Raw genomic sequence first — 263,888 nt, 5'->3', positions numbered from 1 at the left:
TTGATTGTATGTACTATTCCATATCCTTCTAAAAAGGCAGAAATATGGTGATTTATTAATAAACTTACATTTATGGATAAAAAATTAGCCAAAAGTATTAACAAATTTATTATAAAAAAACATTTATCATTCTTCCTGGTGAACTTAAAGAAACAGAATAAAACATTTTCCCATCATTAAGAAAACTCCCTTAAAATATGGACAATAACAAAACTGCTAAATTCTTCCAGAATCTCTGTGTAGAGGAACAGTACCAAAAAAGATGTGCTACAGTTTCTAGATGATCCCCACAGAAAGTTCAATTAGTATTTATGTGTCTTTTAAATGTTACCATATAGTGACTGGCTGGGTAACATTTATGAAGAATTTTATATGAGATTTCCTTCACCTTGTTTGCAATTAGATATTTATGGGATCATCCAGACTGTCTTCCAGGTGATATCTGGAACATGTCGGTTCCAGTAAGATATTATATATATGGGAGAGACACGATATCTTCTTGGAATAAACTACGTATTCTCTTATTGCTGTTACCAAGTTCCTGTGAAAAGCAGATTTTTCCCACTGCTGACTCAGCTGGATCAGGGAGAGTGACTGAGGTAGATATTGACCTGTCAGTGTTTTTATATAACATTAAAGTACCTGAGGGTATGGCACCAAGCACCATTGAGAATTCCCAAACACTTACGGGAAAATTATAAAATGTAAGGAATTCATTGTAAGTAAGTCGTACTCCCTCTTTATTAACCAGCTGAGCCACCAATAGGATCCCATTTTGGACCTAAGTTTCCAGGAAAAGTGATTTATTTTTGAATAAAATATCTCCGTTGTTCCAGATGAGGTGGACGTCACAACAATGTGATTGGTCACTGGCAATGTTGAACCTGGAACAACATTTATTATGATGATGTGGGAACAACACCGACATGAGGATATCAGATCATTCCAGGATGAAGGTCAAAGGGAAAGTCCCCGGGACGCTTCCGGTTATGTTTCCATCCGGCGTAGTCATCTGACCGGTCCGTGCTATATCGCCCGTCTTGACCCAGAGTGGTACAACGTTTTGTAGGAAAGTTGGATCGATTCTCTCTCTCCCTCTCTTTCTCACTCTTACAAAAATAATAAATTCTCTGGGGGGGGGGTTTTCTCATACATTTATGGTACCCGACGGAGGAAACATTGACCGGGATTGAACCGACGGTCGTCTGACTCCTTCTTGATGTGCGTAAAACAAGGCCATTTTCTTTTAGGGTTTCTGTCTATTTTCTGTTAATGGGAAAACCTGTTGTAAAAAGTAGCTACACAGGGAGTGCAGAATTATTAGGCAAGTTGTATTTTTGAGGAATAATTTTATTATTGAACAACAACCATGTTCTCAATGAACCCAAAAAACTCATTAATATCAAAGCTGAATGTTTTTGGAAGTAGTTTTTAGTTTGTTTTTAGTTTTAGCTATTTTAGGGGGATATCTGTGTGTGCAGGTGACTATTACGGTGCACAATTATTAGGCAAATTAACAAAAAACAAATATATACCCATTTCAATTATTTATTTTTACCAGTGAAACCAATATAACATCTCCACATTCACAAATATACATTTCTGACATTCAAAAACAAAACAAAAACAAATCAGCGACCAATATAGCCACCTTTCTTTGCAAGGACACTCAAAAGCCTGCCCTCCATGGATTCTGTCAGTGTTTTGATCTGTTCACCATCAACATTGCGTGCAGCAGCAACCACAGCCTCCCAGACACTGTTCAGAGAGGTGTACTGTTTTCCCTCCTTGTAAATCTCACATTTGATGATGGACCACAGGTTCTCAATGGGGTTCAGATCAGGTGAACAAGGAGGCCATGTCATTAGTTTTACTTCTTTTATACCCTTTCTTGCCAGCCACGCTGTGGAGTACTTGGATGCGTGTGATGGAGCATTGTCCTGCATTGTCATGTTTTTCTTGAAGGATGCAGACTTCTTCCTGTACCACTGCTTGAAGAAGGTGTCTTCCAGAAACTGGCAGTAGGACTGGGAGTTGAGCTTGACTCCATCCTCAACCCGAAAAGGCCCCACAAGCTCATCTTTGATGATACCAGCCCAAACCAGTACTCCACCTCCACCTTGCTGGCGTCTGAGTCGGACTGGAGCTCTCTGCCCTTTACCAATCCAGCCACGGGCCCATCCATCTGGCCCATCAAGACTCACTCTCATTTCATCAGTCCATAAAACCTTAGAAAAACCAGTCTTGAGATATTTCTTGGCCCAGTCTTGACGTTTCAGCTTGTGTGTCTTGTTCAGTGGTGGTCGTCTTTCAGCCTTTCTTACCTTGGCCATGTCTCTGAGAATTGCACACCTTGTGCTTTTGGGCACTCCAGTGATGTTGCAGCTCTGAAATATGGCCAAACTGGTGGCAAGTGGCATCTTGGCAGCTGCACGCTTGACTTTTCTCAGTTCATGGGCAGTTATTTTGCGCCTTGGTTTTTCCGCACGCTTCTTGCGACCCTGTTGACTATTTTGAATGATTGTTCGATGATCACGCTTCAGAAGCTTTGCAATTTTGAGACTGCTGCATCCCTCTGCAAGATGTCTCACTATTTTTGACTTTTCTGAGGAAGGAAAGGATATTGCCTAATAATTATGCACACCTGATATAGGGTGTTAATGTCATTAGACCACACCCCTTCTCATTACAGCGATGCACATCACCTAATATGCTTAATTGGTAGTAGGCTTTCAAGCCTATACAGCTTGGAGTAAGACAACATGCATGAAGAGGATGATGTGGACAAAATACTCATTTGCCTAATAATTCTGCACTCCCTGTAGGGACAGCAAGTAGGCCTGCAGAGCGAGAGCGAAGTGCTCTAATAGGGTGATATGGTACTACAAGGTCATTAAGATAAGATGGGGCCTGATTATTTAAGACCTTGTATGTGAGGAGCAGGATTTTGAATTCAATTCTGGATTTAACAGGAAGCCAATGAAGGGAAGCCAAAACAGGAGAAATATGCTCTGTCTTTCTAGTCCCTGTCAGTACTCTTGCTGCAGCATTTTGGATTAGCTGAAGGCTTTTCAGTGAGTTTTTAGGACATCCTGATAATAATGAATTACAGTAGTCCAGACTGGAAGTAATAAATGCATGAACTAGTTTTTCAGCATCACTCTGAGACAGGATATTTCTAATTTTAGAGATGTTGCGCAAATGGAAGAAGGCAGTCTTATATGTTTATTTAATATGTGCATTGAAGGATATATCCTGGTCAAAAATGACTTCAAGGTTCCTCACAGCATTACTGGAGGCCAAGGTAATGCCATCCAGAGTAAGAATCTGGTTAGATAACATATTTCTAAGACTTTCAGGGCCGAGTACAATAACCTCAGTTTTATCTGAATTAAGAAGCAGAAAGTTAGCGGCCATCCAGGTCTTTATGTCTTTAAGACATTCCTGCAGTTTAACTAATTGGTGTGTGTTACCTGGTTTCATGGATAGATAGAGCTGCGTGTCATCTGCATAGCAGTGAAAATTTATGCTATGTCTTCTAATGATGCTGCCTAAGGGAAGCATGTATAATGTAAATTGAATTGGTCCTAGCACTGAACCCTGTGGAACTCTATAATTGACCTTAGTGTGTGAAGAGGACTCTCCATTTACATGTACAAATTGGAGTCTATTAGATAGATATGATACAAACCACTGCAGCACAGTACCTGTAATACCTACAGCATGTTCTAATCGCTCTAATAGGATATTATGGTCGACAGTATCGAACGCAGCACTGAGGTCTAGCAGGACAAGCACAGAGATGAGTCCACTGTCAGAGGCCATAAGAAGATCATTTGTAACCTTCACTAAAGCTGTTTCTGTGCTGTGATGAGCTCTGAAACCTGACTGAAACTCTTCAAATAAGCCATTCCTCTGCAGATGATCTGTTAGCTGTTTGACAACTACTCTTTCAAGGATTTTTGATATGAAAGGAAGGTTGGAGATTGGCCTATAATTAGCTAAGACTGCTGGGTCTAGAGATGGCTTTTTGAGTAAAGGTTTAACTACAGCCACCTTGTAGGCCTGTGGTACATAGCTGATTATTAGAGATAGGTTGATCATATTTAAGACTCAAGAATTAATTAATGGCAGGACGTCTTTGAGCAGTTTTGTAGGAATGGGGTCTAAAAGACACGTTGATGAGATGATGAGAGATGATGATGAGATAGCCTTTATTTGTCAGTTGCAGGTCTTTTGCCCACAACCGAGATGACAGACCTTGCCGACCGTACATACAATACACAAACATCACATTGGGGAGACAGGTCAGGCTAGGTAGCGAGGAACAAACATTGAAATGTGTAACACAAAAGGATAATACAGGAATGCACAGATATCAACACACCATAGCACAATAAACACAGACAAGCAACATGGGAAAGAGTTCCAGTGTGTACATCTGATCTGGGACCGCTGCAATCTTTCGATTGCGCCTCCAACTGACCCGATGTCCACATCAGAGGGGAGGTAAGCGTTGGAGGTGGCGTTGGATCCGGGGTAGGGAGGGTGATGCGTCGGTGAGTGCTTATCAGTATCAGTATATGTATGTGTGTTTGTGTCCATAGTTCAGCTGAGACAGTGTCCTTCGCCCTGCCAGGCTAAGTAAACAGTCTTCCAGCCAACCCTGGTGGCCTTGCATGGAATGGGAAGGAACAGACTAAACACAGTCGTTATCAGGGGGTTCAGCTCCGGCCTTGCAGCTGGCGCCGAGAGGGTATCCGCATGAAGTAATGGTATTTTTTACTTTAGTGCGAACAGCTCATATGAATTTCAAAGCAGTTCTACAGTCCAACACTGGTCTCTCACTCTCCCGTTGGAGAGCCGCGAGCTTCGCCATACTTGCGTTCTGTGATGTTGTCATTTCTTGTGCTCAAGGAGCCAATTTCTGAGAACTCACAGCAGTGTGCCTCCCCGAGATGTAATCCAATTTTGCGCCCAGAGATGTTATTCCGAGCTAGCCCTTCCAAGATGTATCCAGTTTGCAGTCAGAGATCTTATTCTGAGTATTCACAGCAGCCGTAGCCTCTCCAAGATCTTATCCGTGCTGACTCAATGAGCCCATTTTGAGAAACTCACGCCTCTCCCATCGTTTCAATTCCAGTGGGCAGCCTTGTGGGGGTTTGAACAGCCGATTCCGCTTTCTTAATTCTTCGATAAGCCAGGGCCAAGCCAGCTCCGATCAGCCAGAACCCTGTTACCATGGTTCCGAATAGGTAGATATCTTCAGCACTCAGGCTCACCCAAGCCCAAACTTCTCGTTGAGAAAGGGGTGTCAATTGCATTTAGGGACCAGTTGATCCAATCCATAATTCCTCTTTTAGGTTTTAGAGAACAGACTGTGAGAGAGTGTTCCAGGGAAAATACAAAAAAAACCCCCACGAGACTAGACAAGGACATAAGCAGGGAAGATTTAGGGAGAGGAGAAAAAGTGCGTCCACCTCCTCCGAGAGCAAAAGAAAGAGCTGATGGTTTGGAGGAAGTAATTATTGAAGTTAACTCAGAAAGATCAATTGGAGAAAAAGAGTCTAACTTAACATCGATGGTACTAAAAGTAGCTGTAGATAATATTACATCTGTGGGATGATTATTGGTAATTTTTTCTCTAATGATAAAAATTTGTTAATATCCAAAGACCAAAAGTCAAGATGCTCGTCAAACTTCACTCCGATTATACAAAAAAGAATCCGAAAAAAGTTCAACCAGTGGCTGCAAAGGGATTTATCTCTGAAAGGTAGAGTTTTAATTACTAAAGCTGAAGGGATATCCCGACTGGCATATGCTGCTCTCTCCTTACATCTGGATAAGAAGATTAGTAAAGACATTGACTGCATGCTCTTTAATTTTATATGGAAAAACAACAGACATATTTTATTTAAAAATAAATCACATTTCCTGGAAACTTGAGTCCAAAATGGGATCCTATTGATGGCTCAGCTGGTTAATAAAGAGGGAGCACTACTTACTTACAATGAATTCCTTACACTATATAATTTTCAAGTCAGTGTTTGGGAATTCTCAATGGTGCTTGGTGCCATACCCTCAGGTACTTTAATGTTATATAAAAACACTGACAGGTCAATATCTACCTCAGTCACTCTCCCTGATCCAGCTGAGTCAGCAGTGGGAAAAATCTGCTTTTCACAGGAACTTGGTAACAGCAATAAGAGAATACGTAGTTTATTCCAAGAAGATATCGTGTCTCTCCCATATATATAATATCTTACTGGAACCAACATGTTCCAGATATCACCTGGAAGACCGTCTGGATGATCCCATAAATATCTAATTGTAAACAAGGTGAAGGAAATCTCATATAAAATTCTTCATAAATGTTACCCAGCCAGTCACTATATGGTAACATTTAAAAGACACATAAATACTAATTGAACTTTCTGTGGGGATCATCCAGAAACTGTGACACATCTTTTTTGGTACTGTTCCTCTACACAGAGATTCTGGAAGAATTTAACAGTTTTGTTATTGTCCATATTTTAAGGGAGTTTTCTTAATGATGGGAAAATGTTTTATTCTGTTTCTTTAAGTTCACCAGGAAGAATGATAAATTTGTTAATACTTTTAGATAAATAGTTTATCCATAAATGTAAGCTTATTAATAAAAAACCATATTTCTGCGTTTTTATAAGGATATGGAATTGTACATACAATTAATATCAGACTCAACCAACAAAAAGGCTCTCAGAACAATATTTATATGTTGATTTTTTCACGTACTCATATAATTAGTTTTTTTTACCCCTGATTTTGTATGTTCATGTTCTGTTCTTTCGTGTATGTTGTATACTTATTGTGTGTTTCAATAAAGTTCAGTAATAAAAAAAGTACATTATACTAATCACGTGACTCTGGCCAAACGAATCGAACCTCGACACGGTGCTTCTGAAGCAGCGTGTTTATCTTTCTGACACACGCACCGGAGCGTCAGCTTCAAGCGGACCATCGCTACCTCTCACATCTAAAGGTAAGTGTCAAGGTAACTTTGAACTGAGTTCAGTCAATCTCGAGTTTTTCGAAGTTTTCTGAATGAAGTTTTCTGTTGCTCTCTGTGAGAGGAGACCGTTAAAGGCGGGGCTCTCCAGAGTGTAGCAAAACAGGAAACCACAGCTGTGTGTGTGTGTAAGTGTGCAAACGAATAGATTAGAAGTGCAAGTGAGCCACGAGCATAGAAAGCTCAAGTTTCGTGGTTTGTTTTTCTCACCACTGATCACGCGCTCAACACTCTACACATACTGGCATCACACGCGCGCTCTCAAGCATCAGTATTGTACAATTCTGGGCGTCACGTGAGTTGAGGGTGTTACCATATAACGGAAATCTCCATTGTTCTGTAGCAGTGGTTCTCAAACGTTTCACAATGAGTTTCACCCTTACGAGCGACATCACAGCACAGTAGTATAGGCAGTAGCGGTTTTTGATACGGGCGATTTTCATTTTCGCTGCACAACTAAAGCGTGCAATTTACTTTGTGTGCACTCAAATGGAGTCGAGTCAACCAGCGCAACCTCTGGCCAAGTACCATAGCCTACAGCCAGATTAACTTGTGACACGCAGTAGCGGTTTTTGATACGGGCGACACGGGCGGTTACCCATATCAAAAAATCGTGGTGTGGGTAGAGCTTGGTGATAGAACGATAATGATATGTATTGCGAAATAACTTTTTCTCGATAGAAAAATTAAACTATCGCGATAGACCTCGCCGCTCTTGTCCTCTCAAAAAAAAAAAAAAAAAAAAAAAAAAAGAACAGCCAATCCAAATTAAGTAGCGCAGAGCCGAACCAATCACAGCCGCAGCATCACGTGACTTGTTACATGCAGCACAAGCGCCAAGGCGCACATGTGTATTTGTTTGGGAAGCAGCCAGCCGGGCTGCCCAGGTAATGAAGGAAATGAGTTTGCCGATGTGAGATTATAATATTATTTTATGCCATGTTAGACCCCTAATTAAAGATTGTGAATGATTATGTAGTTTTAGTTTGCATTATTCTCCTGAATTAGAAGAAGGTGATAACTATTGCATTTGTTAAACTGAGTTGCATTACATTAGACTGCTGATTTGTTGTGAATGAATGATATTGTTATATGATGCATTATATTGCTGAGTTATAAGAAATACTGTTCGCAGAAAGTCATCGCCTTATTTGTCTGATTAGAAGAGAACAGAGCATACTGGAGTTTTCTGCCCCATCTCAGCAGGAGCAGATAAACGGGGAGCCAAGGTCGTAGCTTAGGCGCCGTGTGAGAGAAAGAATGTGAATGTTTAGGCTTTTATGATAAGGTGGGGGCACCAGAGGCTATAAGAGTTTGATCAATGCTCCACCATTTTGAGATCTGATGCTGTCTGCGCACGGTGTCCATCTCCCACGCGTGTGTTCATTAAAATCATCGTTTGACTCAACCCGGCCGGACCAGTGTTGTTATTGTGGTTTTTCCTCTTGTCTCCATCCCAATATTTGAATCCGTAACACCGACTAGAGAAAAATCAACCGAGAGCGTGAACGAAGGTTACCGAAGAAAAAAACAATTATGGTTCCAATGCCGGAGAGTTTGTCGAATGGAAGAGCCATAGAAGTTCCGTAGTGTGAAGGTATTTCGGCTATTTCAAGTCTGACAAAAAACAGAGTAGCGCGCACTGTAAATTGTGCCGAAAGCAAGTCTGGAAATACAATAAACCAGTGCATGCTCAATCTCTGACTGAAAGCACTAATTCGTCATTCGGCTTTGTCAGACTAAAGTAACTGTTAAAACTGTTTGAAAAGCTCAGCTATAAAACAAGGAGAGATAGAGAATTTCCTTTTAGTTCTCAGTTTATTTGATATTGACAAAAGTTAGTCAATTTTGTCTGTTCTTCTGTAAAACGAACTAAGATTTATTTTTAGAATTAAAATTTTGTTTCTAAGTGGAATTGACAATTTAGTCTGTTTCGTTTGTTCTATTTTGAAACTTAAACTCTTTAGCGGCTGCCTTTTGTGTAGTTTCCAATATTTGCCTTTATTTATCTGAAAAAGTCTCATGTTCCTTAAGTACATCTACCCTGTTGAACTTATTATGGGAAATAAATATTTAAATAAAAACAAGCTGCTGATTATTTCACATTTTACTTGTGAGCAACGGCACATTTAAATCTTACAAATATAGTTATTTGGCTTGTATCGTGATAGATATCGTTATCGCCTGAAATGAAAAAAAAAACATATGGTGATATGAAAAAATCTTATATCGCCCAGCTCTAGGTGGGGGTTAGTCTTTGCTTAATGATTGTTTTAGTCTTAACCATCCACATTGCTGGCATTGCATCTTTCAATGCCAGCAATGCCAGGTATCAGTGCTCAAACCTTTTGTGTTTGTTTCCAATAAGTTGCCCACCTCGGGAAGCAAAAATGTGTTCTTTTACTTGTCAGGTGAACATATGAGACACTTTGACTCTTCAGTGCAGTGTGGAGCCTAACAAAGATCTGTTTTGTGTCCCAGCTGATCAGCAGGAGGAGAAGAGTCTGACGGAGCAGCAGAGGAACATTTTCAGCTACTTGGACTCAGCTCAGCCACTACAGAGGAAACAATGAGCTCAACACAGAAGGTGACAGACAGAGCAGGGCGATATGACCAAAAATATTTATCACGATATACATTTGAAAATTTGCGTTAATGATGTAGCAGATGATATAATTGACACTAGACAAAATACTTTACAACTCTAAAAAAACACGGTAATAACGACGGCCTGCTAGCATGTCCGACCACAAATAGAGTTTGTTGTGTATCTGACGTACGAAAGCTAAACCAGTTCCACACCACTGAAGTTGCAGCATTTTTACAAACCAATTCTGGTTCATCTGTTTCATTCAACGATCCGCTTTCACCCTTCTCATTCTCCGTCGCTGCCATGTTTTTTCCTCCATGTGATTGTATATGACAGAAGACGAGCAACATCTGTTGTGGAAGCTAATGGGGTTCCTTATGAATAAACAAATAAACAAACATAGGATTTAATATCACTGAATAGTTATGTATAAATCTATACAAATTATAGAAATATGTAATAGGAAACAACAAAATAATATAAATTATAAAATAATATAAAAGTGTGTGTGTGTGTGTGTGTGTGTGTGTACACACAATCAGGAGAGATGGGCATGATTTTAAACACTGCTTAAACAGTTATGAATTATTTTTAACAGCAGGTTGGATGTAATGTGTTAGAACTACCAGCAGGTGGGGATAAGAGACCTTTAAGGTGTTTGGTGCCACACTCCACCTTCAGGTTTAAAACTAGTGTTAATGGAGGGAGTTTGAAGGTTGAGTTTGTTCCACGACTGCATTTCACTCACTGCCTCTGTTTGTATCTCTGTCACTGCAGGACCAACATGGAGCGAGAAGTCAGCGCTCTCAGGAGGCCGACAAACCTCACAGAAGAAAGAGAGAGAAAAAACACACCTGTGACGAGTGTGGGAAGGATTTTGCTAGGAAGAATGAACTAAAACGTCATCAGGTCATCCACACTGGAGAGAGACCGTTCAGCTGTGACTTGTGTGGAAAGTCTTTTTCCTGGAAGGTTGCTCTAAAACAACACCATCTCATCCACAGTGGAGTTAAAGCGTACAGCTGTGATCAGTGTGGCAGAGCTTTTACTCACAGTAGCAGCTTACAGAGGCATCTAGTTACCCACTCTGGAATTAAGGCGTACAGCTGTGACGAGTGTGGGAAGGAGTTTACTGAGAAGGCTAATCTAAAACAGCATCAGGTCATCCACACTGGAGAGAGACCGTTCAGCTGTGACTTGTGTGGAAAGTCTTTTTCCTGGAAGGAATCCCTAAAACAACACCATCTCATCCACAGTGGAGTTAAAGCGTACAGCTGTGATCAGTGTGGCAGAGCTTTTACTCAAAGTATCAGCTTACAGAGGCATCTAGTTACCCACTCTGGAATTAAGGCATACAGCTGTGACATCTGTGGAAAAACCTTCAGTCAGATAGGGCACAGAAATATACACCTACGCATTCACACCAGACATGATGTGTACTGCTGTGAACAGTGTGGCAAAGAGTTTACAACAGACGAAAAGTTACAACGACACATGTTTACCCACACTGAGGGACGACCTTATAAATGTGACCTGTGTTAGAAGACTTTTAAATCTCCACATTACCTGAGACGACACCAACAGATCCACACCAGAAAGACACTCTACAAGTGCAGTTACTGTGAGGTATGTATTTATATTGTTATCTTGTCATTTTAGCCTGACTGTTTGGAACAACTCTGCTCATTAAACTGTGTTAGCATGTTAGCAATTCTACTGCATGGAAAAGCAGCTCTGAGTGATTATTCAGATTTTCATGTCAGTTATGATTTTAGTATTACTGTAGTATTATGGTGGTAGTATTGTAGTTATTGCAGCCCAGTAAACTGAGTGTGTTAACTGAAACAGTCAAATGTAATTGGACGTCTGCAGAGATGCTCTTTATTTCAGGCGACGTTCAGGATAAAAGTGTTGAAGGACTGACTTACACTGTCTTTGTGTCTTTGTTTAGAAGCAGAGCGACACAGATGGATCCAGTTCTCAACCCTGTCATCACCGTGGTGGTGGGAAAGACTTTCATTGTGACCTTTGTGGAAAAACTTTCAGTTGCCAAGCTGACCTAAAAATACATCAACGTAGACACACTGGAGACAAAGTGAAATACTGCAAAGAATGTGGGAGAAGCTTCACCACATCAACTGAGTTAAAACAACATGAACTGATTCACAGTGGGGTTAAAAAGCACCTCTGTGATCAGTGTGGGTCATCCTTCACCACTGCAAGGGAGCTTAAAACACACAAACGAGTCCACACAGGAGAGAAACCATACAAGTGCAGACACTGTGACAAAAGCTTCTCAGATTCAAGTAGTCGTAACAGGCATGAACGTGCACACATGGAAGGAAACTACAGCTGTGACCAGTGTGACAAGAGCTTCAGGAATCTCAGTTCATACTCCAAACACAAACGATCCCACGTTACTAATAAACTGTTTCACTGTTACCAATGTGCCCAAACATTCACCTCATTGTCTGCTCTGTGCAAACATCAGCGTGATCACTCAGGGCTGAAATCACTCCCATCACTGGATCACAGTGAATCTGAAGAGACAGAAAGATCCTCTGGTTTCAGTGTCAGACTCAAAAAGCTTGAGATCAGGCTCCACAGAGTTCAGATAGAATCATTTAAACTTGTGTTGAACTGAACTGGTTGCTGGGCTGAACTTCTACATAATACAGATTTACATGGGATCTTATTTTCTGTTGTTTTACTGAGTCAGTTTTGTCCTTTTTTCTCTGTCCTGGTTTTGCTCGTCTGTAAATAATTGAAACTCAGTCAAATAGTTCATTGTTCTCCAGCAAAACGTTTTGGAAACTCATGTTTAACCTTTAAACTCTGACATGTTTTAGCACACAAGGCTTCATCGGGGAGTTCACTCATGATTATTGACACTCACTGACTTTTAATAGTCATTCTATAAATGCTGTCCGTTTAAATGGTCTTACCTGTAAACACTGCTAAATCCACCGGATTCCAGCCAGAGTGGATTCTGGAGTCTTCCCACGCTCCTGTTAGTGATCCTCCATGTGGATGGATGATAACAACCTTCTGAACAATCTAGAAGGAGATGGCCCATATCTATGGGATTGATTTGTGCTAATAATGCCCATTGTATGGACTGATAACAGCCGAAGCGGGTGAATAAAGTCACCCAGTCGCTAGCTGTGCCATTACCCAGCATACACCACTCCATCCATAAATGCAATACACGATACAGAAGTAATAACTAAAATGAATTTATCTGCTGTTTCTCAGGTAGTTGTTTACATTACACAATATATTGTGTTCAGTATACGTCACTACAATGTGATTTCGGAAATGTATAAATATACAAACAAGAGGCTCTTCCGCGGAAATCTCTTGTCGTCAATAAACAACGATTAGGGAGCAGCATAGTATTCAATGGGAGGACCCTGCACGTCAATTCTCGATGCGAGGGGGGGTACCCTGCACGTCGATAAGTGAAGCAGAGGGAGCCTGACCATGTGTCATACATTTGACGAGTTGGGAGTGAGAACGTGTTGCTCTGACAGGTACAGTGTCAATTACTAAAACTGAAGGGATATCACGACTGGCATATGCTGCTCTCTCCTTACATCTGGATAAGAAAATTAGTAAAGACATTGACCGCATGCTCTTTAATTTTATATGGAAAAACCATACACATATTAGAAAATCTGTTGTGATGAATAACTATGAATCAGGTGAGCTTAACATTTTAGACTTTTCTACTTTAAATAACACTTTCAAAATGATTTGGGCTAAACATTTTCTTAAAACCCTACCTCTATCTGGAATTTTATACCATATCATATTTTCTCCTATTTTGGTGGCTTTAATTTTATTTTAAATTGTAATTACAGTGTTGGAAAACTCCCTGTAAATCTTTCATCCTTCCATAAGCAGGTCCTCTTAGCGTGGACCCTCATTTATAAACACAACTTCTCACCACACATATAACTCATCTGGAACAACAGAGATATTTTATTTCAAAATAAATCACTTTTCCTGGAAACTTGGGTCCAAAATGGGATCCTATTGGTGGCTCAGCTGGTTAATAAAGAGGGAGTACGACTTACTTACAATGAATTCCTTACACTATATAATTTTCCCATCAGTGTTTGGGAATTCTCCATGGTGCTTGGTGCCATACCCTCAGGTACTTTAATGTTATATAAAAACACTGACAGTTCAATATCTACCTCAGTCACTCTCCCTGATCCAGCTGAGTCAGCAGTGGGAAAAATCTGCTTTTCACAGGAACTTGGTAACAGCAATAAGAGAATACGTAGTTTATTCCAAGAAGATATCGTGTCTCTCCCATATATATAATATCTTACTGGAACCGACATGTTCCAGATATCACCTGGAAGACAGTCTGGATGAGCCCATAAATATCTAATTGTAAACAAGGTGAAGGAAATCTCATATAAAATTCTTCATAAATGTTACCCAGCCAGTCACTATATGGCAACATTTAAAAGACACATAAATACTAGTTGAACTTTCTGTGGGGATCATCTAGAAACTGTGACACATCTTTGTTGGTACTGTTCCTCTACACAGAGATTCTGGAAGGAATTTAGCAGTTTTGTTATTGTCCATATTTTAAGGGAGTTTTCTTAATGATGGGGAAATGTTTTATTCAGTTTCTTTAAGTTCTCCAGGAAGAATGATAAATTTTTTTTATTATACATTTCTTAATACGTTTAGCTAAATTTTCTATCCATAAATGTAAGTTTATTAATAAAACACCATATTTTTGCCTTTTTATAAGGATATGGAATTGTGCATACAATCAATATCAGACTCAACCAACAAAAAGGCTCTCAGAACAATATTTATATATGTTGATTTTTTTCGTGTACTCATGTAATTATTGTTTTACCCCTTGTTTTTTTATGTTCATGTTCTGTTCTTTCGTAAACTTCATCTGATGGCGCGTTATGGAAGCCTCGCTTCTGTCAGTCTGCCCCAGGGCAGCTGTGGCTACAAATGTGGTTTGCCTCCACCAGTGTGTGAATGTCAGAGTGATTGAATAGTGGCATTGTAAAGCGCTTTGGGTCCCTTGAAAAGCGCTATATAAATCCAATCCATTATTATTATTATTATTATTATTATTATTATTATTATTATTAGTTGAAAAACTGTCTAAAGTCTTTAATAAAATGATCAGCATTCTGCTCTACCAGGTGTAACAATTGAGTTTAACATCCAGCCATCCATGAAAACTGAATTTATGACATTTAATGGAGTTAGAAGTTAGCAGGAAGTTAGCTCGCTAGCTTCTATCTAAATACAATATAGTCAAAGGAGCTTGCAAAGAAAAGCGTCTGGACTTCTTTAAGTTACTTGAAGACGTTTCACCTCTCATCCGAGAAGCTTCTTCAGTTCTAAGGTCAAATGGTGGAGAGTCCCAGATATAAACCTAGTGGGAGTAACCCCCCACAGAGGGACAAAAGGACCCCCTGATGATCCTCTAATCGCCTGAGACAAGGTGTGAAACTGGGTGTGGGTCCCAATCAGCCAGAGTTTCGGGTGAGTTCATTGTGAAACCTGGCCCCACCTTATCATGCGAATTCCTGAGATCAGATGGCCCAGGATGTGAGTGGGCGTTAAGGCGTCTGGGAAGGGGTTTTGTCTTTCGGGTGAACCAGTTTTTGTCTGAGCGTGTTGCTGGGTCTGAAATGCACCGGGATGTCATGCTTGGAGAAAACTCTCCTGAGTTTTTCTGATACACCGGCTACATAGGGGATGACAATGTTGTTGCGTCTGTCCTTCTTATCAGGACATCTTATCTTGGTCCCTCTGTGGGGGGTTACTCCCACTAGGTTTATATCTGGGACTCGCCACCATTTGACCTTAGAACTGAAGAAGCTTCTCGGATGAGAGGTGAAACGTCTTCAAGTAACTTAAAGAAGTCCAGACGCTTTTCTTTGCAAGCTCCTTTGACTACGATGACCTGGATGACTGAGAACCTTCACAGACATAAATCCAATATAGCATGTCCTGACTGCGGGGTTTTGGAAACAATTTGAAACGTACAGCTCTGTTATCACTTCCAACATAAATGAAGACAGAAAACTAAAGTGACGTTTGTAGGGTTACTGAAGTTTGGCTAGCTGGTATATAATGATGTGCTACGTGACCGCTAGCGACACAGCCATGTTAGCATAATATAAACAAGCTAACTTTTTTTCCACTCGATAAAAGTTAACGTGAGTGTTCTCGGTGGTCAGGAACAAATGTAATCGCATGGCAGGATGCTGTAAAAGGACCAAACTTCAGCCAGGAGAACAACTGAGATAATCCATCCACAATACGAGGTTAGTCATTCATATACTGCTGCGTGGGCTGGGCTGTAGTTACATCCTAAGGTTTTAAAAACTGAGCTTAAATAAATGATTAGCGGTAATAAAAGCCGAGGGAGGTCAACAGTGATCACTGACTGTTTTAGGAGCTTTTTGAGATTAAATAGAAGAAAATACAAAACATTAAACATGTTAACAACACAAAAGCCATATTAAACGCAGACTACTTTAGGTCCGGAAGTAGGATTCGTCACATCATCACTTAACGACCGGATTGAAATCAGTTACACAGCGATTAAAAAGAAACAAAAATGGCAAGAAGCTGTTGTATTATTAACAGCAATAGCCGGTCACATGAGAGCTACGGGAAGCCGACGTGTAAAGAGATCGGTTGTTATCGGATTACGTCGTTGAAGAGAAATTGTTCAAGCCATGTTTCTGAAGTAACAAAGAGCCAACGGATGGCCTGGATTGCAGCCATTCGAAGACTAAATATAACGTCCCAGAACACTCCAGCTCACAGGTTAGTCTGCTCCAAGCATTTCCACAAAGGTAAGTGTTTTGTAGTAGTTAACACGTAATTTTTCATAACATAATTGGTGATATAAGTTACAAGCAAGTCTGGCGCTGAACAGAAATTGTTGCGCTATGGTCCTTTGTTTATTGTGCATAAATGGTGAATTGTCCTGACACAACATTGCGTTTCGCCTCTGTTATTATGGTACATTGACAAAAACATATACTTTTATTCACAGGATAAAACAGTTTTTTTTTGTATCACTAATTGGCCAGTACAATTACAGCATACAATATTATTGTCACTGCTACATTTCTGTGATGCGTACCAGAAATTATTTCCACTACTAATTAATTACTGTTGAGCTCAAAGGTCCTATTAATAAACTGTTAACGAATGTGTATTTATGAAGACGATTTGTGAGACTGGTAAACTTATGATACGTACGATGGTCTTTCGGTGCATTTCAAGGTCCTGCACCCATCCGTCGGTAAACTGTACCTGGGCTTGTTGCAGTGACCTGAAGTTACTAAAAACGTCATGAGTGTATGCACTCACTCCAAGAACCGTATAATTATAAATATGAGCGTGGTGAAAGTTGGGCAGCATGCTAACGTATTTTGTCCACTCTGTGTGCTCGTCAGGGTCTAACCCTTTCACTCGTTTGATTTTTTCCTCGTATCTTTTCTTTGACTTTTCATCAAGTCTGTCTTTGTACGGACCGGCATTGTTCTCCTTTGTTTTTTACATACCTTTTTTGGGGGGCAAAGAAAAAGCAAGAAGGTATTGGAACCGGAGAATGAACGTTTTGCGGTGCTGCAAATGCTTGCATTTGATTCATTGGTTTGATTGTTTTGCCACTAGTACCCGGCATGCAATGCGCGAAAGTCACGTGGTCTGTCAATCTCTATTCTGGGTGTCACGTGGGTTGCAGGTGTTACCATATAAGGGAAATTACCATTGTTCTGTAGCAGTGGTTCTCAAACGTTTCACAATGAGTTTCACCCTTACGAGCGACATCAAAGCGCAGTAGTATAGGCCTATTTAACACCACATACACATGAAGACGTTTCACCTCTTATCATCCGAGAAGCTTCTTCCGTTCTAAGGGTCAAATGGTGGAGAGTCCCAGATTTAAATGTATTTCAAGCTTCTTAAAGAAGTCCAGACACTTTTCTTTCCAAGCTCCTTAGACTACAATGACTGAGAACCTTCACAGACACCACATACACATATTTGCCAACATTCAAAAGGTGTGTGGGTGTGGGCCAGGTCCTTCGAAAATCTGGTAGGCTGGACGTGACTGATTGTGAGGTTGGACGGTCTAGCCTTCAGAATTGCATCACAACCTCTCTCAGTGGAGTGAAACTTTGCCGTCTGCTCCTTGCTATCTAAAATATAACCGGACGCATAAATTCTTGACCATCTCACACTTTTGTTTAATCAGTTTTCTGTTTGACGTGTTTTCAGCTGTGTGAAACTCCCAGAGGAACCCTCCCGAGGGAATAATAATGTTTTATTGTGTATGAATGCGAGAGTGAATGAATAGTGGCATTGTAAAGCGCTTTGGGTGCCTTGAAAAGCGCTATATAAATCCAATCCATTATTATTATTATTATTATTATTATTATTATTTATTTAATTTAATAACTTTGATCTCAGCCTAACTGATTTAGTCAGGAACAAATAAAACACTGAAAAAAGCCAAACAATAATATTTTTAAGTTGTCTGAGTCAGCGGTCCCCAACCTTTTTTGCGCCACGGACCGGTTTATGCCCGATAATATTTTCACGAACCGGCGTTTAAGGTGTCGCGGATACAACAAAATAAAACTAGTACTGGTACCGAAAAAAAGAAGATTTATTCATAACACACGTGAAAAGACCCAGGAATAATAATAATGGATTGGATTTATATAGGGCTTTTCAAGGCACCCAAAGCGCTTTACAATACCACTATTCATTCACTCTCACATTCATACACTGGTGGAGGCAGCTATAGTTGTAGCCACAGCTGCCCTGGGGCAGACTGACAGAAGCGAGGCTGCCATATCGCGCCATCGGCCCCTCTGGCCAACACCAGTAGGCAAGTAGGGTTAAGTGTCTTGCACAGGGACACAACGACCAGGACAGAGAGCCCAGGGATCGAACCGGCGACCTTCCAGTTACAGATGCGATTCCCAACCCCCTGAGCCACGGTCGCCCATTAAACAGAGTTAACGATAACAAAATAACACTGAAAACCGATATAAACCCTGAAAACCATACATTTCACACCTGAGCCTCAACTCTCGCAGCCGGTACCAAACGACTCACGGACCGGTACCGGTCCGAGACCCGGGGATTGGTTGAAACAATGACGGCTCGTGCGATCTGACACTGATGTTCCTTGAGTATGAACTTCAGCTTGGATCTCTTTAGAAGTCTTTCTGGGCTCTTTTGTTACCTTTCGGATTATCCGTCTCTTTGATCTGTCATCACTTTTCCTCCTGCGGCCACATCCAGGGAGGTTGGCTACAGTTTCATGGATCGTAAATTTCTGAATAACATGTGCAACTGTAGTCACAGGAACATCTAGCTGCTGGTAGATGGTCTTATAGCCTTTAACTTTAACATGCTTGTCTATGATTTTCTTTCTGATCTCCTGAGACAACTCCTTCCTTTGCTTCCTCTGGTCCATGTTGAGTGTGGTACTCACCATGTCACCAAACAACACCTGGAGTCCTATATATAGGCCCACTGACTTATTACAAGATTGTAGACACCTGTGATGCTGATTAGTGGACACACCTTGAATTAACATGTCGCTTTGGTCACATTATTTTCATTCTTTTCTAGGGGTACCATCATTTTAGTCCAGCCCTGTTTCATCCATTTATTATTTAAATAATTCAGTTGAAGCATGGTTGAAAAGCAATGTCTGATTTTCATTGGTTAAGATTCATAGAATTTTATTTATTATTACTTTTGTCAGATTAAAGTTTTTTTCTGTGACCATTGTGAGTTCTTCTTTCATTGACTGAAGGGTACCAACAATTTTGTCCACGTCTACGGCGCTACTCCCTCGGACCGAGAAACTCCTCTCTCGGGCCTGGGTGACGGTATTGCTCTTGAGCTCATGTAGAGCACACTGTCCTTGCTAGGGACGTTTGACGGCAGATTCCTCTTCACTCAAGTCTTCCTCCGACAGCTGGCTTCGCCAATTCACTGTTGCTGGCTGCAAAGGGTTACTACTCACTTGCAGAAGGGGCCCCCACCACTGGCAATAAGCTGCTCTTTATAGAGGACTCATGCTCGGGGAGACGTTTTCTGGTACACTCTCTCTCCCAGAAGAGCCCCGGGAACGCTTGTCGTCTTTGCATACCTCCACAATTACATATTGTTTAGTCTTTAAAAAAAATTGAGATTTTCCGTTTACCACCAGAGAGAGACTAAGTACTACTAGTGGTATGTGTACCACAGTTTGAGAACCACTGTTCTAAACCATGCTGTGAAACTCCTGGGGACCACCCCTTAAGGGTGAGATTAAAAGTATATGTGTATGACTGAGGGGCTGCCCCTCAGATCTGCTCTGGGAGAAACATAAGAATGTAGAAGAGGTGAAGGGAGTGTGTGTTTTTAAAAAAAATAAACAAGCAAATACGTTCGATAAAGTGCTTTCGGTTCTGTAGGCATATGTATCGAACAATACAAAATCTTTTATTTGTTTTATCAACTTTTCTTCCGACGATGCTGTCTGTGTTGAGCGCTCAGTGGATCTGCGTTCGACTACCCCGCCTAGGCTGCACTGTCGAGTGCAGATCCACTGAGCGCAGCGCAAGCTAGCAAGACAGAAGCCAAGCTCGTTGCAATATGGCAACTGCCTCAACGCTACCCGAAATTGAACCTCCCCCACCTTCATTCAGATCTGGCGTTTGAAACTATCTTGATGTTCATGTGAAGCATGACCCTGATGGTAAGCGCGTCATGGACAAAAGTAAAACAGTATGTCGAATGTGCCACGCAATGCTCAATTGGTGGGAACTAGTGCGTTAGCGCAGTTAGCTTGTTAACGTGTTGATGCCGTACAGCCCCACGCACACGATCCATGGTAACTCGTTAAGGGAGATTTGCAGCGTTATGGCGTTAACGTCATTTTAACGAGTTTAACGCTGACAGCGCTAGTGGGAACACAACGAATATGACTGCACATTTACGCCGACATCATCCTAGTGCAAAGACAAGTGGAAGCAGACAAAAACAACAAGCACGCATGCTACAAACTTTACCCGAGTCATTTAGGCAGCCGTTAGCACATGATTCTCCTTATGGGGACCTGATGTTTAATATGCTGCTGAGAGTATAGCCCAGAAGAAGCGTATAGAATAGCTTTTTTTTGGAAAGAGCCATTTCTCTGTAATAAACTCTTTTCCAAAGATGATTGAGTTTTCTATCAGATTTATTTATTTTTGTTGTTTCATCAACATTAAATTTAAAAACTGTACTTTTGAGTTAAAATATATATTTATAATTTTAATAAATGACAAATTAAAAAGGCATGAACATTTTTTTTTGTATCGAAAAAATATTGAACTGTGACACCAAAGTATCGAACTGAACTGTGAATTTTGTGTATCGTTGCACCCCTAGTTGGAGGTAAAAGTGCTATAATGAAAAACATTTCAAGGAAATGTAAAAAAAAATGTATTCCAGGATAAAACTCAGCTGTCTTTGTCTTATCGGTGCAAATCGGTGTGTCGGCCCACTGGGCATTTGATTCTAATAACAGGCCTCAGTCTCTCCTGCTACTGGTCTGCCATACTGCTAAATTTGGTATCCGTGCTCAAACCTTTTGTGTCTGTTTGCACACCTCGGGAAGCAAAAATTTGTTGAACATATGAGACACTTTGACTCTTCAGTGCAGTGTGGAGCCTAACAAAGATCTGTTTTGTGTCCCAGCTGATCAGCAGGAGGAGAAGAATCTGACGGAGCAGCAGAGGAACATTTTCAGCTACTTGGACTCAGCTCAGCCACTACAGAGGAAACAATGAGCTCAACACAGAAGGTGACAGACAGAGCAGGGCGATATGACCAAAAATATTTATCACAATATACATTTGAAAATTTGCGATAACAATGTAACTGACGATATGATTGACCCGAGACAAAATACTTTACAACTCAACAACTTTATTAGTGCAAAAAAAAAAACCCCATTAATGTATTTTTACTTAAACCAACAGCTGTTTTTTATGTGCATTAAAGTTATATAAAAATTTAACAGTGCAAATACAAATGCCTTGGAGCAAATGTCAGCCAATTTCCTCTGGAAATGCCTTTTGGTTAAACTGTCAGCAAGCCATTTGCATTTGCACTGTTAATTTTTTATATAACTTTAATGCTGGACCCAATGCAATTTGCATACCGCCATAACCGCTCAACGGACGACGCCATCTCCACTGCACTCCATCTTGCCCTGACACACTTGGACAAGAAGGACTCACACATCCGAATGCTGTACATAGATTTCAGCTCAGCATTTAACACGATCATCCCCCAACAACTGATCGGAAAGCTGAGCCTGTTAGGCCTGAACACCTCCCTCTGCAACTGGATCCTGGACTTTCTGACCGGAAGGCCTCAGTCAGTACGGATCGGGAACTGCACCTCCAGCACCACCACACTGAGCACTGGGGCCCCACAAGGCTGTGTGCTCAGTCCTCTGCTGTTCACACTGCTGACTCATGACTGTGTAGCAACACACAGTTCAAATCACATCATTAAATTCGCTGATGACACGACCGTGGTGGGTCTCATTAGCAAGAACGACGAGTCAGCGTACAGAGAGGAAGTGCAGAGACTAACGGACTGGTGTAAGGACAACAACCTGTCTCTGAATGTTGACAAGACAAAAGAGATGGTTGTTGACTTTAGGAGGACACGAGGCGACCACTCACCGCTGAGCATCAACGGCTCCTCTGTGGAGATCGTTGACAGCACCAAATTCCTGGGCGTACACCTGGAGAAGGACCTCGGCTGGTCCCTCAACACCAGCTCCCTGCACAAGAAAGCCCAACAGCGTCTCTTCTTTCTGAGAAGACTGAGAAAGGCCCGGCTTCCACCACCGATCCTGACCACCTTCTATAGAGGAACTATTGAGAGCATCCTGAGCGGCTGCATCACTGTCTGGTTTGGGAGCTGTGCCATATCAGACCGCAAGACCCTACAGCGGATAGTGGGAACAGCAGAGAAGATCATCGGGGTCTCTCTACCCTCTATTGAGGACATCTACACCACACGCTGCATTCGCAAAGCCACCAGCATTGTGGCTGATCGGACACACCCCTCTCACACACTCTTTACACTCCTGCCATCTGGAAAAAGGTACCGAAGCATTCGGGCACGCACATCCAGACTGTGCAACAACTTTTTTCCACAAGCCATCCGTCTCCTCAGCAAAAAGGGACTGACTGATAAACACGCACACACACACATACACTAACATTATCACTCAGCTTAACTCAAATACCTCAAAACATTGAGACTGGACTGACTAACCAACACAAGCACAAACACACTGACCTACACCACCAAACCATCGCACACACCAACCTGTAAATGCTCTTTTGCACAATATTATTACTAGATATATTATATATTATTATTTTTTTGCACTAACTTGTCTTGTAGCACCTTGGTTCCTGGAGGAACGTTGTTTCGCCTCACTGTGTATTTTTAAACTGTATATGGTTGAAGTGACAATAAAGTTGAACTTGAACTAATGCACATAAAAAACAGCTGCTTGTTTAAGTGAAAATACATTGATGGTGTTTTTGCACTAATAAAGTTGTCAATTATATCGTCAATTATATTGTTTTCACAAATTTTCAAATGTATATCGTGATAAATATTTTTGGTCATATCGCCCTGCTCTACTTTCATGTGTTACTGTTTAGGCTTAAATGTGTTTGATGTTTGGTTTCTTTTTCTTAATGTAAAAAACCCTTAGGTTACAATCAGACATTTTTCTTCACTGAACCAAGCTGGTCATTTTACCAGCTCAGCTCTAATTCATATGACAGATAATATATGGTATAAACATCTAGATGATGGGAAAGTGGTATTCTTGTACTTTAGTGCTGCATTTGATTTGATAAATGATGATCTTTTGATTGATAAACTAAAATGTTATGGATTTTCACCAGCTGCTTTGTGCTGGATGAAAAGTTATTTGGACAGAAGATAGCAGAAGGTTTATTGTAATGGTTATTTCTCAGTTACGAACTGCGGTTTACCCCAAGGCAGCTGCCTTGCTCCACTTCTCTATTCAGTTTCCACTAATGATCAGCAATATGTCTTGACTTAATCTTGGGTAAATAAACAGTATGTTTTGTGAGACTGACATGCTTGATTCAGCTGAACAGTGTCTCGTCGTCTCTTTGCTGAAATGCACTCTCTGTATGCTCTTTGTGGATTATAGCTCGGCATTTAACACCATTCTTCCATACAAACTGGACGCCAAGCTAAAAGAACTAGGGCTTCCTCACAGCACCTGTAAGTGGATCAATAGCTTCCTCACTGACCGCAGACAGAGAGTGAGAGTGGGATGTTACACATCTCCAGCCCTAAATCTAAGCACTGGGTCGCCACAGGGCTGCGTGCTTAGTCCACTGCTCTACTCGCTTTATACACACGACTGCGCCCCCGCCCACCAGAGCAACACCATTGTAAAGTTCGCAGATGACACTACTGTGGTGTGGCTCATATCTGGGGGTGATGAGTCTGCCTACAGAGATGAGGTGGAGCGGCTGTCTTCATGGTGCAAGGATAATAACCTTCTCCTAAACACGAAAAAGACCAAAGAACTCATAATTGACTACAGAAGACACAAGACAGAAATCCAACCACTAATCATCAGCGACGACCATGTGGAGAGGGTGGCAGAGTTCCGCTTCCTGGGAGTCAGCATAGAGGGAAACCTATCCTGGAGTGTGAATACCTCTGAGCTACTGAAAAGGACACAACAGAGACTGTACTTTCTGAGAGTGCTTAGGAAGAACAACATCACACAGAGACTGCTGGTGTCTTTTTACAGAGCCTCCATCGAAAGCATACTAACGTACTGCATAGGCATATGGTACGCTAGCTGCACAGTGGCTCAGAGGAAAGCACTCCAGGGAGTAATCAACGCTGCCCAAAGGACAATCGGCTGCCCTCTCCTCAAACTGAAAGATCTACACAGTTCTCGCTGCCTCAAAAGAGCCCATAACATCATAAAGGACACCTCACACCCTGGACACTCCATGTTCGAACTGCTGCCTTCAGGCAAACGGTATAGAACCAACACACACAAGGACTAACAGACTCAAACACAGTTTCTATCCAATTGCAATATCATGTCTTAATGCTACAAAAAGTAGATGACTCTCATTGCCCTGGTTGTCATTTGTGCCCTTGATGTTGGAATGCTTTTAGACATGTTTTGTTGGATGCGCTAACAAACTGATTGAGTGATTGATAGTTTGAGTGGTATATCAACTAGGTTATATGTTGAGTGTCTGTATGGGGCCTTAGGCCTGGATTGCGTGGGTGTATTTACCGTATGAGAATACTGTATTTTATATGTATTTTTATCCTTTATATCCTATCTATTATAGTTTTTTAAGTATTTATCTTTCGTGATGTTGCACTGACCGGAGATATCTTTCAATTTCATTGTACTTGTGACAATGACAATAAAGAATATTCATTCATTCATATTCATTCATTCATTCATTATTTATATTCATTCACTCTGTGGGATCCAACTCGAGTCCCAGGCGCTGAAAGGTGGAGGCAGAACACACTTCTCCGAACGGGCTCCGGAACTGTGTCCTAGAGTGAACTTGGAGCCCGGGCTTGTCCGGCTCCGATCTCCCCCATGGGGGATGTTAGGCATGTTGTTCTTCTTGTGGTCCGACTGCTTGGCTGGTGATGGGGCACCCTGAGCAGCAGCAGGCGGGACATGTTTCCTGGGCCAGTGGGTCTTAGGGTTCTGTGATCCTAGGGGACCCTGGGCCGCGACCTGCGGGGCTGGGCGGCGAGGGATTTTAAACGTCGGCACACCGGCTGGATGGCTGGTGACCTGAGCGAACGTGCGGCGACTGGGTGGAGGCGGGGGCGCAGCCTGTGTCTTCTAGGGAGAGCCTGAAAAGGATAAGCGGAAGCGAATGAATGGATGGCGTCCATGTTGTTTACGTGTTACAAACCCTTGTGATATATTTTTTTAAGTGAAAGGATTGAGAGAATGGTCAAAAGGAAAATGCAAAAATGTAGTTAGACAGGAAGATTAACACTTACCGATTGATATGTACATAGGGAAAGCCACGGCAGTTGTTGATGATCCCTGGTTCCCGGTTGTTGCGAGCTCATTTCCCGCAGGCTCTTCTGCACTTCGGGCGTCGCGATGAGGCTCAAAACACCCCAGTCAGACGAAGTAAAGGCAATCTGCGGTGTTAGCGGGCCAAAACTTTCACCTGTTTTTAGTTGATAGAAATAGATTTCGCTCTCTCTGAGGCTGAAGGAATAGCCCCAAAATCCGCCGGAGCTGAGACGGATGCTGTCCTACATTGGGTTAGCGGGTGCTGGCTGAACCCTACAAAGATGCATTCGTGTGAGTTGCGCTGGAGTCGCGGTGGCTCTGTAGCTAGTTACTGGGGTCTGAGAGACCACAGTGAGGTTGGCAGGTCTGGCGTCCATGTTGTTTGCGAAAAAAGAGAAAAGTCTTCTTTTTTCTGAGGGAAAAAAAAACAGTTCAATTTAGGCCTAAATGTTAAATTATTTCTCCTGAATGTGAGCGAGAGAATAAACCTATCGCTGTGAATGTAAATCGGACCTGCATCCGATTGGCTAACCGGGGTGCGAGGGGAGCCGCCCATTTGTTATGTGATTGGCAGTGGGGCGAAGTTAGGCACGCCTCAGAGACGAGTTGGTCTCCGGCGCAAATTTTCGAACGAGCTAAGCAGCATTCGGGAGCTAAGCCGGGGAGTAGGACAAACGCTTTTTCTTTCTGCGCTGGCTGCGGCTGCGGGTTCGAGTAAGAGCGAAGGGAGAACTTGAGAATTTGAGGAAGAGGGATCGTTTGAAGAAAAAAGACTAAGGATTTTTTCAGGAGTTTTCCCCTGTTTTTGAATATAAGGTTTTGGGAAATAGAGGGTTCCCTAAGTTATTCTAGGGGTTTTTTTTGTTGTTGTTGCGCGTGTTTTGGAGAAAGACGGAGGGTTTTCCAGGAGGTTTCCTGCTTATTTGCCTAAGGGTTGGGTTGGGAGCCGTGAGAGTTCTATCGAGTTATTCTAGGGGTTTTTTGTTGTTGTTGTTGTGCGTTTTGGGAGAAAAGACGGCGGTTTTTTCAGGAGTTTTTTGCTGGGAGCCAGGGCGACAGTTTTTTGCGACTCTGACTTTGATTCTAAATCTCCTTGTTCGGATTATACAAATGCAAATAAATTGAAATAAAGTCTTCCCCCGAGGCATGCAACCTGTATGTCTCGCCATACTGAATGTTACAAAAGCACAAGTTTAACTAAGTGCTTTTACTCTGGTTTAACACATTTTCACACACACAAGCATGGTCCCAGAGACACGAGAGTGCACAGACACACAGGCGCGGGGGCGCGCACGCGCGCACACACGAGCAATCAGTTTAGGGCAAAAACCGGAAATCAATTTTTGGCAATCAGTTTTTGGCGCAACATCAGTCATTCTTACACAAGTACTGTCTCATATAAAATATATAAACTAAATATCTTTGAAACTGTCAAGCTCTTTAAGTTTTTGCAGCTTCCCCGCTTGAAAGGGATTGATGCATCTACCACAGGTGTTTAACTGGATTTCACTCAATGACCAGGCAGTTCTTTTGTTTTCCTTTTTCTTTAATCTTCTTTTCGGTCATAGTCAGCCATAGGTGAAAAACCTTTAAATACAAACCAAAAAACAAATTGTTTGTTATCACACATCTGCAAATACTGTGAACAATCCCAAACATGTTTTTTAACACATCAATGCAGTGCATAAAGCTTTGTAGTACAATATTTACAAGTAATTTCCCCATGGGGATCAATAAAGTATCCATTATTATTATTATTTTACTTGAGTATTCTTAAATACTGCTTTCTATTAAAGTGCTAAATTAAATGATCAATCTGCATTAGAACTTAAGCAGTAACAATAGTATTTATAACCAGCTTCTCTTAACCATATGCAAGCATTAACAGTCTTCCATATGCAGACCAACAATAAACAATGGTGCCGCTCGTAAACAGGCGACCAACTTGCGGCACAGTGCTAATGCTACGTAAGCTAGCAGCAGCCTCGATTCTTTAGCAACTTGCTTCAAAGTCTTTTAACATAGGCTGTATCCCAATTCAGGGTCTGCAGCCTTAAAGTACGCAGCCTCAATGGTCCTCAAGCGCCGCGTACTCAAAGACCGCTAAGGCCGGAAGTGTGAGGCTTGTGAAATGGGACGGTCTAGCCTCCGTCGCGCTGCCCAGGTTGCCTAGCAACCATGATAGCTGGAAACGTGTGGTTGACAGAAATGAAGGAGAACATGTTTTGTTCGTTTGTTTGTTTCTACATGAGCTTTGTTTGATTTAATAAGTATCTGAGGCTGAGACCACAGGACTGTAAAACATGATTGTTGGGCTTCATATATGTACTGAACAGTCATATAAGATTAGCTAGTAAATAACAAATAGTTAATGTTGTTCATGAGACTAAAGTCAGTGTAAATATGATATGGCCAATATTATAGTTATTATACTAATCATTATTAGTTATTACAGCAGTGAGTTTGAACTCTCAAATCAAATCACTTCTATTGTCACATCACATGTGCAGGTAAACTGGTACAGCACATGTGAGTGAACTCTGTGTCAAATACTGAGCTTCAGTAAAGATACTAGTTGCAGCTATTTATATATCCTATCACCTTAAATCTTCACTCAAAGACACTCAAGTATCTTTGACAGTGTATATATAGATGTATCATATATAAGAGACAAATGTTGTTCCTTCAGTATGTTGGCATTACTAAATTTGGCTCAGTGCTTACATATATGTGTAAAAAGAAAATGTACGAGCTGTGATAACTGTGTCTGATAGAATGACGAGTAGAATGATATATGAAATATTCCTTTATTGGGTGAGAAAATCAGACCATGTCATAACTGCTTTAAGTCACACAGAATAGATATCAGAGCCTTAAACAGGCTGACTTTTGCTAAATGGGTCAAACTGGGCAGAAAGTATACAAACACATAACATCCTTATTGAAAAAAAACATAACCCTACAACATGTGTCATCAGTTTGATTGATGTCCCTAGCCTTGACCTTTTGACCTTACAGAAAGTACTCCGGAAGTGTCTAATCTATTCCATATGTGTGCCTAATTGCATCCGGTGGGAAAAAAGGAGTGGTGGTTCCTGGTGGGAGGAACAGTTCAGGGGGGTGACGCAGCAGATTTCTGATGAGTCAGTGGAGATCGGAGCGCATGCTGCATAGAGACAGACAGAATGATCAAGACAGTTCGTTTTTCACAGACAAACTCATAGTTTGAATTCTGTTGAAATGTTTCAGTATTATGACAATGATCTTGATAACCTTTTTCTCAGTAAAGAGCTATTTCTTTTTTCAATAGCGGTTTTATTTTTCTTTCTTATGTTAATCTTATTACAGGCGCAATAAAATAAAAACCTTTAAGATTATCTGACTAGTAACGGATTGCATTTATATTTATAGAGCCGGGTGGAGGCATGCTACACCAACGCTTGTAATGAGAAGAAGGACTTTCTATTGCTTGTAGAGAGCCATTTCTTTTTACAATAGCGGATTTATTTTACTTTCTTATATTAACCTACAGGCCACCCACTCGTCTCCTCGCACTTGTAAAAAAAATCTCTTAGTGAAAAAAGCACCGCTCACATATTCAGAACTCTATCCCAAATAATTTTATTAAAACGCCTCGATGAGGTATTTTGGTTTGGTGCAGCCACTCCTTATCAGACCAAAAGTAAAGAGTTTTTCTTCATCTTTTGAGCTACTTTTACAACGGGTTTTCTCATTAACAGAAAACAGAATCCTTAAAAGAAAACAGTCTTATTTTGCACACACCGCAGGTCAAGAAGACGTCAACAACCCCTCTAATCGATATTAGTATTTCTTAATGCTTGTAACCTAGCAAAGAATTTCATGCAGGCCTCAACTCCTTGTACGTGTAAAATAACCCTTAGTGGAAAAAAAAGCACCGCGCACATATTCAGAACTCAGAACTAAATTCAAAACTAAATAATTTTATTTAAACACCCCAATGAGGTATTTTGGTTTTGTGCAGCCACTCATACCAAAGTAAAGAGTTTTTCTTCATTTTTATAGCTACTTTTACAACGGGTTTTCCCGTTAACAGAGAATAGACAGAAACCCTAAAAGAAAATGGCCTTGTTTTACGCACATCAAGAAGAAGTCAGACAACCGTCCTGGTCAATGCTTCCTCCGTCGGGTACCATAAACTTATGAGAAAACCCCCCCAGAGAATTTATTATTTTTGTAAGAGAGAGAGAGAGAGCGAGCGAATCGATCAAACTTTTCTACAAAATGTTATACCACTCCGGGTCAGGAGGGGTGATATAGCACAGACCGGTCAGATGACTACGCCGGATGCAAACATAACTGGAAGCGTCCCAGGGACTTTCCCTTTGACATTCATCCTGGAATGATCTCCTCGTGTTGGTGTTGTTCCCACATCATCATAATAAATGTTGTTCCAGGTTCAACATTTCCAGTGACCAATCACATTGTTGTGATGTCCACCTCATCTGGAACAACAGAGATATTTTATTTAAAAATAAATCACTTTTCCTGGAATCTTGGGTCCAAAATGGGATCCTATTGGTGGCATGCGCACGCAGCGACTGGCAGTGAGTGAGAGCTTGGCATCCTAAGTTTTTAAGTTCTTATCGTTTCTTTTCGTTTCTATCGCTGGCATGTGTTTTGGTTGAAAGAAGTGACAGTTTTCTTACAAAGTGACGCTCCACAACAGTGAGAACGTCATGGATTCTTTTTTCTTCATTGTGGTTGGATTTCTACTCCCGCGAGGTCACCTCATGTATGCCGGATTTTATACATAAAGACTCTAACAGAATGAGTGAGAAGAGGAAGAGGAAAAGAGGGAGATGTGGAGGTGTTAAATTGCGTCTGAGGAGACAACAGGTCAGTCGGTTTCCCCTGCAATCTGTTATCCTTGGAAATGTTCAGTCTCTTAGGAACAAGCTGGATGAACTCCAGGGAAACGTCAGGTTCCAGAAAGACTTCAGCTGTGTAATGGGGCTTTTTCTGAGACATGGCTGACGGAGCTGGATCAGGACGCTGATTTTTCAATTGACGGTTTTGGAGCTCCCTTTCGCCGCAATCGGGATGCACGGGTAACAGGGAAATCTCAAGGAGGGGGAGTATGCTTGTATGTGAACAAACGTTACTGTAGCGCTGTGAGTGTTAGAGAGTGTATTTGTACACCAGATGTTGAACTTTTATCCGTGTCACTGCGCCCTTTTTATCTCCCTCGTGAGTTTCCACAACTTTTTATTACCGTAGTTTACATTCACCCGAGGGCACACCACGCCTCCACTTGCAGCATCATTTCAGACGTAGTGCAGAAGCTGCAGGTGCTCTCTCCTGACGCACCAAACTTTATAATGGGGGATTTTAACCATGTCTCTCTTAAAAATACTTTGGGCAATCTGTATCAATATCTATCCTGTCCTACCAGACGGGATAAAATGTTGGACCTTTGTTACGGATCGGTGAAGAATGCTTATAAATTGCAAACACAACATGTGCCCTCTCTTTGGAAAGAAGCAGTCGTGGTTCCTGTCCCTAAATCTAGTCGTCCAAAAATTCTAAATGACTTCAGACCTGTTGCCCTCACTTCAGTTGTAATGAAAGTCTTTGAAAAAATCATCAGAAATGTGATTATGAAAGAGACTGAACATCAGCTGGATCCAATGCAGTTTGCATATAGGCCCAATAGAGGAGTGGAGGACACACTTTTGACTTTGTTAAATCTGATTCTTAAACATGTAGAGAGTAAAGGGACTTTTGCAAGACTTCTTTTCATTGATTTTTCTTTGGCTTTTAATACAATACAGGCCCATATTTTAATTAAAAGACTTTTAGAACAGTTTGAAATCAGGAAAAACCTGATGGGCTGGATTTTAGATTTTTTTAACTAACAGGTCATAAAGAGTGAGAATAAATGGGATTCTGTCTGACCCAGTGTTCTCCTCCACAGGTTCTCCTCAAGGGTGCGTCTTATCAAAGTCAAAGTCAAAGTCAGCTTTATTTGTCAATTCTGCCACATGTACAGGACATACAGAGAATTGAAATTTCGTTACTCTCAACCCCTAGATGAATAGCAAATAAACATTTAAATATAAGAGAGTGATTAAAAAATGCAAGTAAAATAATTAAAAAGTAGAAATTTAAATAAATACAATTAGAGATGGCACGATACCACTTTTTAATGTCCGATACCGATACCGATATCATAAATTTGGTTATCTGCCGATACCGATATGAATCCGATATAGTGTTTTTTAATCAACAAAACTGTTTTTTAAATATCTTGCTGCATTTTGTATAAGTTCATACTCAAGTTTAAAACAACAACTACACTAAAGCTATTCTGTTATACCTGTATGCAAAAAAAAAAAATTTCATAGTTCAGCAATACTGATCAATCTAATAAACTTAAACCTACACCATCCTCACTATTCTGGTATTTTAAAGAGTACTTAGCATAAATATTAAGCAACCTAACTAATAGGGTTCCAACTCCCAGCAACAACAAAAATAAATAAATAAAAAATAGGGAACCACCCCTCACGCTCCACCTCATGATGCTTAATCGACGTAATCAACCTTAATTTGATGCAGTGTGAAAGAAAATGCACAGAAATCAATTATTTTTCAAGAAATATTAAATAGATTCAACATCTTTCTTCAACAAAATTGCAGACTGCACAGATGGTACCTTTCCAAAGGAAAAAGTACTATAGCTTACTAGGGTATATATATTAGACTTAATAGTCACTATGTACAGTAATTGACTTCTATTCATTTTGCATCAAATTAAAACTTTGGGTGTCAGATAATTATTTATTAAAAGCTAGACATTTTAAATGAGAATAAGAAAGAAAAGTATGTCTTTGTGCCCCCTTTTCCCTGTTCATGCCCTATCGGCCCCCCTGGCTAAACTTTGCTAGATCCGCCCCTGCACAGTTACCAGCCGTCAGCTAGAAAAAGATCCTGGTGTAGAAAGTAATATTAACTAAATTCTAACAACAGCTTATCAAGCTTAAACGTGCTGCTGTTGTTCAGCCGCTGGTTTCCTCTTTCTGGTGCAAAGTGGACCAAAAACAAACAAGAGAGACGGAGTCGCAACAGAAAAGCCGATCAGCTGATCATTAAGCCGTTTCATGATTGAAGTAGCAGCAAGAAGAGGCAGTCGCTTGTTAAGCTTAACGCAGGAATGCTTTACATACATTCAGAGATGGACTTACACACTTGCTTTACTTCTCTCGGGGATAACTTTGTCGGAGATGACATGCCGGGTTGGTAGCGAAGCTCCAAATGCTATCCAGACCACCGACAGGTCCCGCATGCCACAGCCGCTCTATCACGTGATGCATACTGCTCCGACGTGCTAACGTTCTGAGGTGAGTTACGGCGTGTTGCAAGTTTTGTGAGGTGCTTTCGTGATATTTAATGGATCGGATTAAATTTTTTTTTTTTCTCCGATATCCGATCCAGTAATTTAGGTCAGTATCGGACCGATACCGATACGTAATATCGGATCGGTCCATCTCTAAATACAATACAATTTTACATATAACAAGAAACTATACAATATACAATATACAATATTCAGGTAAGGGTAAATGGCATTGAGTGCAAACCAGACAGAGTAGTGCAAATAGGCAAATAGTGCAGATGGAGATTTAGTAATGTACGATAAAAGATAGTGTGACAGACAAAGTCTTATGAGGTAATGGCAGTCCAATGCTCCACAAAGTGACTGGAGCAGGCCAGTGAGTGCGTCAGAGAGTGAGTGTGTGTGTGTGTGTGTGTGTGTGTGTGTGTGTGTGTGTGTGTGACAGAGTTCAGTGAGACCGTGGTGGAGAAGAGGGGAGAGGGGGGCAGAATCGGGAGGGAGTTAAGCTTCCTGACAGCCTGATGGATGAAGCTGTCCTTCAGTCTGCTGGTCCTGGCCTGGAGACTCCGCAGTCTCCTCCCTGACGGCAGCAGCTTGAAGAAGCTTTGCATTGGGTGCGTGGGATCAGCCGCTATGCAAAGGGCTTTTTTAGTGAGACGGGTGCTGTAAATGTCCTGGAGGGAGGGGAGAGAGACACCAATGATCCTCTCTGCAGCTCTCACTATGCGTTGGAGGGTTCTATGACAGGACGCATTGCAGGCTCCAAGCCAAAAAAATTTTAACTTTGTTTTATCATTCTTTTATTGAGTCTGTTTTATCTCCCTTATTATTCATTCTCTATACAAACATGTGTCAGAGCAGATGTGAAAACAGGGCCATCATTAAATATGCAGATGACTCTGTTATTGTCAGCTTACTGAAAGAGGGTGAAACTAACCACGGTCCAGTCATTGATGACTTTGTTCAGTGGTGTGAGGAGTCTTATATCCAGCTGAACATATCTAAAACAAAAGATATGGTGATTGATTTTAGGAAACAACAAAATGGGCATGCAGTCACTTTAATTAAAGGTCAGAAAATAGAGCAAGTACAATCATATAAATATCTTGGGACCATAATCAATGAAAAACTGAACTTTGATCAAAATTGCAAATCAGTTTGTAAAAAGGGTCACCAGCACCTTTATTGTCTTAGGAAACTTGCTCATTTCCACATTGACCAAAAAATTTTAACTTTGTTTTATCATTCTTTTATTGAGTCTGTTTTATCCTTTTGTTTGGTGGCATGGTTTCATCAGACCTCTGTCACAGAGCAAAACTCTCTAAATCAGATAGTGAGATGGTCCAGTCGTCTGATAGGTGAGCCACAGTCTTGTTTAGCCTCCCTGTACTCTAAGGAGGTACAGAGGATGGCTTTATCAATCCTTAAAAATGGTTCCCATCCTCTAAGGGGTGAATTTCAGCTTCTTCCCTCAGGACAGAGGTTTCTATTTCCGAGATGCAGGACAAAGCGTTATAAAAATAGCTTTGTCCCCGTTGCTGTCACTGAATTAAATAAGAACTGTTTTTGATTCGAAATATTAAAATTACTATATATGTGCCACAGTGAGGTTTATATCTTTACTAGGTATGTGTGTTTTTAAAGGGATGCCAAATGCTGTCATTTTTTCTGTAAAGAAAATTTACCTTGCCTATGGGTATAAATAAAGTTACCTTGACCTTGGCTCAGCTGGTTAATAAAGAGGGAGCACTACTTACTTACAATGAATTCCTTACACTATATAATTTTCCCATCAGTGTTTGGGAATTCTCAATGGTGCTTGGTGCCATACCCTCAGGTACTTTAATGTTATATAAAAACACTGACAGTTCAATATCTACCTCAGTCACTCTCCCTGATCCAGCTGAGTCAGCAGTGGGAAAAATCTGCTTTTCACAGGAACTTGGTAACAGCAATAAGAGAATACGTAGTTTATTCCAAGAAGATATCGTGTCTCTCCCATATATATAATATCTTACTGGAACCAACATGTTCCAGATATCACCTGGAAGACCGTCTGGATGATCCCATAAATATCTAATTGTAAACAAGGTGAAGGAAATCTCATGTAAAATTCTTCATAAATGTTAAACCAGCCAGTCACTACATAAATACTAATTGAACTTTCTGTGGGGATCATCCAGAAAGTGTGGCACATCTTTTTTGGTACTGTTCCTCTACACAGAGATTCTGGAAGAATTTAGCAGTTTTATTATTGTCCATATTTTAAGGGAGTTTTCTTAATGATGGGAAAATGTTTTATTCTGTTTCTTTAAGTTCTCCAGGAAGAATGATAAATGTTTTTTTTATAAAAAAAAAAATTGTTAATACTTTTAGCTAAATATTTTATTCATAAATGTAAGTTTATTAATAAAACACCATATTTCTGCCTTTTTATAAGGATATGGAATTGTACATACAATCAATATCAGACTCAACCAACAAAAAAGTTCTATTGTTCTGAGAGCCTCAAAAATTCACATATACAGTGGGGCAAAAAAGTATTTAGTCAGCCACCGATTGTGCAAGTTCCCCCACTTAAAATGATGACAGAGGTCAGTAATTTGCACCAGAGGTACACGTCAACTGTGAGAGACAGAATGTGAAAAAAAAAATCCATGAATCCACATGGTAGGATTTGTAAAGAATTTATTCGTAAATCAGGGTGGCAAATAAGTATTTGGTCAATAACAAAAATACAACTCAATACTTTGTAACATAACCTTTGTTGGCAATAACAGAGGTCAAACGTTTACTATAGGTCTTTACCAGGTTTGCACACACAGTAGCTGGTATTTTGGCCCATTCCTCCATGCAGATCTTCTCGAGAGCAGTGATGTTTTGGGGCTGTCGCCGAGCAACACGGACTTTCAACTCCCGCCACAGATTTTCTATGGGGTTGAGGTCTGGAGACTGGCTAGGCCACTCCAGGACTTTCAAATGCTTCTTACAGAGCCACTCCTTTGCCTCCCGGGCGGTGTGTTTTGGATCATTGTCATGTTGGAAGACCCAGCCTCGTTTCATCTTCAAAGTTCTCACTGATGGAAGGAGGTTTTGGCTCAAAATCTCACGATACATGGCCCCATTCATTCTGTCCTTAACACGGATCAGTCGTCCTGTCCCCTTGGCAGAAAAACAGCCCCATAGCATGATGTTTCCACCCCCATGCTTCACAGTAGGTATGGTGTTCTTGGGATGCAACTCAGTATTCTTCGTCCTCCAAACACGACGAGTTGAGTTTATACCAAAAAGTTCTACTTTGGTTTCATCTGACCACATGACATTCTCCCAATCCTCTGCTGTATCATCCATGTGCTCTCTGGCAAACTTCAGACGGGCCTGGACATGCACTGGCTTCAGCAGCGGAACACGTCTGGCACTGCGGGATTTGATTCCCTGCCGTTGTAGTGTGTTACTGATGGTGACCTTTGTTACTTTGGTCCCAGCTCTCTGCAGGTCATTCACCAGGTCCCCCCGTGTGGTTCTGGGATCTTTGCTCACCGTTCTCATGATCATTTTGACCCCACGGGATGAGATCTTGCGTGGAGCCCCAGATCGTGGGAGATTATCAGTGGTCTTGTATGTCTTCCATTTTCTGATGATTGCTCCCACAGTTGATTTTTTCACACCAAGCTGCTTGCCTATTGTAGATTCACTCTTCCCAGTCTGGTGCAGGTCTACAATACTTTTCCTGGTGTCCTTCGAAAGCTCTTTGGTCTTGGCCATGGTGGAGTTTGGAGTCTGACTGTTTGAGGCTGTGGACAGGTGTCTTTTATACAGATGATGAGTTCAAACAGGTGCCATTCATACAGGTAACGAGTGGGGGACAGAAAAGCCTCTTACAGAAGACGTTACAGGTCTGTGAGAGCCAGAGATTTTCCATGTTTGAGGTGACCAAATACTTATTTTCCACCCTGATTTACGAATAAATTCTTTACAAATCCTACCATGTGAATTCATGGATTTTTTTTTCACATTCTGTCTCTCACAGTTGAAGTGTACCTCTGGTGCAAATTACTGACCTCTGTCATCATTTTAAGTGGGGGAACTTGCACAATCGGTGGCTGACTAAATACTTTTTTGCCCCACTGTATATGTATGTGAATTTTTTTCGCATACTCATATAATTATTTTTTTTTTTTTACCCCTGGTTCTGTATGTTCATGTTTTGTTCTTTAGTAAACTTCATCTGTTTGTATGTGCATCCATCTCTGGATGCCTCTGGCTCCTGGGGGCTCTCTCTCGCTCTCTCACTCTCTCTCTCTCTCTCTCTCTAACACACACTGCAATATGACTGCTGATTTATGTATCTGTGGATTTTTCTTACATGTGCAGTGGTTGTCAATACATTGTGTATTTATATTTGTAAAATATATTTGTAAAAATGTAATCAGGAGATAGTGAGACATAGACTGTGACAACACGAATTTGACACAGGGGTCGAGGGGACACGAGAGAGAGAGGGAGAGACAAGATTAGCTGGGGAAATATACATGGATACACATGACAGACATGGAATGAAACACAGGGAGGATAACGTAAGGACGGAGCTTTCCTCTCTTCAGGAACTCTCTCTGCAGGAAGGGGAGATATAGGAGAGGTGGAGGAAGATCTCAGCCTGGGCGTCTATTGTCTTATGTAGTCTGGAAGATGAGTGGATGGTGGGGTGGGTGCAGTTTTCTCTGTGGTGGGGTTGGGTGGACTGTCCCGGGCTCTGTGGGGCCGGGAGGCGCTGCTGCACTGAGCCCCGGTCTGGATGGGCCTGGGCCCCCTTTCCCTGGCGGGTCGCGGAGTATGGGGGTGCCTACTGGGGTCAGCGGGGGAGCTGGCCCCAGGGAGGGGTCACTTGCCCCTCCCTTCCTTCCCTCCCCATCTCCAGCTGCCTCCCTCTTCCCGCTCCACCACAACCACCCACACATGCAGGGCCTTGGAGTAGGGGTATGTCACCAGGGTGCAGAGGAGGCTACCCCCCCCCCCCCCCCCCCTGTCCCCTTCTGGCTGCCTCTGCCTCAATTTTATCCCACAACTTAGACATTCACATTACTCACACTCTCATTACACATACATATAGGATCTTGGGGGTGGGCACGATACACGGAATCCAAGTTACCATCAGGGTGTACACCTCACCCCTGGCGTCGTTGCCCACCTCTCAATTTTAAATACACGTAGACATTGAGGGCTAGCAGGAGGGACCATGCGCTTACCTGCTGCTCTCTGGCAGGTAGCTCCATGCTCTCCTGGGTTTTAAATGCACCTTAGAACACACATGCATCAACACTACAATGAGCGGGTAGAGGGAGGTTTGGAGTCTTCTCTCACCCCCGTTCTCTGCGACCTGCTGGAGCAGGGGGGCTAGGAGGAGGAGTTGACCATCCGACTGCGGTCTGGAGTGTGGGGCCTCCCTGCTGCTGCGGAGTCGGGGCGGTCTGCCTCTCCCCACCGCAGGGAAAAGGGTAACACCACCTGGGTCTGGGTGCAGTTCCCCCCTCCAGGGGCAAGGGTACCTAGACCCGGTTCGTAGAGTACGCTTGGGGAGTGTGATCATGTGTACAGCGTCTCTTTATGTCTGTCTCCACGTTGGTTGAGTGTGGAGTAAGTGCATATGAGAGCATGAGGGTGGGAATGGATGTTTGTATCTGTGTGTGCCTGTATGTCTGTGTCTATATGTCAGGTTGGGTATCAGACGCCACCTCTCTGGGGACATCTCAGGCCCTCCAAGGTTTGGAGGCCTATCTCCCCCTACCACCACTTCCCCTGCCAGTGGCAGATGCCCTCAGACATCGGTGTGTTGGTGGTTCTTTGTGTCTGGGGATGGGCGTCCAGGTACACGCCGGCTCACTCCTTGGCGGCCGCTTATCGGGGCCTGGAGCCTGGGGCTCGCTCGGGCCACTTCGGAGGTGGGGTGCCCCCGGCCTCTCGGCCTGGGGCTCGGTCACTCAGGCACAGCTGGCTGCCGGCGGAGCTCACGGGCACGTCACTGCAACTCCCCCTGGCTTCTGCTCCGCGGCTGCTGAGTGAGCCCTCATCTGGGACTCTCCTCAGCTCTTTCTGGGACAGTGGCGCGGCTGCCCCTCTGTTGGTCTTCCTTGGTCTCTTGTGTTCTGGGGGCCTCTGGATGTCTGGAGTTTTGATCTCCTCCACACCTGCTTCATGCCCTGGAGGACGGGGCTGTGGCCCCCCCACACCCTCTAGCAGATCATTACATGAAGGAACCTTTTAAAAAAACAAGCGCGTCCATGCTCACAGGTGTACACACGGGTGATCACACCCACAAACTACACCCTTTTTGGCTCCTACCTCAAACCACACTGTGTTCTGTTGATCTTATGTGCTGCACAATAATGTTTAACATTTAGTATTTACTGTCATATTCCCATATATCATCGTGATGTTGTTTATTCTATTACTCTTGTTCTCTTCTGCTTGTTTTCTTTTTTCTTTCTCATCAGGTGATCCAGGTGATTGATATATGCATTTTTTGTCTTTTTTTTTCTGCCCATTCTGTTGGTTTTTGTTTTTTGCCCTTCTCCCCGTCCCTCTTCTCAGCTGTTTCTCTTTCCCTCTTTCTTTCTCCCCTTCTTTCCTCCAGTCAAGTCTGTCCCGTATTCAGTAAGTGAAAATAAAATAAACAATAAAAGGTGAATCAAATGGACCACTATGGCAAGGCTGGGATGGTCAATTTGGTAAAGTAAATCCGTTGGGCATCTTTCTTTGCCTTTAGACAATAATTCTGATGGCAAAAGAGCCAAAAGGGACAGGCAAAAAAACAACAACATAAGGACGGAACAGGCAGACGAGACACAAAGACATAACAGGGACACACAAAGGTGAGGGAGACTTAAACCCAGAGGACACAACAAACACACGCTGAAGACACGATGCTACAAACATAGTGGGGAGACACAGACATGAGAGTAACCTAAATAGATAAAACTAAACAGGGAAACAGAGAACACAACCATAGAACTAACTGAAGGTTTAAGTCTCTACTATACAAACCAGAACATAATACAAACGGGCATAAAACTCAAAATACCGGCCCGTGACAAAAACGAGCTTTCTTCATTTCTTTCATTTGTAACTGATGGTGAGTAGTATTTCTAGTACATTAAAGCACATCCACAGTGTTTCGTACGTCTCTTTATTTTTTTTTATTCTAATTTGAATTGATATTACAGCACTAGTGTTTTTTTTTTTTAAAAAAAACAAACGATGGAAAACATGAGATGAAACGCAAATTCACATTTGAAGTGTGTATCTGGATTAACTTTTTTATTGCTGTATAATAATCGACACGACGTTTGCGAATGGTGGTAGATTTTCCCTTTCTGGGTCCTTGTCCATTAGGTTCCTCTTGTGTCTCCATCCTCTGTGTCCCTCTTTGTGTGATCGTTTTTATACGTTTGTGTGTGCGTGTGTGATTGTTGTTGTTGTTGTTTGCTTGACAAAGGCAAAGTGTGCTTTGCAATATTACACACAGTAAACCAGCCCAGAGTTCAAAGTTCAAAGTTTGTATTTCTTCATAAAAGTTCAAAATAAAATATTTACTACACATTTCAGCCGGTGTCAGTCTCTGTTTCACTCTCTAACTGTGGCTTAAGTACATAAAACATTCAAGAATCTGATAGATTAATAATATCAGACAGAATGTGTTCCCAGCACTCGATATCTCCCATTTGTGGTCTACTTCTCCTAGTTTTACATATCAACTGACATTATTGTCTACATCACCAGCACTATAGAAGTGAGTGGGCTATTATACCATAGTGCATGTTAAGGTAAATACTGCACAAAAAGTAAGTAGCATCTTGTATGAGATGATTAGGGTAAGCAGTAATGTGTATGTGAGCCTAAAGAAAAGGAATTTAAATACACCAGTACCAGCTTCAGATCATATTGTATATTATATGTTTATACTTCTTATAATATGTCATCTGTCATGTTTATATGCAGTGACAATTGTACATGTGGAGTTGTGCTCATATTTGGTTTTTACATTCAGTGTATCATTTGTAAAATGTTGATATATTTTTCTTTTATTATTGTCTTGTTTGTTTGCACGTGCTTGTAAATACAGCAAATATTTACAACCTTTGTTTTTTGAAGAATGTTTATGTTTGTGGCGATGAAGCTATCTGGCAACATGAACCTCATCTTCATGCCCATCATGTGGCTATGGTACAGGATTTAGGTTTAATGTGATGCATATGCAGGTTACAGCCGGGGAATGGCAGTAAGCTGTGGAGTGATTTGGCATGTTCGAGTACTGTTACTCTAAATTCTCTCACATATAACATGATAAAGCCCTCTTACCCAATGTCATGGAGTTTCACAGGTACACAGAGTCAACACTAAGTCACATCAAAGAAGCCAATGATGGTGAAATGGGAAGTTGATGGTGTCATTATACATATCCAGGAATATGTGGCTGAGGATAGTTGTCATGAAAGGTGTAGGAACATACCCCACTACCAACTCAGTGTCAAAAGAGTTATGTTGGGAAAAAAGAGTGTTCAGATTTGCAGCTCCTTCCTCTTGAAATCAGCTGAAATCAACAAAAACTGAATGAGCTGATCTCACTTAATAGACTTAAGGAGATTTTCAACTTGAATGACTTGGATGCAGCTATTTCAGCCTGCAAATGTTTGACCTGAATATTATTATGTTTTTTTCTGTCATTAGACACTTTTCATCACTTTTCATCATGTTCAAGTTTTCCTTCTTTATAGATTCTGAAGTTTTGGTCGTTTTAGTTTCTAATTTTTATGGCCTGTATTTAATGTACTTAATGTATGTATTTGTTTGTTTGTGTATATGTTACCAGTTTATGCAGCTTTATTGATTGTTTTGCTTGAGGTTTTTTAATCTGATGAGTTTTAATTTCCATAGTAAAATAAAATAAATAGGTGCATTAAAAAAACAAAACAAAAAAAACTTTCAAGCTGAGACGCAGACGCTTCCTGTAAGGTGGAATAAAGATGAAGTGAGATGGCTCACACAGTAAACTTTATTATCCAGCTGCTGTGGATTAACACATCAGCAGAATTTATTTGTTAATTATATTCATAGAGAGAATTAATTGGCTGAGATTTTTGGAAAGTTGTTATTATATCTCTACCAAATGTCTTTATAGTGTTCATATAACACCACATGGGCTTGTCCAGGAGCTGAACCTGGGAGCTTGCACACCCAATCATTACCCAGACCAACAAGCCACAGAAACAATGCAGTTTTAGCAATGTTGAATGTTGGAGCAAATACATGAAACACGACAGAAGAATGTATGAAAGAATATCTTGAAAGCCGATGCTAGCTAAATGTCCTGCAGCTGTGTGTGAGGCATTCAAGGAACTTATGTGGCGAGAAAACTGTCTCAAAAGAGTGACAAATGCCTACAGTATGATAAACACACAAAAACAACTGACCACACAAACTTTCTGATCAGAAGGAGGCTTGTGAAAAATCTCAAGCTACAAGTTGAAGGAGCCATTTCAGTCGTTCAAGATAAAATGCCACATTTGTTAATTACAGAGTTCAGGACTGTTACATGTTACATTGTTACAAATAATTGGAGCCATAAATAAAAGACTAAAGAGACAAATGGGAATGTGGTTGCAATCCAAAGTCAGAGTAAGATTTTTTTCATTTTCGCAGTCTTTTATTTACAGTCTGTTTCTTCTGGTGGTAAACCTGTTTCACATGTTTGGACCACATTTTAGGCCTACATAGCTGCTGGTTGCAGCTATGTATGTTGTTTGCAGCAATGCTGCGAAGAACATCTTAAAAATACTAAATTCTTCATTGATTTGAGCTGTGGGGTTTGCTACACGTGGCAGAAAATTAAAGAGTAAACAGTGAAAGCCACAAACCCAAGTCACGAGATCCTTGAATTCCATTTTTAATCTGAACAGAAACTTCCAAGGGTCTGTGGACAATGGATGACCGTCCAGTCCAGCAGGTGGTGATAATGTACCTTAAAGCGCTGACCGCCAAAAAGAAGAAGAAGACGACGAACACGACAACGACGAAGAAGAAGCCACAGAGTTCCCGTTTCATTGCTGTTTGTTTCTCAGTTTTCCCCTCTCCCATCTAAAAGTAAGTGCCAAGGTAAGTTTGATCTGAGTTCAGTCAGTCTTGAGCTTTATGAAGTTTTCTGCTCCTCTCTGTGAGAGCGGGCGGGAGAAGACCGTTAAAGGCGAGGCTCTAGAGTGTAGCTAAACAGCTGGGTATGTGTATAAGTGTGCAAAACAATAGATTAGAAGTGAGCCACGAGTATAGTATGGTCACGCTTTGTGAATTGTTTTTGTCACTACTGATCACGCGCTCAACACACACTCTACACGTGCTTGCATCGCACACGCGCACTCTCAAGTATCAGTATTGTACAATTCAGCTGGACTGGCCATCGGACATACCGAGCATTTCTTTGTTTATCGCCCACTTTGCCCCAGAAAGAGGAAAACAGCGTATGTTGGTGGAAAAGTGCTATAATGAAATCCATTTATTTATATTAAAACACAGCTGCCTTAATCTTATTGGCGCAAAGTTGTGTCTGCCCACTGGGCATCTGATTCTAATAACAGGCCTCAGTCTCTCCTGGTACTGCTGTGCCATACTGCTAAATTTGGTATCGGTGCTCAAACCTTTTGTGTTTGTTTCAAATAAGTTGCCCACTTGGGGAAGCTAAAACTTGTTCTTTGTGCTGTCAGATGAACATATGAGACACTTTGACTCTTCAGTGCAGTGTGGAGCCTAACAAAGATCTGTTTTGTGTCCCAGCTGATCAGCAGGAGGAGAAGAGTCTGACGGAGCAGCAGAGGAACATTTTCAGCCATCTGGACTCAGCTGAGTCACTACAGAGGAAACAATGAGCTCAACACAGAAGGTGACAGATACTAGTGATAACTAAAACTCCATTAAAAGCTGAAGTACTGATATATATTTTACGCAAAACTTATTGATCCTTGTGCTATATTAATGTAATGTAATGTTTTAATAATGTAATAATACAATGCCTACACTGTAGAGGGTGACATTGCCTCTAAACAGGAACATGAGCAGGGAAGAGGTTAAAGTGGGATTGAGCAGGTGGGAACCCTAAAATCAGCTGTAGTGGCTCAGCGTGGGGAAAAGAATCACAGCTCACAATAATTTCTGTTGAGAGCTCCAGTAGATTTTCTTAAAGTACAGGCTGTGATCAGCTGACCTGCTGCTCTCTGTGGATGTACACAACTGAATTCAACCAGATGTCAGCAGATGTTTCATGAGCTGTCCTGGCTGATTTCCATCCTCTACACTGACAGTACACTGGCTTTATATTAGACACTATACTGTTGGTATGAAGGTGGAACTCAGTGAATGAATGTCAGCATCATGAGCTTCAGTTTAAATGAATCTCTGCTACACTTGATGTAATCTAACTGTGACATGAGCACCACAGTCACTGTGCACCAGTCACACACTGTTCTTTACTTTAAATCCATCACAGTTCAGCAAACGAACCTGTTTATCCTGCACTAACCTGCAGAGGATCTTCATGCAGTCTTTAAATAACACAGTTAGTCTGCCTCAGATTGTTTTGCAACAAGTTTTACAACCTGAAAAAACATAATGTCACATGTACAGACATGTATATTAATCAAATCCCACTGAGCAGTCCTTCCCTTTAAATCTGACCTCTCCTCTTCCTCTCCTGTCCTGTGTGTCGACCTTGTTCTCATTCGACAGCGTAACATACCGACGATTTGTCACATCCCGAGGCGTTCCTCAGGCACGCAAAAGTTAACCTTCTGTATTCCTATGATATGCACCGGGTTGTGGATGGAAAGCAATAGATTGGCGCTGCCGGCAGTAATACACGTTCCAGCTGTGTATTCCAGCTATGACCATAACCTGATCCCTAACACAAGCACCACCTTAATCATGTTAGATAGTGTTTTCCAAAACGATTACAGTAAACGTACATGTGTAGATTCATTCCAAACGGTATAGGGATGTGTTGGGTGGCGGAAAGCGTAACATACTGAAGATTTGTCATCTAGCACAAGCATCAACAACCTTTAAAACCCAAAGAGCCATTTGGACCCAGTTTCTAAGGAAAAGGAAACACTGGGAGCCGTAAATACTTGTAAACATCTAAAAATAATTAAAAAAAAAAATATATATATATATATATTAGGGGTGCAACGATATTCGTATCGATATTGAACCGTTCGATACAGTGCTTTCGGTTCGGTACACATATGTATCGAACAATACAAAATTTGTAATTTATTTTATCAACTTTCCTTCTGACGATGCTGTCTGTGTTGAGCGCTCAGTGAACCTGCGTTCGACTACTCCGCCTAGGCTGCACTGTCGAGCGCAGATCCACTGAGCGCTCAACACAGACAGCATGTCAGAAGGAAGAGCGCAGGGCAAGCTAGCGAGACAGAAGTTAAGCTCTCCTTGCAACATGGACCTCCCCCACCCTCATTCAGATCTGGCGTTTGGAATTATTTTGGTTTTCATGTGACGTATGACCCTGAAGGTAAGCGAGTCATGGACTAAAGTAAAACAGTATGTTGGATGTGCCATGCAATGCTCAATTACATGGGTGGGAACTAGTGTGTTAGCGCAGTTAGCTCGTTAACGTGTTGGCCGTCTAGCCCCATGCACGGGGCGATCGGCGGTAGCTCGTTAACGGAGATTTGCCGTGTTGTGGCGTTAAGGTCATTTCAACGAGATTAACCTGAAAGCACTAGTGGGAACACAACGAATATGACTGCACATTTACGCCGACATCATCCTAGTGCAAAGACCAAAACAACAAGCATGCTACTAACTTTAGCCGAGTCATTTAGACAGCTGTTAGCACATGATTCTCCTTATGCTGCTGAGAATATAGCCCAGAAGAAGCGGATAGTATAGCTTTTATTTTGGAAAGAGCCATTTCTCTATAATAAACTCTCTTTTCCAAAGATGAGTGATTCCTCAATCAGATACAGGGCTCGCAATATCGCTAGCCCGACGTCCTGGGGCTAGCGATTTTTTTCAGTTGGGCTACCAAAATCTATCTCTGCCCTGCCCGTCGGGCTATTGTAGGAAGGAAAAATATATGTCAATGCTTTTGCATTCTTTTAGAAATGTAGCTGGGTAATTATGTCATTGGCATCGGTGAGCCACTGTCAATATGTGACATATTGAAATCGCGTTTGAATTTGCGCTTGTTTTTTTGCTTTCACTTTGCAATCGCGCGAACTGTGTATAGAGAGCGACAGCACTGATCTGTGAGTGATGATAATTTGTGCACCAATTCCTCTGACATCGTCTTATTAATCGTTAGCTTACTATGCAAACATGACAAGTGAAATCTCCCGCAGCAAGCTTAAACATGTGAGAGGTTGATCGCGCAGAGAATCGCTGAGCTTATGTGAGTGCGTGTGTAAAAGCAGCAGGATATATATTTTAGTTCTGCTGAGCCAAATAAGACAGGTCAGGGTGAAGAACTGACAGCCAAAGAAAAGCTTACCGCAAAACGGAGAAGTTATGACAAATCAGACTATAAGGCAAAAAGAAAGTGCAGCTTTATGGTTTCATGGACAAAAGAATTTCTGTGGCTGCAATATGACGAGCTAAATAACCAGGGCTGCACATAAGTGGTCCGCAGGTGCGCATTCGCTGTCAAAATAAAAAACACGCACAAGGGTTAGGGTTAAATTTAAAAACTGTACTTTTGAGTTAAAATATATATTTATAATTTTAATAAATGACAAATTAAAAAGGCATGAACATTTTTTTTGTATCGAAAAAATATCGAACCGTGACACCAAAGTATCGAACCGAACCGTGAATTTTGTGTATCGTTGCACCCCTTATATATACTGACCAACCTGTGCACTGCCTGGATTGATTACAAGAAGGCCTATGACTCAATGCCCCACAGCTGGATACTGGAATGCCTAGAATTGTACAAGATCAATGGGACCCTAAGAGCCTTCATCAGGAACTCAATGGGGATGTGGCGTACAACACTAGAGGCCAACTCCAAGTCCATAGCACAAGTCACCATCAAATGTGGGATCTACCAAGGAGATGCTCTGTCCCCACTGCTGTTCTGCATAGGCCTGAACCCTCTCAGTGAGATCATTAACAAGACTGGCTACGGATACCGACTACGGAACGGAGCAGTTGTCAGCCACCTCCTGTACATGGATGACATCAAGCTGTATGCCAAGAGTGAACGAGACATCGATTCACTGATCCACACTACCAGGCTATACAGCAATGACATTGGAATGTCGTTCGGACTGGAGAAGTGTAGCCGGATGGTAACAAAGAGAGGGAAGGTAGTCAGAACTGAGGGGATTGAACTACCAGAAGGCAACATTGCAGACATAGAGGACAGTTACAAGTACCTGGGGATCCCACAGGTGAATGGGAACCATGAAGAGGCCGCTAGAAAAGCTGCAACCACCAAGTACCTGCAGAGGGTCAGGCAAGTCCTGAGGAGTCAGCTGAATGGTAAGAACAAGATCCGGGCCATCAACACGTACGCCCTGCCCGTGATCAGGTACCCTGCTGGGGTAATAGGCTGGCCAAAGGAGGAGATAGAAGCCACTGACATCAAGACAAGAAAGCTCCTTACCATGCATGGAGGGTTTCACCCCAAGTCCAGCACCCTGAGGCTGTACGCTAAGCGGAAGGAAGGGGGCCGGGGACTGGTGAGTGTCAGCACCACAGTCCAGGATGAGACAAGGAACATCCAAGAATACATTGGGAAGATGGCCCCAACTGACCGAGTGCTCAGTGAATACCTCAGGCAGCAGAAACCCAAGAAAGAGGAGGGAGACGAGGAACCATCATGGAAGGACAGGCCCCTGCACGGTATGTACCACCGGCAGATAGAGGAGGTGGCTGATATCCAGAAATCCTACCAGTGGCTGGACAAAGCTGGACTGAAAGACAGCACAGAGGCACTAATCATGGCAGCACAAGAACAAGCTCTGAGCACAAGATCCATAGAGGCTGGGGTCTATCACACCAGGCAAGACCCCAGGTGCAGGCTGTGTAAAGATGCCCCAGAGACAATCCAGCACATAACAGCAGGGTGCAAGATGCTAGCAGGCAAGGCATACATGGAACGCCATAACCAAGTGACCGGCATAGTGTACAGGAACATCTGTGCCGAGTATAACCTGGAAGTCCCGAGGTCAAAATGGGAGATGCCCCCAAGGGTGGTGGAGAATGACCGAGCTAAGATCCTGTGGGACTTCCAGATACAGACGGACAAAATGGTGGTGGCTAACCAACCGGACATAGTGGTGGTAGACAAACAGAAGAAGGTGGCCGTAGTGATCGATGTAGCGGTTCCGAATGACAGCAATATCAGGAAGAAGGAACACGAGAAGCTGGAGAAATACCAAGGGCTCAGAGAAGAGCTCGAGAGGATGTGGAGGGTGAAGGTAACGGTGGTCCCCGTGGTAATCGGAGCACTAGGTGCGGTGACTCCCAAGCTAGGCGAGTGGCTCCAGCAGATCCCGGGAACAACATCGGAAATCTCTGTCCAGAAGAGCGCAGTCCTGGGAACAGCTAAGATACTGCGCAGGACCCTCAAGCTCCCAGGCCTCTGGTAGAGGACCCGAGCTTGAAGGATAAACCGCCCGCAGGGGCGTGCTGGGTGTTTTCTTTTCTTTCTTTCTTTTTTTTTAAATGTATGTGTGTATATATGTGTATATGTAAAAATCAGGGAACAACAATAGGAAATATAAAAAAGTATAGACCTGGTAAATATTTATATATGTATACATTTTTATATATCTGTGTACAATCAGGAGGGATGGGCATGATTTTAGTGTTTAAACAGTCATGAATTATTTTTAACAGCAGGTTGGATGTAATGTGTTAGAACTACCAGCAGGTGGGGATAAGAGACCTTTAAGGTGTTTGGTGCCACACTCCACCTTCAGGTTTAAAACTAGTGTTAATGGAGGGAGTTTGAAGGTTGAGTTTGTTCCACGACTGCATTTCACTCACTGCCTCTGTTTGTATCTCTGTCACTGCAGGACCAACATGGAGCGAGAAGTCAGCGCTCTCAGGAGGCCGACAAACCTCACAGAAGAAAGAGAGAGAAAAAACACACCTGTGACGAGTGTGGGAAGGGTTTTACTTTGAAGGCTAATCTAAAACAGCATCAGGTCATCCACACTGGAGAGAGACCATTCAGCTGTGACTTGTGTGGAAAGTCTTTTTCCACGAAGGGTCACCTAAAACAACACCAACTCATCCACAGTGGAGTTAAAGCGTACAGCTGTGATCAGTGTGGCAGAGATTTTACTCGCAGTAGCCACTTACAGAGTCATCTAGTTACCCACTCTGGAATTAAGGCGTACAGCTGTGATCAGTGTGGCAGAGCTTTTACTCACAGTAGCAGCTTACAGAGGCATCTAGTTACCCACTCTGGAATTAAGGCATACAGCTGTGACATCTGTGGCCAAACTTTCAGCCGGATAGATAGCCGAAATATACACCTACGCATTCACACCAGACATGATGTGTACTGCTGTGAACAGTGTGGCAAAGAGTTTACAACAGACGCAAAGTTACAACGACACATGTTTATCCACACTGAGGGACGACCTTATAAATGTGACCTGTGTGAGAAGACTTTTAAATCTCCACATCACCTGAGACAACACCAACTCATCCACACCAGAAAGAGACTCTACAAGTGCAGTTACTGTGAGGTATGTATTTATATTGTTATCTTGTCATTTTAGCCTGACTGTTTGGAACAACTCTGCTCATTAAACTGTGTTAGCATGTTAGCAATTCTACTGCATGGAAAAGCAGCTCTGAGTGATTATTCAGATTTTCATGTCAGTTATGATTTTAGTATTACTGTAGTATTATGGTGGTAGTATTGTAGTTATTGCAGCCCAGTAAACTGAGTGTGTTAACTGAAACAGTCAAATGTAATTGGACGTCTGCAGAGATGCTCTTTATTTCAGGCGACGTTCAGGATAAAAGTGTTGAAGGACTGACTTACACTGTCTTTGTGTCTTTGTTTAGAAGCAGAGCGACACAGATGGATCCAGTTCTCAACCCTGTCATCACTGTGGTGGTGGGAAAGACTTTCGTTGTGACCTCTGTGGAAAAACTTTCAGTTGGCAAGTTGCCCTAAAAAGACATCAACGTAGACACACTGGAGACAAACTGAAATACTGCAAAGAATGTGGGAGAAGCTTCACCACATCAGGTGACTTAAAACGACATGAACTGATTCACAGTGGGGTTAAAAAGCACCTCTGTGATCAGTGTGGGTCATCCTTCACCACTGCATGGGAGCTTAAATCACACAAACGAGTCCACACAGGAGAGAAACTATACAAGTGCAGACACTGTGACAAAAGCTTCTCACAATCAGGTCATTGTAACTATCATGAACGTACACACGTGGAAGGAAACTACAGCTGTGACCAGTGTGACAAGAGCTTCAGGAATCTCAGTTCATACTCCAAACACAAACGATCCCACGTTACTAATAAACTGTTTCACTGTTACCAATGTGCCCAAACATTCACTTCATTGTCTGCTCTGTGCAAACATCAGCGTGATCACTCAGGGCTGAAATCACTCCCATCACTGGATCACAGTGAATCTGAAGAGACAGAAAGATCCTCTGGTTTCAGTGTCAGACTCAAAAAGCTTGAGATCAGGCTCCACAGAGTTCAGATAGAATCTCCTGTAAAAATCTGATGAGGCAGCTGTGAATCAAACTCTTCCCCTAGTTCCATTTTAAGCTTTCAAAACTGTCCTACTGTAGTGTTCATGTCGAGTGGTTAGCTTTCTTTTCATCAGTTCGTTGAAAACTCTGTTTCCTATTATAAAGTATTTGTTTTAATGTATTTTGATACACAAATGTCTTCTTGTTCGGGTTCTTTATGTTATTGAATCTTGGAAATGTTAAATAAAAAATTCAAATGTTAAATAAAGAAAGATTTTAATGATAAAGACTTGAGCCATGATGTCATTTCCTGTATTTCAGAGTAAAAACTGAAGTGACAAATGGAAACATGTTTACAGTCACAGTTAGATGAACTGTTTTCAGTGTGTTACAAAATTAATATATTATTAGTGCTTATTTAGTGAATATTGTTACTTGTTTAAACAGGTACATGGAGTTGTTTGCAGTGAAAGTTATTTTTAAACACAGTCAATATTCCTTCTCCTCTACCTGATATCCTTGGAGCATTACGAAATGAGCCGTCAGAGGGTAACAGTCCAGAAATAATGCTAGACTCACCAACTCTCATCTGTGTCTCAGTCACAAAAAGGAGATCCAATCCATTGGAGGAAAAATAATTTATAATGAAGCTTTATTTGCTAAGGACCACGCATTTGTTAGAGCCATCTTCATTGGAGCTGGAGCCTGGGTAGAAGTTGTCGGTGAAGCCCAAGTTAATGGGACCAAATACAAAAAGTTTATTCCATGACTCCCACAATGCAAAAAACAGTGGTGAGCAGGGTTATGGACACCTAAGCCTACAACAGTAACCAGACAGGAGATAACAGGATCCAGGAGACGTCTTGGGATGTGGCGGAAAGGACCATAACCAGCTGGAGCGGCCGCTGAAGAAAAGAGAAGTCAAGCTTTAAACTTCACCAGCCGACCGGCACGTTTACCCCGGTGTCTGTGGCGGTGTGTCGGAGCAGGTGGTGGCACTTTATGTAGCAAGTAATCAGGAACACCAGCCAGGAGCAGAGGATACCCTGTTTGTTTCTTCTGATTAGAGCTCTGAAAGCTGATGGCAAAAAACTGAAGATCTAAAGGTTTTTGGTGTTCCCCAGTTTTGAGTTGATTTCAGTGACAAGAAACATCAGAAACAGAACAAGCAGTAAGAAAATTGACAGAGGTAAACAGCAAGCACACACACTGGAGCCATTTTACCCTTTAGTTTAATTATGTAAATTACAATTATGTAATCTGATCATTTACAAACTGAAATAATCTCAACATAAGCTGACGGAAGAAGAAGAAATTGAGGAAGAAATTCAGGCCGTGCACTTAAAATGTATTTTTTCTTGTTATCTTAAGACATTTGGTGTGACGACTTCTACAACTCAGTTTTTGGTTTTGCTGAAGTAAAGTTTACACTCTGAGGAGTCACAGTGTTGATATTGGACACAAAGAGAAAAGTTCCTGTAATGTAAAAGTTAAAAGTAGAATTTTAAAATGGAACCTAAATCTGATTAGTAGCCAGTGCACCGACTTTAAAACGGGTCATATGAGCTCCCTTGTTCGAGTGGGTCAGTAGCCTCGCTGTTAGTTTTGAACAACCTGTAGACGAGCTAGCCCTTTCTTGTTTAGACAAGTAAACAGGCTGTTACAGTAGTCAAGTCTTGTAGAGACAAAAGCATGTATTATCATCTCGAGTTCACTTGTTGACACGATGGATCTAAGTTTAGAAATGTTCCTCAAGTGAAAAAAGCAGGTTCTTACTATCTGATTTAAATGTGCCTCCAAAGAAAAAGCTTCATCGAAAATAACACCCAGGTTTCTAAGGTTATGTTTCTGTGAGGAACCTAATTCACCCAGTCGCCGTTTAATATCAGGCACTGTCTGGTGCAATAATCAAAGTTTCTGCCGGGTTTATTTGTAAGCAATTATTGTTCAACCATTGTTTAATGTTGGTTAAACAGTCAATCAGATTGGAGAGCTTATGAGCTTCAGCAGGCTTAAAAGAATAATATAGCTGAATATTGTCAGCAAAAAGATGATAAGATACTTCAGGAAACTGCTGTATTATCTGGCTTAAAGGAAAATTGTATATTAAAAACAGAATAGGTCCCAGTACAGAGCCCTGAGAAACTCCACACAACAACTCTATAGATTCCGACGTGATCTGGTTTGCAGACACACTAAAACTCCTTTCAGATATATCAAAAGAAAACCAGTGTAGAACAGAGCAGACATCCCAACCAGGTCTCTGTCTGTTTATCAGGATGGTATGGTTGACTGTATCAAAGGCTGAGGTAAGGTCTAGCAAGACTAGGACTGTGTATTCTCCGGAGTTTGCTGACATCATAATATCATTAGTAACTTTCAGTAGTGCTGTCTCAGTGGAATGCAATTTATGGCACCCACATTGAAAACGGTCATTGAAGTTATATTTCTCCAAGTATGCTGTGAGGTGGACAGCTACTCAAGGAGTTTTGACATGAATGGGAGTTTGGAGATTGAATTTTAAAGTAGTGTTGGATCCAGGTTGGGTTTTTTGAGCCTTGGTTCCACAATGGCATGTTTAAAAAAGCTGGGGAACACCCCAGTCTGAAGAGAAACAGTAAAAAGGTTCCCAACCCAAGGATCAATGGTGTCAAAAGCATTGATGAAGAGCTTAGTGGGGACAATGTCTTAGGGGCTTGTAGGTGGCTTCATTTTGTCCACCAGGGCTGCTATCTCAATATATATTTTGCAGTTGTAAAAGTTGACCAGGAGTACAAAGGGAGTGCCTGACTCGGAGAACAAGAAAGCTTTGGGGAGATTTCAGCATTGATTTCTTTAATCTTGTCAACAAAAAATCGGAGGAGTTTACTACTATCTACTTTAGAGTGTACATCTATGGAGGAGATCAAATACTTATTTTCCACCCTGATTTACGAATAAGTTCTTTACAAATCCTACCATGTGGATTCATGGATTTTTTTTTCACATTCTGTCTCTCACAGTTGAAGTGTACCTCTGGTGCAAATTACTGACCTCTGTCATCATTTTAAGTGGGGGAACTTGCACAATCGGTGGCTGACTAAATACTTTTTTGCCCCACTGTAGCTAAAGGATCCTGTCTGTCCCGCAATATACGCTGAATTCTGAAAACTCTCCTTATCAATCTTGCACCTTCCGCAATGGGTGGCTCGCGTACAAACGGACAGGACATGGCTGCGACAGACTTCCCAAATCCACCTTCGCTTTTATAGCCGTGGTCTCTCATCTTGCTTACATGAAGTAATTTACTATTACTACTCTAAAATATGAATTACATCTGGAATAATCCAATACATGAAATAGAATGATTAATGGTACATTTCCCTTTTTTTAGGAAATGACCTGTATGTATCTGTATGAAATCAATAAAAGAATCAAGTACTGCATTATCTTTAGTTACATTGATAACATTTATTTATGGAAAAACAGTGGTAAAATATCGCTGTTGCTTTCGTATAAATGAAGCGGACATACCTGAGTGGCCGCGATCTAATCCTGTTTACATAAAGTAAACCTGCTCCCGAGCAGGTTTACGCTTACGGCTCTGTTGCTATGACAGCAAGTCCCGGATGAGCTTCGGAGAACCGAACGATCCAAGATCACGCGAAATCGTCAACAATCAAATCCAGCTAACTTACTTAGCGAGGTACGAAGAACGGACCCCTGACCCTTATGAAGACTGAAAAGACAAACAAAGTAAGTACGAACAAATGACTTAATCTGTAACATAATAAAATGTAAAGAAACATGTAACTGAGTATTTAGCTTAATTTGCAGAATGTTTGATTTGCCGGCAACTAGTGATGGCCAAATGAAGCTTTCTGAAGCACTGAAGCTTGTATTGAAAAACGGTTCATTACTCGAAGCTTTTCAACACAGTCCTCTCTGGTGACATTTGGTGGCCAAAAATATGAAGAGCAGCTTGAATCCACAAAATAAAACCAACTGCTTCATTATGACTGCCCACTCACTCTACAGAGTGGAATTTTGTCTGATATTGGACCACCACTGTGTTGCTTTAAACATGTATTTTTGAGGGTGAAAAAAATGTTGTTTATTTCTTTAATACATAATTTTGACCAGTAAACTTTCCTTGTTTAAGTATGCACCGTGGTTTGGTCTTTCTTTGCTTGTGACTTCTTGATGTTGGTAAATACAATAATTGAAAAGTACCACGCTACATATAATGTACATATAATAATGTACAACACATTATGGAGTATGCTTCTGCTGTGAGGTCCAGCCTCCTTGTACTTATGCAATTAATCGCCGGACAGGCATATTTATAAATAATATTATATTAGGGACATTTTCCTATACATATTTTTGACCTGGGGGTAGAATTGATTGTGAACTGGAAAAGGAAAATGCTTATGAACTTGCAAATTAAAAACATGATTCATTTAAAGTAGCCCTTTTTCATTTTTATTTAAGAAGAGAATTTGTTCTCGTGTGCGATGGCCAAACCTGTTCCTTTTTGTGGAGATAATTTCTCCTGCATTAAGGAAAATCCCTTCACATGGAACAGAGGAGGCTGGAGTGCAGAGAAACTGGTAGAGATGCAGTTTTACAGTCTACCTGGGCCCCACCAACTATCAGCTAAAGAGAATAAATTAATTATATTGCTGCACATTTTGCAGACTAACATTTTAAGATTAATTAAAAAAAAAAAGATATATATTTTTATAACATTAAATGTAAAGAGTCAAATGGAAGTTTTTCTAAAGTTATTTTATTTTTTATTTTTTGTGTGTCCCGTTTGGATCTTTAGCCATCAGAATTGTTGTCTTAAGGCCAAGAAAGATGCCAAGCGGATTTATTTTACCAAGTGGATCATCATGGCCTTGCCATATTGGTCCATTTGATTGACCTTTATTATAATTATGAATTTATTTTATTTTCAGTTGCTACAAACGGGACAGACATGACTGGGGGATAGGACAGGGAGAAAGAATGAAAGAAAGAGAGGGAGAGAAAGAAAACCAAAGGGGAGAAGAGACGGTGAGAAGGGGGGGAAGAAAGAAAAAAAAAACAAACAAAAAAAAACAAAACACCTGGGTCACCTGTATGGAGAAAAAAAACAAGAGAAAGCAAACAACAAAGAGCAACATAGTTAAAAAAAACAAAAACGGCACCATCACAATAAACTAGCTAGCAGTAGATATCAGTAGATACTAAATAATAAACGATATTGTGCAGCATGCAAGATAGACAGCGCACAATGTGCTTTGAGGCAGCAGCCAAGAAAGCTGTAGTCCACGTCTGTGAATATCCGTGTGTACACCTGTGTGCATACCTGTGTGGATCAGCATGCTTGCATTCCAAAGGTTTCTCCATGTAACGATCTGCTAGGGAGTGTGGGGGGGCCACAGCCCCGTCCTCCAGGGTATGAAGCAGGTATGGAGGAGATCAAAACTCCAGACATCCAGAGGCCCCCAGAACACAAGAGACCAAGGAAGACCAACAGAGGGGCAGCCACGCCACTGTCCCAGTAAGAGCTGAGGAGAGTCCCAGATGAGGGCTCACTCAGCAGCCGCGGAGCAGAAGCCAGGGGGAGTTGCAGTGACGTGCCCGTGAGCTCCGCCGGCAGCCAGCCGTGCCTGAGTGACCGAGCCCCAGGCCAAGAGGCCGGGGGCACCCCGCCTCCGAAGGGGCCCAAGCGAGCCCCAGGCTCCAGGCCCCGATAAGCGGCCGCCAAGGAGTGAGCCGGTGTGTACCTGGACGCCCATCCCCGGACACAAAGAACCACCAACGCACCGACACCTGAGGGAGTCTGCCACTGGCAGGGGAAGTGGTGGTAGGGGGAGATAGGCCTCCAAACCTTGGAGGGCCTGAGATGTCCCCAGAGAGGTGGCGTCTGATACCCAACCTGACATATAGACACAGACATACAGGCACACACAGATACAAACATCCATTCCCACCCTCATGCTCTCATATACACTTACTCAACACTCAACCAACGTGGAGACAGACATAAAGAGATGCTGTACACACGATCACACTCCCCAAGCGTACTCTACGAACCGGGTCTAGGTACCCTTGCCCCTGGAGGGGGGAACTGCACCCAGACCCAGGTGGTGTTACCCTTTTTCCCCTGCGGTGGGGAGAGGCAGACCGCCCCGACTCCGCAGCAGCAGGGAGGCCCCACACTCCAGACCGCAGTTGGACGGCCAACTCCTCCTCCTAGCCCTCCCGCTCCAGCAGGCCACAGAGAACGGGGGTGAGAGAAGACTCCAAACCTCCCTCCACCCGCTCATTGTAGTGTTGATGCATGTGTGTTCTAAGGTGCAATTAAAACCCAGGAGGGCATGGAGCTACCTGCCAGAGAGCAGCAGGTAAGCGCATAGTCCCTCCTGCTAGCCCTCAATGTCTACGTGTATTTAACATTGAGAGGTGGGCAACGATGCCAGGGGTGGGGTGTACACCCTGATGTTACTTTGGATTCTGTGTATCGTGCCCACCCCCAAGATCCTATATGTATGTGTAATGAGAGTGTGAGTAATGTGAATGTCTAAGTTGTGGGATAAAATTGAGGCAGAGGCAGCAAGAAGGGGACAGAGGGGGGGGGTAGCCTCCTCTGCACCCTGGTGACACACCCCTACTCCAAGGCCCTGCATGTGTGGGTGGTTGTGGTGGAGCGGGAAGGGGGAGGCAGCTGGAGATGGGGAGGGAAGGAAGGGAGGGGCAAGTGACCCCTCCCTGGGGCCAGCTCCCCCGCTGACTCCAGTAGGCACCCCCATACTCCGCGACCCGCCAGGGAAAGGGGGCCCAGGCCCATCCAGACCGGGGCCCAGCGCAGCAGCGCCCCCCGGCCCCACAGAGCTCGGGACAGTCCACCCAACCCCACCACAGAGAAAACTGCACCCACCCCACCATCCACTCATCTTCCAGACTACATGAGACAATAGACACCCAGGCTGAGATCTTCCTCCACCTCTCCTGTATCTCCCCCTCCTGCAGAGAGTTCCTGAAGAGAGGAAAGCTCCTGCAAGGTGTGACAATCTCCCCCACCAGTTGAAGAGCCCCCCAGGTGGCTCGACGCACCGGCGGCACCCTGCGCCAGGGATGGGCCCCCATGCACCCACCCGCCCACAACCCCGGCAACACACAAACCAGGACCCAAGGCCCCGAGGCCCGGCCAGGGCCCCAGCCCAGAGACGGAGCGCCCCCAGAACCTCACGCCCATCCCGGACCCACCCAGGGGCAGACAGGCTACCAGGTCAGTAACCCACGTCCGTCAGCACAGACCCTCCCCTAGCCCCGCTGCACGCAGCCGCGAGGAAACAGTCTCTAAAGTTATTTAATGATATTTATATTATGAAAATCAGATTTTTGACATTTTAAGTTTTTCCCGTTTTCAGATAAAATAAACACGCACAAAACAAAAGCAAACAGCCAGAACACAAAGCTGGAAAACCCACCTGATCGACCAAAATCAACTCAAAATACTCCCACACAACAGAACCTCCTCTATTCCTCACTGGCTCCAAATCTCTCAGTAGAAATATCAGTGGTTCGCTATCTGTCACCATCAAAACACTCCACAAATCCCGCAAATGATTCACTTTCTTATAAACCAGGGAATCAGACACCAAAGCGGTTAGGTTCTAAATGAAGCTTCGGACGTCACTGATCACGTGACTCTGGCCAAACGAATCTAGCTTCGACACAGTGCTTCTGAAGCAGTGTGTCGATTTTTGTGACACACGCACCGGAGCGTCAGCTTCAAGCGGGCCATAACTACCGGCAACTGAACGCTTACACACACAAACCTGGGATAGTGTGTGAAGAAATGTTACTTAACAAATAGCAAATCATAGCAAATAAATAGAAACAGTATAATGTGAAAAAAAAAAGTAAACACATATGGGACAAATGGAGACCATTGCAACTCATCCACTTTGTCACACAGTAACAGTATAACTGTAACACATTTGCAATTTAGATCCAATATTTATGAGAGAAATAAGTGAATTAAAAATATCAGACCTCATGCCAGATTTAATTGATAGAGATATATGCATGTTATTATATTATGTATCCCAGATAATTGTTTTTCATCTAGCCATGGGACACCCACCCCTTCCTCCCAAGTTAACTGCAGCCAAAGCGAGGTATTTAGACACTCACAACCAGTGGGGTAAAAAGAGCAACCAAGAAACTGGCAGCCTGCACGGCCACCGATGTGCTGGAAGAGCTAGAAGCTCTACCCATGGAGAAACTCTTGGAGAACCTTGCTAGCCTTGTTTTCAGATCCCTTTAAAGTTTATAAAGGGTCTAATCATTTTCATTAAAATGTTTTATTACATAAATGTTACTGTTTTATTTCATTTTGATTTATGCTCCCACTACACTGCACATCTACAAACAACAATGCCATGGACTGTCAGTTGCTTTTACATGCTGTAAACATGAGTAGGTTTGATCAGAGTTTCAATTATAACAGAAAAGGAAAAAAGAAGACCAACTTCTTCCCAACTGACAAGAAAAATACTCGTCATATTTTCATAATAAAGGATCAGGCTCCCCATTTATGACAGCTTGGACCATTAATGTATGTTACATTGATGCTTGTTTTAGTATGCTACTGTACAGTTATGGTCAACATCTCTATTTAAATATAATTAATATACAAAACACAATGAAAGTTAGACATGAATTATTCATTATTTTTTTACTATTGATAAAATTCATGTATACTAATAAAAGTTATGAGTAACAACATTATTAATAATGATTAATAATAATAATTCTAATGCCAACATGATGATTGTTCATAGCTCCTGCTTTGAAATACTGAACTTTAAAATTGACCTCATGAAAGATCACAATTCACAGTGGCCCACTGTCAGAATAATTCTGAATATAAAATCACTGTGTTAATCTGAAGCTTTGCTGCTGCAAGCCACTGTGGGAAAGCTGTGTTATTATAATGAAAACATCTGTGACACATTCACAGAGGACGAGGTCACAAAGGGACGACACGCAGAGGCTGTATTAAAGTCAAAAATCCAAATCTTTAGTCCTAAACAGGCAGTGGTTACAAACAGGAAGACGAGCAGTCCATTAAACAGTCTACAGGGTCAAACATACAGAGAATTCAAACAGCTATAAAAAAAATGACACTGAAAAACTTGACAAAGTGATGTGTGAGGCACCAAAGGGAAGCAGCAGAGTATATTCAATGAATTATCTTCAAATACAAAAGACAGAAACTCCTAAAGGCAGCATGCAAACTGAGCAGGATGTACAAAGGTCAGAGATTACAAAATAAATCAGAAAATGACTTCAAACTTACTGAGAGCAAGGCCTCTGTTACAAATCTGTCTAATAGAAAAACATGCTGTACAGATACAATAAGGTAAGTGTTCATGGTCATTTAAAAACTGGCTCTACCTGAACCACTTAAATATTTTATGAAGTCACTGAGTCGACAATTTCTAAAGTTTGTTTTCTTAATTGCAGTTAGAGTGTGGCTGGTAAGGATGAAAACACATACAGAGCGTAAACTGTCTTTGTTAGTAACAAACGTCAGGAAAGAAAAGACAAAACACACAAACACTCATGATATTCATGAATAATTAGAAAGCATCTAAACATTCTGGTCGTGGATTTTTACAGTCTTATTTGCACTCGGTCATCTTCATAATCATCCTGTTCAATACATGACAGGGGAGGTCCTGAGGTGGGCGGGGCTCTCTGGTGATGTCAGCATGAAAGGCAGAACCAGCGTCAGCCACATGTTGGTGAAGCATCACAGTACACTGGTGTGGTTTCCTTTCCAGATGTTGGACATTTGATACTTCAATGTTGAGGCGAACAAGAAGACACAGTGTTGGGTGAGGTTACTGCAGGGTTTCTAACTGACCAAAAGCAGAAGCACACAGACCAACAGGGATCAGATGCTGAGTGTTAGAGGAACAAGCTCATCTGTGCTGATCACTGAATGCTGCTGTGTTCTTTTGTTGAAGTTGGCTGGTGGGACAGTCTAATAGTGATATCCTGCCCATCTGAGGAACAGTTTTAAAAAACACATGCAATACTTTGTTTGTATTACAGTCAAAGTTTATGTTAATTTTTGTCCTTTAAAAGTGTTGCTGTACTATAAAGTACTATAATTTGGGCTAAAATGGCTCAGATAGTCTCTCTCTCTCTCTCAGAGTATCTCCTTTGAATGTGGAGACTTTTATCCACTGATCCACATCACTTTACCTAGATGTTTTCTTTGAAGCTGGATGAAGACTCCTCTCCCTCAATCCTGTTGCAGCTTTGTGGTCCAGTTGGCCTCTGAGGTCACAGTCAACATCTGTAGCAGAAGAGGGGAAATAAAAATCCAGGTTACCAAAACTGGGACCTTTTCCAAAATAGAGCGTAACTGGAATTTTTCAGCCTTACAGGCAGATAGTCGTCTAAAGCTGCAGCGTTTTCTTTTTAGCTTTTTCCAATCTCTGCTCTCTGCTTTCTCTGTGAACATGTCTGCTTTCTTGGCATGGGTCTGTCTGCTGTTGGTGAAGAGACTAAATCCACATACTCGCTACTAAGATCTCCTCAAGTAGTCTTAACCAGATAACAGTTTAAGAGTAAATGTCATCCTGAGAGTTTCACCTTGGGCAGATGCTGTCTTGCTAACATGCAATCATGAGCATTAATCTATGAGGTGAAAAAGAGATTTTAAAAACTCCAGCCACAAGTTTTATTTCATCTGTGTTTTGGTCAGAGTCCCGTCAGACCTCCAGAATGGTGTCAGAGTGTTTTCTATCCACCTTCCACGTGATGAGCACAGGCCTCAGGTCCAGACCTCCACGGGCACTATAGCCTCTTTGGAGCTAATAGGTGAAAGCAGGTTTTGTTGGGACATGAACTGAAGAGGAAACTGACGAGGAAGGCAAGGATCTTCTTCAGCTCCTCCGAGCCCGAGCCGGGACCTCTTTGCGTAGGCCAGCATTGGTCAGGTAGCCCTCCAACGTCGCTGGATGGCCGACAGTGGAAAACCTAGAGGAGTAGGAGAGAAAAAGCAGCTTGGAGCATGTCTTTATACTGTTTAGTTTTTAGAGCCACAGACTTTCTTTTAATCTCATTGTTCAGGATCTATGATTGATTATGTATTTATTGTATTCCTCCATGACTGTGTGACAGAAAGTGGAAAAAAATCAGCTTTACCTTTGTTGATATGCTTGTAATTTTAATATTGATTAAATTGCCCATGAAATAATAGAAAGCTCATATATGAAAATGTTTTTTTAAAAAGAAAGTTCATCTGAATACAAAGGAGTACACTCACCTTCTGGTGATGGAGTTGTAGCGAGTGCTGGTGAACATCCAGGCCTCCTCGTAGAACTGATCACTGATTGGATCCAAAACATCGATGGAGGATCTGTGTAAGCGCTGAGGATCGTGCTGATGGACAGAACAGAAGGAGAGTGAGACAAGTGAAGATATACTAAACAATACTGTGAAATGAACTGACCCACACAGAGTTTGATTCAGAGGTGATTGACACATTATTTGACCACAAGCAATCTTTTCTGGTTTGACGCCGTCTTTGTAGCCAGAAACCAGCTCTCTCCTCGGCTTCCTCCACTACACGCTTCCCCCACGCCAGTCTCCTCAGTCACTATAAAGGGGAGAGTCATGAGTTCCATCACCCTCACCTGTGCCGTCCAACGTCCCGCCACCAGCCTCCACTGCAGCAGGCCAGAGACCACACCCCTGCCACAATAAGTAAAAGTATATCCTTGCTGTACCCTTAATGCTAAATATGCTAAATTAACCGCTCCCCTTGCCCCTTTGGGATTATTCTTATGTCACTGGGATGTTGACCTTCACATTAGAGAGGTGGGCAGACATAATTAGTGTATGAATTTTAAAGTAACAGGTAATAAAGAGAGTGTAGCAAATGTAGTCAGGTTTATTACTCTATATCACACATGAGTGCCCGAGGGAGGCGGGGCTGACTGGGGAGAAACAGGGAACATAGAGACAGGGGTGACTCGACATGAAATGATGAAACGTGGGACACGGGAACAGAAACTAAACACAGGCTAAGAAGAACACTGAGGCAGGGAGAACTAAGATTACTGAGAGCCTGATAAATAAGAATAACAAAAACCAAGAAAAACCATAGTCAAAGAATATTAAACGAAAAACACAAAGCATTGGGCCAGGACCCACTACTGTGACATTTATATGTGATAAAAACATTAAACACTGGACAATCTGCTCAAATGTTGAAATCTTTCTACGTATACTTTAGGTTCAGCTCTCCATCCTGGCATTTGGTTAAGCATGATTCAAAAATTTTATTTTTAAATCGTTTTATTTTGTTTAACTGGTTTTAATTATTAGTTACTTTTTGTGAAAATTTGTTGTGACATTTAAAAATACATCATTTATTTTCAAAAAGGAAATTTAAAAAAGTATTTTTCAAACTTATTTGATTTAGAGGATCATATTTGACCAACGTAAATTTTTTAATTTCATATACAATGACTGAAACAGTGAACTAAATATCTGAAATCTTTCCTTGCTTAAAAGTTATAATCCTACTTAAGTTATAGTGCAAACGCTTAAGCAACAAATATACTTAATGCTCATTAATTAATATTTCACTTTAATGTTGCAACTACGCACTCACTTCTGTCTTTAAACAAAATATTTTCCAGTTACAGAAATCATGAAATCCAAACTAAAGTGTTACTGTTGCTATATGCATTTTATATAAATAATCAATGATGGTGCTGACATGAAGGAAGAGAAAGTTACACGTTGCATCCTTTGAGTTTGTCTCCGTGCCTTTGGGCGATTTTCAGAAGGACAGATGTTTCTGTCCTATTCTTAAATCAATTTTTTCAAACACAAACACTATTTTAAAGCTTTTAAAGAGTAAAATATTAATGATAATTATAATAACAATAATAAAAACAAAAGCTCTCAGATCCATCAAACCAAGCAGCAGAAAGAACAATAACAGAAGAGAAAACTTTAACCTTGTAGACTTCATTATGTTCCAGCTGCTCTACAGACGCTGTGACCTCGAACTTAAGCAGGTCGTAAAGTATGTGCAGCTCAATAACTTCATAATTACACCCTGTGGTATTTAGGCAGCAGAACAACTAAGAATAACAACTACAAATAATGTTTTTAGGTTTCTGTTGTACTGCAAGGTTCAGTACAGGAGAAACAAACCAAGAGCAAATATTATGTCTCATTTACACCCGAGCACGAAGAGCCATCAAAATTTATCAAATTGAATCATCTTTGTTTAGATGCAAGAAGAATCATATGGAAATGAAAAAGTATAAATATAAATCCAGAGCAAAGATATCCTCTAAATCAGCGTAGCACATGTGCAGCTGCTGGGATTCACTTAAGCATTCGGCTCGTCGCTGCTGCAGATTTTTCTCTCGCTGTTCTGGCTCACAGCGCTGCAAGCACAAAAATAAATATCCCCAAAGGTGTGAAAGGGAGCTAATTAGTAAGAATATTGTTACTCTCCCCAGGAGTAGTCCAGCAGTAGAAATCAGTCCAATAACAAGGTGTGTAACATCTAGCAGGGTGACAGAAAAACCCAGGGTAACTTCCAAGGACCTCAACGTCTCTCTCACATTGCGTTTTTTAAACATGTTTCCATTTGTCACTTCAGTCTTTACTCTGAAATACAGGAAGAGAAATCATGGCTGAAACAACTTCTCATGAAACCAGGGGTGTGGTCCAACAGTCAGTTTGGTGAGGAAGGTTCCTAACTGAGAGAAGTGACCCAGAAGTATCTGTGTAGCAGCCACAATGAATCAAGATCATGAGCTTTATTAACTGATCAAAGTCTCTTCTTTCATCTTCTGTATTATTCAGTTTGCATTGGTAATGCCCATTATTGTAATGCTTTGTTAAGATGAGCAAAACTTTCTTTTACTTTGGGTTAGCTGGGATAAGTGATGGATGGAGGGAATTTTACTTCAGCCACAGAAATCCTAAACAGGAAGGAGGAGCAGAGTTACAGTGGATCACTATCCAGCAGGGAAACAAGATTTCAATTTCTTGGCCATGAGTGAGATTTACTAAGTGGGCAAATTATGGTGACGATACCGTTCCAGAGTGATCTATTAATAGTGCACCAATTTACATTCAGAGATGCATGCAGCCAGTTCATTTCAGCATTAACCGGCTTTCTACCAACAGCAGCACAAAAACAGCAGATTTGATCATGGAGACACTGAATCTGCTAAACTAATTAAAACATTGTAAGTTCAGGTCTTCAGTTTACGTTTCTTTGTGAAAACAGCACAGCAAAGGAGACTCTGTGACGTTTTGATATAAGGGATAAATCTTCTGACCGAACCTGCTGGGACTGTGTGAGGTCCTGAGGCTAAGAGTAAGGATTTATCCACAGGAGAGCTGCGTTCTTACAAACCATCCCACTGTGTAAACCTGACATCTGTGGAACAGCTGAGCTGTATGATGTGTACAAGGACACAAAACATTATTTACCATCAGATCCCGAGCCCTCCATGTGTTAATCAAGACACTGCTGCTGTGCTACATCCATAAATAATGAATAAATTAGGAGCTGAAGCTAAAAGGACAGTTTATTTGTACCATCTTCATGTCAACACATTCAAGAACATCACAGATGAAAGAAACATTAAAAACTTCCACACTACACAAAGCAAGAAAAATAGTTTTTCTTGCTTTATGTAGAAAAACAGAAACATCAAACACCTCCAAGACTCTTTGAAAGAACTAAAAACCTTTATTCTCATGGTCCAATCATGAGTGAACTCCCCGATGAAGCCTTGTGTGCTAAAACATGTCAGAGTTTAAAGGTTAAACATGAGTTTCCAAAACGTTTTGCTGGAGAACAATGAACTATTTGACTGAGTTTCAATTATTTACAGACGAGCAAAACCAGGACAGAGAAAAAAGGACAAAACTGACTCAGTAAAACGACAGAAAATAAGATCCCATGTAAATCTGTATTATGTAGAAGTTCAGCCCAGCAACCAGTTCAGTTCAACACAAGTTTAAATGATTCTATCTGAACTCTGTGGAGCCTGATCTCAAGCTTTTTGAGTCTGACACTGAAACCAGAGGATCTTTCTGTCTCTTCAGATTCACTGTGATCCAGTGATGGGACTGATTTCAGCCCTGAGTGATCACGCTGATGTTTGCACAGAGCAGATAATTTAGTGAATGTTTTGGCACATTGGTAACAGTGAAACAGTTTATTAGTAACGTGGGATCGTTTGTGTTCGGAGTATGAACTGAGATTCCTGAAGCTCTTGTCACACTGGTCACAGCTGTAGTTTCCTTCCATGTGTGCACATTCATGATTGTTACGACTACATGAATCTGAGAAGCTTCTGTCACAGTGTCTGCACTTGTATGGTTTCTCTCCTGTGTGGACTCGTTTGTGTCTTTTAAGCTCCCTTGCAGTGGTGAAGGATGACCCACACTGATCACAGAGGTGCTTTTTAACCCCACTGTGAATCAGTTCATGCCGTTTTAATGCACCTGATGTGGTGAAGCTTCTCCCACATTCTTTGCAGTATTTCAGTTTGTCTCCAGTGTGTCTACGTTGATGTGTTTTTAGGGTGGCTTGCTGACTGAAAGTTTTTCCACAGACGTCACAACGAAAGTCTTTCCCACCACCACGGTGATGACAGGGTTGAGAACTGGATCCATCTGTGTGGCTCTGCTTCTAAACAAAGACACAAAGACAGTGTAAGTCAGTCCTTCAACATTTTTATCCTGAACGTCGCCTGAAATAAAGAGCATCTCTGCAGACGTCCAATTACATTTGACTGTTTCAGTTAACACACTCAGTTTACTGGGCTGCAATAACTACAATACTACCACCATAATACTACAGTAATACTAAAATCACAACTGACATGAAAATCTGAATAATCACTCAGAGCTGCTTTTCCATGCAGTAGAATTGCTAACATGCTAACACAGTTTAATGAGCAGAGTTGTTCCAAACAGTCAGGCTAAAATGACAAGATAACAATATAAATACATACCTCACAGTAACTGCACTTGTAGAGTCTCTTTCTGGTGTGGATCTGTTGGTGTTCTCTCAGGTAATGTGGAGCTTTAAAAGTCTTCTCACACAGGTCACATTTATAAGGTCGTCCCTCAGTGTGGATAAACATGTGTCGTTTTAACTGTGTGTCTGTAGCAAAGTATTTGCCACACTGTTCACAGCAGTACACATCATGTCTGGTGTGAATGCGTAGGTGTCTATTTCGGTGCCCTCTCCGGCTGAAAGTTATTCCACAGATGTCACAGCTGTACGCCTTAATTCCAGAGTGGGTAACTAGATGACTCTGTAAGCTGCTACTGCGAGTAAAAGCTCTGCCACACTGATCACAGCTGTACGCTTTAACTCCACTGTGGATGAGATGGTGTGTTTTTAGGGAATCCTTCAAGGAAAAAGACTTTCCACACAAGTCACAGCTGAACGGTCTCTCTGCAGTGTGAATGACCTGATGCTGTTTTAGTTTATCCTTCCTAGCAAACTCCTTCCCACACTCGTCACAGCTGTATGCCTTAATTCCAGAGTGGGTCACTAGATGATTCTGTAAGTTCCAAATGTGAGTAAAAGCTCTGCCACACTGATCACAGCTGTACGCTTTAACTCCACTGTGGATGAGTTGGTGTCTTTTTAGGTAACCCTTCCAGGAAAAAGACTTTCCACACAAGTCACAGCTGAACGGTCTCTCTCCACTGTGGATGACCTGATGCTGTTTTAGATGACCCTTTAAAGTAAAACCCTTCCCACACTCGTCACAGGTGTGTTTTTTCTCTCCCTTTCTTCTGTGAGGTTTGTCGGCCTCCTGAGAGCGCTGACTTCTCGCTCCATGTTGGTCCTGCAGTGACAGAGATACAAACAGAGGCAGTGAGTGAAATGCAGTCGTGGAACAAACTCAACCTTCAAACTCCCTCCATTAACACTAGTTTTAAACCTGAAGGTGGAGTGTGGCACCAAACACCTTAAAGGTCTCTTATCCCCACCTGCTGGTAGTTCTAACACATTACATCCAACCTGCTGTTAAAAATAATTCATGACTGTTCAAACACTAAAATCATGCCCATTCCTCCTGATTGCACGCGCACATGCACACACACTTTTATATTACTTTATAATTTATATTATTTTGTTGTTTCTATTACATATTTCTATATTTTGTATAGATTTATACATAATTATTCAGCGATAATAAATCTTATGTTTGTTTATTCAAAAAGAACCCCATTAGCTTCCATGTTGCTCATCTTCCGTCAAATACAATCACATAAAATATTATACAATAAAGTGGATTCAAAATATCAACATGATTTGGCTCTTACATCCACAATGAGGTTTCACAATTGTTAAAATATAAGCAATCAATAATAATAATAATAATAATAATAATAACAACAACATTGAGACACATTGCACAAATTCCAAAAACAAATAATCTCTTACAATATTTACAACAACTAAAAGTTCTGTAAATCGGCTTTTAAATGTTCATTGAAGTTTTGAATAGTTTGAATAATTCTCTAATTTTATAAGGCAATTTATTCCACTTAAAAGTTGCTCTAAATATAACAGTTTTACAAAAAGTTACTTTTAACTCGAGCATTTACTAAATTGCAGTTTGTTGAAAACTGTGTAATATCATTATGTATTTCATCTGGATACTGCAGCTGAGCAGAAATAAATGTGGTGTCTTTAAGAGAATTGCTTTCTTTATAAATACAAGTAAGCCATAGAATATTTTAGTCTGTACAGGAAGCCAAGAAAGTTGATTATGCATTTTATCAATATTATTATAGCATGAACATCTTAATACTAATCTGGACGCCTTATTCTGGACTAACTGAAGTCTGTTAAGATCTGTCTTATTAGCTGCTGACCAAATGATTGAACAATACTCCAGATGAGACATTACTAGTGCATTAATGACATCATGTATAATTGAAGAAGTGATACAGAAAGAGCATTTCATAGCCATAGCTATGCCTTGTCCCATTTTCTTAATAACAGAGTCGATGTGCTGAGACCATGAAAGGTGGTGATTTATGGTAACTTCTTATGAGCACCTGCAATCGTTCTGGTGCTGTGACATAAAAACAAACGCTGACCCGAGACTCTGGCACACAGTTTTGCCTCTTTTGCTCATTTTAATGTGTGATTAGTGCACAATCAGGGTGCCTTTCATGTAGGGCTGGGCTATATCATACCGTTCACAGTAATACCGGTATAATGTTGGGCAACGATAAGAAAATGAAATATCACGATAGAATATGGGTAAAACGCGCATGCGCAGTGCTTTTGTTTTCATACGCACATGGAGGAAAAAACATGGCGGTGACGGAGAATGAGAAGGGTGAAAGCGGATCGTTGAATGAAACAGATGAACCAGAATTGGTTTGTAAAAATGCTTCAACTTCAGTGGTGTGGAACTGGTTTAGCTTTCGTACGTCAGATACACAACAAACTCTATTTGTGGTAGGACATGCTAGCAGGCCGTCGTTATTACCGTGTTTTTTGTGGAGTTGTAAAGTATTTTGTCTCGCGTCAATTATATCATCAGCTACATCGTTATCGCAAATTTTCAAATGTATATCGTGATAAATATTTTTGGTCATATCGCCCTGCTCTGTCTGTCACCTTCTGTGTTGAGCTCATTGTTTTCTCTGTAGTGGCTGAGCTGAGTCCAAGTAGCTGAAAATGTTCCTCTGCTGCTCCGTCAGACTCTTCTCCTCCTGCTGATCAGCTGGGACACAAAACAGATCTTTGTTAGGCTCCACACTGCACTGAAGAGTCAAAGGGTCTCATATGTTCATCTCACAAGTAAAAGAACACATTTTTGCTTCCCGAGGTGGGAAACTTGTAGGAAACAAACACAAAAGGCTTGAGCACTGATACCTGGCATTGCTGGCATTGAAAGATGCAATGCCAGCAATGAGGATTGTCAAGACTAAAACAATCATTAAGCAAAGACAACTAATCCCCACCACGATTTTTTGATACGGAACCGCTACTGTGTGTGTCACAAGTTAATCTGGCTGTAGGCTATGGTACTTGGCCAGAGGTTGCGCTGGTTGACTCGACTCCATTTGAGTGCACACAAAGTAAATTGCACACTTTAGCTGTGCAGCGAAATTGAAAATCGCCCGTATCAAAAACCGCTACTGCCTATACTACTGTGCTGTGATGTCGCTCGTAAGGGTGAAACTCATTGTGAAACGTTTGAGAACCACTGCTACAGAACAATGGAGATTTCCGTTATATGGTAACACCCTCAACTCACGTGACGCCCAGAATTGTACAATACTGATGCTCGAGAGCGCGCGTGTGATGCCAGTATGTGTAGAGTGTTGAGCGCGTGATCAGTGGTGAGAAAAACAACTCACGAAACTTGACCTTTCTTTACTCGTGGCTCACTTGCACTTCTAATCTATTCTTTTGCACACTTACACACACAGCCAGCTGCTGTTTCCTGTTTTGCTACACTCTGGAGAGCCTCGCCTTTAACGGTCTCCTCTCACAGAGAGCAACAGAAAACTTAAAAAAACTCGAGATTGACTGAACTCAGTTCAAAGTTACCTTGACACTTACCTTTAGATGTGAGAGGTAGCGATGGTCCGCTTGAAGCTGACGCTCCGGTGCGTGTGTGAAAAAGATCAACATACTGCTTCAGAAGCACCGTGTCGAGGCTTGATTCGTTTGGCCAGAGTCACGTGATTAGTGACGTCTGAAGCTTCATTTAGAACGTACTTTTTAAAAATTGAACTTTATTGAAACACAATAAGTATACAACATACAAACACATGAAGTTTAAGAAAGAACAGAACATGAACATACAAAATCAGGGGTAAAAAATTATCTCATCAGTATGCGCAAAAATCAACATATATATATTGTTCTGAGAGCCTTTTTGTTGGTTGAGTCTGATATTGATTGTATGTACTATTCCATATCCTTCTAAAAAGGCAGAAATATGGTGATTTATTAATAAACTTACATTTATGGATAAAAAATTAGCCAAAAGTATTAACAAATTTATTATAAAAAAACATTTATCATTCTTCCTGGTGAACTTAAAGAAACAGAATAAAACATTTTCCCATCATTAAGAAAACTCCCTTAAAATATGGACAATAACAAAACTGCTAAATTCTTCCAGAATCTCTGTGTAGAGGAACAGTACCAAAAAAGATGTGCTACAGTTTCTAGATGATCCCCACAGAAAGTTCAATTAGTATTTATGTGTCTTTTAAATGTTACCATATAGTGACTGGCTGGGTAACATTTATGAAGAATTTTACATGAGATCTCCTTCACCTTGTTTGCAATTAGATATTTATGGGATCATCCAGACTGTCTTCCAGGTGATATCTGGAACATGTCGGTTCCAGTAAGATATTATATATATGGGAGAGACATGATATCTTCTTGGAATAAACTACGTATTGTCTTATTGCTGTTACCAAGTTCCTGTGAAAAGCAGATTTTTCCCACTGCTGACTCAGCTGGATCAGGGAGAGTGACTGAGGTAGATATTGACCTGTCAGTGTTTTTATATAACATTAAAGTACCTGAGGGTATGGCACCAAGCACCATTGAGAATTCCCAAACACTTACGGGAAAATTATAAAATGTAAGGAATTCATTGTAAGTAAGTCGTACTCCCTCTTTATTAACCAGCTGAGCCACCAATATCATCCCATTTTGGACCTAAGTTTCCAGGAAAAGTGATTTATTTTTAAATAAAATATCTCCGTTGTTCCAGATGAGGTGGACGTCACAACAATGTGATTGGTCACTGGCAATGTTGAACCTGGAACAACATTTATTATGATGATGTGGGAACAACACCGACACGAGGATATCAGATCATTCCAGGATGAAGGTCAAAGGGAAAGTCCCCGGGACGCTTCCGGTTATGTTTCCATCCGGCGTAGTCATCTGACCGGTCCGTGCTATATCGCCCGTCTTGACCCAGAGTGGTATAACGTTTTGTAGGAAAGTTGGATCGATTCTCTCTCTCCCTCTCTTTCTCACTCTTACAAAAATAATAAATTCTCTGGGGGGGGGGGCTTCTCATACATTTATGGTACCCGACGGAGGAAACATTGACCGGGATTGAACCGACGGTCGTCTGACTCCTTCTTGATGTGCATAAAACAAGGCCATTTTCTTTTAGGGTTTCTGTCTATTTTCTGTTAATGGGAAAACCTGTTGTAAAAAGTAGCTACACAGGGAGTGCAGAATTATTAGGCAAGTTGTATTTTTGAGGAATAATTTTATTATTGAACAACAACCATGTTCTCAATGAACCCAAAAAACTCATTAATATCAAAGCTGAATGTTTTTGGAAGTAGTTTTTAGTTTGTTTTTAGTTTTAGCTATTTTAGGGGGATATCTGTGTGTGCAGGTGACTATTACGGTGCACAATTATTAGGCAAATTAACAAAAAACAAATATATACCCATTTCAATTATTTATTTTTACCAGTGAAACCAATATAACATCTCCACATTCACAAATATACATTTCTGACATTCAAAAACAAAACAAAAACCAATCAGTGACCAATATAGCCACCTTTCTTTGCAAGGACACTCAAAAGCCTGCCATCCATGGATTCTGTCAGTGTTTTGATCTGTTCACCATCAACATTGCGTGCAGCAGCAACCACAGCCTCCCAGACACTGTTCAGAGAGGTGTACTGTTTTCCCTCCTTGTAAATCTCACATTTGATGATGGACCACAGGTTCTCAATGGGGTTCAGATCAGGTGAACAAGGTGGCCATGTCATTAGTTTTTCTTCTTTTATACCCTTTCTTGCCAGCCACGCTGTGGAGTACTTGGACGCGTGTGATGGAGCATTGTCCTGCATGAAAATCATGTTTTTCTTGAAGGATGCAGACTTCTTCCTGTACCACTGCTTGAAGAAGGTGTCTTCCAGAAACTGGCAGTAGGACTGGGAGTTGAGCTTGACTCCATCCTCAACCCGAAAAGGCCCCACAAGCTCATCTTTGATGATACCAGCCCAAACCAGTACTCCACCTCCACCTTGCTGGCGTCTGAGTCGGCCTGGAGCTCTCTGCCCTTTACCAATCCAGCCACGGGCCCATCCATCTGGCCCATCAAGACTCACTCTCATTTCATCAGTCCATAAAACCTTAGAAAAATCAGTCTTGAGATATTTCTTGGCCCAGTCTTGACGTTTCAGCTTGTGTGTCTTGTTCAGTGGTGGTCGTCTTTCAGCCTTTCTTACCTTGGCCATGTCTCTGAGAATTGCACACCTTGTGCTTTTGGGCACTCCAGTGATGTTGCAGCTCTGAAATATGGCCAAACTGGTGGAAAGTGGCATCTTGGCAGCTGCACGCTTGACTTTTCTCAGTTCATGGGCAGTTATTTTGCGCCTTGGTTTTTCCACACGCTTCTTGCGACCCTGTTGACTATTTTGAATGAAACGCTTGATTGTTCGATGATCACGCTTCAGAAGCTTTGCAATTTTGAGACTGCTGCATCCCTCTGCAAGATGTCTCACTATTTTTGACTTTTCTGAGGAAGGAAAGGATGTTGCCTAATAATTATGCACACCTGATATAGGGTGTTAATGTCATTAGACCACACCCCTTCTCATTACAGCGATGCACATCACCTAATATGCTTAATTGGTAGTAGGCTTTCAAGCCTATACAGCTTGGAGTAAGACAACATGCATGAAGAGGATGATGTGGACAAAATACTCATTTGCCTAATAATTCTGCACTCCCTGTAGGGACAGCAAGTAGGCCTGCAGAGCGAGAGCGAAGTGCTCTAATAGGGTGATATGGTACTACAAGGTCATTAAGATAAGATGGGGCCTGATTATTTAAGACCTTGTATGTGAGGAGCAGGATTTTGAATTCAATTCTGGATTTAACAGGAAGCCAATGAAGGGAAGCCAAAACAGGAGAAATATGCTCTGTCTTTCTAGTCCCTGTCAGTACTCTTGCTGCAGCATTTTGGATTAGCTGAAGGCTTTTCAGTGAGTTTTTAGGACATCCTGATAATAATGAATTACAGTCGTCCAGACTGGAAGTAATAAATGCATGAACTAGTTTTTCAGCATCACTCTGAGACAGGATATTTCTAATTTTAGAGATGTTGCGTAAATGGAAGAAGGCAGTCTTATATGTTTATTTAATATGTGCATTGAAGGATATATCCTGGTCAAAAATGACTTCAAGGTTCCTCACAGCGTTACTGGAGGCCAAGGTAATGCCATCCAGAGTAAGAATCTGGTTAGATAACATATTTCTAAGACTTTCAGGGCCGAGTACAATAACCTCAGTTTTATCTGAATTAAGAAGCAGAAAGTTAGCGGCCATCCAGATTTTTATGTCTTTAAGACATTCCTGCAGTTTAACTAATTGGTGTGTGTTACCTGGCTTCATGGACAGATAGAGCTGCGTGTCATCTGCATAGCAGTGAAAATTTATGCTATGTCTTCTAATGATGCTGCCTATGGGAAGCATGTATAATGTAAATTGAATTGGTCCTAGCACTGAACCCTGTGGAACTCTATAATTGACCTTAGTGTGTGAAGAGGACTCTCCATTTACATGCACAAACTGGAGTCTATTAGATAGATATGATACAAACCACTGCAGCACAGTACCTGTAATACCTACAGCATGTTCTAATCGCTCTAATAGGATATTATGGTCAACAGTATCGAACGCAGCACTAAGGTCTAACAGGACAAGCACAGAGATGAGTCCACTGTCAGAGGCCATAAGAAGATCATTTGTAACCTTCACTAAAGCTGTTTCTGTGCTGTGATGAGCTCTGAAACCTGACTGAAACTCTTCAAATAAGCCATTCCTCTGCAGATGATCTGTTAGCTGTTTGACAACTACTCTTTCAAGGATTTTTGATATGAAAGGAAGGTTGGAGATTGGCCTATAATTAGCTAAGACTGCTGGGTCTAGAGATGGCTTTTTGAGTAAAGGTTTAACTACAGCCACCTTGTAGGCCTGTGGTACATAGCTGATTATTAGAGATAGGTTGATCATATTTAAGACTCAAAAATTAATTAATGGCAGGACGTCTTTGAGCAGTTTTGTAGGAATGGGGTATAAAAGACACGTTGATGAGATGATGAGAGATGATGATGAGATAGCCTTTATTTGTCAGTTGCAGGTCTTTTGCCCACAACCGAGATGACAGACCTTGCCGACCGTACATACAATACACAAACATCACATTGGGGAGACAGGTCAGGCTAGGTAGCGAGGAACAAACATTGAAATGTGTAACACAAAAGGATAATACAGGAATGCACAGATATCAACACACCATAGCACAATAAACACAGACAAGCAACATGGGAAAGAGTTCCAGTGTGTACATCTGATCTGGGACCGCTGCAATCTTTCGATTGCGCCTCCAACTGACCCGATGTCCACATCAGAGGGGAGGTAAGCGTTGGAGGTGGCGTTGGATCCGGGGTAGGGAGGGTGATGCGTCGGTGAGTGCTTATCAGTATCAGTATATGTATGTGTGTTTGTGTCCATAGTTCAGCTGAGACAGTGTCCTTCGCCCTGCCAGGCTAAGTAAACAGTCTTCCAGCCAACCCTGGTGGCCTTGCATGGAATGGGAAGGAACAGACTAAACACAGTCGTTATCAGGGTGTTCAGCTCCGGCCTTGCAGCTGGCGCCGAGAGGGTATCCGCATGAAGTAATGGTATTTTTTACTTTAGTGCGAACAGCTCATATGAATTTCAAAGCAGTTCTACAGTCCAACACTGGTCTGTCACTCTCCCGTTGGAGAGCCGCGAGCTTCGCCATACTTGCGTTCTGTGATGTTGTCATTTCTTGTGCTCAAGGAGCCAATTTCTGAGAACTCACAGCAGTGTGCCTCCCCGAGATGTAATCCAATTTTGCGCCCAGAGATGTTATTCCGAGCTAGCCCTTCCAAGATGTATCCAGTTTGCAGTCAGAGATCTTATTCTGAGTATTCACAGCAGCCGTAGCCTCTCCAAGATCTTATCCGTGCTGACTCAATGAGCCCATTTTGAGAAACTCACGCCTCTCCCATCGTTTCAATTCCAGTGGGCAGCCTTGTGGGGGTTTGAACAGCCGATTCCGCTTTCTTAATTCTTCGATAAGCCAGGGCCAAGCCAGCTCCGATCAGCCAGAACCCTGTTACCATGGTTCCGAATAGGTAGATATCTTCAGCACTCAGGCTCACCCAAGCCCAAACTTCTCGTTGAGAAAGGGGTGTCAATTGCATTTAGGGACCAGTTGATCCAATCCATAATTCCTCTTTTAGGTTTTAGAGAACAGACTGTGAGAGAGTGTTCCAGGGAAAATACAAAAAAAACCCCACGAGACTAGACAAGGACATAAGCAGGGAAGATTTAGGGAGAGGAGAAAAAGTGCGTCCACCTCCTCCGAGAGCAAAAGAAAGAGCTGATGGTTTGGAGGAAGTAATTATTGAAGTTAACTCAGAAAGATCAATTGGAGAAAAAGAGTCTAACTTAACATCGATGGTACTAAAAGTAGCTGTAGATAATATTACATCTGTGGGATGATTATTGGTAATTTTTTCTCTAATGATAAAAATTTGTTAATATCCAAAGACCAAAAGTCAAGATGCTCGTCAAACTTCACTCCGATTATACAAAAAAGAATCCGAAAAAAGTTCAACCAGTGGCTGCAAAGGGATTTATCTCTGAAAGGTAGAGTTTTAATTACTAAAGCTGAAGGGATATCCCGACTGGCATATGCTGCTCTCTCCTTACATCTGGATAAGAAGATTAGTAAAGACATTGACTGCATGCTCTTTAATTTTATATGGAAAAACAACAGACATATTTTATTTAAAAATAAATCACATTTCCTGGAAACTTGAGTCCAAAATGGGATCCTATTGATGGCTCAGCTGGTTAATAAAGAGGGAGCACTACTTACTTACAATGAATTCCTTACACTATATAATTTTCAAGTCAGTGTTTGGGAATTCTCAATGGTGCTTGGTGCCATACCCTCAGGTACTTTAATGTTATATAAAAACACTGACAGGTCAATATCTACCTCAGTCACTCTCTCTGATCCAGCTGAGTCAGCAGTGGGAAAAATCTGCTTTTCACAGGAACTTGGTAACAGCAATAAGAGAATACGTAGTTTATTCCAAGAAGATATCGTGTCTCTCCCATATATATAATATCTTACTGGAACCAACATGTTCCAGATATCACCTGGAAGACCGTCTGGATGATCCCATAAATATCTAATTGTAAACAAGGTGAAGGAAATCTCATATAAAATTCTTCATAAATGTTACCCAGCCAGTCACTATATGGTAACATTTAAAAGACACATAAATACTAATTGAACTTTCTGTGGGGATCATCCAGAAACTGTGACACATCTTTTTTGGTACTGTTCCTCTACACAGAGATTCTGGAAGAATTTAACAGTTTTGTTATTGTCCATATTTTAAGGGAGTTTTCTTAATGATGGGAAAATGTTTTATTCTGTTTCTTTAAGTTCACCAGGAAGAATGATAAATTTGTTAATACTTTTAGATAAATAGTTTATCCATAAATGTAAGCTTATTAATAAAAAACCATATTTCTGCGTTTTTATAAGGATATGGAATTGTACATACAATTAATATCAGACTCAACCAACAAAAAGGCTCTCAGAACAATATTTATATGTTGATTTTTTCACGTACTCATATAATTAGTTTTTTTACCCCTGATTTTGTATGTTCATGTTCTGTTCTTTCGTGTATGTTGTATACTTATTGTGTGTTTCAATAAAGTTCAGTAATAAAAAAAGTACATTATACTAATCACGTGACTCTGGCCAAACGAATCGAACCTCGACACGGTGCTTCTGAAGCAGCGTGTTTATCTTTCTGACACACGCACCGGAGCGTCAGCTTCAAGCGGACCATCGCTACCTCTCACATCTAAAGGTAAGTGTCAAGGTAACTTTGAACTGAGTTCAGTCAATCTCGAGTTTTTCGAAGTTTTCTGAATGAAGTTTTCTGTTGCTCTCTGTGAGAGGAGACCGTTAAAGGCGGGGCTCTCCAGAGTGTAGCAAAACAGGAAACCACAGCTGTGTGTGTGTGTAAGTGTGCAAACGAATAGATTAGAAGTGCAAGTGAGCCACGAGCATAGAAAGCTCAAGTTTCGTGGTTTGTTTTTCTCACCACTGATCACGCGCTCAACACTCTACACATACTTGCATCACACGCGCGCTCTCAAGCATCAGTATTGTACAATTCTGGGCGTCACGTGAGTTAAGGGCGTTACCATATAACGGAAATCTCCATTGTTCTGTAGCAGTGGTTCTCAAACGTTTCACAATGAGTTTCACCCTTACGAGCGACATCACAGCACAGTAGTATAGGCAGTAGCGGTTTTTGATACGGGCGATTTTCATTTTCGCTGCACAACTAAAGCGTGCAATTTACTTTGTGTGCACTCAAATGGAGTCGAGTCAACCAGCGCAACCTCTGGCCAAGTACCATAGCCTACAGCCAGATTAACTTGTGACACGCAGTAGCGGTTTTTGATACGGGCGACACGGGCGGTTACCCATATCAAAAAATCGTGGTGTGGGTAGAGCTTGGTGATAGAACGATAATGATATGTATTGCGAAATAACTTTTTCTCGATAGAAAAATTAAACTATCGCGATAGACCTCGCCGCTCTTGTCCTCTCAAAAAAAAAAAAAAAAAAAAAAAAAAGAACAGCCAATCCAAATTAAGTAGCGCAGAGCCGAACCAATCACAGCCGCAGCATCACGTGACTTGTTACATGCAGCACAAGCGCCAAGGCGCACATGTGTATTTGTTTGGGAAGCAGCCAGCCGGGCTGCCCAGGTAATGAAGGAAATGAGTTTGCCGATGTGAGATTATAATATTATTTTATGCCATGTTAGACCCCTAATTAAAGATTGTGAATGATTATGTAGTTTTAGTTTGCATTATTCTCCTGAATTAGAAGAAGGTGATAACTATTGCATTTGTTAAACTGAGTTGCATTACATTAGACTGCTGATTTGTTGTGAATGAATGATATTGTTATATGATGCATTATATTGCTGAGTTATAAGAAATACTGTTCGCAGAAAGTCATCGCCTTATTTGTCTGATTAGAAGAGAACAGAGCATACTGGAGTTTTCTGCCCCATCTCAGCAGGAGCAGATAAACGGGGAGCCAAGGTCGTAGCTTAGGCGCCGTGTGAGAGAAAGAATGTGAATGTTTAGGCTTTTATGATAAGGTGGGGGCACCAGAGGCTATAAGAGTTTGATCAATGCTCCACCATTTTGAGATCTGATGCTGTCTGCGCACGGTGTCCATCTCCCACGCGTGTGTTCATTAAAATCATCGTTTGACTCAACCCGGCCGGACCAGTGTTGTTATTGTGGTTTTTCCTCTTGTCTCCATCCCAATATTTGAATCCGTAACACCGACTAGAGAAAAATCAACCGAGAGCGTGAACGAAGGTTACCGAAGAAAAAAACAATTATGTTTCCAATGCTGGAGAGTTTGTCGAATGGAAGAGCCATAGAAGTTCCGTAGTGTGAAGGTATTTCGGCTATTTCAAGTCTGACAAAAAACAGAGTAGCGCGCACTGTAAATTGTGCCGAAAGCAAGTCTGGAAATACAATAAACCAGTGCATGCTCAATCTCTGACTGAAAGCACTAATTCGTCATTCGGCTTTTGTCAGACTAAAGTAACTGTTAAAACTGTTTGAAAAGCTCAGCTATAAAACAAGGAGAGATAGAGAATTTCCTTTTAGTTCTCAGTTTATTTGATATCGACAAAAGTAAGTCAATTTTGTCTGTTCTTCTGTAAAACGAACTAAGATTTCTTTTTAGAATTAAAATTTTGTTTCTAAGTGGAATTGACAATTTAGTAGTCTGTTTCGTTTGTTCTATTTTGAAACTTAAACGCTTTAGCGGCTGCCTTTTGTGTAGTTTTCAATATTTGCCTTTATTTATCTGAAAAAGTCTCATGTTCCTTAAGTACATCTACCCTGTTGAACTTATTATGGGAAATAAATATTTAAATAAAAACAAGCTGCTGATTATTTCACATTTTACTTGTGAGCAACGGCACATTTAAATCTTACAAATATAGTTATTTGGCTTATATCGTGATAGATATCGTTATTGCCTGAAATGAAAAAAAAAAAACATATGGTGATATGAAAAAATCTTATATCGCCCAGCTCTAGGTGGGGGTTAGTCTTTGCTTAATGATTGTTTTAGTCTTAACCATCCACATTGCTGGCATTGCATCTTTCAATGCCAGCAATGCCAGGTATCAGTGCTCAAACCTTTTGTGTTTGTTTCCAATAAGTTGCCCACCTCGGGAAGCAAAAATGTGTTCTTTTACTTGTCAGGTGAATATATGAGACACTTTGACTCTTCAGTGCAGTGTGGAGCCTAACAAAGATCTGTTTTGTGTCCCAGCTGATCAGCAGGAGGAGAAGAGTCTGACGGAGCAGCAGAGGAACATTTTCAGCTACTTGGACTCAGCTCAGCCACTACAGAGAAAACAATGAGCTCAACACAGAAGGTGACAGACAGAGCAGGGCGATATGACCAAAAATATTTATCACGATATACATTTGAAAATTTGCGTTAATGATGTAGCTGATGATATAATTGACACTAGACAAAATACTTTACAACTCTAAAAAAACACAGTAATAACGACGGCCTGCTAGCATGCTCTACCACAAATAATGTTTGTTGTGTATCTGACGTACGAAAGCTAAACCAGTTCCACATCACGGAAGTTGCAGCATTTTTACAAACCAATTCTGGTTCATCTGTTTCATTCAACGATCCGCTTTCACCCTTCTCATTCTCCGTCGCTGCCATGTTTTTTCCTCCATGTGATTGTATATGACAGAAGACGAGCAACATCTGTTGTGGAAGCTAATGGGGTTCCTTATGAATAAACAAATAAACAAACATAGGATTTAATATCACTGAATAGTTATGTATAAATCTATACAAATTATAGAAATATGTAATAGGAAACAACAAAATAATATAAATTATAAAATAATATAAAAGTGTGTGTGTGTGTGTGTGTGTGTACAATCAGGAGAGATGGGCATGATTTTAAACACTGCTTAAACAGTTATGAATTATTTTTAACAGCAGGTTGGATGTAATGTGTTAGAACTACCAGCAGGTGGGGATAAGAGACCTTTAAGGTGTTTGGTGCCACACTCCACCTTCAGGTTTAAAACTAGTGTTAATGGAGGGAGTTTGAAGGTTGAGTTTGTTCCACGACTGCATTTCACTCACTGCCTCTGTTTGTATCTCTGTCACTGCAGGACCAACATGGAGCGAGAAGTCAGCGCTCTCAGGAGGCCGACAAACCTCACAGAAGAAAGAGAGAGAAAAAACACACCTGTGACGAGTGTGGGAAGGATTTTGCTAGGAAGAATGAACTAAAACGTCATCAGGTCATCCACACTGGAGAGAGACCGTTCAGCTGTGACTTGTGTGGAAAGTCTTTTTCCTGGAAGGTTGCTCTAAAACAACACCATCTCATCCACAGTGGAGTTAAAGCGTACAGCTGTGATCAGTGTGGCAGAGCTTTTACTCACAGTAGCAGCTTACAGAGGCATCTAGTTAGCCACTCTGGAATTAAGGCGTACAGCTGTGACGAGTGTGGGAAGGAGTTTACTGAGAAGGCTAATCTAAAACAGCATCAGGTCATCCACACTGGAGAGAGACCGTTCAGCTGTGACTTGTGTGGAAAGTCTTTTTCCTGGAAGGGTCACCTAAAATCACACCAACTCATCCACAGTGGAGTTAAAGCGTACAGCTGTGATCAGTGTGGCAGAGCTTTTACTCAAAGTAGCAACTTACAGAGGCATCTAGTTAGCCACTCTGGAATTAAGGCATACAGCTGTGACATCTGTGGAAAAACCTTCAGTCAGATAGGGCACAGAAATATACACCTACGCATTCACACCAGACATGATGTGTACTGCTGTGAACAGTGTGGCAAAGAGTTTACAACAGACGAAAAGTTACAACGACACATGTTTACCCACACTGAGGGACGACCTTATAAATGTGACCTGTGTGAGAAGACTTTTAAATCTCCACATTACCTGAGACGACACCAACAGATCCACAGCAGAAAGAGACTCTACAAGTGCAGTTACTGTGAGGTATGTATTTATATTGTTATCTTGTCATTTTAGCCTGACTGTTTGGAACAACTCTGCTCATTAAACTGTGTTAGCATGTTAGCAATTCTACTGCATGGAAAAGCAGCTCTGAGTGATTATTCAGATTTTCATGTCAGTTATGATTTTAGTATTACTGTAGTATTATGGTGGTAGTATTGTAGTTATTGCAGCCCAGTAAACTGAGTGTGTTAACTGAAACAGTCAAATGTAATTGGACGTCTGCAGAGATGCTCTTTATTTCAGGCGACGTTCAGGATAAAAGTGTTGAAGGACTGACTTACACTGTCTTTGTGTCTTTGTTTAGAAGCAGAGCGACACAGATGGATCCAGTTCTCAACCCTGTCATCACTGTGGTGGTGGGAAAGACTTTCATTGTGACCTTTGTGGAAAAACTTTCAGTTGCCAAGCTGACCTAAAAATACATCAACGTAGACACACTGGAGACAAACTGAAATACTGCAAAGAATGTGGGAGAAGCTTCACCACATCAGGTGACTTAAAACGGCATGAACTGATTCACAGTGGGGTTAAAAAGCACCTCTGTGATCAGTGTGGGTCATCCTTCACCACTGCAAGGGAGCTTAAATCACACAAACGAGTCCACACAGGAGAGAAACCATACAAGTGCAGACACTGTGACAAAAGCTTCTCAGATTCAAGTACTTGTAACAAGCATGAACGTGCACACATGGAAGGAAACTACAGCTGTGACCAGTGTGACAAGAGCTTCAGGAATCTCAGTTCATACTCCGAACACAAACGATCCCACGTTACTAATAAACTGTTTCACTGTTACCAATGTGCCCAAACATTCACCTCATTGTCTGCTCTGTGCAAACATCAGCGTGATCACTCAGGGCTGAAATCACTCCCATCACTGGATCACAGTGAATCTGAAGAGACAGAAAGATCCTCTGGTTTCAGTGTCAGACTCAAAAAGCTTGAGATCAGGCTCCACAGAGTTCAGATAGAATCATTTAAACTTGTGTTGAACTGAACTGGTTGCTGGGCTGAACTTCTACATAATACAGATTTACATGGGATCTTATTTTCTGTTGTTTTACTGAGTCAGTTTTGTCCTTTTTTCTCTGTCCTGGTTTTGCTCGTCTGTAAATAATTGAAACTCAGTCAAATAGTTCATTGTTCTCCAGCAAAACGTTTTGGAAACTCATGTTTAACCTTTAAACTCTGACATGTTTTAGCACACAAGGCTTCATCGGGGAGTTCACTCATGATTATTGACACTCACTGACTTTTAATAGTCATTCTATAAATGCTGTCCGTTTAAATGGTCTTACCTGTAAACACTGCTAAATCCACCGGATTCCAGCCAGAGTGGATTCTGGAGTCTTCCCACGCTCCTGTTAGTGATCCTCCATGTGGATGGATGATAACAACCTTCTGAACAATCTAGAAGGAGATGGCCCATATCTATGGGATTGATTTGTGCTAATAATGCCATTGTATGGACTGATATCAGCCGAAGCGGGTGAATAAAGTCACCCAGTCGCTAGCTGTGCCATTACCCAGCATACACCACTCCATCCATAAATGCAATACAGAGGCCCACAGAGGGACAAAAGGACCCCCTGATGATCCTCTAATCGCCTGAGACAAGGTGTGAAACTGGGTGTGGGTCCCAATCAGCCAGAGTTTCGGGTGAGTTCATTGTGAAACCTGGCCCCACCTTATCATGCGAATTCCTGAGATCAGATGGCCCAGGATGTGAGTGGGCGTTAAGGCGTCTGGGAAGGGGTTTTGTCTTTCGGGTGAACCAGTTTTTGTCTGAGCGTGTTGCTGGGTCTGAAATGCACCGGGATGTCATGCTTGGAGAAAACTCTCCTGAGTTTTTCTGATACACCGGCTACATAGGGGATGACAATGTTGTTGCGTCTGTCCTTCTTATCAGGACATCTTATCTTGGTCCCTCTGTGGGGGGTTACTCCCACTAGGTTTATATCTGGGACTCTCCACCATTTGACCTTAGAACTGAAGAAGCTTCTCGGATGAGAGGTGAAACGTCTTCAAGTAACTTAAAGAAGTCCAGACGCTTTTCTTTGCAAGCTCCTTTGACTACGATGACCTGGATGACTGAGAACCTTCACAGACATAAATCCAATATAGCATGTCCTGACTGCGGGGTTTTGGAAACAATTTGAAACGTACAGCTCTGTTATCACTTCCAACATAAATGAAGACAGAAAACTAAAGTGACGTTTGTAGGGTTACTGAAGTTTGGCTAGCTGGTATATAATGATGTGCTACGTGACCGCTAGCGACACAGCCATGTTAGCATAATATAAACAAGCTAACTTTTTTTCCACTCGATAAAAGTTAACGTGAGTGTTCTCGGTGGTCAGAAACAAATGTAATCGCATGGCAGGATGCTGTAAAAGGACCAAACTTCAGCCAGGAGAACAACTGAGATAATCCATCCACAATACGAGGTTAGTCATTCATATACTGCTGCGTGGGCTGGGCTGTAGTTACATCCTAAGGTTTTAAAAACTGAGCTTAAATAAATGATTAGCGGTAATAAAAGCCGAGGGAGGTCAACAGGGATCACTGACTGTTTTAGGAGCTTTTTGAGATTAAATAGAAGAAAATACAAAACATTAAACATGTTAACAACACAAAAGCCATATTAAACGCAGACTACTTTAGGTCCGGAAGTAGGATTCGTCACATCATCACTTAACGACCGGATTGAAATCAGTTACACAGCGATTAAAAAGAAACAAAAATGGCAAGAAGCTGTTGTATTATTAACAGCAATAGCCGGTCACATGAGAGCTACGGGAAGCCGACGTGTAAAGAGATCGGTTGTTATCGGATTACGTCGTTGAAGAGAAATTGTTCAAGCCATGTTTCTGAAGTAACAAAGAGCCAACGGATGGCCTGGATTGCAGCCATTCGAAGACTAAATATAACGTCCCAGAACACTCCAGCTCACAGGTTAGTCTGCTCCAAGCATTTCCACAAAGGTAAGTGTTTTGTAGTAGTTAACACGTAATTTTTCATAACATAATTGGTGATATAAGTTACAAGCAAGTCTGGCGCTGAACAGAAATTGTTGCGCTATGGTCCTTTGTTTATTGTGCATAAATGGTGAATTGTCCTGACACAACATTGCGTTTCGCTTCTGTTATTATGGTACATTGACAAAAACATATACTTTTATTCACAGGATAAAACAGTTTTTTTTTGTATCACTAATTGGCCAGTACAATTACAGTATACAATATTATTGTCACTGCTACATTTCTGTGATGCGTACCAGAAATTATTTCCACTACTAATTAATTACTGTTGAGCTCAAAGGTCCTATTAATAAACTGTTAACGAATGTGTATTTATGAAGACGATTTGTGAGACTGGTAAACTTATGATACGTACGATGGTCTTTCGGTGCATTTCAAGGTCCTGCACCCATCCGTCGGTAAACTGTACCTGGGCTTGTTGCAGTGACCTGAAGTTACTAAAAACGTCATGAGTGTATGCACTCACTCCAAGAACCGTATAATTATAAATATGAGCGTGGTGAAAGTTGGGCAGCATGCTAACGTATTTTGTCCACTCTGTGTGCTCGTCAGGGTCTAACCCTTTCACTCGTTTGATATTTTCCTCGTATCTTTTCTTTGACTTTTCATCAAGTCTGTCTTTGTACGGACCGGCATTGTTCTCCTTTGTTTTTTACATACCTTTTTTGGGGGGCAAAGAAAAAGCAAGAAGGAACCGGAGAATGAACGTTTTGCGGTGCTGCAAATGCTTGCATTTGATTCATTGGTTTGATTGTTTTGCCACTAGTACCCGGCATGCAATGCGCGAAAGTCACGTGGTCTGTCAATCTCTATTCTGGGTGTCACGTGGGTTGCAGGTGTTACCATATAAGGGAAATTACCATTGTTCTGTAGCAGTGGTTCTCAAACGTTTCACAATGAGTTTCACCCTTACGAGCGACATCAAAGCGCAGTAGTATAGGCCTATTTAACACCACATACACATGAAGACGTTTCACCTCTTATCATCCGAGAAGCTTCTTCCGTTCTAAGGGTCAAATGGTGGAGAGTCCCAGATTTAAATGTATTTCAAGCTTCTTAAAGAAGTCCAGACACTTTTCTTTCCAAGCTCCTTAGACTACAATGACTGAGAACCTTCACAGACACCACATACACATATTTGCCAACATTCAAAAGGTGTGTGGGTGTGGGCCAGGTCCTTCGAAAATCTGGTAGGCTGGACGTGACTGATTGTGAGGTTGGATGGTCTAGCCTTCAGAATTGCATCACAACCTCTCTCAGTGGAGTGAAACTTTGCCGTCTGCTCCTTGCTATCTAAAATATAACCGGACGCATAAATTCTTGACCATCTCACACTTTTGTTTAATCAGTTTTCTGTTTGACGTGTTTTCAGCTGTGTGAAACTCCCAGAGGAACCCTCCCGAGGGAATAATAATGTTTTATTGTGTATGAATGCGAGAGTGAATGAATAGTGGCATTGGGTGCCTTGAAAAGCGCTATATAAATCCAATCCATTATTATTATTATTATTATTATTATTTATTTAATTTAATAACTTTGATCTCAGCCTAACTGATTTAGTCAGGAACAAATAAAACACTGAAAAAAGCCAAACAATAATATTTTTAAGTTGTCTGAGTCAGCGGTCCCCAACCTTTTTTGCGCCACGGACCGGTTTATGCCCGATAATATTTTCACGAACCGGCGTTTAAGGTGTCGCGGATACAACAAAATAAAACTAGTACTGGTACCGAAAAAAAGAAGATTTATTCATAACACACGTGAAAAGACCCAGGAATAATAATAATGGATTGGATTTATATAGGGCTTTTCAAGGCACCCAAAGCGCTTTACAATACCACTATTCATTCACTCTCACATTCATACACTGGTGGAGGCAGCTATAGTTGTAGCCACAGCTGCCCTGGGGCAGACTGACAGAAGCGAGGCTGCCATATCGCGCCATCGGCCCCTCTGGCCAACACCAGTAGGCAAGTAGGGTTAAGTGTCTTGCACAGGGACACAACGACCAGGACAGAGAGCCCAGGGATCGAACCGGCGACCTTCCAGTTACAGATGCGATTCCCGACCCCCTGAGCCACGGTCGCCCATTAAACAGAGTTAACGATAACAAAATAACACTGAAAACCGATATAAACCCTGAAAACCATACATTTCACACCTGAGCCTCAACTCTCGCAGCCGGTACCAAACGACTCACGGACCGGTACCGGTCCGAGACCCGGGGATTGGTTGAAACAATGACGGCTCGTGCGATCTGACACTGATGTTCCTTGAGTATGAACTTCAGCTTGGATCTCTTTAGAAGTCTTTCTGGGCTCTTTTGTTACCTTTCGGATTATCCGTCTCTTTGATCTGTCATCACTTTTCCTCCTGCGGCCACATCCAGGGAGGTTGGCTACAGTTTCATGGATCGTAAATTTCTGAATAACATGTGCAACTGTAGTCACAGGAACATCTAGCTGCTGGTAGATGGTCTTATAGCCTTTAACTTTAACATGCTTGTCTATGATTTTCTTTCTGATCTCCTGAGACAACTCCTTCCTTTGCTTCCTCTGGTCCATGTTGAGTGTGGTACTCACCATGTCACCAAACAACACCTGGAGTCCTATATATAGGCCCACTGACTTATTACAAGATTGTAGACACCTGTGATGCTGATTAGTGGACACACCTTGAATTAACATGTCGCTTTGGTCACATTATTTTCATTCTTTTCTAGGGGTACCATCATTTTAGTCCAGCCCTGTTTCATCCATTTATTATTTAAATAATTCAGTTGAAGCATGGTTGAAAAGCAATGTCTGATTTTCATTGGTTAAGATTCATAGAATTTTATTTATTATTACTTTTGTCAGATTAAAGTTTTTTTCTGTGACCATTGTGAGTTCTTCTTTCATTGACTGAAGGGTACCAACAATTTTGTCCACGTCTACGGCACTACTCCCTCGGACCGAGAAACTCCTCTCTCGGGCCTGGGTGACGGTATTGCTCTTGAGCTCATGTAGAGCACACTGTCCTTGCTAGGGACGTTTGACGGCAGATTCCTCTTCACTCAAGTCTTCCTCCGACAGCTGGCTTCGCCAATTCACTGTTGCTGGCTGCAAAGGGTTACTACTCACTTGCAGAAGGGGCCCCCACCACTGGCAATAAGCTGCTCTTTATAGAGGACTCATGCTCGGGGAGACGTTTTCTGGTCCACCCTCTCTCCCAGAAGAGCCCCGGGAACGCTTGTCGTCTTTGCATACCTCCACAATTACATATTGTTTAGTCTTTAAAAAAAATTTAGATTTTCCGTTTACCACCAGAGAGAGACTAAGTACTACTAGTGGTATGTGTACCACAGTTTGAGAACCACTGTTCTAAACCATGCTGTGAAACTCCTGGGGACCACCCCTTAAGGGTGAGATTAAAAGTATATGTGTATGACTGAGGGGCTGCCCCTCAGATCTGCTCTGGGAGAAACATAAGAATGTAGAAGAGGTGAAGGGAGTGTGTTTTTAAAAAAAATAAACAAACAAATACGTTCGATAAAGTGCTTTCGGTTCTGTAGGCATATGTATCGAACAATACAAAATCTTTTATTTGTTTTATCAACTTTTCTTCCGACGATGCTGTCTGTGTTGAGCGCTCAGTGGATCTGCGTTCGACTACCCCGCCTAGGCTGCACTGTCGAGTGCAGATCCACTGAGCGCAGCGCAAGCTAGCAAGACAGAAGCCAAGCTCGTTGCAATATGGCAACTGCCTCAACGCTACCCGAAATTGAACCTCCCCCACCTTCATTCAGATCTGGCGTTTGAAACTATCTTGATGTTCATGTGAAGCATGACCCTGAAGGTAAGCGCGTCATGGACAAAAGTAAAACAGTATGTCGAATGTGCCACGCAATGCTCAATTGGTGGGAACTAGTGCGTTAGCGCAGTTAGCTTGTTAACGTGTTGATGCCGTACAGCCCCACGCACACGATCCATGGTAACTCGTTAAGGGAGATTTGCAGCGTTATGGCGTTAACGTCATTTTAACGAGTTTAACGCTGACAGCGCTAGTGGGAACACAACGAATATGACTCCACATTTATGCCGACATCATCCTAGTGCAAAGACAAGTGGAAGCAGACAAAAACAACAAGCACACATGCTACAAACTTTACCCGAGTCATTTAGGCAGCCGTTAGCACATGATTCTCCTTATGGGGACCTGATGTTTAATATGCTGCTGAGAGTATAGCCCAGAAGAAGCGTATAGAATAGCTTTTTTTTTGGAAAGAGCCATTTCTCTGTAATAAACTCTTTTCCAAAGATGATTGAGTTTTCTATCAGATTTATTTATTTTTGTTGTTTCATCAACATTAAATTTAAAAACTGTACTTTTGAGTTAAAATATATATTTATAATTTTAATAAATGACAAATTAAAAAGGCATGAACATTTTTTTTTGTATCGAAAAAATATTGAACTGTGACACCAAAGTATCGAACTGAACTGTGAATTTTGTGTATCGTTGCACCCCTAGTTGGAGGTAAAAGTGCTACAATGAAAAACATTTCAAGGAAATGTAAAAAAAATGTATTCCAGGATAAAACTCAGCTGTCTTTGTCTTATCGGTGCAAATCGGTGTGTCGGCCCACTGGGCATTTGATTCTAATAACAGGCCTCAGTCTCTCCTGCTACTGGTCTGCCATACTGCTAAATTTGGTATCCGTGCTCAAACCTTTTGTGTCTGTTTGCACACCTCGGGAAGCAAAAATTTGTTGAACATATGAGACACTTTGACTCTTCAGTGCAGTGTGGAGCCTAACAAAGATCTGTTTTGTGTCCCAGCTGATCAGCAGGAGGAGAAGAGTCTGACGGAGCAGCAGAGGAACATTTTCAGCTACTTGGACTCAGCTCAGCCACTACAGAGGAAACAATGAGCTCAACACAGAAGGTGACAGACAGAGCAGGGCGATATGACCAAAAATATTTATCACAATATACATTTGAAAATTTGCGATAACAATGTAACTGACGATATGATTGACCCGAGACAAAATACTTTACAACTCAACAACTTTATTAGTGCAAAAAAAAAACCCCATTAATGTATTTTCACTTAAACCAACAGCTGTTTTTTATGTGCATTAAAGTTATATAAAAATTTAACAGTGCAAATACAAATGCCTTGGAGCAAATGTCAGCCAATTTCCTCTGGAAATGCCTTTTGGTTAAACTGTCAGCAAGCCATTTGCATTTGCACTGTTAATTTTTTATATAACTTTAATGCTGGACCCAATGCAATTTGCATACCGCCATAACCGCTCAACGGACGACGCCATCTCCACTGCACTCCATCTTGCCCTGACACACTTGGACAAGAAGGACTCACACATCCGAATGCTGTACATAGATTTCAGCTCAGCATTTAACACGATCATCCCCCAACAACTGATCGGAAAGCTGAGCCTGTTAGGCCTGAACACCTCCCTCTGCAACTGGATCCTGGACTTTCTGACCGGAAGGCCTCAGTCAGTACGGATCGGGAACTGCACCTCCAGCACCACCACACTGAGCACTGGGGCCCCACAAGGCTGTGTGCTCAGTCCTCTGCTGTTCACACTGCTGACTCATGACTGTGTAGCAACACACAGTTCAAATCACATCATTAAATTCGCTGATGACACGACCGTGGTGGGTCTCATTAGCAAGAACGACGAGTCAGCGTACAGAGAGGAAGTGCAGAGACTAACGGACTGGTGTAAGGACAACAACCTGTCTCTGAATGTTGACAAGACAAAAGAGATGGTTGTTGACTTTAGGAGGACACGAGGCGACCACTCACCGCTGAGCATCAACGGCTCCTCTGTGGAGATCGTTGACAGCACCAAATTCCTGGGTGTACACCTGGAGAAGGACCTCGGCTGGTCCCTCAACACCAGCTCCCTGCACAAGAAAGCCCAACAGCGTCTCTTCTTTCTGAGAAGACTGAGAAAGGCCCGGCTTCCACCACCGATCCTGACCACCTTCTATAGAGGAACTATTGAGAGCATCCTGAGCGGCTGCATCACTGTCTGGTTTGGGAGCTGTGCCATATCAGACCGCAAGACCCTACAGCGGATAGTGGGAACAGCAGAGAAGATCATCGGGGTCTCTCTACCCTCTATTGAGGACATCTACACCACACGCTGCATTCGCAAAGCCACCAGCATTGTGGCTGATCGGACACACCCCTCTCACACACTCTTTACACTCCTGCCATCTGGAAAAAGGTACCGAAGCATTCGGGCACGCACATCCAGACTGTGCAACAGCTTTTTTCCACAAGCCATCCGTCTCCTCAGCAAAAAGGGACTGACTGATAAACACGCACACACACACATACACTAACATTATCACTCAGCTTAACTCAAATACCTCAAAACATTGAGACTGGACTGACTAACCAACACAAGCGCAAACACACTGACCTACACCACCAAACCATCGCACACACCAACCTGTAAATGCTCTTTTGCACAATATTATTACTAGATATATTATATATTATTATTTTTTTTGCACTAACTTGTCTTGTAGCACCTTGGTTCCTGGAGGAACGTTGTTTCGCCTCACTGTGTATTTTTAAACTGTATATGGTTGAAGTGACAATAAAGTTGAACTTGAACTAATGCACATAAAAAACAGCTGCTTGTTTAAGTGAAAATACATTGATGGTGTTTTTGCACTAATAAAGTTGTCAATTATATCGTCAATTATATTGTTTTCACAAATTTTCAAATGTATATCGTGATAAATATTTTTGGTCATATCGCCCTGCTCTACTTTCATGTGTTACTGTTTAGGCTTAAATGTGTTTGATGTTTGGTTTCTTTTTCTTAATGTAAAAAACCCTTACAATCAGACATTTTTCTTCACTGAACCAAGCTGGTCATTTTACCAGCTCAGCTCTAATTCATATGACAGATAATATATGGTATAAACATCTAGATGATGGGAAAGTGGTATTCTTGTACTTTAGTGCTGCATTTGATTTGATAAATGATGATCTTTTGATTGATAAACTAAAATGTTATGGATTTTCACCAGCTGCTTTGTGCTGGGTGAAAAGTTATTTGGACAGAAGATAGCAGAAGGTTTATTGTAATGGTTATTTCTCAGTTACGAACTGCGGTTTACCCCAAGGCAGCTGCCTTGCTCCACTTCTCTATTCAGTTTCCACTAATGATCAGCAATATGTCTTGACTTAATCTTGGGTAAATAAACAGTATGTTTTGTGAGACTGACATGCTTGATTCAGCTGAACAGTGTCTCGTCGTCTCTTTGCTGAAATGCACTCTCTGTATGCTCTTTGTGGATTATAGCTCGGCATTTAACACCATTCTTCCATACAAACTGGACGCCAAGCTAAAAGAACTAGGGCTTCCTCACAGCACCTGTAAGTGGATCAATAGCTTCCTCACTGACCGCAGACAGAGAGTGAGAGTGGGATGTTACACATCTCGCCCACCAGAGCAACACCATTGTAAAGTTCGCAGATGACACTACTGTGGTGTGGCTCATATCTGGGGGTGATGAGTCTGCCTACAGAGATGAGGTGGAGCGGCTGTCTTCATGGTGCAAGGATAATAACCTTCTCCTAAACACGAAAAAGACCAAAGAACTCATAATTGACTACAGAAGACACAAGACAGAAATCCAACCACTAATCATCAGCGACGACCATGTGGAGAGGGTGGCAGAGTTCCGCTTCCTGGGAGTCAGCATAGAGGGAAACCTATCCTGGAGTGTGAATACCTCTGAGCTACTGAAAAGGACACAACAGAGACTGTACTTTCTGAGAGTGCTTAGGAAGAACAACATCACACAGAGACTGCTGGTGTCTTTTTACAGAGCCTCCATCGAAAGCATACTAACGTACTGCATAGGCATATGGTACGCTAGCTGCACAGTGGCTCAGAGGAAAGCACTCCAGGGAGTAATCAACGCTGCCCAAAGGACAATCGGCTGCCCTCTCTTCAAACTGAAAGATCTACACAGTTCTCGCTGCCTCAAAAGAGCCCATAACATCATAAAGGACACCTCACACCCTGGACACTCCATGTTCGAACTGCTGCCTTCAGGCAAACGGTATAGAACAACACACACAAGGACTAACAGACTCAAACACAGTTTCTATCCAATTGCAATATCATGTCTTAATGCTACAAAAAGTAGATGACTCTCATTGCCCTGGTTGTCATTTGTGCCCTTGATGTTGGAATGCTTTTAGACATGTTTTGTTGGATGCGCTAACAAACTGATTGAGTGATTGATAGTTTGAGTGGTATATCAACTAGGTTATATGTTGAGTGTCTGTATGGGGCCTTAGGCCTGGATTGCGTGGGTGTATTTACCGTATGAGAATACTGTATTTTATATGTATTTTTATCCTTTATATCCTATCTATTATAGTTTTTTAAGTATTTATCTTTCGTGATGTTGCACTGACCGGAGACATCTTTCAATTTCATTGTACTTGTGACAATGACAATAAAGAATATTCATTCATTCATATTCATTCATTCATTCATTATTTATATTCATTCACTCTGTGGGATCCAACTCGAGTCCCAGGCGCTGAAAGGTGGAGGCAGAACACACTTCTCCGAACGGGCTCCGGAACTGTGTCCTAGAGTGAACTTGGAGCCCGGGCTTGTCCGGCTCCAATCTCCCCCATGGGGGATGTTAGGCATGTTGTTCTTCTTGTGGTCCGACTGCTTGGCTGGTGATGGGGCACCCTGAGCAGCAGCAGGCGGGACATGTTTCCTGGGCCAGTGGGTCTTAGGGTTCTGTGATCCTAGGGGACCCTGGGCCGCGACCTGCGGGGCTGGGCGGCGAGGGATTTTAAACGTCGGCACACCGGCTGGATGGCTGGTGACCTGAGCGAACGTGCGGCGACTGGGTGGAGGCGGGGGCGCAGCCTGTGTCTTCTAGGGAGAGCCTGAAAAGGATAAGCGGAAGCGAATGAATGGATGGCGTCCATGTTGTTTACGTGTTACAAACCCTTGTGATATATTTTTTTAAGTGAAAGGATTGAGAGAATGGTCAAAAGGAAAATGCAAAAATGTAGTTAGACAGGAAGATTAACACTTACCGATTGATATGTACATAGGGAAAGCCACGGCAGTTGTTGATGATCCCTGGTTCCCGGTTGTTGCGAGCTCATTTCCCGCAGGCTCTTCTGCACTTCGGGCGTCGCGATGAGGCTCAAAACACCCCAGTCAGACGAAGTAAAGGCAATCTGCGGTGTTAGCGGGCCAAAACTTTCACCTGCTTTTAGTTGATAGAAATAGATTTCGCTCTCTCTGAGGCTGAAGGAATAGCCCCAAAATCCGCCGGAGCTGAGACGGATGCTGTCCTACATTGGGTTAGCGGGTGCTGGCTGAACCCTACAAAGATGCATTCGTGTGAGTTGCGCTGGAGTCGCGGGGGCTCTGTAGCTAGTTACTGGGGTCTGAGAGACCACAGTGAGGTTGGCAGGTCTGGCGTCCATGTTGTTTGCGAAAAAAGAGAAAAGTCTTCTTTTTTCTGAGGGAAAAAAAAACAGTTCAATTTAGGCCTAAATGTTAAATTATTTCTCCTGAATGTGAGCGAGAGAATAAACCTATCGCTGTGAATGTAAATCGGACCTGCATCCGATTGGCTAACCGGGGTGCGAGGGGAGCCGCCCATTTGTTATGTGATTGGCAGTGGGGCGAAGTTAGGCACGCCTCAGAGACGAGTTGGTCTCCGGCGCAAATTTTCGAACGAGCTAAGCAGCATTCGGGAGCTAAGCCGGGGAGTAGGACAAACGCTTTTTCTTTCTGCGCTGGCTGCGGCTGCGGGTTCGAGTAAGAGCGAAGGGAGAACTTGAGAATTTGAGGAAGAGGGATCGTTTGAAGAAAAAAGACTAAGGATTTTTTCAGGAGTTTTCCCCTGTTTTTGAATATAAGGTTTTGGGAAATAGAGGGTTCCCTAAGTTATTCTAGGGGTTTTTTTTGTTGTTGTTTCGCGTGTTTTGGAGAAAGACGGAGGGTTTTCCAGGAGGTTTCCTGCTTATTTGCCTAAGGGTTGGGTTGGGAGCCGTGAGAGTTCTATCGAGTTATTCTAGGGTTTTTTTGTTGTTGTTGTTGTGCGTTTTGGGAGAAAAGACGGCGGTTTTTTCAAGAGTTTTTTGCTGGGAGCCAGGGCGACAGTTTTTTGCGACTCTGACTTTGATTCTAAATCTCCTTGTTCGGATTATACAAATGCAAATAAATTGAAATAAAGTCTTCCCCCGAGGCATGCAACCTGTATGTCTCGCCATACTGAATGTTACAAAAGCACAAGTTTAACTAAGTGCTTTTACTCTGGTTTAACACATTTTCACACACACAAGCATGGTCCCAGAGACACGAGAGTGCACAGACACACAGGCGCGGGGGCGCGCATGCGCGCACACACGAGCAATCAGTTTAGGGCAAAAACCGGAAATCAATTTTTGGCAATCAGTTTTTGGCGCAACATCAGTCATTCTTACACAAGTACTGTCTCATATAAAATATATAAACTAAATATCTTTGAAACTGTCAAGCTCTTTAAGTTTTTGCAGCTTCCCCGCTTGAAAGGGATTGATGCATCTACCACAGGTGTTTAACTGGATTTCACTCAATGACCAGGCAGTTCTTTTGTTTTCCTTTTTCTTTAATCTTCTTTTCGGTCATAGTCAGCCATAGGTGAAAAACCTTTAAATACAAACCAAAAAACAAATTGTTTGTTATCACACATCTGCAAATACTGTGAACAATCCCAAACATGTTTTTTAACACATCAATGCAGTGCATAAAGCTTTGTAGTACAATATTTACAAGTAATTTCCCCATGGGGATCAATAAAGTATCCATTATTATTATTATTATTTTACTTGAGTATTCTTAAATACTGCTTTCTATTAAAGTGCTAAATTAAATGATCAATCTGCATTAGAACTTAAGCAGTAACAATAGTATTTATAACCAGCTTCTCTTAACCATATGCAAGCATTAACAGTCTTCCATATGCAGACCAACAATAAACAATGGTGCCGCTCATAAACAGGCGACCAACTTGCGGCACAGTGCTAATGCTACGTAAGCTAGCAGCAGCCTCGATTCTTTAGCAACTCGCTTCAAAGTCTTTTAACATAGGCTGTATCCCAATTCAGGGTCTGCAGCCTTAAAGTACGCAGCCTCAATGGTCCTCAAGCGCCGCGTACTCAAAGACCGCTAAGGCCGGAAGTGTGAGGCTTGTGAAATGGGACGGTCTAGCCTCCGTCGCGCTGCCCAGGTTGCCTAGCAACCATGATAGCTGGAAACGTGTGGTTGACAGAAATGAAGGAGAACATATTTTGTTCGTTTGTTTGTTTCTACATGAGCTTTGTTTGATTTAATAAGTATCTGAGGCTGAGACCACAGGACTGTAAAACATGATTGTTGGGCTTCATATATGTACTGAACAGTCATATAAGATTAGCTAGTAAATAACAAATAGTTAATGTTGTTCATGAGACTAAAGTCAGTGTAAATATGATATGGCCAATATTATAGTTATTATACTAATCATTATTAGTTATTACAGCAGTGAGTTTGAACTCTCAAATCAAATCACTTCTATTGTCACATCACATGTGCAGGTAAACTGGTACAGCACATGTGAGTGAACTCTGTGTCAAATACTGAGCTTCAGTAAAGATACTAGTTGCAGCTATTTATATATCCTATCACCTTAAATCTTCACTCAAAGACACTCAAGTATCTTTGACAGTGTATATATAGATGTATCATATATAAGAGACAAATGTTGTTCCTTCAGTATGTTGGCATTACTAAATTTGGCTCAGTGCTTACATATATGTGTAAAAAGAAAATGTACGAGCTGTGATAACTGTGTCTGATAGAATGACGAGTAGAATGATATATGAAATATTCCTTTATTGGGTGAGAAAATCAGACCATGTCATAACTGCTTTAAGTCACACAGAATAGATATCAGAGCCTTAAACAGGCTGACTTTTGCTAAATGGGTCAAACTGGGCAGAAAGTATACAAACACATAACATCCTTATTGAAAAAAAACATAACCCTACAACATGTGTCATCAGTTTGATTGATGTCCCTAGCCTTGACCTTTTGACCTTACAGAAAGTACTCCGGAAGTGTCTAATCTATTCCATATGTGTGCCTAATTGCATCCGGTGGGAAAAAAGGAGTGGTGGTTCCTGGTGGGAGGAACAGTTCAGGGGGGTGACGCAGCAGATTTCTGATGAGTCAGTGGAGATCGGAGCGCATGCTGCATAGAGACAGACAGAATGATCAAGACAGTTCGTTTTTCACAGACAAACTCATAGTTTGAATTCTGTTGAAATGTTTCAGTATTATGACAATGATCTTGATAACCTTTTTCTCAGTAAAGAGCTATTTCTTTTTTCAATAGCGGTTTTATTTTTCTTTCTTATGTTAATCTTATTACAGGCGCAATAAAATAAAAACCTTTAAGATTATCTGACTAGTAACGGATTGCATTTATATTTATAGAGCCGGGTGGAGGCATGCTACACCAACGCTTGTAATGAGAAGAAGGACTTTCTATTGCTTGTAGAGAGCCATTTCTTTTTACAATAGCGGATTTATTTTACTTTCTTATATTAACCTACAGGCCACCCACTCGTCTCCTCGCACTTGTAAAAAAAATCTCTTAGTGAAAAAAGCACCGCTCACATATTCAGAACTCTATCCCAAATAATTTTATTAAAACGCCTCGATGAGGTATTTTGGTTTGGTGCAGCCACTCCTTATCAGACCAAAAGTAAAGAGTTTTTCTTCATCTTTTGAGCTACTTTTACAACGGGTTTTCTCATTAACAGAAAACAGAATCCTTAAAAGAAAACAGTCTTATTTTGCACACACCGCAGGTCAAGAAGACGTCAACAACCCCTCTAATCGATATTAGTATTTCTTAATGCTTGTAACCTAGCAAAGAATTTCATGCAGGCCTCAACTCCTTGTACGTGTAAAATAACCCTTAGTGGAAAAAAAAGCACCGCGCACATATTCAGAACTCAGAACTAAATTCAAAACTAAATAATTTTATTTAAACACCCCAATGAGGTATTTTGGTTTTGTGCAGCCACTCATACCAAAGTAAAGAGTTTTTCTTCATTTTTATAGCTACTTTTACAACGGGTTTTCCCGTTAACAGAGAATAGACAGAAACCCTAAAAGAAAATGGCCTTGTTTTACGCACATCAAGAAGAAGTCAGACAACCGTCCTGGTCAATGCTTCCTCCGTCGGGTACCATAAACTTATGAGAAAACCCCCCCAGAGAATTTATTATTTTTGTAAGAGAGAGAGAGAGAGCGAGCGAATCGATCAAACTTTTCTACAAAATGTTATACCACTCCGGGTCAGGAGGGGTGATATAGCACAGACCGGTCAGATGACTACGCCGGATGCAAACATAACTGGAAGCGTCCCAGGGACTTTCCCTTTGACATTCATCCTGGAATGATCTCCTCGTGTTGGTGTTGTTCCCACATCATCATAATAAATGTTGTTCCAGGTTCAACATTTCCAGTGACCAATCACATTGTTGTGATGTCCACCTCATCTGGAACAACAGAGATATTTTATTTAAAAATAAATCACTTTTCCTGGAATCTTGGGTCCAAAATGGGATCCTATTGGTGGCATGCGCACGCAGCGACTGGCAGTGAGTGAGAGCTTGGCATCCTAAGTTTTTAAGTTCTTATCGTTTCTTTTCGTTTCTATCGCTGGCATGTGTTTTGGTTGAAAGAAGTGACAGTTTTCTTACAAAGTGACGCTCCACAACAGTGAGAACGTCATGGATTCTTTTTTCTTCATTGTGGTTGGATTTCTACTCCCGCGAGGTCACCTCATGTATGCCGGATTTTATACATAAAGACTCTAACAGAATGAGTGAGAAGAGGAAGAGGAAAAGAGGGAGATGTGGAGGTGTTAAATTGCGTCTGAGGAGACAACAGGTCAGTCGGTTTCCCCTGCAATCTGTTATCCTTGGAAATGTTCAGTCTCTTAGGAACAAGCTGGATGAACTCCAGGGAAACGTCAGGTTCCAGAAAGACTTCAGCTGTGTAATGGGGCTTTTTCTGAGACATGGCTGACGGAGCTGGATCAGGACGCTGATTTTTCAATTGACGGTTTTGGAGCTCCCTTTCGCCGCAATCGGGATGCACGGGTAACAGGGAAATCTCAAGGAGGGGGAGTATGCTTGTATGTGAACAAACGTTACTGTAGCGCTGTGAGTGTTAGAGAGTGTATTTGTACACCAGATGTTGAACTTTTATCCGTGTCACTGCGCCCTTTTTATCTCCCTCGTGAGTTTCCACAACTTTTTATTACCGTAGTTTACATTCACCCGAGGGCACACCACGCCTCCACTTGCAGCATCATTTCAGACGTAGTGCAGAAGCTGCAGGTGCTCTCTCCTGACGCACCAAACTTTATAATGGGGGATTTTAACCATGTCTCTCTTAAAAATACTTTGGGCAATCTGTATCAATATCTATCCTGTCCTACCAGACGGGATAAAATGTTGGACCTTTGTTACGGATCGGTGAAGAATGCTTATAAATTGCAAACACAACATGTGCCCTCTCTTTGGAAAGAAGCAGTCGTGGTTCCTGTCCCTAAATCTAGTCGTCCAAAAATTCTAAATGACTTCAGACCTGTTGCCCTCACTTCAGTTGTAATGAAAGTCTTTGAAAAAATCATCAGAAATGTGATTATGAAAGAGACTGAACATCAGCTGGATCCAATGCAGTTTGCATATAGGCCCAATAGAGGAGTGGAGGACACACTTTTGACTTTGTTAAATCTGATTCTTAAACATGTAGAGAGTAAAGGGACTTTTGCAAGACTTCTTTTCATTGATTTTTCTTTGGCTTTTAATACAATACAGGCCCATATTTTAATTAAAAGACTTTTAGAACAGTTTGAAATCAGGAAAAACCTGATGGGCTGGATTTTAGATTTTTTTAACTAACAGGTCATAAAGAGTGAGAATAAATGGGATTCTGTCTGACCCAGTGTTCTCCTCCACAGGTTCTCCTCAAGGGTGCGTCTTATCAAAGTCAAAGTCAAAGTCAGCTTTATTTGTCAATTCTGCCACATGTACAGGACATACAGAGAATTGAAATTTCGTTACTCTCAACCCCTAGATGAATAGCAAATAAACATTTAAATATAAGAGAGTGATTAAAAAATGCAAGTAAAATAATTAAAAAGTAGAAATTTAAATAAATACAATTAGAGATGGCACGATACCACTTTTTAATGTCCGATACCGATACCGATATCATAAATTTGGTTATCTGCCGATACCGATATGAATCCGATATAGTGTTTTTTAATCAACAAAACTGTTTTTTAAATATCTTGCTGCATTTTGTATAAGTTCATACTCAAGTTTAAAACAACAACTACACTAAAGCTATTCTGTTATACCTGTATGCAAAAAAAAAAAATTTCATAGTTCAGCAATACTGATCAATCTAATAAACTTAAACCTACACCATCCTCACTATTCTGGTATTTTAAAGAGTACTTAGCATAAATATTAAGCAACCTAACTAATAGGGTTCCAACTCCCAGCAACAACAAAAATAAATAAATAAAAAATAGGGAACCACCCCTCACGCTCCACCTCATGATGCTTAATCGACGTAATCAACCTTAATTTGATGCAGTGTGAAAGAAAATGCACAGAAATCAATTATTTTTCAAGAAATATTAAATAGATTCAACATCTTTCTTCAACAAAATTGCAGACTGCACAGATGGTACCTTTCCAAAGGAAAAAGTACTATAGCTTACTAGGGTATATATATTAGACTTAATAGTCACTATGTACAGTAATTGACTTCTATTCATTTTGCATCAAATTAAAACTTTGGGTGTCAGATAATTATTTATTAAAAGCTAGACATTTTAAATGAGAATAAGAAAGAAAAGTATGTCTTTGTGCCCCCTTTTCCCTGTTCATGCCCTATCGGCCCCCCTGGCTAAACTTTGCTAGATCCGCCCCTGCACAGTTACCAGCCGTCAGCTAGAAAAAGATCCTGGTGTAGAAAGTAATATTAACTAAATTCTAACAACAGCTTATCAAGCTTAAACGTGCTGCTGTTGTTCAGCCGCTGGTTTCCTCTTTCTGGTGCAAAGTGGACCAAAAACAAACAAGAGAGACGGAGTCGCAACAGAAAAGCCGATCAGCTGATCATTAAGCCGTTTCATGATTGAAGTAGCAGCAAGAAGAGGCAGTCGCTTGTTAAGCTTAACGCAGGAATGCTTTACATACATTCAGAGATGGACTTACACACTTGCTTTACTTCTCTCGGGGATAACTTTGTCGGAGATGACATGCCGGGTTGGTAGCGAAGCTCCAAATGCTATCCAGACCACCGACAGGTCCCGCATGCCACAGCCGCTCTATCACGTGATGCATACTGCTCCGACGTGCTAACGTTCTGAGGTGAGTTACGGCGTGTTGCAAGTTTTGTGAGGTGCTTTCGTGATATTTAATGGATCGGATTAAATTTTTTTTTTTTCTCCGATATCCGATCCAGTAATTTAGGTCAGTATCGGACCGATACCGATACGTAATATCGGATCGGTCCATCTCTAAATACAATACAATTTTACATATAACAAGAAACTATACAATATACAATATACAATATTCAGGTAAGGGTAAATGGCATTGAGTGCAAACCAGACAGAGTAGTGCAAATAGGCAAATAGTGCAGATGGAGATTTAGTAATGTACGATAAAAGATAGTGTGACAGACAAAGTCTTATGAGGTAATGGCAGTCCAATGCTCCACAAAGTGACTGGAGCAGGCCAGTGAGTGCGTCAGAGAGTGAGTGTGTGTGTGTGTGTGTGTGTGTGTGTGTGTGTGTGTGTGTGTGACAGAGTTCAGTGAGACCGTGGTGGAGAAGAGGGGAGAGGGGGGCAGAATCGGGAGGGAGTTAAGCTTCCTGACAGCCTGATGGATGAAGCTGTCCTTCAGTCTGCTGGTCCTGGCCTGGAGACTCCGCAGTCTCCTCCCTGACGGCAGCAGCTTGAAGAAGCTTTGCATTGGGTGCGTGGGATCAGCCGCTATGCAAAGGGCTTTTTTAGTGAGACGGGTGCTGTAAATGTCCTGGAGGGAGGGGAGAGAGACACCAATGATCCTCTCTGCAGCTCTCACTATGCGTTGGAGGGTTCTATGACAGGACGCATTGCAGGCTCCAAGCCAAAAAAATTTTAACTTTGTTTTATCATTCTTTTATTGAGTCTGTTTTATCTCCCTTATTATTCATTCTCTATACAAACATGTGTCAGAGCAGATGTGAAAACAGGGCCATCATTAAATATGCAGATGACTCTGTTATTGTCAGCTTACTGAAAGAGGGTGAAACTAACCACGGTCCAGTCATTGATGACTTTGTTCAGTGGTGTGAGGAGTCTTATATCCAGCTGAACATATCTAAAACAAAAGATATGGTGATTGATTTTAGGAAACAACAAAATGGGCATGCAGTCACTTTAATTAAAGGTCAGAAAATAGAGCAAGTACAATCATATAAATATCTTGGGACCATAATAAATGAAAAACTGAACTTTGATCAAAATTGCAAATCAGTTTGTAAAAAGGGTCACCAGCACCTTTATTGTCTTAGGAAACTTGCTCATTTCCACATTGACCAAAAAATTTTAACTTTGTTTTATCATTCTTTTATTGAGTCTGTTTTATCCTTTTGTTTGGTGGCATGGTTTCATCAGACCTCTGTCACAGAGCAAAACTCTCTAAATCAGATAGTGAGATGGTCCAGTCGTCTGATAGGTGAGCCACAGTCTTGTTTAGCCTCCCTGTACTCTAAGGAGGTACAGAGGATGGCTTTATCAATCCTTAAAAATGGTTCCCATCCTCTAAGGGGTGAATTTCAGCTTCTTCCCTCAGGACAGAGGTTTCTATTTCCGAGATGCAGGACAAAGCGTTATAAAAATAGCTTTGTCCCCGTTGCTGTCACTGAATTAAATAAGAACTGTTTTTGATTCGAAATATTAAAATTACTATATATGTGCCACAGTGAGGTTTATATCTTTACTAGGTATGTGTGTTTTTAAAGGGATGCCAAATGCTGTCATTTTTTCTGTAAAGAAAATTTACCTTGCCTATGGGTATAAATAAAGTTACCTTGACCTTGGCTCAGCTGGTTAATAAAGAGGGAGCACTACTTACTTACAATGAATTCCTTACACTATATAATTTTCCCATCAGTGTTTGGGAATTCTCAATGGTGCTTGGTGCCATACCCTCAGGTACTTTAATGTTATATAAAAACACTGACAGTTCAATATCTACCTCAGTCACTCTCCCTGATCCAGCTGAGTCAGCAGTGGGAAAAATCTGCTTTTCACAGGAACTTGGTAACAGCAATAAGAGAATACGTAGTTTATTCCAAGAAGATATCGTGTCTCTCCCATATATATAATATCTTACTGGAACCAACATGTTCCAGATATCACCTGGAAGACCGTCTGGATGATCCCATAAATATCTAATTGTAAACAAGGTGAAGGAAATCTCATGTAAAATTCTTCATAAATGTTAAACCAGCCAGTCACTACATAAATACTAATTGAACTTTCTGTGGGGATCATCCAGAAAGTGTGGCACATCTTTTTTGGTACTGTTCCTCTACACAGAGATTCTGGAAGAATTTAGCAGTTTTATTATTGTCCATATTTTAAGGGAGTTTTCTTAATGATGGGAAAATGTTTTATTCTGTTTCTTTAAGTTCTCCAGGAAGAATGATAAATGTTTTTTTTATAAAAAAAAAAATTGTTAATACTTTTAGCTAAATATTTTATTCATAAATGTAAGTTTATTAATAAAACACCATATTTCTGCCTTTTTATAAGGATATGGAATTGTACATACAATCAATATCAGACTCAACCAACAAAAAAGTTCTATTGTTCTGAGAGCCTCAAAAATTCACATATACAGTGGGGCAAAAAAGTATTTAGTCAGCCACCGATTGTGCAAGTTCCCCCACTTAAAATGATGACAGAGGTCAGTAATTTGCACCAGAGGTACACGTCAACTGTGAGAGACAGAATGTGAAAAAAAAATCCATGAATCCACATGGTAGGATTTGTAAAGAATTTATTCGTAAATCAGGGTGGCAAATAAGTATTTGGTCAATAACAAAAATACAACTCAATACTTTGTAACATAACCTTTGTTGGCAATAACAGAGGTCAAACGTTTACTATAGGTCTTTACCAGGTTTGCACACACAGTAGCTGGTATTTTGGCCCATTCCTCCATGCAGATCTTCTCGAGAGCAGTGATGTTTTGGGGCTGTCGCCGAGCAACACGGACTTTCAACTCCCGCCACAGATTTTCTATGGGGTTGAGGTCTGGAGACTGGCTAGGCCACTCCAGGACTTTCAAATGCTTCTTACAGAGCCACTCCTTTGCCTCCCGGGCGGTGTGTTTTGGATCATTGTCATGTTGGAAGACCCAGCCTCGTTTCATCTTCAAAGTTCTCACTGATGGAAGGAGGTTTTGGCTCAAAATCTCACGATACATGGCCCCATTCATTCTGTCCTTAACACGGATCAGTCGTCCTGTCCCCTTGGCAGAAAAACAGCCCCATAGCATGATGTTTCCACCCCCATGCTTCACAGTAGGTATGGTGTTCTTGGGATGCAACTCAGTATTCTTCGTCCTCCAAACACGACGAGTTGAGTTTATACCAAAAAGTTCTACTTTGGTTTCATCTGACCACATGACATTCTCCCAATCCTCTGCTGTATCATCCATGTGCTCTCTGGCAAACTTCAGACGGGCCTGGACATGCACTGGCTTCAGCAGCGGAACACGTCTGGCACTGCGGGATTTGATTCCCTGCCGTTGTAGTGTGTTACTGATGGTGACCTTTGTTACTTTGGTCCCAGCTCTCTGCAGGTCATTCACCAGGTCCCCCCGTGTGGTTCTGGGATCTTTGCTCACCGTTCTCATGATCATTTTGACCCCACGGGATGAGATCTTGCGTGGAGCCCCAGATCGTGGGAGATTATCAGTGGTCTTGTATGTCTTCCATTTTCTGATGATTGCTCCCACAGTTGATTTTTTCACACCAAGCTGCTTGCCTATTGTAGATTCACTCTTCCCAGTCTGGTGCAGGTCTACAATACTTTTCCTGGTGTCCTTCGAAAGCTCTTTGGTCTTGGCCATGGTGGAGTTTGGAGTCTGACTGTTTGAGGCTGTGGACAGGTGTCTTTTATACAGATGATGAGTTCAAACAGGTGCCATTCATACAGGTAACGAGTGGGGGACAGAAAAGCCTCTTACAGAAGACGTTACAGGTCTGTGAGAGCCAGAGATTTTCCATGTTTGAGGTGACCAAATACTTATTTTCCACCCTGATTTACGAATAAATTCTTTACAAATCCTACCATGTGAATTCATGGATTTTTTTTTCACATTCTGTCTCTCACAGTTGAAGTGTACCTCTGGTGCAAATTACTGACCTCTGTCATCATTTTAAGTGGGGGAACTTGCACAATCGGTGGCTGACTAAATACTTTTTTGCCCCACTGTATATGTATGTGAATTTTTTTCGCATACTCATATAATTTTTTTTTTTTTTTTTACCCCTGGTTCTGTATGTTCATGTTTTGTTCTTTAGTAAACTTCATCTGTTTGTATGTGCATCCATCTCTGGATGCCTCTGGCTCCTGGGGGCTCTCTCTCGCTCTCTCACTCTCTCTCTCTCTCTCTCTCTAACACACACTGCAATATGACTGCTGATTTATGTATCTGTGGATTTTTCTTACATGTGCAGTGGTTGTCAATACATTGTGTATTTATATTTGTAAAATATATTTGTAAAAATGTAATCAGGAGATAGTGAGACATAGACTGTGACAACACGAATTTGACACAGGGGTCGAGGGGACACGAGAGAGAGAGGGAGAGACAAGATTAGCTGGGGAAATATACATGGATACACATGACAGACATGGAATGAAACACAGGGAGGATAACGTAAGGACGGAGCTTTCCTCTCTTCAGGAACTCTCTCTGCAGGAAGGGGAGATATAGGAGAGGTGGAGGAAGATCTCAGCCTGGGCGTCTATTGTCTTATGTAGTCTGGAAGATGAGTGGATGGTGGGGTGGGTGCAGTTTTCTCTGTGGTGGGGTTGGGTGGACTGTCCCGGGCTCTGTGGGGCCGGGAGGCGCTGCTGCACTGAGCCCCGGTCTGGATGGGCCTGGGCCCCCTTTCCCTGGCGGGTCGCGGAGTATGGGGGTGCCTACTGGGGTCAGCGGGGGAGCTGGCCCCAGGGAGGGGTCACTTGCCCCTCCCTTCCTTCCCTCCCCATCTCCAGCTGCCTCCCTCTTCCCGCTCCACCACAACCACCCACACATGCAGGGCCTTGGAGTAGGGGTATGTCACCAGGGTGCAGAGGAGGCTACCCCCCCCCCCCCCCCCCCCCCTGTCCCCTTCTGGCTGCCTCTGCCTCAATTTTATCCCACAACTTAGACATTCACATTACTCACACTCTCATTACACATACATATAGGATCTTGGGGGTGGGCACGATACACGGAATCCAAGTTACCATCAGGGTGTACACCTCACCCCTGGCGTCGTTGCCCACCTCTCAATTTTAAATACACGTAGACATTGAGGGCTAGCAGGAGGGACCATGCGCTTACCTGCTGCTCTCTGGCAGGTAGCTCCATGCTCTCCTGGGTTTTAAATGCACCTTAGAACACACATGCATCAACACTACAATGAGCGGGTGGAGGGAGGTTTGGAGTCTTCTCTCACCCCCGTTCTCTGCGACCTGCTGGAGCAGGGGGGCTAGGAGGAGGAGTTGACCATCCGACTGCGGTCTGGAGTGTGGGGCCTCCCTGCTGCTGCGGAGTCGGGGCGGTCTGCCTCTCCCCACCGCAGGGAAAAGGGTAACACCACCTGGGTCTGGGTGCAGTTCCCCCCTCCAGGGGCAAGGGTACCTAGACCCGGTTCGTAGAGTACGCTTGGGGAGTGTGATCATGTGTACAGCGTCTCTTTATGTCTGTCTCCACGTTGGTTGAGTGTGGAGTAAGTGCATATGAGAGCATGAGGGTGGGAATGGATGTTTGTATCTGTGTGTGCCTGTATGTCTGTGTCTATATGTCAGGTTGGGTATCAGACGCCACCTCTCTGGGGACATCTCAGGCCCTCCAAGGTTTGGAGGCCTATCTCCCCCTACCACCACTTCCCCTGCCAGTGGCAGATGCCCTCAGACATCGGTGTGTTGGTGGTTCTTTGTGTCTGGGGATGGGCGTCCAGGTACACGCCGGCTCACTCCTTGGCGGCCGCTTATCGGGGCCTGGAGCCTGGGGCTCGCTCGGGCCACTTCGGAGGTGGGGTGCCCCCGGCCTCTCGGCCTGGGGCTCGGTCACTCAGGCACAGCTGGCTGCCGGCGGAGCTCACGGGCACGTCACTGCAACTCCCCCTGGCTTCTGCTCCGCGGCTGCTGAGTGAGCCCTCATCTGGGACTCTCCTCAGCTCTTTCTGGGACAGTGGCGCGGCTGCCCCTCTGTTGGTCTTCCTTGGTCTCTTGTGTTCTGGGGGCCTCTGGATGTCTGGAGTTTTGATCTCCTCCACACCTGCTTCATGCCCTGGAGGACGGGGCTGTGGCCCCCCCACACCCTCTAGCAGATCATTACATGAAGGAACCTTTTAAAAAAACAAGCGCGTCCATGCTCACAGGTGTACACACGGGTGATCACACCCACAAACTACACCCTTTTTGGCTCCTACCTCAAACCACACTGTGTTCTGTTGATCTTATGTGCTGCACAATAATGTTTAATATTTAGTATTTACTGTCATATTCCCATATATCATTGTGATGTTGTTTATTCTGTTGCTCTTGTTCTCTTCTGCTTGTTTTCTTTTTTCTTTCTCATCAGGTGATCCAGGTGATTGATATATGCATTTTTTGTCTTTTTTTTTTCTGCCCATTCTGTTGGTTTTTGTTTTTTGCCCTTCTCCCCGTCCCTCTTCTCAGCTGTTTCTCTTTCCCTCTTTCTTTCTCCCCTTCTTTCCTCCAGTCAAGTCTGTCCCGTATTCAGTAAGTGAAAATAAAATAAACAATAAAAGGTGAATCAAATGGACCACTATGGCAAGGCTGGGATGGTCAATTTGGTAAAGTAAATCCGTTGGGCATCTTTCTTTGCCTTTAGACAATAATTCTGATGGCAAAAGAGCCAAAAGGGACAGGCAAAAAAACAACAACATAAGGACGGAACAGGCAGACGAGACACAAAGACATAACAGGGACACACAAAGGTGAGGGAGACTTAAACCCAGAGGACACAACAAACACACGCTGAAGACACGATGCTACAAACATAGTGGGGAGACACAGACATGAGAGTAACCTAAATAGATAAAACTAAACAGGGAAACAGAGAACACAACCATAGAACTAACTGAAGGTTTAAGTCTCTACTATACAAACCAGAACATAATACAAACGGGCATAAAACTCAAAATACCGGCCCGTGACAAAAACGAGCTTTCTTCATTTCTTTCATTTGTAACTGATGGTGAGTAGTATTTCTAGTACATTAAAGCACATCCACAGTGTTTCGTACGTCTCTTTATTTTTTTTTTATTCTAATTTGAATTGATATTACAGCACTAGTGTTTTTTTTTTTTTAAAAAAACAAACGATGGAAAACATGAGATGAAACGCAAATTCACATTTGAAGTGTGTATCTGGATTAACTTTTTTATTGCTGTATAATAATCGACACGACGTTTGCGAATGGTGGTAGATTTTCCCTTTCTGGGTCCTTGTCCATTAGGTTCCTCTTGTGTCTCCATCCTCTGTGTCCCTCTTTGTGTGATCGTTTTTATACGTTTGTGTGTGCGTGTGTGATTGTTGTTGTTGTTGTTTGCTTGACAAAGGCAAAGTGTGCTTTGCAATATTACACACAGTAAACCAGCCCAGAGTTCAAAGTTCAAAGTTTGTATTTCTTCATAAAAGTTCAAAATAAAATATTTACTACACATTTCAGCCGGTGTCAGTCTCTGTTTCACTCTCTAACTGTGGCTTAAGTACATAAAACATTCAAGAATCTGATAGATTAATAATATCAGACAGAATGTGTTCCCAGCACTCGATATCTCCCATTTGTGGTCTACTTCTCCTAGTTTTACATATCAACTGACATTATTGTCTACATCACCAGCACTATAGAAGTGAGTGGGCTATTATACCATAGTGCATGTTAAGGTAAATACTGCACAAAAAGTAAGTAGCATCTTGTATGAGATGATTAGGGTAAGCAGTAATGTGTATGTGAGCCTAAAGAAAAGGAATTTAAATACACCAGTACCAGCTTCAGATCATATTGTATATTATATGTTTATACTTCTTATAATATGTCATCTGTCATGTTTATATGCAGTGACAATTGTACATGTGGAGTTGTGCTCATATTTGGTTTTTACATTCAGTGTATCATTTGTAAAATGTTGATATATTTTTCTTTTATTATTGTCTTGTTTGTTTGCACGTGCTTGTAAATACAGCAAATATTTACAACCTTTGTTTTTTGAAGAATGTTTATGTTTGTGGCGATGAAGCTATCTGGCAACATGAACCTCATCTTCATGCCCATCATGTGGCTATGGTACAGGATTTAGGTTTAATGTGATGCATATGCAGGTTACAGCCGGGGAATGGCAGTAAGCTGTGGAGTGATTTGGCATGTTCGAGTACTGTTACTCTAAATTCTCTCACATATAACATGATAAAGCCCTCTTACCCAATGTCATGGAGTTTCACAGGTACACAGAGTCAACACTAAGTCACATCAAAGAAGCCAATGATGGTGAAATGGGAAGTTGATGGTGTCATTATACATATCCAGGAATATGTGGCTGAGGATAGTTGTCATGAAAGGTGTAGGAACATACCCCACTACCAACTCAGTGTCAAAAGAGTTATGTTGGGAAAAAAGAGTGTTCAGATTTGCAGCTCCTTCCTCTTGAAATCAGCTGAAATCAACAAAAACTGAATGAGCTGATCTCACTTAATAGACTTAAGGAGATTTTCAACTTGAATGACTTGGATGCAGCTATTTCAGCCTGCAAATGTTTGACCTGAATATTATTATGTTTTTTTCTGTCATTAGACACTTTTCATCACTTTTCATCATGTTCAAGTTTTCCTTCTTTATAGATTCTGAAGTTTTGGTCGTTTTAGTTTCTAATTTTTATGGCCTGTATTTAATGTACTTAATGTATGTATTTGTTTGTTTGTGTATATGTTACCAGTTTATGCAGCTTTATTGATTGTTTTGCTTGAGGTTTTTTAATCTGATGAGTTTTAATTTCCATAGTAAAATAAAATAAATAGGTGCATTAAAAAAACAAAACAAAAAAAACTTTCAAGCTGAGACGCAGACGCTTCCTGTAAGGTGGAATAAAGATGAAGTGAGATGGCTCACACAGTAAACTTTATTATCCAGCTGCTGTGGATTAACACATCAGCAGAATTTATTTGTTAATTATATTCATAGAGAGAATTAATTGGCTGAGATTTTTGGAAAGTTGTTATTATATCTCTACCAAATGTCTTTATAGGGTTCATATAACACCACATGGGCTTGTCCAGGAGCTGAACCCGGGAGCTTGCACACCCAATCATTACCCAGACCAACAAGCCACAGAAACAATGCAGTTTTAGCAATGTTGAATGTTGGAGCAAATACATGAAACACGACAGAAGAATGTATGAAAGAATATCTTGAAAGCCGATGCTAGCTAAATGTCCTGCAGCTGTGTGTGAGGCATTCAAGGAACTTATGTGGCGAGAAAACTGTCTCAAAAGAGTGACAAATGCCTACAGTATGATAAACACACAAAAACAACTGACCACACAAACTTTCTGATCAGAAGGAGGCTTGTGAAAAATCTCAAGCTACAAGTTGAAGGAGCCATTTCAGTCGTTCAAGATAAAATGCCACATTTGTTAATTACAGAGTTCAGGACTGTTACATGTTACATTGTTACAAATAATTGGAGCCATAAATAAAAGACTAAAGAGACAAATGGGAATGTGGTTGCAATCCAAAGTCAGAGTAAGATTTTTTTCATTTTCGCAGTCTTTTATTTACAGTCTGTTTCTTGTGGTGGTAAACCTGTTTCACATGTTTGGACCACATTTTAGGCCTACATAGCTGCTGGTTGCAGCTATGTATGTTGTTTGCAGCAATGCTGCGAAGAACATCTTAAAAATACTAAATTCTTCATTGATTTGAGCTGTGGGGTTTGCTACACGTGGCAGAAAATTAAAGAGTAAACAGTGAAAGCCACAAACCCAAGTCACGAGATCCTTGAATTCCATTTTTAATCTGAACAGAAACTTCCAAGGGTCTGTGGACAATGGATGACCATCCAGTCCAGCAGGTGGTGATAATGTACCTTAAAGCGCTGACCGCCAAAAAGAAGAAGAAGACGACGAACACGACAACGACGAAGAAGAAGAAGCCACAGAGTTCCCGTTTCATTGCTGTTTGTTTCTCAGTTTTTCCCCTCTCCCATCTAAAAGTAAGTGCCAAGGTAAGTTTGATCTGAGTTCAGTCAGTCTTGAGCTTTATGAAGTTTTCTGCTCCTCTCTGTGAGAGCGGGCGGGAGAAGACCGTTAAAGGCGAGGCTCTAGAGTGTAGCTAAACAGCTGGGTATGTGTATAAGTGTGCAAAACAATAGATTAGAAGTGAGCCACGAGTATAGTATGGTCACGCTTTGTGAATTGTTTTTGTCACTACTGATCACGCGCTCAACACACACTCTACACGTGCTTGCATCGCACACGCGCACTCTCAAGTATCAGTATTGTACAATTCAGCTGGACTGGCCATCGGACATACCGAGCATTTCTTTGTTTATCGCCCACTTTGCCCCAGAAAGAGGAAAACAGCGTATGTTGGCGGAAAAGTGCTATAATGAAATCCATTTATTTATATTAAAACACAGCTGCCTTAATCTTATTGGCGCAAAGTTGTGTCTGCCCACTGGGCACAGGGTTCGCTGGAAAAGCTTGAAAAGGGACCTTGAAAGTGCTTAGAAAGTGCTTGAATTTGACCCTGAAAAAGGCGTACGAACCCTGTGGGCATCTGATTCTAATAACAGGCCTCAGTCTCTCCTGGTACTGCTGTGCCATACTGCTAAATTTGGTATTGGTGCTTAAACCTTTTGTGTTTGTTTCAAACAAGTTGCCCTCTTGGGGAAGCTAAAGTTTGTTCTTTGTGCTGTCAGATGAACATATGAGACACTTTGACTCTTCAGTGCAGTGTGGAGCCTAACAAAGATCTGTTTTGTGTCCCAGCTGATCAGCAGGAGGAGAAGAGTCTGACGGAGCAGCAGAGGAACATTTTCAGCCATCTGGACTCAGCTGAGTCACTACAGAGGAAACAATGAGCTCAACACAGAAGGTGACAGATACTAGTGATAACTAAAACTCCATTAAAAGCTGAAGTACTGATATATATTTTACGCAAAACTTATTGATCCTTGTGCTATATTAATGTAATGTAATGTTTTAATAATGTAATAATACAATGCCTACACTGTAGAGGGTGACATTGCCTCTAAACAGGAACATGAGCAGGGAAGAGGTTAAAGTGGGATTGAGCAGGTGGGAACCCTAAAATCAGCTGTAGTGGCTCAGCGTGGGGAAAAGAATCACAGCTCACAATAATTTCTGTTGAGAGCTCCAGTAGATTTTCTTAAAGTACAGGCTGTGATCAGCTGACCTGCTGCTCTCTGTGGATGTACACAACTGAATTCAACCAGATGTCAGCAGATGTTTCATGAGCTGTCCTGGCTGATTTCCATCCTCTACACTGACAGTACACTGTCTTTATATTAGACACTATACTGTTGGTATGAAGGTGGAACTCAGTGAATGAATGTCAGCATCATGAGCTTCAGTTTAAATGAATCTCTGCTACACTTGATGTAATCTAACTGTGACATGAGCACCACAGTCACTGTGCACCAGTCACACACTGTTCTTTACTTTAAATCCATCACAGTTCAGCAAACGAACCTGTTTATCCTGCACTAACCTGCAGAGGATCTACATGCAGTTTTTAAATAACACAGTTAGTCTGCCTCAGATTGTTTTGCAACAAGTTTTACAACCTGAAAAAACATAATGTCACATGTACAGACATGTATATTAATCAAATCCCACTGAGCAGTCCTTACCTTTAAACCTAACCCCCCTCTTCCTCTCCTGTCCTGTGTGTCGACCTTGTTCTCATTCGACAGCGTAACATACCGACGATTTGTCACATCCCGAGGCGTTCCTCAGGCACGCAAAAGTTAACCTTCTGTATTCCTATGATATGCACCGGGTTGTGGATGGAAAGCAATAGATTGGCGCTGCCGGCAGTAATACACGTTCCAGCTGTGTATTCCAGCTATGACCATAACCTGATCCCTAACACAAGCACCACCTTAATCATGTTAGATAGTGTTTTCCAAAACGATTACAGTAAACGTACATGTGTAGATTCATTCCAAACGGTATAGGGATGTATTGGGTGGCGGAAAGCGTAACATACTGAAGATTTGTCATCTAGCACAAGCATCAACAACCTTTAAAACCCAAAGAGCCATTTGGACCCAGTTTCTAAGGAAAAGGAAACACTGGGAGCCGTAAATACTTGTAAACATCTAAAAATAATAAAAAAATATATATATATATATTAGGGGTGCAACGATATTCGTATCGATATTGAACCGTTCGATACAGTGCTTTCGGTTCGGTACACATATGTATCGAACAATACAAAATTTGTAATTTATTTTATCAACTTTCCTTCTGACGATGCTGTCTGTGTTGAGCGCTCAGTGAATCTGCGTTCGACTACTCCGCCTAGGCTGCACTGTCGAGCGCAGATCCACTGAGCGCTCAACACAGACAGCATAGTCAGAAGGAAGAGCGCAGGGCAAGATAGCGAGACAGAAGTTAAGCTCTCCTTGCAACATGGACCTCCCCCACTCTCATTCAGATCTGGCGTTTGGAATTATTTTGGTTTTCATGTGACGTATGACCCTGAAGGTAAGCGAGTCATGGACTAAAGTAAAACAGTATGTTGGATGTGCCATGCAATGCTCAATTACATGGGTGGGAACTAGTGTGTTAGCGCAGTTAGCTCGTTAACGTGTTGGCCGTCTAGCCCCATGCATGGGGCGATCGGCGGTAGCTCGTTAACGGAGATTTGCCGTGTTGTGGCGTTAAGGTCATTTCAACGAGATTAACCTGAAAGCACTAGTGGGAACACAACGAATATGACTGCACATTTACGCCGACATCATCCTAGTGCAAAGACCAAAACAACAAGCATGCTACTAACTTTAGCCGAGTCATTTAGACAGCTGTTAGCACATGATTCTCCTTATGCTGCTGAGAATATAGCCCAGAAGAAGCGGTTAGTATAGCTTTTATTTTGGAAAGAGACATTTCTCTGTAATAAACTCTCTTTTCCAAAGATGCATGATTCCTCAATCAGATACAGGGCTTGCAATATCGCTAGCCCGACGTCCCGGAGCTAGCGATTTTTTTCAGTCGGGCTACCAAAATCTATCTCTTCCCTGCCCGTCGGGCTATTGTAGGAAGGAAAAATATATGTCAATGCTTTTGCATTCTTTCAGAAATGTAGCTGGGTAATTATGTCATTGGCATCGGTGAGCCACTGTCAATATGTGACATATTGAAGTCGCGTTTGAATTTGCGCTTGTTTTTTTGCTTTCACTTTGCAATCGTGCGAACTGTGTATAGAGAGCGACAGCACTGATCTGTGAGTGATGATAATTTGTGCACCAATTCCTCTGACATCGTCTTATTAATCGTTAGCTTACTACGCAAACATGACAAGTGAAATCTCCCGCAGAAAGCTTAAACATGTGAGAGGTTGATCGCGCAGAGAATCGCTGAGCTTATGTGAGTGCGTGTGTAAAAGCAGCAGGATATATATTTTAGTTCTGCTGAGCCAAATAAGACAGGTCAGGGTGAAGAACTGACAGCCAAAGAAAAGCTTACCGCAAAACGGAGAAGTTATGACAAATCAGACTATAAGGCAAAAAGAAAGTGCAGCTTTATGGTTTCATGGACAAAAGAATTTCTGTGGCTGCAATATGACAAGCTAAATAACCAGGGCTGCACATAAGTGGTCCGCAGGTGTGCATTCGCTGTCAAAATAAAAAACGCGCACAAGGGTTAGGGTTAAATTTAAAAACTGTACTTTTGAGTTAAAATATATATTTATAATTTTAATAAATGACAAATTAAAAAGGCATGAACATTTTTTTTGTATCGAAAAAATATCGAACCGTGACACCAAAGTATCGAACCGAACCGTGAATTTTGTGTATCGTTGCACCCCTTATATATACTGACCAACCTGTGCACTGCCTGGATTGATTACAAGAAGGCCTATGACTCAATGCCCCACAGCTGGATACTGGAATGCCTAGAATTGTACAAGATCAATGGGACCCTAAGAGCCTTCATCAGGAACTCAATGGGGATGTGGCGTACAACACTAGAGGCCAACTCCAAGCCCATAGCACAAGTCACCATCAAGTGCGGGATCTACCAAGGAGATGCTCTGTCCCCACTGCTGTTCTGCATAGGCCTGAACCCCCTCAGTGAGATCATTAACAAGACTGGCTACGGATACCGACTACGGAACGGAGCAGTTGTCAGCCGCCTCCTGTACATGGATGACATCAAGCTGTATGCCAAGAGTGAACGAGACATCGATTCACTGATCCACACTACCAGGCTATACAGCAATTACATTGGAATGTCGTTCGGACTGGAGAAGTGTAGTCGGGTGGTAACAAAGAGAGGGAAGGTAGTCAGAACTGAGGGGATTGAACTACCAGAAGGCAACATTGCAGACATAGAGGACAGTTACAAGTACTTGGGGATCCCGCAGGCGAATGGGAACCATGAAGAGGCCGCTAGAAAAGCTGCAACCACCAAGTACCTGCAGAGGGTCAGGCAAGTCCTGAGGAGTCAGCTGAATGGTAAGAACAAGATCTGGGCCATCAACACGTACGCCCTGCCCGTGATCAGGTACCCTGCTGGGGTAATAGGCTGGCCAAAGGAGGAGATAGAAGCCACTGACATCAAGACAAGAAAGCTCCTTACCATGCATGGAGGGTTTCACCCCAAGTCCAGCACCCTGAGGCTGTACGCTAAGCGGAAGGAAGGGGGCCGGGGACTGGTGAGTGTCAGCACCACAGTCCAGGATGAGACAAGGAACATCCAAGAATACATTAGGAAGATGGCCCCAACTGACCGAGTGCTCAGTGAATACCTCAGGCAGCAGAAACCCAAGAAAGAGGAGGGAGACGAGGAACCATCATGGAAGGACAGGCCCCTGCACGGTATGTACCACCGGCAGATAGAGGAGGTGGCTGATATCCAGAAATCCTACCAGTGGCTGGACAAAGCTGGACTGAAAGACAGCACAGAGGCACTAATCATGGCAGCACAAGAACAAGCTCTGAGCACAAGATCCATAGAGGCTGGGGTCTATCACACCAGGCAAGACCCCAGGTGCAGGCTGTGTAAAGATGCCCCAGAGACAATCCAGCACATAACAGCAGGGTGCAAGATGCTAGCAGGCAAGGCATACATGGAACGCCATAACCAAGTGACCGGCATAGTGTACAGGAACATCTGTGCCGAGTATAACCTGGAAGTCCCGAGGTCAAAATGGGAGATGCCCCCAAGGGTGGTGGAGAATGACCGAGCTAAGATCCTGTGGGACTTCCAGATACAGACGGACAAAATGGTGGTGGCTAACCAACCGGACATAGTGGTGGTAGACAAACAGAAGAAGGCGGCCGTAGTGATCGATGTAGCGGTTCCGAATGACAGCAATATCAGGAAGAAGGAACACGAGAAGCTGGAGAAATACCAAGGGCTCAGAGAAGAGCTCGAGAGGATGTGGAGGGTGAAGGTAACGGTGGTCCCCGTGGTAATCGGAGCACTAGGTGCGGTGACTCCCAAGCTAGGCGAGTGGCTCCAGCAGATCCCGGGAACAACATCGGAAATCTCTGTCCAGAAGAGCGCAGTCCTGGGAACAGCTAAGATACTGCGCAGGACCCTCAAGCTCCCAGGCCTCTGGTAGAGGACCCGAGCTTGAAGGATAAACCGCCCGCAGGGGCGTGCTGGGTGTTTTCATTTCTTTCTTTTTTTTTTTTAAATGTATGTGTGTATATATATGTGTATATGTAAAAATCAGGGAACAACAATAGGAAATATAAAAAAGTATAGACCTGGTAAATATTTATATATGTATACATTTTTATATATCTGTGTACAATCAGGAGGGATGGGAATGATTTTAGTGTTTTTAAAAAGTCATGAATTATTTTTAACAGCAGGTTGGATGTAATGTGTTAGAACTACCAGCAGGTGGGGATAAGAGACCTTTAAGGTGTTTGGTGCCACACTCCACCTTCAGGTTTAAAACTAGTGTTAATGGAGGGAGTTTGAAGGTTGAGTTTGTTCCACGACTGCATTTCACTCACTGCCTCTGTTTGTATCTCTGTCACTGCAGGACCAACATGGAGCGAGAAGTCAGCGCTCTCAGGAGGCCGACAAACCTCACAGAAGAAAGAGAGAGGAGGAACACACCTGTGACGAGTGTGGGAAGGATTTTGCTAGGAAGAATGAACTAAAACGTCATCAGGTCATCCACACTGGAGAGAGACCGTTCAGCTGTGACTTGTGTGGAAAGTCTTTTTCCACGAAGGGTCACCTAAAACAACACCAACTCATCCACAGTGGAGTTAAAGCGTACAGCTGTGATCAGTGTGGCAGAGATTTTACTCGCAGTAGCCACTTACAGAGTCATCTAGTTACCCACTCTGGAATTAAGGCGTACAGCTGTGATCAGTGTGGCAGAGCTTTTACTCACAGTAGCAGCTTACAGAGGCATCTAGTTACCCACTCTGGAATTAAGGCATACAGCTGTGACATCTGTGGCCAAACTTTCAGCCGGATAGATAGCCGAAATATACATCTACGCATTCACACCAGACATGATGTGTACTGCTGTGAACAGTGTGGCAAAGAGTTTGCTACAGACACACAGTTACAACAACACATGTTTACCCACACTGAGGAGAGACCTTATAAATGTGACCTGTGTGAGAAGACTTTTAAAGCTCCACGTAACCTGAGAGAACACCAACAGATCCACACCAGAAAGAGACTCTACAAGTGCAGTTACTGTGAGGTATGTATTTATATTGTTATCTTGTCATTTTAGCCTGACTGTTTGGAACAACTCTGCTCATTAAACTGTGTTAGCATGTTAGCAATTCTACTGCATGGAAAAGCAGCTCTGAGTGATTATTCAGATTTTCATGTCAGTTATGATTTTAGTATTACTGTAGTATTATGGTGGTAGTATTGTAGTTATTGCAGCCCAGTAAACTGAGTGTGTTAACTGAAACAGTCAAATGTAATTGGACGTCTGCAGAGATGCTCTTTATTTCAGGCGACGTTCAGGATAAAAGTGTTGAAGGACTGACGTACACTGTCTTTGTGTCTTTGTTTAGAAGCAGAGCGACACAGATGGATCCAGTTCTCAACCCTGTCATCACTGTGGTGGTGGGAAAGACTTTCGTTGTGACCTCTGCGGAAAAACATTCAGTTGGCAAGCTGCCCTAAAAAGACATCAACGTAGACACACTGGAGACAAACTGAAATACTGCAAAGAATGTGGGAGAAGCTTCACCACATCAGGTGACTTAAAACGACATGAACTGATTCACAGTGGGGTTAAAAAGCACCTCTGTGATCAGTGTGGGTCATCCTTCACCACTGCATGGGAGCTTAAAACACACAAACGAGTCCACACAGGAGAGAAACTATACAAGTGCAGACACTGTGACAAAAGCTTCTTACAATCAGGTCATTGTAACGAGCATGAACGTACACACATGGAAGGAAACTACAGCTGTGACCAGTGTGACAAGAGCTTCAGGAATCTCAGTTCATACTCCAAACACAAACAATCCCACGTTACTAATAAACTGTTTCACTGTTACCAATGTGCCCAAACATTCACCTCATTGTCTGCTCTGTGCAAACATCAGCGTGATCACTCAGGGCTGAAATCACTCCCATCACTGGATCACAGTGAATCTGAAGAGACAGAAAGATCCTCTGGTTTCAGTGTCAGACTCAAAAAGCTTGAGATCAGGCTCCACAGAGTTCAGATAGAATCTCCTGTAAAAATCTGATGAGGCAGCTGTGAATCAAACTCTTCCCCTAGTTCCATTTTAAGCTTTCAAAACTGTCCTACTGTAGTGTTCATGTCGAGTGGTTAGCTTTCTTTTCATCAGTTCGTTGAAAACTCTGTTTCCTATTATAAAGTATTTGTTTTAATGTATTTTGATACACAAATGTCTTCTTGTTCGGGTTCTTTATGTTATTGAATCTTGGAAATGTTAAATAAAAAATTCAAATGTTAAATAAAGAAAGATTTTAATGATAAAGACTTGAGCCATGATGTCATTTCCTGTATTTCAGAGTAAAAACTGAAGTGACAAATGGAAACATGTTTACAGTCACAGTTAGATGAACTGTTTTCAGTGTGTTACAAAATTAATATATTATTAGTGCTTATTTAGTGAATATTGTTACTTGTTTAAACAGGTACATGGAGTTGTTTGCAGTGAAAGTTATTTTTAAACACAGTCAATATTCCTTCTCCTCTACCTGATATCCTTGGAGCATTACGAAATGAGCCGTCAGAGGGTAACAGTCCAGAAATAATGCTAGACTCACCAACTCTCATCTGTGTCTCAGTCACAAAAAGGAGATCCAATCCATTGGAGGAAAAATAATTTATAATGAAGCTTTATTTGCTAAGGACCACGCATTTGTTAGAGCCATCTTCATTGGAGCTGGAGCCTGGGTAGAAGTTGTCGGTGAAGCCCAAGTTAATGGGAGCAAATTCAAAAAGTTTATTCCATGACTCCCACAATGCAAAAAACAGTGGTGAGCAGGGTTATGGACACCTAAGCCTACAACAGTAACCAGACAGGAGATAACAGGATCCAGGAGACGTCTTGGGATGTGGCGGAAAGGACCATAACCAGCTGGAGCGGCCGCTGAAGAAAAGAGAAGTCAAGCTTTAAACTTCACCAGCCGACCGGCACGTTTACCCCGGTGTCTGTGGCGGTGTGTCGGAGCAGGTGGTGGCACTTTATGTAGCAAGTAATCAGGAACACCAGCCAGGAGCAGAGGATACCCTGTTTGTTTCTTCTGATTAGAGCTCTGAAAGCTGATGGCAAAAAACTGAAGATCTAAAGGTTTTTGGTGTTCCCCAGTTTTGAGTTGATTTCAGTGACAAGAAACATCAGAAACAGAACAAGCAGTAAGAAAATTGACAGAGGTAAACAGCAAGCACACACACTGGAGCCATTTTACCCTTTAGTTTAATTATGTAAATTACAATTATGTAATCTGATCATTTACAAACTGAAATAATCTCAACATAAGCTGACGGAAGAAGAAGAAATTGAGGAAGAAATTCAGGCTGTGTACTGAAAATGTATTTTTTCTTGTTATCTTAAGACATTTGGTGTGACGACTTCTACAACTCAGTTTTTGGTTTTGCTGAAGTAAAGTTTACACTCTGAGGAGTCACAGTGTTGATATTGGACACAAAGAGAAAAGTTCCTGTAATGTAAAAGTTAAAAGTAGAATTTTAAAATGGAACCTAAATCTGATTAGTAGCCAGTGCACCGACTTTAAAACGGGTCATATGAGCTCCCTTGTTCGAGTGGGTCAGTAGCCTCGCTGTTAGTTTTGAACAACCTGTAGACGAGCTAGCCCTTTCTTGTTTAGACAAGTAAACAGGCTGTTACAGTAGTCAAGTCTTGTAGAGACAAAAGCATGTATTATCATCTCGAGTTCACTTGTTGACACGATGGATCTAAGTTTAGAAATGTTCCTCAAGTGAAAAAAGCAGGTTCTTACTATCTGATTTAAATGTCCCTCCAAAGAAAAAGCTTCATTGAAAATAACACCCAGGTTTCTAAGGTTATGTTTCTGTGAGGAACCTAATTCACCCAGTCGCCGTTTAATATCAGGCACTGTCTGGTGCAATAATCAAAGTTTCTGCCGGGTTTATTTGTAAGCAATTATTGTTCAACCATTGTTTAATGTTGGTTAAACAGTCAATCAGATTGGAGAGCTTATGAGCTTCAGCAGGCTTAAAAGAATAATATAGCTGAATATTGTCAGCAAAAAGATGATAAGATACTTCAGGAAACTGCTGTATTATCTGGCTTAAAGGAAAATTGTATATTAAAAACAGAATAGGTCCCAGTACAGAGCCCTGAGAAACTCCACACAACAACTCTATAGATTCCGACGTGATCTGGTTTGCAGACACACTAAAACTCCTTTCAGATATATCAAAAGAAAACCAGTGTAGAACAGAGCAGACATCCCAACCAGGTCTCTGTCTGTTTATCAGGATGGTATGGTTGACTGTATCAAAGGCTGAGGTAAGGTCTAGCAAGACTAGGACTGTGTATTCTCCGGAGTTTGCTGACATCATAATATCATTAGTAACTTTCAGTAGTGCTGTCTCAGTGGAATGCAATTTATGGCACCCACATTGAAAACGGTCATTGAAGTTATATTTCTCCAAGTATGCTGTGAGGTGGACAGCTACTCAAGGAGTTTTGACATGAATGGGAGTTTGGAGATTGAATTTTAAAGTAGTGTTGGATCCAGGTTGGGTTTTTTGAGCCTTGGTTCCACAATGGCATGTTTAAAAAAGCTGGGGAACACCCCAGTCTGAAGAGAAACAGTAAAAAGGTTCCCAACCCAAGGATCAATGGTGTCAAAAGCATTGATGAAGAGCTTAGTGGGGACAATGTCTTAGGGGCTTGTAGGTGGCTTCATTTTGTCCACCAGGGCTGCTATCTCAATATATATTTTGCAGTTGTAAAAGTTGACCAGGAGTACAAAGGGAGTGCCTGACTCGGAGAACAAGAAAGCTTTGGGGAGATTTCAGCATTGATTTCTTTAATCTTGTCAACAAAAAATCGGAGGAGTTTACTACTATCTACTTTAGAGTGTACATCTATGGAGGAGATCAAATACTTATTTTCCACCCTGATTTACGAATAAGTTCTTTACAAATCCTACCATGTGGATTCATGGATTTTTTTTTCACATTCTGTCTCTCACAGTTGAAGTGTACCTCTGGTGCAAATTACTGACCTCTGTCATCATTTTAAGTGGGGGAACTTGCACAATCGGTGGCTGACTAAATACTTTTTTGCCCCACTGTAGCTAAAGGATCCTGTGTATCCCGCAATATACGCTGAATTCTGAAAACTCTCCTTATCAATCTTGCACCTTCCGCAATGGGTGGCTCGCGTACAAACGGACAGGACATGGCTGCGACAGACTTCCCAAATCCACCTTCGCTTTTATAGCCGTGGTCTCTCATCTTGCTTACATGAAGTAATTTACTATTACTACTCTAAAATATGAATTACATCTGGAATAATCCAATACATGAAATAGAATGATTAATGGTACATTTCCCTTTTTTTAGGAAATGACCTGTATGTATCTGTATGAAATCAATAAAAGAATCAAGTACTGCATTATCTTTAGTTACATTGATAACATTTATTTATGGAAAAACAGTGGTAAAATATCGCTGTTGCTTTCGTATAAATGAAGCGGACATACCTGAGTGGCCGCGATCTAATCCTGTTTACATAAAGTAAGCCTGCTCCCGAGCAGGTTTACGCTTACGGATCTGTTGCTATGACAGCAAGTCCCGGATGAGCTTCGGAGAACCGAACGATCCAAGATCACGCGAAATCGTCAACAATCAAATCCAGCTAACTTACTTAGCGAGGTACGAAGAACGGACCCCTGACCCTTATGAAGACTGAAAAGACAAACAAAGTAAGTACGAACAAATGACTTAATCTGTAACATAATAAAATGTAAAGAAACATGTAACTGAGTATTTAGCTTAATTTGCAGAATGTTTGATTTGCCGGCAACTAGTGATGGCCAAATGAAGCTTTCTGAAGCACTGAAGCTTGTATTGAAAAACGGTTCATTACTCGAAGCTTTTCAACACAGTCCTCTCTGGTGACATTTGGTGGCCAAAAATATGAAGAGCAGCTTGAATCCACAAAATAAAACCAACTGCTTCATTATGACTGCCCACTCACTCTACAGAGTGGAATTTTGTCTGATATTGGACCACCACTGTGTTGCTTTAAACATGTATTTTTGAGGGTGAAAAAAATGTTGTTTATTTCTTTAATACATAATTTTGACCAGTAAACTTTCCTTGTTTAAGTATGCACCGTGGTTTGGTCTTTCTTTGCTTGTGACTTCTTGATGTTGGTAAATACAATAATTGAAAAGTACCACGCTACATATAATGTACATATAATAATGTACAACACATTATGGAGTATGCTTCTGCTGTGAGGTCCAGCCTCCTTGTACTTATGCAATTAATCGCCGGACAGGCATATTTATAAATAATATTATATTAGGGACATTTTCCTATACATATTTTTGACCTGGGGGTAGAATTGATTGTGAACTGGAAAAGGAAAATGCTTATGAACTTGCAAATTAAAAACATGATTCATTTAAAGTAGCCCTTTTTCATTTTTATTTAAGAAGAGAATTTGTTCTAGTGTGCGATGGCCAAACTTGTTCCTTTTTGTGGAGATAATTTCTCCTGCATTAAGGAAAATCCCTTCACATGGAACAGAGGAGGCTGGAGTGCAGAGAAACTGGTAGAGATGCAGTTATACAGTCTACCTGGGCCCCACCAACTATCAGCTAAAGAGAATAAATTAAATTGCTGCACATTTTGCAGACTAACATTTTAAGATTAATTAAAAAAAAAAAGATATATATTTTTATAACATTAAATGTAAAGAGTCAAATGGAAGTTTTTCTAAAGTTATTTAATGATATTTATATTATGAAAATCAGATTTTTGACATTTTAAGTTTTTCCCGTTTTCAGATAAAATAAACACGCACAAAACAAATAGACCATTACGGCAAGGCTGGGATGGTCAATTTGGTAAAGTAAATCCGTTAGGCATCTTTCCTTGCCTTTAGACAATAATTCTGATGGCAAAAGAACCAAACAGACAAAAAAAAAGAAAAAAAAAAAAAGAGTGTGGCTGGTAAGGATGAAAACACATACAGAGCGTAAACTGTCTTTGTTAGTAACAAACGTCAGGAAAGAAAAGACAAAACACACAAACACTCATGATATTCATGAATAATTAGAAAGCATCTAAACATTCTGGTCGCGGATTTTTACAGTCTTATTTGCACTCGGTCATCTTCATAATCATCCTGATCAATACATGACAGGGGAGGTCCTGAGGTAGGCGGGGCTCTCTGGTGATGTCAGCATGAAAGGCAGGACCAGCGTCAGCCACATGTTGGTGAAGCATCACAGTACACTGGTGTGGGTTCCTTTCCAGATGTTGGACATTTGACACTTCAACGTTGAGGCGAACAAGAAGACACAGTGTTGGGTGAGGTTACTGCAGGGTTTCTAACTGACCAAAAGCAGAAGCACACAGACCAACAGGGATCAGATGCTGAGTGTTAGAGGAACAAGCTCATCTGTGCTGATCACTGAATGCTGCTGTGTTCTTTTGTTGAAGTTGGCTGGTGGGACAGTCTAATAGTGATATCCTGCCCATCTGAGGAACAGTTTTAAAAAACACATGCAATACTTTGTTTGTATTACAGTCAAAGTTTATGTTAATTTTTGTCCTTTAAAAGTGTTGCTGTACTATAAAGTACTATAATTTGGGCTAAAATGGCTCAGATAGTCTCTCTCTCTCTCTCAGAGTATCTCCTTTGAATGTGGAGACTTTTATCCACTGATCCACATCACTTTACCTAGATGTTTTCTTTGAAGCTGGATGAAGACTCCTCTCCCTCAATCCTGTTGCAGCTTTGTGGTCCAGTTGGCCTCTGAGGTCACAGTCAACATCTGTAGCAGAAGAGGAGAAATAAAAATCCAGGTTACCAAAACTGGGACCTTTTCCAAAATAGAGCGTAACTGGAATTTTTCAGCCTTACAGGCAGATAGTCGTCTAAAGCTGCAGCTTTTTCTTTTTAGCTTTTTCCAATCTCTGCTCTCTGCTTTCTCTGTGAACATGTCTGCTTTCTTGGCATGGGTCTGTCTGCTGTTGGTGAAGAGACTAAATCCACATACTCGCTACTAAGATCTCCTCAAGTAGTCTTAACCAGATAACAGTTTAAGAGTAAATGTCATCCTGAGAGTTTCACCTTGGGCAGATGCTGTCTTGCTAACATGCAATCATGAGCATTAATCTATGAGGTGAAAAAGAGATTTTAAAAACTCCAGCCACAAGTTTTATTTCATCTGTGTTTTGGTCAGAGTCCCGTCAGACCTCCAGAATGGTGTCAAAGTGTTTTCTATCCACGTGATGAGCACAGGCCTCAGGTCCAGACCTCCACGGGCACTATAGCCTCTTTGGAGCTAATAGGTGAAAGCAGGTTTTGTTGGGACATGAACTGAAGAGGAAACTGACGAGGAAGGCAAGGATCTTCTTCAGCTCCTCCGAGCCCGAGCCGGGACCTCTTTGCGTAGGCCAGCATTGGTCAGGTAGCCCTCCAACGTCGCTGGATGGCCGACAGTGGAAAACCTAGAGGAGTAGGAGAGAAAAAGCAGCTTGGAGCATGTCTTTATACTGTTTAGTTTTTAGAGCCACAGACTTTCTTTTAATCTCATTGTTCAGGATCTATGATTGATTATGTATTTATTGTATTCCTCCATGACTGTGTGACAGAAAGTGGAAAAAAAATCAGCTTTACCTTTGTTGATATGCTTGTAATTTTAATATTGATTAAATTGCCCATGAAATAATAGAAAGCTCATATATGAAAATGTATTTTAAAAAAGAAAGTTCATCTGAATACAAAGGAGTACACTCACCTTCTGGTGATGGAGTTGTAGCGAGCGCTGGTGACCATCCAGGCCTCCTCGTAGAACTGATCACTGATTGGATCCAAAACATCGATGGAGGATCTGTGTAAGCGCTGAGGATCGTGCTGATGGACAGAACAGAAGGAGAGTGAGACAAGTGAAGATATACTAAACAATACTGTGAAATGAACTGACCCACACAGAGTTTGATTCAGAGGTGATTGACACATTATTTGACCACAAGCAATCTTTTCTGGTTTGACGCCGTCTTTGTAGCCAGAAACCAGCTCTCTCCTCGGCTTCCTCCACTACACGCTTCCCCCACGCCAGTCTCCTCAGTCACTATAAAGGGGAGAGTCATGAGTTCCATCACCCTCACCTGTGCCGTCCAACGTCCCGCCACCAGCCTCCACTGCAGCAGGCCAGAGACCACACCCCTGCCACAATAAGTAAAAGTATATCCTTGCTGTACCCTTAATGCTAAATATGCTAAATTAACCGCTCCCCTTGCCCCTTTGGGATTATTCTTATGTCACTGGGATGTTGACCTTCACATTAGAGAGGTGGGCAGACATAATTAGTGTATGAATTTTAAAGTAACAGGTAATAAAGAGAGTGTAGCAAATGTAGTCAGGTTTATTACTCTATATCACACATGAGTGCCCGAGGGAGGCGGGGCTGACTGGGGAGAAACAGGGAACATAGAGACAGGGGTGACTCGACATGAAATGATGAAACGTGGGACACGGGAACAGAAACTAAACACAGGCTAAGAAGAACACTGAGGCAGGGAGAACTAAGATTACTGAGAGCCTGATAAATAAGAATAACAAAAACCAAGAAAAACCATAGTCAAAGAATATTAAACGAAAAACACAAAGCATTGGGCCAGGACCCACTACTGTGACATTTATATGTGATAAAAACATTAAAAACTGGACAATCTGCTCAAATGTTGAAATCTTTCTACGTATACTTTAGGTTCAGCTCTCCATCCTGGCATTTGGTTAAGCATGATTCAAAAATTTTATTTTTAAATTGTTTTATTTTGTTTAACTGGTTTTAATTATTAGTTACTTTTTGTGAAAATTTGTTGCGACATTTAAAAATACATCATTTATTTTCAAAAAGGAAATTTAAAAAAGTATTTTTCAAACTTATTTGATTTAGAGGATCATATTTGACCAACGTAAATTTTTTCATTTCATATAAAATGACTGAAACAGTGAACTAAATATCTGAAATCTTTCCTTGCTTAAAAGTTATAATCCTACTTAAGTTATAGTGCAAACGCTTAAGCAACAAATATACTTAATGCTCATTAATTAATATTTCACTTTAATGTTGCAACTACGCACTCACTTCTGTCTTTAAACAAAATATTTTCCAGTTACAGAAATCATGAAATACAAACTAAAGTGTTACTGTTGCTATATGCATTTTATATAAATAATCGATGATGGTGCTGACATGAAGGAAGAGAAAGATACACGTTGCATCCTTTGAGTTTGTCTCTGTGCCTTTGGGCGATTTTCAGAAGGACAGATGTTTCTGTCCTATTCTTAAATCAATTTTTTCAAACACAAACACTATTTTAAAGCTTTTAAAGAGTAAAATATTAATGATAATTATAATAACAGTAATAAAAACAAAAGCTCTCAGATCCATCAAACCAAGCAGCAGAGAGAACAACAAGTGAAGATAAAACTTTAACCTTGTAGACTTCATTATGTTCCAGCTGCTCTACAGACGCTGTGACCTCGAACTTAAGCAGGTCGTAAAGTATGTGCAGCTCAATAACTTCATAATTACACCCTGTGGTATTTAGGCAGCAGAACAACTAAGAATAACAACTACAAATAATGTTTTTAGGTTTCTGTTGTACTGCAAGGTTCTGTACAGGAGAAACAAACCAAGAGCAAATATTACGTCTCATTTACACCCGAGCACGAAGAGCCTTCAAAATTTATCAAATTGAATCATCTTTGTTTAGATGCAAGAAGAATCATATGGAAATGAAAAAGTATAAATATAAATCCAGAGCAAAGATATCCTCTAAATCAGTGTAGCACATGTGCAGCTGCTGGGATTCACTTAAGCATTCGGGTCGTCGCTGTTGCAGATTTTTCTCTCGCTGTTCTGGCTCACAGCGCTGCAAGCACAAAAATAAATATCCCCAAAGGTGTGAAAGGGAGCTAATTAGTAAGAGTATTGTTACTCTCCCCAGGAGTAGTCCAGCAGTAGAAATCAGTCCAATAACAAGGTGTGTAACATCTAGCAGGGTGACAGAAAAACCCAGGGTAACTTCCAAGGACCTCAACGTCTCTCTCACATTGCGTTTTTTAAACATGTTTCCATTTGTCACTTCAGTCTTTACTCTGAAATACAGGAAGAGAAATCATGGCTGAAACAACTTCTCATGAAACCAGGGGTGTGGTCCAACAGTCAGTTTTGGTGAGGAAGGTTCCTAACTGAGAGAAGTGACCCAGAAGTATCTGTGTAGCAGCCACAATGAATCAAGATCATGAGCTTTATTAACTGATCCAAGTCTCTTCTTTTATCTTCTGTATTATTCAGTTTGCATTGGTAATGCCCATTATTGTAATGCTTTGTTAAGATGAGCAAAACTTTCTTTTACTTTGGGTTAGCTGGGATAAGTGATGGATGGAGGGAATTTTACTTCAGCCACAGAAATCCTAAACAGGAAGGAGGAGCAGAGTTACAGTGGATCACTATCCAGCAGGGAAACAAGATTTATTTCAATTTCTTGGCCATGAGTGAGATTTACTAAGTGGGCAAATTATGGTGACGATACCGTTCCAGAGTGATCTATTAATAGTGCACCAATTTACATTCAGAGATGCATGCAGCCAGTTCATTTCAGCATTAACCGGCTTTCTACCAACAGCAGCACAAAAACAGCAGATTTGATCATGGAGACACTGAATCTGCTAAACTAATTAAAACATTGTAAGTTCAGGTCTTCAGTTTACGTTTCTTTGTGAAAACAGCACAGCAAAGGAGACTCTGTGACGTTTTGATATAAGGGATAAATCTTCTGACCGAACCTGCTGGGACTGTGTGAGGTCCTGAGGCTAAGAGTAAGGATTTATCCACAGGAGAGCTGCGTTCTTACAAACCATCCCACTGTGTAAACCTGACATCTGTGGAACAGCTGAGCTGTATGATGTGTACAAGGACACAAAACATTATTTACCATCAGATCCCGAGCCCTCCATGTGTTAATCAAGACACTGCTGCTGTGCTACATCCATAAATAATGAATAAATTAGGAGCTGAAGCTAAAAGGACAGTTTATTTGTACCATCTTCATGTCAACACATTCAAGAACATCACAGATGAAGAAACATTAAAAACTTCCACACTACATAAAGCAAGAAAAATAGTTTTTCTTGCTTTATGTAGAAAAACAGAAACATCGAACACCTCCAAGACTCTTTGAAAGAACTAAAAACCTTTATTCTCATGGTCCAATCATGAGTGAACTCCCCGATGAAGCCTTGTGTGCTAAAACATGTCAGAGTTTAAAGGTTAAACATGAGTTTCCAAAACGTTTTGCTGGAGAACAATGAACTATTTGACTGAGTTTCAATTATTTACAGACGAGCAAAACCAGGACAGAGAAAAAAGGACAAAACTGACTCAGTAAAACGACAGAAAATAAGATCCCATGTAAATCTGTATTATGTAGAAGTTCAGCCCAGCAACCAGTTCAGTTCAACACAAGTTTAAATGATTCTATCTGAACTCTGTGGAGCCTGATCTCAAGCTTTTTGAGTCTGACACTGAAACCAGAGGATCTTTCTGTCTCTTCAGATTCACTGTGATCCAGTTATGGGACTGATTTCAGCCCTGAGTGATCACGCTGATGTTTGCACAGAGCAGATAATTTAGTGAATGTTTTGGCACATTGGTAACAGTGAAACAGTTTATTAGTAACGTGGGATCGTTTGTGTTCGGAGTATGAACTGAGATTCCTGAAGCTCTTGTCACACTGGTCACAGCTGTAGTTTCCTTCCATGTGTGTACGTTCATGATTGTTACGACTACATGAATCTGAGAAGCTTCTGTCACAGTGTCTGCACTTGTGTGGTTTCTCTCCTGTGTGGACTCGTTTGTGTCTTTTAAGCTTACATGCAGTGGTGAAGGATGACCCACACTGATCACAGAGGTGCTTTTTAACCCCACTGTGAATCAGTTCATGCCGTTTTAATGCACCTGATGTGGTGAAGCTTCTCCCACATTCTTTGCAGTATTTCAGTTTGTCTCCAGTGTGTCTACGTTGATGTGTTTTTAGGGTGGCTTGCTGACTGAAAGTTTTTCCACAGACGTCACAACGAAAGTCTTTCCCACCACCACAGTGATGACAGGGTTGAGAACTGGATCCATCTGTGTCGCTCTGCTTCTAAACAAAGACACAAAGACAGTGTACGTCAGTCCTTCAACACTTTTATCCTGAACGTCGCCTGAAATAAAGAGCATCTCTGCAGACGTCCAATTACATTTGACTGTTTCAGTTAACACACTCAGTTTACTGGGCTGCAATAACTACAATACTACCACCATAATACTACAGTAATACTAAAATCATAACTGACATGAAAATCTGAATAATCACTCAGAGCTGCTTCTCCATGCAGTAGAATTGCTAACATGCTAACACAGTTTAATGAGCAGAGTTGTTCCAAACAGTCAGGCTAAAATGACAAGATAACAATATAAATACATACCTCACAGTAACTGCACTTGTTGAGTCTCTTTCTGCTGTGGATCTGTTGGTGTAGTCTCAGGTACTGTGGAGCTTTAAAAGTCTTCTCACACAGGTCACATTTATAAGGTCTCTCCTCAGTGTGGGTAAACATGTGTCGTTTTAACTGTGTGTCTGTAGCAAAGTATTTGCCACACTGTTCACAGCAGTACACATCATGTCTGGTGTGAATGCGTAGGTGTCTATTTCGGTGCCCTCTCCGGCTGAAAGTTATTCCACAGATGTCACAGCTGTACGCCTTAATTCCAGAGTGGGTAACTAGATGACTCTGTAAGCTGCTACTGCGAGTAAAAGCTCTGCCACACTGATCACAGCTGTACGCTTTAACTCCACTGTGGATGAGTTGGTGTGTTTTTAGGGAATCCTTCAAGGAAAAAGACTTTCCACACAAGTCACAGCTGAACAGTCTCTCTCCAGTGTGAATGACCTGATGCTGTTTTAGTTTATCCTTCCTAGCAAACTCCTTCCCACACTCGTCACAGCTGTACGCCTTAATTCCAGAGTGGGTCACTAGATGATTCTGTAAGTTCCAAATGTGAGTAAAAGCTCTGCCACACTGATCACAGCTGTACGCTTTAACTCCACTGTGGATGAGTTGGTGTCTTTTTAGGTAACCCTTCCAGGAAAAAGACTTTCCACACAAGTCACAGCTGAACGGTCTCTCTCCACTGTGGATGACCTGATGCTGTTTTAGATGACCCTTTAAAGTAAAACCCTTCCCACACTCGTCACAGGTGTGTTTTTTCTCTCCCTTTCTTCTGTGAGGTTTGTCGGCCTCCTGAGAGCGCTGACTTCTCGCTCCATGTTGGTCCTGCAGTGACAGAGATACAAACAGAGGCAGTGAGTGAAATGCAGTCGTGGAACAAACTCAACCTTCAAACTCCCTCCATTAACACTAGTTTTAAACCTGAAGGTGGAGTGTGGCACCAAACACCTTAAAGGTCTCTTATCCCCACCTGCTGGTAGTTCTAACACATTACATCCAACCTGCTGTTAAAAATAATTCATGACTGTTCAAACACTAAAATCATGCCCATTCCTCCTGATTGCACGCGCACATGCACACACACTTTTATATTACTTTATAATTTATATTATTTTGTTGTTTCTATTACATATTTCTATATTTTGTATAGATTTATACATAATTATTCAGTGATAATAAATCCTATGTTTGTTTATTTGTTTATTCAAAAAGAACCCCATTAGCTTCCACAACAGATGTTGCTCATCTTCCGTCAAATACTATCACATAAAATATTATACAGTAAAGTGGATTCAAGATATCCACATGATTTGGCTCTTACATCCACAGTGAGGTTTCACAATTGTTAAAATATAAGCAATCAATAATAATAATAATAATAATAATAATAACAACAACATTGAGGCACATTACACAAATTTCAAAAACAAACCATCTCTTACAATATTTACAACAACTAAAAGTTCTGTAAATCGGCTTTTAAATGTTCAGTGAAGTTTTGAATAGTTTGAATAATTCTCTAATTTTATAAGGCAATTTATTCCACTTAAAAGTTGCTCTAAATATAACAGTTTTACAAAAAGTTACTTTTAACTCGAGCATTTACTAAATTGCAGTTTGTTGAAAACTGTGTAATATCATTATGTATTTCATCTGGATACTGCAGCTGAGCAGAAATAAATGTGGTGTGTTTAACAGAATTGCTTTCTTTATAAATACAAGTAAGCCATAGAATATTTTAGTCTGTACAGGAAGCCAAGAAAGTTGATTATGCATTTTATCAATATTATTATAGTATGAACATCTTAACACTAATCTGGACGCCTTATTCTGGACTAACTGAAGTCTGTTAAGATCTGTCTTATTAGCTGCTGACCAAATGATTGAACAATACTTCAGATGAGACATTACTAGTGCATTAATGACATCTTTCATAACTGAAGAAGTGATACACAAAGAGCATTTCATAGCCATAGCTATGCCTTGTCCCATTTTCTTAATAACAGAGTCGATGTGCTGAGACCATGAAAGGTGGTGATTTATGGTAACTTCTTATGAGCACCTGCAATCGTTCTGGTGCTGTGACATAAAAACAAACGCTGACCCGAGACTCTGGCACACAGTTTTGCCTCTTTTGCTCATTTTAATGTGTGATTAGTGCACAATCAGGGTGCCTTTCATGTAGGGCTGGGCTATATCATACCGTTCACAGTAATACCGGTATAATGTTGGGCAACGATAAGAAAATGAAATATCACGATAGAATATGGGTAAAACGCGCATGCGCAGTGCTTTTGTTTTCATACGCACATGGAGGAAAAAACATGGCGGTGACGGAGAATGAGAAGGGTGAAAGCGGATCGCTGAATGAAACAGATGAACCAGAATTGGTTTGTAAAAATGCTTCAACTTCAGTGGTGTGGAACTGGTTTAGCTTTCGTACGTCAGATACACAACAAACTCTATTTGTGGTAGAGCATGCTAGCAGGCCGTCGTTATTACCGTGTTTTTTGTGGAGTTGTAAAGTATTTTGTCTCGCGTCAATTATATCATCAGCTACATCGTTATCGCAAATTTTCAAATGTATATCGTGATAAATATTTTTGGTCATATTGCCCTGCTCTGTCTGTCACCTTCTGTGTTGAGCTCATTGTTTCCTCTGTAGTGGCTGAGCTGAGTCCAAGTAGCTGAAAATGTTCCTCTGCTCTCCATCAGACTCTTCTCCTCCTGCTGATCAGCTGGGACACAAAACAGATCTTTGTTAGGCTCCACACTGCACTGAAGAGTCAAAGTGTCTCATATGTTCATCTCACAAGTAAAAGAACACATTTTTGCTTCCCGAGGTGGGAAACTTGTTGGAAACAAACACAAAAGGCTTGAGCACTGATACCTGGCATTGCTGGCATTGAAAGATGCAATGCCAGCAATGAGGATTGTCAAGACTAAAACCAATCATTAAGCAAAGACAACTAATCCCCACCACGATTTTTTGATACGGAACCGCTACTGTGTGTGTCACAAGTTAATCTGGCTGTAGGCTATGGTACTTGGCCAGAGGTTGCGCTGGTTGACTTGACTCCATTTGAGTGCACACAAAGTAAATTGCACACTTTAGCTGTGCAGCGAAATTGAAAATCGCCCGTATCAAAAACCGCTACTGCTTATACTACTGTGCTGTGATGTCGCTCGTAAGGGTGAAACTCATTGTGAAACGTTTGAGAACCACTGCTACAGAACAATGGAGATTTCCGTTATATGGTAACACCCTCAACTCACGTGACGCCCAGAATTGTACAATACCGATGCTCGAGAGCGCGCGTGTGATGCCAGTATGTGTAGAGTGTTGAGCGCGTGATCAGTGGTGAGAAAAACAACTCACGAAACTTGACCTTTCTTTACTCGTGGCTCACTTGCACTTCTAATCTATTCTTTTGCACACACGCACACACAGCCAGCTGCTGTTTCCTGTTTTGCTACACTCTGGAGAGCCTCGCCTTTAACGGTCTCCTCTCACAGAGAGCAACAGAAAACTTAAAAAAACTCGAGATTGACTGAACTCAGTTCAAAGTTACCTTGACACTTACCTTTAGATGTGAGAGGTAGCAATGGTCCGCTTGAAGCTGACGCTCCGGTGCGTGTGTGAAAAAGATCAACATACTGCTTCAGAAGCACCGTGTCGAGGCTTGATTCGTTTGGCCAGAGTCACGTGATTAGTGACGTCTGAAGCTTCATTTAGAACGTACTTTTTAAAAATTGAACTTTATTGAAACACACAATAAGTATACAACATACAAACACATGAAGTTTAAGAAAGAACAGAACATGAACATACAAAATCAGGGGTAAAAAATTATCTCATCAGTATGCGCAAAAATCAACATATATATATTGTTCTGAGAGCCTTTTTGTTGGTTGAGTCTGATATTGATTGTATGTACTATTCCATATCCTTCTAAAAAGGCAGAAATATGGTGTTTTATTAATAAACTTACATTTATGGATAAAAAATTAGCCAAAAGTATTAACAAATTTATTATAAAAAAACATTTATCATTCTTCCTGGTGAACTTAAAGAAACAGAATAAAACATTTTCCCATCATTAAGAAAACTCCCTTAAAATATGGACAATAACAAAACTGCTAAATTCTTCCAGAATCTCTGTGTAGAGGAACAGTACCAAAAAAGATGTGCTACAGTTTCTAGATGATCCCCACAGAAAGTTCAATTAGTATTTATGTGTCTTTTAAATGTTACCATATAGTGACTGGCTGGGTAACATTTATGAAGAATTTTATATGAGATTTCCTTCACCTTGTTTGCAATTAGATATTTATGGGATCATCCAGACTGTCTTCCAGGTGATATCTGGAACATGTTGGTTCCAGTAAGATATTATATATATGGGAGAGACACGATATCTTCTTGGAATAAACTACGTATTGTCTTATTGCTGTTACCAAGTTCCTGTGAAAAGCAGATTTTTCCCACTGCTGACTCAGCTGGATCAGGGAGAGTGACAGAGGTAGATATTGAACTGTCAGTGTTTTTATATAACATTAAAGTACCTGAGGGTATGGCACCAAGCACCATTGAGAATTCCCAAACACTTACGGGAAAATTATAAAATGTAAGGAATTCATTGTAAGTAAGTCGTACTCCCTCTTTATTAACCAGCTGAGCCACCAATAGGATCCCATTTTGGACCTAAGTTTCCAGGAAAAGTGATTTATTTTTAAATAAAATATCTCTCTTGTTCCAGATGAGGTGGACGTCACAACAATGTGATTGGTCACTGGCAATGTTGAACCTGGAACAACATTTATTATGATGATGTGGGAACAACACCGACACGAGGATATCAGATCATTCCAGGATGAAGGTCAAAGGGAAAGTCCCCGGGACGCTTCCGGTTATGTTTCCATCCGGCGTAGTCATCTGACCGGTCCGTGCTATATCGCCCGTCTTGACCCGGAGTGGTATAACGTTTTGTAGGAAAGTTGGATCGATTCTCTCTCTCCCTCTCTTTCTCACTCTTACAAAAATAATAAATTCTCTGGGGGGGGGGGCTTCTCATACATTTATGGTACCCGACGGAGGAAACATTGACCGGGATTGAACCGACGGTCGTCTGACTCCTTCTTGATGTGCATAAAACAAGGCCATTTTCTTTTAGGGTTTCTGTCTATTTTCTGTTAATGGGAAAACCCGTTGTAAAAAGTAGCTACACAGGGAGTGCAGAATTATTAGGCAAGTTGTATTTTTGAGGAATAATTTTATTATTGAACAACAACCATGTTCTCAATGAACCCAAAAAACTCATTAATATCAAAGCTGAATGTTTTTGGAAGTAGTTTTTAGTTTGTTTTTAGTTTTAGCTATTTTAGGGGGATATCTGTGTGTGCAGGTGACTATTACGGTGCACAATTATTAGGCAAATTAACAAAAAACAAATATATACCCATTTCAATTATTTATTTTTACCAGTGAAACCAATATAACATCTCCACATTCACAAATATACATTTCTGACATTCAAAAACAAAACAAAAACAAATCAGCGACCAATATAGCCACCTTTCTTTGCAAGGACACTCAAAAGCCTGCCCTCCATGGATTCTGTCAGTGTTTTGATCTGTTCACCATCAACATTGCGTGCAGCAGCAACCACAGCCTCCCAGACACTGTTCAGAGAGGTGTACTGTTTTCCCTCCTTGTAAATCTCACATTTGATGATGGACCACAGGTTCTCAATGGGGTTCAGATCAGGTGAACAAGGTGGCCATGTCATTAGTTTTTCTTCTTTTATACCCTTTCTTGCCAGCCACGCTGTGGAGTACTTGGACGCGTGTGATGGAGCATTGTCCTGCATGAAAATCATGTTTTTCTTGAAGGATGCAGACTTCTTCCTGTACCACTGCTTGAAGAAGGTGTCTTCCAGAAACTGGCAGTAGGACTGGGAGTTGAGCTTGACTCCATCCTCAAGCCGAAAAGGCCCCACAAGCTCATCTTTGATGATACCGGCCCAAACCAGTACTCCACCTCCACCTTGCTGGCGTCTGAGTCGGACTGGAGCTCTCTGCCCTTTACCAATCCAGCCACGGGCCCATCCATCTGGCCCATCAAGACTCACTCTCATTTCATCAGTCCATAAAACCTTAGAAAAATCAGTCTTGAGATATTTCTTGGCCCAGTCTTGACGTTTCAGCTTGTGTGTCTTGTTCAGTGGTGGTCGTCTTTCAGCCTTTCTTACCTTGGCCATGTCTCTGAGAATTGCACACCTTGTGCTTTTGGGCACTCCAGTGATGTTGCAGCTCTGAAATATGGCCAAACTGGTGGAAAGTGGCATCTTGGCAGCTGCACGCTTGACTTTTCTCAGTTCATGGGCAGTTATTTTGTGCCTTGGTTTTTCCGCACGCTTCTTGCGACCGTGTTGACTATTTTGAATGATTGTTCGATGATCACGCTTCAGAAGCTTTGCAATTTTGAGACTGCTGCATCCCTCTGCAAGATGTCTCACTATTTTTGACTTTTCTGAGGAAGGAAAGGATGTTGCCTAATAATTATGCACACCTGATATAGGGTGTTAATGTCATTAGACCACACCCCTTCTCATTACAGCGATGCACATCACCTAATATGCTTAATTGGTAGTAGGCTTTCAAGCCTATACAGCTTGGAGTAAGACAACATGCATGAAGAGGATGATGTGGACAAAATACTCATTTGCCTAATAATTCTGCACTCCCTGTAGGGACAGCAAGTAGGCCTGCAGAGCGAGAGCGAAGTGCTCTAATAGGGTGATATGGTACTACAAGGTCATTAAGATAAGATGGGGCCTGATTATTTAAGACCTTGTATGTGAGGAGCAGGATTTTGAATTCAATTCTGGATTTAACAGGAAGCCAATGAAGGGAAGCCAAAACAGGAGAAATATGCTCTGTCTTTCTAGTCCCTGTCAGTACTCTTGCTGCAGCATTTTGGATTAGCTGAAGGCTTTTCAGTGAGTTTTTAGGACATCCTGATAATAATGAATTACAGTAGTCCAGACTGGAAGTAATAAATGCATGAACTAGTTTTTCAGCATCACTCTGAGACAGGATATTTCTAATTTTAGAGATGTTGCGCAAATGGAAGAAGGCAGTCTTATATGTTTATTTAATATGTGCATTGAAGGATATATCCTGGTCAAAAATGACTTCAAGGTTCCTCACAGCATTACTGGAGGCCAAGGTAATGCCATCCAGAGTAAGAATCTGGTTAGATAACATATTTCTAAGACTTTCAGGGCCGAGTACAATAACCTCAGTTTTATCTGAATTAAGAAGCAGAAAGTTAGCGGCCATCCAGGTCTTTATGTCTTTAAGACATTCCTGCAGTTTAACTAATTGGTGTGTGTTACCTGGTTTCATGGATAGATAGAGCTGCGTGTCATCTGCATAGCAGTGAAAATTTATGCTATGTCTTCTAATGATGCTGCCTAAGGGAAGCATGTATAATGTAAATTGAATTGGTCCTAGCACTGAACCCTGTGGAACTCTATAATTGACCTTAGTGGGTGAAGAGGACTCTCCATTTACATGCACAAACTGGAGTCTATTAGATAGATATGATACAAACCACTGCAGCACAGTACCTGTAATACCTACAGCATGTTCTAATCGCTCTAATAGGATATTATGGTCGACAGTATCGAACGCTGCACTGAGGTCTAACAGGACAAGCACAGAGATGAGTCCACTGTCAGAGGCCATAAGAAGATCATTTGTAACCTTCACTAAAGCTGTTTCTGTGCTGTGATGAGCTCTGAAACCTGACTGAAACTCTTCAAATAAACCATTCCTCTGCAGATGATCTGTTAGCTGTTTGACAACTACTCTTTCAAGGATTTTTGATATGAAAGGAAGGTTGGAGATTGGCCTATAATTAGCTAAGACTGCTGGGTCTAGAGATGGCTTTTTGAGTAAAGGTTTAACTACAGCCACCTTGTAGGCCTGTGGTACATAGCTGATTATTAGAGATAGGTTGATCATATTTAAGACTGAAGAATTAATTAATGGCAGGACGTCTTTGAGCAGTTTTGTAGGAATGGGGTATAAAAGACACGTTGATGAGATGATGAGAGATGATGATGAGATAGCCTTTATTTGTCAGTTGCAGGTCTTTTGCCCACAACCGAGATGACAGACCTTGCCGACCGTACATACAATACACAAACATCACATTGGGGAGACAGGTCAGGCTAGGTAGCGAGGAACAAACATTGAAATGTGTAACACAAAAGGATAATACAGGAATGCACAGATATCAACACACCATAGCACAATAAACACAGACAAGCAACATGGGAAAGAGTTCCAGTGTGTACATCTGATCTGGGACCGCTGCAATCTTTCGATTGCGCCTCCAACTGACCCGATGTCCACATCAGAGGGGAGGTAAGCGTTGGAGGTGGCGTTGGATCCGGGGTAGGGAGGGTGATGCGTCGGTGAGTGCTTATCAGTATCAGTATATGTATGTGTGTTTGTGTCCATAGTTCAGCTGAGACAGTGTCCTTCGCCCTGCCAGGCTAAGTAAACAGTCTTCCAGCCAACCCTGGTGGCCTTGCATGGAATGGGAAGGAACAGACTAAACACAGTCGTTATCAGGGTGTTCAGCTCCGGCCTTGCAGCTGGCGCCGAGAGGGTATCCGCATGAAGTAATGGTATTTTTTACTTTAGTGCGAACAGCTCATATGAATTTCAAAGCAGTTCTACAGTCCAACACTGGTCTGTCACTCTCCCGTTGGAGAGCCGCGAGCTTCGCCATGCTTGCGTTCTGTGATGTTGTCATTTCTTGTGCTCAAGGAGCCAATTTCTGAGAACTCACAGCAGTGTGCCTCCCCGAGATGTAATCCAATTTTGCGCCCAGAGATGTTATTCCGAGCTAGCCCTTCCAAGATGTATCCAGTCTGCAGTCAGAGATCTTATTCTGAGTATTCACAGCAGCCGTAGCCTCTCCAAGATCTTATCCGTGCTGACTCAATGAGCCCATTTTGAGAAACTCACGCCTCTCCCATCGTTTCAATTCCAGTGGGCAGCCTTGTGGGGGTTTGAACAGCCGATTCCGCTTTCTTAATTCTTCGATAAGCCAGGGCCAAGCCAGCTCCGATCAGCCAGAACCCTGTTACCATGGTTCCGAATAGGTAGATATCTTCAGCACTCAGGCTCACCCAAGCCCAAACTTCTCGTTGAGAAAGGGGTGTCAATTGCATTTAGGGACCAGTTGATCCAATCCATAATTCCTCTTTTAGGTTTTAGAGAACAGACTGTGAGAGAATATTCCAGGGTAATACAAAAAAACCCCCACGAGACTAGACAAGGACATAAGCAGGGAAGATTTAGGGAGAGGAGAAAAAGTGCGTCCACCTCCTCCGAGAGCAAAAGAAAGAGCTGATGGTTTGGAGGAAGTAATTATTGAAGTTAACTCAGAAAGATCAATTGGAGAAAAAGAGTCTAACTTAACATCGATGGTACTAAAAGTAGCTGTAGATAATATTACATCTGTGGGATGATTATTGGTAATTTTTTCTCTAATGATAAAAATTTGTTAATATCCAAAGACCAAAAGTCAAGATGCTCGTCAAACTTCACTCCGATTATACAAAAAAGAATCCGAAAAAAGTTCAACCAGTGGCTGCAAAGGGATTTATCTCTGAAAGGTAGAGTTTTAATTACTAAAGCTGAAGGGATATCCCGACTGGCATATGCTGCTCTCTCCTTACATCTGGATAAGAAGATTAGTAAAGACATTGACTGCATGCTCTTTAATTTTATATGGAAAAACAACGGACATATTTTATTTAAAAATAAATCACATTTCCTGGAAACTTGAGTCCAAAATGTGATCCTATTGATGGCTCAGCTGGTTAATAAAGAGGGAGCACTACTTACTTACAATGAATTCCTTACACTATATAATTTTCAAGTCAGTGTTTGGGAATTCTCAATGGTGCTTGGTGCCATACCCTCAGGTACTTTAATGTTATATAAAAACACTGACAGTTCAATATCTACCTCAGTCACTCTCCCTGATCCAGCTGAGTCAGCAGTGGGAAAAATCTGCTTTTCACAGGAACTTGGTAACAGCAATAAGAGAATATGTAGTTTATTCCAAGAAGATAACGTGTCTCTCCCATATACATAATATCTTACTGGAACCGACATGTTCCAGATATCACCTGGAAGACAGTCTGGATGATCCCATAAATATCTAATTGTAAACAAGGTGAAGGAGATCTCATATAAAATTCTTCATAAATGTTACCCAGCCAGTCACTATATGGTAACATTTAAAAGACACATAAATACTAATTGAACTTTCTGTGGGCATCATCCAGAAACTGTGACACATCTTTTTTGGTACTGTTCCTCTACACAGAGATTCTGGAAGAATTTAGCAGTTTTGTTATTGTCCATATTTTAAGGGAGTTTTCTTAATGATGGGGAAATGTTTTATTCTGTTTCTTTAAGTTCACCAGGAAGAATGATAAATTTGTTAATACTTTTAGATAAATAGTTTATCCATAAATGTAAGCTTATTAATAAAAAACCATATTTCTGCGTTTTTATAAGGATATGGAATTGTACATACAATTAATATCAGACTCAACCAACAAAAAGGCTCTCAGAACAATATTTATATGTTGATTTTTTCACGTACTCATATAATTAGTTTTTTTTACCCCTGATTTTGTATGTTCATGTTCTGTTCTTTCGTGTATGTTGTATACTTATTGTGTGTTTCAATAAAGTTCAGTAATAAAAAAAGTACATTATACTAATCACGTGACTCTGGCCAAACGAATCGAACCTCGACACGGTGCTTCTGAAGCAGCGTGTTTATCTTTCTGACACACGCACCGGAGCGTTAGCTTCAAGCGGACCATCGCTACCTCTCACATCTAAAGGTAAGTGTCAAGGTAACTTTGAACTGAGTTCAGTCAATCTCGAGTTTTTTTAAGTTTTCTGTTGCTCTCTGTGAGAGGAGACCGTTAAAGGCGAGGCTCTCCAGAGTGTAGCAAAACAGGAAACAGCTGCTGGGTGTGTGTGCGTGTGTGCAAAAGAATAGATTAGAAGTGCAAGTGAGCCACGAGCATAGAAAGCTCAAGTTTCGTGGTTTGTTTTTCTCACCACTGATCACGCGCTCAACACTCTACACATACTTATGGCAAGCCGTTAGAGCCATAAATCGCCACTTTCCTAACCCGTTTGGTTAAGAAATGGCGTAAAAAACGCCGTTTAATTATTCAAAACGCCGAAAAAAGCGGCGTTCTGTTCCGACAAACGCCGCTTTTTCCGCCACTCGGATGGCGCCCTGAACGCACCATCCGAGTGACGTAAAAAGCGGCGTTCAAAGACAGACGGAAACGCCGTTTTTTACGCTACTCGGCACAAAACGCCGTTTTTATGCATCTTTGAACGGCGTTTTTTACGGCGTTCTCTGCCAGCTGTAACGGCGTTTAAAACGGCGTTTTATTGAAATTATGCAGGGCACTCCCCATGGTTCCCTCATCCAATTACTTTCAACTCATTTCACCCAATCAAAGAAGAGGAAGTGCAGACCACACTAATGCATCACCGATTCACCTTGCTGCTAAGTGATTGCCTATTCAGTACCAGTGCTTGTCACAGTATTCACTTGTATTATAATCCCACTATGCATTTTGATGTGTTTAAGGCATGATCGAGCAAACAAACGACAGAATACTTTTTCTGAAACCTTAACTGTGTTACCTGTTATGGCAGCTAACAGGTAATGAGCAGAGCTAGCTCTGCTCATTTCTGAGCTTCTTTCTTATTTTCCTCTTTACTTCTCTTAACCTTTAACTTATGTTTTAGCAATCAGATCCTGCCATCTTGCATTACCGCTTCGTGCTAGTTATGTTGACTTTTCTCTTCTTTTGTCTCCACTTTTTTCACCTGTGTTTGGACACTCGGCGCATGGCTCCTTTGTTTACATTAGGGATCAGCTGTTAGCGCTGCGCCCTGCAGCTGCGCTACCGGCAGACAGACCCTACATCCCCAGTGAGGGAAGAAACGGGGGTGATGTCTCCCGAGGACACCTCACACACCATCTCTCCTTCCTGTAATCACTTTAAATGTGAGATCGCTCCCTGATATGATTGAGGAGCTAATGACGCTAACCCGGTCACAGTGGCAGTATCCCGGTACTCCCTCTGTGAGTAGGCTGCCCGGCTTCCAGCTGCTGCGGGCGGACAAGACGAGAGACAGCGGTGAGAGGAAAGGAGGGGGGCTGGCAGTGTTTGTTAAAGACGGTTGTGGTATCTCTGGGCACATCGCTGTGAAAGAACAACTCTGCAACACAGACATTGCGCTATTAGCCGTTAGCATCCGTGGAGGTAGCCTGTGACTCTCTGTGGTCCGCAGACTGCAAACGTAATCTCAAGAACCTGAAATAATAGTTTCCCATGTAAACTGGAGATGTCCTTGTCAATGTCATCAGAGTGCTGTGGATGTCTTACACGAATTTGAAACATAAAACCAGAGTGGCACATGACAGTGTTGCACATAACATAACTAGTTTATATGACATGAAGTTATAAAAAAAAAAAGAATCCATGTAACTTGGTAATGGCTTCTTTCTGATAACTGTCGGCTGCAGTGTGCATTATCTTGACAAAAGTATAAGATACTGAACCCACTGATATGATGTGGTGGAGGAGCACAAATACCTGGACACCCACATATATACATTTGCTGAACTGGAAGATCAAAACAGAAGCTGTACACAAGCAGTGTATGGGCAGGCTATTTTTTGTGAGCAAGCTTGTGCAGCGCACTTTGATGTGTTCTTCTTGGATCAGGAGAGCAAGCTCTGTGATTGGCTGCACTTCGGAAGCTGTGGTGGAGAGGAAGTGAGTGAACAAACTGCCATGCATCATGGATATTCCTCTCAATCCACCTCACCAGGTACTTCTCTAAAAGTGTGACTCAGGTCTGTTGCCCCAAAGGATACAGGAAATGTTAGATATTTTAGTATTTTGGGAGCATGTACTGAATACCTTTTTTGATGATATTATACAAAGGACCCTGTTTCTGCAATGCCCTTTGTTTGAACTTCATCTCCTCTTGCTGCGACCCCACGGGCAACTTCCTTTGGCCTGCTGGTCTGGAAAATCCAACAGTTCATCTATATGTAAAGAAGGCACTTAAACTGGAACAGGCATAGCTGCGTTGATCCTGCTGTGGTATAGTGGGACAGTGCATTCCTCGAGTGCACATCAAGTTTGCAGCCTGCTAAAGATCACACACCATTGATTATGTGCCTCTAGGTATATATGGTTAAACATTTCCTAATGCAAATAACTACATGCAGTATTCTACCATGTGCAAACTTATATCACTAAAGGATTCTAACTGTCTAGTGTTTAATGGACCTGTCAAAAGTATGTTGAGATTATAGAAGGCCCCTTTCAGAGCTAGGGGGAACTTCCTTATATGGTTGTAACTTGTAACTTGAAACTTGTTGACACACGAACCCTTCTGCCTATAAAAACCCTGCACAGAAGAATAAACTTTGAGTTGATTTTGGGAAAGCAGTCTCTGTATCATTTTGTTCTCCCAGGCTACTCCCGGCGCTGTAACTAACCCGCTGAACGGCATACCTGAGCTTACTTTGAATAATTAATCTTATACAAAACTCTGCTTATCGCTGCCCACGTCTCGAAGGAAACTCGATCCACGGATGACCCGGAAGGAGAGATTTCTTTCAGGAAATGCACTGATTTCCATGACAGAATTCACAACAACACAGACACAGGTCGGTTCTTTGAAACGGGTGTTTATTACTTGGGCCTTCTCTCCTTGGCTTCACCATCACCAGTACGGGAGGACAGGGAGCGATCTCACATTTAAAGTGATTACAGGAAGGAGAGATGGTGTGTGAGGTGTCCTCAGGAGACATCACCCCCGTTTCTTCCCTCACTGGGGATGTAGGGTCTGTCTGCCGGTAGCGCAGCTGCAGGGCGCAGCGCTAACAGCTGATCCCTAATGTAAACAAAGGAGCCATGCGCCGAGTGTCCAAACACGGGTGAAAAAAGTGGAGACAAAAGAAGAGAAAAGTCAACATAACTAGCACGAAGCGGTAATGCAAGATGGCAGGATCTGATTGCTAAAACATAAGTTAAAGGTTAAGAGAAGTAAAGAGGAAAATAAGAAAGAAGCTCAGAAATGAGCAGAGCTAGCTCTGCTCATTACCTGTTAGCTGCCATAACAGGTAACACAGTTAAGGTTTCAGAAAAAGTATTCTGTCGTTTGTTTGCTCGATCATGCCTTAAACACATCAAAATGCATAGTGGGATTATAATACAAGTGAATACTGTGACAAGCACTGGTACTGAATAGGCAATCACTTAGCAGCAAGGTGAATCGGTGATGCATTAGTGTGGTCTGCACTTCCTCTTCTTTGATTGGGTGAAATGAGTTGAAAGTAATTGGATGAGGGAACCATGGGGAGTGCCCTGCATAATTTCAATAAAACGCCGTTTTAAACGCCGTTACAGCTGGCAGAGAACGCCGTAAAAAACGCCGTTCAAAGATGCATAAAAACGGCGTTTCCGTCTGTCTTTGAACGCCGCTTTTTACGTCACTCGGATGGTGCGTTCAGGGCGCCATCCGAGTGGCGGAAAAAGCGGCGTTTGTCGGAACAGAACGCCGCTTTTTTTCGGCGTTTTGAATAATTAAACGGCGTTTTTTACGCCATTTCTTAACCAAACGGGTTAGGAAAGTGGCGATTTATGGCTCTAACGGCTTGCCATACATACTGGCATCACACGCGCGCTCTCAAGCATCAGTATTGTACAATTCTGGGCGTCACGTGAGTTAAGGGCGTTACCATATAACGGAAATCTCCATTGTTCTGTAGCAGTGGTTCTCAAACGTTTCACAATGAGTTTCACCCTTACGAGCGACATCACAGCACAGTAGTATAGGCAGTAGCGGTTTTTGATACGGGCGATTTTCATTTTCGCTGCACAACTAAAGCGTGCAATTTACTTTGTGTGCACTCAAATGGAGTCGAGTCAACCAGCGCAACCTCTGGCCAAGTACCATAGCCTACAGCCAGATTAACTTGTGACACGCAGTAGCGGTTTTTGATACGGGCGACACGGGCGGTTACCCATATCAAAAAATCGTGGTGTGGGTAGAGCTTGGTGATAGAACGATAATGATATGTATTGCGAAATAACTTTTTCTCGATAGAAAAATTAAACTATCGCGATAGACCTCGCCGCTCTTGTCCTCTCAAAAAAAAAAAAAAAAAAAAGCCAATCCAAATTAAGTAGCGCAGAGCCGAACCAATCACAGCCGCAGCATCACGTGACTTGTTACGTGCAGCACAAGCGCCAAGGCGCACATGTGTATTTGTTTGGGAAGCAGCCAGCCGGGCTGCCCAGGTAATGAAGGAAATGAGTTTGCCGATGTGAGATTATAATATTATTTTATGCCATGTTAGACCCCTAATTAAAGATTGTGAATGATTATGTAGTTTTAGTTTGCATTATTCTCCTGAATTAGAAGAAGGTGATAACTATTGCATTTGTTAAACTGAGTTGCATTACATTAGACTGCTGATTTGTTGTGAATGAATGATATTGTTATATGATGCATTATATTGCTGAGTTATAAGAAATACTGTTCGCAGAAAGTCATCGCCTTATTTGTCTGATTAGAAGAGAACAGAGCATACTGGAGTTTTCTGCCCCATCTCAGCAGGAGCAGATAAACGGGGAGCCAAGGTCGTAGCTTAGGCGCCGTGTGAGAGAAAGAATGTGAATGTTTAGGCTTTTATGATAAGGTGGGGGCACCAGAGGCTATAAGAGTTTGATCAATGCTCCACCATTTTGAGATCTGATGCTGTCTGCGCACGGTGTCCATCTCCCACGCGTGTGTTCATTAAAATCATCGTTTGACTCAACCCGGCCGGACCAGTGTTGTTATTGTGGTTTTTCCTCTTGTCTCCATCCCAATATTTGAATCCGTAACACCGACTAGAGAAAAATCAACCGAGAGCGTGAACAAAGGTTACCGAAGAAAAAAACAATTATGTTTCCAATGCTGGAGAGTTTGTCGAATGGAAGAGCCATAGAAGTTCCGTAGTGTGAAGGTATTTCGGCTATTTCAAGTCTGACAAAAAACAGAGTAGCGCGCACTGTAAATTGTGCCGAAAGCAAGTCTGGAAATACAATAAACCAGTGCATGCTCAATCTCTGACTGAAAGCACTAATTCGTCATTCGGCTTTGTCAGACTAAAGTCACTGTTAAAACTGTTTGAAAAGCTCAGCTATAAAACAAGGAGAGATAGAGAATTTCCTTTTAGTTCTCAGTTTATTTGATATTGACAAAAGTTAGTCAATTTTGTCTGTTCTTCTGTAAAACGAACTAAGATTTATTTTTAGAATTAAAATTTTGTTTCTAAGTGGAATTGACAATTTAGTCTGTTTCGTTTGTTCTATTTTGAAACTTAAACTCTTTAGCGGCTGCCTTTTGTGTAGTTTGCAATATTTGCCTTTATTTATCTGAAAAAGTCTCATGTTCCTTAAGTACATCTACCCTGTTGAACTTATTATGGGAAATAAATATTTAAATAAAAACAAGCTGCTGATTATTTCACATTTTACTTGTGAGCAACGGCACATTTAAATCTTACAAATATAGTTATTTGGCTTATATCGTGATAGATATCGTTATCGCCTGAAATGAAAAAAAAAAAACATATGGTGATATGAAAAAATCTTATATCGCCCAGCTCTAGGTGGGGGTTAGTCTTTGCTTAATGATTGTTTTAGTCTTAACCATCCACATTGCTGGCATTGCATCTTTCAATGCCAGCAATGCCAGGTATCAGTGCTCAAACCTTTTGTGTTTGTTTCCAATAAGTTTCCCACCTCGGGAAGCAAAAATGTGTTCTTTTACTTGTCAGGTGAACATATGAGACACTTTGACTCTTCAGTGCAGTGTGGAGCCTAACAAAGATCTGTTTTGTGTCCCAGCTGATCAGCAGGAGGAGAAGAGTCTGACGGAGCAGCAGAGGAACATTTTCAGCTACTTGGACTCAGCTCAGCCACTACAGAGAAAACAATGAGCTCAACACAGAAGGTGACAGACAGAGCAGGGCGATATGACCAAAAATATTTATCACGATATACATTTGAAAATGTGCGTTAATGATGTAGCTGATGATATAATTGACACTAGACAAAATACTTTACAACTCTAAAAAAACACAGTAATAACGACGGCCTGCTAGCATGCTCTACCACAAATAATGTTTGTTGTGTATCTGATGTACGAAAGCTAAACCAGTTCCACATCACGGAAGTTGCAGCATTTTTACAAACCAATTCTGGTTCATCTGTTTCATTCAACGATCCGCTTTCACCCTTCTAATTCTCCGTCGCTGCCATGTTTTTTCCTCCATGTGATTGTATATGACAGAAGACGAGCAACATCTGTTGTGGAAGCTAATGGGGTTCCTTATGAATAAACAAATAAACAAACATAGGATTTAATATCACTGAATAGTTATGTATAAATCTATACAAATTATAGAAATATGTAATAGGAAACAACAAAATAATATAAATTATAAAATAATATAAAAGTGTGTGTGTGTGTGTGTGTGTGTGTACACACAATCAGGAGAGATGGGCATGATTTTAAACACTGCTTAAACAGTTATGAATTATTTTTAACAGCAGGTTGGATGTAATGTGTTAGAACTACCAGCAGGTGGGGATAAGAGACCTTTAAGGTGTTTGGTGCCACACTCCACCTTCAGGTTTAAAACTAGTGTTAATGGAGGGAGTTTGAAGGTTGAGTTTGTTCCACGACTGCATTTCACTCACTGCCTCTGTTTGTATCTCTGTCACTGCAGGACCAACATGGAGCGAGAAGTCAGCGCTCTCAGGAGGCCGACAAACCTCACAGAAGAAAGAGAGAGAAAACACACACCTGTGACGAGTGTGGGAAGGGTTTTACTTTGAAGGCTAATCTAAAACAGCATCAGGTCATCCACACTGGAGAGAGACCGTTCAGCTGTGACTTGTGTGGAAAGTCTTTTTCCTGGAAGGTTGCTCTAAAACAACACCATCTCATCCACAGTGGAGTTAAAGCGTACAGCTGTGATCAGTGTGGCAGAGCTTTTACTCACAGTAGCAGCTTACAGAGGCATCTAGTTAGCCACTCTGGAATTAAGGCGTACAGCTGTGACGAGTGTGGGAAGGAGTTTACTGAGAAGGCTAATCTAAAACAGCATCAGGTCATCCACACTGGAGAGAGACCGTTCAGCTGTGACTTGTGTGGAAAGTCTTTTTCCTGGAAGGATTCCCTAAAAAAACACCAACTCATCCACAGTGAAGTTAAAGCGTACAGCTGTGATCAGTGTGGCAGAGCTTTTACTCAAAGTAGCAGCTTACAGAGGCATCTAGTTACCCACTCTGGAATTAAGGCATACAGCTGTGACATCTGTGGAAAAACCTTCAGTCAGATAGGGCACAGAAATATACACCTACGCATTCACACCAGACATGATGTGTACTGCTGTGAACAGTGTGGCAAAGAGTTTACAACAGACGAAAAGTTACAACGACACATGTTTACCCACACTGAGGGACGACCTTATAAATGTGACCTGTGTGAGAAGACTTTTAAATCTCCACATTACCTGAGACAACACCAACAGATCCACACCAGAAAGAGACTCTACAAGTGCAGTTACTGTGAGGTATGTATTTATATTGTTATCTTGTCATTTTAGCCTGACTGTTTGGAACAACTCTGCTCATTAAACTGTGTTAGCATGTTAGCAATTCTACTGCATGGAAAAGTAGCTCTGAGTGATTATTCAGATTTTCATGTCAGTTATGATTTTAGTATTACTGTAGTATTATGGTGGTAGTATTGTAGTTATTGCAGCCCAGTAAACTGAGTGTGTTAACTGAAACAGTCAAATGTAATTGGACGTCTGCAGAGATGCTCTTTATTTCAGGCGACGTTCAGGATAAAAGTGTTGAAGGACTGACTTACACTGTCTTTGTGTCTTTGTTTAGAAGCAGAGCGACACAGATGGATCCAGTTCTCAACCCTGTCATCACTGTGGTGGTGGGAAAGACTTTCATTGTGACCTTTGTGGAAAAACTTTCAGTTGCCAAGCTGACCTAAAAATACATCAACGTAGACACACTGGAGACAAAGTGAAATACTGCAAAGAATGTGGGAGAAGCTTCCCCACATCAGGTGACTTAAAACGACATGAACTGATTCACAGTGGGGTTAAAAAGCACCTCTGTGATCAGTGTGGGTCATCCTTCACCACTGCAAGGGAGCTTAAAACACACAAACGAGTCCACACAGGAGAGAAACCATACAAGTGCAGACACTGTGACAAAAGCTTCTCAGATTCAAGTACTTGTAACAAGCATGAACGTACACACATGGAAGGAAACTACAGCTGTGACCAGTGTGACAAGAGCTTCAGGAATCTCAGTTCATACTCCGAACACAAACGATCCCACGTTACTAATAAACTGTTTCACTGTTACCAATGTGCCCAAACATTCACCTCATTGTCTGCTCTGTGCAAACATCAGCGTGATCACTCAGGGCTGAAATCACTCCCATCACTGGATCACAGTGAATCTGAAGAGACAGAAAGATCCTCTGGTTTCAGTGTCAGACTCAAAAAGCTTGAGATCAGGCTCCACAGAGTTCAGATAGAATCATTTAAACTTGTGTTGAACTGAACTGGTTGCTGGGCTGAACTTCTACATAATACAGATTTACATGGGATCTTATTTTCTGTCGTTTTACTGAGTCAGTTTTGTCCTTTTTTCTCTGTCCTGGTTTTGCTCGTCTGTAAATAATTGAAACTCAGTCAAATAGTTCATTGTTCTCCAGCAAAACGTTTTGGAAACTCATGTTTAACCTTTAAACTCTGACATGTTTTAGCACACAAGGCTTCATCGGGGAGTTCACTCATGATTATTGACACTCACTGACTTTTAATAGTCATTCTATAAATGCTGTCCGTTTAAATGGTCTTACCTGTAAACACTGCTAAATCCACCGGATTCCAGCCAGAGTGGATTCTGGAGTCTTCCCACGCTCCTGTTAGTGATCCTCCATGTGGATGGATGATAACAACCTTCTGAACAATCTAGAAGGAGATGGCCCATATCTATGGGATTGATTTGTGCTAATAATGCCCATTGTATGGACTGATAACAGCCGAAGCGGGTGAATAAAGTCACCCAGTCGCTAGCTGTGCCATTACCCAGCATACACCACTCCATCCATAAATGCAATACACGATACAGAAGTAATAACTAAAATGAATTTATCTGCTGTTTCTCAGGTAGTTGTTTACATTACACAATATATTGTGTTCAGTATACGTCACTACAATGTGATTTCGGAAATGTATAAATATACAAACAAGAGGCTCTTCCGCGGAAATCTCTTGTCGTCAATAAACAACGATTAGGGAGCAGCATAGTATTCAATGGGAGGACCCTGCACGTCAATTCTCGATGCGAGGGGGGGTACCCTGCACGTCGATAAGTGAAGCAGAGGGAGCCTGACCATGTGTCATACATTTGACGAGTTGGGAGTGAGAACGTGTTGCTCTGACAGGTACAGTGTCAATTACTAAAACTGAAGGGATATCACGACTGGCATATGCTGCTCTCTCCTTACATCTGGATAAGAAAATTAGTAAAGACATTGACCGCATGCTCTTTAATTTTATATGGAAAAACCATACACATATTAGAAAATCTGTTGTGATGAATAACTATGAATCAGGTGAGCTTAACATTTTAGACTTTTCTACTTTAAATAACACTTTCAAAATGATTTGGGCTAAACATTTTCTTAAAACCCTACCTCTATCTGGAATTTTATACCATATCATATTTTCTCCTATTTTGGTGGCTTTAATTTTATTTTAAATTGTAATTACAGTGTTGGAAAACTCCCTGTAAATCTTTCATCCTTCCATAAGCAGGTCCTCTTAGCGTGGACCCTCATTTATAAACACAACTTCTCACCACACATATAACTCATCTGGAACAACAGAGATATTTTATTTCAAAATAAATCACTTTTCCTGGAAACTTGGGTCCAAAATGGGATCCTATTGGTGGCTCAGCTGGTTAATAAAGAGGGAGTACGACTTACTTACAATGAATTCCTTACACTATATAATTTTCCCATCAGTGTTTGGGAATTCTCCATGGTGCTTGGTGCCATACCCTCAGGTACTTTAATGTTATATAAAAACACTGACAGTTCAATATCTACCTCAGTCACTCTCCCTGATCCAGCTGAGTCAGCAGTGGGAAAAATCTGCTTTTCACAGGAACTTGGTAACAGCAATAAGAGAATACGTAGTTTATTCCAAGAAGATATCGTGTCTCTCCCATATATATAATATCTTACTGGAACCGACATGTTCCAGATATCACCTGGAAGACAGTCTGGATGAGCCCATAAATATCTAATTGTAAACAAGGTGAAGGAAATCTCATATAAAATTCTTCATAAATGTTACCCTGCCAGTCACTATATGGTAACATTTAAAAGACACATAAATACTAATTGAACTTTCTGTGGGGATCATCTAGAAACTGTAGCACATCTTTTTTGGTACTGTTCCTCTACACAGAGATTCTGGAAGGAATTTAGCAGTTTTGTTATTGTCCATATTTTAAGGGAGTTTTCTTAATGATGGGGAAATGTTTTATTCAGTTTCTTTAAGTTCTCCAGGAAGAATGATAAATTTTTTTTATTATACATTTCTTAATACGTTTAGCTAAATTTTCTATCCATAAATGTAAGTTTATTAATAAAACACCATATTTTTGCCTTTTTATAAGGATATGGAATTGTGCATACAATCAATATCAGACTCAACCAACAAAAAGGCTCTCAGAACAATATTTATATATGTTGATTTTTTTCGTGTACTCATGTAATTATTGTTTTACCCCTTGTTTTTTTATGTTCATGTTCTGTTCTTTCGTAAACTTCATCTGATGGCGCGTTATGGAAGCCTCGCTTCTGTCAGTCTGCCCCAGGGCAGCTGTGGCTACAAATGTGGTTTGCCTCCACCAGTGTGTGAATGTCAGAGTGATTGAATAGTGGCATTGTAAAGCGCTTTGGGTCCCTTGAAAAGCGCTATATAAATCCAATCCATTATTATTATTATTATTATTATTATTATTATTATTATTATTAGTTGAAAAACTGTCTAAAGTCTTTAATAAAATGATCAGCATTCTGCTCTACCAGGTGTAACAATTGAGTTTAACATCCAGCCATCCATGAAAACTGAATTTATGACATTTAATGGAGTTAGAAGTTAGCAGGAAGTTAGCTCGCTAGCTTCTATCTAAATACAATATAGTCAAAGGAGCTTGCAAAGAAAAGCGTCTGGACTTCTTTAAGTTACTTGAAGACGTTTCACCTCTCATCCGAGAAGCTTCTTCAGTTCTAAGGTCAAATGGTGGAGAGTCCCAGATATAAACCTAGTGGGAGTAACCCCCCACAGAGGGACAAAAGGACCCCCTGATGATCCTCTAATCGCCTGAGACAAGGTGTGAAACTGGGTGTGGGTCCCAATCAGCCAGAGTTTCGGGTGAGTTCATTGTGAAACCTGGCCCCACCTTATCATGCGAATTCCTGAGATCAGATGGCCCAGGATGTGAGTGGGCGTTAAGGCGTCTGGGAAGGGGTTTTGTCTTTCGGGTGAACCAGTTTTTGTCTGAGCGTGTTGCTGGGTCTGAAATGCACCGGGATGTCATGCTTGGAGAAAACTCTCCTGAGTTTTTCTGATACACCGGCTACATAGGGGATGACAATGTTGTTGCGTCTGTCCTTCTTATCAGGACATCTTATCTTGGTCCCTCTGTGGGGGGTTACTCCCACTAGGTTTATATCTGGGACTCGCCACCATTTGACCTTAGAACTGAAGAAGCTTCTCGGATGAGAGGTGAAACGTCTTCAAGTAACTTAAAGAAGTCCAGACGCTTTTCTTTGCAAGCTCCTTTGACTACGATGACCTGGATGACTGAGAACCTTCACAGACATAAATCCAATATAGCATGTCCTGACTGCGGGGTTTTGGAAACAATTTGAAACGTACAGCTCTGTTATCACTTCCAACATAAATGAAGACAGAAAACTAAAGTGACGTTTGTAGGGTTACTGAAGTTTGGCTAGCTGGTATATAATGATGTGCTACGTGACCGCTAGCGACACAGCCATGTTAGCATAATATAAACAAGCTAACTTTTTTTCCACTTGATAAAAGTTAACGTGAGTGTTCTCGGTGGTCAGGAACAAATGTAATCGCATGGCAGGATGCTGTAAAAGGACCAAACTTCAGCCAGGAGAACAACTGAGATAATCCATCCACAATACGAGGTTAGTCATTCATATACTGCTGCGTGGGCTGGGCTGTAGTTACATCCTAAGGTTTTAAAAACTGAGCTTAAATAAATGATTAGCGGTAATAAAAGCCGAGGGAGGTCAACAGTGATCACTGACTGTTTTAGGAGCTTTTTGAGATTAAATAGAAGAAAATACAAAACATTAAACATGTTAACAACACAAAAGCCATATTAAACGCAGACTACTTTAGGTCCGGAAGTAGGATTCGTCACATCATCACTTAACGACCGGATTGAAATCAGTTACACAGCGATTAAAAAGAAACAAAAATGGCAAGAAGCTGTTGTATTATTAACAGCAATAGCCGGTCACATGAGAGCTACGGGAAGCCGACGTGTAAAGAGATCGGTTGTTATCGGATTACGTCGTTGAAGAGAAATTGTTCAAGCCATGTTTCTGAAGTAACAAAGAGCCAACGGATGGCCTGGATTGCAGCCATTCGAAGACTAAATATAACGTCCCAGAACACTCCAGCTCACAGGTTAGTCTGCTCCAAGCATTTCCACAAAGGTAAGTGTTTTGTAGTAGTTAACATGTAATTTTTCATAACATAATTGGTGATATAAGTTACAAGCAAGTCTGGCGCTGAACAGAAATTGTTGCGCTATGGTCCTTTGTTTATTGTGCATAAATAGTGAATTGTCCTGACACAATATTGCGTTTCGCTTCTGTTATTATGGTACATTGACAAAAACATATACTTTTATTCACAGGATAAAACAGGTTTTTTTTGTATCACTAATTGCCCAGTACGATTACAGCATACAATATTATTGTCACTGCTACATTTCTGTGATGCGTACCAGAAATTATTTCCACTACTAATTAATTACTGTTGAGCTCAAAGGTCCTATTAATAAACTGTTAACGAATGTGTATTTATGAAGACGATTTGTGAGACTGGTAAACTTATGATACGTACGATGGTCTTTCAGTGCATTTCAAGGTCCTGCACCCATCCGTCGGTAAACTGTACCTGGGCTTGTTGCAGTGACCTGAAGTTACTAAAAACGTCATGAGTGTATGCACTCACTCCAAGAACCGTATAATTATAAATATGAGCGTGGTGAAAGTTGGGCAGCATGCTAACGTATTTTGTCCACTCTGTGTGCTCGTCAGGGTCTGACCCTTTCACTCGTTTGATTTTTTCCTCGTATCTTTTCTTTGACTTTTCATCAAGTCTGTCTTTGTACGGACCGGCATTGTTCTCCTTTGTTTTTTACATACCTTTTTTGGGGGGCAAAGAAAAAGCAAGAAGGTATTGGAACCGGAGAATGAACGTTTTGCGGTGCTGCAAATGCTTGCATTTGATTCATTGGTTTGATTGTTTTGCCACTAGTACCCGGCATGCAATGCGCGAAAGTCACGTGGTCTGTCAACCTCTATTCTGGGTGTCACGTGGGTTGCAGGTGTTACCATATAAGGGAAATTACCATTGTTCTGTAGCAGTGGTTCTCAAACGTTTCACAATGAGTTTCACCCTTATGAGCGACATCAAAGCGCAGTAGTATAGGCCTATTTAACACCACATACACATGAAGACGTTTCACCTCTTATCATCCGAGAAGCTTCTTCCGTTCTAAGGGTCAAATGGTGGAGAGTCCCAGATTTAAATGTATTTCAAGCTTCTTAAAGAAGTCCAGACACTTTTCTTTCCAAGCTCCTTAGACTACGATGACTGAGAACCTTCACAGACACCACATACACATATTTGCCAACATTCAAAAGGTGTGTGGGTGTGGGCCAGGTCCTTCGAAAATCTGGTAGGCTGGACGTGACTGATTGTGAGGTTGGACGGTCTAGCCTTCAGAATTGCATCACAACCTCTCTCAGTGGAGTGAAACTTTGCCGTCTGCTCCTTGCTATCTAAAATATAACCGGACGCATAAATTCTTGACCATCTCACACTTTTGTTTAATCAGTTTTCTGTTTGACGTGTTTTCAGCTGTGTGAAACTCCCAGAGGAACCCTCCCGAGGGAATAATAATGTTTTATTGTGTATGAATGCGAGAGTGAATGAATAGTGGCATTGTAAAGCGCTTTGGGTGCCTTGAAAAGCGCTATATAAATCCAATCCATTATTATTATTATTATTATTATTATTATTATTTATTTAATTTAATAACTTTGATCTCAGCCTAACTGATTTAGTCAGGAACAAATAAAACACTGAAAAAAGCCAAACAATAATATTTTTAAGTTGTCTGAGTCAGCGGTCCCCAACCTTTTTTGCGCCACGGACCGGTTTATGCCCGATAATATTTTCACGAACCGGCGTTTAAGGTGTCGCGGATACAACAAAATAAAACTAGTACTGGTACCGAAAAAAAGAAGATTTATTCATAACACACGTGAAAAGACCCAGGAATAATAATAATGGATTGGATTTATATAGGGCTTTTCAAGGCACCCAAAGCGCTTTACAATACCACTATTCATTCACTCTCACATTCATACACTGGTGGAGGCAGCTATAGTTGTAGCCACAGCTGCCCTGGGGCAGACTGACAGAAGCGAGGCTGCCATATCGCGCCATCGGCCCCTCTGGCCAACACCAGTAGGCAAGTAGGGTTAAGTGTCTTGCACAGGGACACAACGACCAGGACAGAGAGCCCAGGGATCGAACCGGCGACCTTCCAGTTACAGATACGATTCCCAACCCCCTGAGCCACGGTCGCCCATTAAACAGAGTTAACGATAACAAAATAACACTGAAAACCGATATAAACCCTGAAAACCATACATTTCACACCTGAGCCTCAACTCTCGCAGCCGGTACCAAACGACTCACGGACCGGTACCGGTCCGAGACCCGGGGATTGGTTGAAACAATGACGGCTCGTGCGATCTGACACTGATGTTCCTTGAGTATGAACTTCAGCTTGGATCTCTTTAGAAGTCTTTCTGGGCTCTTTTGTTACCTTTCGGATTATCCGTCTCTTTGATCTGTCATCACTTTTCCTCCTGCGGCCACATCCAGGGAGGTTGGCTACAGTTTCATGGATCGTAAATTTCTGAATAACATGTGCAACTGTAGTCACAGGAACATCTAGCTGCTGGTAGATGGTCTTATAGCCTTTAACTTTAACATGCTTGTCTATGATTTTCTTTCTGATCTCCTGAGACAACTCCTTCCTTTGCTTCCTCTGGTCCATGTTGAGTGTGGTACTCACCATGTCACCAAACAACACCTGGAGTCCTATATATAGGCCCACTGACTTATTACAAGATTGTAGACACCTGTGATGCTGATTAGTGGACACACCTTGAATTAACATGTCGCTTTGGTCACATTATTTTCATTCTTTTCTAGGGGTACCATCATTTTAGTCCAGCCCTGTTTCATCCATTTATTATTTAAATAATTCAGTTGAAGCATGGTTGAAAAGCAATGTCTGATTTTCATTGGTTAAGATTCATAGAATTTTATTTATTATTACTGTTGTCAGATTAAAGTTTTTTTCTGTGACCATTGTGAGTTCTTCTTTCATTGACTGAAGGGTACCAACAATTTTGTCCACGTCTACAGCGCTACTCCCTCGGACCAAGAAACTCCTCTCTCGGGCCTGGGTGACGGTATTGCTCTTGAGCTCATGTAGAGCACACTGTCCTTGCTAGGGACGTTTGACGGCAGATTCCTCTTCACTCAAGTCTTCCTCCGACAGCTGGCTTCGCCAATTCACTGTTGCTGGCTGCAAAGGGTTACTACTCACTTGCAGAAGGGGCCCCCACCACTGGCAATAAGCTGCTCTTTATAGAGGACTCATGCTCGGGGAGACGTTTTCTGGTACACTCTCTCTCCCAGAAGAGCCCCGGGAACGCTTGTCGTCTTTGCATACCTCCACAATTACATATTGTTTAGTCTTTAAAAAAAATTGAGATTTTCCGTTTACCACCAGAGAGAGACTAAGTACTACTAGTGGTATGTGTACCACAGTTTGAGAACCACTGTTCTAAACCATGCTGTGAAACTCCTGGGGACCACCCCTTAAGGGTGAGATTAAAAGTATATGTGTATGACTGAGGGGCTGCCCCTCAGATCTGCTCTGGGAGAAACATAAGAATGTAGAAGAGGTGAAGGGATTGTGTTTTTAAAAAAAATAAACAAGCAAATACGTTCGATACAGTGCTTTCGGTTCTGTAGGCATATGTATCGAACAATACAAAATCTTTTATTTGTTTTATCAACTTTTCTTCCGACGATGCTGTCTGTGTTGAGCGCTCAGTGGATCTGCGTTCGACTACCCCGCCTAGGCTGCACTGTCGAGTGCAGATCCACTGAGCGCAGCGCAAGCTAGCAAGACAGAAGCCAAGCTCGTTGCAATATGGCAACTGCCTCAACGCTACCCGAAATTGAACCTCCCCCACCTTCATTCAGATCTGGCGTTTGAAACTATCGTGATGTTCATGTGAAGCATGACCCTGATGGTAAGCGCGTCATGGACAAAAGTAAAACAGTATGTCCGATGTGCCACGCAATGCTCAATTGGTGGGAACTAGTGCGTTATCGCAGTTAGCTTGTTAACGTGTTGATGCCGTACAGCCCCACGCACACGATCCATGGTAACTCGTTAAGGGAGATTTGCAGCGTTATGGCGTTAACGTCATTTTAACGAGTTTAACGCTGACAGCGCTAGTGGGAACACAACGAATATGACTGCACATTTACACCGACATCATCCTAGTGCAAAGACAAGTGGAAGCAGACAAAAACAACAAGCACGCATGCTACAAACTTTACCCGAGTCATTTAGGCAGCCGTTAGCACATGATTCTCCTTATGGGGACCTGATGTTTAATATGCTGCTGAGAGTATAGCCCAGAAGAAGCGTATAGAATAGCTTTTTTTTTGGAAAGAGCCATTTCTCTGTAATAAACTCTTTTCCAAAGATGAGCGATTCCTCAATCAGATTTATTTATTTATTTATTTTTGTTGTTTCATCAACATTAAATTTAAAAACTGTACTTTTGAGTTAAAATATATATTTATAATTTTAATAAATGACAAATTAAAAAGGCATGAACATTTTTTTTTGTATCGAAAAAATATTGAACTGTGACACCAAAGTATCGAACAGAACTGAACTGTGAATTTTGTGTATCGTTGCACCCCTAGTTGGAGGTAAAAGTGCTACAATGAAAAACATTTCAAGGAAATGTAAAAAAAAAATGTATTCCAGGATAAAACTCAGCTGTCTTTGTCTTATCGGTGCAAATCGTTGTGTCGGCCCACTGGGCATTTGATTCTAATAACAGGCCTCAGTCTCTCCTGCTACTGGTCTGCATACTGCTAAATTTGGTATCCGTGCTCAAACCTTTTGTGTCTGTTTGCACACCTCGGGAAGCAAAAATTTGTTGAACATATGAGACACTTTGACTCTTCAGTGCAGTGTGGAGCCTAACAAAGATCTGTTTTGTGTCCCAGCTGATCAGCAGGAGGAGAAGAGTCTGACGGAGCAGCAGAGGAACATTTTCAGCTACTTGGACTCAGCTCAGCCACTACAGAGAAAACAATGAGCTCAACACAGAAGGTGACAGACAGAGCAGGGCGATATGACCAAAAATATTTATCACAATATACATTTGAAAATTTGCGATAACAATGTAACTGACGATATGATTGACCCGAGACAAAATACTTTACAACTCCACGACTTTATTAGTGCAAAAAAAACCCCCCATTAATGTATTTTCACTTAAACCAACAGCTGTTTTTTATGTGCATTAAAGTTATATAAAAATTTAACAGTGCAAATACAAATGTCTTGGAGCAAATGTCAGCCAATTTCCTCTGGAAATGCCTTTTGGTTAAACTGTCAGCAAGCCATTTGCATTTGCACTGTTAATTTTTTATATAACTTTAATGCTGGACCCAATGCAATTTGCATACCGCCATAACCGCTCAACGGACGACGCCATCTCCACTGCACTCCATCTTGCCCTGACACACTTGGACAAGAAGGACTCACACATCCGAATGCTGTACATAGATTTCAGCTCAGCATTTAACACGATCATCCCCCAACAACTGATCGGAAAGCTGAGCCTGTTAGGCCTGAACACCTCCCTCTGCAACTGGATCCTGGACTTTCTGACCGGAAGGCCTCAGTCAGTACGGATCGGGAACTGCACCTCCAGCACCACCACACTGAGCACTGGGGCCCCACAAGGCTGTGTGCTCAGTCCTCTGCTGTTCACACTGCTGACTCATGACTGTGTAGCAACACACAGTTCAAATCACATCATTAAATTCGCTGATGACACGACCGTGGTGGGTCTCATTAGCAAGAACGATGAGTCAGCGTACAGAGAGGAAGTGCAGAGACTAACGGACTGGTGTAAGGACAACAACCTGTCTCTGAATGTTGACAAGACAAAAGAGATGGTTGTTGACTTTAGGAGGACACGAGGCGACCACTCACCGCTGAGCATCAACAGCTCCTCTGTGGAGATCGTTGACAGCACCAAATTCCTGGGCGTACACCTGGAGAAGGACCTCGGCTGGTCCCTCAACACCAGCTCCCTGCACAAGAAAGCCCAACAGCGTCTCTTCTTTCTGAGAAGACTGAGAAAGGCCCGGCTTCCACCACCGATCCTGACCACCTTCTATAGAGGAACTATTGAGAGCATCCTGAGCGGCTGCATCACTGTCTGGTTTGGGAGCTGTGCCATATCAGACCGCAAGACCCTACAGCGGATAGTGGGAACAGCAGAGAAGATCATCGGGGTCTCTCTACCCTCTATTGAGGACATCTACACCACACGCTGCATTCGCAAAGCCACCAGCATTGTGGCTGATCGGACACACCCCTCTCACACACTCTTTACACTCCTGCCATCTGGAAAAAGGTACCGAAGCATTCGGGCACGCACATCCAGACTGTGCAACAACTTTTTTCCACAAGCCATCCGTCTCCTCAGCAAAAAGGGACTGACTGATAAACACGCACACACACACATACACTAACATTATCACTCAGCTTAACTCAAATACCTCAAAACATTGAGACTGGACTGACTAACCAACACAAGCGCAAACACACTGACCTACACCACCAAACCATCGCACACACCAACCTGTAAATGCTCTTTTGCACAATATTATTACTAGATATATTATATATTATTATTTTTTTGCACTAACTTGTCTTGTAGCACCTTGGTTCCTGGAGGAACGTTGTTTCGCCTCACTGTGTATTTTTAAACTGTATATGGTTGAAGTGACAATAAAGTTGAACTTGAACTAATGCACATAAAAAACAGCTGCTTGTTTAAGTGAAAATACATTGATGGTGTTTTTGCACTAATAAAGTTGTCAATTATATCGTCAATTATATTGTTTTCACAAATTTTCAAATGTATATCGTGATAAATATTTTTGGTCATATCGCCCTGCTCTACTTTCATGTGTTACTGTTTAGGCTTAAATGTGTTTGATGTTTGGTTTCTTTTTCTTAATGTAAAAAACCCTTAGGTTACAATCAGACATTTTTCTTCACTGAACCAAGCTGGTCATTTTACCAGCTCAGCTCTAATTCATATGACAGATAATATATGGTATAAACATCTAGATGATGGGAAAGTGGTATTCTTGTACTTTAGTGCTGCATTTGATTTGATAAATGATGATCTTTTGATTGATAAACTAAAATGTTATGGATTTTCACCAGCTGCTTTGTGCTGGATGAAAAGTTATTTGGACAGAAGATAGCAGAAGGTTTATTGTAATGGTTATTTCTCAGTTACGAACTGCGGTTTACCCCAAGGCAGCTGCCTTGCTCCACTTCTCTATTCAGTTTCCACTAATGATCAGCAATATGTCTTGACTTAATCTTGGGTAAATAAACAGTATGTTTTGTGAGACTGACATGCTTGATTCAGCTGAACAGTGTCTCGTCGTCTCTTTGCTGAAATGCACTCTCTGTATGCTCTTTGTGGATTATAGCTCGGCATTTAACACCATTCTTCCATACAAACTGGACGCCAAGCTAAAAGAACTAGGGCTTCCTCACAGCACCTGTAAGTGGATCAATAGCTTCCTCACTGACCGCAGACAGAGAGTGAGAGTGGGATGTTACACATCTCCAGCCCTAAATCTAAGCACTGGGTCGCCACAGGGCTGCGTGCTTAGTCCACTGCTCTACTCGCTTTATACACACGACTGCGCCCCCACCCACCAGAGCAACACCATTGTAAAGTTCGCAGATGACACTACTGTGGTGTGGCTCATATCTGGGGGAGATGAGTCTGCCTACAGAGATGAGGTGGAGCGGCTGTCTTCATGGTGCAAGGATAATAACCTTCTCCTAAACACGAAAAAGACCAAAGAACTCATAATTGACTACAGAAGACACAAGACAGAAATCCAACCACTAATCATCAGCGACGACCATGTGGAGAGGGTGGCAGAGTTCCGCTTCCTGGGAGTCAGCATAGAGGGAAACCTATCCTGGAGTGTGAATACCTCTGAGCTACTGAAAAGGACACAACAGAGACTGTACTTTCTGAGAGTGCTTAGGAAGAACAACATCACACAGAGACTGCTGGTGTCTTTTTACAGAGCCTCCATCGAAAGCATACTAACGTACTGCATAGGCATATGGTACGCTAGCTGCACAGTGGCTCAGAGGAAAGCACTCCAGGGAGTAATCAACGCTGCCCAAAGGACAATCGGCTGCCCTCTCCTCAAACTGAAAGATCTACACAGTTCTCGCTGCCTCAAAAGAGCCCATAACATCATAAAGGACACCTCACACCCTGGACACTCCATGTTCGAACTGCTGCCTTCAGGCAAACGGTATAGAACAACACACACAAGGACTAACAGACTCAAACACAGTTTCTATCCAATTGCAATATCATGTCTTAATGCTACAAAAAGTAGATGACTCTCATTGCCCTGGTTGTCATTTGTGCCCTTGATGTTGGAATGCTTTTAGACATGTTTTGTTGGATGCGCTAACAAACTGATTGAGTGATTGATAGTTTGAGTGGTATATCAACTAGGTTATATGTTGAGTGTCTGTATGGGGCCTTAGGCCTGGATTGCGTGGGTGTATTTACCGTATGAGAATACTGTATTTTATATGTATTTTTATCCTTTATATCCTATCTATTATAGTTTTTTAAGTATTTATCTTTCGTGATGTTGCACTGACCGGAGACATCTTTCAATTTCATTGTACTTGTGACAATGACAATAAAGAATATTCATTCATTCATATTCATTCATTCATTCATTATTTATATTCATTCACTCTGTGGGATCCAACTCGAGTCCCAGGCGCTGAAAGGTGGAGGCAGAACACACTTCTCCGAACGGGCTCCGGAACTGTGTCCTAGAGTGAACTTGGAGCCCGGGCTTGTCCGGCTCCGATCTCCCCCATGGGGGATGTTAGGCATGTTGTTCTTCTTGTGGTCCGACTGCTTGGCTGGTGATGGGGCACCCTGAGCAGCAGCAGGCGGGACATGTTTCCTGGGCCAGTGGGTCTTAGGGTTCTGTGATCCTAGGGGACCCTGGGCCGCGACCTGCGGGGCTGGGCGGCGAGGGATTTTAAACGTCGGCACACCGGCTGGATGGCTGGTGACCTGAGCGAACGTGCGGCGACTGGGTGGAGGCGGGGGCGCAGCCTGTGTCTTCCTAGGGAGAGCCTGAAAAGGATAAGCGGAAGCGAATGAATGGATGGCGTCCATGTTGTTTACGTGTTACAAACCCTTGTGATATATTTTTTTAAGTGAAAGGATTGAGAGAATGGTCAAAAGGAAAATGCAAAAATGTAGTTAGACAGGAAGATTAACACTTACCGATTGATATGTACATAGGGAAAGCCACGGCAGTTGTTGATGATCCCTGGTTCCCGGTTGTTGCGAGCTCATTTCCCGCAGGCTCTTCTGCACTTCGGGCGTCGCGATGAGGCTCAAAACACCCCAGTCAGACGAAGTAAAGGCAATCTGCGGTGTTAGCGGGCCAAAACTTTCACCTGCTTTTAGTTGATAGAAATAGATTTCGCTCTCTCTGAGGCTGAAGGAATAGCCCCAAAATCCGCCGGAGCTGAGACGGATGCTGTCCTACATTGGGTTAGCGGGTGCTGGCTGAACCCTACAAAGATGCATTCGTGTGAGTTGCGCTGGAGTCGCGGGGGCTCTGTAGCTAGTTACTGGGGTCTGAGAGACCACAGTGAGGTTGGCAGGTCTGGCGTCCATGTTGTTTGCGAAAAAAGAGAAAAGTCTTCTTTTTTCTGAGGGAAAAAAAAACAGTTCAATTTAGGCCTAAATGTTAAATTATTTCTCCTGAATGTGAGCGAGAGAATAAACCTATCGCTGTGAATGTAAATCAGACCTGCATCCGATTGGCTAACCGGGGTGCGAGGGGAGCCGCCCATTTGTTATGTGATTGGCAGTGGGGCGAAGTTAGGCACGCCTCAGAGACGAGTTGGTCTCCGGCGCAAATTTTCGAACGAGCTAAGCAGCATTCGGGAGCTAAGCCGGGGAGTAGGACAAACGCTTTTTCTTTCTGCGCTGGCTGCAGCTGCGGGTTCGAGTAAGAGTGAAGGGAGAACTTGAGAATTTGAGGAAGAGGGATCGTTTGAAGAAAAAAGACTAAGGATTTTTTCAGGAGTTTTCCCCTGTTTTTGAATATAAGGTTTTGGGAAATAGAGGGTTCCCTAAGTTATTCTAGGGGTTTTTTTTGTTGTTGTTGCGCGTGTTTTGGAGAAAGACGGAGGGTTTTCCAGGAGGTTTCCTGTTTATTTGCCTAAGGATTGGGTTGGGAGCCGTGAGAGTTCTATCGAGTTATTCTAGGGGTTTTTTGTTGTTGTTGTTGTGCGTTTTGGGAGAAAAGACGGCGGTTTTTTCAGGAGTTTTTTGCTGGGAGCCAGGGCGACAGTTTTTTGCGACTCTGACTTTGATTCTAAATCTCCTTGTTCGGATTACACAAATGCAAATAAATTGAAATAAAGTCTTCCCCCGAGGCATGCAACCTGTATGTCTCGCCATACTGAATGTTACAAAAGCACAAGTTTAACTAAGTGCTTTTACTCTGGTTTAACACATTTTCACACACACAAGCATGGTCCCAGAGACACGAGAGTGCACAGACACACAGGCGCGGGGGCGCGCACGCACGCACACACGAGCAATCAGTTTAGGGCAAAAACCGGAAATCAATTTTTGGCAATCAGTTTTTGGCGCAACATCAGTCATTCTTACACAAGTACTGTCTCATATAAAATATATAAACTAAATATCTTTGAAACTGTCAAGCTCTTTAAGTTTTTGCAGCTTCCCCGCTTGAAAGGGATTGATGCATCTACCACAGGTGTTTAACTGGATTTCACTCAATGACCAGGCAGTTCTTTTGTTTTCCTTTTTCTTTAATCTTCTTTTCGGTCATAGTCAGCCATAGGTGAAAAACCTTTAAATACAAACCAAAAAACAAATTGTTTGTTATCACACATCTGCAAATACTGTGAACAATCCCAAACATGTTTTTTAACACATCAATGCAGTGCATAAAGCTTTGTAGTACAATATTTACAAGTAATTTCCCCATGGGGATCAATAAAGTATCCATTATTATTATTATTATTTTACTTGAGTATTCTTAAATACTGCTTTCTATTAAAGTGCTAAATTAAATGATCAATCTGCATTAGAACTTAAGCAGTAACAATAGTATTTATAACCAGCTTCTCTTAACCATATGCAAGCATTAACAGTCTTCCATATGCAGACCAACAATAAACAATGGTGCCGCTCGTAAACAGGCGACCAACTTGCGGCACAGTGCTAATGCTACGTAAGCTAGCAGCAGCCTCGATTCTTTAGCAACTCGCTTCAAAGTCTTTTAACATAGGCTGTATCCCAATTCAGGGTCTGCAGCCTTAAAGTACGCAGCCTCAATGGTCCTCAAGCGCCGCGTACTCAAAGACCGCTAAGGCCGGAAGTGTGAGGCTTGTGAAATGGGACGGTCTAGCCTCCGTCGCGCTGCCCAGGTTGCCTAGCAACCATGATAGCTGGAAACGTGTGGTTGACAGAAATGAAGGAGAACATATTTTGTTCGTTTGTTTGTTTCTACATGAGCTTTGTTTGATTTAATAAGTATCTGAGGCTGAGACCACAGGACTGTAAAACATGATTGTTGGGCTTCATATATGTACTGAACAGTCATATAAGATTAGCTAGTAAATAACAAATAGTTAATGTTGTTCATGAGACTAAAGTCAGTGTAAATATGATATGGCCAATATTATAGTTATTATACTAATCATTATTAGTTATTACAGCAGTGAGTTTGAACTCTCAAATCAAATCACTTCTATTGTCACATCACATGTGCAGGTAAACTGGTACAGCACATGTGAGTGAACTCTGTGTCAAATACTGAGCTTCAGTAAAGATACTAGTTGCAGCTATTTATATATCCTATCACCTTAAATCTTCACTCAAAGGCACTCAAGTATCTTTGACAGTGTATATATAGATGTATCATATATAAGAGACAAATGTTGTTCCTTCAGTATGTTGGCATTACTAAATTTGGCTCAGTGCTTACATATATGTGTAAAAAGAAAATGTACGAGCTGTGATAACTGTGTCTGATAGAATGACGAGTAGAATGATATATGAAATATTCCTTTATTGGGTGAGAAAATCAGACCATGTCATAACTGCCTTAAGTCACACAGAATAGATATCAGAGCCTTAAACGGGCTGACTTTTGCTAAATGGGTCAAACTGGGCAGAAAGTATACAAACACATAACATCCTTATTGAAAAAAAACATAACCCTACAACATGTGTCATCAGTTTGATTGATGTCCCTAGCCTTGACCTTTTGACCTTACAGAAAGTACTCCGGAAGTGTCTAATCTATTCCATATGTGTGACTAATTGCATCCGGTGGGAAAAAAGGAGGGGTGGTTCCTGGGGGGAGGAAAAGTTCAGGGGGGTGACGCAGCAGATTTCTGATGAGTCAGTGGAGATCGGAGCGCATGCTGCATAGAGACAGACAGAATGATCAAGACAGTTCGTTTTTCACAGACAAACTCATAGTTTGAATTCTGTTGAAATGTTTCAGTATTATGACAATGATCTTGATAACCTTTTTCTCAGTAAAGAGCTATTTCTTTTTTCAATAGCGGTTTTATTTTTCTTTCTTATGTTAATCTTATTACAGGCGCAATAAAATAAAAACCTTTAAGATTATCTGACTAGTAACGGATTGCATTTATATTTATAGAGCCGGGTGGAGGCATGCTACACCAACGCTTGTAATGAGAAGAAGGACTTTCTATTGCTTGTAGAGAGCCATTTCTTTTTACAATAGCGGATTTATTTTACTTTCTTATATTAACCTACAGGCCACCCACTCGTCTCCTCGCACTTGTAAAAAAAATCTCTTAGTGAAAAAAGCACCGCTCACATATTCAGAACTCTATCCCAAATAATTTTATTAAAACGCCTCGATGAGGTATTTTGGTTTGGTGCAGCCACTCCTTATCAGACCAAAAGTAAAGAGTTTTTCTTCATCTTTTGAGCTACTTTTACAACGGGTTTTCTCATTAACAGAAAATAGAATCCTTAAAAGAAAACAGTCTTATTTTGCACACACCGCAGGTCAAGAAGACGTCAACAACCCCTCTAATCGATATTAGTATATCTTAATGCTTGTAACCTAGCAAAGAATTTCATGCAGGCCTCAACTCCTTGTACGTGTAAAATAACCCTTAGTGGAAAAAAAAGCACCGCGCACATATTCAGAACTCAGAACTAAATTCAAAACTAAATAATTTTATTTAAACACCCCAATGAGGTATTTTGGTTTTGTGCAGCCACTCATACCAAAGTAAAGAGTTTTTCTTCATTTTTATAGCTACTTTTACAACAGGTTTTCCCGTTAACAGAGAATAGACAGAAACCCTAAAAGAAAATGGCCTTGTTTTACGCACATCAAGAAGAAGTCAGACAACCGTCCTGGTCAATGCTTCCTCCGTCGGGTACCATAAACTTATGAGAAAACCCCCCCAGAGAATTTATTATTTTTGTAAGAGAGAGAGAGCGAGCGAATCGATCAAACTTTTCTACAAAATGTTATACCACTCCGGGTCAGGAGGGGTGATATAGCACAGACCGGTCAGATGACTACGCCGGATGCAAACATAACTGGAAGCGTCCCAGGGACTTTCCCTTTGACATTCATCCTGGAATGATCTCCTCGTGTTGGTGTTGTTCCCACATCATCATAATAAATGTTGTTCCAGGTTCAACATTTCCAGTGACCAATCACATTGTTGTGATGTCCACCTCATCTGGAACAACAGAGATATTTTATTTAAAAATAAATCACTTTTCCTGGAATCTTGGGTCCAAAATGGGATCCTATTGGTGGCATGCGCACGCAGCGACTGGCAGTGAGTGAGAGCTTGGCATCCTAAGTTTTTAAGTTCTTATCGTTTCTTTTCGTTTCTATCGCTGGCATGTGTTTTGGTTGAAAGAAGTGACAGTTTTCTTACAAAGTGACGCTCCACAACAGTGAGAACGTCATGGATTCTTTTTTCTTCATTGTGGTTGGATTTCTACTCCCGCGAGGTCACCTCATGTATGCCGGATTTTATACATAAAGACTCTAACAGAATGAGTGAGAAGAGGAAGAGGAAAAGAGGGAGATGTGGAGGTGTTAAATTGCGTCTGAGGAGACAACAGGTCAGTCGGTTTCCCCTGCAATCTGTTATCCTTGGAAATGTTCAGTCTCTTAGGAACAAGCTGGATGAACTCCAGGGAAACGTCAGGTTCCAGAAAGACTTCAGCTGTGTAATGGGGCTTTTTCTGAGACATGGCTGACGGAGCTGGATCAGGACGCTGATTTTTCAATTGACGGTTTTGGAGCTCCCTTTCGCCGCAATCGGGATGCACGGGTAACAGGGAAATCTCAAGGAGGGGGAGTATGCTTGTATGTGAACAAACGTTACTGTAGCGCTGTGAGTGTTAGAGAGTGTATTTGTACACCAGATGTTGAACTTTTATCCGTGTCACTGCGCCCTTTTTATCTCCCTCGTGAGTTTCCACAACTTTTTATTACCGTAGTTTACATTCACCCGAGGGCACACCCCGCCTCCACTTGCAGCATCATTTCAGACGTAGTGCAGAAGCTGCAGGTGCTCTCTCCTGACGCACCAAACTTTATAATGGGGGATTTTAACCATGTCTCTCTTAAAAATACTTTGGGCAATCTGTATCAATATCTATCCTGTCCTACCAGACGGGATAAAATGTTGGACCTTTGTTACGGATCGGTGAAGAATGCTTATAAATTGCAAACACAACATGTGCCCTCTCTTTGGAAAGAAGCAGTCGTGGTTCCTGTCCCTAAATCTAGTCGTCCAAAAATTCTAAATGACTTCAGACCTGTTGCCCTCACTTCAGTTGTAATGAAAGTCTTTGAAAAAATCATCAGAAATGTGATTATGAAAGAGACTGAACATCAGCTGGATCCAATGCAGTTTGCATATAGGCCCAATAGAGGAGTGGAGGACGCACTTTTGACTTTGTTAAATCTGATTCTTAAACGTGTAGAGAGTAAAGGGACTTTTGCAAGACTTTTTTTCATTGATTTTTCTTTGGCTTTTAATACAATACAGGCCCATATTTTAATTAAAAGACTTTTAGAACAGTTTGAAATCAGGAAAAACCTGATGGGCTGGATTTTAGATTTTTTTAACTAACAGGTCATAAAGAGTGAGAATAAATGGGATTCTGTCTGACCCAGTGTTCTCCTCCACAGGTTCTCCTCAAGGGTGCGTCTTATCAAAGTCAAAGTCAAAGTCAGCTTTATTTGTCAATTCTGCCACATGTACAGGACATACAGAGAATTGAAATTTCGTTACTCTCAACCCCTAGATGAATAGCAAATAAACATTTAAATATAAGAGAGTGATTAAAAAATGCAAGTAAAATAATTAAAAAGTAGAAATTTAAATAAATACAATTAGAGATGGCACGATACCACTTTTTTATGTCCGATACCGATACCGATATCATAAATTTGGTTATCTGCCGATACCGATATGAATCCGATATAGTGTTTTTTAATCAACAAAACTGTTTTTTAAATATCTTGCTGCATTTTGTATAAGTTCATACTCAAGTTTAAAACAACAACTACACTAAAGCTATTCTGTTATACCTGTATGCAAAAAAAAAAAATTTCATAGTTCAGCAATACTGATCAATCTAATAAACTTAAACCTACACCATCCTCACTATTCTGGTATTTTAAAGAGTACTTAGCATAAATATTAAGCAACCTAACTAATAGGGTTCCAACTCCCAGCAACAACAAAAATAAATAAATAAAAAATAGGGAACCACCCCTCACACTCCACCTCATGATGCTTAATCGACGTAATCAACCTTAATTTGATGCAGTGTGAAAAAAAATGCACAGAAATCAATTATTTTTCAAGAAATATTAAATAGATTCAACATCTTTCTTCAACAAAATTGCAGACTGCACAGATGGTACCTTTCCAAAGGAAAAAGTACTATAGCTTACTAGGGTATATATATTAGACTTAATAGTCACTATATACTATATACAGTAATTGACTTCTATTCATTTTGCATCAAATTAAAACTTTGGGTGTCAGATAATTATTTATTAAAAGCTAGACATTTTAAATGAGAATAAGAAAGAAAAGTATGTCTTTGTGCCCCCTTTTCCCTGTTAATGCCCTATCGGCCCCCCTGGCTAAACTTTGCTAGATCCGCCCCTGCACAGTTACCAGCCGTCAGCTAGAAAAAGATCCTGGTGTAGAAAGTAATATTAACTAAATTCTAACAACAGCTTATCAAGCTTAAACGTGCTGCTGTTGTTCAGCCGCTGGTTTCCTCTTTCTGGTGCAAAGTGGGCCAAAAACAAACCAGAGAGACGGACTCGCAACAGAAAAGCCGATCAGCTGATCATTAAGCAGTTTCATGATTGAAGTAGCAGCAAGAAGAGGCAGTCGCTTGTTAAGCTTAACGCAGGAATGCTTTACATACATTCAGAGATGGACTTACACACTTGCTTTACTTCTCTCGGGGATAACTTTGTCAGAGATGACATGCCGGGTTGGTAGCGAAGCTCCAAATGGTATCCAGACCACGACAGGTCCTGCATGCCACAGCCGCTCTATCACGTGATGCATACTGCTCCGACGTGCTAACGTTCTGAGGTGAGTTACAGCGTGTTGCAAGTTTTGTGAGGTGCTTTCGTGATATTTAATGGATCGGATTACATTTTTTATTTTTCTCCGATATCCGATCCAGTAATTTAGGTCAGTATCGGACCGATACCGATACGTAATATCGGATCGGTCCATCTCTAAATACAATACAATTTTACATATAACAAGAAACTATACAATATACAATATACAATATTCAGGTAAGGGTAAATGGCATTGAGTGCAAACCAGACAGAGTAGTGCAAATAGGCAAATAGTGCAGATGGAGATTTAGTAATGTACGATAAAAGATAGTGTGACAGACAAAGTCTTATGAGGTAATGGCAGTCCAATGCTCCACAAAGTGACTGGAGCAGGCCAGTGAGTGCGTCAGAGAGTGAGTGTGTGTGTGTGTGTGTGTGTGTGTGTGTGTGTGTGTGTGTGTGTGTGTGTGTGTGTGTGTGTGTGTGTGTGACAGAGTTCAGTGAGACCGTGGTGGAGAAGAGGGGAGAGGGGGGCAGAATCGGGAGGGAGTTAAGCTTCCTGACAGCCTGATGGATGAAGCTGTCCTTCAGTCTGCTGGTCCTGGCCTGGAGACTCCGCAGTCTCCTCCCTGACGGCAGCAGCTTGAAGAAGCTTTGCATTGGGTGCGTGGGATCAGCCGCTATGCAAAGGGCTTTTTTAGTGAGACGGGTGCTGTAAATGTCCTGGAGGGAGGGGAGAGAGACACCAATGATCCTCTCTGCAGCTCTCACTATGCGTTGGAGGGTTCTATGACAGGACGCATTGCAGGCTCCAAGCCAAAAAAATTTTAACTTTGTTTTATCATTCTTTTATTGAGTCTGTTTTATCTCCCTTATTATTCATTCTCTATACAAACATGTGTCAGAGCAGATGTGAAAACAGGGCCATCATTAAATATGCAGATGACTCTGTTATTGTCAGCTTACTGAAAGAGGGTGAAACTAACCACGGTCCAGTCATTGATGACTTTGTTCAGTGGTGTGAGGAGTCTTATATCCAGCTGAACATATCTAAAACAAAAGATATGGTGATTGATTTTAGGAAACAACAAAATGGGCATGCAGTCACTTTAATTAAAGGTCAGAAAATAGAGCAAGTACAATCATATAAATATCTTGGGACCATAATCAATGAAAAACTGAACTTTGATCAAAATTGCAAATCAGTTTGTAAAAAGGGTCACCAGCACCTTTATTGTCTTAGGAAACTTGCTCATTTCCACATTGACCAAAAAATTTTAACTTTGTTTTATCATTCTTTTATTGAGTCTGTTTTATCCTTTTGTTTGGTGGCATGGTTTCGTCAGACCTCTGTCACAGAGCAAAACTCTCTAAATCAGATAGTGAGATGGTCCAGTCGTCTGATAGGTGAGCCACAGTCTTGTTTAGCCTCCCTGTACTCTAAGGAGGTACAGAGGATGGCTTTATCAATCCTTAAAAATGGTTCCCATCCTCTAAGGGGTGAATTTCAGCTTCTTCCCTCAGGACAGAGGTTTCTATTTCCGAGATGCAGGACAAAGCGTTATAAAAATAGCTTTGTCCCCGTTGCTGTCACTGAATTAAATAAGAACTGTTTTTGATTCGAAATATTAAAATTACTATATATGTGCCACAGTGAGGTTTATATCTTTACTAGGTATGTGTGTTTTTAAAGGGATGCCAAATGCTGTCATTTTTTCTGTAAAGAAAATTTACCTTGCCTATGGGTATAAATAAAGTTACCTTGACCTTGGCTCAGCTGGTTAATAAAGAGGGAGCACTACTTACTTACAATGAATTCCTTACACTATATAATTTTCCCATCAGTGTTTGGGAATTCTCAATGGTGCTTGGTGCCATACCCTCAGGTACTTTAATGTTATATAAAAACACTGACAGTTCAATATCTACCTCAGTCACTCTCCCTGATCCAGCTGAGTCAGCAGTGGGAAAAATCTGCTTTTCACAGGAACTTGGTAACAGCAATAAGAGAATACGTAGTTTATTCCAAGAAGATATCGTGTCTCTCCCATATATATAATATCTTACTGGAACCGACATGTTCCAGATATCACCTGGAAGAAAGTCTGGATGATCCTATAAATATCTAATTGTAAACAAGGTGAAGGAAATCTCATGTAAAATTCTTCATAAATGTTAAACCAGCCAGTCACTATATGGTAACATTTAAAAGAGACATAAATACTAATTGAACTTTCTGTGGGGATCATCCAGAAAGTGTGGCACATCTTTTTTGGTACTGTTCCTCTACACAGAGATTCTGGAAGGAATTTAGCAGTTTTATTATTGTCCATATTTTAAGGGAGTTTTCTTAATGATGGGAAAATGTTTTATTCTGTTTCTTTAAGTTCTCCAGGAAGAATGATAAATGTTTTTTTTATAAAAAAAAAATTGTTAATACTTTTAGCTAAATATTTTATTCATAAATGTAAGTTTATTAATAAAACACCATATTTCTGCCTTTTTATAAGGATATGGAATTGTACATACAATCAATATCAGACTCAACCAACAAAAAAGTTCTATTGTTCTGAGAGCCTCAAAAATTCACATATACAGTGGGGCAAAAAAGTATTTAGTCAGCCACCGATTGTGCAAGTTCCCCCACTTAAAATGATGACAGAGGTCAGTAATTTGCACCAGAGGTACACTTCAACTGTGAGAGACAGAATGTGAAAAAAAAATCCATGAATCCACATGGTAGGATTTGTAAAGAATTTATTCGTAAATCAGGGTGGAAAATAAGTATTTGGTCAATAACAAAAATACAACTCAATACTTTGTAACATAACCTTTGTTGGCAATAACAGAGGTCAAACGTTTACTATAGGTCTTTACCAGGTTTGCACACACAGTAGCTGGTATTTTGGCCCATTCCTCCATGCAGATCTTCTCGAGAGCAGTGATGTTTTGGGGCTGTCGCCGAGCAACACGGACTTTCAACTCCCGCCACAGATTTTCTATGGGGTTGAGGTCTGGAGACTGGCTAGGCCACTCCAGGACTTTCAAATGCTTCTTACGGAGCCACTCCTTTGTTGCCCGGGCGGTGTGTTTTGGATCATTGTCATGTTGGAAGACCCAGTCTCGTTTCATCTTCAAAGTTCTCACTGATGGAAGGAGGTTTTGGCTCAAAATCTCACGATACATGGCCCCATTCATTCTGTCCTTAACACGGATCAGTCGTCCTGTCCCCTTGGCAGAAAAACAGCCCCATAGCATGATGTTTCCACCCCCATGCTTCACAGTAGGTATGGTGTTCTTGGGATGCAACTCAGTATTCTTCGTCCTCCAAACACGACGAGTTGAGTTTATACCAAAAAGTTCTACTTTGGTTTCATCTGACCACATGACATTCTCCCAATCCTCTGCTGTATCATCCATGTGCTCTCCGGCAAACTTCAGACGGGCCTGGACATGCACTGGCTTCAGCAGCGGAACACGTCTGGCACTGCGGGATTTGATTCCCTGCCGTTGTAGTGTGTTACTGATGGTGACCTTTGTTACTTTGGTCCCAGCTCTCTGCAGGTCATTCACCAGGTCCCCCCGTGTGGTTCTGGGATCTTTGCTCACCGTTCTCATGATCATTTTGACCCCACGGGATGAGATCTTGCGTGGAGCCCCAGATCGTGGGAGATTATCAGTGGTCTTGTATGTCTTCCATTTTCTGATGATTGCTCCCACAGTTGATTTCTTCACACCAAGCTGCTTGCCTATTGTAGATTCACTCTTCCCAGTCTGGTGCAGGTCTACAATACTTTTCCTGGTGTCCTTCGAAAGCTCTTTGGTCTTGGCCATGGCGGAGTTTGGAGTCTGACTGTTTGAGGCTGTGGACAGGTGTCTTTTATACAGATGATGAGTTCAAACAGGTGCCATTCATACAGGTAACGAGTGGGGGACAGAAAAGCTTCTTACAGAAGACGTTACAGGTCTGTGAGAGCCAGAGATTTTCCATGTTTGAGGTGACCAAATACTTATTTTCCACCCTGATTTACGAATAAGTTCTTTATGTCACGTTTCGTAGATCGGACTCACGCGCACACCACTAGTGTCTTCAAAAGGTGCATTTATTTACAGTGTTTCCTACAGTGGAATTCATATATATACATAATAGTGTCCAAAGAAAAAGGTGCCGGGGTTCCAGGGTCCAGGAGTGAAAGAGGCAGGAGTTCAGGAAGGGAAAGTTTCCATTCAGTCCTAGCACATCTCCTCTCCTTTATCTCTCTTGCTCCCGTTCAGTCGCCAGGCACAGGGGAAGAACAAGTCCAGAGGCAATCTATGCACAGGCAGAAAAAAACCATTAGTCTCCTGGTTCAGACATGCTCATAAACTGATTCTACAAAATACAGGACGACTGACGCTGATGACTCAACGATCCAGCGACGAGTAGAGCAGACTCGCCCTCTTAAGAAGGGTTCCAATCTTTCATGATCAGCGACAGATGTGCTGATCACCTCCAGGTGCGTAGGCCAGGGGCAGGAGCCCATACTGAGCTCCGCCCCGGCAGGAGAAAGAGAGAATGGAAGAGGGCGAGAGAGAAAGGGAGAGCAGAGGTGAGAGAGAAAGGTAAACAAAACAAAACACCTGACGGCTGTCAGCTGACGAGGGGCGGAGACCATGACAGTACCCCCCCCTCAACGGGAGCCCCCCGGCGACCCACCAGGCTTGTCCGGATGCAGGCGGTGAAACTCCCGGAGCATGGGCACATCCAGAACGGCCGCCCGAGGGACCCAGGAGCGCTCCTCCACGCCATAACCCTCCCAGTCAACCAGATACTGACAGCCACGCCCACGGCGCCGAGAGTCCATGATGCGAGTGATGGAGTAGGCCGGCAAGCCATCCACGAGCCGGGCGGGAGGAGGGGGCCTGGAAGGAGGGCACAGAGGACTAGAGCGGACAGGTTTGAGTTGTGAAACATGGAAAACATCATGGATTCTCATATTGCGAGGGAGTTTTAACTTCACAGAGACAGGATTGACCAAGGCGGAGATTTCAAAAGGGCCAATGAAGGTGGGTGTAAGTTTCTTAGATTCAGTCCTGACCGGAACAAAGCGGGTAGAAAGCCATACCTTCTGGCCGACAGAGTATTCGGGTGCTGGAGTCCGGTGCCGGTCTGCGATGCGTTTGTTGTTCTCCTTCGTGCGCAGTAGAGCCGCTTGAGTTGCCCGCCAAACTCTGCGACACCTGCGCAGATGAGCCTGGACGGAAGGTACAGAGTGCTCACCTTCCACAGCAGGAAAAAGAGGAGGCTGATATCCCAAGGAAGCTTCGAAGGGAGACCGGCCGGTGGCAGAGGCAGTCAAGCTGTTATGGGCGTACTCGATCCACGGCAACTCCTCACTCCAGATGGTTTGATTGGTGGAGGCGACGCAGCGCAGGGCGGTCTCCAGTTCTTGGTTGGCCCGCTCGGATTGGCCGTTGCTCTGAGGATGATAACCCGAGGATAGACTGACCTTTGCGCCCAGGGAGTTGCAGAACTCTTTCCAGACCCGAGAAGTAAATTGAGGCCCTCTGTCGGACACTATGTCTTCCGGGATCCCATGCAGGCGGAAGACGTGAGTGGCGAGTAGGCGTGCAGTCTCTAGAGCTGTGGGAAGCTTAGGCAGAGCAATGAAATGAGCCACTTTAGAGAAACGATCGATTATGGTGAGAATGACAGTGTTACCTGCTGATGGAGGTAACCCGGTGATGAAGTCCAGTGCTATGTGAGACCATGGCCTGGAAGGAGTGGATAACGGATGGAGCTGACCCGCCGGGGGTTGGTTCGATGGTTTGTTTCGGGCACAGACCGTACAAGCAGTGATGTATTCCCGAGTATCTTGGGTGAGTGAGGGCCACCAGAAGTACCGCTGGAGAAACTTGACGGTGCGATGTATCCCTGGGTGGCATGAGAACCGGGCCGTGTGAGCCCATTGCAGAACCTGGGATCTGACAGAGCGCGGAACATAGAGTCGGTGGACGGGCCCCCCTCCCGGATCCGGTTCGGCTATCTGAGCCGCCCGGATGGCCGCCTCGATCTCCCAAGTGATGACCCCAATAGTACAGGTTGCCGGCAGAATGGAATCCGGATCCGCCTTTTCGTCAGCAGCGGAAAACTGACGGGAGAGAGCGTCCGGCTTGACATTTCGGGAACCGGGTCTGTAGGTGATTGAGAAGTGAAAACGGGTGAAAAACAGGGCCCATCTGGCCTGTCGAGCGTTGAGACGTTTCGCCGTTTGAAGGTAGGCCAGGTTTTTGTGATCGGTCCAGACCACGAAGGGTTGAGTGGTGCCCTCCAGCCAATGCCGCCATTCTTCCAGGGCGAGCTTAATCGCCAAGAGCTCCCGATCGCCCACGTCGTAGTTACGTTCTGCAGGGGTGAGACGACGGGAAAAATAGGCACAAGGGTGCATCTTACCTTCCCTCTGTTGGGAAAGGACGGCCCCCACCCCTGAGTCGGATGCGTCGACCTCTACCACGAACTGAAGAGTGGTATCAGGTTGGACCAGGATGGGCGCTGAAGCAAACCGTTTCTTGAGCTCCTGAAAGGCTGATTGGACAGCGTCACTCCACTGAAAAGCAAGCTTGGGAGAGGTTAACTGAGTTAATGGTAAGGCAATCCTGCTAAAGTCCCGTATGAATCTCCTGTAGAAGTTAGCGAAGCCAAGGAAGCGTTGCAACTGGCGACGGTTGTTTGGTTCTGGCCAGTTCACAACAGCCTTGACTTTCACAGGGTCGGGTCGAAGATCTCCCCGCTCGATTATGTACCCTAGGAAGGCAACCGAGGGCACATGAAACTCACATTTCTCGCTTTTGACGAACAGCCGGTTCTCCAGAAGGCGTTGCAGCACCAGCCGGACCTGGGTCTCGTGTTCCGCCTGGGAGGAAGAGAAGATCAGAATGTCGTCTAGATAGACAAACACAAATCGGTTAATAAAGTCCCTTAGAACATCATTGACCAGAGCCTGGAATACTGCAGGTGCGTTAGTGAGGCCGAACGGCATGACCAGATACTCAAAATGTCCAAGGTGAGTATTAAACGCCGTCTTCCATTCATCGCCATCCCGAATCCGGACCAGGTGGTAAGCGTTTCTCAAGTCCAGCTTGCTGAAAATGACGGCGCCCTGGAGAAGTTCGAAAGCGGAGGTGAGCAGGGGCAGTGGATATTTATTCTTGACCGTAATGTTATTGAGTCCCCGAAAGTCAATACAGGGTCGGAGGGTCTTATCCTTCTTTTCCACAAAGAAGAAACCTGCTGCGACGGGTGAGGAAGAGGCCTGGATAATGCCGGCAGCGAGAGATTCAGTTATATATTTCTCCATAGCCTCCCGTTCCGGCAGCGAGAGGCTATAGAGGCGGCTGGTTGGTAAGGGAGCTCCCGGCAGCAGGTCTATGGCGCAGTCATAGGGCCGATGGGGTGGCAGCGACTGGGCTCGGTCCTTCCGAAACACCTCGGCGAGATCGTGGTAAGCAGACGGCACATCTGCTAAGTCGGAAGACCGCGATGGCTCTGGGCCGGTGACAGATTTGTTAGGAGGTACGGCAGCCTTAAGGCAAGTCATATGACACTCTTCTCCCCAGCCCGTAATGCCTCCTTTCTGCCAATTAATCGTGGGGTTGTGTTGCTGGAGCCAGGGATGACCGAGAACTAACGGCGTCTGAGTGGAGTGAAAAACAAAAAAACTAATCTCCTCCGAATGATTGCCAGACAGTGTGAGGGTGAGCGGTTCAGTGATGTGTGTGATGTCGGGGAGGCGCTGCCCTGATAAAGCCGTGACACGTAAGGCGTGGGGTAGTGACTCCACAGTCACACAGAGTCGTTTAGCTAGTTCAGAGTCAATGAAATTTTGTTCTGCTCCAGAATCAATAAGCACAGAAAGTGAATGACACTCGGAATGAACCAGAAGCTTAGCCGGCAGGGCTAAACGTGGAGGAGATTTATCCTGATTCAAACCGCCCACCAGTACTCCAACCATCACTGGCGGGCGCGGCCTTTTGCTCGCGACGGACAGGAGGCAATCATGTGTCCCTTATTACCACAATACAGACACTCACCGGCCGTGATGCGTCGCTGACGTTCTGCAGCAGTTAGGTGAGAGCTGCCGATTTGCATGGGCTGTACCTCTCCGTCGGCGCCCCCTGATGTCCGGGAGGACCGGTAATCGGCCGAAGCCTCCGCCCATCGCGGTCCTGCGGCCTCCTGGGAACTGGAGTTCCGTGCTTGCCTACGAGCTCGTAGCCGCTCATCCACCTTAATACATAACGACATCAATTCGTCAAAAGCAGTGGGTAGGTCCCGCATAATCAATTCATCTTTCAGATCTTCCCGGATGTTATTTAACAATGTGCTCCTGAGCGCATCCGGTCCCCAGCCGGTTTCTTCTGCCAAAATCCAAAAGTCGATTGAATAATCTGCCATACTCCGCTTACCTTGCTTAAAGTTAAGGAGGCGGAGCGCTGCAGCCTCGACTCCAGAGCCCTGATTAAACACAGTCTTAAAGTTAATCACAAACCTCTCAAAAGAGATCTCCGGGTTGGAGTTTAACACGACCTGGGCCCATTTCAAAGCCCGGTCACGAAGCATCTGTACCAAGAACGCAATCTTTGCCCCGTCATTGTTATGAAAACGCCGCTGTTCGCGGAAAATCAATGAACACTGGGCCAGAAAGCCAGAGCACTTCTCTGTCTCCCCTGAAAAGGGCTCAGGCGAAGGCAGAGGACCGTCAGAGGATGGGGTGGCTGCCGATGAGGGACCGGCCGTAGCCGCCGCGAGTGTCTCCTGCTGGGCAGGGCGAGCCGGCTGGGAGGTCCCTGGCTGTACTCCCCCTGGCGTAGTCAAACCGGAAACAGCTTGAGTTAGTGCAGCGATCTCACCTCGCAGCTGATGTAACATTTGTTCGTGGCGAGTCAGCGCCGCTTCTTGGGCAGCCAGTGCCTGACCGATGGTATTCTGATCTGCTGAGTCCATGTTGTGGCTGGATCGTTCTGTCACGTTTCGTAGATCGGACTCACGCGCAGACCACTAGTGTCTTCAAAAGGTGCATTTATTTACAGTGTTTCCTACAGTGGAATTCATATATATACATAATAGTGTCCAAAGAAAAAGGTGCCGGGGTTCCAGGGTCCAGGAGTGAAAGAGGCAGGAGTCCAGGAAGGGAAAGTTTCCATTCAGTCCTAGCACATCTCCTCTCCTTTATCTCTCTTGCTCCCGTTCAGTCGCCAGGCACAGGGGAAGAACAAGTCCAGAGGCAATCTATGCACAGGCAGAAAAAAACCATTAGTCTCCTGGTTCAGACATGCTCATAAACTGATTCTACAAAATACAGGACGACTGACGCTGATGACTCAACGATCCAGCGACGAGTAGAGCAGACTCGCCCTCTTAAGAAGGGTTCCAATCTTTCATGATCAGCGACAGATGTGCTGATCACCTCCAGGTGCGTAGGCCAGGGGCAGGAGCCCATACTGAGCTCCGCCCCGGCAGGAGAAAGAGAGAATGGAAGAGGGCGAGAGAGAAAGGGAGAGCAGAGGTGAGAGAGAAAGGTAAACAAAACAAAACACCTGACGGCTGTCAGCTGACGAGGGGCGGAGACCATGACACTTTACAAATCCTACCATGTGAATTCATGGATTTTTTTTTCACATTCTGTCTCTCACAGTTGACGTGTACCTCTGGTGCAAATTACTGACCTCTGTCATCATTTTAAGTGGGGGAACTTGCACAATCGGTGGCTGATTAAATACTTTTTTGCCCCACTGTATATGTATGTGAATTTTTTTCGCATACTCATATAATTTTTTTTTTTTTTTTACCCCTGGTTCTGTATGTTCATGTTTTGTTCTTTAGTAAACTTCATCTGTTTGTATGTGCATCCATCTCTGGATGCCTCTGGCTCCTGGGGGCTCTCTCTCGCTCTCTCACTCTCTCTCTCTCTCTCTCTCTCTCTCTCTCTAACACACACTGCAATATGACTGCTGATTTATGTATCTGTGGATTTTTCTTACATGTGCAGTGGTTGTCAATACATTGTGTATTTATATTTGTAAAATATATTTGTAAAAATGTAATCAGGAGATAGTGAGACATAGACTGTGACAACACGAATTTGACACAGGGGTCGAGGGGACACGAGAGAGAGAGGGAGAGACAAGATTAGCTGGGGAAATATACATGGATACACATGACAGACATGGAATGAAACACAGGGAGGATAACGTAAGGACGGAGCTTTCCTCTCTTCAGGAACTCTCTCTGCAGGAGGGGGAGATATAGGAGAGGTGGAGGAAGATCTCAGCCTGGGCGTCTATTGTCTTATGTAGTCTGGAAGATGAGTGGATGGTGGGGTGGGTGCAGTTTTCTCTGTGGTGGGGTTGGGTGGACTGTCCCGGGCTCTGTGGGGCCGGGAGGCGCTGCTGCACTGGGCCCCGGTCTGGATGGGCCTGGGCCCCCTTTCCCTGGCGGGTTGCGGAGTATGGGGGTGCCTACTGGGGTCAGCGGGGGAGCTGGCCCCAGGGAGGGGTCACTTGCCCCTCCCTTCCTTCCCTCCCCATCTCCAGCTGCCTCCCTCTTCCCGCTCCACCACAACCACCCACACATGCAGGGCCTTGGAGTAGGGGTATGTCACCAGGGTGCAGAGGAGGCTACCCCCCCCCCCCCCCCCCCCCCCCCCCCCTCTGTCCCCTTCTGGCTGCCTCTGCCTCAATTTTATCCCACAACTTAGACATTCACATTACTCACACTCTCATTACACATACATATAGGATCTTGGGGGTGGGCACGATACACGGAGTCCAAAGTACCATCAGGGTGTACACCCCACCCCTGGCGTCGTTGCCCACCTCTCAATTTTAAATACACGTAGACATTGAGGGCTATCAGGAGGGACCATGCGCTTACCTGCTGCTCTCTGGCAGGTAGCTCCAAGCCCTCCTGGGTTTTAAATGCACCTTAGAACACACATGCATCAACACTACAATGAGCGGGTGGAGGGAGGTTTGGAGTCTTCTCTCACCCCCGTTCTCTGCGACCTGCTGGAGCGGGGGGGCTAGGAGGAGGAGTTGGCCATCCGACTGCGGTCTGGAGTGTGGGGCCTCCCTGCTGCTGCGAAGTCGGGGCGGTCTGCCTCTCCCCACCGCAGGGAAAAGGGTAACACCACCTGGGTCTGGGTGCAGTTCCCCCCTCCAGGAGCAAGGGTACCTAGACCCGGTTTGTAGAGTACGCTTGGGGAGTGTGATCGTGTGTACAGCGTCTCTTTATGTCTGTCTCCACGTTGGTTGAGTGTGGAGTAAGTGCATATGAGAGCATGAGGGTGGGAATGGATGTTTGTATATGTGTGTGCCTGTATGTCTGTGTCTATATGTCAGGTTGGGTATCAGACACCACCTCTCTGGGGACATCTCAGGCCCTCCAAGGTTTGGAGGCCTATCTCCCCCCACCACCACTTCCCCTGCCAGTGGCAGATGCCCTCAGACATCGGTGTGTTGGTGGTTCTTTGTGTCTGGGGATGGGCGTCCAGGTACACGCCGGCTCACTCCTTGGCGGCCGCTTATCGGGGCCTGGAGCCTGGGGCTCGCTCGGGCCACTTCGGAGGTGGGGTGCCCCCGGCCTCTCGGCCTGGTGCTCGGTCACTCAGGCACGGCTGGCTGCCGGCGGAGCTCACGGGCGCGTCACTGCAACTCCCCCTGGCTTCTGCTCCGCGGCTGCTGAGTGAGCCCTCATCTGGGACTCTCCTCAGCTCTTTCCGGGACAGTGGCGCGGCTGCTCCTCTGTTGGTCTTCCTTGGTCTCTTGTGTTCTGGGGGCCTCTGGATGTCTGGAGTTTTGATCTCCTCCATACCTGCTTCATGCCCTGGAGGACGGGGCTGTGGCCCCCCCACACCCTCTAGCAGATCATTACATGAAGGAACCTTTTAAAAAAACAAGCGCGTCCATGCTCACAGGTGTACACACGGGTGATCACACCCACAAACTACACCCTTTTTGGCTCCTACCTCAAACCACACTGTGTTCTGTTGATCTTATGTGCTGCACAATAATGTTTAATATTTAGTATTTACTGTCATATTCCCATATATCATCGTGATGTTGTTTATTCTATTACTCTTGTTCTCTTCTGCTTGTTTTCTTTTTTCTTTCTCAGCAGGTGATCCAGGTGATTGATATATGCATTTTTTGTCTTTTTTTTTCTGCCCATTCTGTTGGTTTTTGTTTTTTGCCCTTCTCCCCCGTCCCTCTTCTCAGCTGTTTCTCTTTCCCTCTTTCTTTCTCCCCTTCTTTCCTCCAGTCAAGTCTGTCCCATATTCAGCAAGTGAAAATAAAATAAACAATAAAAGGTGAATCAAATGGACCATTATGGCAAGGCTGGGATGGTCAATTTGGTAAAGTAAATCCGTTGGGCATCTTTCTTTGCCTTTAGACAATAATTCTGATGGCAAAAGAGCCAAAAGGGACAGGCAAAAAAACAACAACATAAGGACGGAACAGGCAGACGAGACACAAAGACATAACAGGGACACACAAAGGTGAGGGAGACTTAAACCCAGAGGACACAACAAACACACGCTGAAGACACGATGCTACAAACATAGTGGGGAGACACAGACATGAGAGTAACCTAAATAGATAAAACTAAACAGGGAAACAGAGAACACAACCATAGAACTAACTGAAGGTTTAAGTCTCTACTATACAAACCAGAACATAATACAAACGGGCATAAAACTCAAAATACCGGCCCGTGACAAAAACGAGCTTTCTTCATTTCTTTCATTTGTAACTGATGGTGAGTAGTATTTCTAGTACATTAAAGCACATCCACAGTGTTTCGTACGTCTCTTTATTTTTTTTATTCTAATTTGAATTGATATTACAGCACTAGTGTTTTTTTTTTTTTTTAAAAACAAACGATGGAAAACATGAGATGAAACGCAAATTCACATTTGAAGTGTGTATCTGGATTAACTTTTTTATTGCTGTATAATAATCGACACGACGTTTGCAAATGGTGGTAGATTTTCCCTTTCTGGGTCCTTGTCCATTAGGTTCCTCTTGTGTCTCCATCCTCTGTGTCCCTCTTTGTGTGATCGTTTTTATACGTTTGTGAGTTTGTGTGTGCGTGTGTGATTGTTGTTGTTTGCTTGACAAAGGCAAAGTGTGCTTTGCAATATTACACACAGTAAACCAGCCCAGAGTTCAAAGTTCAAAGTTTGTATTTCTTCATAAAAGTTCAAAATAAAATATTTACTACACATTTCAGCCAGTGTCAGTCTCTGTTTCACTCTCTAACTGTGGCTTAAGTACATAAAACATTCAAGAATCTGATAGATTAATAATATCAGACAGAATGTGTTCCCAGCACTCGATATCTCCCATTTGTGGTCTACTTCTCCTAGTTTTACATATCAACTGACATTATTGTCTACATCACCAGCACTATAGAAGTGAGTGGGCTATTATACCATAGTGCATGTTAAGGTAAATACTGCACAAAAAGTAAGTAGCATCTTGTATGAGATGATTAGGGTAAGCAGTAATGTGTATGTGAGCCTAAAGAAAAGGAATTTAAATACACCAGTACCAGCTTCAGATCATATTGTATATTATATGTTTATACTTCTTATAATATGTCATCTGTCATGTTTATATGCAGTGACAATTGTACATGTGGAGTTGTGCTCATATTTGGTTTTTACATTCAGTGTATCATTTGTAAAATGTTGATATATTTTTCTTTTATTATTGTCTTGTTTGTTTGCACGTGCTTGTAAATACAGCAAATATTTACAACCTTTGTTTTTTGAAGAATGTTTATGTTTGTGGCGATGAAGCTATCTGGCAACATGAACCTCATCTTCATGCCCATCATGTGGCTATGGTACAGGATTTAGGTTTAATGTGATGCATATGCAGGTTACAGCCGGGGAATGGCAGTAAGCTGTGGAGTGATTTGGCATGTTCGAGTACTGTTACTCTAAATTCTCTCACATATAACATGATAAAGCCCTCTTACCCAATGTCATGGAGTTTCACAGGTACACAGAGTCAACACTAAGTCACATCAAAGAAGCCAATGATGGTGAAATGGGAAGTTGATGGTGTCATTATACATATCCAGGAATATGTGGCTGAGGATAGTTGTCATGAAAGGTGTAGGAACATACCCCACTACCAACTCAGTGTCAAAAGAGTTATGTTGGGAAAAAAGAGTGTTCAGATTTGCAGCTCCTTCCTCTTGAAATCAGCTGAAATCAACAAAAACTGAATGAGCTGATCTCACTTAATAGACTTAAGGAGATTTTCAACTTGAATGACTTGGATGCAGCTATTTCAGCCTGCAAATGTTTGACCTGAATATTATTATGTTTTTTTCTGTCATTAGACACTTTTCATCACTTTTCATCATGTTCAAGTTTTCCTTCTTTATAGATTCTGAAGTTTTGGTCGTTTTAGTTTCTAATTTTTATGGCCTGTATTTAATGTACTTAATGTATGTATTTGTTTGTTTGTGTATATGTTACCAGTTTATGCAGCTTTATTGATTGTTTTGCTTGAGGTTTTTTAATCTGATGAGTTTTAATTTCCATAGTAAAATAAAATAAATAGGTGCATTAAAAAAACAAAACAAAAAAAACTTTCAAGCTGAGACGCAGACGCTTCCTGTAAGGTGGAATAAAGATGAAGTGAGATGGCTCACACAGTAAACTTTATTATCCAGCTGCTGTGGATTAACACATCAGCAGAATTTATTTGTTAATTATATTCATAGAGAGAATTAATTGGCTGAGATTTTTGGAAAGTTGTTATTATATCTCTACCAAATGTCTTTATAGGGTTCATATAACACCACATGGGCTTGTCCAGGAGCTGAACCCGGGAGCTTGCACACCCAATCATTACCCAGACCAACAAGCCACAGAAACAATGCAGTTTTAGCAATGTTGAATGTTGGAGCAAATACATGAAACACGACAGAAGAATGTATGAAAGAATATCTTGAAAGCCGATGCTAGCTAAATGTCCTGCAGCTGTGTGTGAGGCATTCAAGGAACTTATGTGGCGAGAAAACTGTCTCAAAAGAGTGACAAATGCCTACAGTATGATAAACACACAAAAACAACTGACCACACAAACTTTCTGATCAGAAGGAGGCTTGTGAAAAATCTCAAGCTACAAGTTGAAGGAGCCATTTCAGTCGTTCAAGATAAAATGCCACATTTGTTAATTACAGAGTTCAGGACTGTTACATGTTACATTGTTACAAATAATTGGAGCCATAAATAAAAGACTAAAGAGACAAATGGGAATGTGGTTGCAATCCAAAGTCAGAGTAAGATTTTTTTCATTTTCGCAGTCTTTTATTTACAGTCTGTTTCTTCTGGTGGTAAACCTGTTTCACATGTTTGGACCACATTTTAGGCCTACATAGCTGCTGGTTGCAGCTATGTATGTTGTTTGCAGCAATGCTGCGAAGAACATCTTAAAAATACTAAATTCTTCATTGATTTGAGCTGTGGGGTTTGCTACACGTGGCAGAAAATTAAAGAGTAAACAGTGAAAGCCACAAACCCAAGTCACGAGATCCTTGAATTCCATTTTTAATCTGAACAGAAACTTCCAAGGGTCTGTGGACAATGGATGACCATCCAGTCCAGCAGGTGGTGATAATGTACCTTAAAGCGCTGACCGCCAAAAAGAAGAAGAAGACGACGAACACGACAACGACGAAGAAGAAGAAGCCACAGAGTTCCCGTTTCATTGCTGTTTGTTTCTCAGTTTTCCCCTCTCCCATCTAAAAGTAAGTGCCAAGGTAAGTTTGATCTGAGTTCAGTCAGTCTTGAGCTTTATGAAGTTTTCTGAATGAAGTTTTCTGCTCCTCTCTGTGAGAGCGGGCGGGAGAAGACCGTTAAAGGCGAGGCTCTAGAGTGTAGCTAAACAGCTGGGTATGTGTATAAGTGTGCAAAACAATAGATTAGAAGTGAGCCACGAGTATAGTATGGTCACGTTTTGTGAATTGTTTTTGTCACTACTGATCACGCGCTCAACACACACTCTACACGTGCTTGCATCGCACACGCGCACTCTCAAGTATCAGTATTGTACAATTCAGCTGGACTGGCCATCGGACATACCGAGCATTTCTTTGTTTATCGCCCACTTTGCCCCAGAAAGAGGAAAACAGCGTATGTTGGCGGAAAAGTGCTATAATGAAATCCATTTATTTATATTAAAACACAGCTGCCTTAATCTTATTGGCGCAAAGTTGTGTCTGCCCACTGGGCACAGGGTTCGCTGGAAAAGCTTGAAAAGGGACCTTGAAAGTGCTTAGAAAGTGCTTGAATTTGACCCTGAAAAAGGCGTACGAACCCTGTGGGCATTTGATTCTAATAACAGGCCTCAGTCTCTCCTGGTACTGCTGTGCCATACTGCTAAATTTGGTATTGGTGCTTAAACCTTTTGTGTTTGTTTCAAACAAGTTGCCCTCTTGGGGAAGCTAAAGTTTGTTCTTTGTGCTGTCAGATGACCATATGAGACACTTTGACTCTTCAGTGCAGTGTGGAGCCTAACAAAGATCTGTTTTGTGTCCCAGCTGATCAGCAGGAGGAGAAGAGTCTGACGGAGCAGCAGAGGAACATTTTCAGCCATCTGGACTCAGCTGAGTCACTACAGAGGAAACAATGAGCTCAACACAGAAGGTGACAGATACTAGTGATAACTAAAACTCCATTAAAAGCTGAAGTACTGATATATATTTTACGCAAAACTTATTGATCCTTGTGCTATATTAAGGTAATGTAATGTTTTAATAATTTAATAATACAATGCCTACATTGTAGAGGGTGACATTGCCTCTAAACAGGAACATGAGCAGGGAAGAGGTTAAAGTGGGATTGAGCAGGTGGGAACCCTAAAATCAGCTGTAGTGGCTCAGCGTGGGGAAAAGAATCACAGCTCACAATAATTTCTGTTGAGAGCTCCAGTAGATTTTCTTAAAGTACAGGCTGTGATCAGCTGACCTGCTGCTCTCTGTGGATGTACACAACTGAATTCAACCAGATGTCAGCAGATGTTTCATGAGCTGTCCTGGCTGATTTCCATCCTCTACACTGACAGTACACTGTCTTTATATTAGACACTATACTGTTGGTATGAAGGTGGAACTCAGTGAATGAATGTCAGCATCATGAGCTTCAGTTTAAATGAATCTCTGCTACACTTGATGTAATCTAACTGTGACATGAGCACCACAGTCACTGTGCACCAGTCACACACTGTTCTTTACTTTAAATCCATCACAGTTCAGCAAACGAACCTGTTTATCCTGCACTAACCTGCAGAGGATCTTCATGCAGTCTTTAAATAACACAGTTAGTCTGCCTCAGATTGTTTTGCAACAAGTTTTACAACCTGAAAAAACATAATGTCACATGTACAGACATGTATATTAATCAAATCCCACTGAGCAGTCCTTACCTTTAAACCTAACCCCCCTCTTCCTCTCCTGTCCTGTGTGTCGACCTTGTTCTCATTCGACAGCGTAACATACCGACGATTTGTCACATCCCGAGGCGTTCCTCAGGCACGCAAAAGTTAACCTTCTGTATTCCTATGATATGCACCGGGTTGTGGATGGAAAGCAATAGATTGGCGCTGCCGGCAGTAATACACGTTCCAGCTGTGTATTCCAGCTATGACCATAACCTGATCCCTAACACAAGCACCACCTTAATCATGTTAGATAGTGTTTTCCAAAACGATTACAGTAAACGTACATGTGTAGATTCATTCCAAACGGTATAGGGATGTGTTGGGTGGCGGAAAGCGTAACATACTGAAGATTTGTCATCTAGCACAAGCATCAACAACCTTTAAAACCCAAAGAGCCATTTGGACCCAGTTTCTAAGGAAAAGGAAACACTGGGAGCCGTAAATACTTGTAAACATCTAAAAATAATAAAAAAAAATATATATATATATATATATTAGGGGTGCAACGATATTCGTATCGATATTGAACCGTTCGATACAGTGCTTTCGGTTCGGTACACATATGTATCGAACAATACAAAATTTGTAATTTATTTTATCAACTTTCCTTCTGACGATGCTGTCTGTGTTGAGCGCTCAGTGAATCTGCGTTCGACTACTCCGCCTAGGCTGCACTGTCGAGCGCAGATCCACTGAGCGCTCAACACAGACAGCATAGTCAGAAGGAAGAGCGCAGGGCAAGCTAGCGAGACAGAAGTTAAGCTCTCCTTGCAACATGGACCTCCCCCACTCTCATTCAGATCTGGCGTTTGGAATTATTTTGGTTTTCATGTGACGTATGACCCTGAAGGTAAGCGAGTCATGGACTAAAGTAAAACAGTATGTTGGATGTGCCATGCAATGCTCAATTACATGGGTGGGAACTAGTGTGTTAGCGCAGTTAGCTCGTTAACGTGTTGGCCGTCTAGCCCCATGCATGGGGCGATCGGCGGTAGCTCGTTAACGGAGATTTGCCGTGTTGTGGCGTTAAGGTCATTTCAACGAGATCAACCTGAAAGCACTAGTGGGAACACAACGAATATGACTGCACATTTACGCCGACATCATCCTAGTGCAAAGACCAAAACAACAAGCATGCTACTAACTTTAGCCGAGTCATTTAGACAGCTGTTAGCACATGATTCTCCTTATGCTGCTGAGAATATAGCCCAGAAGAAGCGGTTAGTATAGCTTTTATTTTGGAAAGAGCCATTTCTCTGTAATAAACTCTCTTTTCCAAAGATGAGTGATTCCTCAATCAGATACAGGGCTCGCAATATCGCTAGCCCGACGTCCTGGGGCTAGCGATTTTTTTCAGTCGGGCTACCAAAATCTATCTCTTCCCTGCCCGTCGGGCTATTGTAGGAAAAATATATGTCAATGCTTTTGCATTCTTTCAGAAATGTAGCCGGGTAATTATGTCATTGGCATCGGTGAGCCACTGTCAATATGTGACATATTGAAATCGCGTTTGAATTTGCGCTCGTTTTTTTGCTTTCACTTTGCAATCGCGCGAACTGTGTATAGAGAGCGACAGCACTGATCTGTGAGTGATGATAATTTGTGCACCAATTCCTCTGACATCGTCTTATTAATCGTTAGCTTACTACGCAAACATGACAAGTGAAATCTCCCGCAGCAAGCTTAAACATGTGAGAGGTTGATCGCGCAGAGAATCGCTGAGCTTATGTGAGTGCGTGTGTAAAAGCAGCAGGATATATATTTTAGTTCTGCTGAGCCAAATAAGACAGGTCAGGGTGAAGAACTGACAGCCAAAGAAAAGCTTACCGCAAAACGGAGAAGTTATGACAAATCAGACTATAAGGCAAAAAGAAAGTGCAGCTTTATGGTTTCATGGACAAAAGAATTTCTGTGGCTGCAATATGACGAGCTAAATAACCAGGGCTGCACATAAGTGGTCCGCAGGTGCGCATTCGCTGTCAAAATAAAAAACACGCACAAGGGTTAGGGTTAAATTTAAAAACTGTACTTTTGAGTTAAAATATATATTTATAATTTTAATAAATGACAAATTAAAAAGGCATGAACATTTTTTTTGTATCGAAAAAATATCGAACCGTGACACCAAAGTATCGAACCGAACCGTGAATTTTGTGTATCGTTGCACCCCTTATATATACTGACCAACCTGTGCACTGCCTGGATTGATTACAAGAAGGCCTATGACTCAATGCCCCACAGCTGGATACTGGAATGCCTAGAATTGTACAAGATCAATGGGACCCTAAGAGCCTTCATCAGGAACTCAATGGGGATGTGGCGTACAACACTAGAGGCCAACTCCAAGCCCATAGCACAAGTCACCATCAAGTGCGGGATCTACCAAGGAGATGCTCTGTCCCCACTGCTGTTCTGCATAGGCCTGAACCCCCTCAGTGAGATCATTAACAAGACTGGCTACGGATACCGACTACGGAACGGAGCAGTTGTCAGCCGCCTCCTGTACATGGATGACATCAAGCTGTATGCCAAGAGTGAACGAGACATCGATTCACTGATCCACACTACCAGGCTATACAGCAATGACATTGGAATGTCGTTCGGACTGGAGAAGTGTAGTCGGATGGTAACAAAGAGAGGGAAGGTAGTCAGAACTGAGGGGATTGAACTACCAGAAGGCAACATTGCAGACATAGAGGACAGTTACAAGTACCTGGGGATCCCACAGGCGAATGGGAACCATGAAGAGGCCGCTAGAAAAGCTGCAACCACCAAGTACCTGCAGAGGGTCAGGCAAGTCCTGAGGAGTCAGCTGAATGGTAAGAACAAGATCTGGGCCATCAACACGTACGCCCTGCCCGTGATCAGGTACCCTGCTGGGGTAATAGGCTGGCCAAAGGAGGAGATAGAAGCCACTGACATCAAGACAAGAAAGCTCCTTACCATGCATGGAGGGTTTCACCCCAAGTCCAGCACCCTGAGGCTGTACGCTAAGCGGAAGGAAGGGGGCCGGGGACTGGTGAGTGTCAGCACCACAGTCCAGGATGAGACAAGGAACATCCAAGAATACATTGGGAAGATGGCCCCAACTGACCGAGTGCTCAGTGAATACCTCAGGCAGCAGAAACCCAAGAAAGAGGAGGGAGACGAGGAACCATCATGGAAGGACAGGCCCCTGCACGGTATGTACCACCGGCAGATAGAGGAGGTGGCTGATATCCAGAAATCCTACCAGTGGCTGGACAAAGCTGGACTGAAAGACAGCACAGAGGCACTAATCATGGCAGCACAAGAACAAGCTCTGAGCACAAGATCCATAGAGGCTGGGGTCTATCACACCAGGCAAGACCCCAGGTGCAGGCTGTGTAAAGATGCCCCAGAGACAATCCAGCACATAACAGCAGGGTGCAAGATGCTAGCAGGCAAGGCATACATGGAACGCCATAACCAAGTGACCGGCATAGTGTACAGGAACATCTGTGCCGAGTATAACCTGGAAGTCCCGAGGTCAAAATGGGAGATGCCCCCAAGGGTGGTGGAGAATGACCGAGCTAAGATCCTGTGGGACTTCCAGATACAGACGGACAAAATGGTGGTGGCTAACCAACCGGACATAGTGGTGGTAGACAAACAGAAGAAGACGGCCGTAGTGATCGATGTAGCGGTTCCGAATGACAGCAATATCAGGAAGAAGGAACACGAGAAGCTGGAGAAATACCAAGGGCTCAGAGAAGAGCTCGAGAGGATGTGGAGGGTGAAGGTAACGGTGGTCCCCGTGGTAATCGGAGCACTAGGTGCGGTGACTCCCAAGCTAGGCGAGTGGCTCCAGCAGATCCCGGGAACAACATCGGAAAGCTCTGTCCAGAAGAGCGCAGTCCTGGGAACAGCTAAGATACTGCGCAGGACCCTCAAGCTCCCAGGCCTCTGGTAGAGGACCCGAGCTTGAAGGATAAACCGCCCGCAGGGGCATGCTGGGTGTTTTCTTTTCTTTCTTTTTTTTTTTAAATATATGTGTATATATATGTGTATATGTAAAAATCAGGGAACAACAATAGGAAATAAAAAAAAGTATAGACCTGGTAAATATTTATATATGTATACATTTTTATATATCTGTGTACAGCAGGAGGGATGGGCATGATTTTAGTGTTTAAACAGTCATGAATTATTTTTAACAGCAGGTTGGATGTAATGTGTTAGAACTACCAGCAGGTGGGGATAAGAGACCTTTAAGGTGTTTGGTGCCACACTCCACCTTCAGGTTTAAAACTAGTGTTAATGGAGGGAGTTTGAAGGTTGAGTTTGTTCCACGACTGCATTTCACTCACTGCCTCTGTTTGTATCTCTGTCACTGCAGGACCAACATGGAGCGAGAAGTCAGCGCTCTCAGGAGGCCGACAAACCTCACAGAAGAAAGGGAGAGAAAACATGCACCTCTGACGAGTGTGGGAAGGATTTTACTTTGAAGGCTAATCTAAAACAGCATCAGGTCATCCACACTGGAGAGAGACCGTTCAGCTGTGACTTGTGTGGAAAGTCTTTTTCCACGAAGGGTTACCTAAAACAACACCAACTCATCCACAGTGGAGTTAAAGCGTACAGCTGTGATCAGTGTGGCAGAGCTTTTACTCGCAGTAGCCACTTACAGGATCATCTAGTTATCCACTCTGGAATTAAGGCGTACAGCTGTGACATCTGTGGAAAAACTTTCAGCTGGAGAGGGAACCGAAATATACACCTACGCATTCACACCAGACATGATGTGTACTGCTGTGAACAGTGTGGCAAATACTTTGCTACAGACACACAGTTAAAACAACACATGTTTACCCACACTGAGGGACGACCTTATAAATGTGACCTGTGTGAGAAGACTTTTAAATCTCCACGTAACCTGAGAGAACACCAACAGATCCACACCAGAAAGAGACTCTACAAGTGCAGTTACTGTGAGGTATGTATTTATATTGTTATCTTGTCATTTTAGCCTGACTGTTTGGAACAACTCTGCTCATTAAACTGTGTTAGCATGTTAGCAATTCTACTGCATGGAAAAGCAGCTCTGAGTGATTATTCAGATTTTCATGTCAGTTATGATTTTAGTATTACTGTAGTATTATGGTGGTAGTATTGTAGTTATTGCAGCCCAGTAAACTGAGTGTGTTAACTGAAACAGTCAAATGTAATTGGACGTCTGCAGAGATGCTCTTTATTTCAGGCGACGTTCAGGATAAAAGTGTTGAAGGACTGACTTACACTGTCTTTGTGTCTTTGTTTAGAAGCAGAGCGACACAGATGGATCCAGTTCTCAACCCTGTCATCACTGTGGTGGTGGGAAAGACTTTCATTGTGGCCTCTGTGGAAAAACTTTCAGTTGGCAACCGAACCTAAAAAGACATCAACGTAGACACACTGGAGACAAACTGCAATACTGCAAAGAATGTGGGAGAAGCTTCACCACACCAACTGAGTTAAAACAACATGAACTGATTCACAGTGGGGTTAAAAAGCACCTCTGTGATCAGTGTGGGTCATCCTTCACCTCTGCATGTAAGCTTAAATCACACAAACGAGTCCACACAGGAGAGAAACCATACAAGTGCAGACACTGTGACAAAAGCTTCTCACATTCAGGTAATCGTAACAGGCATGAACGTACACACATGGAAGGAAACTACAGCTGTGACCAGTGTGACAAGAGCTTCAGTAATCTCAGTTCATACTCCACACACAAACGATCCCACGTTACTAATAAACTGTTTCACTGTTACCAATGTGCCCAAACATTCACCTCATTGTCTGCTCTGTGCAAACATCAGCGTGATCACTTGGGACTATAATCACTCCCATCACTGGATCACAGTGAATCTGAAGAGACAGAAAGATCCTCTGGTTTCAGTGTCAGACTCAAAAAGCTTGAGATCAGGCTCCACAGAGTTCAGATAGAATCATTTAAACTTGTGTTGAACTGAACTGGTTGCTGGGCTGAACTTCTACATAATACAGATTTACATGGGATCTTATTTTCTGTCGTTTTACTGAGTCAGTTTTGTCCTTTTTTCTCTGTCCTGGTTTTGCTCGTCTGTAAATAATTGAAACTCAGTCAAATAGTTCATTGTTCTCCAGCAAAACGTTTTGGAAACTCATGTTTAACCTTTAAAACTCTGACATGTTTTAGCACACAAGGCTTCATCGGGGAGTTCACTCATGATTGGACCATGAGAATAAAGGCTTTTAGTTCTTTCAAAGAGAGTCTTGGAGGTGTTTGATGTTTCTGTTTTTTCTGAAACCACCTGAAAGAAAAACTATTTTTCTTGCTTTATGTAGTGTAGAAGTTTTCTCAGATGTTTCTTTCATCTGTGATGTTCTTGAATGTGTTCACATGAAGATGGTACAAATAAACTGTCCTTTTAGCTTTAGCTCCTAAATTATTCATCATTTATGGATGTAGCACAGCAGCAGTTTCTTGATTAACACATGGAGGGCTCGGGATCTGATGGTAAATAATGTTTTGTGTCCTTGTACACATCATACAGCTCAGCTGTTCCACAGATGTCAGGTTTACACAGTGGGATGGTTTGTAAGAACTAGGACTGCCACATAGGATTATTTTGATAGTCGATTAGTCACTGATTATCTTTGCAATTAATCGACTAAGATCATGCATCCATTGGACGTAAAACGTATAGTTTATTGCACCAGCATGCATCTGCTCTTATTTAACTATTATTAGCTTACAACTTGAAGTGTTTAAGGAAGCTCACAAGGAATATATTTACATGGTTCACCGGGTGTATATAAAAAGGTGCAGAGATAGTGCTATGTACAAAAGTGGGGGTACAGGGCTCCAGGGAAAATACACTCGCTCCTCATCAAACAATCCATGCACAAGGTCAGGCTCTCTCTCTCTGACACTCACCACAGGGAAACATTTGTTAGTTCAAAGCTCAGGAACACGAGGGAAAGCTTGCGGGTAACTTGACGGCACTAACACGAATCATACATAATGATCCATCAAAGAACAGCAGTCACTCCCTGGCTTAAATGCTGGCACACTAATGAGTCTCAGACGTTTGTTCCTCTGAGTGGCGTGGGCCAAGGGCGTGAACCCGCAATGAGTTCCACCCCGGCAAGAGAGAGACAGAATGAGAGAGAGCGCACGAGAGCGAGAGAAACGCAGAAACAGCTTATCAGCACCCTGCTGATCCTCCTGGCCGTGACAGGTCCTCTGGTGATGTCACCATGAAAGGCAGAGAGCCCCGCCTACCTCAGGACCTCCCCTGTCATGTATTGATCAGGATGCAGAGTTGGGTTGAGTATCCAAAAAAATGTACTCAAGTAAGAGTAGCATTACTTTAAAATATTATTACTCAAGTAAAAGTGAAAAGTAGTTGTCAAAAAAGTTACTCAAGTAAGAGTAAAAAAGTATTTGGTGAAAATACTACTCAAGCAGTGAGTAACTGTTTTAAATGTCCGATTTATTTTATAAATAAATGCTATCAGACAAACAAAAATGAATAAATATACAAATTTTAGTATCTTCAAAACGTTTTCAGAGAAAATATTAAAACGAGGCATCTTCAACACATGTTCATACAAGGAAGCTCAGTTTACCATAAATTGTATGGGTTGCATTTATTTCTGCATATTTAGCAAAAATGTGCCATTTCTTCACTCAGTGAGGTGATGGTTAAGCTTCAGCAGCAGTTTGCTCTCAAGGTTCTTTCTGTGACGCTGTAACTGTTTAGCAGTGAACAGGAGTCCTGCATGACTAAGAAGTTCTTCACAAGCTTCAGACCACCAGATCCCTGTGCAGAGCCCAGTCCCATCACCTTCTCTGATGGCAGTGAACATACATATGGCGCAGTGATGTACCTTTGCTGGAGCTGCAGCCATAGTGTGAGACTAGTAGAGTCCAAAGCTAAACTGACACCTCTCAACCACAAAGGCGATCCTGTTAAAGCAGAGATGTGTGGCGCCGTCTTTGCTGCCCGCCTGAAGATCTACTTCCAGAGACACTGCAGAATCCAGGTCAAAAAATGGTACCACCTCGTCGACAGCCAGACCGTCTTGGGTGCAATCCAGCGTGAGAGCTACGGTTTCCAGACCTTCTTCGCAAACCGCATTGGTGAAATCCAGACATTTGGACATCCACTGATGTCCAAGATTGGTGATGGATTCCCGGGTCAGCAAACATTGCAAACATTCTCACCAGAGGGGCCAATCCAAATGCCCTAACCGAGGACTCCGAGTGGCAGTCGGGTCCAAAGTTTCTCCAACTTCCTGAAGATGAGTGGTTGAAGAAATCCACCGGAGAAGTCGCTGCCCAAGCTCGAGAAAAGGTCACAAAGCTACAGAAAAAGACTTTTGTTGCGGTCCTTACCAGAATCCACATCAAGGCAGCTCAGGACTCAGCACACGTAGAGTCGAGAAGACCACTGGCAGGAGTAGCAACCCAACAGCTAATCGACGCAAGGCGATTCAGCAACCTGAGAAGGCTGATTGGGACCGTGGCGTGGGTCTGGAGGGTTGCCAAAAAGTTCATGAGATCCAAGACCAGAGACCAAGAAAAGTGGGAAGTAGTACCATCTTCGGGTGTCCTCACAGTCAGTGAGAGACGAGATGCTTTTCGAGACCTTTGCCAAGAAGACCCAACACTGTGTCTTCTTGTTCGCCTCAACATTGAAGTATCAAATGTCCAACATCTGGAAAGGAACCCACACCAGTGTACTGTGATGCTTCACCAACATGTGGCAGATGCTGGTCCTGCCTTTCATGCTGACATCACCAGAGAGCCCCGCCCACCTCAGGACCTCCCCTGTCATGTATTGAACAGGATGATTATGAAGATGACCGAGTGCAAATAAGACTGTAAAAATCCGCAACCAGAATGTTTAGATGTTTTCTAATTATTCATGAATATCATGAGTGTTTGTGTGTTTTGTCTTTTCTTTCCTGACGTTTGTTACTAACAAAGACAGTTTACGCTCTGTATGTGTTTTCATCCTTACCAGCCACACTCTAACTGCAATTAAGAAAACAAACTTTAGAAATTGTCGACTCAGTGACTTCATAAAATATTTAAGTGGTTCAGGTAGAGCCAGTTTTTAAATGACCATGAACACTTACCTTATTGTATCTGTACAGCATGTTTTTCTATTAGACAGATTTGTAACAGAGGCCTTGCTCTCAGTAAGTTTGAAGTCATTTTCTGATTTAATTTGTAATCTCTGACCTTTGTGTATCCTGCTCATTTTTCATGCTGCCTTTATAATAATAATGGATTGGATTTATATAGCGCTTTTCAAGGCACCCAAAGCGCTTTACAATACCACTATTCATTCACTCTCACATTCACACACTGGTGGAGGCAGCTTTAGGAGTTTCTGTCTTTTGTATTTGAAGATAATTCATTGAATATACTCAGCTGCTTCCCTTTGGTGCCTCACACATCACTTTGTGAAGTTTTTCAGTGTCCAGTTATGTTTTTTATTGCTGTTTGAATTCTCTGTATGTTTGACCCTGTAGACTGTTTAATGGACTGCTTGTCTTCCTGTTTGTAACCACTGCCTGTTTAAGACTAAAGATTTGGATGGTAGACTTTAATACAGCCTCTGCGTGTCGTCCCTTTGTGTCCTCGTCCTCTGTGAATGTATCACAGATGTTTTCATTATAATATCATTATAATAATAGAGTAAGATGGCGCCATTGTACGGCAGGCCGTCCTCGTCTCTGTTGTCGAGCTCTTTTCCTTGATATTTGTTTATTATTTACTATCTTTCTGGCACTATGCCCCCCAGATGGTTATGCATTAATCACCTATGACCGGGATACTCTGTTAAATCTTTGTTTTCCCCCCATATGCTGGGTTGGATCTTGGGAGACACTACATTTCCATGTATCATCTCTTCCACTGGTTCATACGGTTCCCCTCTCCGCCCCCCGCCTAACAAGCGTGACAGGAAGCGGGGCAAACGGAGTGGGTTTCGGGTTCACTTTAAGGCTTACCTTAAAACATCAGCTGCAGCTAATTCCCTCACCACCGCGGGGATTATACGACTTCCATCCGCTCGGGATCCATTGTCCTTTGGGCTGCTCAACCATCGCTGGATCTGTCCGGTCGGTAAACAAGCCTGTCCGGTTTCTCCGGTAGTCACTCTGCCTGTTCGTGTTTGGATTGGTTCCCCAAGTGATGTTCGTCACAGGTATTTAAGCCAACTAAGACGTGCTTCCAGCAGAGATAAGATGCCCATCTCTCGGATGGTTCTATTAAACGCAAGATCGCTGGTGAATAAAACCTTCATCTTAAATGGCCTCTTCCTCAACTCTTGGCTTGATGCTCTGTTATTGACTGAAACTTGGATTCGTCCTGGTGAGTCCTTTTCCTTTTCAGAGCTACTTCCCCCGGACTGTGTATTCTTTAGTTCACCGAGACCCTCGGGAAGAGGTGGAGGCGTTGCCTCTGTTTTTAAAAACAAACTTAAAGTTCGGCAACTGCCCTCTCCTACCTATTGTAGTTTTGAGGCTCAACTATTGGAGCTTGCCGGACCCCCAACGATTCTATGTGCTGTGATTTATCGACCACCTAAATATAATAGGTCTTTTATTTTGTGAATTTGCTGACTTCTTAGGTTCATTTTTATTAAGTTATGACCAAGCTCTTATTACTGGATATTTTAACATACATATTTGTTGTGCTGATGACCCCCTAGCCAAAGATTTTCTTGCCCTAACTGAGTCTTTTAACCTTACACAGTGGGTCAGGGAACCTACTCATCTTAAAGGCCATACCTTGGATTTGGTCCTCTCATATGCTTTGGATATTTGTACTATGGACGTTGATAATGCTGGTATTTCTGACCATTTTTTGCTCGTGTTTGATGTTGAGCTATGTGCAATTGATTTAAATTCTAAAGGCTGTCATCGCCCTGTACGTATCATTAACTCTGAGACTGTGGCTAACTTCATTACAGCCTTTTTGAACTTTGCCTTTTTTGATCCAGATTTCACTGATACTAACTGTTACACGCCTCCCTTGGTTGATGATTATGCCAACGCTATGTTATCCACCTGTTGTTCCATCTTAGATACTGTGGCCCCTATAAAGATGAAACGTCCCAGAACTTCTCATCAACCATGACTAAATGACACTATATGAGCTTTACGTCGTGTCTGTCGTCAATCTGAAAGGAGGTGGAAAAAAGACAGGCTTCAGATATCCTATGGCATTCTTTGTAGGAGCCGCCTTCTATACCAGAACTCCATAAAGGCAGCTAAAGCAGCTTTCCTATCAGATATTATTGAGACTAATAGCTAACAGCCCCGAATGTTATTCAAAATTTTTAATTCAGTCTTAAGTCTTCACTCTTAAGGGAATAATTGAACAATTGAGAAACTCAAATTCTGTGCATGATATCCTTTCATCCTGAATTATCAAGGAAAGTTTTGAGGAAATTGGGCCTTGCATCTTATTTTTAATGAATTTATCATTGTTAGTGGGCTGTGTCCCAACTGCTTTTAAACATGCGGTAGTGCACCCTGTTCTTAAAAAAAGTAAGAACTTTTTTTTGCAGAGGACACAATTCATTGTTTTTAACACTTAGTTTCACTTCAGCTCTGTGTTTGTTATAACTTTACTCTTCTGTGCGGCTGACAGACCAACAAAAGCACATGCGAGAGAGGCCCACAGACCAGCTGGACCACATACGCTGTACACTGGCTTCATCAACACCAGAGCTCTGGGCAGGTAGACGGGCCGTCCCCAGACTGCCAGCAGACTGCAAACGTGCTCTCCACACTGAGCCATAAATTATGGCTGTACAACTCATGTTACATGTTACAATTAGAGAAGTCAGAAAGACCGATTCATCTTTCTTATTAATGTAACCGCTGCATTTCCTCACTTCTCTTATCTCACCCTTCTTCTTCTGCTGAGGCTGCACAACACGAACCTTTGAGATGTGGAAGAACAGGAAATTCTCATCGAAGAAGATCCAGTGTTTGAATCTGGTCTAGGGCCTTTCTGTCTGGAGTCTTCCCATGTCTGCTTATGTTCTCTCTGGTACTCTGGTGGCTTCTCACAGTCCAAAAACATGCATAGGGTTAGGTTAACTGATGATTTGAAATTGACCGTAGGTGTGAAAAGTAGTAGGAAAGCTCCTAACTGAGAGAAGTGACCCAGAAGTATCTGTGTAGCAGCCACAATGAATCAAGATCATGAGCTTTATTAACTGATCAAAGTCTCTTCTTTCATCTTCTGTATCATTCAGTTTGCATTGGTAATGCCCATTATTGTAATGCTTTTTTAAGATGAGCAAAACTTTCTTTTACTTTGGGTTAGCTGGGATAAGTGATGGATGGAGGGAATTTTACTTCAGCCACAGAAATCCTAAACAGGAAGGAGGAGCAGAGTTACAGTGGATCACTATCCAGCAGGGAAACAAGATTTATTTCAATTTCTTGGCCATGAGTGAGATTTACTAAGTGGGCAAATTAGGGTGATGACACTGTTCCAGAGTGATCTATTAATAGTGCACCAATTTACATTCAGAGATGCATGCAGCCAGTTCATTTCAGCATTAAACGGCTTTCTACCAACAGCAGCACAAAAACAGCAGATTCGATCATGGAGACACTGAATCTGCTAAACTAATTAAAACATTGTAAGTTCAGGTCTTCAGTTTACGTTTCTTTGTGAAAACAGCACAGCAAAGGAGACTCTGTGACGTTTTGATATAAGGGATAAATCTTCTGACCGAACCTGCTGGGACTGTGTGAGGTCCTGAGGCTAAGAGTAAGGATTTATCCACAGGAGAGCTGCGTTCTTGCAAACCATCCCACTGTGTAAACCTGACATCTGTGGAACAGCTGAGCTGTATGATGTGTACAAGGACACAAAACATTATTTACCATCAGATCCCGAGCCCTCCATGTGTTAATCAAGACACTGCTGCTGTGCTACATCCATAAATAATGAATAAATTAGGAGCTGAAGCTAAAAGGACAGTTTATTTGTACCATCTTCATGTCAACACATTCAAGAACATCACAGATGAAGAAACATTAAAAACTTCCACACTACATAAAGGAAGAAAAATAGTTTTTCTTTCAGGTGGTTTCAGAAAAAACAGAAACATCAAACACCTCCAAGACTCTCTTTGAAAGAACTGAAAACCTTTATTCTCATGGTCCAATCATGAGTGAACTCCCCGATGAAGCTTTGTGTGCTAAAACATGTCAGAGTTTAAAGGTTAAACATGAGTTTCCAAAACGTTTTGCTGGAGAACAATGAACTATTTGACTGAGTTTCAATTATTTACAGACGAGCAAAACCAGGACAGAGAAAAAAGGACAAAACTGACTCAGTAAAACGACAGAAAATAAGATCCCATGTAAATCTGTATTATGTAGAAGTTCAGCCCAGCAACCAGTTCAGTTCAACACAAGTTTAAATGATTCTATCTGAACTCTGTGGAGCCTGATCTCAAGCTTTTTGAGTCTGACACTGAAACCAGAGGATCTTTGTCTCTTCAGATTCACTGTGATCCAGTTATGGGAGTGATTTCAGCCCTGAGTGATCACGCTGATGTTTGCACAGAGCAGACAATGAGGTGAATGTTTGGGCACATTGGTAACAGTGAAACAGTTTATTAGTAACGTGGGATCGTTTGTGTTCGGAGTATGAACTGAGATTCCTGAAGCTCTTGTCACACTGGTCACAGCTGTAGTTTCCTTCCACGTGTGTACGTTCATGATTGTTACGACTACATGAATCTGAGAAGCTTTTGTCACAGTGTCTGCACTTGTATGGTTTCTCTCCTGTGTGGACTCGTTTGTGTGATTTAAGCTCCCTTGCAGTGGTGAAGGATGACCCACACTGATCACAGAGGTGCTTTTTAACCCCACTGTGAATCAGTTCATGTTTTTTTAACTCACTTGGTGTGGTGAAGCTTCTCCCACATTCTTTGCAGTATTTCAGTTTGTCTCCAGTGTGTCTACGTTGATGTTTTTTTAGGTTCTTTTGCCAACTGAAGGTTTTTCCACAGAGGTCACAACGAAAGTCTTTCCCACCACCACAGTGGTGACAGGGTTGAGAACTGGATCCATCTGTGTCGCTCTGCTTCTAAACAAAGACACAAAGACAGTGTAAGTCAGTCCTTCAACATTTTTATCCTGAACGTCGCCTGAAATAAAGAGCATCTCTGCAGACGTCCAATTACATTTGACTGTTTCAGTTAACACACTCAGTTTACTGGGCTGCAATAACTACAATACTACCACCATAATACTACAGTAATACTAAAATCATAACTGACATGAAAATCTGAATAATCACTCAGAGCTGCTTTTCCATGCAGTAGAATTGCTAACATGCTAACACAGTTTAATGAGCAGAGTTGTTCCAAACAGTCAGGCTAAAATGACAAGATAACAATATAAATACATACCTCACAGTAACTGCACTTGTAGAGTCTCTTTCTGGTGTGGATCTGTTGGTGTTCTCTCAGGTAACGCGGAGATTTAAAAGTCTTCTCACACAGGTCACATTTATAAGGTCGTCCCTCAGTGTGGGTAAACATGTGTTGTTTTAACTGTGTGTCTGTAGCAAAGTATTTGCCACACTGTTCACAGCAGTACACATCATGTCTGGTGTGAATGCGTAGGTGTATATTTCGGTTCCCTCTCCGGCTGAAAGTTTTTCCACAGATGTCACAGCTGTATGCCTTAATTCCAGAGTGGGTAACTAGATGATCCTGTAAGCTGCTACTGCGAGTAAAAGCTCTGCCACACTGATCACAGCTGTACGCTTTAACTCCACTGTGGACGACTTGGTGTGTTTTTAGGGATTCCTTCCAGGTAAAAGACTTTCCACACAAGTCACAGCTGAACGGTCTCTCTCCAGTGTGGATGACCTGATGCTGTTTTAGATGACACTTGTAAATAAAACCCATCCCACACTCGTCACAGGTGTGTTTTTTCTCTCTCTTTCTTCTGTGAGGTTTGTCGGCCTCCTGAGAGCGCTGACTTCTCGCTCCATGTTGGTCCTGCAGTGACAGAGATACAAACAGAGGCAGTGAGTGAAATGCAGTCGTGGAACAAACTCAACCTTCAAACTCCCTCCATTAACACTAGTTTTAAACCTGAAGGTGGAGTGTGGCACCAAACACCTTAAAGGTCTCTTATCCCCACCTGCTGGTAGTTCTAACACATTACATCCAACCTGCTGTTAAAAATAATTCATGACTGTTCAAACACTAAAATCATGCCCATCCCTCGTGATTGTACACAGATATATAAAAATGTATATATATATATAATATATAAATATTTACCAGGTCTATACTTTTTTATATTTCCTATTGCTGTTCCCTATTATATATATTTCTATAATTTTCTAATTTATTCAATGATAATAAATCAAATGTAACAGTTACCAGCCTGGTTCAGTGAAGGAAAATGTCAGAGTCTGATTGTAGCCTCAGGATTTCTTTAAAACTTTTACTCCCTACACATATCTGTATTTTCTACTCCTTACATTTTTAAAACAGGCTTGTTACTTTTGGTTTAAGCCATTTGAGGAGAGTAATGTCATCGCTGCAGGCATCAAACATCAAACTGATTTGAACCTAAACAGTAACACATGAAAGGCAATCCTGATCGTGCACTAATCACCAGGGTATGAAACATAAAAAGAGATGAAAGAGGCAAAACTGTGTGCAAAACATAGTCAAGAGTTAAAGTGGACCAATGTTCTTTTTTGGCACAACACCTGAATCACTGCAGGTGCTCATAAGTTGCCGTCACGGTACTTCAGCATCCAGCTAGCAATACAGAAGATGAGCAAGAATAAATGGATTCATATCTTTTAAGTGGCAGGTAATTTAAAACGCAGCATTTCTATCAGCTCAAAAAACATCAGCAAACACACAAACTGACAATAAAAAAGTGTGTTGCTCGCTAAAGGTCCAGCTGCTGCACATCACAGGGAGAGAAAAGAAAGAGAGCTAACTTCACTCAGAGATGGAGAAAGATAAGACACACAGGACAGGAGAGGAAGAAGAGAGGTTAGATTTAAAGGGAAGGACTGCTCAGTGGGATTTGATCAACTGGAGATTAAAGTTTACATGTAAGTCCTCATGTGTTGAAATCAGACATTGGGTCGGTACATGTGACATTATGTTTTATCAGATTATGAAAGATGCTGCAAAACAATCTGAGGCAGATTAACTGTGTTATTTAAAGACTGCATGAAGATCCTCTGCAGGTTAGTGCAGGATAAACAGGTTCGTTTGCTGAACTGTGATGGATTTAAAGTAAAGAACAGTGTGTGACTGGTGCACAGTGACTGTGGTGCTCATGTCACAGTTAGATTACATCAAGTGTAGCAGAGATTCATTTAAACTGAAGCTCATGATGCTGACATTCATTCACTGAGTTCCACCTTCATACCAACAGTATAGTGTCTAATATAAAGACAGTGTACTGTCAGTGTAGAGGATGGAAACCAGCCAGGACAGCTCATGAAACATCTGCTGACATCTGGTTGAATTCAGTTGTGTACATCCACAGAGAGCAGCAGGTCAGCTGATCACAGCCTGTATTTTAAGAAAATCTACTGGAGCTCTCAACAGAAATTATTGTGAGCTGTGATTCTTTTCCCCACGCTGAGCCACTACAGCTGATTTTAGGGTTCCCACCTGCTCAATCCCACTTTAACCTCTTCCCTGCTCATGTTCCTGTTTAGAGGAAAGTCACCCTCTACAGTGTAGGCAACAGAAAATACACATATGTTTTATTTTCCTTCATTTTCTACTTAACTGATTCAAACAGAGAACCTTTATTAGAAATAAATAGTTCGTACTTCATTTACTAATCTTAATTTATTATTACATTAATAAAGCACAAGGTTCAGTTAGCTTTGGATAAAAACAGGTGGTAAAAATGTTCAAGGAGCTACTTTTACTTTCTTACTCTGATTACATTTCAGAGCCCGTACTTTTCCACTTGAGTAAACAAGTTAAATCAGTACTTCAGCTTTTGATGGCATATTTGATGGAGTACTTCTTTACACTAGTATCTGTCACCTTCTGTGTTGAGCTCATTGTTTCCTCTGTAGTGACTCAGCTGAGTCCAGATGGCTGAAAATGTTCCTCTGCTGCTCCGTCAGACTCTTCTCCTCCTGCTGATCAGTTGGGACACAAAACAGATCTTTGTTAGGCTCCACACTGCACTGAAGAGTCAAAGTGTCTCATATGTTCATCTGACAACACAATGGACATATTTTAGTTTCCCTTTCACCTTCATGTTTCCCTCTCACCACATATCTAAACCAAATTCATGACCAGCAGCTTTTACAGCTGTGGCTCCAGCAAACATCAGCTGATAGTACAAAGTAATATTAAATAAATTCTAACAGCTTATCAAGCGTAAGCGTGCTGATGTTGTTTTCCTTTCTCTGGCGCAAAGTGGACGATAAACAAACAAGAGAGACGGGACTTGGACAGAAAAGCCGATCAGCTGATCATTGATCAGTTTCATGATTGAAGTAGCAACAGGAGAGGGAGGGGGAGAGAATGAGAGGAGAGGCAGCTGTGCAGCAAAGACACAGAATAACTCCAGCTTTGTGTCTGTTTTTTTTTTTTATTCTAGCTTCTAGAATTGCGTTCTTTTTCAGCTCAATACGGATCTATTGTAATTGGTCCAGCCCAGAGTTGATCATGACCAATTGGCTAATCCACCACCTTACACTGTTTACACTGTTACAAAAACAAACAAACAAAAATGAAAAGTCACTGTTGGGTCTGTGTTTCCACAAGCCCCGCTAATTCTAGAGACTTATTCATCATGAAGAAAACAAGACAGTCGATCGATCGATTATTTGCGCAAGGGAGGCCTCGTCTGTGTCCACCACGAAAATGACCCCCAGATCTGACCTCCTGCTGCCTTTTATTGGGAGACAGTTCACACAAAACACGTCAGAACAAAGCCACGCCCCCTTTGTTCTAAGACAAAGCATTTTATGTATATGTGTGAACTTCTGTGAGTGTGTGTGTGTGTGTGTGTGTGTGTGTGTGTGTGTCAGACCTCCTGCTGACCAAAGGGTCATAAACCCAGGAAGCTTACATAAAAAGAAACAGATCTTTCCGGTAGGATGCATCTACAATAAAACCTCCCCCAGTACAGAGTGGTTGGAGAGGTGGTCAGGATCAAAGGAATGGCTTTGATCCTACTGCTTGAACTAAGACTGTACAAATTTAAGAAACACAATGGCAACATTCAACAATTAGACTTAACAGTCACCATCGGCCCACCGGGCAAATCCCCGGTATGCCCAATGGCCAGTCCAGCTATGCGGTCAGTTGGTGGGTAACATGATCTCCGAAAACGTTAGATCACTTTGCAAATAGGTGATGTCTTGATAAATGAAGCAGATATTCGAAGTTTACACAGCACCATTGTTACCTGAAAACATCTTAAACGTTTATTTTGTCACCCAGAAAGAGTAATATTTCAAACTCCGCCACTCTTCATTCCTCTGCCACTGCCTCGCTTGTAGTGATGTGCAAATCATGAACAAATCGTTCAACACTCGAGAGTCAGTTTACTGCAGGGGTCTCAAACTCACATGGGCCGCGGGCCACTTCTGGGACCGTCATCTAATTGGAGGGCCACTTTAGTGTCCTAGCAGTACAAAATAACAAACACGAAAACACCCACTAATATTTCCTAAATTTTAGTGTTTTGTTTGGTTTATTTAATTCCAAATATTGTGTAAGAAAGACAAAATGGCAGACATGAAGGGAATTTTTTTCTCACTCTTAACTATCTGAAGCCTTTAAGTTTCATTTGTCATATGCAAGTTAGCACAGGATCAACATTGCAATGAAATATATTTGACGAGCAGAAGACAGTCACTCAGCAGTATAGTACAATATAGTACAGTAGTTTCATTGAACTACCAAATAAACAGCTCTTTCTGGCCAGACACGTGGAAGCACCTTTGCCACAAATTTGTTTGTATTTAACAAAATAAAAATGCAGGCATAAGCGTACACTTTAGTTTTCAACTGCAAGTGAAAATTGTTTTCTTTCCAAATAAATCTGTCACTGAACTAACACAGCCAATCCCTCAACATGTTTGCACTCTCTTGTTACCTCGGCCAGGTCCGCGGCTCCAAACCGTGGTAAGGAGACCTCTGGCTAATACTTTGGGGGCTTGTAGTCGGGAACTAGCTTTACTGTCTGCGTCAACTTTGCTAGCGAGAGACAGAAAGAGGCATTGAAAGGCTGCTCCAGCAGAACTTTATTGTTTCGGAGGAAAACATGAACACGGTGTACAGTCGAGTATTAACACTCGACTGTCCCTCCCTCATGCTCACACACACACAGCAGGAGGGGCGGTCCCACACGTTCTCCCTGCAGCAAGGACTACACCGCCCATGAGGCTACAGTCTTAAAGGGCCATGCCTGTAACGCTCTGCCATCGTATTAAATCATTTTTCGTATAATAATTAAAAAATAATAATTTCTTCACATCAATATGCAAGTAGAGGTGACGTGGGCCGCAAATGGCGGGTTTGAAAGCCCTGCTTTACTGACAAATGACTCATTGACTCATCCCTGTTGCTGTTAGCAAACTAATTTCATTAGTAGAAATATATCTAGTTTAAAATTATGGAGAAAAACAACATTCAGTTTCTTAACATAAACATTTCTGCTGTGAACTGGAAGAAAAAACCCTGAGTAGAAAGCTCACATCAAGACAACAGCTCCTCGGTTCACAGTAGCACCGATTCACTTTGGTGAGTGACTCATTGAAACTCGATTCAGTAAAAAGAATCAAATTTACCATCGCTACTCGCTTGAGTTTTGGACGAAATGCATTCTGGGATTTTTGCATTTCGTCATTTCGAGCTGATTGGAGACCAAAACAGCCAATCAGATTTTTTTGCATCGAAGTCTGTGATCGGCTGGTTTTGTGGCACAAATATAACGGTGTACAGCAGGGGTGTCCAAACTTTTTTCACTGAGGGCCACATACATAAAAATATAGGAGGGGCTGGGCCACTTAATAGAAATTAGGTATATAACCTTAACTTCAGTGTATTAAAGTTAGAAAAATCACTTAAAAGTGGTCAAATGTGTTATATTGTTGAATATAATTAAAGACAAAACTGCCTTCATCACAGCTTTCCATAAATGGATCTTTATTGATTTATTCAGAACAGCAGCCTCAGATTTCTTCTTAGACAGAAGATTTACAGCACAGAGGAAAAGAACAATAAAGGGGAAAATGGGACGGGTACATTTCAAGTTTGTCATTTAAGTTATTAGGCTTAGCAACACACCTATTAACGTTCGTTTTGAAACGATTATCAACTTTAACAGACTGAACCGGACTTAATAACAGGAGTGCATATAATTTTAGTAAACTATTCTGGTGAGTATCAGCTGCGCTGGGAATGTAAATCGGGCCATCCAGCTGCGGTGCTGATCAAGGAGCAAATCTGCATCAGATGAGATCAGCTGACTGCGTGTGAGTTTTACAGCGATGTGTAGTCTGTGTGTTAACAAGAAAAACGCATATACGAAAAACAGAATTGATGCGCATTATTGATATTTGAAGCATGTGTACCTGCACATGCATGCTTATTAACACACGGTTACTGTTGAATATATCTTTTACTCACCTAAAGCGCTCGTGCTCTCGTCCACTACCCGCAAAAAAATAGCAGCTGTGCGGTGTCTGTGGCATCGGTGCTCTCATCGCATGCGATGGAGTAAAAATCAAAAGCACAGCTTTATCAGACATTTGCAGTTTAATGTTGGCTGATGAGTCATCAATGCGTCACACAACTGGATTTCTGGACATGCTGACGTTGTTGAAGTCCTGCACGTTTTCCGGGCACATTATTTCGGTGACTTTAACGAGGCCGTGTTTTAAGAGGTCTCCATCTGAAAAAGGCTTGCCATGTCTTGCGATGAGTTGGGCGACCTCATAGCTGGCTATTTGAGCCTTTTCCTGGACAATTTGAGCACGAAAAAAAATCATTGTTGCTGACCCTGCAGGAGAGCTACCCTTTGCTTACATTTCTGCTCCATCTCAGCACCAGTGTAGGATGCATAGGCCTGATGTTTGGTTTCATAATGACGTAGTACATTATACTCTTTCATAACTGCCACAGTTTCAGTGCAGATCAAACAGACACACTTCCCTTTGAATTCTTTGAAGAAATATTCACTCTCCCACCGTGTCTGAAATTTTCTGCACTCACTTTCTACCTTTCGCTTCTTTGGTTCTGCCAAGTTTAGTAACTTTCTTCTGTGATTGTCCTTTTTGGTGGCGCAACTGACTTGATCAACAGCAGCTCCCCCTGTTGTTAAAACTAAGAAGTGCAACAAACTCAAGCAAAAGTTTAAGTGCGCGCCATATTCTATTGTATTTATAAAATTACTTGCGGGCCAATTAAAAATTGACCGGAGTTTGGACGGATCAATGTTACTTCATGAACTCAGATCAATGTTACTTTGACACTTACCTCTAGATAGGCCAGAACAAAAAACTGAGAAACAAACAGCAATGAGCAGGAACTCTGTAGCTGTGTCCCAAGTCTATAAGAGCACCTGGCTGCAGCCACTGTGGAGCTCCACAGTACCTTCCTTCTTCTTCTTTAGTCAAGTTTAACGGCAGCTTGCATCCAAAACTGTTGTATTACTGCGATCTCCTGGCTGTTAACCGTCAGTCACTCCTGAATCCCCAGATCCTCTTGATGAGACCAGTACTTCTCAAAAAACGAAAAACCACCACTTTCCCTTCACCATGACTTAACTTATTAACCACTCACAGTAACTTCCACGGTATCCATGCGTGTTTATGGCTACTGTGGAGGTCACGTGTATCCGGTTACTGTGGAGCTCCACAGTGGCTGCAGGAAATGGGCGATAGAAAACCGATCGGTGCTCGTGCCATTCCCAATATGCGCTGGCAGACGTCGGGGCAGCATGAGTACCAGCATTTTTTTTTTTTGCCGATGCCCGTGATGCCGCCCCGGGCAACCGCCCGTGTCTAAAACCGCTACTGCCGCCGGTGTTCCAGATCTATTGGCGTTTAGATCAACTGGCGTTGGTCGAACAGATGTGTGGCAGTCTTGCGTTTCAGGAGCTGCTACCGACAAACCAGCAAGAAAACGCCAAATGTGTCACCTGTGACACTTGTGAGGTTATCTCAAACACACTCCGTCAGTCTTGATGCTGTTGAACAACAAAATGTTTAAAAATGTGGCGAGTTTACCTGGTGATATCCTCATGCGCGACGCGATCGCGAAAACAGCAAACAAGTAACACCACGCCGATGTTGTTCACAGGAGAGCAAGAGTAAACGATCGGGAGACTCTTGTCGTCGTTATCGTTCCCCTCGCACGGTTTATTTCTCCGATTTCAGCGTTTTTGCTTCGCAACTAAAGCGACCTGTTTACTTTGTGCACTAACATGGACTCGAGTCAACCAGCGCCACCTCTGGCCAAGTGCCACAGCCTACAGCCAGATCAACCTGTGACACACATCTGCAGCACGTTTGAATTCGTGTCATGCACAACACATTTGTACCTTTCAATTGTGTCTGTTTGTGCGTCATGCAAATAAACCTTTGAAAAGAATGAAATGATATCATATATTCCTTATTGGCCTACATTTGTACAAAATCCCAAATTATATACACAAAGTCATAGAAATCACCACTCCAATTGGTCATCATGATTTTGATATTCTCTTTTTCCATAACAATGAAATACACCTTGGACAAATATGACACATCAATATTTCATTAGTGTTGTCACATCACATCCTGTAAGCATCGTCTGTCTGTGTCTTTTCCCTGGAAATGAATATTTCCAGCCAATACAGGCAATCCATCAACATGGCTGGAGAGTTATATATGTAAAAGGTTAACATATGTGTTTAAAAGTTGAAATGTGTGGCTGGTAAATCTGGATTACACTAATAGTTAAAAAGTTAAGAGATAAAAAGACTTACGGGGATGTTAGTTCAGTTTATGTCTTCATACAAGGAAAAAAGGGAACACCCCAGTTATATTTTGGTCTTTGTTATATCGTTCAGTGTTGATTCAGTATTTTCTAATTACACTTTACATCTTCCATGGCATTACTTAAAAAATACCACTAGGTGGCGCATAGCGGCCAGGAGGAGCGTAAACCCCCCTGGGAGGCAAATCTGCAGAATAAATCCTGCAGTTGAATTGTAAACAAGTTCATGATCTGTGCCTCTTTATTTCAATACACAGCTGTGGGATCTAGGATCGCACCCCTCCCAGGCACCTGTCACACCAGGGGGGCAACATATACAGTCTGTATAAGTGTGGTTAATCCAATGAAGATTTGTAAGGAGACGGCAGTTACTGTGAATTCACAGCAGTTACACAGTGATTAGTAATAAACAGCCAGTGAGAGTGAGTGGATTTAAGAAAGTCAGTGACTCAGGTGTGTCGCTTGGTTTGTCATCTGTTTGTGAGACTGGAGGAGACGTAGAAATCTTTTGTTTTAAATCTTAGTTAGGAAGGTTCCTGTTTGAAAACAAGCACATTTTGTGAGAAATGCAAGAAGTACATCTGCAGAAAGCACACAGTTACATTCTGTCCATCATGTGGACAAAATAGAAAATGTTGAGCATTGAAAAACTGAGAACGTTGGGCAAGTTCAAAAGAAATGTGTTTGTAAGAACGAAAAACCAAATTGTTCCTAAAATAGTTATGGAAAGTCTAACTGTTGTATGTCTGTGTTCTACATGTTTATCTGATGGAAAATAAAGTTGCTATTGTTTTATTGCAGTTTTTGGATAATCCTGAGTGGATTTACACAGTATGGGTCAGAATGACCCGCAACAAAATCAATGTCAATTGTTTGTTCTTCAACATAATACAAGGGTTGATTTCCAAAACTTGCTTATGATCTTCAATTTGTAGCAGATCCACTATCACATAGCAGCTGGAGCAGTTTCAAATGGAGGTCAGTCCACTGCTGCCACCTGTGGCCAAGTACCACAGCCTACTACTAGATTAACTTGTGACACATCTGCACCTGTTTCTAGGATCACATTAAGTAGAGGCTGAGTGGCTGCACTTACCCCTGGTACATCCAGATCTACCCACAAACATGTTGAAAGATGCAATGGCAGCAATGTGGATTGTCAACGCTAAAAACAATCAGTAAGCAAAGACAACAGGGATCAATTCTTTCTGTTTATTTAGCACCCACAACATTTGTAGCTACCTTCTGCACAGGGGAAGTCCACACACACTGTGTGGTACCACTTTCCACAGGAGGTGCATTCGATCTGCAAGACTGAATGAGATTGTCAGTCATTGTCTGACTGTTTATTACTAATCACCTGCTGTACATTCACAGTAACTGCCATCTCCTTACAAATGTTTATTAGATTAACCACACTTATACAGACTGTATATAACAACCAACTCTGAAATGTTTGTTCGCAGAGAAAAGTCACAGACAGACTACGCTAACGACATGTGATGTTACAACACTAGTGAAATATTAGTGTCATTTCATTCTTTTCAAAGGTTTATTTGCATGACGCACAAACAGACACAATTGAAAGGTACAAATGTGTTGTGCATGACACGAATTCAAACGTGCTGCAGATGTGTGTCACAGGTTGATCTGGCTGTAGGCTGTGGCACTTGGCCAGAGGTGGCGCTGGTTGACTCGAGTCCATGTTAGTGCACAAAGTAAACTGCTCGCTTTAGCTGTGAAGCAAAAACGCTGAAATCGGAGAAATAACCACGATAACGACGACAAGAGTCTCCCGATCGTTTACTCTTGCTGTCCTGTGAACAACGTCGGCGTGGTGTTAATTGTTTGCTGTTTTTAAACACTTTTAAATGAGGATATCACCAGGTAAACTCGCCACATTTTTAAACATTTTGTTGTTCAACAGCATCAAGACTGACGGAGTGTGTTTGAGATAACCTCACAAGTGTCACAGATGACACATTTGGCGTTTTTTTGCTGGTTTGGCAGCTCCTGAAGCGCAAGACTGCCACACATCTGTTCGACCAACGCCGGGTGCGGTTGCTGGATTGGGACACAACTAAAGAGTTCCTGCTCATTGCTGTTTGTTTCTCAGTTTTTTGTTCCGGCCTATCTAGAGGTAAGTGTCAAAGTAACATTGATCTGAGTTCATGAAGTTTTCTGTTGCTCTCTGTGAGAGGGGGTGGGAGAAGACCGTTAAAGGCGAGGCTCTCCAGAATGTAGCAAAAACAGGAAACCACAGCTGTGTGTGTGTATAAGTATGGTGTTATATTTGTACCACTATTCCTAACGCACGTAAAAAAAAATTGCAGGTGCAAGTGTTGCATTTTGAGGAGAAATTTATTTTGATCAAAGAAAAGCTAAATTTGAGGGAGCAAAATTCATTGCTGAGTGCAAGAAAAATGTATTTCAGTGTTTGCTATTATCCACACACACACACACAATAGCAGCCCCTCTCGCTCAAGTTTTGCATTTGCGTTTGCTTGCAATGTGTTGCTTCCGCTCTCAACATAGCTGGACTGGCCCGGTGTTCACCGGTGGGCCGATGGAAGTTTTTCGTTTTAAATGGGCCGATTTCTTTTTGTTGTTGTCTTTTTTCCCCTGTAAACAGTGAAAGGTGGGGGATTGGACAGATGCTGGCAGACGTGTAAAAATAACTCAATTGTTTGGTAGTGCCTATGGTGGAGCTTTTACAGATTCAGTAAAATTAGCAAGTGGTGGAGGCCAGCAGGTGGATGAGAGGGAAAGGGGAGGCGGAGGAGGAGAGACCCGAGGTGGCTGTGTGGGTGCTATGATGTTACTGGTGAACTTTATTTTATTCATAAGGTTAGTTAGTAGAGTCGCCTACCTCTGTAAAAAACGGAATCCTCTGGTATTCAGAGTTAATATTAGGCGTTTGGTATTGAGCTGAAAATAAACGCGATTTGTCCCGTACTTCAGCTACAATAAACAAAGACAAAAAGTTGGAGTTATTCTGCGTCTTTACGCTGTCAGCTGCCTCTTCTTCTCTCATTCTCCCCCCTCCCTCTCCTGCTGCTACTTCAATCATGAAACTGATCAATGATCAGCTGATCGGCGTTTCTGCTGCAAGTCCCGTCTCCCTTGCTTATTTACCTCCCATTTTGCGCCAGAAAGAGGAAACTAGCGGAGGTCGCGTTAAACAGCAGAAGCGCCTTTAAACTTGATAAGCAGTTGTTAGAATTTATATAATATTAATATCTAGTATCAGCTGATGTTTGTTGGAGCCACTGCTGCTGGTCATGATATCGGTTTGGATATCTAGTGAGAGGAAAACATGAAGATGAAACCAGGAGATGTCCTTACTGAATCATCAGAGCTGAACAGGTGATGGAGAAACAGGTTTACATGAATGGGTTGAAGAAAAGCTATGAACTGTTTCTGAGAGACAAATAACACCAGGATCCTTTTCTATGTAGCTGACAGCTGGTAACTGTGCAGGGGCGGATCTAGCAAAGTTTTGCCAGGGGGCCAGGTAGGGCATTAACAAGAAAAGGAGGGCACAAAAAATACTTTTCTTTCTTATTCTCGTTTAAAATTTCTCGCTTTTAACAAATAATTATCCGAATCTTACAACCAAAGTTTTCATCTGATGTCAAATGTATAGAAATCCATTATTGTACATAGTAATTTTTTTCAGGGTCCCAACATAATTTCTTCAGAAGATAGTACTGTACATGATGCCAGTATTTTCCCACATTTTATAGATACTGCACCAGTACTTTGTGTAAAATGGCATCAAAAAGTCAGTTAAGTTTTATTCTTTCTCACCTGTCTTTCTGTCTCCTTTCACTTTTTAAAGGTTGCCATGTTAGAAAAAATATTTTGCCCTGCCATGCTGTTTATTGATGTGGTAAATTAATAGTTTATGAAAATATATCTAAATCTGTCATTTATTATTTTTAATATTTAGTAATAGTCAATGGACAATAGAAATTAAACTCTTTAAATAATAAGTACATTTTTTTAAAGACAGAGACTCTACAGTACGCAGCGGTAGCATCGCTTCCACAATGGAGCCCGCAATCATTTTTTAAGCTCACCTTCAGACACTTTCTGGGGCAGGGATAGCTCAGTAGGTAAAGTGGTCGCCCCATGATCGGAAGGTCGGCGGTTCGAATCCACTTAACGGCTACCCTGAGGTACCCCTGAGCAAGGTACCGTCCCTACACACTGCTCCCCGGGCGCCTGCTTAGTGGGCTGCCCACTGCTTCACTGAGTGAATGGGTCAAATGCAGAGAAAAAACAAGTAATTTCCCCATGGGGATCAATAAAGTATCCATTATTATTATTATTATTATTTCTGTGCTGCTGAAGTAAAATCACGTTTTGCCTGCTTAGCAGGAGTTGCCGCGGTGTTATCCATGGATGATGAACAAGGATCACTCAGAAGTGTTCGTCTATGCTCTCGTGTCAGGCGCTTCAGTAGATTACTCGCGCTATTAACAGCAGCCGATAGTTTTTTCTCCCCAGGACATAGCTTACATATTACTGTAATGTTCTTGTCTGCTTGTTTCAGAAAAGTGAAGTGACGGGAATATGTCCATTTCATAAAACAGCCACTCGCTTCAGCCGAGTCCGACATCTTCCGCTGTAGAATACGACTACGCAGCAAACTGGCGCGAAATGACGTGCAGCTGCACTACAGCGATGCTAAAGCGGCAGAGTTTACTTCTATGTTTAGAAGATAAATTATTGAAATTAAATAATGATATTCAGCGAGTTTAATTATTTTACAATGTAACGCAAGTACATTGTAAGTAACTGTAATTAAAATACCTAAAAATGAACAGTAACCAGTTACTCTACTTTTCAGTGGAAAAGTCATTTAATTACAGTAACGCGTTACTTAGTAATGCATTACACCCAACACTGATACCATGTCATAACTGCTTTAAGTCATACAGAATAGATATCAGAGCCTTAAACAGGCTGACTTCTGCTAAATGGGTCAAACTGGGCAGAAAGTATACAAACACATAACATCCTTATAGAATATGATGTAACACTATAGATCAACTTACCACAGAATATATAAAGCATATAAACAATTACAGCAATATGATGCAACAAACACAGCAGTGCTACTAATGCAAAATACTCAAAGCTTCATAGAACTGAAACAAACATTTATTTTTAGCTGCATTCTGCTGCTGATACATACTTTAGGTTTCTGAATGTTAAACTTGTTGCTGCCTTTCATAGTGTGTAACTTGAAGGCCCTGAGTACTTTCTCCCACACTGAAAACACTGGAATGATAACATTATTTGAACATTACCTAATAAGACTGATTCAGGACACACAGTTAGTGATTTTAAACTTTCCTAGCAGTCCTTCACAAACAGGGAACAGTCTGTCTATTCTCTCCATCTGTCAGCTGCTGCTGGCTCTTCCTCTTCCTCCTCCTCTTCCTCACACACTGCTCCACACCCACTGCCGTGCTATGAATTGTGGGATATATGGGACCACAAAGTGTACACCGGACCACACTTCAAATCTGGGGAAATCGACGGCGCATTTGGAGTACACTGCGGATTGGGACAGCTGTCGTCGCGTCGCTGTGATGTAATAGGTCTCAAAATGCGTATTCCGGAGCATGCGGTCGCTGGATTGGGACACAACCTATATCATCCGAATTGTCTACATTAGAAGTAATTACTTCCTCTTCTGCCTTTCATAGTCATGTGCGAAATATGGCTGTATAAATGGCAGGCGTCCAGAGAAAGGAAAACAGCGGATGTCGTGCTAAACAACATCAACACGCTTACGCTTGATAAGCTGTTAGAATTTATTTAATATTACTTTGTACTATCAGCTGATGTTTGCTGGAGCCACAGCTGTAAAACCTGCTGGTCATGAATTTGGTTTAGATATGTGGTGAGAGGGAAACATGAAGGTGAAAGGGAAACTAAAATATGTCCATTGTGTTGTCAGATGAACATATGAGACACTTTGACTCTTCAGTGCAGTGTGGAGCCTAACAAAGATCTGTTTTGTGTCCCAGCTGATCAGCAGGAGGAGAAGAGTCTGACGGAGCAGCAGAGGAACATTTTCAGCCATCTGGACTCAGCTGAGTCACTACAGAGGAAACAATGAGCTCAACACAGAAGGTGACAGATACTAGTGTAAAGAAGTACTCCATCAAATATGCCATCAAAAGCTGAAGTACTGATTTAACTTGTTTACTCAAGTGGAAAAGTACGGGCTCTGAAATGTAATCAGAGTAAGAAAGTAAAAGTAGCTCCTTGAACATTTTTACCACCTGTTTTTATCCAAAGCTAACTGAACCTTGTGCTTTATTAATGTAATAATAAATTAAGATTAGTAAATGAAGTACGAACTATTTATTTCTAATAAAGGTTCTCTGTTTGAATCAGTTAAGTAGAAAATGAAGGAAAATAAAACATATGTGTATTTTCTGTTGCCTACACTGTAGAGGGTGACTTTCCTCTAAACAGGAACATGAGCAGGGAGGAGGTTAAAGTGGGATTGAGCAGGTGGGAACCCTAAAATCAGCTGTAGTGGCTCAGCGTGGGGAAAAGAATCACAGCTCACAATAATTTCTGTTGAGAGCTCCAGTAGATTTTCTTAAAATACAGGCTGTGATCAGCTGACCTGCTGCTCTCTGTGGATGTACACAACTGAATTCAACCAGATGTCAGCAGATGTTTCATGAGCTGTCCTGGCTGGTTTCCATCCTCTACACTGACAGTACACTGTCTTTATATTAGACACTATACTGTTGGTATGAAGGTGGAACTCAGTGAATGAATGTCAGCATCATGAGCTTCAGTTTAAATGAATCTCTGCTACACTTGATGTAATCTAACTGTGACATGAGCACCACAGTCACTGTGCACCAGTCACACACTGTTCTTTACTTTAAATCCATCACAGTTCAGCAAACGAACCTGTTTATCCTGCACTAACCTGCAGAGGATCTTCATGCAGTCTTTAAATAACACAGTTAATCTGCCTCAGATTGTTTTGCAGCATCTTTCATAATCTGATAAAACATAATGTCACATGTACAGACCCAATGTCTGATTTCAACACATGAGGACTTACATGTAAACTTTAATCTCCAGTTGATCAAATCCCACTGAGCAGTCCTTCCCTTTAAATCTAACCTCTCTTCTTCCTCTCCTGTCCTGTGTGTCTTATCTTTCTCCATCTCTGAGTGAAGTTAGCTCTCTTTCTTTTCTCTCCCTGTGATGTGCAGCAGCTGGACCTTTAGCCAGCAACACACTTTTTTATTGTCAGTTTGTGTGTTTGCTGATGTTTTTTGAGCTGATAGAAATGCTGCGTTTTAAATTACCTGCCACTTAAAAGATATGAATCCATTTATTCTTGCTCATCTTCTGTATTGCTAGCTGGATGCTGAAGTACCGTGACGGCAACTTATGAGCACCTGCAGTGATTCAGGTGTTGTGCCAAAAAAGAACATTGGTCCACTTTAACTCTTGACTATGTTTTGCACACAGTTTTGCCTCTTTCATCTCTTTTTATGTTTCATACCCTGGTGATTAGTGCACGATCAGGATTGCCTTTCATGTGTTACTGTTTAGGTTCAAATCAGTTTGATGTTTGATGCCTGCAGCGATGACATTACTCTCCTCAAATGGCTTAAACCAAAAGTAACAAGCCTGTTTTGAAAATGTAAGGAGTAGAAAATACAGATATGTGTAGGGAGTAAAAGTTTTAAAGAAATCCTGAGGCTACAATCAGACTCTGACATTTTCCTTCACTGAACCAGGCTGGTAACTGTTACATTTGATTTATTATCATTGAATAAATTAGAAAATTATGGAAATATATATAATAGGGAACAGCAACAGGAAATGTAAAAAAGTATAGACCTGTTAAATATTTATATATTATATATGTATACATTTTTATATATCTGTGTACAGCAGGAGGGATGGGCATGATTTTAGTGTTTTTAAAAAGTCATGAATTATTTTTAACAGCAGGTTGGATGTAATGTGTTAGAACTACCAGCAGGTGGGGATAAGAGACCTTTAAGGTGTTTGGTGCCACACTCCACCTTCAGGTTTAAAACTAGTGTTAATGGAGGGAGTTTGAAGGTTGAGTTTGTTCCACGACTGCATTTCACTCACTGCCTCTGTTTGTATCTCTGTCACTGCAGGACCAACATGGAGCGAGAAGTCAGCGCTCTCAGGAGGCCGACAAACCTCACAGAAGAAAGAGAGAGGAGGAACACACCTGTGACGAGTGTGGGATGGGTTTTAATAGGAGGGATTCACTAAAACATCATCAGTTCATCCACACTGGAGAGAGACCGTTCAGCTGTGACTTGTGTGGAAAGACTTTTTCCTGGAAGAGTGGCCTAAAATCACACCAACTCACCCACAGTGGAGTTAAACCGCACAGCTGTGATCAGTGTGGCAGAGCTTTTACTCAAAGAAGCAGCTTACAGAGTCATCTAGTTACCCACTCTGGAATTAAGGCATACAGCTGTGACATTTGTGGAAAAACTTTCAGCCAGAGAGGGAACCGAAATATACACCTACGCATTCACACCAGACATGATGTGTACTGCTGTGAACAGTGTGGCAAATACTTTGCTACAGACACACAGTTACAACAACACATGTTTATCCACACTGAGGAGAGACCTTATAAATGTGACCTGTGTGAGAAGACTTTTAAATCTCCACATTACCTGAGACAACACCAACAGATCCACACCAGAAAGAGACTCTACAAGTGCAGTTACTGTGAGGTATGTATTTATATTTTTAACTTGTCATTTTAGCCTGACTGTTTGGAACAACTCTGCTCATTAAACTGTGTTAGCATGTTAGCAATTCTACTGCATGGAAAAGCAGCTCTGAGTGATTATTCAGATTTTCATGTCAGTTATGATTTTAGTATTACTGTAGTATTATGGTGGTAGTATTGTAGTTATTGCAGCCCAGTAAACTGAGTGTGTTAACTGAAACAGTCAAATGTAATTGGACGTCTGCAGAGATGCTCTTTATTTCAGGCGACGTTCAGGATAAAAGTGTTGAAGGACTGACTTACACTGTCTTTGTGTCTTTGTTTAGAAGCAGAGCGACACAGATGGATCCAGTTCTCAACCCTGTCATCACTGTGGTGGTGGGAAAGACTTTCGTTGTGACCTCTGTGGAAAAACTTTCAGTCGGCAAGCCACCCTTAAAACACATCAACGTAGACACACTGGAGACAAACTGAAATACTGCAAAGAATGTGGGAGAAGCTTCATCACATCAACTGAGTTAAAACGACATGAACTGATTCACAGTGGGGTTAAAAAGCACCTCTGTGATCAGTGTGGGTCATGCTTCACCACTGCAAGGGAGCTTAAAAGACACAAACGAGTCCACACAGGAGAGAAACCATACAAGTGCAGACACTGTGACAAAAGCTTCTCAGATTCAGGTAGTCGTAACAATCATGAACGTACACACGTGGAAGGAAACTACAGCTGTGACCAGTGTGACAAGAGCTTCAGGAATCTCAGTTCATACTCCGAACACAAACGATCCCACGTTACTAATAAACTGTTTCACTGTTACCAATGTGCCCAAACATTCACCTCATTGTCTGCTCTGTGCAAACATCAGCGTGATCACTCAGGGCTGAAATCAGTCCCATCACTGGATCACAGTGAATCTGAAGAGACAGAAAGATCCTCTGGTTTCAGTGTCAGACTCAAAAAGCTTGAGATCAGGCTCCACAGAGTTCAGATAGAATCATTTAAACTTGTGTTGAACTGAACTGGTTGCTGGGCTGAACTTCTACATAATACAGATTTACATGGGATCTTATTTTCTGTCGTTTTACTGAGTCAGTTTTGTCCTTTTTTCTCTGTCCTGGTTTTGCTCGTCTGTAAATAATTGAAACTCAGTCAAATAGTTCATTGTTCTCCAGCAAAATGTTTTGGAAACTCATGTTTAACCTTTAAACTCTGACATGTTTTAGCACACAAGGCTTCATCGGGGAGTTCACTCATGATTGGACCATGAGAATAAAGGTTTTTAGTTCTTTCAAAGAGAGTCTTGGAGGTGTTTGATGTTTCTGTTTTTTCTGAAACCACCTGAAAGAAAAAGTTAGTTTTTAATGTTTCTTTCATCTGTGATGTTCTTGAATGTGTTCACATGAAGATGGTACAAATAAACTGTCCTTTTAGCTTCAGCTCCTAATTTATTCATTATTTATGGATGTAGCACAGCAGCAGTGTCTTGATTAACACATGGAGGGCTCGGGATCTGATGGTAAATAATGTTTTGTGTCCTTGTACACATCATACAGCTCAGCTGTTCCACAGATGTCAGGTTTACACAGTGGGATGGTTTGTAAGAACGCAGCTCTCCTGTGGATAAATCCTTACTCTTAGCCTCAGGACCTCACACAGTCCCAGCAGGTTCAGTCAGAAGATTTATCCCTTATACCAAAACTTCACTGAGTCTCCTTTGCTGTGCTGTTTTCACAAAGAAACGCAAAGTGAAGACCTGAACTTACAATGTTTTAATTAGGTTAGCAGATTCAGTGGACTTTGATCAGTTTTTTAAACAATATCTTTTAACTATTTTTTTCATTTTCACAAATAGTACACAATTACATAACATAATAAAGTGTTAATAAATAAAGTACAGAACAATAAAAAACAACCAAAAAACCCCCACCAAACAATCCAAAAACAAAGCAACAACAAAAACAAACAGACTGAGAACTAAGCACAAAACAAAACACCAGCTCAGATCCACGCAATCAATCAATCAATCAATCAATCAATCATTTAATCAAGTATACAATACAGTACAATGCGTGTGGTCCCAGTACGACGCAGTTTCAAATTCATTGCTTAAAACCTACATCGAACATCCCTGGTTTAAAGTCAACGTTATTCACAATAGGGGTGAACACAGATGTTAACTTCAACCTTCCCGTCGACATACTGACCACCAGGCCTAAAGTGTATTAAGTGTGATTTGATTTTTTCCTAGCTTGAACTAATATCTTCAAAGTTCTTAAAGAACAGTAAGACCCTTAATGGATACTTGTCAGCGGTTGTGTGGAGGCGAGGAAGAGATGACCCAAACGCAGGACTCACTGTGCAGGGTGATGATGATTTATTGGAATGAGTGGATAGACAGAGCAGGAACAAAAGGACCAACAGACTGAAAGACTGAATGGCTGGCTGAACTGAACACAGGCGGGAACGACAACATAACATCAACAATGACACGACAAGGAACAGGTGGAAACTGAGGGTTTAAATACACTGGCTAATGATAACGATTAGGGACCAGTGAGAACACAGCTGATCATAATAGAACTAATAACACACAGGAACCAAACATGAAAACAGGAAATGTGAACAGGTGAATAAACTGAACATGAAACAACTGAAAACACTGACTGGGTGAACACCCAGGAACCCTGACAATACTTTAAAAGAGAAGTTTCAATCCCCAACCAGATAGAGTGTGAGTTATTTGTGACCCAGTCATGAATATAGCACATGTGAGTACTCAATTGATATGTTCTAATATTTGGTAAATCTAGACCCCATACTGAACCTGGGAGTTGTAGTGTAGCCATCATACATTTGGTCTGCGTTTGCTCCATATAAAAGACCTTAGCCAGCCGTTCAGATCCTTCATCACCGTATTTGAAAATATAACTGGAATCATTTGAACAGGACATAACAGTCGAGGCAAAATATTCATCTTAACCAAAGCTATACATCCTAGCCAGGAAAAGGGTAGGGAATTCCATCTCTTATTATAAATATCCCTAAGTATACAAAACCTGTGGGCGACCACTTGAAGGGGAAAGAAAACAGTCCAGTTGGCACTGAATTAAGGCTGCCAATTGGCATAGCCTTCTACTTAGTCAAATTTACTTTATAACCAGAAAATTGACTAAATGTATCAATAATGTTAAGTAAAGCCGGTATTGATGTCTCTGGATCAGAAATAAATATTAAAACATTATCTGCATATAAACTGATCTTATGCTCATAATCAATTTGCAAGCCCCGTTGTTACGCCCCAGTCTAGGGGTACAGGAACGTAGCATAAGAGTTAAAAAAGGAAGTGACCCCGCCCTGGTCCCCAAAACCATACACAGAAAAAACAATTTCTTAAGTAAATGGTGGTTTATTTATCTACACTGAAAACTAAGCTCCGGGGTAAGCAAAGGCCAAAATAACAAACAAAACAAGCTAAGTCAGGAGAAGAGGTGCCATCTAAAACCCTATGTGAAACAAAAACCAAACAAAAGACAAATTTTGTCTGTTCTTTGTCTGTTGTCTGTAACTCCCTAACTGAAATAAACAGGAGAAAACAGTAATGATGTATCTTGTGTCTCGAAGCTTCGAAGCGTGTGTCGGGTAATCTCGGGGGAGTTTTTGAGGCTCGCTTTGATTACGTATGCAATGACGTTCGAGGCCTCGCGGGCAGTCCGTACCACGTGACTGATTCAGGAACTGGCTCGCCGGTTCGCGCCAGATTCGAAATAAAATGGGCAGCAAAACACAGCTGATTCCCTCATCACGCTGTGTTGTGGAATTGGATTACCTACGTGCTACATAATAGTTACTTGAGCATTTCTTCTTCGATGGAACCAGCAAGGAAGAGATTTTTTTTTTATCTCATCTCTCCTAATATAGTATGCACACAGTAATAAATATCACAAGTACCATAATATAAATAAACAACACTACAGATCCTATAATCTGATTTCTTTCTTTTAGTTTATTAAAAAGTGAAGCGCCACACACTACTTTGTGTCATTATCCTGATGTACATAAGCATGATTACACAGTTACACAATCATACCAAAACTCCGTGTTGATAGTTTCCACTTTGTCTTTTGTATCAGACATACTGAGACGATATTCGTGATAAATAACCATGAAAACAATTTATTTATTCAGTTTAGCGGTTTACACATCACATCATTATAATCAAAGAGCCTGTTTCACTTGAATCGTCCACTTGATGGCGGAATAGAGCAAATGAAATCACAATGTTTCAAACCATGAGTCGACCAGATGGATGGAAAGCTTCAGTTCATCAAGAGGCTTCATCTCACTATCACTAGAAAACAGTACAAGAAAAATAATAAGGCAGCTCACCCCTTCTGTTTCAGTGTCTATTTACAATGTGCTAGTTACAATTGAAGACTAATTTACACACTATATACAAGCTCAGTAATTCACGAGAATCACAAGCATGAGGCCAGGGTCAGGTCTGCTGCTGCTGTCAGTGGCTGGCCCTACAACAACTGCTGGTGAGGGATTTTGAAAAGAGCCACATGATCAGGGACCAATCAGCCGCCGCCAGCTCTCCAATCGGGAAGGACCTGTGGAGTCTTAAAGACACAGCACAACAAAAGTACAAAGCCGGCCCAGGGCCGTAACACTGTACATCAGGTGCCCTCCCTATAGCCTTGGCTAACGATTCGATGGCAATAGCAAAAAAAATAGGTGACAGGGGGCAGCCTTGCCTCGTTCCTCTAAACAATGGGAAACTATCTGATTTCAGTCCATTAGTCAAAATGGACACCAGAGGAGTATCATACAGAATATTTACCCACTTAATGAAATCATTAACAAGACTGAATTTATTTGAAGTGTAAAATAAGTATGTCCATTCTATCCGGTCAAAAGCTTTTTCAGCTTCCAGAGAAACAACCAAACCACTCATGTTCCTTTGCTGAGAAGGTGCCTGACATTATTACGGGAATTACGGCCTTTTATAAAGCCTGTTTGATCTTCTTTAATAATTATAGGCAAGAGAATTTTGAGTCGAGTAGCTATTTTAGAAAGTATCTTCTGGTCCACATTTAGAAGAGCTATCGGTCTATAAGAGGAACAAGACTCTGCACACTATTAGCTTCCCTTAGAGTCTGAGGTAAACTATTATTCAAGAATGAATAATTAAACATATTGACTAATGGATCTATTAACAGCTCACTGAATTCTTTATAAAATTTACTATTAAATAATGGATTGCAATGAATAATAATGGATTGCATTTATACAGCGCTTTTCGGGGCCCTGAAAGCACCATCAGGTCTTCGGGCATTTCTGTTTTTATAGCGTTTAGTACTTCCTCTTGTTAAGATTCAAAAATTGAGGAAGGGTACAAGAGGTGATCGAAAAATAACCACACTGGTCCGGCCGGGTGAAGTCAAACGAAGATTTTAATTCACATGTGGGAAGATCAAAGGAAACAGCAATTGATCTTCAACTTACTCAAAACATTAAACAGATATTTATACCGTCAGGGCTTAAATTTAATGACGCCCCTTCAACGTCACAGATACATTTTATACATAGATCAAATCAAAACCACAACGACTTTTGACACCGTTTTAAAGAACAATTGTCTCCTATCTTCAACAGGTGCTTCCTGTCACTGCCGGATGCTCGCTTGTCATCTTAACACCTCAGCAGCAGTTCTGCGACAAACTGCTCTTTGCAACATCAGCAAAACATGATTAAACTTTCACCTATAAACCACACACTTAGTTAGAGAATCATCCCTAGGTGAAAGTTCAATCAAGTGTGTGTCTGTGTGCTAACCACAATTGCACCCTGTTTCACCTCGCGACTAGCTCCTGACCTCTAACCAGACAGAGAGACAGAAGCCACTCTGATATGCAACAACTGAAACTATGTATGTGTCCTCTACTAAATAAATGTTTTAATCAAGAACCCCTACTTAAAGCTTAATACAAGAATATGAACATATAAAAGATATTAAAATGAACTGTTGTGTAAGCATGTACTGCAATTCCTTCTATGTTCTAGTTTTCCCTCAACATGGATCATCTAGACACTCTCACTCGATGAAGCTCACAACCATTAATGAACCTGAACATCAACTCAAATAAGCACAGATATGCAATATGTATAAAATAGTTATAACTGCACCTGAAATACAAAGTTAACATCATCATAAACATCTTAAGGCCATCTTAAAACTATCTGTTACATTGTTAAAGCAATGATCATACTGCAGATTATATTATGCTGGTAAAATACTTTTTGTTCATCCCCACACTCTCTAGAAATGGGAGCATTGGGGGTGGTCTGTTGTTTTGTTGGTATGGTAGGCAGATCGAGTCGGGAGAAGAAATCCTCCATTAATTCCAGTGCGTCAACTGGTTGTTCAGATGCATGAATCGGTCTTTCTGACTTCTCTAATTGTATTGTCTCAATTTTGACAACTGCAATGCCTGAAACATGTTTTTGCTTAATATCCTTTGTAGCATGAGTTGTACAGCCATAATTTATGGCTCAGTGTGGAGAGCACATTTGCAGTCTGCTGGCAGTCTGGGAACGGCCCATCTACCTGCCTAGAGCTCTGGTGTTGATAAAGGCAGCGTACAGCGTATGTGGTCCAGCTGGTCTGTGGACATGACCACTGACAGTCCAGGGCATTGTTGTTTGTAGACATGTGCAGTGTAATTTTTCTTTTATAGATTTAAAACTTCAACAGTATCAATATATAGGACCACTATAACAGCAGGTGTTTCAAAGATTTTTCCATGTCACCTTTTGTTTTAAGTCTCAGACAGAAAGGTAATTGTTGTGTTTAAATGCCTCGTGAGTGTTTATTTTATTTTTTATTTTTAGGCCTGCTCACACTTTAGTTTGGCCGCTGTGTTTGGAACACAGCTGAGCCTGAGTATGTGTGTGAGAGAGAGATGGAGCTTCATCTCTAAGTTCTCATTCTTCTTTGTTTCTGTGCGAGGTTTGTTAATACCAGTTTTTGGCCTCATAGTACTCGTTGGATTGATCTCACTGCCCATATGGAAAAGAAATAGAAAAAATGTATAAAAGACTTCATATAGTGAATCATATAAGGCTTATATGATTTACTCATGAAAGTGGCCACTTTCTCATTACTTTCATATATTGTTTTAGTAAGTATCCAAAACATACAAAGTTTCATTTATATAATTTTTCAAGGGATCTTAAATCTGTTTTCACTCTTGTATGCTTTTCATACAAGTTCCACACAAGACAGATACAAACTTTATAAGATTTATATATATCTTTTCCATATGGGTGAGAACGACAGGAAAATCAGGGGAATGCATTGTATATTTACAATATTCTAGAATGACTTGTGAAGCTGTTTATAAGAAAGTGTGACGTCAAAGGTTCAAACAATTGCACTTAAAGACAAATTCTTTAAATTCTTTAAATGTGTCATTCATTTGCTTTAAGAGGAAATTAATTAGGATGATAAGGAACAACCCAGAAATCACCAGGGCTCAAATCTGCCAATCTACAGTGAGGAACCACAGCCAGTACTGAAGATGTCCAGGTAAAGAGTAGAGCTAATGTAGAGCCTTGAAATTGCCATATTTCTAATGGCCACCAGAGGGCAAACCATCTGGTTGACAAAAGTCTTCCTGTTGTATAGACGTTCCTAATTTAATACTGAGTAGAACAAAAAATAAATTTTTGTAAACTGTGTAAACACTCAGAGTCAGAAATGACGATTCCCCATCGAAGCTTTCTGGCTAATGACTTCACTTATCACAGCCTGTTTCAACACACCACGATGGCTGAAGTGATGATGCTTCATAATGAGTCTCGAAACGAGTAGATGACATCACAGTCATGGCCTCTATCTATTAATACTGTCTATGGCCCTTCCACCTGCTTTTTAAAAACATACCTTTTCCCTGAGTTCAAACACTCAATAAAGTTTGGAAATAAATCATCACAGGATGATCAGTGTGGTAGTGAAGATTACTAAATGGTAATCTTAAGCGTGTAATTTAAGGTCTGTACCTGTTGACAGTTACTAAAAGCAGTTTCTGTGAAGCCCACTCATTAAACGCTATTAAAGACAAAGTCACAGGGAAAGTCCTCTTAAATGTGGCCACAGAAGCTGGTCACCCAGTAATGTCACTGTTTTATTCTGAGATGTCTTTGAAAGGAAACCACCATGAATTTAGATGTGGGCGGTGCAAACCACTAATAAAACCGACACCCACAGGTCAACAGGAACGAAACTGGTGGAAGATCACGTCACAGAGAGTCCCCGTGCTCAGCCAATGGAAATCCTTTCCACACACCGAGGGAGCATTTATCAATAAAACATATTAAAATACTTCTCTGTATGTAATAAACTAACTAACTTTACCTTTCCTGTCACTATTAAACAAAGTAATGCAAGTTTCCAACAAGTCAACAAAAGAGTGAAACAAAAACATTCATTCAAACAGATGCATTTAATTCTCCATGTGTTTATTAGAGATGTGCAACAATCCATTTGAACACTGCTGCCCTCAGCTCTGGAAATATCGCTTCCCATAATACACAAAACTGTGTTATTGGAAAACTGTGAAAAAATATCAAAAATAAAAATAATAATTAGTAAAATGTTTCCCTTCAGTGTTAAATGGATTGATTTTACAGCAGCTTATGTTTACGGTTAAACTCGTATACTTGTGTTTCATGTCCAACATTGTATTTAATAAATAATCTGTTTGTACTGGCTGTCGTCTGAAGATCTACGATTCTACTACCACTACTACTGCTGTTAGTAATGTTAATACTACTACTATACATATTAGCATGTTTAAACAAATTACAGACACATTAAGCTGTTCAACAAATTTCAACAAAGTTTGTTGAAACAAACATGAGGAAGGAAGCTGCTCACCACAGCAGTCTGTGGTTGTCGTGTTTCCATCAGTGTTTATTTTTGTGTAAATACATCACCAAACAGCCCCTAATTCAGTGACAAGCTACAGTATATAAGATGAGCCGCTGTCACACTTTGACAAGTTCATCAGCTGGTAACAAACCTGTTCACGGCTCAGATCCAGACTCAGATTTGGTGCCTTTCAGCGTCTCAACATGTGTTCGAGTCTCTCCACCAGCCGCCTGATTCTTCTGATCTCCCTGAGTGTGATGATGCTCATCTCTGTATCAGGTACAGTTTTTATTTCTTTGTTGTCAAAGTTCAGTAACACCAGCTAACAGATCAGTAAATTATTTATACAACATCTGAGAGTTCAGCTTATTTCATTGTCCATGATATCTGAAAGGCTCTGAAGAATAATGACAATGTGTGTGATGATGTGCTGCAGGGGCTGACCACGTGGGGGAAACCTGCTATAAAACACATTCTAACAGACTTGTAATAAACATGTCTACACCTAAATGGGCAAAAAACATCATCAGCTGCTTTGAAGACGACAGACATGGCTGCCTTCATGGCTATGTGTAAGTAGAACTTCTTCTAAATACACTTAAACCAAATAAAATGTAGAAATTAATTCTTGATTAAAAATCCACAAACACAACAATGAAAATGAGATTTGCACTGAAACCTTGATGTAGCAGATAAATGTTCCCCTCTCTAACATACAGCACTACTGTTTGCTCTGTGATTGTTTCTAATGTGGTGACGTTGGGGAATCTGTGAGTTTGTGCTTATGAGCTTGGAGGAAACCTGAGCTGTTCTCTCACAGCATAATGCAAAATGGACCCTGCACATGTTCAGTTAACAATAAAGTGAAAATGTCTAATCCTTTAATTTGTCTTCTTCGCTCTAAACTTCTTTCTTTATCCTTCTGTTTTTTTCTTCCAGGGTCAAAACACGTGCAGGAAGAACATTTTTCCTCAGACCAAACACCGAGTGGCTTAAAAGGAAAATAAATGAGGTGAGAAACGAAATATTAATAAAAATGTGGACACAAAGTTTAGAAAAACCAGCAGTGACTTTCTAGCAAATATGTGAAGATTATAATATAGGTAATAAAAAGACACTGTGTGTATCTGTCTAATGGTGCTTCTTCTTTTCATGTCACCTTCATTCTTTTACCACCACAGAGAACTCTGCTGTGTCCTCCAGTGATTTCTAAATGAAGATGATGGAAACGATGAAACAAAAGCTGTAGGAAACAAGACCCTAGTATTTTTTGCTTGTTAATTCACACTTTAACAGAAATATTTATTAAGAAATGTTGACTTTTCTCAGTAATTACTGATAGCGCTTTAAAAAACAGTTTTGTTTATAATTGTTACAAATTTTATTAAGTATGAATGTTTGAAGTTTTCTTATTCTGTCTTCAATCTGAGAACAAAGATAAATGAATAAAAAAGTTTTTGCAATCAGATTGTTTAATGGTCTGTATGATTAATTATTATTTGCTGTAGGTGTTATAACTGACAACAAAATACTTATTGTTGTGATTATTTCATGATGACGTCATGATCACAGGACACCAGGAGGCAGCATTTAACCGATATGGCAGAAGTAAAAGTGAACATTCAGAAATAACTTGAAAAGTTATTCACAAATACATATTTTATTCATACTGATTAAGACACCCATACCTCCCTCTCCTCAGCCACCTCCTCCAGCTCCTTTAGGGAAACACTGAGGCGTTCCCAAGTCAGCCAAGAAACATACGTCTTTGTCCTTCCTTAGATTGCAGATAATTAACTCCACTCCTCACATCTTAGTCCCTCCCACTGCAGATGGCAGCAGAGGAGGTATAACTATAGATTTAACAGGATCTTAACAGTCATCTTTGAAACTTTTGTGAAAGTGGTGTCAGTGTAAGAAAGAATAATGTGATGTCAAACCTATTTGTTTGAGTCACAGGAACAGAAATAGTGAGATCAGCTTAAATAACTGAAGCTATTGATCTTTAAAGAGTCCTCCTTCTATTATTGTTTGTATATCTAGCAGAGCCAAAGAGCCTAATATTTTAGGCCATGTATTGTGTCTCTGCTTTTAGGATAACAAACAGGTATGATTCAGTGATTTTGAATCACTGAGAGACAAAATATAAAAATGTAATTACTGTAATTACCTCCCTGCTAATTAATCTTTTTTTTTTTTTTTTTTTTTTTGGAAGTGACATCAGAAACAGCAGCATGTGACATCACGTGATGGCGGAGCTTCAGTTCATCCTTTGTCATCCTTTTTTTTTTTTTTTTTTTTAGGACAGGGGGAAAGAATGAAAGAAAGAGGGGGAGAGAAAGAAAGAAAACCAAAGGGGAGAAGAGACGGTGAGAAGGGGGGGAAGAGAGAGAGAGAAAAAACAAACAAACAAACAAACAAAAAAAAAAAACAACTCCTGGGTCACCTGTATGGAGAGAGAGAAAAACAAAAAAAAAACAGGGGAGACAGCAAACAACAAAGAGCAACATAATAATAGAAAAAAAAAAAAAAAAAAAAAAAGCACCATCACAATAAACTAGCTAGCAGTAGATATCAATAGTTACTAAATAATAAACGATATTGTGCAGCACGCAAGATAGACAGCGCACAGTGTGCTTTGAGGCAGCAGCCAAGAAAGCTGTAGTCCGCATCTGTGAATACCCATGTGTACACCTGTGTGCATACCTGTGTGGATCAGCATGCTTGTATTCTCCATGTAAGGTTTCTCCATGTAATGATCTGCTATAGAGTGTGGGGAGCCACAGCCCTGTCCTCTATGGTATCAAGCAGGTATGGAGGAGATCAAAACTCCAGACATCCAGAGGCCCCCAGAACACAAGAGACCAAGGAAGACCCACAGAGGGGCAGCTGCGCCACTGTCCCAGTAAGAGCTAAGGAGAGTCCCAGATGAGGGCTCATTCAGCAGCCGCGGAGCAGAAGCCAGGGGGAGTTGCAGTGACGCGCCCTTGAGCTCCGCCAGCAGCCAGCTGTGCCTGAGTGACCGAGCCCCAGGCCGAGAGGCCGGGGGCACCCCACCTCCGAAGTGGCCCGAGCGAGCCCCAATAAGCGGCCGCCAAGGAGTGAGCCGGTGTGTACCCGGACGCCCACCCCCAGATACAAAGAACCACCAACGCACCGATACCTGAGGGAGTCCGCCACCGGCAGGGGAAGTGCTAATTAATCTTGCTAGTGTCGTTCTTCAGTTGTTTCAAATCTCTCATCTCCTGCTTGAACGGACTCAAACTATATATATATATATATATATATATATATATATATATGGAGAGAGGAAGAGAGATGTTCCCTTGGTCTGTGGAAGGGCTTTCCACAGACCGAGCACAGGGACTCTCTGTGACGTGATCAGTTTCGTTCATGTTAACCTGCGGGTGTTGATTTTATTAGTGGTTTGCACCTCCTACATGTAACTTTATGGGGGTTTCCTTTCAACAACCATCTGCAATTAATGGGTGACCCAGTTTTGTGGTCAAATCTGAAAGTACTTTCCTCTATGACTTTTGTTTTTAACAGCTTTTAATGAGTGGTCACCACAAAAACCACCTCTATTCTTTGTCATTTTCAACAAATATACACCATAATTTAGCTTAAGATTACTGTTTTTTTTTTTTTTAGTAATCTTTAATACGCCACTGATCACATACAAAATACATGATTATCCATTTCAAAACTGTATTAATAAATCATTTGAACTCAGGGGAAAATGTATGTTTAAAAAGCAGGTGGAAGGGTCATAAAGAGTATTAAATGACAGAGGAAGCCATGACCATGATGTCTCCAGAGGATGCAGCCGACGTTTTGGGCCACAGCTGAAGAGTCATGACAGGGGAGAGGAGATGTAACAGACTGGGACATCCTAAATTTGGAAACTTGTCTTAAGGTGATGCCAGTTAAAAGTGACCTTTTCTGAATCATACCCACTGAATGAAACCAGTTATACTTCAAGAGTGCCTCACTTTCCCACTTTCTCAGTCTATTAAAGGTGTTAGGAACTGTGACATCTTTCAACATGGAGCACTGTTGCTAATACCCTTTCTTGGTCTGTGATTTCATGTTGCTGTAGTGTTCTGTGTTTATGATTTGTTATATTCTGAGTTTTCCTATTCATGGCCAGAAACACCTTACCAAGGAAGTGTCTTAGTCAGCTGCTCAAACAACCTCAGTTCTTTCTGTTAGATGTGGGCACTATCAGTTTTGCTGTGAACACCTGAATGATCTGAGGATGAGTCCAGACACCTATTAGACAAAGCTCGTTTCTTCTGCTTTAAACTATGATCTACTCTTTCTAGTCCTCCTTGTCCTCCAGGTGTTGATCTCTACCATCCCTCTCTATCAAGTGTGTCTGTGTATGATTAATACATTTGAGTTTTAGAGAGTTTTACATTTGCAACACATTCCAAGAGGATTTGGACTTTATAAAGGAGCTTTGGATGAGCTTATCTTGGAGAACTGGGAAAAGTATGCAGTTGAATAAATGAACCATCTGTCTGTGAGTCCTTGCATCAGGAAACACTGAATCTGTCTCCTGAGGGACAATCCTTTACGTTCCCTTTCTCAGTTTCATTAGTTACAATAAGACTTATTGACATTTAACCGTTTTAGTTTGTCAGTTCTAAATCTCTTGGAAACCCCCCGAATAACAGATCTCACACTCAATCACTACCCACAACATGTGGCCAAACGTGAGGGTAGGAACATAAATCAACCAGTAAATTAATCGCTTTGCTGTCAGACTCGGCTCTGTTACCCACAAACAGAGTAGCACACACAGTCTAACTCAGCACTTCCTTCTTGCTTGCTCTCTCTTCTCTTGCAGAGTCTGATTTGTGATGTTATACACTTTAAGGCTGAAACTGATTTTTAGAAGCTGTGACACACTGACCTCTCACATGAAGTCAGGAAGACTGCTCTCAGACCCACCTCTGCTAGCTGTACACGTAATCCAAGTAGACCTTAGTGGTTCCGGTCAAACAGATGATGTGAGTTAATCTTTATTTTTTCAAATCTTGATTTGTCCCAGGTGAATGTCTTCAGAAGAAAGAGCCAATTTGGTAAGAATATTTTAGAGGATTTATTTTCCATATTTTGTTTTTCTTACTTTAATATAAGCAATCAGAGTAAGCGGTCACACGCTGGTGGTTATCAAACTGAAAAGTCAACCCACAGTTTATCAATCTGGCTATGAATGTGATGACATGTAAGAGGTAATGTTGGCAGCGTGTGACACAGGGCTGAGTTTAAATTTGATGCAACAAACCTGAACATAGTGTAAATGGAAAGGCTTTAGGACCCAGGGGATTTTAGGGAGGGTATAAAGCAGAGGTGGTAGTGGGTGCTCACTGTTTCTCCCTACAGAAGTGACACAGATGTGGTTTGTGGGGACGCTACAAAGTTTTTGATAAACAATATCAGTGTCACGTCTGCACCTCTGTGTTATACTTCTTGTTTTACTTTGACAGTCTGTCATTTGTTAAAGTATTCTGCTTTGCTTCCTTTGTCTAGGTCTGATCACTCCCAGCTTTGCTCTCCTGCTGTGTCGCATTCCCGCGTCACTCTCAACTCAGTTGTTGTGTTGAACCCTCACTGGACTGTGTGTTTCTGCTGTCCTTCTGGTATTATTCAGGTTCTGTTTCCTGGTTTTGTTTTATTTTTTACTTTTATGTTTGTGTTTCTAGTTTAGCTTTATTGTATTTCATGTTAAAGCTTGTCTGATGAGCTTGCTTAAAGAAACATATTTAACATATTTAAACGATGCCTTCTCTGTGCAGTTAATGAGTTGTGAAATAAAATATGTCACATTGGCTTTTACATGTCAACACGTGCAAGAAAAAATAACTTAAAAACCTCTGGAATTAAACAATGGTACAGAAATAATGCCTCATCTGCATAAGAAAAAATACCAGTACTGGGTCTGTATGGATCTGTCGGTAAAAAAAATTGACCATGGCGTTTTGAGTAGAGACCGGCCTACCAGGTATTATAGGAAAAGCCATAAAGCCTTTGAATGAAAACAAACGTTGTTGTGACAGTGATGTGCACTGTCTTGTTGGAATATATGATTTCTATACATTTTACATCAGATAAAAACTTTGTTTATACGATTTAGATAATTAATAAAAGCGTGATATTTTAAATGAGAATCAGAAAGAAAAGGTTTTTTTCGTGCTACACCTAAACTTGTTTTATATCTGACCCAGATAGACTGCAGGTCATAACTTCTTACCTAAAGTTTAGTTCACCTGACACCTGCCTCGAGTCTCTCCTCCTCCTGCCTCACCTTTCCCTCATTCACCCGCTGGCCTCTGTGGAAGCTTCGCCACAGACACCACCAAACAATTCGGTAATTTTTACACATCGGCCACAATCTGGCCAATCCACCACCTTTCATTGTTTATGCCGTTACAAAAACAACAAAACCATTGGCTTGTAAATAACCATTGGGCTCACCGGGCAAATGCACAGAACAAGAGCTCACAAAACAGCAGTTTGGGGATGATACATGGGTCCTCTGTCGGAATACAGGAAAACCCAGATCCATGAAATCCATGAATCATTGATCTTACTCCTTCAGTCAATACTCAATACTATGGCCCCAACTTGTGGCCATAGGTTAGGGTAGGAACATAGAACTCCGCTCTCTCCTTTGGATCAATTGGATCCCAACTACATTTCACTTTCCTCTCTCCCTATCTTGCTCTTTTTCTGGTGTAGTGTGCACTCTGGTAAATGATTTTATGTTTTTAAGGCTTTAATTGGCTGGAAAGGCATGACACACTGTGCTCTTACATGCTTAATAGATTTTTAAAATTCATTTTAAACAGCAGTTTTCATGGCAGCTCTATGCAGTTGGTGATGTCTTACGGACAGAAAACTGTCGGCCTGATTTACTCTGTAAATGTATACTTTTAAATGAGCTCTGTCTGTAGTCAAAAAGTTACAAAAATGTCCACTGAACATGTAACTTTAACTGTAGGGTGGTGTACTGAAAGGAACAAACCTAAAAAAGGATAGACAATAAGAAAATCCCTTTCATTGGAGGCTTTGCTACAACCACACAGTCAAGCTTTGGATTCTGCTGTTCAAAGCTAAAAATGTGGATCTGAAAAACCCTTCGATGATAACTCCTATTTGGTGAAGAAATAGGTCAAAGTTCAAGGTCCGGCCTACTTTGAACAGCACGTAGTCATTGAGCTAAAATGATACATGCATGGATTGCACATCAGCCACAATTTATCAATCTAGCTATGAGCGTGATGACGAGTAAGAGGTGATGATGGCAGCATGTGGCCAGTTTGAAGAAAGGAGAAGAAAACAACAAACGTGAACATATAAAGACATGAAGAACACACAGTGGGAGTGTTTGTTGCTGTACATCATTTCCTCAGAATAGCCTGCTCAATTTCCACATTTCCTCTTTTTGTGACAAACTACAGTATATAAGATCACACAAGCGTCAGCCTAAAAAACTTGCTTAGAGCACTGATCCAGAGTCAGATTTGGCGCCTTTCAGCTCGTGAAGATGTGTCCGACTCTCTCCATCAGCCGCTGGATTTTCCTGCTCTGTCTGCCTGTCGTGATGCTCGTCTCTGTGCAGAAAGGTACGGCTCTTCTTTTAATGGTGTTTGCAGTGTTTTCACTATATAGAAGGAAACACTATCTTTATTGTATCTCAAACTTTAATGCAACCAGAGAGATGTTTAATATTGTTTTGACAGTTTTATTGTGAGTGCAAACAACCTCAATACAGCAATTCAATCAGTAAATGTACTTTTAGAGGTTAAATCTCACGTTTTGATCCTCTTAAGAGAAACCTGATGCCTGTTTGCTTAGTTGTAATAATTTTTTATTGGATAACAGAAACTAGGGGTCACGTAAAGATCTAGAGCCCACTTTCTTTTTCTTTTAAGAAAATCTCTTGAATGAAATGAATCATTTAATGTCAAAATTAAGAGAAAATGATCAATGTCTTTCAGGAACATTTAATAATCATGAATAATAGCAGTATTCCTAATATTTGATGAGTTCATTTCATACTTACAATAACACTCGTGTCATGTCATGCTGATTAAGCTCATTGTTGTTCTCTTTTCATGCAGCCCATTCCTCAGCTCAGAGTTTGGATTTGCCGTGCTGCCACAAGGTCATCACCCAGGAAGTAAAGACAATCCAAAGTTGCTTTGAACAAAAACCACGCTATCGCTGCAGGCAACATGCCTTCCTGTGAGCAAGCCTAGATTTAAACACAACTCTGAATTTTCCATGTTAATAACGAGTACATTATACATGTTGCACTGAGACACTGATGTAACAACATGTTTCACTTGTTTGTGTTTCTGCTTTTAGCATCATCAACAAGCGGCATAAAAATAAGATATGGTGCATTGATCCAAATTCTGAGTGGCTCAAAGACAAAATAGAGAAGGTGAGTCAAAGGTGACATCGCTCAAAGTGACTCTTCTGCAAACAAGATTACTGGATTGAGTTCCACTAAAGGAAACGCCCGACTAAACTAAGTTGCCAAACGTCCATCTTCCATCATAGTCAGCACGATACGTTGACTACAGTGAATTTATCACTGGAAAATCCCCTCCCGTCTAGTTTAGTCGCTGCGTCTTTCAGCTGCCTCAAATCTCTCATCTTGCGGTTGAATGAACTCCAGCTCCATCATCTCAAACTGTGCCTGGTGACAGCAGACGTTCTTTTCTGGAAATCCACTGGGAGCTACTGGTTTGGGCCGCTCTAACCAGGACCTGCAGGAGAGCTGGTGTCACTATGCACACGAGGTTGGCGACTGTCACCAACTGTATCCCAGCATGGTGGAGGTGGAGTTCAACTATGGAATTAGGAACTAACTAACAAGGCAGCTGATTACTGCTGTTACGTCTTGTCACAAAATGTGTACAACATTATTGGTTAATTTATAAGAGGATTTTTTATATTAAAGTACATATTTTCAAGTTAAAGCTTTTATTACCCACTTGACTGTGGGTCAGTAAAAGCACTCCACTTATGTAAAAGAGTACGTAGTGACTGTTGTGCTGAGCAATCATCGGGTGTCATTAGCTGCAGCCATTTCATAATAAATCTGCACACCCACACTTTCCAACACACTGTTTCTTTCTCTAAGAAAAATGAGCTATTTTTAGATTTGGCCACAACTGCTGTGGCTCATCCAGTGAAGTCAGTGTTTTATAAAGAGATATGGGATGAAAGGAAACCTCCTCTAAAAATGTAGGAGGGGGAAGCCACTGATTAGCCTCTGCTGGTGTGAAACTGATGGATGATAATGTCAGACTCCCACTGTGAAGTAACATAGAAAGACAAAACTATAGATCAGCCTAACAGACAGTAATAATAAAATATTTCTAACTGTAAATATTTCTCTGTTTTCTTCTCCACAGGGAGAACTGAAATGTCCTCCGGTGATAAGTGTATGAAGCAACAATGAGACCACAAAACATCAGAGCAAAGAAGCTGATGACAACATTTTGTACTTATTTAATTGTAATTCTTTTTGCAGATGTATTTATTTATTTATTATGTAAGTTATTATTTTAGCCTTTAAGCCATCAACATCATTCCTAATTTATTGTATTTGTTGTAGATGACAGTAATAAAAGTTGTTCTTTGTGACTCTAAATAAATATGGATCATGTTTAAAGTAAAATCTAATGCAGTTTGGTGATTTTTTTCTGGGCGGCAGTGCAGAGAAATTTCTGTTCTGACTCAGTGTCACATTTCTTTCAAATTGTTAACATGTAAAATATAACAGGTAGAAATCAGTTCATAACAGAGCTGAGGCAAAACCATTATTTTTATTAATCCTTACAAATAATATTAACGAAAAGCTGATAATGAAAGAAAACTTTCACGTAAGAGGAAACTGAGGAAACGTGTTGCTTTGGATCATGTACATTATGTGCATTTATGAGGACACTGGAACATGAACCCTGTATCTGTATAGGGTGACCTGATGTCCCTCTTTAAGCGCAGCTGCACAACATTTTATGTCCCCCTGTCCCACATTTTGACCGACTCTGCAGGACATGCACTTTCATAAGGTCTGGCTTTAGTCAGTGCAGCTGAATGGAAACATTTCTTATACTTAAATTAAGTTTAGCCTGTCTAATTCTATACCCACGGAGACTCACAGGGAAAGTCACGAAAGTTACACGCTGTGCAGATTTTGGTAAATATGATGGAAATGAACACAAAGAAAATGATGCAGCAATATAATCTGAGAAACTGAGGGAAAATATGATGTGATGTGACATTATTTGTAAGTCATACTTGGCTAAAAATTGCTAAAATATACAGAAATGGCTAAAAAAGGCATGTTGATCTATGGACACATCATTACTGAAACCCAAAGACTGTTACCAGGCAGAACAGCTGAATAAAATACAGCCTATTGTGTGAGATCATAACAACAAAGTTTAGCCTCCTTTTCTTCCTGTTGTATTGACTTAGCAAGAGAATTTAAAACATTGCATTAAAATATAAGATATTTGACAGCCTCCCTGCTTTGGTAATGTGCTGTTGTCCCACACAAACACTGTGTTTGTCCCACATTTAGTTTATTCATCAGAGTCAAAATGAAACTGTATGAAGGATTCATTTTACATGCCTTCATTAAATTGTATATAAAATAAGTAAATAAGTCAATAACTAAAAACTTTGAAGAGGTCAGATGGGAAGCTGTTGTCAGATTTATCCAGTTTGATGTTGAATGATGGAGGCGTTATGATACCAGAGGTGTCTGTGGCTCTAAAGCTGAGGTAACATCCCGTCTTGCCAAAACGAGTCTAAAATATTAGAATAAAATATGTGATTTTACAGTGACATCACAACAGAAGCTACATTTTCTTGCTGACCAGTCAGGTTATGGTTTTAATCTGTGTTATGCTGCCGACAAAATACACCAACATGTGATGTCCATAACTCGCATTAGAAATTAAATTTGTTTCTCCACTCGTTTATGTTTTTCATCACCACTACTGTTGCCATGGCGCTCATTGTTGACTGTGCAAAGTCATTTCTTGTGGAAATTCAGACACATTTGGTCCTGTGTGTATTCAAGCTGTGTCATGAGATGTTTCAGAGGTGAAACATGCAAAGCTTTACAAGCTCAGGTCTGCAATGACTCTATTTATAACATGTGTATTAGTAAAACCACTGTCAGTCGCACACCTTTTAATAACTACTTCTCTACAGTGCTTGATGCCAGTAAGGGTCTTGCAGTGGCGTGGTGGTTAGTACTGTTGCTTTATAGCAAGAAGGTCCTGGCCTCAAATCCAGGACTGTCTTTCTGTGTGGAGTTTGCATGATCCTGGTACTCCTGCTTCCTCCCAAAGACATATATATGGTGCATGTTTGTGGTGACCATAAAAATGGTTAATGGAAATACACCTCAATTAAACTTAAAAACATGAAAACGTTGTTGAAAAACTGATTGAAAGAAAATAGCAAAGCAAAAACCAAAATCATTTAAAAAAATGTAATGTGTATCAGTGTAGTCAAATATTTGGCTACAGCCCTGAAATGTATTCGTATGAAATTGCAGTCAGCCCAGTTGTTTTTGTTTGTATAGTTCTTGATGGGCTCTTGTATGCGACCGTGGCGCAGGAGGTTGGAAAGCCTGGAACCGGAAAGTCGCCAGTTCGATCCCCGGGCTCTCTGTCCTGGTCGTTGTGTCCCTGGGCAAGACATTTCCCCTACTGGTGTTGGCCAGAGGGGCCGATGGCGCGATATGGCAGCCTCGCTTCTGTCAGTCTGCCCCAGGGCAGCTGTGGCTACAACTGTAGCTGCCTCCACCAGTGTGTGAATGTGAGTGAATGAATAATGGAATTGTAAAGCGCTTTGGGTGCATTGAAAAGCGTTATATAAATCCAATCCATTATTATTATTATTATTATTGTATGTGTGGTGGTGTGAAGGAGGAAAACTGGTAAAGGTAACTAAATAGTGTTAAGGGTGCCACCTGGGGAGGGAGTACACCCCAGGAGAGATTACAACAGCCAGTCTAAACGTTGTAACAGTAACAAAAGGCACACAGGCTCGTCATTAACAAGCAGAGGTTTGGCAAGTCAATTTCATAGAAGACAACTTATTAGAGAAACTACCACCAATATAGAGCCGCAGATAAGAAACCGACTTAAATAGCAGGATTAGCAATACCAAACCTTAGATTAAGACATTTCATTAAGACACAAACATTACTTAAAAGAACAAGGTTCGCTGCCACGTGCTGCCCTAGTTAAAAATAGCAGCTCAATAAAATAGTTAATCAAAATGGTGGAGACCGGCCACCTGGGGAGGCAACCTACAGATCGGAGTGCCCAAGGGTGCCACCAATTACTCTACCGTGCAGTCTTTCTGTAACTTAAATTGTGTGTTATACTTGTTTCCCAGTGTGTACACTCATATGCATCAGAGGGAATTCCACCACACGTCCCTAGCCCCCACAGCAAGCGGCCGTGCCTTCACTAAAGCAAAATAAAAGAAACCTATAAATCAAGCAACATAAAACACAAAACAACTCAGTAAATGATAAACAGAGAAAAAGGAACAAACACACACAGGCAACCTTTAAAACCTAACAAAATATAATAAAAAGTTAAGACTAAAACACCATAAAACACAAATAATCAATCAATGCCACACACATTGCCGCTCTTGAGCTTTAGGGGAGATGACACTGATGATTTACCTTTTTAAAGTTTTTTGCCAAGTCGGGGTTTAATTGTGAGTTGCCTCCTTTTTAATGTGTGTCACATGTTGATTTGTTTTTATCAAGTTCACTGTCGCTTATCCTGTCTCTCGCATACTGTGATACAGTTTTATAGTTTTAACCGTATTTAATAAAGTAAAGCTTTTAATTGTTTTAGGTACTACTGTTACATGGTTAATTTTATTTTGTATTAACATGAAACCCTTTTTAACTGACTGTGTGCCTGCAGCTCTGTACTATTGAAATAGGTACCTCCTGCGGGTCACAAACACCTTTTAGATTTCTTAATTCACACACTGATTTTCATAATGAAAACTACTTTTGAGGAATCATTGCAGTCCTTAAACTGTGTGCGGTTTAGTGTTGTCTAACAAACTGTAGCTAAAGGCCTGATTATCTCTAAAAATACTTCTTGAAAGATCATATCCCACAAACTTAGTTTAGAGAGACCACACTGTCTACACTGTATATAGTGAAGTCTGCAGGTGTTTGAACATTGAAATTTGTTTTGTCCCTAAATTATTCTGGAGATCATCAGAATGAAAAGTTATTGGCCATGATTGCACAGCCCCTTTAAAAAAAAAAAGATTCCACAACATTATTGTATGTCAGGTGGTGCTCAGGGCTATCCAGACTGACAAGCGGGACATTCAAGGTCACCACTCCGGTGGGGAGGGAGCCTGAGATTGTCTAAATTGGAGTCTGTTCTATCGCAAATGCAGAACAAAAGGTTTTAAGACAGCAAATAAGTTGGTGCTCTAAAAAACACGATTGTTTGCTTGCAGGACAGCAGCAGGAGATGAGTCCTCTGTCACAGATGGTTGGTCAGTGAAGATGGTCACCTGCAGGTTCAAGCTCATTGCATCTCCAACCCACATCCACTGTCACTGCACTTAAGGGAAGTTATTGTTGGGTTTATCTAAGTACAAACCCTGCTGGAACAATTAGACAATCAACTGCAGCAGCAAAACAAAACACAGCTCTTCGTGTGATCACGCACGAGGGAGGCCAACTGAGGTCAAGCGCTGTTCCTTCCACTCGAACCACGTCAGAGTGTCTGCAGAAACTCCCGTTAGTGCTCCTTTTATTGCAATTACATGAATATGCATAGTCTCATCTAGAGATGGACCGATCCGATATTACGTATCGGTATTGGTCCGATACTGACCTAAATTACTGGATCGGATATCGGAGAACAATAAAAAATGTAATCCGATCCATTAAATATCACGAAAGCACCTCACAAAACTTGCAACACACTGTAACTCACCTCAGAACGTTAGCACGTCGGAGCAGTATGCATCACGTGATAGAGCGGCTGTGGCATGCGGGACCTGTCGGTGGTCTGGATAGCATTTGGAGCTTCGCTAGCAACCTGGCATTTCATCTCCGACAAAGTTATCCCCGAGAGAAGTAAAGCAAGTGTGTAAGTCCATCTCTGAATGTTTGTAAAGCATTCCTGCCTTAAGCTTAACAAGCGACTGCCTCTTCTTGCTGCTACTTCAATCATGAAACGGCTTAATGATCAGCTGATCGGCTTTTCTGTTGCGAGTCTGTCTCTCTTGTTTGTTTTTGGCCCACTTTGCACCAGAAAGAGGAAACCAGCGGCTGAACAACAGCAGCACGTTTAAGCTTGATAAGCTGTTGTTAGAATTTAGTTATTATTACTTTCTACTCCAGGATCTTTTTCTAGCTGACGGCTGGTAACTGTGCAGGGGCGGATCTAGCAAAGTTTAGCCAGGGGGGCCGATAGGGCATTAACAGGGAAAAGGGGGCACAAAGACATACTTTTCTTTCTTATTCTCATTTAAAATGTCTAGCTTTTAATAAATAATTATCTGACACCCAAAGTTTTAATTTGATGTAAAAGGAATAGAAGTCAATTACTGTATATAGTAACTATTAAGTCTAATATATATACCCTAGTAAGCTATGGTACTTTTTCCTTTGGGAAGGTACCATCTGTGCAGTCTGCAATTTTGTTGAAGAAAGATGTTGAATCTATTTAATATTTCTTGAAAAATAATTGATTTCTGTGCATTTTTTTTTCACACTGCATCAAATTAAGGTTGACTACGTCGATTAATTATCATGAGGTGGAGCGTGAGGGGTGGTTCCCTATTTTTTATTTATTTATTTTTGTTGTTGCTGGGAGTTGGAACCCTATTAGTTAGGTTGCTTAATATTTACGCTAAGTACTCTTTAAAATACCAGAATAGGGAGGATGGTGTAGGTTTAAGTTTATTAGATTGATCAGTATTGCTGAACTATGAAATATTTTTTTTGCATACAGGTATAACAGAATAGCTTTAGTGTAGTTGTTGTTTTAAACTTGAGTATGAACTTATACAAAATGCAGCAAGATATTAAAAAACAGTTTTGTTGATTAAAAAACACTATATCGGATTCATATCGGTATCGGCAGATATCCAAATTTATGATATCGGTATCGGTATCGGACATAAAAAAGTGGTATCGTGCCATCTCTAGTCTCATCAACATGTGACAGTTTCAAACGGGCATGTGTGTGTAAACAGAGTATATGCCTCTATGTGTGAGTCAAAATATGACCCGGTGAAACCTGCTCAGACAGGCCTAACCATATTTTACTATGTTGTCTGCAAAGAGATGCAACTCCCAATATGCCCGGTGCCAGGAGCCTCCCTTGCAGCAGCCCAACTAAGAAAAAAGACTGTTGTAACTAGACAGATATAGAGTGTGTGTTCCGCCAGACCATATATCACAAAACAAGATGCAACCTTCCCGTGAATGTGTATGAGCTATGCCAGAACAACAGAAGGGAGTGAACGTCCTCCCCCGTCATGGTGCACCCAGACCCTTAGCAGACCTAAATAAGGATGAGACATTTTATCAACATACAAACGATTATATATCTCTAAGCATACATGATGATATGTTTCCAAATACAAGTGACAATCCTAAATTATCACTCTGACAGTTATGTTCTGTTAAAGACTTTCTTCTGCACTTACATTTGGATCACCTAAATCCACGACAGTCATTTGAGCAGTAATGCCACGACTGGAAACAAGCAATCCCTGAAATATTAAAATATACCAAGCTTCTGTGTTTGAATACAAAACAAATGTGTTGTGTGATCTAGAGACTGCACTTGTGGCTGAACCGTAAATACATTTTATTTTGATTTTATAAATAATGTAACTTGCAAAACAAAGTTGTGGAAAGCCTTAACTTAGTTTCAGGATAATTAAATCTGAGCCTTTGTTTCACTGTAAGATTCTAACAATGATGGCAACATAACTGTTTGTTGTTCAGCAGAACAGTGTCCAGTATGTTGGCTGGTAGACTTTTTTACATAAAAGTTGGGCTGATTTTAACAGCATTACAAGCTTTCTTGGTTTTTTGAGGCATAAGTTCTGGTAACTAATGAGGTTGTACAGTGTAGTGATCATTTTGAAGCAAAGGGTGATACTGATGTTCAAGAGCCGCAGGTCATTTTGATGTTTGATGATCTTCTAGCATCTTCTAGTGATCATTTTGAATCAGTTGACAATGCTGATAATGTGATTGAAGTTGACACTGTGCAGAGGGGTGGTGGGGTTAGGACTAAGGATAAACCTGATTTTAATTCCAGAGAACTGCAGCAGCGTGTTGATTTTAGAACGATTGCTGTAGATAGTCTAGACCATGTTCCAGCCAGGGTTAGAGGGAGTTTGGGTAATTTAATTGATGAAGCCTTAGATAATGGATTGCATTTTTATAGCGGTTTTCTAGGCACCCAAAGCGCTTTACAATTCCACTATTCATTCACTCTCACATTCACACACTGGTGGAGGCAAGCTACAGTTGTAGCCACAGCTGCCCTGGGGCAGACTGACAGAAGCGAGGCTGCCATATCGCGCCATCGGCCCCTCTGACCAACACCAGTAGGCGGTAGGTGAAGTGTCTTGCCCAAGGACACAACGACCAGGACAGAGAGAGCAGGGGGATCGAGCCTCATCTGTAACCTCCCGTTTACAGATGAGCTTCCCAACCACCTGAACCACGGTCGCCCCAAGCAGATGATGATTATAATACAGATTTATTTCTGGAGGAAATCATGTAAGTGCTTCAGACTAATGATGCATCAATATCTTGGGAGGAGTTGAATGTGATTGTCACAGTTGCTCATAACAGGAGTGGAGGAGGCATTTGTTTGAGACTGGGCAACATGTTGTATGATGACATTTTGTCAAGAAAAGGGAAACATCTATATAATCTCCAAAGTAACGATAGTAACTTGTGCTTTTGTGCCTCGTACACTCTGTCAATGGTTGTGTGTCTGAGGATTAAAAACTACTCTATGCAAAACAGCTACACAGCAATGCAGGACTCGAACTGACCTCATGTCCCATTGTTAATCAGTGGTGCTGGTTTCAGTCATTATGTAAATGTGCTGTTTATTATGTCAGGAAACCTTCATCAGCTGAGACTGAAAAATTCACTTGGATGAGTGAAAAAATGTTTCTCCCACTGAAAACACTACGTGCAGATGAACAGAATCATTGTTTTGAGATTTTACCAGAAAGGCTTTAGGACCCAGGGGATTGAAGGGAGTGTAAAGCAGCGGGCGCTCACTCTTTCTCCGCGGTTCTATCACAGAGGCGTCGCAGTCAGCAGATGTGGTGTGTGGATCCTCGTGTTGGTGTTGTTCCCACATCATCATACTAAATGTTGTTCCAGGATCAACATTGCAAGTGACCAATCAGAATGTTGTGACGTCATACTTTTGCGACTTCGGGAAAAACCGGCGTAAAACAAAAAACTGTACTTAAGCTGCGTGAAACCGCCTCTGTCCGCCGATCAACGGACCCTGACCCTAACCGTAACCCTTTAATAAACAGTAAGCAGAACTGATATTGTCCTTGCAACATTGGAATTTCATAAATGCACGAATGGCTTGGCGCGCAAAAGAATAACGTCACAACATTCTGATTGGTCACTTGCAATGTTGAACCTGGAACAACATTTTCATGATGGTCTGGGAACAACACCAACACGAGGATATCAGATCATCCTTGTTGGTTGGTAAGCAATATGAAACTGAAAATTAGAACTTGTATCATCCTGTGAGAATATAGCACGAGTGTGGCTCATACTGTGTGTACTTATGGAAGGAGTGCTGAAGTATAACATTTAGATAAGGCTGGTTGGCATTCAGGAGCACGCTCACAGTAAAAGAAAGACGAGGAACAAAGCAAATGTTTTGATGTTTTGGATCATGAAACTGAAAGAAGATTTGAAATGAACTGTGTGTTGTATTTTTTGCATTTAGTTTTTGTCAGTACTGACTAACAAGAAATGAACCACGCTGTGTGGCAGGTGAATCATTCAGCTTAAGGTGTGAAATGTCCTGTAAAAACTGTGAACTGTAAATATATACTGGTACAGGTATGCAGCCCAAACTGTAGGATGGCCTCTGTGTGTGATATTGTTTTTCCACTTTTCTCCCTTCTTACTTCTTTCCATTCTACTTATTTGAGTCAGGTCAATGGTCTCGGGTTTACAGTCATGTTTTCAGTTATTTTGTTTGGCATGGTGCAATACGACAGCCGGGCAAAGTACAATCCCTGAGTGGAGGCTTAATACCTCATTGAGGTTTACCCCTGTGTTCATGAAATGATGACAGGATGCTCTGAGTTTCTCCTGTTTCCAGATGTTTAGTGCATGTAATACCTGCCTGTGTGTGACTGTGTTTATTCTATTGTGTGTTTGTGACTAAAAAAGCTTAAAGGATTCCTGTTGGTACCATTACTCTTTCTTTTCATATGAGGCTCATTTTAACTATAATTTTATTACAAATGGTTTAATAAAAAAGTTCTGTATATATTTTCTGATATTGACCTCTTGTCACCTTTATTCTGAATTTATTCCTGCATGATTTGAGATTAGATTGCGTATGAATAACATAAAGGGCTTAATGACTATGAAAGGACACACTAAATAACCTTGTGGATGTGCTTGTCGATGGGTGTTTGTTGGTCTCTCAGTAAATGATGACCTCAGAATAGTCTGCTTAAATAATGCAGTTCTTCTTTCTGTGACAAACTACAGTTCAGACACTTTGACAAGTTCATCAGCTGGTAACAAACCTGCTCACAGCTCAGATCCAGACTCAGATTTGGTGCCTTTCAGCGTCTGAAGATGTGTTCGAGTCTCTCCACCAGCCGCCTGATTCTTCTGATCTCCCTGAGTGTGGTGATGCTCATCTCTGTATCAGGTAGTTTTTATTTCTGGAGTTTGTTTTGTTGTCAAAGTTCAGTAACACCAGCTAAAAGTCTGTTTCTCAACCTGGTTAGAAATCTATCTGTCCTTAATGCAACTTGCTAACTGTGAACTAACTGTGTGAAAAGAGACTAAAACTATCACAGACTGTAACAGAGCAGCTGTTTCTGGATACATTTAAAATGCAACTCTACATTTTATATGACTGATTAAATCCAGCTGTATTTTTGTCAATTATGTAATTTTTCATATTACACATAATAACTGGATCAGTAAATTATTCATACAACATCTGAGAGTTGTTTATTTAATTGTCCATGATATCTGAAAGGCTCTGAAGAATAATCACAATGTGTGTGATGATGTGCTGCAGGGGCTGACCACGTGGGAAATGTCTGCTATAAAGATCATTCTAACCAAAATGCAAGAACCACGTTTACACCTAAATGGGCCAAAAACATCAACAGCTGTGTTGAAGACAACAGACCAGGCTGCCTTCATGGCTATGTGTAAGTAGAACTTCTTCTAAATACATTGAAACCAAATAACATGTAGAAATTAGTTCTTGATTAAAAATCCACAAACACAACAATGAAAATGAGATTTGCACTGAAACCTTGATGTAGCAGATAAATGTTCCCCTCTCTAACATACAGCACTACTGTTTGCTCTGTGATTGTTTCTAATGTGGTGACGTTGGGGAATCTGTGAGTTTGTGCTTATGAGCTTGGAGGAAACCTGAGCTGTTCTCTCACAGCATAATGCAAAATGGACCCTGCACATGTTCAGTTAACAATAAAGTGAAAATGTCTAATCCTTTGATTTGTCTTCTTCGCTCTAAACTTCTTTCTTTATCCTTCTGTTTTTTTCTTCCAGGGTCAAAACACGTGGAAATAGAGCATTGTTCCTCAGACCAAACACCGAGTGGCTTAAAAGGAAAATAAATAATGTGAGAAACAAAATATTTATAAAAAAAAATGTGGACACAAAGTTTAGAAAAACCAGCAGTGACTTTCTATCAAAAGTGTGAAGATTATAATATAGGTAATAAAAAGACACTGTGTGTATCTGTCTAATGGTGCTTCACCTTCTCTCTTTCACCTCCACAGGGAACTCTGCTGTGTCCTCCAATGATTTCTAAATGATGATGATGGAAACGATGAAGCAAAAGCTGTAGGAAACAAGACCCTAGTATTTTTTGCTCATTTATTAATTCTTTTTTTCTTCTCTTTTCTTCTTCTTTTCTTTTTTCTTCATCTTCTTTCACCAATTCTTCTTCTCTCTTTCACCACCACAGGGAACTCTGCTGTGTCCTCCAATGTTTTCAAATAAACATGTAGAAAATCGATCAGCTTAAATAACTGAAGCTATTAATCTTTAATGAGTCCTCCCACTATAGTTTGTATATTCCAGCTGCACCACAGTGTTTAGAAGCAGTGACTGTCTGTCCTCTTACATGTCTCGTAGGTTTCTTAATTCACACGCTGATTTTCATAGATTTAATCTAAGTAAAGATGATGAAAACGATGAAACAAAGTTAAAGTAAAGCAGCTGCTGGAAACATTTCTGCTCATTTATTAGTTCACACTTTGACAGAAATATTTGTTAAGAAATGTAAATAATTTTTTGCAAATTATTCATAGCGCTTTAACAGTCTTGTGTTCACATATATATATACAATACAATATCATTTTACTTACTTTAACACGTTTAAAAGCAGGGGGTACACCAAATTGCTTCACAGTAAGGAATAAAGAGTAAAATGATGACACTGAACAGTAAGACAAAGAATGTAAAATAGAGAAACAAACAAAGGATTGGCAGAATTCATGATAATTTAGAGAAATGAGTAAAGATACAGCAGTTAGTGATTGGTGAGAATTAGCAAATATACTACAAATGTCATTAAATATGAATGTTATTCTGTCTTCAAGCTGAGAACAAAGATAAATCAATAAAAGCTTCTGAAATCAGATTTTGTTTAATGGTCTGTTTGATTAATTATTATTTGCTGTAGGTGTTATAACTGACAACAAAATACTTATTGTTGTGATCATTTCATGATGACGTCATGATCACAGGACACCAGGAGGCAGCATTTAACCGATATGGTAGAAGTAAAAGTGAACATTCAGAAATCACTTGAAAAGTTATTCACAAATTCATATTTTATTCATACTTTCATTAATGTTGCAGGAGCAGCAGACTGAGCACAGACACTCATACGGTCCTCTCCTCCTCCAGCTCCTTTAGGGAAACACTGAGGCGTTCCCAAGTCTGCCAAGAAACATGCGACTTTGTCATTCGTTAGATTGCACATAATTAACTCTATTCCTTAGTCCCTCCCACTACAGATGACAGCAGAAGAGGTGAAGACGAGGCATGAGACAAGATTTAACAGGTCTATTGCGGAGGTGTGGTCCCTGGCTCAGCTGCAAGGGCGAGGTAGTACAGTGAGCTCAAGGGGGCGGTGCTGGAGAGGCTGGTGGGGCCACAGCTGGTGGCGTTTGAACTGATGACAATCTCTTTCACCTTTATAGTGAAGCGAGAGACTGGCATGAGAATGGAGAGCTGAGACCGGCGCCGAACAGACTGTGGGTCGTTATATGTGCGTGTAATTATAAAAAACTGATATCCAAGAGCACAAACATTGTGTGTGTGGAAGTCCATCTTACAAGGACGTTAACAGACATCATGGAAACCTTGTTTTAAAGTGGTGTCAGTGTAAGAAAGTATGAATGGCAGGTCAAACCTATTTGTTTGAGTCACAGGAACAGAAGGAGTGAGATCAGCTTAAATAACTGAAGCTATCGATTTTTAAAGAGTCCTCCTTCTCTTATTGTTTATATATCCAGCTGAGCCAAAGTGTTTAGAAACTCTCTGTTCACCACACCAGACTGACTTCACTTCAAATCCGTTCTGTCTGGTTTGCTCTCTCTGAATAGTGATTTTGTGCATTTTGAAGCTTAAACTGGTTTTTAGAAGCTGTGATTCTGTCCTCTTAAATGCCTTATAGATTTCTTAGTTGACAGACAGCTACTTTTGAGGAATCATCGCAGTCCTTCGACTGTGTGCGGTTTATTGTCGTCTCACAAATTGTAGCTGAAGGCCTGATTTTCTTGAAAATATACTTTTAAAAAGTTAATATTCAAGGATGTTTTATAAAGAAAGAGAAACTCAAAAAGCAAAGTGCTTTCACAAAGACTTGAAAATATTCAAATATGGAGGCACACACCAGGATTACTACTGAGAATGGCATCCTAACTGTCCCATTTTTGTAGGTTTCTACTCTTTCACCTCCTTTGGCAGATGTTTCCTGCTGTTTGCATAACCAACAAGTCCCTTTGACCTGTGCGACTCCCACATCTCCTCCCTATTAGCCATGAGTCACTGCCAATAGGGCGCAGATGGGTGCAGATACCAGAACTGAGGTTTTAGATTTTCTTTAAAGCATATTTGTACGTCTTTACATTTTCTTCAATACATTCGTGATAATATAATTTTTGTTCACATCCCATTTTAAATGATCTTGAGTCGTGTAGTTTATACATCTGGTTTTATAACTACAGCATATTTATGGCAGGTTTGAAACAAACTTCTGCATTAAAACAACATAATAGGAAAACAGCAGAAATCTCAAATATTTACCAGTAATGGTTATTGGAAGTGTGACTAATGTTCTCTGAGTTCCTTCCATTTATATAATGTTGCTGACTAACAGAGGAGCTAATCATGATGAGTAATCTCATCGCTGGCCTCTTCTTTTCTCTCTTTGTGACCAGCTGTGCAGCCTATTCCATCACTCATAGTTTGGGTTTGACCTGCTGTCATAAGGTCATCACCCAGGAAATAAAGACAATCAGACGCTACATTCAACAAAAAAAACACATTATGAGTGCAGGCAGCACGCCTTCCTGTGAGCAAGCTGCGATTTAAAGGGAAGTCAAAGATTTTCCATGTGTAATGGTGACTCCCTGTGGAATTATGTCTTCACAGATGACTTATTACCACATCATCTGAAACCATAGAGGTGGTGAATGACTCTTAGCTTTTATTTGATAACAACAAGGGGGAAACTTAATATCTCAGGATAAGATAAATACCATGTCCTAATATTTTAGTATTTATATGATAAAATGTATTGAGTCTCTGCTTTTAAGATAGCAAACAGGCATGATTCAGGATTTTGAATCACTGAAAGACGAAATAGAAAATGTAATTACTGTAATTACCTCCCTGCTAATTAATCTTGCTGTAGTGTCGTCCTTCAGCTGCCTCAAATCTCTCTGCTTGAACGGACTCAAACTCCATCATCTTGACCTAGGGCCACTCTAACCACTGTGCTCATGCAGCTGCAGACTGCCACCAACTGTAGTCCAGGACAGTGGACCTGAGACTTATTAGTGAGGCAGCACACTCTAGAATTATTCTATTTATACTGATAGAACAAAAATCCATTTTTGTAAACTGTGTAAATGCTCAGAGTCAGAAAGGACCATTATCCACGTGTGACGTTCTGCAGTGCAGACCGAGCGAAGGTGTGTGTGGACCCAGGAGCAGACACAGGTGAAAGGCTGAAGACATGCCTTTATTTGGAGCGATTACAAGAGTGCAAAAATAAAAGACACTACAAGAATGGTGACGAGTGCTAAACTAAAACTTAAACTGGGAAATAATAGAAGTGACTATGAGAACCGACTATGGGAAAATAACCGTGACGACTATGAACTAAACTTTGGGCTGGTACATGAACTACAAACATGACCAGCACAAACTCCTGAAAGACACATAACGTGTAACGTGGGAGGGAACACAGACATAGCGACGCTGAACACGAGGAGACTGAGGACTTCAGTACACACATGAGGACACAGCTGACTCCAATGAAACATAATGACAACACAGGGGAGAGTAACACTCGACACACTAACACGAGACACGGACCTTCAAAGTAAAACTGGAAATATGACAGGCGCAGACTAGACACTAAAGTAAACCTAAGAACAAAACTCTTAACCAGAATAACACTGAAACTTAGGAATATAATAACAGGAAAACTAAAGAATCGGTAAAAACACCTTAATACAAGAAACTGAAAATGCCTGATCAAAATGACCAAAACTGTGACACCATGATATGCTTACTGGTTAACGACTTCACCCATCGAAACACCGCGATGGCTGTAATGATGACACTTGATAATGAAAGTCAAAACCAGTGGATGACATCATTGTCATGGCTTCCTCTATCTTCCTCTCTTTCCACCTGCTTTTTAAACATACATTTTCCCCTGAGTTCAAACGACTTATTAATAAAGTTTGGAAATGGATCATCATATATTTTGTATGTGATCAGTGGAGTATTAAAGATGACTAAAAAACAGTAATCTTAAGCTAAATTATGGTGTATATTTGTTGAAAATGACAAAGAATAGAGGTGGTTTTTGTGGTGACCACTCATTAAAAGCTGTTAAAAACAAAAGTCATAGAGGAAAGTACTTTCAGATTTGACCACAAAACTGGGTCACCCATTAATTGCAGATGGTTGTTGAAAGGAAACCCCCATAAAGTTACATGTAGGAGGTGCAAACCACTAATAAAATCAACACCCGCAGGTTAACATGAACGAAACTGATCACGTCACAGAGAGTCCCTGTGCTCGGTCTGTGGAAAGCCCTTCCACAGACCAAGGGAACATCTCTCTCTCTCTATATATTATATTATATTATATTATATTATATTATATTATATTATATTATATTATATTATATTATATTATATTAACCAGGTGAATTAAAATGCTTGAACGTATAACATGGTTAAGTGTCAATATTTACATGAGGGATTAAAAATATGAGTGAAAAATGAATGTGTTGTGCTGGAAAAACAGCTGATTAAATTTATTGCATAGATGCTAATTTTCATAATCAATGTGCAGGCTGAACTCAAACACAGGGCTCAGGAAGGTCACTTTAAGTGATTTTACTTACAGTGAACTATCTATCTTAATTTATCAGTTAGTGAAGATCTGAGCTCAAACGCCAACAGGAGTGGGTCAGATAGCTCCTCCACAGATCCTATTTCAGATTACTGCCTCTCAGGGAAACAAAACAGGACTTCTGCACAGAGGAGAAAACAAGTAAGCTACAGGCAACGTTTCATAGATGTGAGGTGACAACTTAAGAATCATGTGTGTTTAAAAATATTACGAAACATTTAAATACATCATCCAGCAGCTGGACTTGGACTTCTTTGACATACGGTTGACGAAAGGGTGTAAAATTCCCTTTAGGGTGCAGAACTTTCCTCTACACTAATTTCAGTAAATAAATCAATCTTTTAATTCTTACTTTTAGTGCTGCTTATTATTGCAATAATGATGAATCATGCAGACCAGAGCTTGCTTCACAGCAGCTTAATTCGGCTACAACTGCTAATATTGCTGCTACTGCTATAAAATGTCAGTGCTTGTTGGATGACTATTCATATTTGGGTTTATGGTGCATATTATCAGGCTTCAACCCATTACAGAAAATGTTAGCTTGGAACAAACTAAACAACAACCCTCAGCACTGGAGGAAGAAAGCTACCAACCACAGCAGTGTGTGGTTGTCATGTTTCCATTGTGTGTCAATACATCACCAAACAGCCCCTAATTCAGTGACAAGCTTCAGTATATAAGATGACTCACTCTCACACTCTGACCAGTTCATCAACTGGTAACAAACAAACCTCAGATCCAGACTCATATTTGGTGCTTTCAGCGTCTGAACATGTGCTCGAGTCTCTCCACCGGCCGCCCGATTCTTCTGCTCTCCCTGAGTGTGGTGATGCTCATCATCGTATCAGAAGGTAGAGTTTTTGTGTATTTCTGGAGTTTGCTCTGTTGTGACAGTTCAGTATCATCAGCTAAAAGTCTGTTCATCAAAGTGGTTATCTGACCTTAATGCAACTCAACAACTGTCATTAGGAAATGAAACTACTGTAGATTGTAACAGAGCCGGTGTTTGTTGACACATTGCAGCTGACTACATTCGGGAATTTGTTTTAGCTACTTGGAGAAATTTAAAGCACAACTTGAAAATATTCATGATTAATTAAAACCACTTGTTTTATATTATACATAATAATTAGTACAACATTTATGTAGCTTTATAAATCATCTGAGAACACAGTTCATTTTATCCTGTGTAAAGTCTGAAAAGCTCTGAATAATAATGAGTATAATGTGTGATGGTGTGTTGCAGGGGCTGGCCACGTGGAGAGTTCCTGCTATCATGCTGCTGAGCACTCTAAAACTAGGAAAAACAGCCATGTCGCACCTAACTGGACAAAAAACATCATCAGCTGCTTTAAACAAGACCAACAGGGCTGCACACCTGGCTACCTGTAAGCAGAACTTCCTTTGAATGTAAATAAAATGTAGGGCTGTATCCAAATATTAGCATTTTTGCATCTACATACGAGGAGTGAGCCTTTGATTTGCCTTTCTCTCTTCCTCTCTCTATACTTATTCCTTTCTTTTCTTATTCCAGGGTTAAAACAAGAGGAGGAAAGACATTTTTTCTCAAACCAGACACGAAGTGGCTGAAAAAGAAAATAAACGAGGTCAGAAACAAAATATAAATCAAACTGTGGGCACAAAGTCTAGAAAAAACAACATTAACTTTCCAACTGAAGTATTCAGATTATAAATGAATTAAAAGGTTATACAAAGACTCTGGACTTTTCTAATGTTGCTCCTTCGTGTCTTCTTTTCATGTCACCTTCTCTCTTTCCACACCACAGAAAACTCTGCAGTGTCCTCCAGTGATTTCTAAAAGAAGCTGATGTGGGAACAAAGAAAGTTGAAGCAAAGCAGCCACAGAAGCATTTTCCAGTTCAAACCTTTACAGAAACATCTGCTGAGAAACGTTTTATTATTTCTGTAAATTATTTGTAGAGCTTAAAAATCAGATTTTATGGAACTGTTTAGTTAAGTTGTTTGTAAATATGAATGTTTCAAATGACCTTATTCTGTCTTCAAGATGAGATTGATGTCAAATTCTAATAAAAGTATTTAAAATTCTGATTTGTTTCATTAGTCTGTGTGAGATTATTTATTATTTGCTGTCAGGATTTAAAGTGACAACACAACACTAACTGTCATAGTTAATGTGGGGAGGTACCCAGGGGCAATTTTAGACCATTTTGGGGGTGCTTCAGCAACCGCAAAATGAATCAAAGCACCCCCAAAGATTTCTTACTTTTTTGACAATATTTGCTGTTTGTGTGACACACTACTAAAAATATAAAAAGCATACAGTACTTGGTTGAGATGGAACATTTTAACAACAAAATTATAGATAACCCTCCCCCCCGCAAAGTGGTTTGTTCCAGCTCACCTCTCCCCTACTCTGGCTCTAGCGCCTTTCTGCCAGAGCGATGGTGGCTGAGACGCAGCAGAGCGGAGGTGTAAGTGCCTGGCTTAAAACATGTTGGCTGCATTTAACCTTCAGTTACTCTTTATATAGTTAGGTAGGAGTCAGTCCATGTTTCTTTTTAGCTGAAAAACATTACACCCCATGTTTGCTGCCCTACAATCCGTCCTGCTCTGTAGTAAAATCAGCAACATATGACCGTCCTGTTGCTCCCATTGAAATTTATACAGCCTATTTAAAATCTAAAACTTATAATTGTCCGCAGCCTTCTGTTGTTACCACTGTCCTGTTTGAAATGGATACTAACTAGCTAACTTACTGGATGCCCATTAACCTTATAACTCCTGTTGTGTGTGTGCGTGTGTGTGTTTGTGTACAGAGAGACAGCCAGGTTCATAATGGATATAAGGAAGTTTTTTCAAAAAAAGGAGCCACATTCAGGTAAAAGTGTAAAATCAAATGATCCGTCAAACAAGAATAATGTTGGATCAGTGTTTCAATGTTTATCTTTTATTAGATGTTCGTGTGGTTTGGTTATTTGCCTTTTGGTTGAAAGTACACTGAGAGAGGACTTTTTGTTAGTGATCATAATAGTATTTTTTATATCCATCCATCCATCCATCCATCGTCATCCGCTTTGTCCGGGGTCGGGTCGCGGGGGCAGCAGCCTAAGCAAAGAGGCCCAGACCTCCCTCTCCCCAGCCACCTCCTCCAGCTTGTCCGGGGGAATACCAAGGCGTTCCCAGGCCAGCCGAGAGATATAATCTCTCCAGCGTGTCCTGGGTCTGCCCCGGGGCCTCCTCCCGGTGGGACATGCCTGGAACACCTCACCCAGGAGGCGCCCAGGGGGCATCCTTGTCAGATGCCCGAACCACCTCAGCTGGCTCCTTTCGATGTGGAGCAGCAGCTGCTCTACTCTGAGCCCCTCCCGGATGGCCGAACTTCTCACCCTATCTCTAAGGGAGAGGCCAGCCACCCTTCGGAGGAAGCTCATTTCTGCCGCTTGTATCCGCGATCTCGTTCTTTCGGTCACTACCCACAGCTCGTGGCCATAGGTGAGGGTAGGGACGTAGATCGACCGGTAAATTGAGAGCTTCGCTTTTACACTCAGCTCCCTCTTCACCACGACGGACCGGTGCAACGTCCACATTACTGCAGCTGCAGCCCCAATCCGTCTGTCGATCTCCGGCTCCCTTCTCCCATCACTCGCGAACAAGACCCCGAGATACTTGAACTCCTCCACTTGGGGCAGGAACTCATCCCCGACCCGGAGTGGGCACTCCACCCTTTTCCGGCTGAGAACCATGGCCTCAGATTTGGAGGTGCTGATCCTCATTCCCGCTGCTTCACACTCGGCTGCGAACCGTTCCAATGCGAGCTGGAGGCCTTCACCCGATGAAGCCAACAGAACCACATCATCTGCAAAAATCAGAGATGAGATTCTGAGGCCACCAAAGCGAAAGCCCTCCGCCACTTGGCTGCGCCTAGAAATCCTGTCCATAAAAATTATGAACAGAACCGGAGACAAAGGGCAGCCCTGGCGAAGCCCATCACCCACCGGGAACGAGTCCGACTTATTGCGAGCAATGCGAACCAAGCTCTTGCAACGGTTGTATAGGGATTGAATGGCCCGTAGCAATGGGCCAGACACCCCATACTCCCGCAACACCTCCCACAGGACACCCCGAGGGACACGGTCGAATGCCTTCTCCAAGTCCACAAAACACATGTAGACTGGTTGGGCAAACTCCCATGCACCCTCAAGTATCCTGGAGAGGATAAAGAGCTGATCCAGTGTTCCGCGACCAGGACGAAAACCGCATTGTTCCTCCTGTATCCGAGGTTCGACTAACGGACGAACTCTCCTTTCCAGCACCCTGGCATAGACTTTCCCAGGGAGGCTGAGGAGTGTGATCCCCCTGTAGTTGGAACACACCCTCCGGTCCCCTTTCTTAAAGATGGGGACCACCACCCCGGTCTGCCAGTCCACAGGTACTGCCCCTGATCTCCACGCAACATTGCAGAGGCGTGTCAACCAGGACAGCCCTACAACGTCCAGAGCCTTCAGGAACTCGGGGCGGACCTCATCAACACCAGGGGCTCTGCCACCAAGGAGTTGTTTAACTGCCTCAGTGACCTCGCCCCCGGAAATTGGCGGGTCATTCCCCTCATCCCCAGACTCTGCTTCCTCCTCGGAAGACGTGTCAGTGGGATTAAGGAGGTCCTCGAAGTATTCCTCCCACACCCGAGTTTTTGCTTCAGCCACTGCCCGAGCCGCATTCCGCTTGGCCTGTCGATACCTGTCGGCTGCCTCCGGAGTCCCACAGGCTAACCAAGCCCGATAGGACTCCTTCTTCAGCCTGATGGCTCCCTTCACCTCTGGTGTCCACCATTTGGTTCGGGGATTACCACCACGGCAGGCACCCACCACCTTGCGGCCGCAGCTCAATGCAGCAGCTTCGGCAATGGAGACGCTGAACATGGTCCATTCGGACTCAATGTCCCCAGTCTCCCTCGGAATGCTGTTGAAGCTCTGCCGGAGGTGTGCGTTGAAGATCTCGCGGACTGGGGCCTCTGCTAGATGTTCCCAGCACACCCTCACTACGCGTTTAGGTGCACCAGGTCTGTCCAGCGTCCTCCCCCGCCACCTGATCCAACTCACCACCAGGTGGTGATCAGTTGACAGCTCAGCCCCTCTCTTTACCCGAGTGTCCAGGACATATGGTCGCAGGTCTGCTGATACGATTACAAAATCGATCATCGACCTACGGCCTAGAGCGTCCTGGTGCCACGTGCACTTATGGACACTCTTATGTTCGAACAAGGTGTTCGTTATGGCCAAACTGTGGTTAGCACAGAAGTCCAATAACAGAGCACCGCTCGGGTTCAGATCAGGGAGGCCGTTCCTCCCAATCACGCCCCTCCAGGTCTCGCTGTCGTTACCCACGTGAGCATTGAAGTCTCCCAGCAGGACAACAGAGTCTCCAGGTGGAGCACCCTCCAGCACCCCCCCAAGGGACTCTAAGAAGGCTGGGTACTCTGAGCTGCCACTCGGCGCATAAGCGCAGATGACAGTCAGGACCCGTTCCCCGACCCTAAGGCGCAGGGAACAAACCCTCTCGTCCACCGGGAAAAACCCCAACGTACCGGCAGCAAGCCGAGGGGATATTAAGATACCCACCCCAGCCCGCCGCCTCTCACCAGGGGCAACTCCAGACTGAGACAGAGTCCAGCCCCTCTCCAGGAGACTGGTTCCAGAGCCCAAGCCATGTGTAGAGGTGAGCCCGACTATATCTAGCCGGTACCTCTCAACCTCACGCACTAACTCAGGCTCCTTCCCCACCAGAGAGGTGACATTCCATGTCCCTATTGCCAGTCTTGGCAGCCGGGGGTCAGTCCGCCAGGGCCTCCGCTCCTGGCCGCCACCCGACACACAATGCACCCGACCCCTATGGCGCCTCCTGCGGGTGGTGGGCCTGCGGGAGGATGGGCCCATGTCTCCTCTTCGGGCTGTGCCCGGCCGGGCCCCATGGACTAAGGCCCGGCCACCAGACGCTCGCCCTTGGGCACCCTCCCCGGGCCTGGCTCCAGGGCAGGGCCCCGGTAACCCTATCCCGAGCAGGGTAAACTGTTCCCTCGGTGTCCTTTTCATAAGGGTCTTATGAATCGCTCTTTGTCTGGTCCCTCACCCAGGGCCAATTTGCCATGGGAGACCCTACCAGGGGGCAAAAGCCCCCAGACAACATAGCCCCTGGGATCCCTGGGACACACAAACCCCTCCACCACGATAAGGTAGCGATTCAAGGAGGGGAGTATTTTTTATATATTAATTTAATTTTAATTAAATTTTTTATATATTAATTTAATTTTTCATCTAATTGAATACAATCTATTTGTGTATGATTGTCAGTCCAAAGAGGGAGAGAGGAAAGAGGGGAACGTGAGGAGAAAGTACAAGGTCAGCAAGAACCAGATAAGGAAACAGACAGGGAACAGTGACAGGCACAACAGAAACTGTTAAACTGACAAAGAGAAAAAACCTGATTTTACTCACACAATCTGGAAGTTGTGTTCTCCCTATATTAAAGCTGCTGTACAGAATCTGCAAAACAAACTGGGTTGAAACATTTTTGACCCTCTTTAACAACATTCCAACATAACATTATCATTGATCGGGCAGACTAAAATTAATTATATATTTTTATGTGTTTCAGCCACAACTCTACTAAAACCTCAGCCAGTAATAGGTAGGCCAGCTTTTGGACCGTCCAGTTGTCTGTATGACTGCTGCAGTACGTACATCACATTTGCACATTATCAGAAAGAGCCAAACAGCCCTGGTGGAGTGAGAAGCTGCAAAGAGAAGCAGATGCTCTGTTTATATTCTACAAATGTTTTAAGCTTGTTTCAAAGATTCTGTACTGCAGCTTTAAATGTTTTCCAAAAGCACACATACACTTATCAGTGTTTCTCAAACTTTTTACAGTGTGGACCACCTGAGAAAATGTCAAGCTCTCCTAAGGACCACTATGAAAGCATGAAACTCATAAATCTTACAACACAAAATTAGTATCTGCAATAAAGATTTTTTCTTCCATTGTATACATTCTACCACAGGCAAATTTGCCTCCATTTTTATATTCTCTCTTTTTTTTTAAATATTTTGTAATAATTTATTTGTAATAATTTATTCTGTTTTGGGAGTGTTTTTTTTATGTATCTGTATTATATTATACATACGCATTAAAAGTGAATCTCTGTCCAAAAAATGCACTCAGTTTACTTTTTTACTCACTATGAGCATCACTTATTATTCCCCCCCCCCTCAGTAATTAAGGTTAGGAAATTTTTTTTTTTATTCCAATCCATTCTTCTTTAGCAGCATTTAAATAACCTTTATCTGATTTGATGGTTTTGTTACAGACTTTTCAAAAAATCTTGATGATTTTAAGAATCTTATGGCTTAATAAAGAAATTTGCAGACTTGCACAGAGATGGTAAAATTACGATGACTGATAAAGGAGACTAAGACAACAGACGATGAGGACAGGGAGGATGCAGGGACCGAAAGAGACAGGGAAGAAGTCTCATTGTGACGAGTAAAGTGTATCTCAGCTGGCCGGGCAGCTCTCTGGGTGCTCAGCCCCCCCAAAGCTCTGATCCTAGAATCGCCCCTGGAGGTACCCAAACACAGACATCAGAGGCCTGTACAAAGCAGGATGATTCAGGCTTATTTAGTTAACCCTGCGTTCTCTGTGCAACCAAAGTGCTTCACTGTTTATCAGCGTACATCACCATGGTAACTTATGCTCCTCTCCTTGCACCTTTGCCCCTCCCACTACAGTTGCCAGCAGAGGAGATGTAACAGACTGGGACATCCTCACTTTGGAAACTTGTCTTAACGTGATGCCAGTTAAAAGTAACCTTTTCTGAATCATACCCACTGAATGAAACCAGTTATACTTCAAGAGGGCCTCACTTTCCCACTTTCTCAGTCTATTAAAGGTATGTTAGGAACTGTGACATCTTTCAACATGGAGCACTGTTGCTAATACCCTTTCTTGGTCTGTGATTTCATGTTGCTGTAGTGTTCTGTGTTTATGATTTGCTACATTCTGAGTTTTCCTATTCATGCGAATGCATCCCATAATCTCCAAAGTTGCCAGAAACACCTTACCAAGGAGGTGTCTTAGTCAGCTGCTCAAACAACCTCAGTTCTTTCTGTTAGATGTGGGCACTATCAGTTTTGCTGTGAACACCTCCTGAATGATCTGAGGATGAGTCCAGACACCTATTAGACAAAGCTCGTTTCTTCTGCTTTAAACTATGATCTACTCTTTCTAGTCCTCCTTGTCCTCCAGGTGCTGATCTCTACCATCCCTCTCTATAAAGTGTCTGTGTGTGATTAACTCAGCTAGCCTTCTCAAAAGTGCTGTCCATTCACATTTAAGCTGGCATACCCTCATCATCCTCACCTGCAGCATTGCAGCATGCACTGCTGTAGTATTGTTCTGGCTTTTTAACTTGTGTTTCCTGCATTTACCTATAGTTTGCCCTAGCATGTTTCTTCGTAATAGATTTGAGTTTTAGAGAGTTTTAGTTTTCGGGAGTTTTACATTTGCAACACATTCCAAGAGGATTTGGACTTTATAAAGGAGCTTTGGATGAGCTTATCTTGGAGAACTGGGAAAAGTATGCAGTTGAATAAATGAACCATCTGTCTGTGAGTCCTTGCATCAGGAAACACTGAATCTGTCTCCTGAGGGACAATCCTTTAGGTTCACTTTGCATTATCTCAGTTTCATTAGTTACAATAAGACTTATTGACAT

General features: G+C 41.7%; 8 protein-coding genes and 4 long non-coding RNA genes across 43 annotated transcripts; 8 read left to right on the top strand and 4 right to left on the bottom strand.

Annotated features, from left to right (window-relative positions):
• Positions 1 to 6,918: 6,918 nt before the first annotated feature.
• On the top strand, positions 6,919 to 11,229 carry LOC309714084. The gene is made up of 3 exons (XR_014278799.1): positions 6,919 to 7,021; positions 9,530 to 9,635; positions 10,416 to 11,229. It is a non-coding gene; the product is annotated as an uncharacterized lncRNA (long non-coding RNA).
• A 31,956-nt stretch (positions 11,230 to 43,185) lies between these two features.
• Positions 43,186 to 86,457, top strand: LOC309714061 (uncharacterized protein). Of its 8 annotated transcripts, none has more exons than XM_082546164.1 (5): positions 43,188 to 43,321; positions 44,006 to 44,111; positions 49,270 to 49,401; positions 81,477 to 82,193; positions 82,519 to 86,457. In XM_082546164.1, exons 2-5 carry the CDS (start codon positions 44,094 to 44,096, stop codon positions 83,209 to 83,211), a joined length of 1,560 nt encoding a protein of 519 aa, XP_082402290.1. In that variant the 5' UTR covers positions 43,188 to 43,321; positions 44,006 to 44,093; the 3' UTR covers positions 83,212 to 86,457. The 8 variants fall into 8 exon arrangements, with proteins under 8 accessions (XP_082402295.1, XP_082402294.1, XP_082402290.1 ...); XM_082546162.1 differs by having other exon boundaries at positions 43,188 to 43,333; XM_082546167.1 differs by lacking the exon at positions 43,188 to 43,321 and adding an exon at positions 43,600 to 43,692.
• On the bottom strand, positions 60,252 to 61,972 carry LOC309713671. Of its 2 annotated transcripts, none has more exons than XR_014278640.1 (3): positions 61,736 to 61,972; positions 61,185 to 61,278; positions 60,252 to 60,835 (listed from the first exon to the last, which is right to left on the bottom strand). It is a non-coding gene; the product is annotated as an uncharacterized lncRNA (long non-coding RNA). The 2 variants fall into 2 exon arrangements; XR_014278641.1 differs by having other exon boundaries at positions 60,252 to 60,831.
• On the bottom strand, positions 65,537 to 212,255 carry LOC309714059 (uncharacterized protein). 8 transcript variants are annotated; one of them, XM_082546155.1, is made up of 4 exons: positions 211,656 to 212,255; positions 133,800 to 133,904; positions 131,143 to 131,991; positions 65,537 to 66,666 (listed from the first exon to the last, which is right to left on the bottom strand). In XM_082546155.1, exons 2-4 carry the CDS (start codon positions 133,815 to 133,817, stop codon positions 65,974 to 65,976), a joined length of 1,560 nt encoding a protein of 519 aa, XP_082402281.1. In that variant the 5' UTR covers positions 133,818 to 133,904; positions 211,656 to 212,255; the 3' UTR covers positions 65,537 to 65,973. The 8 variants fall into 8 exon arrangements, with proteins under 8 accessions (XP_082402281.1, XP_082402277.1, XP_082402280.1 ...); XM_082546151.1 differs by lacking the exons at positions 131,143 to 131,991; positions 133,800 to 133,904 and adding exons at positions 66,992 to 67,840; positions 69,634 to 69,739; XM_082546154.1 differs by lacking the exon at positions 211,656 to 212,255 and adding an exon at positions 210,904 to 211,649.
• Positions 111,636 to 119,898, top strand: LOC309714064 (uncharacterized protein). Of its 4 annotated transcripts, none has more exons than XM_082546175.1 (4): positions 111,636 to 111,912; positions 112,691 to 112,796; positions 117,951 to 118,631; positions 118,957 to 119,898. In XM_082546175.1, the coding sequence occupies exons 2-4, from the start codon at positions 112,779 to 112,781 to the stop codon at positions 119,641 to 119,643; spliced, it is 1,386 nt and encodes a 461-aa protein (XP_082402301.1). In that variant the 5' UTR covers positions 111,636 to 111,912; positions 112,691 to 112,778; the 3' UTR covers positions 119,644 to 119,898. The 4 variants fall into 4 exon arrangements, with proteins under 4 accessions (XP_082402301.1, XP_082402300.1, XP_082402303.1 ...); XM_082546174.1 differs by having other exon boundaries at positions 111,636 to 111,924; XM_082546177.1 differs by lacking the exon at positions 111,636 to 111,912 and adding an exon at positions 111,949 to 112,043.
• Positions 142,374 to 144,761, top strand: LOC309714916. Its single transcript, XR_014279089.1, has 2 exons — positions 142,374 to 142,957; positions 143,168 to 144,761. It is a non-coding gene; the product is annotated as an uncharacterized lncRNA (long non-coding RNA).
• On the bottom strand, positions 144,991 to 145,774 carry LOC309714915. The gene is made up of 2 exons (XR_014279088.1): positions 145,423 to 145,774; positions 144,991 to 145,212 (listed from the first exon to the last, which is right to left on the bottom strand). It is a non-coding gene; the product is annotated as an uncharacterized lncRNA (long non-coding RNA).
• Positions 155,277 to 222,857, top strand: LOC309714066 (uncharacterized protein). 4 transcript variants are annotated; one of them, XM_082546180.1, is made up of 5 exons: positions 213,826 to 214,293; positions 214,417 to 214,546; positions 218,451 to 218,571; positions 220,596 to 221,192; positions 221,518 to 222,857. In XM_082546180.1, exons 3-5 carry the CDS (start codon positions 218,539 to 218,541, stop codon positions 222,208 to 222,210), a joined length of 1,323 nt encoding a protein of 440 aa, XP_082402306.1. In that variant the 5' UTR covers positions 213,826 to 214,293; positions 214,417 to 214,546; positions 218,451 to 218,538; the 3' UTR covers positions 222,211 to 222,857. The 4 variants fall into 4 exon arrangements, with proteins under 4 accessions (XP_082402307.1, XP_082402306.1, XP_082402309.1 ...); XM_082546181.1 differs by lacking the exons at positions 213,826 to 214,293; positions 214,417 to 214,546 and adding an exon at positions 155,277 to 155,743 and having other exon boundaries at positions 216,495 to 218,571; XM_082546183.1 differs by having other exon boundaries at positions 213,826 to 214,546; positions 218,451 to 218,556.
• LOC309714073 (uncharacterized protein) lies at positions 187,397 to 195,781 on the top strand. 3 transcript variants are annotated; one of them, XM_082546196.1, is made up of 4 exons: positions 187,397 to 187,673; positions 188,466 to 188,571; positions 193,722 to 194,318; positions 194,644 to 195,781. In XM_082546196.1, exons 2-4 carry the CDS (start codon positions 188,554 to 188,556, stop codon positions 195,202 to 195,204), a joined length of 1,176 nt encoding a protein of 391 aa, XP_082402322.1. In that variant the 5' UTR covers positions 187,397 to 187,673; positions 188,466 to 188,553; the 3' UTR covers positions 195,205 to 195,781. The 3 variants fall into 3 exon arrangements, with proteins under 3 accessions (XP_082402322.1, XP_082402321.1, XP_082402323.1); XM_082546195.1 differs by having other exon boundaries at positions 187,397 to 187,685; XM_082546197.1 differs by lacking the exons at positions 187,397 to 187,673; positions 188,466 to 188,571 and adding an exon at positions 188,698 to 190,214.
• LOC309714071 (uncharacterized protein) lies at positions 202,353 to 206,553 on the bottom strand. Of its 3 annotated transcripts, none has more exons than XM_082546190.1 (3): positions 206,434 to 206,553; positions 203,812 to 204,408; positions 202,353 to 203,486 (listed from the first exon to the last, which is right to left on the bottom strand). In XM_082546190.1, the coding sequence occupies exons 1-3, from the start codon at positions 206,464 to 206,466 to the stop codon at positions 202,914 to 202,916; spliced, it is 1,203 nt and encodes a 400-aa protein (XP_082402316.1). In that variant the 5' UTR covers positions 206,467 to 206,553; the 3' UTR covers positions 202,353 to 202,913. The 3 variants fall into 3 exon arrangements, with proteins under 3 accessions (XP_082402316.1, XP_082402317.1, XP_082402318.1); XM_082546191.1 differs by having other exon boundaries at positions 202,353 to 203,483; XM_082546192.1 differs by having other exon boundaries at positions 206,449 to 206,553.
• Positions 222,858 to 230,235: 7,378 nt separating the features above from the next.
• LOC309714076 (uncharacterized protein) lies at positions 230,236 to 251,114 on the top strand. Of its 7 annotated transcripts, none has more exons than XR_014278793.1 (5): positions 244,166 to 244,315; positions 248,969 to 249,134; positions 249,513 to 249,648; positions 250,016 to 250,088; positions 250,249 to 251,114. XR_014278793.1 is itself a non-coding variant. In XM_082546200.1 (4 exons), exons 1-4 carry the CDS (start codon positions 230,331 to 230,333, stop codon positions 250,282 to 250,284), a joined length of 321 nt encoding a protein of 106 aa, XP_082402326.1. In that variant the 5' UTR covers positions 230,236 to 230,330; the 3' UTR covers positions 250,285 to 251,114. The 7 variants fall into 7 exon arrangements, 2 of the variants coding, with proteins under 2 accessions (XP_082402326.1, XP_082402327.1); XR_014278794.1 differs by having other exon boundaries at positions 244,166 to 244,319; XR_014278795.1 differs by lacking the exon at positions 244,166 to 244,315 and adding an exon at positions 247,129 to 247,564 and having other exon boundaries at positions 249,050 to 249,134.
• A 4,711-nt stretch (positions 251,115 to 255,825) lies between these two features.
• Positions 255,826 to 257,162, top strand: LOC309714317 (uncharacterized protein). Its single transcript, XM_082546648.1, has 4 exons — positions 255,826 to 255,990; positions 256,386 to 256,527; positions 256,674 to 256,746; positions 256,927 to 257,162. Exons 1-4 carry the CDS (start codon positions 255,912 to 255,914, stop codon positions 256,966 to 256,968), a joined length of 336 nt encoding a protein of 111 aa, XP_082402774.1. The 5' UTR covers positions 255,826 to 255,911; the 3' UTR covers positions 256,969 to 257,162.
• The last annotated feature ends 6,726 nt before the right edge of the window (positions 257,163 to 263,888 follow it).

Source organism: Aulonocara stuartgranti, assembly GCF_965226115.1.
Source record: "Aulonocara stuartgranti genome assembly, chromosome: 9".
NCBI classification, from domain to species: domain Eukaryota; kingdom Metazoa; phylum Chordata; class Actinopteri; order Cichliformes; family Cichlidae; genus Aulonocara; species Aulonocara stuartgranti.
This window is presented reverse-complemented; position numbering and strand designations above follow the sequence as displayed.

What these genes read in the sequence shown, in the direction of transcription:
- LOC309714061 (XM_082546164.1), top strand. An exon ending in CTAATCTAAAACAGCATCAG is followed by an intron (nt 49,402 to 81,476) that starts GTCATCCACACT and finishes AAACGTCATCAG; the next exon opens with GTCATCCACACTGGAGAGAG. An exon ending in ACAAGTGCAGTTACTGTGAG is followed by an intron (nt 82,194 to 82,518) that starts GTATGTATTTAT and finishes GTCTTTGTTTAG; the next exon opens with AAGCAGAGCGACACAGATGG.
- LOC309714059 (XM_082546148.1), bottom strand. Translation starts at nt 70,656, where the DNA reads ATGTTGATCTTTTTCACACACGCACCGGAGCGTCAGCTTCAAGCGGAC. An exon ending in GCTACCTCTCACATCTAAAG is followed by an intron (nt 67,841 to 70,584) that starts GTAAGTGTCAAG and finishes CTGTCACTGCAG; the next exon opens with GACCAACATGGAGCGAGAAG. An exon ending in ACAAGTGCAGTTACTGTGAG is followed by an intron (nt 66,667 to 66,991) that starts GTATGTATTTAT and finishes GTCTTTGTTTAG; the next exon opens with AAGCAGAGCCACACAGATGG.
- LOC309714064 (XM_082546175.1), top strand. An exon ending in ACAAGTGCAGTTACTGTGAG is followed by an intron (nt 118,632 to 118,956) that starts GTATGTATTTAT and finishes GTCTTTGTTTAG; the next exon opens with AAGCAGAGCGACACAGATGG.
- LOC309714073 (XM_082546196.1), top strand. An exon ending in ACAAGTGCAGTTACTGTGAG is followed by an intron (nt 194,319 to 194,643) that starts GTATGTATTTAT and finishes GTCTTTGTTTAG; the next exon opens with AAGCAGAGCGACACAGATGG.
- LOC309714071 (XM_082546190.1), bottom strand. Translation starts at nt 206,466, where the DNA reads ATGAGCTCAACACAGAAGGTGACAGATACTAGT. An exon ending in AGAAGGTGACAGATACTAGT is followed by an intron (nt 204,409 to 206,433) that starts GTAAAGAAGTAC and finishes CTGTCACTGCAG; the next exon opens with GACCAACATGGAGCGAGAAG. An exon ending in ACAAGTGCAGTTACTGTGAG is followed by an intron (nt 203,487 to 203,811) that starts GTATGTATTTAT and finishes GTCTTTGTTTAG; the next exon opens with AAGCAGAGCGACACAGATGG.
- LOC309714066 (XM_082546181.1), top strand. Translation starts at nt 218,539, where the DNA reads ATGAGCTCAACACAGAAGGTGACAGATACTAGT. An exon ending in AGAAGGTGACAGATACTAGT is followed by an intron (nt 218,572 to 220,595) that starts GTAAAGAAGTAC and finishes CTGTCACTGCAG; the next exon opens with GACCAACATGGAGCGAGAAG. An exon ending in ACAAGTGCAGTTACTGTGAG is followed by an intron (nt 221,193 to 221,517) that starts GTATGTATTTAT and finishes GTCTTTGTTTAG; the next exon opens with AAGCAGAGCGACACAGATGG.
- LOC309714076 (XM_082546200.1), top strand. Translation starts at nt 230,331, where the DNA reads ATGTGTTCGAGTCTCTCCACCAGCCGCCTGATTCTTCTGATCTCCCTG. An exon ending in GATGCTCATCTCTGTATCAG is followed by an intron (nt 230,407 to 249,512) that starts GTACAGTTTTTA and finishes GATGTGCTGCAG; the next exon opens with GGGCTGACCACGTGGGAAAT. An exon ending in GGCTGCCTTCATGGCTATGT is followed by an intron (nt 249,649 to 250,015) that starts GTAAGTAGAACT and finishes TTTTTCTTCCAG; the next exon opens with GGTCAAAACACGTGGAAATA.
- LOC309714317 (XM_082546648.1), top strand. Translation starts at nt 255,912, where the DNA reads ATGTGCTCGAGTCTCTCCACCGGCCGCCCGATTCTTCTGCTCTCCCTG. An exon ending in GCTCATCATCGTATCAGAAG is followed by an intron (nt 255,991 to 256,385) that starts GTAGAGTTTTTG and finishes GGTGTGTTGCAG; the next exon opens with GGGCTGGCCACGTGGAGAGT. An exon ending in GGCTGCACACCTGGCTACCT is followed by an intron (nt 256,528 to 256,673) that starts GTAAGCAGAACT and finishes TTCTTATTCCAG; the next exon opens with GGTTAAAACAAGAGGAGGAA.